The sequence below is a fragment of the Schistocerca serialis genome, chromosome 10, assembly GCF_023864345.2.
Source record: "Schistocerca serialis cubense isolate TAMUIC-IGC-003099 chromosome 10, iqSchSeri2.2, whole genome shotgun sequence".
In the NCBI taxonomy this organism is placed as follows: domain Eukaryota; kingdom Metazoa; phylum Arthropoda; class Insecta; order Orthoptera; family Acrididae; genus Schistocerca; species Schistocerca serialis.
The window spans coordinates 77,056,682-77,345,039 of record NC_064647.1 but is presented as its reverse complement, the minus strand read 5'-3'; positions in this window follow the sequence as shown (position 1 = coordinate 77,345,039).

Below are 288,358 nucleotides of genomic sequence, written 5' to 3'. Positions count from 1 at the left end.
TTTCTTATTAATGTTGTTGTGTATATTTTTTTTCAAAACAGACTTTAGATTTATTTAAATGTCATTGGTTGCGCCCAGTTAAAGTTCAATTGGGTGTTACTGGGAGATTATGTAAATTTTCTTCAGTTTCGAAATTGCTCCAGTTTTGAAATTGATAACCATACCTTTCGATTTAAGGGCCATTCTTTTATGTTAACTGATTTGGTGAACTATGTGAACTTTTGTAATTTTTATAAACTGCACCTCAAATGTGCATTAACGAATGATGTTCAGCCTTGTTTGCCCTGCCCTTCCTTGTCCTTTCTAGCAGAGGCGTACTGAGTCGTGTCAGTCTCTTTCATTCAAGGCTACTGGAACTCTCCTGCTCTTTGGAACTCTTCTGTTCGCTGGACTCTTCCCTGCTTAACGTTTGACGGCCCCTGTACAAGGCTGTTCGCAGACAGAAGGTACATGTACATGACTACGTCAATTTTTACCTCCAATTCGCTATCATTGAGGTCGAATTCACTGGTTTCCCAGTGTGTGTGTGTGACCTCTTAATGGACTGACTAAATTAGCTTGCAATGTACGTCTCTACCTAAGTTACAAGTTTTACTGCTAGTATTCATACTTAGATGATTTTTCTCTTTTTTGTGGAAACCCTTAATGATTCGGTCATTACAACGGGGCTCTCCTGCGCTTTTATTCAGCCGTTTGGGACATTACTCTGGGCGAGAAATTCACGACAAATGATGGGTAATTAAGCGTCCAGTGCCGAAGAGAAATCTCTGTAAACCCCACTTGGGATCCATCAGGATCTGTCGACTTATTCGTTTTCAACTTATCAACCTGTGTTTCAACACCATGAGTGCCTATTTCTGTGTCCTCTATGAAGGAATTTGTGCGGTGGTCAAGCGATGGTATGCCTGTACTATCCTCCTGCGTGAATGATCTTTTTAACCTTATAATTCGGAATTTCCATTTTATTTTCACTGTTTCCTATCCCACGCAAGAGTGTTCTACGTTAGATTGAACAGATGCCTTCTAACCACTATGCAGTACCATAATTTTCTGTGATTCTCGACAAGACCTTTCGCTAACGAAGGACGGTTGAATCTGTATGCTTCGTGCATCGATCTTTATACAGACTGCCCAATTTTCGTAAACTCTGCCTGTCGACATTTCGGCTTTCTCTTTTGAGCCGAGAATGCGATAGTCTATGTTTTCTCGACTATTCGGAATTTTGTAATTAAACCACGATGGACCTGTTTCGTCCTTAATCCACTAACACGGCATATATTCCTGCACAGAGCGATTTACTCTCAGTTTGAATTTTGTCCGTAAATAGTTCACCATATAGCAAATGATATCCACTCATTTTCTAAGCAAGACGCTAACAACCGGTTATCTGCTCGCTCCACCATAAAAACTCTCCTAGCAGTCTTGATTGAGTTATTAACTTTAGTTTCCATCGTGGCTACGACGACATCGAGATCGTTACCGCAAGTCACTACACTGACAATGTTAATGAGGTCAGGCCTGTTCGTAACTACGATAACTAAGTTATTTCCATTGTGCGTAGATTGCCGCTCTAGTTTAGTTGCTGAAGACAGCTTTCTGAGAAAGTGTTTAGAATTTATTCGCAAGATTACCTATCTGTACCACATGTAACTAAACCATAGACGTCCGAGGCTAGATCAGATTGAAGTCGCCTGAATGAAGATTCGCAAGATTACCTATCTGTACCACAAGTAACTAAACCATAGACGTCCGAGGCTAGATCAGATTGAAGTCGCCTGAATGAAGATTCGCAAGATTACCTATCTGTACCACATGTAACTAAACCATAGACGTCCGAGGCTAGATCAGATTGAAGTCGCCTGAATGAAGATTTTATTTGAATGATTCTACAGCTGTTGGGCTTTTGGTTAACATGAACATGTTTTTTCGACTTACGTTCGACAGCTAGCTCTACTTCGGATTTCATACAGCTCTCGGTTCTGTGAGTGATTTGAGAGCGACTGCTTAACAGGAGGGAAGTAAATTCGGGAAATTTGTTGTGAATACTTCGAAAATTGACTGTTAATCTCTTAACATTCGAATTGTGTCTACTTTCTGTGCACGCAGATCTCTATCTCTGTATATTCACTGGCGAGCACTTTTCAGAGGACCTAAAACTATCGATTAGCCTAAAAAAGTGTCATATTCTTATATATTCTTCTAACCGAATAGCTGATTCTACTGTTTAATGCTCTACTGACATTCCCAGAGGTATTCAACCATCCTGGATTCCGCAAAGCAAGTCCAAAAATCTGCAGCAAAGACGGTCAAAGGGTCGATGGAGCCCTTCGTTGAGACCCTTCACTAGGTTGGAAATCAAAGAATCCGATCGATTGTGGGTATGATACCGCAGGTTTTAAACTCCGCTTGCACCACCGTGCAAGGATGGCAGTCTTCACCAGCGGCGCTAGCCGGGTGCAGGAACTGAGGTTGACTTCAGCGACAGGAGTCACTGGTGCCAACATGAGGCTCAACCTGAAATCGAGTGCACCCTGCACTCCCGATAGCCACAGACACGGCCTCCTCCAAACCTCAGACGAGAAACCCACAGCAAACATGCTAAGTGCGTGATGGATTTCTTTCCATTCCTGGACACTAATATCTTAGAGGGCTACATATCGTACCAAAAATTAGTCCTCCTGATAACTAGCTACATCCTCTTCCCAGTGCGCGTGCTCAGACCCTGCTGAACGAGTGGCCAATTGTGCAGTCACAGGGCGAGTGGGCGAGGCCACACGCCTAATCCCCAGAATCAGCCTCTACCTCTAGACACGTGAATGCGTTGCAACTTGCCATTCACTCTGTGGTAAGTAGGGTCACTCTGCAAAGGGTGCGCTGGAAAGTGCCCCAGTAGCGGAGTCTGTGGGCAAAACAAGCAACGTATGTGGTGCCCCATGCGTTGCTGCAGTTGCTTCTCCGCCGCTACACCCCGAGACAGCAGCCTGCAGACGGCTGACCGTTGCCAACGGCGTCTACATCTGTTTAAGTGCGTTTTTTGCTCTTACGTAGAGAATAAATAGCCTCAAGTTAGATCTATCTACGTATGTCTTATGAGCAGCCGTTATACGATGAAATCCGCGTTTTCTCACCTCCCGCCCAACTGTCAGTGTACTTGCAGTGGATCCTGACGCAGTTCGGAATGCCTGTGTGATGGTCCGGATAGATGTCCGGGCGCTACAGTCTGGAACCGCGCGACCGCTGCGGGCGAGGTTCGAATCCTGCCTCGGGCATGGATGTGTTTGTTGTCCTTAGGTTAGTTAGGTTTAAGTAGTTATAAGTTCTAGGGGACTGATGACCACAGCAGTTAAGTCCCATAGTGCTCAGAGCCATTTTTGATAGATGTCTGCCTATTACACATTACGACCATCTTCAACTGTCTGCGGTCTCTGTCAGTGAACAGACGAGGTCGGCCTGTACACCTTTGTGTTGTGCGTGTCCCCTCACGTTTTCTCTTCACTATCACATCGGAAATATCGGAAACAGTGGACCTAGGTATGTTTAGGAGAGTGGAAATCTCGGGTACAGACGTATGACACAAGTGACACCCAGTCACGTGACCACGTAAGAAGTCCGTGACTTCTGCAGAGCGTCCCATCCTGCTCTCTCACGATGTCTAATGGCTACTGAGGTCGCTGATATGGAGTACCTGGCAGGTAGGTGGCAGCACAATGCACCTAATACATAAAACATATGTTTTGGGGGGTATCCGACTACTTTTGATCACATAGTGTATCACTAAAAATTCGTGGTAAGGTCCATTGTGAGTGTAAGAACCACCTCCCTATCAAAGGGCGTGTGGGAGTGGGCGAAATAGAGATGTAGGCCACGACAGGGCGAATACTCAGAACTTCTTCATCCAATATTTGATAATGCGAGCACTTGGTGACTTGCAACGAATTTTACACATAGTTTCGAACATTCACGAAATCTTTTCACGCTGGCAACACTCACAAAACGGTTAAAGGAAAAAGATTTGTCGCCATGTGGTAAAACTGTAGCGCCAGGGATAACATTTTAATTTATGATTTCTGTACTATCCAAATATACAGGGCTATTAGAAATGATTGAAGCGATTTCATAAATTCTCTGTAGCTCCATTCATTGACATATGGTCACGACACACTACAGATACGTAGAAAAACTCATAAAGTTTTGTTCGGCTGAAGCCGCACTTCAGGTTTCTGCCACCAGAGCGCTCGAGAACGCAGTGAGACAAAATGGCGACAGGCGACTAGAAAGGGTATGTCGTGCCTGAAATGCACTCACATCAGTCAGTCATAACAGTGCAACGACACTTCAGGACGAAGTTCAACAAAGATCCACCAACTGCTAACTCCATTCGGCGATGGTATGCGCAGTTTAAAGCTTCTGGATGCCTCTCTAAGGGGAAATCAACGGGTCGGCCTGCAGTGAGGGAAGAAACGGTTGAACGCGTGCGGGCAAGTTTCACGCGTAGCCCGCGGAAGTCGACGAATAAAGCAAGCAGGGAGCTAAACGTACCACAGCCGACGGTTTGGAAAATCTTACGGAAAAGGCTAAAGCAGAAGCCTACCCGTTTACAATTGCTACAAGCCCTGACACCCGATGACAAAGTCAAACGCTTTGAATTTTCGGCGCGGTTGCAACAGCTCGTGGAAGAGGATACGTTCAGTGCGAAACTTGTTTTCAGTGATGAAGCAACATTTTTTCCTAATGGTGAAGTGAACAGACACAATGTGCGAATCTGGGCGGTAGAGAATCCTCACGCATTCGTGCAGCAATTTCGCAATTCACCAAAAGTTAACGTGTTTTGTGCGATCTCACGGTTTAAAGTTTACGGCCCCTTTTTTTTCTGCGAAAAAAACGTTACAGGACACGTGTATCTGAACATGCCGAAAAATTGGCTCATGCCACAACTGGAGACCGACAGCGCCGATTTCATCTTTCAACAGGATGGTGCTCCACTGCACTTCCATCGTGATGTTCGGCATTTCTTAAACGGGAGATTGGAAAACCGATGGATCGGTCGTGGTGGAGATCATGATCAGCAATTCATGTCTTGGCCTCCACGCTCTCCCGACTTAACCCCGTGCGATTTCTTTCTGTGGGGTTATGTGAAAGATTCAGTGTTTAAACCTCCTCTACCAAGAAACGTGCCAGAACTGCGAGCTCGCATCAACGATGCTTTCGAACTCATTGATGGGGACATGCTGCGCCGAGTGTGGGAGGAACTTGATTATCGGCTTGATGTCTGCCGAATCACTAAAGGGGCACATATCGAACATTTGCGAATGCCTAAAAAAGCTTTTTGAGTTTTTGTATGTGTGTGCAAAGCATTGTGAAAATATCTCAAATAATAAAGTTATTGTAGAGCTGTGAAATCGCTTCAATCATTTGTAATAACCCTGTACGATAGATTTTTCAGACAGTATTCGCTTACACTGCAAAATGTACTTGCGAAGCCACATCACTGTCGGACACATAGGTCAGGAGATATGACGCCATAAAAACTGATATGCGTGAACGTACCTGCAAAATTGCAGTCCTGTCATTGTACACAAATAGTTCATGAGTTATGATAACATAAACACTGAGATGTTGAAAAGCGAAACTGCAGGGAGAAGTACGCTGAGGGTTGGAGGAAGTGACAGCCACAGAGGAGGAAGGAGGGGAGGGAACAGGTTGGAGGAGGGGGTGGACAGAGAGAGAGAGCAGAGGGAAAAGGTCAGAAAGGGGACTGATGGAGATAGTCAGAGAGAAGGAAGAGGAAGAAATGAACAAAGAGAGAAGGGAGAATGAGATGTACAGAGGGATGGGGTAGGAAGAGATTTGCAGAGATAGAGGGGGGCGGGGGAGGCAATGGACAGAGAAAGGTAAAATGGTGAGTTGGACATAGAGATGGGCAAGGTGCATTGAGAAGGGAAGGAAGAGATGGATGGAGGAGAAGGGAGGAGGATAAAGGGAAAGGGAGAAACAGAGGGCGAGGAGGAAATAAAGGGAGAGGAGGTGAAAGTGAGAGGAGGAGGAGCTGGACAGGGGGCAATGAAACACATGGACAGAGGAGTAAAGAGTAGATGGAGACAGAAAGGAGAGAGGAGGAGATGGACAGAGAGAGGGAGGATGAGGATATGGACACACAAGGGAGGAGTAGATGGGCGGGAAAAGAGGTGGTGAACAGAGGGTAGAGAAGGAGATGGACAGAGAAAGGAAAGAGGAGGAGTTAGATGGAGAAAGTAGTAGGAGGATATGGAGAAAGGGAAGAGGGAGAAGGTCTTTTGACAACCCACAAAATGTAGAACTAGAGTTTGACTTAAGACTAGTTGGTTGATGTGGGGGGGGGGGGGGGGGAGGGACGAAACAGCTTCGTCATCGGTCGTATCGGGTTAGAGAAGGATGGAAAACGAAATCGTCTGTGCCAAGGAACCTTCGCGCCATTTGTCTGAAGCGATTAAGGGAAATCTCGGAAAACCCATATCAGGATGGTCAGACGCGGGTTTGAACCGTCGTCCTCCCGTTTGTGAGTCTACTGTGCTAACCAGTGCGCCACCTCGCTTGGTGACTTAAGATAAGGAAATTTGCTACCTGTCTGTATAGAAAACGCTTAAGTAATTATGATTGATTACTTTTAGAAGTCGAGAATTATAATCTAACGAAAGGAGATTTTGCTAAATGGGGACATAGTGCAGGAAACATTAGCTGAGAGTATGAGGAGCAAAAAAGAGTCCGATGTAAATATGGACAAAAGTGTGTTATGATAGGTTATGATAGGACATACCATACTATGAGGACCCTTATATGATGTAATCGGTAACAAGCCATTCCGTATTATATGGTACACAGTTCACAGTGTAGCAAATGTTAAAATTCGACTGTTGGTGCTCTGTATTGTTTCAATTAGCATTGTACGCGATATATATAAAATGTAACACACGCATTTAGTCAACTACAGTTCACTTAAATACAGTTATCACAAATCTTTATTTAGTGCAAAAGTATCTTATTGTAATCATCATAGCATGCAGAGCAAACAACCAAAAATTCCTTCTCAGGACGCACAAGTTCGTAGGATAGGACCATCTGTTCTTATATGCCAACTTAACATCGAAGGAATAAAAAGGTTGAAATGTGACTATCTGTCCAAACTATCGAAAGACCATGCAGTCGATGCTATTGTAGTCCAAGAAACACACACAGCAGATGATCAACAGATAAGGGGCAGAGGGAAAATACCAGGATATAAACTAATAGCCTCAAATAACCATCCAAAATATGGTCTTGCAATTAACGTCAAGCATAATATGAAAAATTATCAGGTAGTTTTAGTGAGCAGCGAAAACGATATTGTCACAATTACAGCAAAAATTAATAGTGTAACAGTAGTCACTGTCTACAGGCCTCCCGGAGTAAACTGGCCTACTCCTCCTCTACCATCTCAGCAGCATCCATCTCTATTCCTGGGCGACTTCGACAGCCATCATAATCTATGGGGATATTGTGAAAACGACAATAACGGTGAAGCTCTTTTTGAATGGATGGAAGCTGAAAACCTGGAAGTAGTTTTTGGTGCCAAGGATCCACCTACCTTTCATTCAGGACGTTGGAACAGAGGTTATACATCTCGTCGGTGCTTCACAACTCAGCTTCACAGCACCCATACCCAGATACGCCGCTCAATACTTAAAGATTTCTCCCACATCAACACAGATCTATTATTCTAGAGACTGGAATATGTGTACCCCTTGTGCATTTGCATCCGAAACCAAGGTGAAATTTCAAGAAAACTAACTGGACTGAATGCAGAAAACAAACAGATAACAATATCAGATGGATCAAGCCAATACACAGTAACTACAGTCGGTTTATAGGCCTAATTAAAGGAGCAGCCAGACAATTTATCCGTAGAGCCTATCGTAAATAATATACACCTGGCTGGAAGAATATGAAGAAAATCCAACTGTTAACTTAGCTACGGACCTTCTGCAGTCACTTGATGAGAATAGGAAGAAGAACTGGCTTGAAACCGAAGAATCATTCGACCACAAACATTCAAATCGCAAAGCTTGGTCTGTTATCAGAAAACTGGATGCAACAAACTCAGAACCGGTGGGACCTAAAACTGCCATCAAGCTGAATGGTTTTGCCAGACATCTAATCTCAAATTCCAATAGCCCAAAGGATAACCAGACAAGAAGGGAAATCAAAACCCAGCTCAACACCAAGAAAAGATCAGCCCCAAATTCTTCTAAATTTTCCAATCCATTCAATAAACAGGACGTAAGAGATGCCATCAGAAACATGAAAGTTGGGAAGGCAGGTGGATTCGATGGGATGTACCCCGAATTTCTCACACACTGTGGACTAGCAATTATCAAATGGCTTTCTATCTTCTTCTCAGACATTCTCTCCACTGGAAATCTCCCACCATTATTCAAGAAAACCAAGCTAATAGCAACCCTTAAACCGAACAAAGACCCAGAAAAAGTAGAAAGTTACCCCCCAATAGCCCTGTTAAGCGTTACTTAAAAATTACTTGAACGACTCACCTACAACAGAATCTATGAAACTATTAATAAACAAATACCCACAGAACAAGCTGGATTCAGGCCTGGTAGAAGCTGTAATGACCAAGTGTTTGCATTAACAATCCATACTGAAAATGGGTATGAGAAGAAATGCGTACACATAGCTGCTTTCTTGGATCTATCCGCCGCCCACGACACCGTATGGCGAGAAAGCGTTCTATTAAAATTTATGAGCATCATTCAGTGTCGAAAACTCACAAACCTACTGAGCAACGTGCTAAGCAACAGATTTTTCCTGATTTACTCCGATAACGACAGAAGCAAAGCCTTTAAAGTAAGTGACGCACTACCTCAAGGATCTGTATTGGCCCCTCTCCTTTTCAACTTATGCATTTATCATCTGCCAGCCACAACCTCAAGGAAATTCATATATGCTGATGACATCTGGTAACCCAGAGCTCCAGTTTCACCATTGCTGAATGCACATTAACTGCCGACATGGAAATCCTGGAAACATACTTCAGGAAAAGGTGCCTCCACCTAAACCCTCAGACAACTGTTGCTTCAGCATTCCACCTACGGAACAGACACTCTGACTATGAACCATAAGTTAAACTCTGAGGACAAATCTTGAAGTACTGCAGCACACCAAAGTACCTCGGAATAACACTCGATAGGTCATAACATTCCGACAACATCTCTGCTATGTGGCCGCAAAAGTGAAGACCCATAATAATATCATTCAGAAGCTTCCTGGTACATCCTGGGGTTGCAGCGCTCAAGCTCTAAAACCAACTGCTTTGGCACTATCATACTCTGTCGCTGAATACTGTTGTTCAGCTTGGATGAACAGTGCTCACTGCATCAAGATAGATGTGCAACTCAACCAGACATGCGACTTATCACAGCCTGCATACGTAGCATTCAAACAGCATGGCTACCAGTTTTAAGTAACATCCAACCTCCAGCTCTACGAAGATCAGATGCTCTCCTGAAGATCTGGAGAAACATTCACAAGAACACCCAGCTACCCATACACAGTGATATATCAATAGCAGAATATCAGCGTCTGAAGTCAAGAAAACCACCTTGGCGAACTGCACAACAACTTGAAGCCTCCGACTTGATGGAGAAGTCCGTGGGAAGAATCGTCAGTGTTCAACGGTCACCTAGCTGAAAAGCCTTCCATGTGAGTTCCAGGTATCACACTCCCCAGACGCCAGTGGAGAACCATCAACCGCATCCGAACAGGACAAGGGAACTGCGGATATCTAGAAAATGGGTCTGGGCAACAGACTGTGGAGCTGCCCTGCAATCAATAAATCACATTGTTGATGAATGCGCGAAACGAGCCTTCGGGGGATCAATGAATGACATCCACCGAGCATCACGTGAAGGGCTCAACTAGATCAACAGATTGGACTTAGAAAGCTAAGAACTTGTGTAATGTGTACATAATTTAGCATAATACTTTGGACATTTGATTCTGTACCTGTATTTTGCTTGTCATTTCTTACACTCTATACTCTTAGAATTACATATTTGATCCAAGCTCTGTATCATCATACGATAAATAAACCAACTTTACCAAATTTAGACAAAAACTAATTATTTCATTTGTGTTACTGTAAGACAATAATCACGTAGAAAGTTAGTGCTAAAATCATTTCAGTCATTAAATGGGAAATTAACTGTCAAACTTCCATTGTTTCATAAAATGTGAAAATTAATATTTTGAGTAAATTTATGGCTAACTGATGCACTAAAAGTTCCGTTTACTCTCAAGAGATTATATTTTCATACAAATTCAGATCAGATCCACTGCATTTAATTCTGAAGGCACGAGTTCTGGAACTTTCTTTCATAAACAAACTATGATTTCGATCATTTGGTCAAAACGACGTTATTACGAAAAGTTTAAAGCTCAGAATCTATTTCCACATTATGTAGAGTAATCCAAAATATGTTAGCATCAGAATTCAATGTTGTAATTTAAGAGATATTAATTATTTTGTATCAAGTATTATTAGTCACATTTCTCAAGCGGAATTTCGATACTACACTTGAAAAGCAATTTTAGAAATCCCATTTGTTGTATTCGGTTTAATATTATCGTCAAAAATGTAACTGTAATTTCTTATAAAAGGAAACTCAGTTAATGTGACTTTATTGAACAATGCTTTCAAAGAACTTGTTAATAAATTATATAAACTGTGAGTCTAGGACAACGAGCTGCTGTCAGTAAAATGGCAGTTGTCACCAGTTAGATCGAGTAGACAGTCTATAAAAATTTTCTCTGAATTGTGCATCGTACGACTGTTCTGGAGCAATATAAACACTAATACAAAATGAAACTAAGTGATGGTGTAAATTATTTAATATCATCGGCTTTTCACATTGATTCCTGGGATTCCTGCAGTGAAGAAATTAATATCATGCACCCAAATTAACATGAATTCGTGATGAAATGTCATCGAAACCAACAAGCATTTCAGTGACATTAACACACACTCTTGATCTACGAGTATGTTAATAGAACATTTTAATCGAACATTCTTTGCTAGAACCCTATAAAAAGAGTGTGTTAGAAGGTGAAGATAAAAGATCGTTGACAGTGTAAGTTTCAGTGATTGGTTGCACATGCTACCAGCAAGTGGGAATGTTCCGACCATACTAGTTTACTCAAGAGGGCAAGGAGCTGGAGCGCAGACAGGTAGTAGCCCTTCACACTGCAAAAGGCGCGTGTTTCAGCAGCGGAGGCAGGATCAACAACAGGAAATGCAGTTAGGGGATTGCGGTGCACAACGGGTCTGTACTGTTTTCTAGTCTGGGGAATGGTAAAACCTATTTCAGTGGCATTTACCTAACACTCTGAATGGAAAGGAATGCACGGCAGCCATTTTCACTTAGTTTTGTGTCTAACCTTCACTTTCCAATTCCGTTATTTAAAACTTTTGGTGAAATGAAACGCAAGATAAGCCCCGAAACGACATGTAATCTTTCAAGTGCATGACATTCGCTACTCGTTAGTTACATAACACTTTTATATTCGTCAGTTTTCTGCTCTGTAAAACTTTTTTAACCTAAAATGTGCTCCTGGGGAGGAACAAGTTCGGGCGAAATGGGATAGTGTCCCGTTATGTCCCTGCAATTTTTGATTCTAGTAAATTTCAAACTATACCAAGTGTTCGGAAATTCCAGTTACAAAACTTCTAGGAGTTGTAGATGGGATCAGTACATAATACACTGAAGTGTCAAAGAGACTGGTATAGGCATGCGTATACAGATACAAATACAAATACAAATGTAAACATGCATAACACGGAGCTGCGACAGGCAACTCCTATATAAGAGCCGGCAAGAGTGGGCGAGCGGTTTTAGGCGCTACAGTCTGGAAACGCGCGACCGCAACGGTCGCAGGTTCGAATCCTGCCTCGGGCATGGATGTGTGTGATGTCCTTATGTTAGTTAGGTTTAAGTAGTTCTAAGTTCTAGGGGACTGATGACCTCAGAAGTTAAGTCCCATAGTGCTCAGAGCCATTTTTGAACCTATATAAGAAAACAAGTGTCTGGCGCAGTTGTTAGGTCGGATACTGCTACTACAATGGCAGGTTATCAATATTTAAGTGCGTTTGAACACGGTGTTATAGTCGGCACACGAACGACGCGACACAGCATCTCCGAGGTAGCGATGAAATGGGGATTTTCCCGTACAACGAATTCACGAGTGTACTGTAAATATCAGGAATCCGGTAAAACATCAACTCTGACGCAGACTGCTGCATCAGAAGAGGTCTGGGACGCGAGTTTTGCAGTAGTGAAATAGACGCAAAATTTTTGTGCACTTAAAAGTTAGTCTGAATTGCACGTAAGTAAACTATCAATATTTTACTTATGCATGTTGTTCTTAGTATATGAGTCATGTCCTCCTGTAGCAGGGAAAAGAATGGAATGAGCGGAAACATGCACCTGTCAGGGTACAGAAGAGGCGAATATCCCCTTGTTTGTTAAACGACTCTGACTGAAAAGTGGGGAATGAGCTGACTCATTGTACCCTCCTCAGCACGTTTCAAAGTTTTCCCAAAAATGTCGGCTTACAAACATATTTCCACCTCTTTTATGCTGAGAGAGAAGGAGACAGTGGGAGTGGGAAAAGACTGAAAAGTAATAAATACTGGAAGACAGTAGATTGTTATTCTAGTACGGAAAGGACGATAAACGCAATTCAGCGTGAAGGAAGGCGACAGTGACAGTCACAACGGAACATACACCGATGGAAAAAAATCGGAACACCAAGAAGGAATTGTGCGGCATAAACAGAAGTCGGTAGGAATGTTTCTGCGTCTGAAAGATGGTCTCTATTCAGATCTCCGACCAGTCGCATAAGAGCGCCCCTAGTATAGTCCAATGACGCTGCAACTTCAGTTTGCGTTAAACACAGGCTGTGACGCTAGTGAGCTCCAGTTAGCTTTGAGATTAATGTTAGCCAAGAATGCCTTAAAGGCGACAAAGACGTCGTTATCAGCACCTCGCTGAATTTGAATGGGATCGTGTAATAGGGCTACGAGAAGCTAGGTGTTCCTTCTGTCATATTGCAGAAACACTTGGCAGGAACGCAGTCATTGTATATTGCAGATGGCAGCGGTGGTCACGAGAGTGTTCGTAGCCAAGAAGGTTGGGCTCGGGACGGCCATGTGTCACTACCGAGAGGAGAGACCATCGTGTTTTACACATGACCCTGGCGGATCGTAATGCATCTGCAACAGCAATAGGAGCAGCAGTTGCCACCGCAGTGACACGAAGAACTGTTAAAAATCGGTTAATTCAATGACACCTCCAAAATGTGTGTGTGATTTCCTAAGGCACCAAACTGCTAAGGTCATCGGTCCCTAGACTTACACACTACTGAAACTAAGAACAACACACACACACACACACATGCCCGAGGGAGGACACCACGCGGCCACTCAGCCCTGTAGCGTGCATTTCACTGAACCCAAACCACCGTCATTTCCGACTTCAGTGGTGTGAAGCAACAACTGAATCCAGGGAGGGATCTTCCTCGGTATCAGTGATGGCCGTATTTTGGTCAGAAGTAGGCCACTCGAAGGCCTGCAACCAACCTGGCCTTGTGATAGACGCACTGGACCTGTACCTGGAGTTAAGGTGTGGCGTGTGGTTCCGTATGACAACAGGAGCTCGAACTGCAAATCTGTGCGTCTGTCTGGTGATTCAACCTGTTGCGTTGCCATTTGTGAACAGCATTCCAGGATAACAAACGCCATGAGAGCTCTAAATGTGTGTGTGAAATCTTATGGGACTTAACGGCCAAGGTCATCAGTCTCTTACATACTACCTAACCTAAACTATCCTAAGGACAAACACACACACCCATGCCCGAGGGAGGACTCGAACCTCCACCGGGACCAGCCGCACAGTCCATGACTGCAGCGCCTTAGACCGCTAGGCTAATCCCGCGCGGCAGAGAGCTCTAATGTAACCCAACATGCTCTACAGAGTGTCGACATGTAGCACTGGCCATCTCATTCACCAGATGTGTGTCCAATCGAGCACACATAGGACATCATCGGATGGCAGCTCCAGCGTCATCCACAAATAACACTAATCATCCGTGTGCTGACAGTCCAACTGCATCACGCGGGCAACTCCATCCCACAAACTGACACCCTGGACCTGTACACCACAATACATACGAGTTTTCATTCTTGCATTCGACCTTCTGGCGGTTACATCTGTTATTAACACACCAGCATTTCGCAGTTGCAAATGCTAACCTGGTCTTAACATGTGATCCTGCCATGTTTACCACGTATACAGGGTGGTCCACTGATAGTGACCGGGCCAAATATATCACGAAATAAGCATCAAACGAAAAAACTACGAAGAACGAAACTCGTCTAGCTTGAAGCGGGAAACCAGATGGCGCTATGGTTGGCCAGCTAGATGGCGCTGCCATAGGACATACGGATATCAACTGCGCTTTTTTAAACAGGAACCCCCATTTTTTATTACATATTCGTGTAGTGCGTAATGAAATATGAATGTTTTAGGTGGACCACTTTTTTCGCTTTGTGATAGATGGTGCTGTAATAGTCCCAAACGTACGAGTATAAGTACGTGGTATCACAAAATATTCCGCCAGTGCGAACGGTATTTGCTTCGTGATACATAAAGCACTCCGTCTTCAGGCCACGAGATGCCAACCAGGACCATCCGACCGCCGTGTCATCCTCTGCTGAGGATGCGGATAGGAGGGGCGTGGGGTCAGCACACCGCTCTCCCGGTCGCTGTGATGGTATTCGTGACCGAAGCTGCTACTATTTGGTCGAGTAGCTCCTCAATTGGCATCACGAGGCTGAGTGCACCCCGAAAAATGGCAACAGCGCATGGCGGCCTGGATGATCTCCCATCCAAGTGCCGGCCATGCCCGACAGCGCATAACTTCGGTGATCTCACGGGAACCGGAGTATCCACTGCGGCAAGGCCTTTGCCTTCGTGATACATACCCCTTGTTAAAATGGACCGTTTACCAATTGCGGAAAATGTCGTTATCGTGTTGATGTATGACTATTGTGATGAAAATGCCCCACGGACGTGTGCTATGTATGGTGCTCGGTATCCTGGACGACATCATCCAAGTGTTCGGACCGTTCGCCAGATAGCTACGTTATTTAAGGCATCAGGAAGTGTTCAGCAACATGTGAAACGTCAACCACGATATGCAACAAATGATGATGCCCAAGTAGGTGTTTTAGCTGCTGTCGCGGCTAATCCGCACAGCAGTAGCAGACAAAGTGCGCGAGAATCGGAAATCTCAAAAGCGTCGATGTTGAGAATACTACATCAACATGGATTGCACCCGTACCATATTCCTATGCACCAGGAATTGCATGGCGACGACTTTGAACGTCGTGTACAGTTCTGCCACTGGGTACAAGAGAAATTACGGGACGATGACAGATTTTTTGCACGCGTTCTATTTAGCGACGAAGCGTCATTCACCAACAGCCGTAACGTAAACCGGCATAATATGCACTATTGGGCAACGGAAAATCCACGATACCTGCGACAATTGGAACATCAGCGGCCTTAGCGGCATTATGGGAGGAAGGATAATTGGCCCCCATTTTATCGATGGCAATCTAAGTAGTGCCATGTAAGGTGATTTCCTACGTAATATTCTACCGATGTTACTAGAAGATGTTTCACTGCATGACAGAATGGCGATGTACTTCCAACATGATGGATGTCGGACGTATAGCTCGCGTGCAGTTGAGGCGGTATTGAATAGCGTATTTGATGACAAGTGGATTGGTCGTCGAAGCACCATACCATGGCCCGCAAGTTCACCGGATCTGACGTCCCCGGATTTCCTTCTGTGGGGAAAGTTGAAGGGTATTTGCTATCGTGATCCACCGACAACGCCTGACGACATGCGTCAGCGCATTGTCAATGCATGTGCGAACATTACGGAAGGCGAACTACTCGCTGTTGAGAGGAGTGTCGTTACACGTATTGCCAAATGCATTGAGGTTGACGGACAACATTTTTAACATTTATTGGATTAATGTGGTATTTAAAGGTAATCACGCTGTAACAGCATGGGTCTCAGAAATGATAAGTTTAGAAAGGTACATGTATCACATTGGAACAACCGAAATAAAATGTTCAAACGTACCTACGTTCTGTATTTTAATTTAAAAAACCTACCTGTTAGCAACTGTTAGTCTAAAATTGTAAGTCATATGTTTGTGACTATTACAGCGCCATCGATCACAAAGCGAAAAAAGTGGTCCAACTAAAAGATTCATATTTCTTTACGTACTACACGAATATGATAAAAAGTGGGGGTTCCTATTGAAAAAAAAAAACGCAGTTGATATCCGCATGACCTGTGGCAGCGCCATCTAGTGGCCCAACCATAGAGCCATCTGATTTCCCCCTTCAAGCTAGACACGTTTCGTTCTTTGTAGTTTTTTCGTTTGACGCTTATTTCGTGACATATTTGTCCCGGTCACGATCAATGGACCACCCTGTATATGTTATGCAGACAAATGCATTCATTACTCTACATTACATATCTTCGGTGTTGCGAATTTTTTCCGTCAGTCTAGTGCACAGTGACCGAAAAGTACTAGGAAAAGTGTGAGGTTGTCAGTGCCAGCTGAGTGGGGGGGGGGGGGGGGGGGGGGAGGTTCAAATGGCTCTGAGCACTATGGGACTAAACATCTGAGGTCATCAGTCCCCTAGAACTTAGAACCACTTAAAGCTAACTAACCTAAGGACATCACACACATCATTGCCCGAGGCAGGATTCGAACGTGCGACCGTAGCGGTCGCTTGGTTCCAGACTGTAGCGCCTTAGAACCGCTCGGTCACTCCAGCCGACGGGGGGTGGTGGGGGGGGGTGGAATAAGGAGAAAGTGGGTGACAGCCAGTGATAATGAGAGGAAAGCCTTTAACAATGACAGTAAGAAAGAGAGAGAGAGTGAGAAGAGGCAGCAGCAGTGGGAAAGAACGATAGGTATGGCAGCAGTGACTGTGAAGGGAGCCGGCCGAAGTGGCCGTGCGGTTAAAGGCGCTGCAGTCTGGAACCGCAAGATCGCTACGGTCGCAGGTTCGAATCCTGCCTCGGACATGGACGTTTGTGATGTCCTTAGGTTAGTTAGGTTTAACTAGTTCTAAGTTCTAGCGGACTAATGACCTCAGCAGTTGAGTCCCATAGTGCTCAGAGCCATTTGAACCATTTTTTGAACTGTGAGGGGAGACAGTTGTGGTAGGACAGAGCGAAGGGGAATGTGGCTATGAGACAGGGGACAGTGCCAGAGGGACACAAAGATGTAATGGCAGTGAGTTGGGCTGAATGATTGGGAATGGACAAGTGGGAGTGACTGGTACGAGCGACTTCCAGCAGTGGACTGGCGGGTGTGACCGAGCTACAATTTGGGGAGCTTGTGGGAGTGCGACGTGAGCTGCATGTTAAAAAGAGAATAATAATATAATACTATAAATTTTAAAGGTGCCGATGTGGGTTGCCTACACAAGGATAGCGTAAGAATAGGGACAAGAAAGGGGGCATGAAGGGCTTACATCATGATATATGAAACATTATAATTGCCATACTCAAATCTATTATGACAAACAATATGTGTCACGAAGGGCACACACTATGGAGTTCAAGAAATTACAATGGCACATCAACTCCGCTATGACAGTGTGCATAATGAAGGCCGCACAATTTTACCAACGTAAGAAATTAAAATAATACTAGCATAAAATTAACTAAAATGCCTTAAAGGAAATGCTTATGAGAAGAACACGCCGGGGCCGCAAGGGAGGGGGCAACACAATACTTAACTCAGGTGCACCAAAACAAACAACGGACACCAGGCCGCGCCAACAACGGACACGTAAGACACGCAACTACTTTCTCCGTTGCGGTTCCGCGCGTTCCACCCAAGTAATAGCTACCTGAAACATTTTAATACTTGGAACAGTACACCAGCGAACAGCAAATTAAAAAAAACAATAACATGACATAAAAATACAATAATTTAAGAAAATCACATGATATGAGTATGTGCTTAAGGTCTGTCGGCAGTTAACAGAGTACGAAAGGCAAAGAGGCATTTGCCACTATTACATCTTGCGTAAATGCACTACGTACTAAATTTTGCAGTACCCAAGTTGCAATTAACGCAACAAGAATTAGATCATTTAAGTGATAATGTTACTTTAAAATAATAATAATATTATTTCATACAAAGATAACCAAGAATGGTCCGATCAGTACTCCTCAGTGAAGCGGTTCACCCAAATGGTACTCCACGGCTCCGAGCATACAGCCCCATACAAAATGCAATACAACCACAGCGACCCGGCGTACTGCCAGAACCACCAGGCAGTAAACCAAAATCGTACTAAGCCAAAACAAGGACTGACTTTTAAAATAACGAGACCTAGCCCGTCAGCGTGTAATCAATCGCGTGCATTTCGGCCTCCTCTAGAAAAACAGTGTTCTGCCAACACTACATGCTGGCTGGAAAGTAGGGCGCAAACTGCATCACTTTACCTTCCTGTGCACCTGTTACGGTGCTCGCTTATTTCCAAGTCCTTATCGATCTTAGTGCTGTGTTTTAACTCAGACGGCCCTTTGGCGTTAGGCGGTTGTTTCCGTGTGTAATCGCTGGCCGGAGCTTAGCTGGAGGCGTGTGAGGAGGAAAGAGCAGGCTGCCTTGATGTGGAGGCAGTTCGGCTCGGCTGTGGTTGTTTGCGTCTGGACGCCGAGTGGGCATTGAGAATTGCAAATAAAGTACGTAGTTGATATAATACTTAACTTTAATCCACAATTGTAGAACATCGCTCTTGATGATACATGCATCACATAATAAATATCAATTGAATACGGCGCCTTGCTAGGTCGTAGCAATTTACGTAGCTGAAGGCTATGCTAACTATCGTCTCGGCAAATGAGAGCGTAATTGTCAGTAATCCATCTCTGGCAAAGTCGGCTGTACAACTGGGGCGAGTGCCAGGACGTCTCTCTAGACCTGCCGTGTGGTGGCGCTCGGTCTGCTATCACTGACAGTGGCGACACGCGGGTCCGACGTATACTAGCGGACCGCGGCCGATTTAAAGGCTACCACCTAGCAAGTGTGGTGTCTGGCGGTAACGAAAATCAATCGGAAACGATTCGACCACGTCATCGGTTTCCGAATCAATGAACATGCAAGCAAGTTCGGAAGAATCGAATGCTCTATCCTCAGCAACAGGCAAACGGGACAACGCATCGGCGTTTCCGTGCTTAGCAGTGGACCGATACAAGATATCGCAGCGGTACTGCGAGAGGAAAATTGACCAGCGAATACACTTCTGCGCTGTACGTGGAGGTACAGGCTTGGTCGGATGAAAAAGCGATGTCAAAGGTTTGTGGTCTGTGATGATGGTAAAGTGACGACCATACAAGAAATCATGAAACTTTGTAACACCAAAGACGAGAGCTAAAGGTTCTTTCTCGATTTGTGAATAATTTCTTTCCGCAGACGAGAGCAATTTGAACGCAAAGGCAATAGGGCGATCATGCGATCCATCCTTGTCTGCAAGCACCGCACCGATCCCGAAATCCGATGCATTTACCATCAACAAAAGGGATTTCTGGGGATCGAATGGCGTTAGGCAAGTATTGGAAAACAACGCCGATTTCAACTGGCGAAAGACGCGTTCGCTTTCCGTCGTCCAGACGAACGGAACACCTTTGCGGCGAAAGCAATGAAGCGGAGTTGAAATGGAAGAGGCATGGGGAACATAGCGATGAGAATAATTAATTTTTCCCAACACACTCTGTAGCTGCTTCAAATTCTGCGGCGAAGGCAAGTACTGTATGGCACGGAGGTGCTCTGGACTCGGATGTATGCCTTGTGCATTGATTACATGTCCCAAATGTCACGAGCAAAAAACACACATTTGTCCTTCCGCAAGCGAAGACCATTTTGACGCAAGACCTGAAATAATGTTCTGAGATTGGCTAAATGTTCTTCTCCCGTCTTTCCGGAGATCACAATATCGTCCAGATAGTTTGCTGCAGTAGGGACCGAGGCACAAACAGTTTGCAGATATTGCTGAAACAATGCAGGGGCGGATGCACACCCGAATGGCAGTCTTTTGAATCGGTACAACCCAAGATGCGTGTTAACCACCAAGACGCACTGGGATTCGTCGTCCACTGGTATTTGCAAGTACGCATCTGCTAGGTCCAACTTCGAAAAATATTTAGCCAGGCACAGTTTGTCAAAAAGATCTTCCGGGCAGGGCAAAGGATAAGTTGCAATCACTAGTTGTGGATTCACCGTCGCCTTGAAGTCCACACAAAGTCTCAATTTTCCGGAAGGTTTTGGCAAAATTACTAAGGGTGAGGCCCAGAGAGAAGCCTGCACACATTCAATCACACCTTGTGATTCCAAATCGTGTAAGGTTCTCGCGACCTCATCACGCAATGCGTGGGGAACATTGCGCGCTCGGAAAAATTTCGGTTGTGCGTTTACTTTCAGTTCCAAATGTGCTCTATAGTTCTTAGCGCAACCAAGGCCTGGTGCAAAAATGTCTGCAAACTCTTCACACAGACGAGAAACACTGGCTGAAGGCACAGTCTGGTTCACTGATAGGACCTGATTGACTATAGACAAGTTAAACAACTGAAATAAATCGAAACCAAACAAGTTCACTGCAGAAGAAGAACGAAGGACGTATAGAGACACAAGTTTTGTTTGTCCCTTGTATGTTGCAAGAAGGCTGCACTGTCCTAACACAGGGATATTCTGACCGGAATAGGTAGTTAGCTGAACATCTGCGGCACGCAGGGGAGGTGTGCCCAGTAGTTTGTACGTGTCTTTAGTGATCAATGAATCTGCAGCTCCGGTATCGAGCTGGAATGCTATCACGTGGCCATGAATGTCCAAGTCTACAAAAAGTTTATTGGCCTGCTGACGACAAGAGCGACTGTCTCGTGCAACGTGAACAGACACTGGTACAGAATCACTTGCTACTTGACGTGATTTCCGTCGATGTCGACGCACACTTTTTGTGGGACGAACATAGTCACTGTTAGAGAGAGCGGCACTGGGCGGAGTGGAATGAACTACATGAATGTCCATTGGCGAAGGTTCACGAGCCTGAGTATTCTTGGTTTGATTCCGGCGCGAAGCAAAGGGCCTGGAATGGTTGTTAGTGTCCGATTTAAGCTTTTTCTGGCAAACACTCTGAACACGTCCTTTTTTATTACAGAAAAAGCAAATAGCTTGGCGTGACGGGCAATTCTCTCGCGAATGACTAGTAGCACACCGCGGGCATGATTTCACTGCATTTGCGTGCTGGCGCGGCAGGCGTAGCGGAGAGCTTGGTGGCAGCTGCGCGGACGGGCGCGAGGGCTGTTTACTGTTCCGTGCAGCTCGCCCGGCGGGCCGGTTAATGTGACACACAGCTGGCGAAGTTTCAAATGATTCCTTAGCAAAGTCAAGTGTGTCTTGCCTATCCAATATGTCTATCACTTGTTGAAGGGTGGGATTGACTAGTTTCAAAATCTGTTCCCTAATACGAACATCAGAAACGTTCTGTGCAATTGCATCACGTACCATAGTATCTGAATAAGGAAGTCCACATTCACACTCAAAAGCATAATCCCTAGTAAGGCCTTGCAAAGTTGCAACCCACTCCCGATTAGTTTGACCGGCCGTAAGCTTTGTACGAAAGAACGTATACCTTTTTGCAACGACATTGACTGATTCTTTGAAATATGCATCTAATGCCGACAAAATTTCGTCGTAGGACAGAGTTGCTACGTCGCGTTGGGGAAACAATCTGGACGCCGACATAAGATAATAAGTGAGGCTGCCGCTCATTACCTTGAATTCTGTAGGCGGCGAGATGGAATCCAAATTGGCGTGACCACTCCGTCCAGCTTTCCAGTGTCGCATCAAATTGACGAAAAGGTGGTGCAACTGCGTGTTGTGGCTGCGGTAGCGGTGGAGCGGCGGCTGACGCATCGTTTTGCATTGCATGTTGACGCTGGACGAGCTTTCCAAGGGCATCCAATAAGGCCTGCGTCTGCTGATTCTGCAAGCGAGAAAATTCGGACAGTACATCTGGAGATTGTGGCGAAGCCATTACACAAGTAAATTAGAGCAATATAAAGGAGACCGTTTGTATCCGAGTCGCCAATTTTGCAGTGTTGGCAGAAGAGCCAACACTGTTTTTCTAGAGGAGGCCGAAATGCACGCGTTTAATTACACGCTGACTGGCGTGAGGTCTGGAACAGGACAATATCTTGAGAATTACAAATAAAGTACGTAGTTGATATAATACTTAACTTTAATCCATAATTGTAGAACATTGCTCTTGATGATACATGCTTCACATAATAAATATCAATTGAATACGGCGCCTTGCTAGGTCGTAGCAATTTATGTAGCTGAAGGCTATGCTAACTATCGTCTCGGCAAATGAGAGCGTCATTGTCAGTAATCCATCTCTGGCAAAGTCGGCTATACAACTGGGGCGAGTGCCAGGACGTCTCTCTAGGCCTGCCGTGTGGTGGCGCTCGGTCTGCTATCACTGACAGTGGCGACACGCGGGTCCGACGTATACTAGCGGACCGCGGCCGATTTAAAGGCTACCACCTAGCAAGTGTGGTGTCTGGCGGTGACACCACACAGCATATTAGCCATCTTTGTGCTCCGGTAGGAGCATTTTTCCGCTGGTTCAAAAATGGCTCTGAGCACTATGGGACTTAACATCTGTGATCATCAGTCAACTAGAACTTAGAACTACTTAAACCTAACCAACCTAAGGACATCACACACATCCATGCCCGAGGCACGATTCGAACCTACGACCGTAGCAGTCGCGCGGTTCCGGACTGAGCGCCTAGAACCGCTAGACCACCGCGGCCGGCCCGCTGGTTCCTTACTTGAATTAAAGCGTGATAACCAAGTTCTGTAGAAGTCATTTCAGCCCTGAACTCTCTCTACTTAATTCACGTAAAAATCAAGCACTTCTCCGAAAACATTGCTGAAGCACCACCCTTCAGGCCCTGTTGCCCGACCTTAACTCAGTATTAAGACGTAATGTACCGCAGCTAGAACAGCAGTCTGCACCATTCCCTCGTAGTTAACTTTGCAGCATAGCAATAAGCGACATGCGAACGTCAGTGGGAGCCGGCTGGACCGTACGCGAGGCCTCGCCACGCACGGCGGCCAGAGAGAAGAGGCCTCGCTCGCGTTAAGTTACGCCAGCCAGCGCGACCCCTCGAACCGTGGCGGCGGCGCTCGGGTCGGTCCGGTGTCTGCGTCCATTCTGGAAGGCCGCGCCTGAGCAGGAAGTCTGACCGCTGCCGGAAGAGCGGCGCAGGCGCTCTGCTCTGCCCTGGCCGGCCCTCTTTTGTTCTGCCGCAGACGTTTCCGGCGCTGCCAAAAGGTCCGCAGCCGCGCCGAACCGAACTTCACGCTGGCTTCGGTGCTTGCGCGCCGGAGGCTGCCAACTTCAAGAGTGAGGACGCTATTCGCCGTATCATGTTCCTGCTCTCCACACACGGATGCCTCTGCTATAAATTTAACTTAACTGTGTGGAGGGGTTGAAAGCCTGCCACTCCTTCACAAACCGCGTTCTTATACGATTAGTAGCGAACCCGACAGTGCTTCGAAGTTGCTTAATTTATACGAGAATTGGCTATACGTAATAATCTCTTCCTCCCTCCTGTCTCAATCCACCTCATTCTCTCTCCTCTGTCCATCTGCTCCTCCAGATCCCTCTCTATATCTGTCATCAACTTCCTCTCTCTCTGTCCATCTTTACCTCCTACTATTTCTCTCCGCCTCCTCTTACCAACTCTCATTGTCCACATCCTCTGTGGTATCGTCCAGAGACCACAGTGCCACAGCAAAGTCGCCGATGCGAATCGATACCACAGACATTAGCAGGGCTCGCTGCAATCCGCAATAGCCAATGAGAGGCACTTCAAAAGACATACCATCCCTCCCAACGTAGTGCAGAGCATGCAAGAGCTCTCCCCCAGTTCGACATTCAACTGGAGGCACTGCAAAAGACACACCATCCCTCTCAGCGTAGTGTAGAGCATGCAAGAGCTCTCCCCCAGTTCGACATTCAACTGGAGGCACTGCAAAAGACAGACCATCACTCTCAACGTAGTGTAGAGCATGCAAGAGCTCTCCCCCAGTTCGACAAACGGGAGGCACTCCAAAAGCCATACCATCCCTCTCAACGTAGTGCAGAGCATGCAAGAGCTCTCCCCCAATACGAAATCCAACTGGAGGCACTCCAAAAGGCACACCTGCACTCTCAACGTAGTGTAGAGCATGCAAGAGCACTCCCCCAGTTCGACAGCCAACGGGAGGCACTCCAAAAGACATACCATCCCTCTCAAAATAGTGTAGAGCATGCAAGAGCTCTCCGCCAAGTTCGACAGCCAATGGGAGGCACTCAAAAGACGTTCCAACCCCTCAACGTAGTGTAGCTTGCAAGAGCTCTCACCCTGTTCGACATCCAACGGGAGGCACTCCAAAAGACATACCATCCCTCTCAGCGTAGTGTAGAGCATGCAAGAGCTCTCCCCCAGTTCGACAGTCAACGGGAGGCAATCCAAAAGACATACCATCACTCTCAACGTAGTATAGAGCATGCAAGAGCTCTCCCCCACTTCGACAGTCAGCGGCACCGTTTGACTGTGGCGAAAACGGCGCGGACGTCAGATGTTGAATACCATTGACCTTGCAGAATGACTGAAATTCTGCGGACATGAATTATGGACCATTGTCGGAAACAATAGTCTGTGGAAGACCTTCAATGCAAAAGATAGCAGATAACGCTTGGATGGTGGCAGATGACGTCGTGGAAGACATCCGGACAACAAAAGGAAAATTACTGAATGAATCCACCACAACCAACCATCGAGCATTCCAGAATGTACCAGCAAAATCGATGTGTAAGCGTTGCCAAGGGGAAGTGGCTTTTGGCCATGCAAAAAATTTCCGCAGTGGGGCTGATTGTTGTTCGGCACACACCACGCAAGAAGAGCACATTTGCGTAATCGCGGCATCGATTCCGAACCAGGTACAGTGCTGAACAGTAAGTTGTTTCGTTCTCACTATACCCCAATGTCCGAGGTGGAGAGGCTGTAAGACAGAGGACTGTAACGAACGTGGGACCACGACCCTGGACTGATCATTATCAGAACGCAACAGCAAAACACCACGTGGTATAAAAAGTCTGTCCTGGTGAGCAAAAAATCGGCGAACCAACGGATCCCCGATCCGTGACTTTGACAAGGGCCATTGCGTAGCAACAAAAGGCAGAACGGTAGCAAGGACAGGGTCGGCAGCTGTGGCTGTAGCTACACGACGAAAATCAATCGGAAACCATTCGACCACGTCATCTGTTTCCGCATCAATGAACATGCAAGCAAGTTCAGAGGAATCGAATGCCCTATCCTCAGCAACAGGCAAACGGGACAACGCATCGGCGTTTCCGTGCTTAGCAGTGGACCGATACAAGCGGTACTGCGAGAGGAAAATAGAACAGCGAATGAATTTCTGCGCTGTACATGGAGGTATGGGCTTGTTCGGATGAAAACGCGATGTCAAAGGTTTGTGGTCTGTGATGATGGTAAAGTGACGACCATACAAGAAATCATGAAACTGTGTAACACCATATACGAGAGCCAATGCTTCTTTCTCGATCTGTCAATAATTTCTTTGCGCAGACGAGAGCAATTTGGACTCAAAGGCAATAGGGCGATCGTGCGATCCATCTTTGTGCGCAAGCACAGCACCGATCCCATCCTCGTCGCCAATGTTGTGGGTTGGCAGGAGAGCCAACACCGGGTTACAAGAGGAAGCCGAAAGGCACGCGTTTTAGCCCACGCAGGCTGGCGTGAGGTCTGGAACAGGACAAGGAAATTAGAATTTAGAAAAACGGACGTAGATGGTGGAATACTTAACTTTAATCCGTTAATGGTGAACGTCGGTCTTGGCGTTACATGATTCACAATATTAATAGCAACTGATAATGGCGCCTTGCTAGGTCGTAGCAAATGACGTAGCTGAAGGCTATGTTTAACTATCGTCTCGGCAAATGAGAGCGTATTTTGTCAGTGGACCATCGCTAGCAAAGTCGGTTGTACAACTGGGTCGAGTGCTAGGAAGTGTCTCTAGACCTGCCGTGTGGCGGCGCTCGGTCTGCAATCACTGATAGTGGCGACACGCGGGTCCGACGTATACTAACGGACCGCGGCCGATTTAAAGGCTACCACCTAGCAAGTGTGGTGTCTGGCGGTGACACCACAGGATCCGCTTCTGGGAGGCATTAATCGTGGCCCACACAGTGGAGCCATAGGGGAGGGAAGAATGGACAACTGTGTGGTACTGTCGGAGTTTAGGTCTAATTTCAATTCCCTGCTGTTGAAGAGTGTGTACAATGCTTTTATCAGCTTTTGCCCCTTTTGGGGGGCATATGCTGTATGGCGGAGGAAAATCAGTTAGTTATCCATCCAGTTTCCTAGATATCTCGTATTTGGGCATCTTGCCACTCACACACCCGTAATAATGATGTTGCGGTGAGGGACAGGGCGCGTTTTGGTGAAGTTGTCCGCCGTAGTTTTGGCAACATTGAGGGCAGTTTTGTTTGAACGACACCAGCTGAGTGTTGCGTCCATGTGCCTCTGGTGATAAGTAGTGAGCTGGCCGGTGTTGGAGCGAGTCGTACCGGCCTATTGCACCAGGTAGCAATTTGGTATAACTGGCATATCATTAACGTAAAAGTTAAAGTGGGTGGGAGACAAGGGTACCCACTGACATGTGACATATGCTTGAATGTGCTCATCGCTGAGTAACCAGGAAAGTCCTATTGCAAAAGAAATCTTGCAAGATGTTGATATAGATGGTATGGTCGTCTGTGTCAGCACTTTGCATTTGGTACTGTCCTGCCAAACCCTGTCATATGCGTTTTGCGGATCCAGGAAAATCATTTAGCTCCGACATCTTGGAGTTAAAGCACTTGCTGACGTGCTCTGTGATCCTAAGAAGTTGTAGTGTGTCCGACAGGTGAAAACTGAAACCGAACTGTTCTGGATGGATTGTCCCAGCCGCTGGTAGATGCCAGGAAATACAGTGGAGGATCAAAGACTCCAGGACCATTGCCATGGTATTCAGAAGGCTAATGAGCCTATTGTTGGTGGGAACCGCAGGATTCTTCGTAGGCTTGGGGGTGGCAATCAGTTTGGTCTGCTTCCACTATAGGGGGAAAAGGCCACTTGTGAGACAGTGGCTCGGAATACTGTTAAGACCACTTGCTTGTGTGGGAGCTACAGGAGGTGATTGTTTAAACTGTTGTCCAATACACGAGCCGACTGCCCATGTTTCCGCCAGACACAGGAGGTGAAGGTTGATAAGAGGTTACCTGTTTCGTTAGTGGCCGCCAGAATATCATGTTCATTCTGAAGTTCATCACGCGTGAGTTCCAGGAAGAGCAGTTCATTCTCGGCCTCAGATGCATTGGTCAGAGTTTCCACAATATGGAGGGCATCATTCTGATTTTGGAGGAGAAAGGTGAACATCTTGTCCTCCCGTTGTTCGGTTTTACAATTGACGAGGCAGTGGCAGGATTCATATTGGAGGTGACTTACGCGAAACTTGTCCCAAGGGTCACAAAGCTACTTCCTCTGCCAGTGGTAACTGTTCTTCTGGATTTTCAGTTCATACAATACAGGAGATAGGGCACCCTGTGGATTTAAAGCCCTAGATACAATGGAAGTGAAGTTCAATACCTTCCGGATTTCCATGATTAGGAAATTCATAGCGTTAACCAGACTGGCGGGTGTTGTCAGGTGAAGGTTTTGCTGGATGTTGTTGTTGAGGAGCCTGGAAAATTTGTTCCGTGGTAGAACGGACGTTTCCATGGTAGAACGGACGTTTCAGGACAGAGCTACATTGGTAGGTGCAGGAGCACTGGATCATGGTCAGATGCCAGTTAGTGGAGCGTTTCCAACGGAAACTGCACCACAATGTTCTTGAAAAGGGCAACATTCAGAATGCTCGGCTGGCTGTTGGAGTGGCCTAGTATATGCATGCGAGTGTGGGGGCCATAAACAGACAGTGCCAGAGAATCTTCCAGTTTAAGCAGGGGTTTGCCCTTGGGATTAGCAACTCGAAAATGCCAATATAGATGCTTGTCAAACCATGTTGCATAGACTAAACTCGTCTGCTTGTTGGAGGTGGGTTTCTGGTTACCATACAGGAAGGTGTTCATTCTTCATCTGTCTAATGCCATTAGCATTAAAATTACAGACGACTAGATCCTGAGGGGTCTGGTGGATGTGCAGTGGGCAATTCACCATTGTAATAGAATCTGGCTGAGTCCTTCAACTAGGGCAATGAGCTTAGTTAGCCAATCCTCTGGCCAATGGATCTTCTGATCTGTGTCAAAAATGATGTGGGGCTGTATGAAAAGGGAGATGACCCAGAGGTTCTCTCACATGCCATCTCGAAATAAAGCATCTCTCTCCACCACTGGAGAGTATCCTGAGTGGGCTGCTATACTCTAGGGGAGGCAGGAGGTTGCTGTGACATGTAAAGAAGGTGTAGCAACAGAGGGTTGGGGCACTTCAATAGGTGGGCATGAGGAGGCTGCACAGGGCCTTTGGTGGGCATTGGTATTCCTCACATGAGGCAGATGAGCAGGAGGAGTCTGAGCTGCAGCGCCAAACGTGGTCGTAGGTGATGGAAACAGAGGGGATCCCTGTGCCATAGATGTCAGATCCCTCAGCATCTGCAGTTAGTTGGTCGTAGCGTTGACCCCATAAGACGGGGAAAATGGTGTGGTCCTGCAGTTCGGGATGGCCGATTTGCCCGTGGTTTCATTGTTGGTTTTATCATATCATTGCCTTCTGGTATACAGAACAACCCGCCCAGGAGGTCAGTTGATAGGGATAGTGAGAAGTGCACAAGCAAACATGTGAATTTTTCTGACGCAGGGAGTTTGCAGTCCTCTGACCCATTGGGCCTGCTGAATTGAAATATCGCAAAGACAGTGAGCAGTAATTACTGGTGTGTCACATTCGTTGGCAGCTACAGCAGAAGGGTGATCCGTTACAGCCTTTATATGAGGCATCTGATTTGGTGGATATATTTGGCGTCTTGTCTCCTAATAAAGCATGAGTTGTTAAAGGCATTACCTTCTGGTTGCCAGGGTTCCACCTCTTGTATTGGTGGACCCCAGGATCCAGGAACTTGAGGGAGTAATCTATCCCTGAAATGTTTCCATAAATTCAGAATGAAGTTCTTCGATTACGATTTTTTGTTCTACTGTCGCCAGAAGCCTGATGTGTGTAGCAATTCATGGCCCTCGATTTCACAAAGTTGAGCACTATGAGGTAGTTGTCCTTCGTGTCAAGTAGTTACTTGACGTGGTCTTTCTGGTAAACTGCCTGCAGTTTACCTGTAATAATGCGTTACAGTTCAGTGTTCAATTTAATGTAATTTGTAGGATTGAAAATCATGGTAGGAGTTATTTTCCCGTTCTCTGGTGCTGCTGGTGGTGGATTCTGAGAAGTGGGATTGGGAGGGGGACCCATGGTCCATGGCACCAATAAGTAGAGAATCCAGATTCGAACAATGGCAACCGCGATGGGAGCGAGCTGATGACCCTTTGGAAGTGTGGCCATGGGGGGCCTGCAGGGACCACTGGATGGTGTAGACGAAACAGTACTCTCATGGTGTGTCCACATGGTGGTTCGTTGCATCAGCGTTTGGCATAGAATGGCATTCGGTGGGTGAAACGTTTATTACCAGGCGGCCATAGGAATCCCAGGATAATGAGGTGGAAGATCTGTCCCTTATGTGGGGCTATGAACAAAGCTCTTGTGAATCTGTATCACCATCAGTGGTTACTGGAGACATGTGGTGGGAGGCACTGTGCATTCAGTCCTTAGCTGGTTGGTTGGTGTCGGTATCAGAGCCTCTGGCATCACGTCAGAATGGACGCCAATCGGCAGGTGTCACGTTGCCTCGTGGGGGGTTGGGGGGGAGGAGGTAGGGCGCAATAGATTCACCCAGCCGCGGATTCCTGACTTAGCCCTATTAATGTTTAGCCTCAGCCCAATTGGTGTAGCCAGGGCTCCGGCTGACAAATGTCCTAACTCTTGTCGCCTGTAAATCCCAGGCAGCCCGGACACTAACGAAAACCAACAGCGCCTTGGATGCAAGCGACAAATCAACGTCGACTCATACGTTACGACTAGCAACGCTGAGCAGAAGACTTAACGAACGACGTGCACGCACTCACCGTTAAACACTGTCAGGGCCCCAACCTGACTGAACAGCCCACGAACATTACAGAGCGTATTGGAAGCACATCTGACATGCATCCTCATAGCGGCGCTGCTAACGACTGATGCTAAATTTCACTAACCATGATCTTCCAGATGTAGAAACAAGCCTACCAGTGTCACACAACTTCTTCATATCGCGAATTTTATTCTGTTAGTATATTTATAAACCATTTACATCTAAAAATATGTGGTCTATGTTCGTCCGAAGAGTTAGTAGAGCATGGAGTAAAAATCTGAAGTGGCCTAATTTGCTCAAGATCTTTGTGAGATATTTGGCGACAATGTTAAACGTACACTTGGAATGACGAAGCTGAGCCGTGCTGCGGCTCGCGTTGGTACCGTGTGTAGGTTTCTGCCGGACAGTATCGTTTAGTTGGCATGGTTGCGTTGTTTGTCTTCTTCTCGTGTTCACTGGTGCCACTAGGTTTCGTAAGCGTTGCCTGTCCGCTAGTGGCAGCACTGGCGCTTATCAATATGTAGTTCTGCTGCCCTATCTTTGTGACGACCTCGTTCTTCTTCCGTGTGGTGGAGGTGGAGAATTCGGTTTGGGACGCAGGAGCAGCGAGGTCCACGCAGAGCAGCAACACGCCGGAACCGCTGGCGGCGTGTATGGACTGTCGGGTCGAATGGCAGTGGTCACGAGGGTGCACTACCTCGTCGAAACCGGATCCTGCAGGTTTAAATTGAGTGCATTGCAATTCGCATAGAGAAACCTCCACCATTGTGAAATCTCGCGATTCTCCAGTGACTTGGGTTCGTGTTTCTGTTCGTATTGTCGCCGGGGTGAAAAGCAGCGAGTGGAATACCTGGGAAGGCGGATCTGATTAGCCTTCCTGAACTTCTAATTACTATTTGCCTTTTTCAGCTTCTTACATTGTTAAGTTCAACGAGCGGTATTCTTCTGTCTTGTGGCCGCTAACGCTCCAGTTACCTGCCCTGGGGGTTAGTGTATGTAATGGCAGTGTACATTTCCACGCCTTGCGCCGCTGTCTGGTAAAGCGTGTAAGTCCGACAGCTTCTTGATTTTAGGTTGGGTAGGGTTCTTCTACCTTAGTGGCAGTCATTGCTTCTTATTCCGGGCTCTCTAAGCACAGTATTCTGCGGGTGGATCCCAGACCGCCAGCTCCGGCTTTGGGGTAAATTTACATCTTGCATTTGTTCTGTTGGATGTCAGTTATCCTCACCAAGATTATCATTAGTCGCTCGTTAGGCTGCCACTAGTGCGAGTCACCATTTTGTGATCTGAATGCAACTCTTGGCTGCCTTTCCCTTCGCTTCCTGGCGGTGACACCACACTGACCACAATCTATTGGTTATGAACTGTAGATTAAAACTGAAGAAACTGCAGAAAGGTGTGAATTTAAGGAGATGGGACCTGGGCAAACTGATTAAACCAGAGGTTGTACAGAGTTTCAGGGAGAGCATAAGGGAACAATTGTCACAAATGGGGGAAAGAAATACTGTAGAAGAAGAATGGGTAGCTCTGAGGGATGAACTAGTGAAGGCAGCAGAGGATCAAGTAGGTAAAAAGACGAGGGCTAGTGGAAACCCTTGGGTAACAAAAGAAATATTGAATTTAATTGATGAATGGAGAAAATATAAAAATGCAGTAAATGAAGCAGGCAAAAAGGAATACAAACGTCTCAAACATGAGATCGACAGGAAGTGCAAAATGGCTAAACAGGCATTGCTAGAGGACAAATGTAAGGATGTACAGGCTTATCTCACTAGGGGTAAGATAGATACTGCCTACACGAAAATTAAAGAGACCTTTTGGGAAAAGAGAACCACTTGTATGAATATCAAGAGCTCAGATGGAAACCCAGTTCTAAGCAAAGAAGGGAAAGCAGAAAGGTGGAAGGAGTATATAGAGGGTCTATACAAGGGCGAAATTTGTAGACTTACAGAAAGCTTTTGACAATGTTGACTGGAATACTCTCTTTCAAATTCTAAAGGTGGCAGGGGTAAAATATAGGGAGCGAAAGGCTATTTACAATTTGTACAGAAACCAGATGGCATTTATAAGAGTCGAGGGACATGAAAGGGAAGCAGTAGTTGGGAAGGGAGTGAGACAGGGTTGTAGCTTCTCTCCGATGTTATTCAATCTGTATATTGAGCAAGCAGTAAAGGAAACAAAAGAAAAATTCGGAGTAGGTATTAAAATTCATGGAGAAGAAATAAAAACTTTGAGGTTCGCCGATGACATTGTAATTCTGTCAGAGACAGCAAAGGACTTGGAAGAGCAGTTGAATGGAATGGACAGTGTCTTGAAAGGAGGATATAAGATGAACATCAACAAAAGCAAAACAAGGATAATGGAATGTAGTCGAATTAAGCGGGTGATGCTGAGGGAATTAGATTAGGATATGAGACGCTTAAAGGAGTAAAGGAGTTTTGCTATATGGGGAGCAAAATAACTGATGATGGTCGAAGTAGAGAGCATATGAAATGCAGACTAGCAATGGCAAGGAAAGCGTTTCTGAAGAAGAGGAATTTGTTAACATCGAGTATAGATTTAAGAGTCATGAAGTCGTTTCTGAAAGTATTTGTATGGAGTGTAGCTATGTATGGAAGTGAAACATGGACGATAAATAGTTTGGACAAGAAGAGAATAGAAGCTTTCGAAATGTGGTGCTACAGAAGAATGTTGAAGATTAGGTGGGTAGATCACGTAACTAATGAGGAGATATTGAATAGGATTGGGGAGAAGAGAAGTTTGTGGCACAACTTGTCTAGAAGAAGGGATCGGTTGGTAGGACATGTCCTGAGGCATCAAGGAATCACTAATTTAGCATTGGAGGGCAGCGTGGAGGGTAAAAATCGTAGAGGGAGACCAAGAGATGAATACACTAAGCAGATTCAGAAGGATGTACGTTGCAGTAGGTACTGGGAGATGAAGAAGCTTGCACAAGATAGATTAGCATGGAGAGCTGCATCAAACCAGTCTCAGGACTGAAGACCACAACAACAACAACAACAACGTTCAAAATCAGTGTTTCTGACCCACAGAAGCATTCTGATTCTGTTACAGGCATTACAGCGTCTTAGGTTTCGTGCTTGGAGATATAGTTCGAGTTGCAGATTTTTTGGGTAAGTGGGTATGCAGTTTCCACCTTTTGGCATTTAATTTCGTTTGCTTTTGTTTGGATGTCATTTTCCTGAACGAAGATGCGGTATTCAAATTATGGAACTCGGTTTGATTTTGCGATATTTGGCCTCGATAAATTTAGGTACTTACTTGTTGCAAATAATGAATTCTGTCTTTTCAAACGATGTCTGGAAACCAACTTTCTCTGCAGTTTCTTTCAAGAGGGTAGTGTTATACTGGGCCGATCAAATGTCACGAGCTGAGACTGCTACATCATCTGCAAATGCTAGACAGATTTTTAGATAACTTCGTAATTCTTAGGCCAGTTTTGAAGATTAGTTTCTGTTCGCGCCATTGTTGTATCACTCTGTGAAACATGCAGCTGGATGATGGAGACAGCCCATCCCCGTTCTCTTACAGCTTCATTTACCCCTGTTAATATTAATAAGAACGAGCACAGCTGTACTGATACACATTTGTTATGCCAAGACAGGTTCTGTTTAGTGTATATCATCAGCAGACACTGCCAATAGTCTTCGTAACTAAGGCGACCGACAGCGCGCGAAAGCTTCAGGTTAAGAAACATCACCGCAGGTATGGCTACGGAAGTATCCTACGTGGGTGACGTCCGTGGCGCTGCCTGTCCTGTGCTGCAACTGGCGACGTTTGAATTCAATTGAATTCAAACGTGTTTGAATCTGGTCGCTGCAGCACGCACGGCATTGAGAGACAGCCACATGTCTTCTCGGCAAAGCAGTGAAGCCGACGCGACGGCAGATATGGAATACTTAACACGCGATTTTAGGAAAACTATTGGGTGAAAAAATTTGGTTCTTCCGCATTTTACAGCTTCATACAGTGTGTGACAAAAGTATCCGGACACCTGGCTGAAAATTACTTACAAGCCCGTGGCTCCCTCCATCGGTAATGCTGGAATTCCGTATGGTGCTGGCTCATCCTTAGACTTTATGACAGCTTCCACTCACGCAGGCATACGTTCAATCTTGTGTTGGAAGGTTTGTGGGGAACGGCAGCCCATTCTTCAGGGAGTGCTGCACTGAGGAGAGGTATCGATGTCGGTCGGTGAGGCATGGCACGAAGTCGGCGTTCCTAAACATGCCAATGGTGTTCTATAGTATTCACGACAGGACTCCGTGCAGGTCAGTCCATTACAGGGATGTTATTGTCCTGTAACCACACCGCCACAGGCCGTGCATTATGAACAGGTGCTCGATCGTGTTGAAAGATGCAATCGCCTCTCCCGTATTCGACCGTGGGAATCAAGAAGGTGCTTAAAACATCAATGTAGGCCTGTGCTGTGTTACTGCCACGCGAAACAACAAGGGAATGAAGCCCCATTCATGAAAAACACGACAACACCATAACACCACCGCCTCCCAGTTTTACTGTTGCCACTACACACGCTGGCAGATGAAGTCCACCGGGCGTTCGCCATACTCACATCCTACCATCGGATCGCCACACTGTGTACCGTGATTCGTCACTCCACACAACGTTTTTCCACTGTTCAGTCGTCCAATTTTTACGCTCGTCACACCAAGCGAGGCGTCATTTGGCATTTACCGGCGTGATGTTTGGCTTATGAGCCGCCGCTCGACCATGAAATCCACGTTTTCTCACCTCCCGTCTAACTGTCATACCACCTGCAGTTTGGAATTCCTGTGTGATGCTCTGGATAGATGTCTGCCTATTACACACTACGAACCTCTCCAACTGTCGGCGGTCTCGTGTCAGTCAATAAACGAGGTCGGCCTGTACGCTTTTATGCTGTACGTGTTTCTTCACGTTTCCACTTCGCTATCACATCGGAAACAATGGACCTAGGGATGGAAATCTCGCATACAGACGTATGACACAAGTGACGCCCAATCACCTGACCACGTTCGAAGTCCGTGAGTTGCGCGGAGCGCCCCATTCTGCTCTCTCACGATGTCTAATGCCTACTGAATTTATTTTCGTTATTCGCCATAGTTACAGTACTGCAAGGAACTGAGTTTGCAGAGGTAAAATCACATTGCGTAGACTTTCTGTGTAGTTCATTTTAGGCCATGCAGTATTGCGTATGAAATGTATCTAATGTATCTAAATCGTATTTAAAGTTGAGAGCGGAGTGATATCTGTTATCATCTTTGAGATATTGGTTGTTATATCCGAGTACGGGTCGCTCGCGGCGCGTTCGAATCCTTTCCTGCTCTTCGGGAATCAACTGGTCGTAAAACTCGTCGTATCTCATGAACGGTTCAAGATGTCGAAATGACAGCACGCAGAAAAGACTAATTTATCGTATTATTAATACTTGATACTTTTTTGTCAAACGTGTGAGCAGAGCGAAAAGAAGATTCCCTATAAATTACACCACGAGATCTTGTCCGAGTTTTCATAGCTAAAGAAAGAGAGAGAAACAAGCAAACAAGGTATCAAAGTGACCATCGTGATATCTACTTTTGCACAAAAATGTTTAATTGCTCCAGAGTACTCAGGCTAATTAAGAAAAACTTAATTACTGAGTTGAGGAAAAATTGAAATGTTTCACGGAAAGCTGCTACTAACCTATGTAAATGGATTGTAAAAAAGTTCATCTGTTCAAGGTCTAGATATACTGCACGTAAAAAGATACATTTGTGCAGTATTTAAATATGAAAAAGGCTTATTTCGAATAAAGTGCCAAAGTTAGGATTTTCGAGAACAGAAGATGTTAGAATGCAAATGAGGTGTCGGTAAGATCATGCTTTCTGAATAAAACTTGTGACATATTACTTACTTTACGATTTTTCTCATCGAGCCACATACGTTATCTCGCATTTCTAACTGCTTATCTTACGCAAATGACGATAAAAATTCAGAAATTCAGTGTCGCCACCAGCCCAAACCCTTCCTAACCACTTAGAAAAACGGAGCTATAAAATTATTAGTTTAATTACTTTAATAATTTAATTACAAGGATGCAAATTTCTTTAAGTAGCCAGATAAATAGCACCCCATGTCGTGCTTGAAGCAACTTGATTAATTCAGGATTGGAAATCGGAGTAAGTGGGTAAGATCAACACCACAGAATTTATCTTTCACGTAGATTATTTATTGTGCCTTAGTATTTGGTTGAACATCCTATCTACACATAACTGGTGCCTGACTAGAAATATTTAGGTAAGAATTACGTGAGAATGTAACAGAGCACAATTTAACTACAGCAAGAAGAAACTCAGAAAAACTGGGGTGGGAGACAATGAGACTACCATCTCCTTTGCATTCATACCATAAAAATATCTCAGTGAGATTCGCATTACGATCCTACGCATGCACCATTCTGGACAGAGGTTTAACCAATGCACGAGGTTTTGCGATAATTATTCAACATACTAACTGCGTTTGCTGCTTGCAAACGGCCGAACTACAGCACGTGGTGCTTTCCCAATCAAACTGTTGTGCTGCTTTGTAGGAAGCGCACGAAAGAACAGATATTCTTGCAGAAATTATAGCTCATTAAACAAGCAAACTGCTAAAGTCTATTGCGGTGTCGTGGTAGACCAGAAGGGTCCTTGATTACCGAACACGTGGCACAAAATCGACACACAGAGACAAAAGCAACTTCCACAAAATATAAGATTAAAAATCATTAAAAATCATACTCGCTCCGACACAGTATTACACCCACGTACGGTTGAAGTGATCCTAACCAGCTTTTCCTAATCAGATTTACCGTTTGAAATTCTACTTCATCGTTGATCAAAATGAACAAAGTAACTTCCACACTTTTGAATCAAACACCCAAAAATCGCCTTTTAAAGCAATATAATTATGGCACATTCGGAAAAATAACTCGCTTCACAAGTTTCAGTTAAGCTGAAGTTCTTAAGTATTTCAACAGTTAAACATAACAAAGTCCTAATTCAACCTGCTTCCTATCACCTGAAACCCCCGATAAGAGCTACGATCCGTACTCACCAAGCGTTCACCGAAGAGTGCCCCTTTCTCTTTAGAGATTACCTAGCTCCCCGTGCAGCGGAAGCTACCAGAGGGGTAGCCGTCCGTCACCAACCTCACACACAAAAACAGCCCTCGACTAAGATGGGTAAACCTCTCAGTTCAGGTATTGGAAATCTAAGTTGGTCATCCTGTGCTCTCCTTCGAACGAGAACCAACATCGTCTGCTCCCAGCAGACGATGACCAAATCAGCGTTTCCCACGAAACAAAACCGAAACCCTACATTAAAACACACATATAATATTCAATAGGTCTTATTTCAGTGCTCAGAGAGTTTATGAATTGAGCTAAAATCAGGTAGTAAAGTGAATAAGTTGTACCGGATTCGACAAGCGTCTTATGAAACGACTTCACAGAGACGTTTCAAACATGAAAATAAAGAATGAAAGAAATCGGTCAAATATTTTGTAAAATCATTTGTGTAAGAGAAATAAACGGATCATAGAAACATTCTACGTACATTTGAATGATGCTCTAAATCATAACAGAAAATGAGATGCATCAAACGGTTTTCTAACATTTTTTATTTCATACTTTTAGACAAATCATTTCACAAAACTTTTGGCTTTCTTTTCAAAAATTTCGTATGCTTTACTTTAACAGACTATTTAGATTAAATGAAACGCTTGGCCCTAACATTGACTTAATTAGGAATGTAAGGTGTGTCATACACTGGACCAGACCTTAAAAATGTACATAGCGATGCAGTGCAAACAGTGTACATAAAACTTTGTATACAGAGTTGTAGCTGAGTCAGTTTAAATGTAAGTAGCATCCGGTACCGCACCCAAGTCCTTCTATTGACTGCCATTACCAACCAGTAACGCTACCGTTACAACGCCGCTTGTTCTGGGCTGCCTGACCCATTCTTTTGTATTGACCGTTGGTAGTCATTCTTCCTCACATAACGACTTTTAAAAGTTCTTGATTATGTATAAAACATTCGTCTTTAATTTACTGATGAGATAGTCGAACGCTCCTCTTCATTCTGGTGACAAAAGGCTCTGAGCACTATGGGACTTAACATCTGTGGTCATCAGTCCCGTAGAACTTAGAACTACTTAAACCTAACTAACCTAAGGACATCACACACATCCATGCCCGAGGCTGGATTCGAACCTGCGACGGTAGCGGTCACGCGGTTCCAAACTGAAGCGCCTAGAACCGTACGGCCACACCGACATAAATTATGAAATTCTCCATGAAGATTCTTCCGTTTGTCAATCTCATGCACGCCTTGCTTTTCGCTTTTTTTGCCTAAGTAAAGCTAATTTTGTAGCTACAGCATTCTACAGTTTAGGGGCGCCGTTTTGCAGAAACAGCTGATCGGCTGTTAACAGCCACCTTGTACCGGGAGACGGTCGCTCGCACGACCCATCCCCCCCCCCCCCCCCTCATGCTGCTACTTGTCGCTGGAGAGTCGCGTATCCAGACGTCGCTCGCTGTCGGTCGCTTCTGATTCGTACCGAATTGTGCCATTTATACTCCGCAAGCCACCCACCGATGTGTGGTGGAGGGCACTTTACGTGCCACTGTCATTACCTCCCTTTCCTGTTCCAGTCGCGTATAGTTCGCGGGAAGAACGCCTGCCGGAATGCCTCCGTGCGCGCTTGAATCTCTCTAATTTTACATTCGTGATCTCCTCGGGAGGTATAAGTAGGGGGAAGCAATATATTCGATACCTCATCCAGAAACGCACCCTCTCGAAACCTGGACAGCAAGCTACACCGCGATGCAGAGCGCCTCTCTAGCAGAGTCTGCCACTTGAGTTTGCTAAACATCTCCGTAACGCTATCACGCTTACCAAATAACCCTGTGACGAAATGCGCCGCTCTTCTTTGGATCTTCTCTATCTCCCCTGTCAAGCCGACCTGGTACGGATCCCACACTGATAATCAGTACTCAAGTATAGGTCGAACAAGTGTCTTGTAAGCCACCTCCTTTGTTGATGGACTACAGTTTCTAAGAACTCTCCCAATGAATCTCAACCTGGCACGCGCCCTACCAACAATTAATTTTATATGATCATTCCACTTGAAATCGTTCCGTACGCATACTCCCAGATATTTTACGGAAGTAACTGCTACCAGTGTTTGTTCCGCTATTATATAATCATACAATAAAGGATCCTTCTTTGTGTGTATTCGCAATACATTACATTTGTCTATGTTAAGGGTCAGTTGCCACTCCCTGCACCAAGTGCCTATCCGCCGCAGATCTTCCTGCATTTCGCTGCAATTTTCTAATGCTGCAACGTCTCTGTATACTAGAACATCACCCGCGAAAAGCCGCATGGAACTTCCGACACTATCTACTAGGTCATTTATATATATTGTGAACAGCAATGGTCCCATAACACTCCCCCGTGGCACGCCAGAGGTTACTTTATCGTCTGTTGACGTCTCTCCATTGAGAACAACATGCTGTGTTCTGTTTGCTAAAAACTTTTCAATCCAGCCACACAGCAGGTCTGATATTCCGTAGGGTCTCATTATGTTTATCAGGCGACAGTGCGGAACTGTATCGAACGCCTTCCGGAAGTCAAGCAAAATGGCGTCTACCTGGGAGCCTGTATTTAATATTTTCTGGGTCTCATGAACAAATAAAGCGAGTTGGGTCCCTCGCGATCGCTGTTTCCGGAATCCATGTTGATTCCTACAGAGTTGATTCTGGGTTTCCAGAAATGACATGATACGCCTGCAAAAAACATGTTCTAAAATTCTACAACAGATCGATGTCAGAGATATAGGCCTATAGTTTTGCGCATCTGCTCGACGGCCGTTCTTGAAAACTGGAACTACCTGTGCTCATGAGTGTGTAAGTAGCCTGTTTGTATGTTGGTAGCGCTATAGACTGTGTTGACATCGCTGGCAGCGCTGTGCGCCCTCGGCAAGAGATTCTGTGATTGGAAGGACTAGCAGTTAGCGAGTGGATAGGGAAGTGTATGGACATGATATTCGTAGTGGAGACTCTATCTTGGTAGGACACGAAGTGAAAAGTGAGGCGGAATGATGCAAGGAAATCTATGATGATTAATGTGGATAATGTTTGGGTAGTGGAATTATTCACCACTATATAATTTTTGGGACCGGATGTCACAATAATAAGGTAAAATTTTCTAAATACATTGTTTGCTCTTCAATAAAATCTTCCTTTTTGCTATCCGTATGTCTCCTAGTCGTTAGAGTCTATAGTAGTGAGACTCTTTTTATTTACGTGGCCGGTTGTAACTGTTGTAGTTCGTGTTATGAAGATTTTCTGTGAGGTAAGTGACTTATGAAAAAAAAAATGGGATTTGCACCATCGGGATTCGCGATTGAAATGAGTGTAGGTAATTAATAGAGTTGGAGGTTGAGCCGTGGCGCTCGTTACTGGCGCGCCAGTCTCTTGAATGTCCATTATCGATCCTTCGATGTTTCTTATCTTTGCCTGCCTTCTTGTTTTCCGCATTCGCAGGGCGAGGGGCAGTTGACGTTTGCTCGGGCTACCTGCTGAGACGCCGCGAGGTACGAGGTGGAAGCAACCACGTATATGTGGAGTTGGTTGTACGCGGTCTGCCGGTTCAGGATGGAGGATATGTGTTGGCTGCCTGCCTGTCTGCTCTCCTGATGTTTCTCGCCGTGCCTTGCGACCGCCTAGCTTGGGTTGCTGAATGGTGTATCCTACACGAGCCATACCGGACGTCCAGCAAAAGCTAAGCAGCCCTGTGTTTCTTTTAAAGAAAAGGAGCAAATGTATAAGACTTCTTGTAACCAATTTTGGTGGCCTCTTAAGTGTGCCCTTAGCGTTTACAGTGCCTTTGAGGAGAGCTAATTATTTTAAATTTAAATAGTTGGGGTTCCCTGTCCTTTATAATCTTTTGGGGGGTTTTATTTGAATTTTGTCTTTGAGATTCCTTCCTTGTGTTTAGTTAAATGTTCACTTGTATAGCGGGAAGTGACTCCTGGTTAAAACTCTGAGAACGTGTTTGATGTTATTGCCGCCTCCGGCATTCGTCTTTTCAATTAAGTGTTGTCATCCCTTCGAGCGACCTGGTGTCACTCCTCGTTAATTAATGAATGCTGGTTTATATGTACTTAATTTTGAATTGGCCATTTGAATTAATATTTTGGAGCACAGTATAGCACTAAGACAACCTCATTGTGTACCACCTTGTGCCCCAGTCTAGTACCTTAATTTTCAGTGTCACGAGTTAGCTCCACTACCGGTTTTCCTGATGTGCTCCCTTCAAAATCTTGTCTTGTGTAAGTTTGCCCCATGTGTGTCTGGGAACACAGAGATGAGCTTTAGTGTGACTTCAGTGCTAGTCAGTTAATGGTATCTTCATTTTGGCTTGGCTTCCACTCAAGTGCTTGAGTGGAGCGTAGTATGTTTGATTTGTAATTCATTTAATTACTGTAAGTTTGTTTATTTAATGGGGAGCAAGACATTTAAAGACTGTTGGTATTAACTCCCCCAGTTGCTGGGTGTTGCTAATTCGTTCCAATTGGGATACTATTTATTCAATGGCAAGGCTGTGGATTAGTTGGTTACTGTGAGTGCAAGTTCAAGCTATTTATTTGTTGCCGCAATTGTTAAAGTGTCTGTGTCGTGATGCAATCACTAACTATGTGTTTGAGCTGAATTGAGGTGCCGTACTAGTATGTCTCTTCTTGTTTGGATGTGCCTCCACAGAGATCTGGTTTCCTGTACTCTTCTAAGCACCTCTTGATTTGTTGCTTTGTTTTCACAGCTGAGCTTCATCATCCTTCTATAGCACCGCATCTCTAGGGCCTCTAGCCGTCTTCTCTCTTCTCTTCCAATTGTCCTAGTTTCACATCCGTATAGGGCAACACTCCAAACGAAACCTTTCATGATACGTTTCCTTACTTTCAGACTGATGTGGTTGCTGTTGAGTAAGTTCCTTCTCCGATTAAATGCAATTTTGGCCTTTTGTGTTCTGCTCGCAATTTCTTTCCGGCTTCTACCATGTGATTTTGCTTCCCAGGTAAGTAAATTCCTCTATCACTTCCAGCTCCTCTTCCACTTCTCATTCTCAGAGGTTCATATTCTGCTCCTGTACTGCATACCATCATTTTAGTCTTTTTCTTGTTTATTCTCATTCCATACTGATTGTATAGAATTTTTTCCGTTGTTCTGAGGACTTCCTCCAGACCTTCTTTTGTCTCCGTGACTATAGCAATATCATCTGCATAACGTAGCACGTCTATCTTCTGCCCATTAATTTTGATCCCCACCTCAGTAGTTTCTCGAACTTGGAAGTAGTATCATTAGTGTCATATTGCTTGAATTTCATATTTTTTGATTTGCGTTATCGTTACGATTTCTTGCAATTCATGGCCATTCTTTTGTGTCAATTATTGGAAGTCATGTTGTCAATGTATAGCAGTCAGATTGCGTTGGCCTCGTATATTGTGGGTAATAACTGATCAAGTTAAGTTTGAGTTGTGTTTGTCAGGAAAAACTCCGTAGGTTAAGGAGCTAGTTTCAGGTCTGGAACTGTAGTCCTCGTATGTAACGTTGAAGGTACATTCTAAGACGATTAGACTCATTGGGTCAGCTGCAGAGCGCAGCAGTATGGTCCAGCCACTAATGGAGCCGCTTTTGGTGCGGCTGGAGACATGACGTGCGCAGCAGCCTCTATGCGTCGCGATGGCCGCGGCGTGGCGGTCACGGGGCTCGAACCTAGGGTCTGTAATTACAGACAGACGGGCGCTGCACGCACGCGCCGTCCGCCTTTGTTGGGAGCCAGCGTGTGTGGTCAGCTCCCGCTGCTGACGTCACGGCACGGATAGTCTCGCCTCTTCTGCACGCTGTCCTCAGCATTTGCCACCCTCTTTCATGTGGGCAAGTATTTTCACGTCATCAATATTTCTACTGTTTTACAGTTTCCTTCCAGCTTTTTCTTTCTTGTGCTAATTTCTCATTACCTAGCTCCTACAGGGTGTTTCAAAAATGACCAGTATATTTGAAACGGCAATAAAAACTAAACGAGCAGCGATGGAAATACACCGTTTGTTGCAATATGCTTGGGACAACAGTACATATTCAGGCAGACAAACTTTCGAAATTACAGTAGTTACCATTTTCAACAACAGATGGCGCTGCGGTCTGGGAAACTCTATAGTACGATATTTTCCACATATCCACCACGCGTAGCAATAATATGGCGTAGTGTCTGAATGAAATTACCCGAAACCTTTGACAACGTGTCTGGCGGAATGGCTTCACATGCAGATGAGATGTACTGCTTCAGCTGTTCAATTGTTTCTGGATTCTGGCGGTACACCTAGTCTTTCAAGTGTCCCCACAGAAAGAAGTCACAGGGGTTCATGTCTGGCGAATAGGGAGGCCAATCCACGCCGCCTCCTGTATGTTTCGGATAGCCCAAAGCAATCACACGATCATCGAAATATTCATTCAGGAAATTAAAGACGTCGGCCGTGCGATGTGGCCGGGCACCATCTTGCATAAACCACGAGGTGTTCGCAGTGTCGTCTAAGGCAGTTTGTACCGCCACAAATTCACGAAGAATGTCCAGATAGCGTGATGCAGTAATCGTTTCGGATCTGAAAAATGGGCCAATGATTCCTTTGGAAGAAATGGCGGCCCAGACCAGTACTTTTTGAGGATGCAGGGAAGATGGGACTGCAACATGGGGCTTTTCGGTTCCCCATATGCGCCAGTTCTGTTTATTGACGAAGCCGTCCAGGTAAAAATAAGCTTCGTCAGTAAACCAAATGCTGCCCACATGCATATCGCCGTCATCAATCCTGTGCACTATATCGTTAGCGAATGTCTCTCGTGCAGCAATGGTAGCGGCGCTGAGGGGTTGCCGCGTTTGAATTTTGTATGGATAGAGGTGTAAACTCTGGCGCATGAGATGATACGTGGACGTTGGCGTCATTTGGACCGCAGCTGCAACACGGCAAACGGAAACCCGAGGCCGCTGTTGGATCACCTGCTGCACTAGCTGCGCATTGCCCTCTGTGGTTGCCGTACGCGGTCGCCCTACCTTTCCAGCACGTTCATCCGTCACGTTTCCAGTCCATCGAAATTTTTCAAACAGATCCTTAATTGTATCGCTTTTCGGTCCTTTGGTTACATTAAACCTCCGTTGAAAACTTCGTCTTGTTGCAACACTGTGTTCTAGGCGGTGGAATTCCAACACCAGAAAAATCCTCTGTTCTAAGGAATAAACCATGTTGTCTACAGCACACTTGCACGTTGTGAACAGCACACGCTTACAGCAGAAAGACGACGTACAGAATGGCGCACCCACAGACTGCGTTGTCTTCTATATCTTTCACATCACTTGCAGCGCCATCTGTTGTTGAAAATTGTAACTACTGTAATTTTGAAAGTTTGTCCGCCTGAAAATGTACTGTTGTCCCAAGCATATTGCAACAAACGGTGTATTTCTATCGCTGCTCGTTTAGTTTTTATTGCCGTTTCAAATATACCGGTCATTTTTGAAACACCCTGTATATAGAACATGTATACATACAACATGTCGGAGAACAAAGAAAGGCACCTACGTTCTTCATTAAAAAACTTTGAAAAAGAAGCGGGGAATTACACTACTGGCCATTAAAATTCTAACATGCAGATGATAAACGGGTATTCATTGGACAAATATATTATACTAGAACTGACGTGTGATTACATTTTCACGCAATTTGGGTGCATAGATCCTGAGAAATCAGTACCCAGAGCAACCACCTCTGGCCGTAATAACGGCCTTGATACGCCTGGGCATTGAGTCAAACAGAGCTTGGATGGCGTGTGCAGGTACAGCTGCCCATGCAGCTTCAACACGACACCACAGTTCTTCAAGAGTAGTGACTGGCGTATTGTGACGGGCCAGTTGCTCGGCCACCATTGACCAGACGTTTTCAATTGGTGAGAGGTCTGGAGAATGTGCTGGCCAGGGCAGCAGTCGAACATTTTCTGTATCCAGAAAGGTCCGTACAGGACCTGTAACATGCGGTCGTGCATTATCTTGCTGAAATGTAGGGTTTAGCAGGGATCGATTGAAGGGTACAGCCACGGGTCGTAACATATCTGAAATGTAACGTCCACTGTTCGAAGTGCGGTCAATGCGAACAAGAAGTGACCGAGACGTGTAACCAATGGCACCACATACCATCACGCCGGGTGATACGCCAGTATGGCGATGACGAATACACGCTTCCAATGTGCGTTCACGACGATGTCGCAAACACAGATGCGACCATCATCATGTTGTAAACAGAACCTGGATTCATACGAAAAAATGACGTTTTGCCATTCGTGCACCCTGGTTCGTCGTTGAGTACACCATCCTAGGCGCTCCTGTCTGTGATGCAGCGTCAAGGGTAACCGCAGCCATGGTCTCCGAGCTGATAGTCCATGCTGCTGCAAAAGTCGTCGAACTGTTCGTGCAGATGGTTGTTGTCTTGCAAACGTCCCCACCTGTTGACTCAGGGATCGAGATGTGGCTGCACGATCCGTTACTGCCATGCGGATAAGATGCCTGACATCTCGACTGCTAGAGATACGAGGCCGTTGGGATCCAGCACGGCGTTCCGTATTACCCTCCTGAATCCACCGATTCCATATTCCGCTAACAGTCATTGGATCTCGACCAGCGCGATCAGGAATGTTGCGATATGATAAACCGCAATCGCGATAGGCTACAATCCGACCTTTATCAAAGTGGGAAACGTGATGGTACGCATTTCTCGTCCTTACACGAGGCATCACAACAACGTTTCACAAGGCAACGCCAGTCAACTGCTGTTTGTGTATGAGAGATCGGTTGGAAACTTTCCTCATGTCTCCACGTTGTAGGTGTCACCACCGGCGCCAACCTTGTGTGAATGCTCTGAAAAGCTAATCATTTGCATATCACAGCATCTTCATCCTGTCGGTTAAATTTCGCGTCTGTAGCACGTCATCTTCGTGGTGTAGCGATTTTAATGGCCAGTAGTGTAAGTGTCATTCCACCTTTCTCAACAACAATATTGCCATGTAAGCAGGCTGTTTCAGCGCATGCTGCTCTCAAAGGGTGCTTGTATCAACGCGAGTGTGACAATGATGGTTGACAGGACGCCAACTGGTTACCACAACGAATCCGAATCGCTATGCTACGCTGTTCGCCGAAGATCTTGCAGCATCCATTCGGGAGCGATATGGAAGTCGATGAGAACAGTCTTCAGTTACAGATGATGTGAAGTTACCTGCTCTCTTTCAAGTGTACATACTCTGAGGTGTCAGAAGTCACTGGATGCATTACCGTGACGGATATCCTTTTGCCCGGCGTAGTATACCAATTCGGTATGGCATGGACTCAACAAGTCGTTGGAAGTTCTCTGCAGAAATACTGAGGAGTCATGCTGCCTCCATAGCCGTCCATTACTGCGAAAGCGCTGCTTGTGCAGCATTTTGTGCCCGACTGGCCTCTCAATTACGTCCCATGTCGGGCAACCAGGATGGTGAAATCATTCGCTCGAACTGTCGAGAATTTTCTTCATAAAAATAGTGAACAGTTGTGACCTAGTGACGTTGTGCATTTTCATTAGTAAGAATTCCAGCTTTGTTTGGGAAGATGAAGTGTATGATTGGCTGAAAATTGTCTCCAACTAGTCGAGTACAAACATTTTCAGTCAATGATCGGTTTAATTGGACCAGAGGACCCAGTCCAATTCACGTAAGTACAGCCCACACTATTATGGAATCATTACCAGCTTGCACAGTGCCTTGTTGGCAATTTGGGTCCATGGCTTCTCGGGGTCTGTGCCACACTCGAAGCATACCATCAGCTCTTACCAAGTGAAATGGGGACTCATCTGACCAGCCGTCTAGGGTCCAACCGATATGTTCGTGAGCCAAAGACACGCCCTGCGGGCGAGGTCGGGCTGCTGGCAAAGGCACCCGCGTCGGTCGTCCGCTGCCACAGCCCATTAAAGCCGCACTATCCTAACGGATACGATCGTCGTACGTCCCACATTGATTTCTGTGGTTATTTGACGCGGTGTTGCTTGTCTGTTAGCACTCACAACTCTACGCAAACTCCGCTCCTCTCGGTCGTTATATGAAGGCTGACGGATACTGCATTGTCTGCACGAAATTCGATATTTTCGGCACACTCTCGGCACTGTAGATCACGCAGTATTGAATTCTCTAGCGATTTCCGAAATTGAATGCCCCATGCGTATAGCTCCAAGTGTCATTCCGTATTCAAAGTCTCTTAATTTCCGTCATGTGGCCATAATGACGTTGCACACATTTTGACATGAATCTTCTGAGTGCAAGTGACGGCTTCGCCAATGCACGTCCCTTTCGTACCTAGTATATGCGATACTAGCGCCATCTGCATGTCTGTGTATCGGTATCTCATCACTTTTGTACTTCAGTATAAATGTGTAATAGCATTATTTTCAGTCAGATGAGTCAGTGTTTTTGGGTGAGGCGCTCTTCTCCATTTAGGAACGATTTACCATGCACGTCTGTTGTGTGTATCGATAAGATCTTTAGTTGCTTTTCCGTGATTTTTCTATGAGGTTAACTTACAATAATTCACGGTTACAAATAGTTCTAGCAGATTACAGTAACGGATCTCCATTTTTGACTATTATTGAAGTTATTGTCGAGTCGGTGGGTGGAGCTTTCGCTGCAAATCCACGTGTTCCACATGTATCTTCAGAGTGGCCTGCTCCACGTCACATAGCGTTACCAGCCATTTACTTTACGTTACTTTACTTCTACGATTCTATTCATTCCTGGACAACTTACAATATGTAATACTCTTGTTTGGACAGGAAGAAGAAAAACATGATCTGATGGTAGTCTTACAAGAGTCCGAAACCGGTCGTCAGTGAAATATTTACAACTTCCATGCCATTTAATCTGTTTAATTGAAAGGATTTTAATAGAGAGTTATTGTATCAATTTGTGCATAAAAGATCTACATGACACCAGAGAAAGAAGATGTGGTGTGTGATAGGACAAGTCCCACACCATCGAACTAATGGGTAAAGTGGCAATGAAGAGACCTCAGCGCGAGTGGTTGTGTGGTTTTTGAAAAAAAAAAAAAAAAAGAAAAGAAAAAACCATTGCAGAAGGAGTCCAAAGCTTGTACACATGAAAGAGGTTTAGATTTTCCAGGGAAAAATGTGTTTTTTTGGAAAGTAGGTCAGAATATTTTAATATATAGTAGGTTAGTTCTGCGAAAATATGCGACAGAAGGCGGCGGTTATATAGATTACCTGCCTAAGCAGCTATGTCACAAGGAGCAACTACAGGCTGTTCCACAACTTTATACTGCTCTTTCCGCAAGGCGCCTTTTGAAAATGCAGTACGCACACATAGAGTGTTTCACTATATGCACTAACAATCATTTTTTAAAAGGTCATCAGTCTTCTGACTCGTTTGCTGCTGCCCGCCACAAATTCCTCTCCTGTGCCAACCTCATTCTCTCAGAGTAGAATTTTGCACCCAACATCCCAGATTATTAGTCGGATGCACTCCAGTTTCTCCGTTCCTTTGTAGTTCCTACGCTCTGTTGTTTCTTCTACTATCTTGTAATTATTCCCTGATGTCTTAACTCATTTTCTACCTTCATGTCAAACTTTTTAGTGCGTTCCTTTCTTCGCCGTTTTTGTGGAGAATCTGCCCATTCATTCTGTCCACCAAATTTAGAACATCATTGTTCAGCACCACATTTCAAACGCTTCGATTGTCGTCTTCTCCGGTTTTGCCACAGTCCTTGATTCGCTGCCACGTGATGCTGTGCTGGAAACGTACGTTCTTACAAGGGAACCTCCCCATCGCACCCCCCTCAGATTTAGTTATAAGTTGGCACAGTGGATAGATCTTGAAAAACTGAACACAGATCAATCGAGAAAACATGAAGAAGTTGTGTGGAAGTATGAAAAAAATAAGCAAAATGTACAAACTGAGTAGCCCATGTACAAGATAAGCAACATCAAGGCCAATGTAAGCTTAGGAGCGCCGTGGTCCCGTGGTTAGCGTGAGCAACTGCGGACCGAGAGGTTTCTTCCCTCACTTGAAAATTTTACTTTTTTAATTTTCGCAAAGTTATGATCTGTCCGTTCGTTCATTAACGTCTCTGTTCACTGTAATAAGTTTAGTGTCTGTGTTTTGCGACCGCACCGCAAAACCGTGCGATTAGTAGACGAAAGGACATGCCTCTCCAATGGTAACCGAATACATTTGATCGCAAGGTCATAGGTCAACCGATTCCTCCACAGGAAAACACGTCTGATGTATTCTATTCGACACTGGTGACGGCATGTGCGTCACATGACATGAATATGTTGTCGACCCACCTGCCTTGTACACTTGGGGAATGGGTAAAAAGATTCTTCTACCTTGCCCGATTTAGGTGATGTGATAACCACTCCCAAAAAAAAGTGATCACATCGGACGGACAGATAATAATTGTCTGAAAATAAAAAATTAATCTTTTCACTTGAGGGAAGACTTGAACCAAGGACCTCTGGCTCGGCAGCTGCTCACCCTAACCACGGGACCACGGCGCTCCTGTGCTGACATTAGCCTTGATGTTGCCTGTCGTGTGCATGGACTACTCAGTTTGTATATTTTGCTTTTTCTTTCATAGTTCCACACAACTTCTTCCTGTTTTCTCGATTGGTCTGTGTTTAGTTTTTCAAGGCATGTCCACTGTGCCAACTTATAACTAAATCTGAGGGGGGTGCGATGGGGATGTTCCCTTGTTATAAATTCCTTCGACGAATTAAAATCGATGTTCCATAGTAATAGACTTGTTCAGACCAGGACTGCCTTGTTTGCCTGTGCTAGTTGTGCCCTCCTGGCTTCGTCCACCATGTGTTATTTTCCTTCCCTCACATCGTCTACTTCAGGTCAGCAGTGTTGGTGTTAAGCTTCTCGCTATTGCTAGTTATACTACTTTCATTACTTCCGTCTTTCATCGGTCTACTTCAATCCACATTCTGCACCCATTAGGCTGTTCATTCCATTTCAATGGATCCTATAATTCTCCTTCACTTTCACTGAGGATAGCAACGTCATCAGCGAATTTTATCACTGAAAATTTTATTACTTCTCGATCTGCCTCTTCCATGCGCAGATTGAAAAGAAGTGGTAGGATACTGCATCTTTACCTCACAAACTTTTTAATCCGAGAACTCCCATTTTGGTCTTCCATTTACATTGTTTCTTCTTGGTTCTTGTACATATTGTATGTGTCCGCCTTTTCCTATAACTAATCATTCCTCAGAATTTTACACTGTCGAATTCTTATTCTGGGTCGGTATGTCCTACAAAGATGTGTTGATTTTTTCGTAAGTTCTGCTTCCGTTATCGAATCGAACGTCAGAACTGTGTTTAACTCTCGTAAAACCTGATATTCACAATATGAAAACCACACCCCGAAATGAACGATGTTTGTCGGCAGAATTACAAAACAGTTCATTTACAAGGTTTCTGCGCTATCTCCGTTCGTGCTATGATTACTACACTATATGAAACATAGAAATTGGTGTGCAATAAAATTGATGCATGAAGCGCACACGAACGGCGTCTACGTAAACCATTGTACGCTGCGAGGCACTATTACACGGGAATCTGGTTCTGAGTCGTCCTGTATGGCATTTTCAGCGTTTACTCAGGAAATGTCACTTTCCCCCTTCAGGACCGTCCTCGCTCTTCATTTTGCAGATAGTATAACCATAGACCGGTAATAACCTTGACACCTTCCGGTATCATATAGCGGTGAGCGTATCGTTGTAGTATTTTCTTATTTTTTTGTTTTATTTATTGGTTTTCGGGACGTGATCACACTGCCAACAGTGGAACGTCATTTATGACAATACGTACGTAAGTACAACACCACACCCTGTTCTCCAGCGGAGAAAGTCTCCGACCTGACCAGGAATCGAACCCGCGCCCCTCCGCTCAGCAATTCGCCGCGCTGACCGCGCAACTACCCAAGCGGACGGTGTCGGGGGAGTTCGAAACTTTTCCCGATGATTTCCCAGACATTCCTAGACTGTGGAATTGTTAGTGCCGAAATCACATGTGCTTCTGCAGGCTGTAAATTATGAATACGTAATATATGATTTGCTGGATTTATTGTGTATGAATGTTATCCTCTAACTGCAGTCACGTTTTAACGCCGGTAAGCAATACAGAAAGCATATAATGTTGAAAATATTGTTGCAGTATTTGCATTCGTAGAGCATTTGTGTGTGTAGCTCATAGCTTTGAAAATTTGCGTTAAAAGTGCGTTGATATTACGTGTCTGCGATATATAACAGTCTGAAATAGACTCATCGTTCTTTACAGGTGCCTTACTGCTGTCTGCCTTCTGTAAGAATGAAAAAGAAAAAAAAAAACTAGTGGTCTAAGTTGCCACGAATTACGAGTTGATATGGACCGAAAAAACATGGTTACGAGTGATTTCTCGAGAAAACTTCACGACGAACAGGCTGTGAAATTCATCATTAGTTTGCAGTCAACATTTTACCCAGGCAGGTTGTGATCCCAAAAGAAAGATTCTGAAAACAGGTAGCATTTCCAGCTCATTTCCAAGCTACCCTATATACAAAATTCCAGAAGCAGCAATATGTAGCGACAAACTGAAAAGCAGCCTTCCAATAATCCGGTGTATCATGAACGTAAAAGAAGTGTCAGCCTCACGCAAGAAAGCTGTACAAATGAACAGAATTCTGAAAATTGGTTTATTATCGGTACCTTCATGTACCAAGACAGACACGGACAAAGCAGCAGTTTGGCGTACAAAACCCTGAGCTCCTCACAGTAAGGGAGACAACGATTAGAAAGCACATTTGCCTGCTCATAGTGTTACATAATTTAATAGTTGCTATGTTCGAGATGTACGTAGTAAGTAACTAACCCTTTGTGTGTATAACAGTTATTGTCTCCTACCAGTACTACAATAATAAAATATTACCTCCTCAGAAAAGTAATATTTACAATTGATCTAAAAAATCACTTTAAATAATACTTAAGAACCAATAACTTTTTAATTTCAAAATCGTAAACTAAGAATGCTCTCCAAGTGCTTTGTATTTTTTTCCAGGCAGACAGCTTAATACTGATAAGCATTCATCAATGGCCTTTGTCGGTGGCTATCTCGTAATACAAGTACTAAAGAAAATATCTGTCAACCGGCAAAACATGTGATTTCAACAACTGGCATAAATCTCCTATAATGGATTCGATATATTCCCGTAACATCATATGACACGGTATGTGTCATCCGTCAGGCCCTTCGTGATTAAATGTAGTGTCGGATTTTGTGGCAAATGCTTTCCCGTGCTTTTGTAACTGAATGGTGAAAGACAACAGGCGGAAATGTACATAGAGCTGGAAATGAATAATGCAGCATGTTTTTGTTGTAACAGTGGGCGAAACTGTCGAACGGTTCCTAGTGCTCTTGTATGTAAATATTTCTTAGTGCTGAAGCAGACAGCTTCGCCGCGCGGGATTAGCCGAGCTGTCTGAGGCGCTGCAGTCATGGACTATGCGGCTGGTCCCGGCGGAGGTTTGAGTCCTCCCTCGCGCATGGGTGTGTGTGTTTGTCCTTAGGATAATTTAGGTTAAGTAGTGTGTAAGCTTAGCGACTGATGACCTTAGCAGTTAAGTCCCATAAGATTTCACACACATTTGAACATTTTTGAAGATAGCTTCGTTTGCTATAGAAGCTTACGAAAAAAAGAAATTTTTGAACTCTAAACCGATAAATTGAAAGATGCTGAGTATTTAATAACACACGTCTCTACCCAGTAGCAGCTCGGAAGAGCCAGAGAAACTATATACAGAGAGACCATTCATAATTTGCACAGGCGGCCGCCATTTTTTGCCAGAATTCGTTCGGGGAATACTGACACGTGTTGACTATCACAAGACATTGATTTGACAGTCACATTATAGCAGATTTTCTCGCGTGTTATGTAGTATATGACTACTATGTATTTAGTGTGGAGTAAATTAAAGTGTAGCGTGATGCAGTGCATTAGTCACTTATTACAAAGTTCCGAAAGAAAATGGGAATCGATCACTGTAAAAAAAATTTCGTTTGCATTATTTTAGGCGCTCTGAAACGATTTCAGAGTTTTCGGCTTGGTTGTTCATTGTTGAAGTTAGTAGTCTCCAAGCTTTATATACCTTTTTCCTTCCCAGCTATTATGTGTTGGATGAGATCATTGTGGATCTAGAAACTGTGTCAATAGAAAAAATCCAAAAGACGTTCTGTAAAGAGCTTAGAAACGCTAAATTCCACAGTAGCCGATTTTCAAAAATGAAACTTATGTGAAAAAAGAATGGCGATTTCATGCGATTAGTAATTAAACACAAAGAGATTGTGATCCATGACTTGTTAATTGATATTTCAATTTGTTAAACGCAGTTCAAATAAAAGCAAACAAATAATTTAATGAAAGCTAGAATAGAACTGCTGACAGCACGACTTTTAATATCGATTGCTGCATACTGAGCTACACACGACATTACAACAATGAAGTGAAATGTCTTATAGATAACAGTGTCTACAAATTTTCGAGGTTTTTTTTTCCTTCTAAGTGCAGGAAGTCTATAGATGTTGTATGGTACAGACCGCGGGTGTCCAACGATTGGTCCTCGGTCACATGCGGCCCAAAAGAAGTGTCAGTGCGAACCAGGAAGTGAGCAACCATCACATGCTCAATTAAAAAAAAGACATAAAAGTTCGTTTGTGCAAAATTCCAAAAACTTAATATTTTCGCTTTGAAACTCCCCCCATATGATGCTATTCTCTGATTGGTCTATCCTGTTCCTAACACTACCGTCCGTGCTATACTTGAGTCCCCCGAGTCTAGTTCTTATAACTGGACAATCCGTCAGACACGTTGGTCAGTAATCTTAGGCTACTTCAGCTGCATCTGCAAAACAAGAGATTTAGAAAAAAATAGTTCAAATGGCTCTGAGCACTCAGCTGTGGCCATCAGTCCCCTAGAACTTAGAACTACTTAAACCTAACTAACCTAAGGACATCACACACATCCATGCCCGAGGCAGGATTCGAACCTGCGACCCTAGCAGTCGCGCGGTTCCGGACTGCGCGCCTAGAACCGCGAGACCACCGCGGCCGGCAGAGATTTAGAAACACAGTCCTAAAGCAAGAATGAAACACGTAGCCATACTATTCCATGTGAAGGCAGAATTTGAAAACCGATTTCAGGATTTTCGAAAGAATAATCAAAATTTTTGTATCCAAATTTGATCGTATATCTTAGTCAGACTTCTACATTTCATACGTGCCCAGATACATACATCCCTGGTTGCACAGTCATGGGTCATAAAGTCATTTTTGTTTGGAAGCACATACGTTCTGATTAGCCTTTTTCTAAGAGTAAAGCACACAAAGAGTGTTAATACGACCGAAATCTCAGACGGACATTCTGAGAACACCCCGAGAACTGCAGCCACTTTGGTCTAACCTGATACTAATACAAAATGCTAGTCTCCCAAACTGAGGGTCAAATGTCACATGAATTCTATGATTTGTAATTACTTATAGATAAATTTACCAACGAAATCTCATATATATAATGCCAGCTCCATCATGCACTTTTATGATAAAGAATCAAAAATTACACAAGCTGCGACGTTGTCGCGAATAAAACAGTGACCCGTATATAGAATAAATTTCCTTTAATTTACGTCTATGGTCAGAAACTTTTGTTCACAGATTACCGGTTTCGGTCTATAATGACCATCTTCAGATCTGTGTTTTACAAAAACAATGTCCTAATGTACTGCAGCCGTAGTGGCATCGTCAAATGTTAAATGCAAAATCAGCACCAGCATCGTCAAATGTATATACATAACAGCATATGCACGAGTCATGCTGTCAGTAATAACAGCATATGCACGAATCATGCAGTCAGTAGCAGTGCGCTCAAAAATGCTCATCATCTCCCAATGTGGCCCAGGTAAGCGTTACCTCGGTTCCGAGAGTTCCGGAACCTGAACAGAAAACTGGAATAGAGATCAACATAAACATCATTTCCGCCCTTTCTCTTGCTCATGAAAACCACACATTGCATGTTGTATCACCATACAGCGAGACGTTCAGAGGTGGTGGTCCAGACTGATGCACACACCGCTACCTCGAACACCCAGTAGCACGTCCTCTTGCACTGATGCATGCCTGTATTCGTCGTGACATGCTACCCACAAGTTCATCAAGGCAATGTTGGTCCAGATTGTCCCACTCCTCGACGTCGATTCGGCGTAGATCAGAGTGGTTGGTGGGTCCATAAGCAGCCCTTTGCAATCCCCCAGGTATGATAGATAGGGTTCATGTCTGGAGAACGTGCTGCCCACTCTAGTCGAGAGATGTCGTTATCCTGAAGGAAGTCAATCACAAGATGTGCACGATGGGGACGCTAATTGTCGTCCATGAAGACTAATGCCTTGCCAATATGCTGCCGATATGGTTGCACTATCGGTCGGAGGATGGTGTTCATGTATCGTAGATAACGTTACGGCGCCTTCCATAACCACCAGCGGCGTACGTCGGCCCCACATAAGCCACCACAAAAGAGCATGGGACGTCCATGTTGCTGCACTCGTTGGGCAGTGTGTAAAAGGCTTTCAGCCTGAAAGGGTTGCTTCCAAACACGTCTCCAACGATTGTCTCGTTGAAGGCATATGCGACTCTCATCGGTGAACAGAACGTCATGACAATCCTGAGCGGTCCATTCGGCGTGTTGTTGGGCCTCTCTGTACCGCGCTGCATGGTGTCGTGGTTGCAAAGATGGACCTCGCCACGGACGTCGGGAGTGAAGTTGCGCATCATGCATCCTATTGCGCGCAGTTTGAGTCGTAACACGACGTCCTACGGCTGCACGAAAAGCATTATCCAACACGGAGGCGTTGCTGTCAGGGATCCTCCGAGCCATAATCGGTAGGTAGCCGTCATCCACTGCAGTAGTAGCCCTTGGGCGGCCTGAGCGAGGCATGTAATGTATCTCCTCCATGTCCGAGCAACTTCGCTTTGGTTCACTCCGAGACGCCTGGACACTTCCCGCGTTGAGAGAGCTTCCTGGCACAAATTAACAATGCGGACGCGATCGAACCGCGGTAATGATCGTCTAGGCACGGTTGACCTACAGACAGCACGAGCCATGAACGTCCTTCCTGGTGGCATGACTGGAACTGTTCGGCTGTCGGACCCCGTACGTCTGATAGGCGCTGCTCATGGATGCTTGTTTACGTCTTTGGGCGGGTTTAGTGACATCTCTGAACAGTCAAAGGGACTGTGCCTGTGATATAATTTCCACAGTCAATATCTGTCTTGATGTGTGTATATATTGGTTCCCTATAGTTCAATTCTTTTATCTTGGCGGTTCGCGCATGCCCGCCCAGACGCGGGAGATTGCTGCGTTGTCAGCTGCACGCGACAAAAGAAGCAGCGCCATAGTATAGTTCGCAGACTTACGTTTAGGGGCGAGCGCGCAGTTTATGAAGTAAAGTCACCACGGCAGCATTTAACCCTTTCGCTGCTACACAGACGGGCTCCCCGCATTCCGCGCTGTGTGCGATTTTGTCATCACTGCACTGCTCGCCTGTGCAGGCACATGGTGTTTCGACTGCTTTGACACAATTTATCATTCGATTTCACAAAAACTATTTTGCCCAATAATTTGATTTTTACACATATTCTTCACTGATACCTTCCCCCCATAAATGACTTAATTTTGTTTCGATGTTCAACGCGGTTATTGTGCAGCATTAGATGCAGTTAACCATTGCACGAAATTTTGAAGAGTTTACAGAGGTAAAAGTCCATAGGGTATACTTTCAGTATGGTCGATTTTAGTTGCCACTAGAAATTTCAAAAAATTACATTCAAATGAATAAAATCCATGAAGTACGACACTTCGATATTGTATTTAAATAAAGAAAATATTAATCACCGAACAAGGTTTGAACTGAAAACCTTTCACTTCACAGCCAAACACTTTTTTTTATTATAAATCTCATTTTGTTAGATTTCGTTCGTTGTATCTGCTCGAGGCGGACGTCGAAAGACACCCGTTTCAGTTCGTCGTTGCTCCATTAACTCAGGTTTTTTTTTATTACAGAGGGCAGCTAACACTCTGACCGAACACGCTGAGTTACCGTGCCGGCCTAACTATAACCATTACGCTACCGCAGCTCGTCGTGTGATAGGACTTCCAAAGGACTTTAAAATATCACGCAAAATACCGACAAACACTGTTGGCTAAATGGTTCAAATGGCTCTGAGGACCATGGGACTTAACATCGGAGCTCATCAGTCCCCTAGAACTTTAAACTACTTAAACCTAGCTAACCTAAGGACACCACACACATCCATACCCGAGGCAGGATTCGAACCTGCGACCGTAGCGGTCGCGCGGTTCCCGACTGAAGCGCCTAGAACCGCTCGGCCACCAGAGGCCGGAAAACACTGTTGGTATGACTATTAATTACTCACGTTTCGTCGAAGTACAATAGGAAATAAACAATTACCGCTGTTCTTTATTTCGAAAAAGTGGTTAGTGAGAATGATACAACCACCTTCCTTGCTATTGCCTGAATTAGGAGGCTTATTGCTTGCTTGGTTTAATTAATTAATAGAATATGAAGCAATTGGTTTAAAGAATGCTTTTTCCAAACTTTCTATAAAAGAAAGTCTGCTACTAAGACATTGCTTTTGTTCAATTACTTTATTTATGACTGAACGTTTCTAAAACTGAAGACACTCGTCCGTGCTCTGCACTGCAGTCGAGCTCTGGCAACGTCGTTCTCTGTTCATTGGCTGACTGTGTTTTTTGACGTCAGATGCGCAGAACGAACCTAAATTCGGCCGCCGTCGTAAATGAAGCGCACTTTATTAACAGTCGGCAGTCAGCGCTCTTCGGCGACCGGATGAACTTCACGAGCAGGCTGGCAGAACATACCATTGGCAGTGGCGTTACATACGAGCGTCCCACCCTGACAGCGGTGACGACTGGCCGCCGAGGTGTCGTTGCCTGCTTTGCTGTATGTGTGTGTGCGTGTGCACGCGCGCGCTCGCGCCGCGGGTGCAACAGGATGCTGGATGTCGGCGCCCAGTGGCGGTGTGACCGTGGGGAGGGAAGTGGACGCTGGTGTCAATGATGAGGAAACGCCGGCCACACGCCGGTGGCAGGGCAGGGGTCTGACCCACAGGAAGGGGGGGACACGCTGGCGGACTCGGCCGGGCACCGCCGCTCGTAAACAACCGGCAGCAGGCGGCGGGGGCGGCGGGGGCGGCGGGGCGCCGCGGCAGTGGGGGCCCACTCACACTGGGCCGCAGCGAACGCAACGCAACGCAACAGGAGGCAGTGCCACTGTAGTATCGCTTTCTGTTCAGTCGCCCCGGTACTGAACCATGAAAGTATGGTTACGACAAACACGCAATCCGTGTGCCGGACCGAGACTCGAACTCGGGACCTTTGCCTTTCGCGGGCAAGTGCTCTACCGACGGAGCTACCCAAGAATGACTCACGCCCCGTCCTCACACCTTTACTTCTGCCAGTACCTCGTCTCCTACCTTCCTGCGAACCTTGCAGAACTAGCACGCCTGAAAGAAAGGATATTGCGGAGGCATGGCTTAGCCATAGCCTGGGGGATGTTTCCAGAATGAGATTTTCACTCTGCAGCGGAGTGTGCGCTGATATGAAACTTCCTGGCAGATTAAAACTGTGTGCCGCATCGAGACTCGAACTCGGGACCTTTGCCTTTCGCTGGCAAGTGCTCTACCGACTGAGCTACCTAAGCAAGACTCAACGCCTCGTCCTCACAGCTTTACTTCTGCCAGTACTAGTGCTAGTTCTGCAAGGTTCGCAGGAGAGCTTCTGTAAAGTTTGTAAAGTAGGAGACGAGATACTGGCAGAAGTAAAGCTGTGAGGACGGGGCGTGAGTCGTGCTTGAGTAGCTCAGTTGGTAGAACACTTGCCCGCGAAAGGCAAAGGTCCCGAGTTCGAGTCTCGGTCCGACACACGGTTTTAATCTGCCAGGAAGTTTCATATCAGCGCACACTCCGCTGAATAGTGTTAAACTCATTCTGGATGCAATCCGTGATACAATCAATCATATGACTGTTTCGAAAAACGACGTACTGTCTTTGGAAAGTGTACACTGATGAAGTTTTAATTACTTTTGAATACACCATGGGAGTGACAGTGATCAATGTGTTACAAATATTTACTATTAAAAACAGTCTTGCTCACGATTTATTTATTAATAAATAAATCGTGATCATGACCGTTTTTTTTTTAAAAAAAATGGCTCTGAGCACTATGGAACTTAACTTCTGAGGTCATCAGTCCCCTAGAACTTAGAACTACTTAAACCTAACTAACCTAAGGACATCACAAACATCCACGCCCGAGGCAGGATTCGAACCTGCGACCGTAGCGGTCGCGCGGTTCCAGACTGTAGCGCCTAGAACCGCTCGCCCACCACGGCCGGCGACTGTTTTTAATAGTAAATAAATGATGAAGTTTTCTCTTTATTTTTTGTATTTTTACAGAAGTGGAGCAGTCCAAATTCCGGTTACCATTTACTTTTCAAGGCACGTTCTGCGCAAAATAAATTAAACAGTTACATTACATTAATACATGTTCCGTAGATGATGAACTCTACATTTCGTAGTGATGTAGATACTGTCACTTTAACGTACGTTTTCTTAATACTATACACAAGGTGTTACAAAAAGGTACGGTCAAACTTTCAGGAAACATTCCTCACACACAAAGAAAGAAAATATGTTATGTGGACATGTGTCCGGAAACGCTTACTTTCCATGTTGGAGCTCATTTTATTACTTGTCTTCAAATCACATTAATCATGGAATGGAAACACACAGCAACATAACGTACCAGCGTGACTTCAAACACTTTGTTACAGGAAATGTTCAAAATGTCCTCCGTTAGCGAGGATACGTTCATCCACCCTCCGTCGCATGGAATCCCTGATGCGCTGATGCAGCCCTGGAGAATGGCGTATTGTATCACAGCCGTCCACAATACGAGCACGAAGAGTCTCTACATTTGGTACCGTGGTTGCTTAGACAAGAGCTTTCAAATTCTCCCATAAACGAAAGTCAAGAGGGTTGAGGTCAGGAGAGCGTGGAGGCCATGGAATTGGTCCGCCTCTACCAATCCATTGGTCACCGAATCTGTTGTTGAGAAGCGTACGAACACTTCGACTGAAATGTGCAGGAGCTCCATCGTGCATGAACTACATGTTGTGTCGTACTTGTAAAGGCACATGTTCTAGTAGCACAGGTAGAGTATCCCGTATGAAATCATGATAACGTGCTCCATTGAGCGTAGGTGGAAGAACATACTGCCGAAACTAAAATGAGCTCTAACATGGAAATTAAGCGTTTCCGGACACATGTCCACATAACATCTTTTCTTTATTTGTGTGTGAGGAATGTTTCCTGAAACTTGTGGCCGTACCTTTTTGCAACACCCTGTATACAGGGTGAGCACAAAGTCTTGCCTTGATTATAAAAATTTATAACCGAATAACGGTTTACGTTTGATGCCGTTACATAGGTTAGTGTTACTACTTGTTGTGACCAATAGATGGCGCTAGTGCTCCACAACACCGACGCGGTCTGTTAGGTCACGTTATTTGCTGGCGAAATGGCGTCGAAGCAGGAGAAGGCACAATGTGTGCTTTGGTTTCACGAAATGAACCTGCAAATCAGTGTTCAGCGTAAATTTCGGGCTTCTCGTTGACGCAGCCCTCCCGACGCTAAATCAATAAAGCGACGGTATGCAACGTTTAACGAAACAGGCAGCGTTGAAGATCGTCCTGGAAGTGGCAGGCCTCGTGTGAGTGATGCAACTGGAGATCGTGTTTGGCAATCGTTTCACCGGAAACCGTCTAAATCAACTCGTCAGGCATCAAGTGAACTTCAAATAACGCAAACAAGTATGATGAAGATTCTTCATGAAAGGCTTAGATTGCATTCTTACAAAGCGCACGTCTTGCAACTAAATGATTTGCTGACAGATACTTTTGTGTTAGCAGAAGAGCCAACACCGTGTTACGAGTGGAGGCCGAAATGCACGCGTTTTAGCTCACGCAGACTGGCGTGAAGAGGGAAGAACTATACTGACGTGAGGTCTGGAACATGACAAGGATTGAGAATTCAGAAAGCGGACGTAATTAGTTTCATACTTAACTTTAATCCATTAATGATGAACGTCGCTCTTGACGGTACATGATTCACAACATCATGTGTTCAGAAGACATTCTTGAAGTAGTTATAGTAACTGAATGTGGCGCCTTGCAAGGTCGTAGCAAATGACGTAGCTGAAGGCTATGCTAAACTGTCGTCTCTGCAAATGAGAGCGTATGCAGACAGTGAACCATTGCTCGTAAAGTCGGCTGTACAACTGGGGCGAGTGCTAGGAAGTCTCTCTAGACCTGCCGTGTGGCGGCGCTCGGTCTGCAATCACTGATAGTGGCGACACGCGGGTCCGACGTATACTAACGGATCGCAGCCGATTTAAAGGCTACCACCTAGCAAGTGTGGTGTCTGGCGGTGGCACCACAGGTGCTGAATTTGCAACTGAGATTCTCAACAGGATTGATGGCGCTAACGATTACTTAAATCGCATATGCTTTTCCGATGAATCCACCTCTCATGTCAGTGGAATGGTAAATAGGCACAATGTCCGTATGTGGGGTTCGGAGTCTCGACATGCTGCTGTACAGTTACAGCGAGACAGCGAAAAAGAGAATGTTTCGTGCGGCCTCATGTATAACAAGGTACCGCTAACTTTTACTTAGACGTTTTGCATCAGTTCATTGCCCCACAGTTAGAAGAACATCAACCATGGATAATTTTCCATCAAGATGGAGCACCCCCCTTCCCCCACACTGGGCTTTGATAGTGCGTGATTTCTGGGATGTAACGTTTCCGGATCGGTGGGTTACAAGGAACGGTCCAACACCGTGACAACCCTGCTCTCCAGACATTACGACCCTTGACTTTTTTTTTCTGGGGCTATATCAAGGACAGAGTCATCGTCACACCGTATTTGACGAACTGAGGGCTAGGATACTAGCTGCTGTGGGTACTGTGATAGAACACATGTTACGAAACATCTGGCGGGAACTGGAATACCGCCTCAACTTTCTCTGAGTTACCAAGGGAGGTTTACCAACATACGTGGTCTTAAAAAAACTAGTATCACTAACCTACGTAACGGCATCATATGTAACTTATTATGTCAAATTGTTATTCTATAGTAAATTGTTATAATCAGGGCAAGACTTTTTTCTCACCCCATATATATATATATATATATCTGACAGACAGTTAACCAAAGTTAAAAACAAATTACAAGAAATTCTGAGTGACAACTCCTTCTACTCAACAGATGAATTTTTAGATGTGAAGTACTTACTTGCTGCTTGCCACTACTGCCCATGTAGGGTCTTGGCTTCCCGGACAATCTGCGTCCACTCTTCTCTGCTGGCTGCCTTGGCTCTCCATCGTCGAACTTCCATTGTTCTAAAGTCCTCCTCCACGTTTTCTAGCGATTTGGTGCTTCGTCTGCCCCTTATACAGCGTCCACCTTGTTTTACTTTGGCTTTATTGACTGCGGTGCTCTCCACCATTATTTCTACATGTCCCAAGCAACGTCTTCTATTACTCTTTATTTCTGTCACGATTGTTGTACAACTCTCTGATGTCCTTACTATTTCTGTTTCCCCAAAATTCCCGTATCATTCACTGGCCCGAAGATTTTTCCCAAGTATCTTCCTTCTCCATGTCTGCAACAACTCCTCATCTTTTTGGGTCATTGTCTAAGTCTCCGAACCATACATAACCACAGGTCTCACTACTGCACGATACACTGTCAGCTTCTGATTCCTACTAAGGCATCTTACTTTAAATACTTTAATCAGTGCGAAGTAGCTCCTGTAACCAGCTGCAATCCTTACTTGTATTTCTTCATCCATACCATTCTCAGTTACCGGCCACCCAAGATATCTAAGTCTCTCACAGCGTTCAAATTCTTTCCCCTTCAAAAACATGCATCTTTCTCCTTCACTATACCGTTTCCTAGATGTTAGCAAGTACTTTGATTAATTGTCAGCCCCATCCCCGCTCCATATCTTTTTAATTTTTCTGGCAGGTCCTCTTTCCTGCTGGATAACAAATCACTACTTAGATATGAGTAGTAACTGGTAAAATATTATATACGAGGGTTAGAACTTAAATAGTGGCAACTATTTATTTACAACCGATATAAAAGTGTTACATGTATACAACTGTTACTGTCCTTCAAAGTAGTCACCAGCGTTGTGTAGAACCGGTTGCCAGCGATGTGGAAGGCGTAGCATACCGTTAGCAGAGCCTGTTCTGTTGATGGTGCGAATGGAGCGGTCTACAGTTATGGCGATTCTCGTGTACGACTGTGACGGTGTTATCCTAACGCATTAAGTTTCTCCACGGCAGACCGTCCATGCACAGTAATTACTGTTCGTTTTTTGAGCATCACCTGCGACCAACTTTGCGAAAGAAGCGGCGACACTTTCTGCGCAACCCAGCCATCATTTTGCACGACAATGCGCGGGCGCATACAGCGCAAGCTGTGGCTGCTCTGTTCAGTCGACGGGACTGGGAAGTACTGTACCATCCACCATACTCCCCGGAGTCAGATCCTTGGGACTGATTTGATTCCGTAGATGAAGGAACCGTGGCATTCGCTTCAGAACTGTTCCAGAGATTCGACAGGCAGTAGATCGCTAGATTGGCACCATCAACAGAACAGGCTCTGCTACCGGTATACTTCGCCATCCACAACGCTGGTTTCTAATTTGAAGGACAGTAACAGGTGTAAACTTGTAACTCTTTTGTATCGGTTGTGAATAAATAGTTGCCATTATTTAAGTTCCAACCCTCGTATATATAAGTACTTCATATCTAACAATTCATCTATTGAGTAGAAGGAGTTGTCACTAAGAAATTCTTTTAATTTCTTTTTAAACGTTGGTTGGCTGTCTGCCAGACTTTTAGTGCTGTTTGGCAGATGACCAAAGATTTATGTGGCAGCATAATTTACCAGACTAATGAAGATCATCCTTTCTTCTACGTACTTCGCTGTCATTTTTGAACTGCGATGTTAATAACAAATTCCCTAAATGAATACATGTATTGTGAATGTACTGTCAGCACCCCGAGTTCCTTAAATAAATGTGTGGAAGGTGACGTGGGTGGGCTCCAGCTATTATTTTGATTACACGCTTTGGTGCAATGAGGAATTACCCGAAAGAATGATGACATATGTTGGCAGTGAATGAAAAAAATTTACTGATATGTTTATCATCAAAATTTGCAATAACGGTAACAGCATAAGTATCTGAACCTAACTGCTTCAGCAGATCATCAATGTCTTTCTTCCAATTCAGTTTCTCATCAATGCACACACCAAGAAATTTTGGATATTTTGCCTTAGCAACAGGCTTCTACTCATAGCCCATATTTATCTATGGTGTAGTGCCATTTGCTGTACAGAATTGTATATCTGTGTTTTCTCAAAATTTGGTGAGAGTCCATTTGCAGAGAACAACTTAATAATTTTCTGAAAGACGTTATTAACAATTTCCTCAGTTGAAACTTCCTGGCAGATTAAAACTGTGTGCCGGACCGAGATTCGAACTCGGGAACTTTGCCTTTCGTGGGTAGGTGTTCTACCAACTGAGCTACGCAAGCACTACTGACGACCCGTCCTCACAATTTTACTTCTGCCAATACTTCGTCTTCTACCTTCCAAACTTCACAGTTCTCCTGAGAACTTGCAGGAGTAGCACTACTGGAAGAAAGGATATTGCAGAGACATGGCTTAGCCACAGCCTGGAAGATGTTTCCAGAATGAAATTTACACTCTGCAGTGGAGTGTGCGCTGATTTGGAAACTTCCTGGCAGATTGAAACCGCGTGCCGGACCGAGACTCGAACTGAGGAACTTTGCCTTTCGCGGGCAGGTGCTCTACCAACTGAGCTACCCAAGCACGTCAGTGTGAGGACGGGTCGTGAGTCGTGCTTGGGTAGCTCAGCTGGTAGAGCACCTGCCCGCGAAAGGCAAAGTTCCCGAGTTCGAGTCTCGTTCCGGCACACAGTTTTAATCTGCCAGGAAGTTTCAAAATCAGCGCACACTCCGGTGCAGAGTGAAAATTTCATCCTGGAATTTCCTCAGTTGATTCTTGTCCTTTCAGTCAAACAAACCTTTTCCCAGTAAACACTTTTTTACCCATATTTTGCAGCTGTGAACGTGACTGTATACAATACACAGAACGTTTCAATAACAGCCTAAAGTCACAATTGCTCCATGTTTTCTTAAATTACGAGACCCATTTCGGATCCTGTGCGTCCATCTTGACATTCAAATGGTCTAATATACTATCTAAGATTGCTCTTGAGTGAGGTGAAATGAATATTTCGAACAAACGAGGATGATTTGAAACCTCTAACGTCATCATACGTTGGTTTATTCAAAATAATACATGTAATTAAAGTTCATCCTGTTGGTTTGGGAAACCTTTGCCCATTGCCACAATACAGCGGTCTACAGCTGCACGTAAAATGCACGTAAAGTCCAGTTTTACGCGAATCTCACGTGCAGACTCTGTTTAAAGTGGTAGAGATGATAATAAAAAAATATATTATTGCGGTAATTATAAGAAGCGTTTCCAAAAGTCTTCCATCGATCCATTTTTAGCGGTGCATTTGGGTATAATTATAATCGTTTCCTTGTTTACACTTTAAAAACTTTGTTCACTAGTGGCTTAAAACCATCGATAACTCTTTGGACGTGGAAAATAATGCACGTACAACAGCAGAAGTTTGCCCGTCCGTGCAGAAAACGATATACTGTTTGATCGAGGATTTTAAAACCGAATCAAGAACCACACAGAAAATTAAACTAAACCGAAAATAGCCATAAAGTAATTGCCAGACAAAAGGTCACCTTATTTCTAAACGTTACAAAATCTTTTACTGCGTTTTGCTTCAAAAACTGCTAGCTGCCTTGCAGAGAACTTATTACTTCAAATTTTATATGATACTCTAATAAACGTGCGAAGAAAACAAGCTACACATTTCTTCAATAAATAGGTTACAAAAGTATATATATACTATACATATGGGAAAGGTTGTTAGAAAACATCACCAAAATTTCTTCGTCAATTTTCTTTAAATGTTTACTCTATTCTCTAATGAACATTCAGAGGGACAAATGCTACATATTCCGTACTATAGATGTTGTATAGGTGTAATATGTGTAAGTCCTGAATCCTTTCTGGTCATTCTGACAAAGTTTTATGAATCTATTTTTAAAAGTATAGACAGTGGGAATTAAAATGTCCTGTGGTGTCTCTCCTGCTCCAAGTCATCCCGTTTGACGTCCTAGCTCCCCTTAAGGTATTTTGGGTGAAAACAAGAGACGGATGAGAAACAAGTGGATCTCGGAGGAAAGGAAGGCAGATAGACAAGTAGTCCATGCGGGCAGACCATTGAGGCACGTCTGCTTAGTTGTATATCAGAAACAGTACTGGCTCTAGTATGCAACCCTGAGGAACTTTATCTCACAACAACAAGAAACAAACGGGAAACAAGAGGATTTTGGAGGAAAGGAAGACAGGGTGACACGCAGCCCACGCAGACGGAGCTGACAGACACGTCTGCGTAGTCGTACATCGAGAACAGTATTGGCCCTAGTAAGGGACCCTGAGGAACTTGTAAACGTACTCTGGTTAACAACAGGAGACGGACAAGAACCGCTCCGGCCCAGAAGGCGCCTTGGAGGAGTGGAAGGCAGACAGGCAAGGCGGCGCATGCAGACAGAGCCGGCAGGCGGCTCGGCGCGCTCTGAGGCGCTCATCCAGCTGTCAGGCCTTCGACAGCCGGCGCCGCCTGTCAGTCAGCGGGCGCGGGATTACGCGCTGCAGGCTCCCGCGGGCTTAGCCGGGCGCCGGGGGAAATGAGGCGGCGGGCCGCCTCGCCGCTTCTTACACGGTGGCTGGCGGCTGCCGCTCATGCCGCGCACCGCATCGGCGGATTGGCTGCCGCCCGGCGGCGCGGGGGCGTGGCCGCTCCAGGTGACACCTCACAGAGTGTCTGCCGGGGCTCCCACACCAAACCAATATCTGGAGACGGTCTCCATGGGCGACGCTGCCGGAATGGAAACTGCCTCTCGCGAGTGTGATACACTTCTGCTTTCTCCCTTACTGCTTTCTCCAGTCCCTGCGGCGTCATCTCTACTGTGGAAGCCGCTACACGGTGTGTCGCGGAGAGTACACAGTACACCAATAATATATGCACGTCTTCCTGATCTATTGACGGCTGGAAGGTAACCGAAAGGTGTTTGCATGAAACGTATATCTATGTGTTTGATGCAAAGGAAGGTTTAAATTATAGCTCAACAACATTCAATCTGTTCTGCAGTTGCCATTGTTGGAAAGAAATTTCATACTAAGTATACTACCCAGTTTGGAATACGGAAGTGCGTTAAACGTGAGGGAACCAATCGATTTCACAGTAACTAGTACTCAGATGCAGCTAATCGTCAGTGTGGGATTTCGATTTACGGCACTCAAGATCCTAAAATGTAAACTTTCACGGCCGGAAATATCATGTCCATTATAATTATCCGGGCTGTTACGCCGTGGTCGGTTGATGAATTCTGAGGTGATTCCCAACGTTTCGTCTCCGACTGCGGGAGACATCTTCAAGGGGGTCCGTAGCTTGATGGAAGGTCCAACACACACACTGGCTCGCTACTGACTGCCGCTAAATCGACGTGCACGGCTAGTCTGGTGCTGTCAGGGGATCAGTCGGAAGATTTCCGGGCGCTCCGTGGTCTTCAGCAATTAAAGCAGATTCTGCCTCCACGTAAGTGATTGTCGTTTGAACATACGACATAGACCTGGTGAGTGGTGTATCACAGAATGAATTCGTGCAAGACACATTGCCCCCACCTCAGGCCGTATTCTCTGGGGCGCGGTAAGCTACAACTCCCGTTCACCTTTGGTGTTTCTGGAGGGAATATCAACCAGTGCTCTGTACGTGCAGAATGTTGTTGAGCCGTGCGCGGCTCGTGTTCGTGCCGTTTCTTGCTTGACAGCTTGTCTTTACGGAGTGGTAGCCCCGATTTACTGGCGTCACTAGGTTGCTGGCCTGCCTGCCCGTGAGTGGCAACAGCAGCGCTATCGATAAGAGCACTGTCCTACTATCTTTGGACCGACCGCTAGTATCTCCGGGTTGTCTCGTGTCGGGAGTTCAAATGGTTCAAATGGCTCTGAGCACTATGGGACTTAACATGTGAGGTCATCAGTCCCCTAGACTTAGAACTACATCTACATCTACATACATACTCTAAAATTCACCATACGGTGCTTAGCGGAGGGTACCTCGTATCACAACTAGCATCTTCTCTCCCTGTTCCACTCCCAAACAGAACGAGGGAAAAATGACTACCTATATGCCTCTGTACGAGCCCTTATCTCTCTTATCTTATCTTTGTGGTCTTTCCGCGAAATGTAAGTTGGCGGCAGTAAAATTGTACTGCAGTCACCCTCAAATGCTGGTTCTCTAAATTTCCTCACTAGCGATTCACGAAAAGAACGCCTCCTTCCCCCTAGAGACTCCCACCCGAGTTCCTGAAGCATTTCCATAACACTCGCGTGATGATCAAACCTACCAGTAACAAATCTAGCAGCCCGCCTCTGAATTGCTTCTATGTCCTCCCTCAATCCGACCTGATAGGGATCCCAAACGCTCGAGCAGTACTCAAGAATAGGTCGTATTAGTGTTTTAGAAGCGGTCTCTTTTACAGATGAACCACATCTTCCCAAAATTCTACCAATGAACCGAAGACGACTATCCGCCTTCTCCACAACTGCCATTACATGCTTGTCCCACTTCATATCGCTCTGCAATGATACGCCCAAATATTTAATCGACGTGACTGTGTCAAGCGCTACACAACTAATGGAGTATTCAAACATTACGTGATTCTTTTTCCTATTCATCTGCATTAATTTACATTTATCTATATTTAGAGTTAGCTGCCATTCTTTACACCAATCACAAATCCTGTCCAAGTCATCTTCTGTCCTCCTACAGTCACTCAACGACGACACCATTCAGTACACCACACCATTATCAGCAAACAGCCGCACATTGCTATCCACCCTATCCAAAAGATCATTTATGTAGATAGAAAACAACAGCGGACCTACCACTCTTCCCTGGCGCACTCCAGTTGATACCCTCACCTCCGATGAACACTCACCATCGAGGACAACGTACTGGGTTCTATTACTTAAGAACTCTTCAAGCCACACACATACTTGGGAACCAATCCCATATGCTCGTACCTTAGTTACGAGTCTGCAGTGGGGCACCGAGTCAGATGCTTTCCGGAAGTCAAGGAAATGGCATCCGTCTGATACCATTCATCCATGGCTCGCAAGACATCATGTGAAAAAAGGGCGAGTTGCGTTTCGCAGGAGCGATGCTTTCTAAAGCCGTGCTGATGCATGGACAGCAGCTTCTCTGTCTCAAGAAAAGTCATTATATTCAAACTGAGAATATGTTCGAGAATCCTGCAACAAGCCGATGTTAAGGATATAGGTCTGTAATTTTGAGGATCCGTCCTTCTACCCTTCTTATATACAGATTCGGGATAAATGCTAGCTAAGTAAGGAGCCAATGCAGTAGAGTACTCCCTGTAAAACCGAATTGGAATCCCATCAGGACCTGGCGATACTATTTAAACCTAAGGACAGCACACACATCCATGCTCGAGGCAGGATTCGAACCTGCAACCGTAGCAGTCGCGCGGTTCCGGACTGAAGTGCCTAGAACCGGTCTGCCACAACTGCCAGCTGTCGGGAGTTCAATCGGGACGCAGCACCAGTGAGGTCCGGACAGCCAGTATTCGCCGACCGCTTGCGGCACACATGCCATGTCCGACGGAAGGAGACTGGAGCCGTTGGTCGCTCGGTCGTTCGTCTCATCAGGCGACGTGTATTTCGTCTTTTGACCGTGTCTGGGCCTTGTCAGTTGGTCATCTTACTGGACGTGGGTCGGTTCCTTACTTGTGCAGAGATGTCGGTTGGCCAATGGGCAATTTTACCTCTGCATGGTTGGGTCCGAGCCAGTGTGCCCGGGTCGCCGTGTCTCCGAGTTCAGAACGGACATGGAGTTGAGTCGGGATGGAGCTGCAGTGAGCTCCGGACAGCCAAGACCCGCCCGAATGTTGGCGACACACATGACTTGAGTGGGGACGACCTTGGTTGTTCGTTCGGTAGGTCGTCTCATCGGACGACGTATATTTGGTCGCCGGCCGCTTCGGGTTCTCTGTGTGCGTCGACTTGTCATTCGTCCTGGTTGTTCCACAATGATTGCTTTTACGATTGTTCGAGTTCTTGTGGAAGTGTTTTCGTGGAACTGTGTCTAGCTTGTGTAATTTCGACTGAGCAGTTACGTTAGTGCTACCTGCGTACTGGAGTAGGCAGTCGGTCGGTTGGGACAGAGCAGCGAGGAAGTCTCCGCGGCGAGGGCATTAGCGTAGTGTTCCGCAGAGTGTTTTCCCTCGCCGTGTTGATGCTGTCCGTACCGCGTGTAGTTTGTCAGCCTTCATATTTCTGAGTGGTTATTGTGCTTTGGCTGTTTTTAGACGCCAGTTTTGTAGACGAAGTGCTGCTGGTATTTTCGGTTGTCGTGTCGTTGGTCGGGTGGAAGGGAATTGATTAGGTTGTTGGTTGGTTCCTCAGCCGTCCCTAGGTCGTGTTGCTATCGGATTATTTAGTATTACGCTTGGCTGCCTTTCTCACGAAACTTATGTTAGAGGTTCCTCCCCAGGTCGACCCTTGGAACACCTCTGAGCACCATATTCTGTTGTTTTACTATTGTGATTTTTGCCTCAAGTACGGTGCGAGGCCTTCAGCCGCCTCTTAATTTAGTTTGTTTTAATTTTAAAATAAGGCCTTCAGCAACATTAAGTTAAAACTTTGAAGATTCTTGTTTGAACTAAATGTTTTTTAAAAGAAAAAAGTGACTTTGTCCATTGGAAATCCTTATTATTATCCAGGCCTTAAGCCTGAGTCTAATGTGTGGACTTCCGGCGAGTATCTACGTAAATTTTACTTTAAGTAACGCCTTCAGCCGCATCTATTCCTTAAAGCAATTTTCATAACTAGTGTTCGGGCTTTCAGCCATATCGTTTTTGAATCCTTTTAAGGGCATATGTGATTAAGCGTTTTTACGAAAATAATGTTTGTGTGTTTTGTGCAACTTACGGTATCTGATTATGGCCCCTTTCCACAACCATAACCTCATTTTCTATGTCCTGCGAAACCAGATTTCAGTTGTTAGAGTCATTATTTTGCCGTCCTTGTAACAGGAAAGTGGCGGGTCGTCCTAACAGGACGATGCTCTCCCACGCACTGCTCGTAAACTCAACGTGCCCTACAAGACGAGCAGCAATTTCCCTGTTGTTGTTGTTGTGGTCTTCAGTCCTGAGACTGGTTTGATGCAGGCCAGCACGATTTCCGGACTTGTCTCCAAGCGAGCACGTGTGGGCTATGATGGGACGAGAAGTGTCTCAATGCACTCCGTCAGCCAACAACTCTTACACAGCTATGTGCACAGGTCGAGTAGGCGTGGCTTAACGTATCCCAGAACAATATTCTCCATGTGTGCGATCGATTGGATGCCAGCCTCAGCGCCTGCATTGCCGTCGATGGAGGCTAAGCCGCGTATTAGTATCTTTGTTTCAGCATTAATCAATACCTGGTACCTCAGAGCCACTCATGTTATTGGCCTGTATATGTAAACATTTTATGTACTCCATATGCACTGTTGCAACAATAAACATTTAGTGAGTTTGAAACTTCTAAAAGGGTGCATTAATTTCTTTCCCGGCAGTGTAGTTACACACAGGTACCTGTATGCTTGGGTAGCTCAGCTGGTAGAGCATTTGCCCTCGAAAGGCAAAGGTCCGGAGTTAAAGTCTCGGTCCGGCACACAGTTTCAATCTGCCAGGAAGTTTCATATCAGCACACACTCCGCTGCAGAGTGAAAATCTCATTGAGGTACCTGTAAGAGTTGACCGATTCCAATTATGTCTCTTCGCTATCATAGCTGAAAGATACAAGGTTTTTTCACTTTGTGGAACGTACGATTTCACATTTCTGAACATTTAAAGCTCGTTGCCAGTCTTACGAAAATTTGACTGAATATCGCAGCAGATTTTTCCAGATAGCAGTGCCTTATGGACAACTGCATCCTCTTCAAAACGTTTGAGATTACTATGGATGTTGTATGCGAGGTCATTAATGTAGAATACGAACAGCAATGCTCCCAACCTACTTCTCTGAAGGACAGGAGTTGCGCCACCCATCGATGTACCTTCAAGTTAGCATGCTGTGACCTCTCTAGCAAGAGCTCCAGTGACAAATTTCTCTTGATGCGCCACACGTTAGTTCAAATGGTTCTAATGGCTCTGAGCGCTATGGGACTTAACTTCTGTGGTCATCAGTCCCCTAGAACTTAGAACTACTTAAACCTAACTAACGTAAGGACATCACACACATCCATGCCCGAGGCAAGATTCGAACCTGCGACCGTACCAGTCGCGCGGTTCCGGACTGAGCGCCTTAACCGCGAGACCACCGCGACCGGCCCACACGTTAGTACTTTCCATAGTAAGCATATGAATTGTACTGCGTCAAACGTTTTTCGTACGCCAAGAAACATACTTCACTGCTCTGTACATGGCTTTTTGGATGTCGGGTGTTGGGTTGGGTTGGGTTGGGGTTGTTTGGGGAAGGAGACCAGACAGCGAGGTCATCGGTCTCATCGGATTAGGGAAGGACGGGAAAGGAAGTCGGCCGTGCCCATTGAAAGGAACCATCGCGGCATTTGCCTGGAGCGATTTAGGGAAATCACGGAAAACCTAAATCAGGATGGCCGGACGCAGGATTGAACCGTCGTCCTCCCGAATGCGAGTCCAGTGTCTAACCACTGCGCCACCTCGCTCGGTCTTTCGGATGTCATCTGATGAAAGAGTGAGTTCGCTTTCACATTTTCCCAGTGTCCTAACAACGCACCGATGTTGCGGCCTACCTTAGATACAACTGGGCCTATGTGATAATCCCATTGCATGTACCAAAAAAGTGTTACACTTACTTATTTTCATACATACACCCATTCCAGTCGTGGCTATCCGAGCTTTTACTCATTCTATATTGATTTTCTGTGTTTTGTGGATTTGTAGAAAAATGAACGTAATTCACGAAAGCGAAACATCTGACGAGGCTTTATGTGTTTCGTTTATTTGCCATTCAGCCACTCGTGCTGTCTATGGGTGCATTACTCATTATGCAACCGGAAGCCAGTAAAAGGAAATTTTAGCCATTACCCTTCAGATTTTAAACGGCTTAATGTTCCTTTCAAAATGATTGACCTCGACTGGTTTGTAGTCTGTTGTACAGGTTTGATGAAGACGGTGATGATGATGATGATGGTGATAGGCTACGTTATCTAATTTGTGCTTCGCCTCAAATGACCTTATTCGCGTATTTTGCCATGGAAAAGTAGCTGTTTATATTCCTCCGTACACATCTTTTACCTTATTCTCATGATGATTACGCGAGATAAGCGTCGGTGACAGCGTAATGAGTGCACAGTCTTTTTCAATTTCAGTTACTCCTAACTTATCCACCTGTTTCGCAGGAATTGCGTCTTATTTCTTCCAAGAACTCGCACTGAACTTCCCGGAGCGTCTCTTTTACACATTCGTATGGGTTATACCCACCGCAAGGGTGGTAACATTAAGAGTGCAATGGGAATTGCACTGTTGAATGCCGAGGAGAGAGCGGATAAGTGGAAAGAGTACACCGAACAGCTCTGTGTTGGGGATCACTTGTCTGACGACGTGACAGAAGAAGAGAGAGGAGTCGATAGAGAAGAAATAGACGATCCAGTATTAGAGCTGTAATTTAAAAGAGCTTTCCATGACTTAGCGTCAAATAAGACATAAGGGGGCCGATAATAATCCATCGGAATTTCTTAAATCATTGGGGAAAGTGACAACAAAACGATTACTGACGTTAGTGAGTAGAATGTAGACACTGCGGACATGGAATCAGACTTTCGGAAAAACATTGTCCACGCAATACCGAAGATAGCAAGAGCCGACAAGTGCGAGAATTATCACCCAATCGGCTTAACAGCTCACACACACAAGTTTCTGACGATAGCAACAATCAGAAGAATCAAAAAGAAATTTCACGATCCGTTAGATGACGAAGGTAAAGCCACGAGACAGGCAGTTCCGACGTTCCAATTGATAATGGAAGCAAGAGTGAAGAAAAATCAAGACACGTTCAAAGGATTTGTCGACCTGGAAAAAGCGTTAGACAGTGAAAAAAGGTACGTGTAATATACAATTTGTACAATAACCAAGATGAATCAATTAGACTCAAAGACCTAGATCGGAGTGTTCGGAATAAAAAGGATGTAAGACACGGATGTAGTCTTTCGCCCCTGCTGTTAAGTCTATACAGGGCAGGTTGTAACGCCGGAAATGCATATCCTCCTATTTCCATCTATTGCACTGCAAATTTTTTTCCTTATTTTGTTACCTGAAGATATAACATTTCTGTGTCTTTGTATATTGTAATGGTTTTGCTATTTGTATATATATGCATTTATGTCGATGTATAATTGGTTTGTTTTGTGAATATTATTTGTATTTATACGCTGGGTCTGGCCTAGGGAAAACTATACTATCGAACGAATACATCGATAGGTCGTGTGGAGAACGAAAGTGTTTAGGATCTTTGGTAGTGTTAACTCTGCCGCGTGGAGCGCGGGCTGAGAGGGGGGTCTGGCTGGGGTAGTGCAGTGGAGCAGGTGTGCTGTGTGACGCTCCCGCGAGTTGCCGCGCTTTCGGGGTTGGGCAGCATGTAATTGCGCTCGACTTGCTATGATAGTTTCTGACACGGTGTCGCGGACGGGAAGCATTAGCTGGCGCACATCAAGAGCCCGTTTCGCCTGGTGACCGTGTCGAGAAGGAGGCGCGGCAACATCCAACTTCTGCAACAGCGACGGCCGACAATAAGTGACTGTCGCCACGTCCTCGATCGACGGCTTCAAACCTTCAATCAACAAACAAGGAAGACTGGAAGCACGTAAAGTTTTAGAACTGTATGGCAGACCTCAGCTTTTAAAACTGTTCAAATCACAAAATTACAGCAACGTAGCATGAATCTTTGTTGCTCATTGTCCCAACTGCATTACGAAGCAGGGTCTCTTCCTTTTCCGGAATGAACCCGAGTGTCGTTGAAATTCAAACGCCAGCATTAAAGCAATATTATTCTATTTCACTGCTTTAATTTCAAAGTTCAGTTAAAGTATTCATAGCTGGCTACAATATTTAGATTACACAAGCACAAATTATGAGTGCGTGTTTTGTTACCATATTTTAGCTTACCTGTGACTACAGCTCAGCTTGATACGTACTAAATTTTACTATTGTTAATTGTTCAGAATCATTTAATTCAAGTTCAAAGTTAAATCTCTTATTTCTAAATTGCGTAGATTCAAGTAGCTTTTGAAATAATTGTTGAGGTAGTCCAAGACTAACCGTATTTTACTGAATTTCGATGTGCTTCAGAAAGAAAGCTCACTATTAACTTCAGTCACTAAATTAACTTTCGATTTTCCGGTTTTATTAATTCTTTTGCTAAATTAAGTCAGAGTTAGCGAAATTTATTACTTCTGACAAACTTTCAGTTTTCACACTACACGTGTCACCCTTCAGTTGCCACGCTTCCAGTCCTAATTATATGTGTAATAACCTTTCTTTTTTCAGTTACTATAGTAATTGTCCTTAGGACTGGCGACCGTAATTTCCCCCAAATCTCAAATATCTAATTACCACTAGTTAATTGTTAACGTAACGGCCGCACATTTACTTTCTTTATTAACTTTACCCCTTTTCAAAATTAATTTCCACCAGTTTCATTTGCATTTTTCCTTTCATTTAGATGTAACCCTTTCCTCCCTCTTTACCGACAAATTGACTTCTGTGACGATTGCTTTTTCCCAAATTTCCATTAGGTACACGCGGTTTAATTTTTCACTGTCATTAAGGTCGATAAGTGAGGGGGAGGTTACAAGGTCACTGTCTATTGCCCCCTAGAATAATTCCGAAAGTATGATAGCACCAGAACGGTTTGTGGGGCAGACGTTGGATGGGGTTTTTTGTTTGTAGGTGAGGTCGCTTCGGAGATATGAAGGTCTACTTTGTTTCTTTATATGGGATGCTATAGTTTGGTACTTATTTTCTGCTACCGGCTATAGAGATGAATCCAATGACGTGTAACAGTAATGTCTTTGAAGGTCAACGAAGGTCAAAAAGGTGGCATGAACGCCCATTTACAGAAGCTGTTCGAAGTGTTGACCACTGGTATCGATGCAGTGCTGCAATCTTCTTATTATTGATTGAATGGTATTCCTTATCACAACGGCACTTATCGAAGCATGCGGCTGGTCCCGGCGGAGGTTCGAGTCCTCCCTAGGGCATGGGTGTGTGTGTTTGTCCTTAGGATAATTTAGGTTAAGTAGTGTGTAAGCTTAAGGACTGATGACATTAGCAGTTAAGGCCCATAAGATTTCACATAAATTAAATTAATTATCGAAGCACATGCTCTGACAATTCTTTCACGTATATCTTGCAATTAGTAAATATTCGCCGAATAAGGCGCATCCATCTAACGTGCCACTGACATGTAAACACCATTCGACGGTTTCGCAATACAACACTAATAGGAACGGTAAGACTAGTATTGTAGTATCAAGCGGATGTGAATGATGTATTCCTTCCAAGAACAAGTCGATTGCTTCTCATTTACGGAAAATGCCAATGAAATTCAGTGAGAGCTACACGTAGTATATTAAAATATGTGTGTGATAAATTGAGAACAACTGGATCTTTAACGCGTTGGAAGCATATCCAGCAAAGGAAAGTTACTAACGAGGAAACGGAAATTCGTACTCTTGCCACTGTGGTTCGCAATCCTTGTGTTAGTTCGCGTCAAATCGCAATGAATCTGGCATGAGCCAGAGTAGTGTTGTTCGTGTTCTGCATGACCATAAATATCATCCTTACCATATCAGTCTCCACAAAGAATTTACTGGTATGGCTTGTATGCTTCGCGTTCAATTCTGCCAATTGGCTCAACTTCAGATTCAGAGGGATGACACATTTATTAATTTGATTTTATTTACTGACGAGTCTACATTCAAGAACTATGGAAATGTTAATTTGCATAACATGCATTATTGAGCAAATGAAAATCCATGTTGGCTGCTGCAGGTTGTACAGCGAAAACCGTGGTCGGTGAGTGCATGGTGAGGGATTTTGGAGGACAGAATTGTATGTCCCTATTTCATCGAAGGAAATCTTAATGGTAGGAAGTACACCACATTCCTGCAAGAAACTTTAGGTTTGTTATTGGAAGCAATAGCTTTAGGAACAATGAACAGAATGTGGTATCAACACGATGGGTGACCGGCACATTTTTCGCTGATGGCTAGAAATGAGTTGCAGAGACAATTCCCAAATCGTTGGTTAGGACGTGAAGGAGATGTGTCGTGGCCGGCTCTATCGCCAGACTTGACGCCTCTGGATTTTTTTGTTTATAGAGACGTTCCAACATGACCTCAAGATAATCGTGAGAGAATTGTCAGAGCATGTGACGATAAGTGCCGATGTGATCAAACCACTCAATCCATGCTGAAAAGATTGCAGCACTGCATTGATACCAATTGTCACCACTTCGAACACCTTCTGTGAATGGACGTTCATGCCACCTTTGTGACCGTCGTCGACCTTACTGTTACACATCATTGGATTCGTCTCGGTAGCCGCTATCAGAAAATAAGTACCAAACTATAGCATCCCTTTTGAAAAAACAAAGTTGACCTTTATATATCTGAAGCGACCCCACCTAGCAACAAAAAACCAACGACATATTATGGCCCCCGTTGTCCCATGCAACTTTTGTCCCACAAACTTTTCACATCTATCGTATTTTCGCAGTTACTCGTACTTTTGGTGGCAATAGATAGTGACTCACCCTGTATATCGAAGAAACAATATCGGAAATAAAACAAAGGACCAACATCGGTATTAAAATTCTAGCTGAAAGGATATCAGTGATAAGATTCGGTGATAACACTGTTGTCCCTAGTGAAAGCGAAGAAGAATTACGGGATATGTTGAACTGAATGGAATGAACAGTCTAGTGACCACAGAATACGATATGAAAGTAAATCGAGGAAGGAAGGAAATAATGAGAAGTAACAGAAATGAGAAAAGCGAGAAACTTAACATAAGTATTGGAGATCACGAAGTAGCGAAGTTAAGGAATTGTGCTACCTAGGCAGAAAATAATCCATGATGGACGCAGCAAGGAGGACATAAAAAGCAGACTAGTACTGGCGAAAAAGAAATCCCTGGCCAAGAGAATTCGACTAGTATCAAACATTGTCCTTACCAAATGCCTGAGAATGTACGTTTGGAGTACAGCTTTGTATGGTAGTGAAACGTTGTTTGTGGGGCAACCGGAAAAGATGAGAATCGAAACAATTGAAAAGAAGTGATACAGAAGAATGTTAAAAATTGGGTGGGATGGTAAGGTAGAAAATGAGAAAGTTCTCCACAGAGTCGGCGACGAAAGGAGTATATGAAAACCACTGCCAAGCAGAAGCGACAGGATGATAGGATATCTGTTAAGACGTCAGGGGATCATTTCCATGGCATTAGAAGGAGCTTTAGAGGGTAAAAACTCTAGTGGAATACAGAGACTTTAATGCATCCAGCAAAGAATGTAGTTTGAAGTGCTCCTGCGAGATGAAGAGGTTGGCACAGTAGTGGAAGTTGTGGCGAGCCGCATCAAACCAGGCAGTAGACTGATGACTCAAAATGACTCAAAAAAAAGGTCGGCAGGATATTGATGATCCAAGAAACGACGCACAACGAAGCAATTATCCAAATGGGTCGGAAATCAGTAGATGTGATGTACATGTGCAGACAAAGAAATGATTACAATTTCAGAAAAACTGTATGATTTATTTGAGCAAGTCAATAACGCATTGGTCCATCTCTGACCCTTAAACCATTTTATTCGCTTAGAATTCATGGATAGAATTGTTGGATGCCCTCCTCAAGAATATCGTGCCAGATTGTGTCCAAAAGGTGAGTTAGATCACCATAATCCAGAGCTGCTTGTAGGATCCGGTCCTTAATGCTGGAAACGTTCTCGACTGGGGAGCGATGTGTCGGGCATTATCTTGATGAAATGTAGGCCCAGCATGGCTTGCCATGAAGAGCCACAAAACTGGGCGCAGAATATCGTCGACCTATCACTGTGCTGTAAGCGTGCCTCGGATTACAACCATTTATACATATAGAAAGTAATGGCTGTCCTATCACACTTTCCTGGGTGTTCTTGACGACACTCTAGTCTCTGATGAACACTCGCCGTCGAGAAGGGCATACTTATTTCTCGAACTTAAGAAGTCTTTGAGCCACACACGTCTCTGGGAACCTATTGCATATTCCTCGTACCTTTGCTATCAGTCTTCAGTGGTGCACCGTGTCAAACGCTTTCCGAAGATCTAGAAATATGGAATCCGTCAAATCAGACGGATTCCATATTCTTCATCCACAGCGAACAGTATATCATGCGACAAAAGAGCAAGCTGAGTTTCGCACGAGCGATGATTTCTAAAACCAGTGCTGATCACTAAACGTTAGAAAGTTTACTGTATTCGAATACGTTCAGCAATTTTCAGCAGACCGATGTTAATGAAATTGGTCATTGTCCCTGATACCATGGTACCCACTTACCCACAGACGCTGTAATTCTGCAGTTTTGTCTGTAGTCCCGTACACCCAGTAATTTGACTGATGTTATTATTGACAACATGATTCCGTATTACCAGCAAAGCCGATGGCGAGTGTTTATTTTATATTAAATGTTCCGTAGTACCAAACTGAGGACCACGACTCTGTGGTCATGGGACGAGTCAGTACATACAATTATAACAGAAGAGTAATAATTGATAAAATGAAACGCAGACGAAATGCCATAAGTTTCAAAAAAAAAAATAAACAACATAACACGGGAAACAGCTTAATTTTTTAAATTTTCCAGTAGTTCCTCGAGAGAATAGAAGAAGTTAGCTATGAGGAAACTTTCCAATTTAGTCTTGAAAATGTGTGGATTACTGCTAAAATTATTGAACTACTGTGGCAGCTTATTGAAAATCGATGTGGCACAATATTTTAGGCCTGAAACTTCCTGGCAGATTAAAACTATGTGCCACACCGAGACTCGAACTCACGACCTTTGCCTTTCGCGAGCAAGTGCTCTACCATCTGAGCTACCCAAGAACGACTCACGCACTCTCTTCACAGCTTTACTTCTGCCAGTACCTCGTCTCCTACCTTCCAAACTTTACAGAAGCTCTCCTGCGAACCTTGCAGAAATAGCTCTCCTGAAAGAAAGAATATTGCGGAGACATGGCTTAGCCACAGCCTAGGGGATGTTTTCAGAATGAGATTTTCACTCTGCAGCGGAGTGTGCGCTGATATGAAACTTCCTGGAAGATTAAAACTGTGTACCGGATCGAGACTCGAACTCGGGACCTTTGCCTTTCGCGGGCAAGTGCTCTACCAACTGACGCCTCTCTGCAGAAGATTCAAGGATGCAGATTAGATTTCTGCCTAGTATTAATTGAGTGAAAGTTGCTGACTATGGAGAATGAGATGATATTGTTAACAATAAATGACGTCAAGGAAAATATGTTTTGAGAGGCCAATGTCATGACTGCCAAACTACTGAACGAGGGTCCACAAGGGCTTAGCGAACTTACACGACTTATTGGTCGAACGGCCCGTTCGTGAGCCACAAAATACGCAGAAGATTTACCCAAAAAAATAATGCCATACGTCGTAGGCTAATGAAAATACGCAAAGTAGACTACTTTTCTTGTTGAACTAACACTAATGGTAAATAAAGCAACATATAGATTTTGAACAAGATACTGAACATGAACTTTTCCAGACACCTAACTATCATTTGAACTCCAGCGATTTTAAACAGTTCACTCATTAATCATATGCCCATTCTGTGTAATCAAAATTTCAGTTTTCGTTGAACTGTGTGCTATAAATCGTAAGAACTGAGTCTTACCATGAATTAGCATCAGTTCAGTTTCTAACAGCCATGAAAATTGTGGTGTCACCGCCAGACACCACACATGCTAGGTGGTAGCCTTTAAATCGGCCGCGGTCCGTTAGTATACGTCGGACCCGCGTGTCGCCACTGTCAGTGATTGCAGACCGAGCGCCGCCACACGGCAGGTCTAGAGAGACTTCCTAGCACTCGCCCCAGTTGTACAGCCGACTTTGCTAGCGATGGTTCACTGACAAATTACGCTCTCATTAGCCGAGACGATAGTTAGAATAGCCTTCAGCTACGTCAATTGCTATGACTTAGCAAGGCGCCATTATTATTTGCTATTTATCTTGTGATGCATGTACCGTCAGAGCGATGTTCACCAATTATGGATTTAAGTTAAGTATTCCAGCAGCTCCGTACTTTTCTTGATAGTATAATTACTTTACCTGTTCCAGACCTCACGCCAGCCTGCGTGAGCTCAAACGCGTGCCTTTCGGCTACCCGTCACTGTGGATTGGCTGTCTTGCCAGTCCACAACAAAAATGTCTTGAACTGTAGTATTTGATACTGTAAAGTGCACAGAACATCCTTCACTACCAAGCCGGTGTCATCAGAATATAGAAATATTTTAGAACCACCTATAATACTAGAAGGCACATCATTTGTATAAATAAGAAACAGTAGTGGCCCCAACAGGGGCCCCTGAGGTAACCTCTCACTTAACTGTGCTCCATTGAAACTGCAAGTGGTAATCATTCCTAGAACTGCGGAAAATGACTTTCTGCTGCCTGTTCTTAAAGTGAGAGATGATCCAAATGTGAACCACTCCTCTTATTATTCGATAGTGGTCCAGCTTCTCTAGTAATATTTTGTGACCAACACCATCAAACCCCTTAGTTAAATCAAAGAAGACGCCTAGCATTCACAACATTTTATTTAATCCGTCCAGAGTTCCACAGAGAAAAGAGAATATAGCGTTCTCAGTTGTTAAACCTGTTCTAAAAGAAAACTGTACATTTGACAGCAAATTATGTCAATTGAAACGAGCAGTTATCCTTGCATATATATAGGCTTTTCAACAACTTTAGCAAACACCGATGGCATTGAAACTGATCTAAAATTTGGCTACATTATCCCTTTCTCCTTTTTTATAAAGTGGCTTCATTACACAGTACTTTAATCGGTCAAGAAATTCACCGTTCCGAAACGAAAAGTTCTAGATAAAGGGCTGTGGTGTGTGTACTGTAAGACCTTCAGTACACACACCATCAGATTATTTGACTTGTCGCTCCAATGAAGTAGGCGAGTGTCAGCAATATGTCTCGTGGTCTTATCGTGGCGTGTTTATCTTCTGCCGTTAGGTCAGACGATAGAAATGCCACTTGCACGCTTAGAGTAGCAGATTGACGGTGACCAACTTTAAACAGATCTTGATTAATTTTCACACACATTAATTAAAATAATAATAAGCATATAAATAACTTAACTTGGTTCTGGATGCTATTTACAATTGACAATCTGAGGTTCCTTTGGTCTTGGTACGTTAATCTTATTCTCACATCTCTCTCATACTTGACAAAGTGTCTATACATTTATCTTCAAAAAAATGGTTCAAATGGCTCTGAGCACTATGGGACTCAACTGCTGTGGTCATAAGTCCCCTAGAACTTAGAACTACTTAAACCTAACTAACCTAAGGACATAACACACATCCATGCCCGAGGCAGGATTCGAACCTGCGACCGTAGCGGTCGTGCGGTTCCAGACTGTAGCGCCTTTAACCGCTCGGTCACTCCGGCCGGCCATTTATCTTCATGGCTATGTACAGGAATATGATAATCTTATTAGGCGCAGACTGAAACATGACTACAGACTAATGCAGACTGGTACAGACAAATGCAGACTGATGCAGACTAATGCAGACTGGTACAGACTAATGCAGACTAATGCATACTGACTAATCGGAGGTCTGTACACTCGTTATAATACCTCGCGCGTTCAAGTATCACTGCGCGTGTGTGATCCGCGAGGAGAAAAGGTTCTGTGTTAGCAGCAATCTCATTGGCTGCGTTACATATTAGTATGCGGATCGGCGGGAGCAGAATTTGGTCCGTCTCTATATGACAGCGCCATCTCGTAGTGCGGAGATGGACGAGCGCTGCGCCTACGCAGTTGTGCTTAGTGGGGCGCGCTCTAGTGGGAAAGTTGTGTACACGCTGACTACGCGAAACTATGTACACAACAGGGGCTAACAAATACAGTACTTTGGTATTCTCCTACATAAGCTGTCATACCCATGCGAGTCAGTTTTGATGTGGCAGAATAATTTAAACCGTCAGCATATTTAAGCCTCCCTATTGCAGAGTACTCCGTTGTAAGCAGATGTGGTTCAGAGTCGAATACTTTGGGGACCATCTCTGAAGCTGAAATGAACCTGTTCAGCTACGTCTTTTGCTATGCTCGTGTCGTGCATGCACGCTATGTGTCACACGACTGGTTATTCCTGAATCCACGCCCTGTAGGAAAGTCCTATGCGTTCTCTGTCCCACTCGATGCCCAGTCGAAGAACTCACCCCTTCAGATCCTGTAGGCGGGCGCTGTGTTGTGCGCTGAGTCCGCTCATTGGCTGCCGCGGATTTTCCGGGGGATCCCCGCGAGGCTTCAGTGCGCCGACGCCGGGCGTCGCCCCTGGTCGGTCGGGCGTCCCCTACCGGACAGTGGTCAGCGGCGTCGGCGCGCAGCGCGCATGCGCGGCGTCTCATGTGGACACTGGTCAGTGGAACCGGGGCGTGGCCTCTGGCGCCATCACTCGCTCCGCATTCGGCCCCTGCTGCAGAACGCCGGTGCGTTGGCAGTAGGAATACAGCAAACTTTCCAAAAGCCAGGTGCGAATGATAGCGGCTCGCGTTTTATACCGGCAAGTGTTGAGGACGTAAGCCGTATAGCACTAGATAATTTGTATCTCACGAGGGTAGGCCACAAAGTTCAGATCACGAATTTACTTCAAACTTTATACACTTTTAACAGTCTTGAACCGTGGATTTATTTTCAAAGAATATTCTTAAGAATTTATTTACTAGCGAATCATTAAGAACATTAACACATTTAATCACACTATGTAAGCGTGGAAGTAGTTGCCAGGGAGTAACTGAAAAAATCATAACCAAAATCCTTTTAAAAAATGGGAATTTTATTCACTTTAATAGTGCCTAAAAGCATTTTTTAAGAAAAACAGATTCAAAAATATAATCAGAAAGCACCCTCTAAATATGAAGTTACAATTTATTCAGAGGCAGAAAGAAACAAGTTTTGACTGTATGAGCTTTCGGGCAGAGAACCTTGCCGCTCCCGTTTGACACGGCCGTAGTTACGACCGCTCAGAACAGCCTCTGAAAGACTACACTTGTGCAAAGCTGCAACACATCAGATTACTTTAAACTGAAAGTTTTAACAATTTACACAAGCACACAACTATCTACCCTCATAGGAGGGATGGAATTGGCACGAAACACTAAAAATTAAAATATTAACTTTTGCCACGAAAGGTGCAACTTGATTTTAACTTCTAAGAAAAGTCTTACAGTGAAAGGGTGACTACTTTATATGCTAAAACGATCATTTAAAATAAAAGCCCATAAAATGCAATCTTATATAAAATTCTACAAGGTTGGCCAAACAAGTTAAGATTCTCCACTGTACACAGATACCGCCTCTCAAGATGACAGGCAAAATCAAATCATATTTCAGGAATTAGGCCGTTATACTTCAAGTAATAAATTCGTTAACACACCAAATCCGACAAACATGACAGAGGCAGCTCCGAACGACCTGCCTAACAAATGCGGACGAGAGACAGACGAGCAAGCTGGGGACGAGAAACTGACCAAGAAAACAAATAGAATTTAACAAGAGTAAATCACACAACATATCACCAATCACTTAACTTCTAATAGACTGAGATTTCTCGAGAAGACCTGGCGCAGCACCCCCCAAAACGCTCTCCCGAACCGTCCGCTGCCAGCCGCTTCAGCGGACGCAGGAAGGGGCGCCGATCTCCCGTCTCACGGCGTCGCAGCTCGCGCCGGCCAGACTGGTGTCGTGGGTTGACTCCTGTTGCCCTCGTGTCGACCGCGAAGTCACTACCCCTCGCTATACGCCGCGGCCCACTGGACTTACGTGACGACCTCACGTGCGCCAACGCTCAAGACGGACAACTCGTCTTGTGTCTCAGTGAGCGACCGACCAACCGATCGATCCAACCGCCAATGACCATTGCCTGAGAAAACTCGAGCAGACTGGCGGTCTAAAGCGCAGACTCAGATCCAGGAACTAAGCCCCGACCGGGCGACCACTTACTGGCGGAACGGAAAGACTCATTTTTCCGGCTTTAAAGGTTGATCCGAACGACAGACATTCTAAAACTCCGGACGACTGACAGACACTAACTGCTTAACAAAAGCAGACGAGAGACAGACTAGCAAGCTGGGGACGAGAGACTGACACAGACTGACCGACTGGCGAGCTCATAGCTCCCCTTAAATGCAAGTGAACAGGCAACCTTTCCCCTTTCCCACCAGAGGAAGACACCAAAGCTGCGATTGCCACAGCGGCGCCACTGCTTGACACTACACGCTGCGGCGCGCTCTTCAAAACAGCAGTTTTTACTACGGCTCAAGTCTATTAGGACAAAATAATGTGTAAGTAGTAAGGCGTATTACTAAGGCGATTTCGAGAAAGTCGCGAGAGAAATTTTTCTCGTCAATGATGTACCGGTGCGTTGCGACCCTGAGCGCTTGATGCTGGCCATCGCGTGGTTATCTTACAAAATAGCTCTGAGCACTGTGGGAGTTAACTTCTGAGGTCGTAAGTCCCCTAGAACTTAGAACTACTTAAACCTAACTAGCCTAAGGACATCACACACATCCATGCCAGAAGCAGGATTCGAACCTGCGACCGTAGCGGTCGCGCTGTTCCAGACTGAAGCGCCCAGAACCGCTCGGCCACTACCACCGGCGGTTATCTTACAAGCACGAGTCCGACTTATCTTCTTAAATTTATATTTCTCTCACCGCTTGTCATATTATTTCGTGTATATTACGCCTGAAATTGAATATGATGAAAATACACGTGCATTTGCTTGATCTTTTACTGAATTTCCGGTGTTATTTGGCTGTCGACAAATTTTATTATTACAACAAATACTAAGGGACTTTCATTTCTATAGGCACGTTAAAAGTTTTACCAAGCTTCTTCATATTCGATTGGCTACGAAAGACAAATTGCTTCTGATGAAGATGCTTTTACATTACATTCAGTCGTACATCGCCACCGCTTTTCATTCAAATGTTGCGATACGCATGTTTTGCATCCAGATTGTCAGAAGAAAGAGAATTTTTCAAAATGTCAACGAACTTCGTATTTCTTTTGAAACCTGGAAGGTTCCTTGTACATGCGGAAAAACTGCATTCATTCGATGTAATAGGATGCCATATTAATTTATCTTCCCTGTGTCTGTACGAAAAATATCACTTTGCAAATTGTAATGTCGAAAGAACGTCCGACTATTAGTCTTATGTTACCTTCATATTCTGGCGTATTGTAACTCACTGTATCATTCGATAAATTTGTTTACATCTTTATTTATCGATGTCTGATTGGATTTCCCAAGCCTGTCTCACATCCTAGGGAGCTGGTTCTGTAGATCGAAGCGTCCAGGTGTCAAGCTGTTCTCGGTACCTTACCCGACTGCAGGGATTTCGGATATCATGGCAGGCATACATTTTCAGGAAATTTTTATGCGTTTAGTACTTTAATTGTCGATGGTTATAATATTTATTGTGGTAACAAAAATTAGCAAACAACAAAATAACATTGGAAATTCAGTAAAAATTCATGCAAATACACGTGTCTTTTCATCATATTACCTTCCAGTTGTAGTATCTCTGAAATAATATGACTAGTGTAGAAAAAAAACATAAATTAAAAAAATATGTGAGCACGACTGCATGGAGTGAGCTATGGATTACGGAGTGTGTACGCTAACGCGATTTTCTCGAAATCGCCTAAGTAGTACGCCTTACTACTTATGCACTACTAAAAGTTTACAAAATTTGAAGTAAATCTTGCACAGAACGTCGTCGCCGCCTCTTGTCAATAAAACCATTCTCAAATATTTAGAAAACTTTCTCACACTTTCAGTGTGAATAACACTAGACGCAGATAGATAGGGTACACATATCCCGTCGTTAGAAAGGTCACAGTTGGCGTTCCCCAAGGAAGTGTTATAGGCTCTTCACCTAAATATACGATTTAGGAGACCACTCTGTCACATTAGGACTATATAATATGCATAAGAAAGTCGGGACAATAGAATGACATACTAGGTGTATGTATGTACAGCTTGGTGTAAGAATGTCTTGTTAGTGCCGTTCGTACTGCAGGTATGTATGTCATACATACATTATGGCACCACACCTGGCCTGTCGTTGTAATGTTTCGACTTGTTTAAGACTTTACGATGTGACTTCCGCTGCCCGATTCTGTGAAAGTAAAAATGGCAATATATATTGCCGAAACTAGTAATCTGCTAACTGTGTTAACATAGGAATCTTGGTAAATAAATCGGTTTTTACAAGAACACTACAGTACAGCTTCTATATACGTAGATATGGCTTGTGTAATATCTGTAATTTAAACGACATAATTGTCTATTAAGCATAGATAAAGTAATAACTGTAATCGAAATGATATAATTGATTACGAATGTTACCATACAAATATCACATAGAAACAAGGGAGCCAAAGGTATACAAACAATGTACCGATTACGCCCTGTGTAAAGCGTATGTGATCTATAACATAAGTAATATAAGAGTAGTAAATATACACGTCTGCACACGTAAAACGATCGAATGAAAATTAAAGATAAATTTTGTACACCACCTCGAATTTCACAGGCTCGATGATTTGCCGAGCCCTCAAACCCGAGGAAGCTTGGTGGTGGGATGTATAACAATCTGTGGACTTATTTTGATATTTTCTCTTTTTGAAATGCCAGAATCTTATTATTTCATAAAGTTTTTGCGAATTTATACTATGTCATAATGTTATATTTTCTAATTTCATACTGTGAAAATACGACCTGTCTTAATAATGAGATAGGTCACTTGTAAATGGCAGCAAATAAAATAAAAACTATATTAAAAATTACGCCAAAATAGATAGAAGATCTCCGAACATCCTCTGAAAGTTAGTCGTTGGAGTACCGGTTGTAACATGTCTGCGAAATAAACGTTCTGCATGACCACACTGACTTCTTCCCAGAAAACTGTGGAATTCTTCTGGACGGTCAGGGCGCACGATTTCACCATGGCGTCGCATTCATGGAGAAGAGGTACGCAGGGAGGAGACCCGCAGCTGTTTTGGCAGAGCTGCTGGATCGCTGTTTCCGACATTCTAGATGTACTTGCAAGCGAAATGCCAAGAGAAAATGCGCAGCCGATTTATAATTTCATCAAAAATTCTTCGGAATGTCAGGTCAGAACAAAGTGTGCTAAAAGTATTTATAGCACTTAGTACTATGTACTCAAGCGGTAACTAATGTTATTCTATCTTATTCTCTTTATTAAAAAAAATGGTTCAAATGGCTCTCACCACTATGGGACTTATCTGCTGTAGTCATCCCAGTCCCCTAGAGCTTAGAACTACTTAAACCTAACTAACCTAAGGACATCACACACATCCATGCCCGAGACAGGATTCGAACCTGCGCCGTAGCGGTCGCGTGGTTCCAGATTGTATCGCCTAGAACCGCTCGGCCACTCCGGCTGGCTTCTCTTTATTCGTTGAGAATTAATGACTCGTTTGTGAATGTTTGACAATTTCTGTAAGAAGCTATGAAAAACGCGTATAATTCTTGCTTGTTTTGCATTAATTTAATAAATTTATGAGTCGATTTGTTATTTACGTTAGTGATTGAAAACCTTTGAAGTCATTATCGCACGTGAACTCTTCCTTGCGTAGTGTGGGTGCCTCCTCAAAATCTTTCTTAAAGTGATAACATCCGTACGTGCCATAGTTAAAAATAGCTTTTCATCGCTCGTCGGCAGTGTAATTGAATGATGACATAAAACAAAAGCGTTATGCCGTTAAAACCTGACGCAATCAGTGTTACCAACAACTCGTGACAGAGGGAGCGACAGTTACTTAATCACTGGTTTGTTTTTGTGATACAAACTGACATTTCTCCTTCGAGTCTTATCCCAGAAGAGATATCAGATGTGCAAGAAGTCATTTATGTGCTACAAAACCTAGACAAAGAAAATACTACACTATGTGCAATTTAAGAATTGACATATTGTCAAATGGAACTACACGACTATTTGAATGTTCATATAATAATGTAAGATGTCAGAATCATCTGATTGCTGCAAATATTGGAACTATCAGTCTCATCATATTGTTTCTTTCTTCAGATGTGATAATTAATCTGCAAACAGTATCATTGTCATGTATAAACTCTAATCATATACATGCCGAAAATCACGAAAGTGGTATGAAATATGCCATCACATCCACTATGTGATGCATCAATAACACAAACTGTAAAGGTTTTTTTTTCGCCATTTGTCTCAGTTGTCTTATATACAATGTACACGATTAGGGATTTAATATATTTCATGTGAAAGATGTTAACAACGGTAACAGTCGACATAATTCACGCCATTTACATGAAGTACATAGTCTCACTCTTATTTGCTGTAGAAGCATCCTTACATTTAAAGACTTAGCTTAATGGAGGTAACGGTGACATGCATACCTGTCAGATGATTTGTAGGTTCTGACACGTGGTAAAGCACAATCAAATGTGTTCTTGTTCATGCTATTTTATTTTGTTACACAACTTCCACATACTTGCCATTATTTGTCATTCTGTGGGTACGATTTGTTTTAACAATTTTGTAGAAATTCCACTTGACCACGGCCACTCAGCCTGAGCTGTACAAATTATACTCAAAAGGCGACCATGATGTCATATACAAATGACTGTGTATGCCACTTACGGTAGTCAACCAACATATCGCTTAGTTTGCGAAAAGGTCAGGAAGATGAAATCGGAGAAACTCGAGCTGATGCTGATATTTACCAACAATAGCTCTTCTTCCTGTCCATTCGTGTGGGAGGGGGTGGGGGGGGGGGCAGTGTCGGTGGTGCGCAAAGTGTTCTCCACGACATACCACGAGGTAGCTTGCTGGGCAGAGATGTAGTTATAGATGATGATGAAGATACTCCAAGTTTCTGTCTTCCTTCTTCTTCTTGCACATCTGTCGATCCGTTCTCGGCGGATGTCGTTTCTCAGTCTCACCAGAGAACGTCTGACAGCCATCTGTGCTTCCCTTGGACGCCTCTGAACAGCGCTTTGGTTCATATCTAGCTGTTCCTGTCCACTTCTCCTGTCCAACGCCTTTCGCTATCCGCACGACGTCATAGACCCACGTCCATCTCCGTATGTTTTCGTATTCATTCTGTCTTCCACAAGGTGGCCATCAGACCTGTTACTCACGGACTTTGATGAGTCTCGGATATGTAGTATAGGACCCTGTCCTGAGTATCCGGTAAGTGGCTTTCAATGTGACGGCCACAATTTTCCGAGGAAATGGATCTTGAAACTTTATAGTTACCGCTTATATCGACAGTTTTCGTCATTATTCGAGAACGAAAACGTAACGCAGTGGTTAAGGTTCACGGTACGGGTTCAAGTCTTGTCTGTGTACTTTTTTTTTTAATTTCACAGTATAGGAAATTATTCGAAAGTACTCAATTTCACTTTAGTTATGTAATTAATGAACATTACTGCAGTCTTCCTTAAAATGTGTACTCCGTTTGTTACAGAATAGATTACAGGATCGTCTTACTCCCAATCGCTTGCATTGCTTGTTGTACTAGAATAGAATGATGGATAGTATTTCTTACGGAAGCAACGGAAACGCGAGGTGCTAGAAATCTGCGGACATTTAATGATTGCTACGGCCTTGCAGGCACGCGGACTTTTAAGAAGCCATACCAAAAACAAAATTCGTTTAAATTCAAAAAGAATTTTCTATCTTCGACCACCTTCTATGTATAACATGCGTACCTCAGTATTCCAGTGAAAGAAGGTGCGCTAAATTGATACAGAAGTAAAGAATGTATTTTTATGAAATCTTCCCTCGAAGTAATATCTCTATCTGTCTTCAGCAAACAGAGAGCATTTTTAATTTTTTCGTAGAAAAAGCAAACAGCACAGGTTTGGCTAATCCGTACCGCCAGCGTGATAGCCTTGGAACCTTAGCCGCTCACTTGCCCGCGAAAGGCAAAGGTCCCGAGTTCGAGTCTCGGTCCGGTACACCATTTTCTTCAGCCAGGAAGTTTCATATAAGCGCACACTCCGCGGCAGAGTGAAAATTTCATTCTGAAAACGAACATAGCAGGTATGCAAAAAAATTAATCATCGATTTTCTCGGAAACTAGGGGCTGCACCATAGAAGGCGTTACCCAGTTACTCAGGACAGGTGCCTCTGCAACATCAAAACTCATGCGTAACAGGTCTGATGGTCTCTTTATCAGACTCACTCCGAGCATACAACTCTCCATTGCCCTTTGACAAACCCGGAGTCGATTTGCACTCTTTGTAGTGACATTGTTTCGAGCCCGTGTGTCACTGGCGGGATGCATCTGTCTTAAGCCTCCAGCTTTTGTAGGGATAATCGGTTTATGGAGAATGTAGCAAAGTCTCCTCAATTCCGTCCAGGTGAAACCATTCGCCAGGTGACCTCTGATGTCAGATTACCGTTTTTGTTTCTGGATTTTATGTCCCATATATATGTACGTATTTAATATATCTAGAGCACGCTTTCCGATGGAGGCCGTAATACTGACAGGACTTATGACTTTGGTCATTAAAAGGTTGATTTTGAGGTCAGCGGCTTGGGAGGTATCTTTGAGTCCCCGGATCATCGTTTACACTTCGTTTGTGATCATACTAAAAGCAAAGATCGTTCAAACTGTGTTTCTCTCTCCGGGATCCTCCAGAGCCTAGGTGAATAACTTGTGAAGGACTGTGTCTCATACAAACAAGCACTGTCCCAATAGACCTTGAAAGCCCACCAGTGCCGACCGGCCGCCGTTGTTCAGCCCTGAGGCGTCACCGGAAGAGCATACAGAGGGACATGCGGTCGTCACACTGAACTCCAGGCCATTGTCAGTTTTGGTGACCGGTGCCGCTGTTTCTCAGTCAAGTAGCTCCACAGTTTGCCTCACAAGGGGTCAGCGCTCTCGCTTATCAACAGCACTCGGCAGATGGACGGTGAACCATCCAAGTGCTAGCCAAGCCCGACAGAGCTTACTTAGCTGATCTGACGGAAACCGACATTACTACTGCGGCAAGGCCGTTGCCATAGTATCTCATAGCCAGCGTCTTTTCTCACGGGAACCACTGTTTTTCACAGAGCCGCAGATCGTGTGAGTTGACACTTACGACACTTCCCGGAGGTAAACAGAATGACTGCTAGCATAGACTCAGTAGTATCAGCATTGACCAGGATTAATCACCGGCAATTCCAGACATTTAATGATAACAAAAAGGCAGTCCACCCTGTTGTACACTCCTGGAAATTGAAACCAGAACACCGTGAATTCATTGTCCCAGGAAGGGGAAACTTTATTGACACATTCCTGGGGTCAGATACATCACATGATCACACTGACAGAACCACAGGCACATAGACACAGGCAACAGAGCATGCACAATGTCGGCACTAGTACAGTGTATATCCACCTTTCGCAGCAATGCAGGCTGCTATTCTCCCATGGAGACGATCGTAGAGATGCTGGATGTAGTCCTGTGGAACGGCTTGCCATGCCATTTCCACCTGGCGCCTCAGTTGGACCAGCGTTCGTGCTGGACGTGCAGACCGCGTGAGACGCCGCTTCATCCAGTCCCAAACATGCTCAATGGGGGACAGATCCGGAGATCTTACTGGCCAGGGTAGTTGACTTACACCTTCTAGAGCACGTTGGGTGGCACGGGATACATGCGGACGTGCATTGTCCTGTTGGAACAGCATGTTCCCTTGCCGATCTAGGAATGGTAGAACGATGGGTTCGATGACGGTTTGGATGTACCGTGCACTATTCAGTGTCCCCTCGACGATCACCAGTGGTGTACCGCCAGTGTAGGAGATCGCTCCCCACACCATGATGGCGGGTGTTGGCCCTGTGTGCCTCGGTCGTATGCAGTCCCGATTGTGGCGCTCACCTGCACGGCGCCAAACACGCATACGACCATCATTGGCACCAAGGCAGAAGCGACTCTAATCGCTGAAGACGACACGTATCCATTCGTCCCTCCATTCACGCCTGTCGCGACACCACTGGAGGCGGTCTGCACGATGTTGGGGCGTGTGCGGAAGACGGCCTAACGGTGTGCGGGACCGTAGCCCAGCTTCATGGAGACGGTTGCGAATGGTCCTCGCCGATACCCCAGGAGCAACAGTGTCCCTAATTTGCTGGGAAGTGGCGGTGCGGTCCCCTACGGCACTGCGTAGGATCCTACAGTTTTGGCGTGCATCCGTGCGTCGCTGCGGTCCGGTCCCAGGTCGACGGGCACGTGCACCTTCCGTCGACCACTGGCGACAACAGCGATGTACTGTGGAGACCTCACGCCCCACGTGTTGAGCAATTCGGCGGTACGTCCACCCGGCCTCCCGCATGCCCACTATACGCCCTCGCTCAAAGTCCGTCAACTGCACATACGGTTCACGTCCACGCTGTCGCGGCATGCTACCAGTGTTAAAGACTGCGATGGAGCTCCGTATGCCACGGCAAACTGGCTGACACTGACGGCGGCGGTGCACAAATGCTGCGCAGCTAGCGCCATTCGACGGCCAACACCGCGGTTACTGGTGTGTCCGCTGTGCCGTGCGTGTGATCATTGCTTGTACAGCCCTCTCGCAGTGTCCGGAGCAAGTATGGTGGGTATGACACACCGGTGTCAATGTGTTCTTTTTTCCATTTCCAGGAGTGTATTTATAAGGAACTTCAGTAGTGTTTTGCCTCAATCATGAAGCGAGCATCAGAAAATACGGTTTACAATATCGCACATAATGGGAGAACCCTCGTTGTGTGTACTACAAGTTCCGGAAAGCTGTCACATTTTCGCAGAGCTCAAAAAATATTTTCTAGGAAGATTTTGGTCAAGTTTTGCACTAAAACGTTTACTTAAACTGGTATATAGTCCACAACTGTACAGCCCGTAACAGGGCAGTCTCAGAAAATACACTGAGAATCTAAATATGACAATATATCGGGATTTGCCAATTTCACACAGAGATGTGTTGTAAATATAAAAGGCACGTACGCCCATCTCCATTAGAGAAAAATTAGTCCATGTGCCAAAGATCTCAAAAACTTTAATGCTGTGGTAGGCTCGTTAGACCTCATACAAGAGGATGCTAAGGTGAATGAACATAACGGATCGAACCACCCTAATGGGAAAGGGGGTGGAACTACAGTAACCATCGGAGTGATGGTAACCATACTGGAGGTGGTTACAACAACAATAGAAATGTGCATAACGTTTACTATAATTAAGATACGAACAACAACGTTAATCACAGTAACAGTAGACCGCAGTCTGGTATTCCCAATGGTAATTACCAATCTTTACATATGTGTCACCTGAATACAATTGGCAAAGCCCTGTGTACGCGATGTGAAGATCATCTGCATATCGCTATCCCACGACATTCGTCATAAGAGTGTACGTGAGAAAACAAAGGAAGAGTGGACGACTGGAGCATTAACAGACTCTGAACGCGGAATGGTACTCGGAGCTAGACGCATGGGACGTTCCGTTCTAGAAATCGGTAAGGAATTCAGTATTCCGCGATCCACAGCGTCAAGAGTATGTCGAGATCATCAAATTTCGGGAATTATTTTTGATTTGGGCAACGCAGCGCCGGATGGAGTTCACTCAACGACCGAGAGCAGCGGCGTTTGCGTAGAGCTGTCAGTACTTGTAGACAAGGAACACTGCGTGAAATAATCGCAGACACCAGTGTCAGACGTACGACGAACGTATCCGTTGGGACACTGTGGTGAAATTTGTCGTTAACGGGCTCTGACAGCAGACGACCGACGCGAGTGCATCTGCTTACAGCACGACATCACCTGCAGCGCCTCACCTCGGCTCGAGACCTTAACAGCTGGGCCATAGGCGACTGGAAAACCAGCTGCTACTTGACGCTTGGAGAGACGACATTGCGGTTGCAGGTTGTTGTTGTTGTGGTCTTCAGTCCTGAGACTGCTTTGATGCAGCTCTCCATGCTACTCTATCCTGTGCAAGCTTCTTCATCTCCCAGCACCTACTGCAACCGACATCCTTCTCAGTCTGCTTAGTGTATTCATCTCTTGGTCTCCCTCTACGATTTTTTACCCTCCACTCTGCCCTCCAATGCTAAATTGGTGATCCCTTGATGCCTCAGAACATGTCCTACCAACCGGTCCCTTCTTCTTGTCAAGTTGTGCCACAAACTCCTCTTCTCCCCAATTCTATTCAATACCTCCTCATTAGTTACGTGATCTACCCATCTAATCTACAGCGCTATTTTGTAGCACCACATTTCGAAAGCTTCTATTCTCTTCTTGTCCAAACTAGTTATCGTCCATGTTTCACTTCCATACATGGCTACACTCCATAGAAATACTGTCAGAAACGACTTCCTGACACTTAAATCTATACTCGATGTTAACAAATTTCTCTTCTTCAGAAACGCTTTCCTTGCCATTGCCAGTCTACATTTTATATGCTCTCTACTTCCACCATTATCAGTTATTTTGCTCCCCAAATAGCAAAACTCATTTACTGTTTTAAGTGTCTCATTTCCTAATCTAATTCCCTCAGCATCACCCGACGTAATTCGACTACATTCCATTATCCTCGTTTTGCTTTTGCTGATGTTCATCTTATATCCAACATATCTGTCAACACCTGCTTTCTTTGGGATTGGAATTATTATATTCTTCTTGAAGCCTGACGGTATTTCGCCTGTCTCGTACATCTTGCTCACCAAATGGTAGAGTTTTGTCAGGACTGGCTCCCCGTCAATAGTTCCAATGGAATGTTGTCTACTCCCGGGGCCTTGTTTCGACTTAGGTTTTTCAGTGCTATGTCAAACTCTTCACGCAGTATTGTATCTACCATTTTATCTTCAGCTACATCCTCTTCCATTTCCAAAATATTGTCGTCATGTACATAACCCTTGTGTTGACCCTCTGTATACCCCTTCCACCTTTCTGCTTTCCCTTCTTTGCCGGGAACTGGGATTCCATCTGAGCTCTTGATGTTCATACAAGTGGCTCTCTTTTCTCCAAAGGTCTGTATAATTTTCCTGTAGGCAGTATCTATCTTACCCCTAGTGAGATAAGCCTCTACATCCTTACATTTGTCCTCTAGCCATCCCTGCTTAGCCATTTTGCACTTCCTGTCGATCTCATTTTCAAGATATTTATATTCCTTTTTGCGTGCTTCATTTACTGCGTTTTTATATTTTCTCCCTTCATCAATAAAATACAATATTTCTTCTGTTACCCAAGGGGTTCTACTAGCCCTCGTCTTTTTACCTACTTGATCCTCTGCTGCCTTCACTACTTCATCCCTCAGAGCTACCCATTCTTCTTCTACTGTATTTCTTTTCCCCATTCCTTTCAATTGTTCCCTTATGATCTCCATGAAACTCTGTTGCAGGTAGTCCAAGTAAACCATTTATAGATGATGGACACTTTTAAATCGTGTGTACGGGTGGTGTTAACCCTCTCAGCATCAGCTAAAGCCTAAAGATGGTGCACTGAGGCATCGAAACTGGCAGCCGTACAATAAACAGGACGGTTGTAGGTGCTTCATTTCCCGACCTATCGGACATTCCTTTTCGAATTGCAATTAAGGCGAATGAGTAGAGAGAAGTACAGACAGATAAGGAGGTGTGGGAAGAAACGCAGCACAAGACATGGTAGGAGGGAGGGAGGAACAGATCCCCGCGATACGCAGTGGCGGGCCGGGCAGGGCGGCGGCCGTTCATCACGGCGGACGGCGTGCGTTGGGCGAGGTTCGAACCGCAGACCGCAGGTCTCACAGCCTGGCGTTCCCACGCCACGCGGCGCGAGGCCGTCTGCTCTTCCCGCGCTCGTCGACCCCGCAGTGGCATAGGCTGCACTCCCAGCCGCTCCTAACCATCTCTCCCGACACCCAGTCTCTGCGGTTGACTCTAGCTGATGAAGGGAGGAATAATAAAAGTGCACCAAATGCGACGGGGAAAGCGGAATACAGACTTGTCTACACAGATGAGCCGAAACATTATAATCACCCGCTTAACAGATTGTCTGTCCGTCCTTGCAACGAAATACGTCACTCATTCTGCATATCAGAGATCCGATGGATTATTGGTTGGTTTGCAGAGGTAAGTGGGGGTTGGGTTGTTTGGGGAAGGAGACCAGACAGCAAGGTCATCGGTCTCATCGGATTAAGGAAGGACGGGGAAGGAAGTCGGCGGTGCCCTTTCAAAGGAACCGTCCCGGAATTTGTCTGGAGTGATTTAGGGAAATCACGAAAAATTTAAATCAGGATGGTCGGACGCGGAATTGAACCATTGTCTTCCCGAAAGCGAGTCCAGAAATAAGTGGGATTAGATGTCTATGCACAGACCTCGTAATTCGCCTAAATAACGGGCCGCTGATCTGTGTAAGCGGTGATGACGCCCGAGATCGACCCAGATGAGTTCTATAGGATTCACATCAGACGAATTTGCTCGCTGAGACGTCAACGTGAGTTCACTATAATGCTCCTCAAAACACTGCAGCACGTTTCTGACTCCAAAACACTGACAAATATACTGTTGAAAGATGACATCGCAGTCGAGGAAGACATCGAGCTACAGTCTGCAACCGTGGGACCACTACGGTCGCAGGTTCGAATCCTGTCTCGGGCATGGATGTGTGTGATGTCCTTAGGTTGGTTATGTTTAAGTAGTTCTAAGTTCTAGGGGACTGATGACCTCAGAAATTAAGATCCATAGTGCTGAGAGCCATTTGAACTAAGACATCAAGCATGAATGGATGCGTGTGGTTCGCAGCTGTCAAAAATGTTCAAATGTGTGTAAAATCTTATGGGAGTTAACTGCTAAGGTCATCAGTCCCTAAGCTGACACACTACTTAACCTAAATTATCCTAAGGACAAACACACACTCCCATGCCCGAGGGAGGATCCGAACCTCCGCCGGGACCAGCCGCAAAGCCGCAGCTGTCAGCATGTCTTCGTTTACTACCACTGGCCCATGCAAGTGCAGCAGAATGTTTCCCACACCATAATACTGCTCACCGGAATGCAAGTTTAGAGCCGCCGTTCACCTCGATGACGGCGTTTGTGGAATCGACCATCGAGCTAGTGTAGCGAAATTGTGATTTATCCCAAGAGCCGACTCGTTTCCATTGATCGACTGTCGAACCCCGATGGTACCGAGCCCCCTGCAATAGTAATTGACGATGACCTCCGGTCAACATGCGACCTTTTAGGGGTGGACTGCTGCAGAGCCCCATGTTCAACAGTGTACGATGTACGGTGCGCTCCGAAACACTTGTGCGTGCACCAGCATTGTGCTCTTTTTGCAGACATGGCGAAGATCACCATCTGTCTCCGAACCTCAGGCTCAGTGAAGAGTTGTGGACGTCCAACATTTAGCGTCTAGTGGTACTTTCAGTGTCATTATACCTCTTTCCGCAGATGTTCACGACATTAGCAAGTGAACATTCGACCAGCTTTACCGTTTTCGAGATACTCGTTCATAGGCTCTGTGGAACAATAATCTGTGCTGTGACGAAGTCGCTTATCTCAATGGATTTGCCCATTTGCTGACCTTATCTTCGCTAGGATGATGCCCCGTCCGTGTCTGCTCCGCTTACATACTTTTGTTGCCACGTCACATGCCGCAACGCCACCAGATGGCATCCAACGTCGTGGTGGGCGGTGGTCATAATGTTTTGGTTGACGAGTGTATATTACTAAAGCGCTGACCCAGCTCATAGTTGAGGGTCCACTTGCAAATTGCCCAACTAATGGCTTGGAGGGACAGCAAAAATATGCGAAAAATACAATCCTGCAACTTGTAGATTTGTAAATCTGCAATTACAGATTTACAGATCTGCAATCTCTGTGATAACTTCACATGTGGAAAATTCTTTTTGGTGTGTGTGTGTGTGTGTGTGTGTGTGTGTGTGTGTGTGTGGTGCTTTGCGCTAAATGGTGATGTACAAGTTACGTAAGTGCTGGATATATTTAGGAATATGTGGAAAATACAATCCTGCAACTTGGAGATTTGTAAATCTTGCAAGTTACGTAAGTACAGGATGTATTTAGGAATATGCGAAAAATACAATCCTGCAACTTGGAGATTTGTAAATCTGCAATTGCAGGTTTACAAATCTGCAATCTCTGTGATAACTTCACATGTGGCAAATTCTTTTTGGTGTGTGTCTGTATGTGTGTGTGTGTGTGTGTGTGTGTGTGTGTGTATGTGTGTGTGTGTGTGTGTGTGTGTGTGTGTGGTGCCTTCCGCGATATGGTGATGTACAAGTTACGTAAGTGCTGGATATATTTAGGCATATCCGAAAAATACAATCCTGCAACTTCGCAACAAAATCGCGCGGAATTTTCGACGGCAACAGCACACCAAAAATACTTCGCCACAGTGGAATAATAAAAATCGAAAACGGACGATAATGTAAAGTGTATCTTGAAAATCATGTGAACAGCCGTCTGATGATGAACTTGCCAGTTCGAAACCGGTAACGGTGCTATTTACCTAAATCAGTAGCAGTATTAACAGTGGCTGGTCGCTGTTTTCTTCTTTGTAAGAATTAACCTGTATTAATTGTACACAGCCACGGTCTCGCCATGTCAGTTTTAGACTCCTATTTTGTTTTGAAAATATCGCTTCCGTAATTAATATACGCCTCGTTATGAATTTTAGAATAGTATAATGTTGTTCAAACGTTTACGTATTTTTAAGTTGTAATCATAATATGACCTGAAAACATTATTCAGAATGTAAGGTAATGCTATGCCAGAGTTCGGGGTATATTGTATCAACGTAGATTGTTAAAATCGAAGACATTTCGTTGGTAAAACTGGGGAACGTCGTCCGGAAAGAGTTGTTACAAATGTTGTTTTGTAAAATATCTGTACTGTTGTTAACATACGCCTTGTTATAAAGTTTAGAATAGTATTACGTTGTTCACACGTTTTAAGTTTTGTAAAGTTGCAATCATAATATGACCTGAACATGCTATTCAGAATATAATGTAATGCGATGCCACAGTTAGGGGTATACTGTATATACATAGATTGTCAAAACTGAAGACATTTTGTTGACACGGGAATGTCGTACTGCTGGGATTTGTTACAAATGCGATGCGTGGACGATTTAGTTTCGATGTGAGACATTCTGGTTACGGATGTGAGTTTGAACTCTGAGTGGTTTCGGAAATGTTCCGCAGAGACACTCCTGGTTGCATTTGGCTAAGAGAAGGCGACGAGGAGGATATAGAATAGCAGTTTGGAATGCTGCGTTATTAAGCAAAATGAGGTACTGGTGGCTTAAACCCGAGTATTATTAAGACGTTACGCTGGTGAATTTGAATTGTGTGGGAAGTGGAAGTTTAATAGGGGAGAAAACGTGACAAGCGCTATGAACTGTGTTAATTAGATGCTGGTGTATCGAACTGTGATACGCTATTCAGGGTTGTGTTATGGAGAGAATAAGACTTTATTTAATCGATTGAGTTAAAACAGAAAGTAACTGACTAACTAAACGGGCAGTTCACGCATTTTACATGTCATACGTGTAGAAGAAAATAGAAGTTCACGCTCCGATAACTATGTATTGACGTGTACAGCTGAACGTATTAGCCGTGTTTTGCAGTAACTGAACATCAAGTTCCCATTATAGCATCCTTCCGTGACTGTTGATACTTTCAGCATGTCGTAAACTGTCGAACGGTGGACGTACAGTGCAGAACCCAATAACTCCCGGATTTTAAACTACTGTTTACGAATATTAAACACACGCCATTACCTAGATCGTGAAATTTATGTTCTTGTAACGACAGTCGCAGATTTTACTGCAGCATCAGCGGGCCTCCATCATCCCGTGGTAGGTCTTCTCTGTGTCTCTTCTGACATCTCTGCTGTCTTCAGCAAACCCCAGCGGTAACGGGAAAAACGGTGCAGCTATTCAGGACTTCGTACGTCAGTGTTTATACAAGTGAATGAATTTTCAAATAGTAAAGATTACTGCAGAGAGTGAAGGAGACGCCGCAAAAACATTCAAGTGACTCAACAAGATGTAGAAAGAGCAATGACGATGTGGTGTCACCGCCAGACACCAGACTTGCTAGGTGGTAGCCTTTAAATCGGCCGCGGTCCGTTAGTATACGTCGGACCCGCGTGTCGCCACTGTCAGTGATTGCAGACCGAGCGCCGCCACACGGCAGGTCTAGAGAGACTTCCTAGCACTCGCCCAGTTGTACAGCCGACTTTGCTAGCGATGGGTCACTGACAAATTACGCTCTCATTTGCCGAGACGATAGTTAGCATAGCCTTCAGCTACGTCAGTTGTTACGACCTAGCAAGGCGCCATTATCATTTGCTATTTATCTTGTGATGCATGTACCGTCAGACCGATGTTCACCAATTATGGATTAAAGTTAAGTATTCCAACAGCTACGTACTATTTTTGCTACTATAAGACCTTGACCTGTTCCAGACCTCACGCCAGCCTGCGTGAGCTTAAACGCGTGCCTTTCGGCTACCCGTCATTGTGGATTGGCTGTCTAGCCAGTCCACAACACTTGCTTCTTCCACTCGTTCCATATGATCCTTCCAATTCTGGCTTTTATTATATTAGATTACACCCAGTTTTCGTTCCATAGACCCCAAAATGAAATGATTCTCATGAGTGTGGAACATATTGTAGTGAGTGTTGTTACATTAATTTGTTCTGAAAGCGGTGCTGATATTCAAGGCAATAAAAGCGGGTTAATAGCTGTGAGCTATCTGGGTTAGTTAACATTGCATTACTGAGCAACTGTTTCACTAGGTATCCAGTCTAGCTTACCAAATTCCCAACCAGACTGTTTCACTAGGTATCCAGTCCAGCTTACCAAATTCCCAACCAGACTTGCATTAATTATAATCTTTTAATAGTCATCTTACGACAACCGCTGATATATATCTATATAAAATAGAATTTAAATAAAAAGAAATAAATCAGTTTATATTTGGACATTTATTTTAACATTAATCAGTGTTCCGTTAAAATTTAAGCATATTAAACTTGATTCATAACTAAACTGGTGCCTTATTTAGGATTGTGAAAATGTGAGTTTGTAATCTTACGGAACACATCAAATATGGAGTCAAGATTGGGAGACTGCATACAGCACTGTATTCATAAAATAACACACGAAGAACGTTGAAACATATGCAAGAGGAAATTAACCACAACCAACCCATTCAATATTCACCCAAAGAAGTTATGTTCGCAGCGCAATCCTGTCCGTCATGAAATTACCACACATTGGCATACTAAATTCATACTAATTGTTTGTGAAATCTTCCCGAAAAGAATAGCTGAGGGCTACTTTGATGCTTACACCACATGCTTCACGTGGTCAACTTGGTTTAGATAAAGAACGTAACTCCACAATAATTTTGATAATTAAAGTAAATTACATCGAAAAGCAATTACAAAAGAAAAACCTCGAACTGTTTACTATCGTCTTACTATTAACCTGATGGGTCAAACAATTGTATAAGCACGTGGTACTGGTCTCACAAAGTACACCCCACGTGGGTTGAACATAAAGAAAAGTTGCTATATTGAAAAATATTGTCGAGAGGAGACGTTATAATCTCACGCACATTCGCATTTAAGATTGATGATCTTAGAGTTACTGATCAACACGTGGTTCCACTTTACTCACAAAGTAGTGACAAAGCAACTACTGGAAGATATTCTGTACTTCACACTGGAAATACACTGCGTTGCAATTTAAGATAACATTAGATATTTTAGATCTAAACCTGAAATAAAGGTGATTAAATTTTCAGTTAGGCTGAACTTAAGAAATCCATTGTCCTACGGACTTAGCAGAGACGCGCTTAGCCAGAGATCTTACCACTTCAGACGCTCGCCGCGGACAGACTGACCTGCGCTCCTGCCAAGGGTGCTTCCGTATACAAAACGGATGTGACCAGAGAAGCAGCTTCCTATACCAACATGACAAGGGACGGACAGGACCATACTGAGGATAGAAACCTCTTTGCTTTTAGAAAGCGTAGCTACCTGTTCCGACGTTGGTCCTACTGTTCTCTAGCAGACAGGCTTGTCTGCTAGCATCCAGCATGCAACTAGAAATACATTTGCTCATTCATCCTCTTACACAAAAGGGAAGGGGGATGACAGTATCTTATCATATACAGTATATAAAAGAAAGCGGATGTAGGTTCCGTATGAGACTGTGTGACATGAATTATATATAAACTGTGTTTTAAAGTGTAGTAGTGTGACAGATCGTTCTTGATTATGTGTAAAAGTAACAGGTTCCATTGCCCAGTCTCCTCCCAGATAGAAACACCACAGTAAATTTAGAAGTGGAATGTATGCCGTAAACGACAACAGTTTTAAGAAATTAAAATGAAAGGAATCCAACAGAGAGCATTCAGTGTTCTTCCTGTTTTGTCATTTACTGCAAAAAATATTAGGTGTTTATCTAATGTCATAATAATAATTTCATTTCATCCGCCTTAACATGGCTAGAATCTATTCTCTTCATAATCCAGGATCCACTGCCTTTCTCCTATCGCAAAAGACTCTGCTGGATCCTTTCCGGGACGGAAACAATCGGCTCTAACTAGCATGTGGTGGCTACGTCGGCTGGTGAGGTCTTGGACTGCAAACACTGGTGGCGATTAGTAGATTTCCTCACCGCCACTTCATCTGCATATGAATGCGTGTCTGCTGCCGTGACCCCTGTCTCGTCACAACCCGCGGCGCGGCTGTTACCGCATCGCTAGCGGCGCGTTTGTCATTACTCGCACATCGCGCTTCTGCGGCAGCCATAAAGATGGTGCGTTCTCCGCCGCCTCGTATTGACGGGGATTGAGGGGGGGGGGGAGTGACTAGCCGCACAAAACAACAGCAACAACAACAGCAACAGGAGACAATGACCGGACCTAGCCTCCACCACTATAACCTGGGCAAGTGGTCAGTCGGATTAAAGCCCTCCCTGAAAGGGCTACACGCATCATGAAAGCCACCTATACAGGGCAGGTAAAACTCAAATGTACGGGTACACGTTGCCTGACAAGTGTAATCCAGGGGAAGGATACAAGTCTGTGATGCATATGACAATGGGCATATAAGTAAGCTTTTATCCATTAAGAGGAATTATGGAAATAAAGTATAGCAAAATAAAGTATCACTACTTCAGGTTAGCTTCTACAGTTTAAGCAAGAAAGCATGGGCAATTGAAAAGTTAATAAATGTAGTCCTGCTCTTTCAGAGACGTCCGAAAGAACAGATACCATTTTGGAAGGAAAATCAGCATTGGCCGTATTTTATTGTTTTATTGTCAGCAAAATCGATTTCCGGTCACTTAGTGACTATCCTCAGTGCTGTAATATACAATTAAAATTGGTAGGCACTGATATCAAGCTATAACCACAAGCTTAGAGCGATCGCATAAACAGTTTATGTGATCGCTCTAAGCTTGTGGTTATAGCTTCGTACCAGTGCCTACCAATTTTAATTGTATATTACAGCACTGATCATGATCACTAAGTGACCGAAAATCGATTTTGCTGACAATAAAACAATAAAATAAGGCCATTGCTGATTTTCCATCCAACTCTATCCACTATTTTGGTCGTGGTGCACACAACACGCTATGGAGTCTCCAATCAAGACACCATTTTGATCCTGCAGCTACTATCAATCAAGATACAAACGAATTAAAGACGTTAGCTGCAAGAGAGCATTGCTTTATATCGATGGGGCAAGTTGAAAATTTGTGCCAGACCAAGGTTCGAAACCATTTCTTCTGATTATTAGGCAGTGCGCTGACCACTGCACCACCCACGCACAGTGGTCACCGCAACTGCACGGATTCCGTAAGTACGCCTCCCGCCAGCCCCAAATTCCCAGCATATTCCACACGTTACTATTGTGGTGTCCCTGTTCATTAGCCTCATTACTCGCGGCATCTCGCCGATTCCCATAAAAGCTCGACCTTGCTGTACATCTGCAGTGAAGGGGCCCTCATTGTCTTAATGATACATGTGGTGTATGTTCTCTCCGACAGAGGCTAATGAGAAGTAGCTCTACGTTACTACTGTGTGGCATAAGATGAGGACTTGCACCTGACGGAAGGCGTCCTAGGGTATCCTACGCAGCTACAGTCATCATTGCGTCGGGATGGCGTAGTGGTCAGTGGACCTCGCTAGTAAGCAGAAGACCCGGGTTCGAATCCCAGTCCCGTACAAATTCTCTACTTACCCCATTGATATAAATCAGCGCTCACTGACAGCTAATGTCTTTACTTCCTTAGTCCACTAAAAAGTTAGTATTTGAAAGTGAGAACGTGATTCTGCTAAGCAAAGTTGAAACTGAAATCACTTGGATACACATGGAAAATAAAACTATTGCATGTACCTCTTGTACGCTGAAGCGCCAAAGACTCTGGTATAGGCATGCACATTCAAATAAAGAGAATACGACGCTGCGGTCAGCATCGCCTATGCACGTGTCTGGCGTAGTTGTCAGGTCAGTTACTGCTGCTACAATGGGAGGTTATCTAGATTTAAATGAGATTGAACGTGGTGTTATAGTCAGCACACGAGAGACGGCATAGAGCATCTCCAAGATAGCGATTAAGTCGGGATTTTTCCTCGCGACCTTCTCACGAGTGTACCATGAATATCAAGAACCCGCTAAAATACCAAATTTCCAACATCGCTGAGGCCAGAAAAAGATCCTGCAAGAATGGGACCAACGACGACTGCAGAGAAAATGCAGATTGTTGCAGATTACAATCCTGGGAACTCAACAAGTGTCAGCGTGCGAACCATTCAACTAAAGATCATCGATATGGCCATTCGGAGACAAAGACCCACTCGTGTATCCTAGATGACTGCACGACACAAAGCTTTATGCCTCTGCATGGGCACGTCAGCAACATTGGACTGCTGATGTCTGGAAACATGTTGCCTAGTGGAACGAGTCTCGTTTCACATGGTATCGAGTGGATGGACGTGTACGGGTATGCAAATAACCTAATGAATCCATGGACTCTGTATGTCAGCAGGGGACTGTTCAAGCTGGAGTGGGCTCTACAGTGGTTTGGGGAGTGTGCAATTGGCATGATATGGGACCCCTGATACGTCTAGAAACGACTCTGACAGGTCACACGTATGTAAGCACCCTTTCTGATCGCCTGTATCCATTCATGTTCTTTGTGCATTCCGACCGACTTGAGCAATTCCAGGAGGACAATGCGAAATCCCAAACGTCCAGAATTGCTACGGCGTAGCTCCAGGAACACTCTTCAGAGTTTAAACACTTCCGCTGCCCACCAAAAGCCCCAGGCATGAACATTATTGGGATGCCATGCGAAGTGCTGTTCAGAAGAGATTTCCACCCCCTCGTATTCTTACATAGAATTCAGCCAGTGGCAGAATCGGTGATTGGGGAGTACCAGGGAGGTTTCCGGCCGGGACGGTCAACAGTAAAAAAATGGTTAAAATGGCTCTGAGCACTATGGGACTTAACATCTATGGTCATCAGTCCCCTAGAACTTAGAACTACTTAAACCTAACTAACCTAAGGACATTACACAACACCCAGTCATCACGAGGCAGAGAAAATCCCAGACCTCGCCGGGAATCGAACCCGGGAACCCGGACGCGGGAGGTCAACAGTAGTTCACATCTTCAGTCTCCGGCAGCTCACTGAGAAACTGGGTGAATATGGTAAAGATTTGCATATTTTATTCGTTGATTGCATACATCGCAAGAGCCTGCTCAACTGTTTAAGGGACTTTGGCATAGCAGAGAAACTCATCAATCTGATAAAGATCTGTCTGAACGAAACACGTGCAAAGGTGAAGATGGGAAATCGCGTAACTGAGGAATTTGAAATTGTGACAGGACTCAGGCAAGGAGATGCGTTGTCCCTACCCTGTTTAACTTTGCCCTCGAGATGATCGTACGCGATTCCTTCCAAGAGAACGAATGGATTGAAATCGAAGGAAAGAGACTATCATACTTAACCAATGCAGACGACATCTGTTTACACTCTAGATCGGAAGAGGAGTTGGAGCAAATGACCAAAGCACTAAAGCAGGCTGCCAGCAAATTTGGGCCCGGATGGAGGATCACAGATGGCCTCGGAAGCTCCTGAATTTCACACTTACAGGAAAGAGACCGCCAGGGAGAGCCGAGAAGAGTTGGAGGGATGGACTCCATGAAGATTTAAAGCAAGCGTCAATAGATGTGAACGGATGGCGGATAGCAGCAATGGACAGAATACAGCGGAGGAGGAAACTTGTAGATGCATGCGGTCCACTGGGCCTGATCACGTAGTAGTAGTAGTAGTCGTATTCTTACGGATTTATGAACAGCTCTTCAGGATTAATGGTGTCAGTTCCACCCGACAGACATTAGTGGAGTCCGTGCCACGTCGTTTTGCAACACTTCTGCGCGCTATCGGGGGCTCTACACGATATTAGGTAAGTGTACCAGTTTCTTTGGCTCTTCAGTGTATAACATCAAGAAGAAAAAAAAAAAATCCTTTGATGTAACGCATTTAACTTCAGATAAATTCCTCAACATATACGTTGCCGTTGTGAGATGGTTACCAGGTCGTAGATTTGCTATATATAAATATAGTCCCCATCTACAAAGTCGCAAAATATGCAATATGACTTGCGCATTTTGCAGAAGTGTTCGCGATCGCAGCAAATGAAAACTGTATGACACTTGTTACCTTAGTCCACATACACAGTCCTGAGTAGACAGAATCCCGAAAATAGCTTCCACACTATGACTTAGGGCAGAAGAGAGCCGTGTAGCGATCGAGGCTTGGAATTCCGAGGCCCACGAGAAGACAGACCGCGGCGCGTACGTCACGAACGTAAGCGTGAACTCGCTCGCTCTTTGAACGCAGCAGACAAAATGCGTTTCTAAACCTGTTAACTCGCAACTGGGTGCGTACGTACCAACGATAATTGTATTTCTACTGGAATCTGCTATTATGAAGTCATACTGATTACCAGTCACACAACAAAATTTAAAATTAATTTTCGACGTAAATGGTACAACGGCTGTTTATAGCATTTAGTCTCTTAAGCGTAACATGTAATGCTATTGTAAATATAATACTGCCATTAATCTGAAGAAAATACTATAACGAGAGTAAGCTTTTGTTGAGTGTAATTTACCTATTTAAAATAACCTCTTTGACGTAGGTGGAATAAATGTATTAAAACATATTTTGTAAATAATTATGTAATATTTCAAGTACAACTGTAATTAATTATGTCAATTTTGTATGTGTATGCTGTCATGCAATTGTAGATGATTCATACTTAGGGTTTTTGTAAGCAGAAGTGTAAATTGAAAAGGTGTAGGGATCATAGGTAGAACGGAACTCTGTTCTGTGGTGGAATGGAAAAGGTGGAGGGGCGCGCGAGTGAGATTTGGCGCGCAAGTGGCTGATATAGTCGGTAGCTGCCCTGCAAGTGGTGAACACGCATTACGTTGGTCAAGCACTAGATGCCCCGAATGTACCTGTAAGACGGAGTTTCTGGCCTCGGACGTGTTATACATGATTGGCGCAGTACGGCAATAAATTAATAGCTCAGAAAATTGTAATTTTATCGTCGCCACCAAGAGGAAGACAGAGTTATGTATATCAAAAGCCGTACTTGCGCAATGTTACTACACAGCACCGCCTCACGCCACCTTAGACATCAGTAACAGGCAAAATACTTTATTTAGAAGTGTATCACAGTATGAACCAGCCATCTTCAATCAGTGGAATATAAGTGTTAAATGTACCTTTGTCTTTAACCGTGATTTTCCTATGTCATTTACCACAGTAGGGGCATTACGTAAACGAGTTTATTTCGAATACCCTGATGTTTATTGAAGCTCGGATAATAGTAAATTACTGGCAAGAGTACTGTTTTGGTAGTAAATTCTGAAAATCATTATTAAATACTAATGTTTGCTCGTATCAGTTTAAGGGCCACCGCTTGGTGTGGCCATGAGGATAAGTTTTCAATAGTATTTCTGAAAGTAAAGTAATATAATTGTTTAACTGCAACAATCTTAACAGTAATTGTTCGTGTTGCTTCTCCATGTCAAAGAAAGCCAGACAAATATTGGTGTTAGTAAAACGTTAACAAATGACAGTCCTAAAGAAATGAAATTTAGTCGTGTTAAATAGTAGTTTTGGTCATCTGAAAGACAGCTATAAGCTTAATATTTTTTGTATCCTTGTTGAAACATATGTGTATCTTCTTTAAATAATTATTGAAGTATTGTGATAAATTCCATAAGTAACAGAAAGTGGGATTAATACTACTTACTGCCAAGTGACCGTAGTAAGTGAAAGTAGTTATTTATTCAGTGTCGAAAATTGACTTCATCTTTTTGTATGGACACTGTGCCCGGTTTGGGTTGGCGGCCGTTTTATTAAGCGAAACAGTTTATTGTTGTAACAGGCTTTGTCTGATAAAAGGTTTCCAAAAGTAATTATTCTCACTGCTTTTCCCCCAAACTGTATGATTCGGAGAAAAATAGTTCGATACTTTACCATTTTGTTGAACACGGTTAAAATCTCTCTCCGAGAGTCGATGGTTTGGAGTGTTAGTGCTACGTAATTTGGTGGTGGTGTTCCTGCCTCTACTTATTGCACAGTTCTGACATTCCGAACCGCGGATCTTCCGTATTTACAGTGGTAGAACTTAAACGTTCTGGTACCGTATTGACGAGAACACGAAAGTATCGTTGCAAACAGACCTCATTTCATGAAATAGGTGATGTCTTTTGCAACCATAATCATTTTGGTTGATGAATTGTGTTGGACCTCAATACAGCCGTAACAAATTATTAGTAGGCCTATGGACTTCTAGGAATAATAAAAGTAAGATTGCATAATGGTGGATTCCAGTGGAATATGCAGTTCTCGTTGGTACTTACATATCTAGCTATGATTTAACAGGTGTAGAAGCGCCGTTTGTCTGCTGAGTTGAGTGAGCTTGGCCAACCTTCGTGACGTAGCTCCACGGCCTGTTCTTCTCGTAGGCCTCGGGGAAGAAGCAAGTGACGTCATCTACAGGTGACAACAGAAACTCTGGTTGCAAAAGAGATTTCTTCCACCCATGCACTCACACGATGAGCTCATGTCAAGGAGGTTAGACTAAAAGGGAGATTGTGTTGTTTACGCCGAGCAGAGACATCAGTTGAAGCCTGTGATCAGTTTTAAAAGTCCGTTACTCCGTTATAGCCCTGTGTTAAACGTACCCCCTTTACAGTTAATGCATTGACTTGACAGTAATCGGACAACTGAAAATTTAATCATTTAACTCTAATTCCCACTCGAAGAGCTTGCTGTACACCGCGGCAAAACAGCCGAAGTTTTATTCCTGTTTTAAGTGACTTCGAAGACCAGCACTGCATTAGTAACACTTCACCAAGAGTCATCAGTATGGCGGAAGCTGGCTTCACTTTGTCGGCTTAAGGGGAACTCCCTATATTGTAGTTCATATACAGAACTCTCCGTGGTAAAGATCACAGAAATTACAGCCACGTCTCGTTATCCTGGAATTTACGTGGAGACCGGCAGTTTACACAAGGTGTTGTAAAAAAAAATACCTGTTTCTTCAAGAGGCAGTGCCGATCAAAACTAGAAGAAAAGTTCATAATTTTTGAAAGCGTGTTAGGAACAGTAGCGATCTATATCTTCCTTCAATGAAAATAATCAGTCGTGAAGGTGACCCCACTGGTGACCCACGTAGACAACAAGCGGAGCTGTGGTACATGCCAGGAAGCACCAGTAGAGCAGTTGACACTTGGGCCTCCTGGAATATGTGGAAGGTGAGAGCTGCGTACAAATTAATGAAAGGAAAATGAATAATTCCAGCGTTACGCTATTACAGTAAGAAACGGCCGGGTCCCGTCTGGGATGTTCGGCCACCTTGTAATAGTCTTTTTATTTGACGTCGTTTCGGCGACTTGCGTATCGATGATGACGAAATGATGACGAGACTAACACACTCACCCAGTCCCGAGCGGAGAAAATCGCCAAACTTGGCCGTGAAACGAACCCGGCAACGCGACTCGAGGGTCAGCAACGCTGACCACATGACTACGAGCTGCTGGAAAAAAAAGAAAAAAAAGTGAGAAACGTATTGTTTAAGTGTGACCTTAGCATATACTGGTAGCCACTAACTCGTGACACACAGCACACAGTCATCACATTCGCTTCCATCCCAAGAAGATGTGTCAAAATTTAAAAGGAAAAGTCAATGCTAATCTTTAAATATACAATCGAGTAACATGAAACTAGCCCCCCTGTGAAAATCCTGGATAACCGTCTTCTGCAGCGCGGACGTGGAGGAAGAGCGTCAATGAGTTTCTGGAAAAGGTACTGACGGCGATGTGGAGCCGTGCCGATCTCAGGTCATGGCCAGATGCGTTAGGTGTCTCGACTGAGATTCCAGGGCGCGAACAGCCCGATCGATGTGGTCCAACAGTTTCGGAATTGGGTTTAAATCTGGGAAGTTTTGTGGTTAGGGGAGTACGGTAAACTCATACAGGCTCTTCGAACCAGGCTCGTACACTGCGGGCAATGTGACACGTCGCATTGTCCTGCTGATAGATGCCATCGTGCCTTGGAAAAGCAAACAGCATGTTGGGGTGGACATGATTCCAAAGAATATATGCATACTTGATCCACTGTGCCTTCCAGAATCATGAAGTCCCCTAGGTAGTACCATTAGAATTCCCAGGACCATAACGCTCCGTCCTCCAGGCTGGACCGTTCCAGTGATGGTTGCAGGGCCGAATACGCCAACAGCCATGAGTCCCGTTTTCTACATCTACATCTACATCTACATCTACATACATACTCCGCTGTCCACTATACGGTGCGTGGCGGAGGGTACCTCGTACCACAACTAGCATCTTCTCTCCCTGTTCCACTCCCAAACAGAACCAGGGAAAAATGACTGCCTATAGGCCTCTGTACGAGCCCTAATCTCTCTTATCTTTGTGGTCTTTCCGCGAAATGTAAGTTGGCGGTAGTAAAATTGTACTGCAGTCAGCCTCAAATGCTGGTTCTCTAAATTTCCTCAGTAGCGATTCACGAAAAGAACGCCTCCTTTCCTCTAGAGACTCCCACCCAAGTTCCTGAAGCATTTCCGTAACACTCGTGTGATGATAAAACCTACCGGTAACAAATCTATCAGCCCGCCTCTGAATTGCTTCTACGTCCTCCCTCAATCCGATAGGGATCCCAAACGCCCGAGCAGTACTCAAGAATAGGTCGTATTAGTGTTTTATAAGCGGTCTCCTTTACAGATGAACCACATCTTCCCAAAATTCTTCCAATGAACCGAAGACGACTATCCGCCTTCCCGACAACTGCCATTACATGCTTGTCGCACTTCATATCGCTCTGCAATGTTGCGCCCAAATATTTAATCGACGTGACTGTGTCAAGCACTACGCTACTAATGGAGTATCCAAACATTACGGTATTCTTTTTCCTATTCATCTGCATTAATTTACATTTATCTATATTTAGAGTTAGCTGCCATTTTTTACACCAATCACAAATCCTGTCCAAGTCATCTTGTATCCTCCTACAGTCACTCAACGACGACACCTTCCCGTACACCACAGCATCATCAGCAAACAGCCGCACATTAGTTAGGTACGCTTTCCGCAAGTCAAGGAATATGGCATCCGTCTGATACCCTTCATCCATAGTTCGCAAGATATCATGTGAAAAAAGGGCGGGTTGCGTTTCGCAGAAGCGATGCTCTCTAAAGCAGTGCTGATGCATGGACAGCAACTTCTCTGTCTCAAGGAAATTCATTACACACTACTGGCCATTCAAACTGCTATACCAAGAAGAATTGCAGATGATAAACCAGTATTCATTGTACAAATACGTTGTACTAGAACTGACATGTGATTATATTTTCACGCAATTTGGATGCATAGATCCTGAGAAAGCAGTACCAAGAACAACCACCTCTGGCCGTAATAACGGCCTTGATGCGCCTGGGCATTGAGTTAAACAGAGCTTGGATAGCGTGTACAGGTACAGCTGCCCTTGCACTTTCAACACGATACCACAGTTCATCAGGAGTAGTGACTGGCGTATTGCGACGACCAAGTTGCTCGGCCACCTTTGACCAGACGTTTTCAATTGGTGAGAGATTTGGAGAATGTGCTGGCCAGGGCAGCAGTCGAACATTTTCTGTATCCAGAAAGGCCCGTACAGGACCTGCAACATGCGGTCGTGCATCATCCTGCCGAAAAGTAGGGTTTCGCTGGGATCGAATGAATGGTAGACCCACTGGTCGTAACACATCTGAAATGTAACGTCCACTATTTAAAATGCCGTCAGTGCGAACAAGAGGAGACCGAGACGTGTAACCAATAGCACCCCATACCATCACGCCGGGTGATACGCCAGTATAGCGATGACGAATACACGCTTCGAATGTGCGTTCACCGCGATGTGGCCAAACACGTGTGCGACCATCATGATCCTGTAAACAGAACATAGATTCATCTGAAAAATGACGTTTTGCCATTCGTGCACACAGGTTCGTCGTTGAGTACACCATCGCAGGCGCTCCTGTCTGTGATGCAGTGTCAAGGGTAACCGCAGCCATGGTCCCCGAGCTGATAGTCCATGCTGCTGCAAACGTCGTCGAACTGTTCGTGCAGATGGTGGTTGTCTTGCAAACGTTCCCATCTGTTGACTCAGGGATCGAGACGTGGCTGCACGATCCGTTACAGCCATGCGCATAAGATGCCTGTCATCTCGACTGCTAGTGATACGAGGCCGTAGGGATCCAGCACGGCGTTCCGTATTACCCTCCTGAACCCACCGATTCCATATTCAGCTAATAGTCATTGGAACTCGACCAACGCGAGCACCAATGTCGCGATACGATAAACCGCAATCGTGATAGGCTACAATCCGACCTCTATCAAAGTGGGAAACGTGATGGTACACATTTCTCCTCCTTACGCGAGGCATCACAACAACGATTCACCAGGCAACGCCGGTCAACTGCTGTTTGTGTATGCGAAATCGGTTGGAAACTTTCCTCATGTCAGCGCGTTGTAGGTGTCGCCACTGGTGTCAACCTTGTGTGAATGCTCTGAAAAGCTAAACATTTGCATATCACAGCATTTTCTTCCTGTTGGTTAAATTTCGCGTCTGTAACACGTCATCTTCGTGGTGTAGCAATTTTGATGGCCAGTACTGTATTCGAACTGAGAATATGTTCGAGAATCATGCAGAAAACCGATGTTAAGGATATTTTGAGGATCCGTCCTTCTACCCTTCTTATATACAGGCGTCACCTGCGCTTTTTTCCAGTCGTTCGGAACTTTACGTTGGGCAAGAGATTCAGTTTTCAACTGAGCTCCTATGACCAGTGAAGCAGCCGGCCATTGTGACCGAGCGGTTGTAGGCGCGTCAGTCCGGAGCCGCGATGCAGCGAATCCTGCCTCGGGCATGGATGTGTGGTGTCCTTAGGTTAGTTAGGTTTAAGTAGTTCTAAGTCTAGGCGACTGATGACCTCAGATGTTAATTCCCATAGTACTCAGAGCCATTTGAACCAGTGAAGCGTGTCTGGAGGCGTCCCTGACAGTGGTGGAATACCACCCCGACATTCGACCATCATTCCGCCCGACAACCAGGAGTGGTGGGGTGGGGTGCCATATCTGTCCATAGCAGGACCCTCTTGGTTGTCATCAGCGGCACCATTAAAGCACATACTCTGTGCCCCGTTTTGATATCGTCCATAGCATACCATGCTGGGCTTACATTTCAGGAAGATAACGACCGCCGTGGCACGCCGATAGTGTCTACTGCTTGTCTTCGTGCTTGCAAAACCCTGCCTTGACCAGCAAGGTCGTCCAATCTCTCCTCAACTGAGAATGTTAGAGCGTTATGAGCAGCGTCCTCTAACCATTTCGGAAGTTTCACAATCTAACACGCCGATTGGACTGAATGTGGCACGATATCCCTCAAGAACACATTATGTAACTTTATCAGTCAGTGCCTGCCTGAATAACTGCTTGCATAAGCGCCAGACATGGACCAGCACGTTACTGACTTGCTAAGTTTGTGAAGGTCTTATCTTGAATAAATCATCGAGTTTTTTCTGAAACTGTAACCATTTATTTGTGCGTATGTACATCACATCTACCGATGCCGGCCCCATTCAGATAATTTCTTGGTGGTGCATCATGTATTTGAAAGATATACAGGGTGTCCGAAAACACTTTCCCTGATTACATAAATTGATAACTCAGGCTAGAAGTAAGATACAAATACGAAACTTGTGTCGAATTGTTTACAACTATCAAAGTTTTTTTTCTGTTTTAGGTTCGCAGTACGTAAGTAGTGGATGAGGTGCAGTGCCCAAGAAGCCATGTTAACCAATCACGAGAAGGCAGAATGAGTCCTGTGGTACCACGAGACACGATCACCAACCACAGTGCAGAGACACTTCCAGACAACATTTGGAAGGAATCCATCTGATGTCAAGAACATTAAAGCCTGGTATGAGAAGTTCAAGAACACAGGATCGGTTGCTGACCTTCCGAGGTCTGGTCGACCAAGAACCTCAGCAGACAGGGTGGAAGCTGTAATGCAGTCTTTTCTGCAAAGTCCGAAGAAATCGGTGCGCAGGGCCTTAGGTGAATTACAGATGCCAAAAAGCTCTCTCCATGACATTTTACACAAACGTTTATTGTTTCGTGCATACAAAGTGCAAATCGTTCAGGCCTTGTTGCCCAATGCCAGTACACGACGATATGACTTCGCGGTCGAAATGCTATCACGTATTGAGGACGATGATGGTTATCTCAGACGAATTGCCTTTTCCGACGAAGCGACATTTTTTGTCAGTGGAGTAGTGAATCGGCATAATGTGCGCATTTGGGGTTCACAACCCCCTGGCGAGGTCATGGAGTGCACCAGAGGCAGTCCAAAGGTGAATGTTTGGTGCGCGCTATTGCACGATCGAGTTATCGGGCCATTCCTCTTCGCTGAGGCTACCATCACATCTGCAGTGTATCTGGACTTGTTGCAACTGTATGCCGTTCCTCAGCTGCTTCAGTATCACCCGGATGTCTTGTTTCAGCAAGACGGCGCACCGCCTCATTGGGGTTTGGACGTCCGTGCCTATCTCGATATGACCATTCCTGGGCGATTGATTGGTCGTGATGGGCCAACGGTTTGGCCTCCACCCTCTTTTTATGACGTTATGTCAAGGACGAGGTCTACCGAACACGTGTACCAGATCTTGAAACCCTGCGGCAACGGATAACCACAGTCCTTGAATCGATCCCTCCAGTGATGTTGGCTAATGTGTGAACGGAAATTGAATATCGCCTAGATGTGCTACGTGCTACCAAGGGTGTTCATGTGGAAGTTTACTGATGTGCGAAAAAAACTTTGATAGTTTGCAAACAATTAGACACCAGTTTCATATTTGTATCTAACTTCTAGCCTGAGTTATCAATATATGTAATCAGGGAAAGACTCTTCGGACGCACTGTATTACTGCACTGAGCTGCTGGTAAATTTTTTCACTTGCACAACCAGTTTATGTCGAAAAGCTGACTGAAATGCTGGTAAAAGAAAGTATTTATGTAAGAAACGGAAGTACATTTTTCATTCATATCTCACTTCCAGTCACTCCACACATTTCACACGCAGTTCATATATTGTTTCATAATGTTACACTACACACACTTGTATGTTGTCGTATTTTAACTGTTTGACTATCGTATTTTGTGAATAGTAGATTGGGAATAGCCCATCATTTGGCTGAACGAGGATGCAAAACCGCCTAAAAACCACCCTCTCAGGCTGATGGGTGTACAGACAGAGGTCGTCAACCAGCTGACCGTGTTCCATCCAAGAACGGCTGAGTTCGCAGTGCCGCAGGCGAGCGCGCTACGGTATGAGCAGGTCGTAACAGTCTGCAGAAAGTACGGGACGCTACACACTATCGTAAAATATTTCTGAAATTCTGTTAGAATATACTCTGCTACATTACTGCTACAATGATTTCATGTATGTACTTGTTTAAGAGACGCGTAAGTATTCACGCAGACTATCCTAACGGTAAATGTACTATTTCTATTTGTGCCGTGTATAATTTCGCTGCGTGAGGGTCTGCCTGAAGAAATAAAAACTTCTGTGGCCGTAACGTGAAGAGTTACCTGACGAGTATGTTAATTGCAGCGACGTTCTGCGGACTTGTCGCAGTACAGACGTAAGAGTATGTTTCTGGCTGGCATTTCCGATCGCACTGCAGGGTACTTTACACAGCCTTCATTAATACACGTCCAGTACGCCGCGTGATAGAATCTTATGTTGATGAGAACTTCCAGTAAAGATTTAAACTACATGTTCAAAAAAATGTCCTCCACTTATTAACTGCAACTTCCGAAGCAAAATTGTTGGGCCGACACATATTTTACGATGAAGTCAGCTGCGAATACTCTCTTCACAAGTACACTGTCTGGACAAAGTAAATAATAAATGCAGACCGGCCGAGAAAATATAAGACTCAAGCGTTGTTAGCGAACAGGTGATCGGATATGTGGACAGCTGACAGAAGCTGAACCATTGGTTGGATAAATTTCTACAAGATGGAGAAAGAGCAAACACCGCTCTGACACCGTTGTCACTACTGGATGATGTGTTCCGTTAGGAGAGGACAATCAGTAAAGACAGTGAAATCGTCTTGTCACTTCGATTGCCTGACCTCTTCCTCCCCGTGAGTTTTACTTGCGAGGAAAGCTGAAACGTCAAGCGTACTAGATAATCTGCTCACCTTGGAAGACCTACGCAGAACAGTGAAAACGCAGCTGCCATCTTTCAGGCAAAGCCACTACGCGTGTCTCAGAATCTCACAAAGCGAGAACAGTCGTGCGTCGGCATCAACGGTGGCCATTTTCAGCGTCTGCTGTGATGTTCATTAGCGTGGGGTCAATCCTGTTTCAATCTTGCCTATATACAGGGTGACAATTATTGAACTATATGAGAAAAACGTAAATTAGTTACAAACTGCGGCGTGCACACACTTTATTCAACATGTCAACGTCACTACAGATATTCGGTTTTAGGTGAAACGTCCCCTTAGAAAAATTTATGAATTACTGTGCTGATAGAACTCTTACGCTATTTGATTTTCAAACAGCTGAGCAAACTGAACGCACTCAGACATTTCGCTCTTTACTTATTCTGATCAACACTAAACTGACACACAATATTTTTAGCGCAACGTAATCTGACTTTCAAAAATCCCTACAAAAGAATGGCCCTGACTAACAATAACCTATACCTTTCATGAATCAAGCCTCACAAAAATCTTCGTTACTCGAACTACTGCAATACAGCGAGCGCCACTACTGCCAGCTAAATAAAAGATTCAAATTACTGAAGGCACTAACTACTGATAGGTATAGTTAGCAAATGAAAGATTTTTGATAGAGAACAAACAATGTATTTACCTTAATAGTGTTCAAAAGTCATTATATATATATATATATATAGCAGTTCATGACATACAGTCTTACAAATTTACTGTCTCTGATGGACACACGTCCAGATCATCCGCTCTCCAAACTCCGCCATCTCTCTCCCCACATCCACCACTGCTGGCGGCTCACCTGCAACTGCGCAACGCTACGCGCGCTGTTCAAATCCAGTTGCCCGACACTACAATAGCAAACAACAATGCAAACCAGCCACAGACTGCACACAGCACAGCCAGTGATTTTCATACAGAGCACTACGTGGCGTTACCAATAAAAAAAAACCTAAACAGCCTACTTTTTCATATAGAGCGCTACATGGCGTCACTAACATAAAAACCTAAACAGCCTACCGTTTCATATAGATGGCTACATGGCGTTACCAAAATAAAAACCTAAACAGCCTACTTACATAGGTTATAACATTTTCTATATGTCTGCCATCAATGGCGATGATGTTTCGCAGACGAATAGAGAAATTCTGCATGACCCGCTGAAGTGTCGGAACATTGATGCTGTCGATGACTTCCTGAATGGCTGTTTTCAGATCAGCAAAGATTTTTTGGGTTATTGCTGTACACTTGTCTTTAATACAGGGTGATTCAAAAAGAATACCACAACTTTAGGAATTTAAAATTCTGCAACGACTAAAGGCAGAGCTAAGCACTATCTGTCGGCGAATTAAGGGAGCTATAAAGTTTCATTTAGTTGTACATTTGTTCGCTTGAGGCGCTGTTGACTAGGCGTCAGCGTCAGTTGATGCTAAGATGGCGACCGCTCAACAGAAAGCTTTTTATGTTATTGAGTACGGCAGAAGTGAATCGACGACAGTTGTTCAGCGTGCATTTCGAACGAAGTATGGTGTTAAACCTCCTGATAGGTGGTGTATTAAACGTTGGTATAAACAGTTTACAGAGAATGGGTGTTTGTGCAAAGGGATAAGTTCTGGACGGCCGAGAACGAGTGATGAAAATGTAGCACGCATCCAGCAAGCATTTGTTCGCAGCCCAGGAAAATCGACTCGCAGAGCTAGCAGAGAGCTGCAAATTCCACAATCAACTGTATGGAGAGTCCTACGAAAAAGGTTAGTTATGAGACCTTATCGTCTGAAATTGGTTCAAGCACTGATAAGATTAAAAGAATCGATTTCTGTGATTTTATCCTTGCTCAAATGGAAACAGATGAATCTTTCGTTTCAAAGATTGTGTTTAGTGATGAAGCAACTTCCCACACTAACGGGAAAGTCAACCGTCACAATGTCTGTATATGGGGCACTGAGAATCCGCGGGAAACAGTATGAACGTGACTCGCCTAAGGTGAACGTTTTCTGTGCCATTTCAGCCAATGAAGTTTTTGTCCCTCTTTCTTCGAAGGTGCTACTGTAACTGGACTACAGTATCTGGAGATGTTAGAGAATTGGCTGTTCCCTCAGCTCGAACAAGAAGCACAACAATTCATATTTCAGCAGGATGGAGCGCCACCACATTGGCACTTATCTGTCCGTAACTACCTGAACGTCAACTACCCGAGGCGATGGATCGGCCGCCAGGCAGCCCGTGACAGAGCACTTCATCACTGGCCTCCAAGAAGCCCTGATCTTACCCCCTGCGATTTTTTCTTATGAGGGTATGTTAAGGATATGGTGTTTCGGCCACCTCTCCCAGCCACCATTGATGATTTGAAACGAGAAATAGCAGCAGCTATCCAAACTGTTACGCCTGATATGCTACAGAGAGTGTGGAACGAGTTGGAGTATCGGGTTGATATTGCTCGTGTGTCTGGAGGGGGCCATATTGAACATCTCTGAACTTGTTTTTGAGTGAAAAAAACCTTTTTAAATATTCTTTGTAATGATGTATAACAGAAAGTTATATTATGTTTCTTTCATTAAATACACATTTTTAAAGTTGTGGTATTCTTTTTGAATCACCCTGTATAATAAAAAGCAGTCGTATTCTTCAGACCCGAAGAATATGACGGCCAATCGAGACCCATACCAGTGGCCTGTGTGTACCCCAGGGCCAAAATGCGGCCCCAAAGTGCTCCTCCAGGACATCAAACACTCTCGTGCTTCGATGAGGTGGAGCTCCGTCTTGCATGAAACACATTTTGTCGAAATCAAGGTCACTTTGGATAATGGGGAGGAAATCATCTTCCAAAACCATCACGTATAGTGCCGTTCAAAGAACATCGCACCGATTGTTCCGTGACTGGACAGTGAACACCACGCAGTCACCCGTTGAGGGTGAAGTGGTTCTCGGTAGCGAAATGCGAATTCTCAGTCCCCCAAGTGCGCCAATTTTGCTTATTGACGAACCCATCCAAATGGAAGTGGGCTTCGTCGATAACCCAAACCCCAGTTGATACTACTTCCCGTCATGCCCCGTGGCCAACCGTGCAGTTTGAACTTCTTAATGCAAACTCTTCAGAAGTTATGACGATTTTATTTCATATAGTTCAATAACTGTCACCTTGTGAATAAAAATGTAAATGTTCGTTTTTACAAAATCGTAAATTGAAGAAACTCTTCACCGATTGCATTGAAACTTTGACACAACATTCTGTTTGAATACACACAAAAAAAAGAGAAAGGTTCAGATGGCTCTGAGCACTATGGGACTTAACATTTGAGGTCATCAGTCCCCTACTTAAACCTAACTAACCTAAGGACGTCACATACATCCATGTCCGAGGCAGGATTCGAACCTGCGACCGTAGCAGTCTCAAGGTTCCGGACTGAAGCCCCTAGAACCGCGGCCGACCGTTCGAATACCCACCTGTTTTTGTATACCTACTGGAGCACTATAGAAATGGAATATACGTATTTACGCACTGAGGCCACAGAGGTCATGGGATAACAATGTTGTTGTTGTGGTCTTCAGTCCTGAGACTGGTTTGATGCAGCTCTCCATGCTACTCTATCCTGTGCAAGCTTTTTCATCTCCCAGTACGTACTGCAGCCTACATCCTTCTGAATCTGCTTAGTGTATTCATCTGTTGGTCTCCCTCTACGATTTTTACCCTCCACGCTGCCCTCCAGTACTAAATTTGTGATCCCTTGATGCCTCAGAACATGTCCTACCACCCGATCCCTTTTTCTTGTCAAGTTATGCGACAAACTCCTCCCCAATCCTATTCAGTACCTCCTCATTAGTTACATGATCTACCCATCTAATCTTCAGCATTCTTCTGTAGCACCACATTTCTAAAGCTTCTATTCTCTTCTTGTTCAAACTATTTATCGTCCATGTTTCACTTCCACACATGGCTACACTCCATACAAATACTTTCAGAAACGGCTTCCTGACACTTAAATCTATACTCGATGTTAACAAATTTCTCTTCTTCAGAAACGCTTTCCTTGCCATTGCCAGTCTACATTTTATATCCTCTCTACTTCGACCATCATCAGTTATTTTGCTCCCCAAATAGTAAAACTCCTTTACTACTTTACGTCTCTCATTTTCTAATCTAATAACAATATGCACGTATAAAGATGGCGGTAATATAATGTACACAAAGTATAAAAGGACAATGCATTTTCGGAACATTATTTGTACTCACGTGATCCATATGGAAAGATATCCGGCGTAATTATGGACTATGGGAATTAACGTATTTCTGACGCTGAATGGTAGTTGGAGCTAGATGCGTGGGACATGCCAATTCTGAGCCGTTCTGAGGCCATCGATATGCAGCATCTGTTGAGGTTGTTTGTCGTTATTATTCAAAAGCAATTAGAGAGTCCGACGGGGCGCCATGGCTGTGCTATTCTTTAGGGAAAATATGCAGAATTTATTCGTTCTAAGTAATCCGTCCGCTTATTTTATATACCGGTACTGAGGAGGTATGAATGAGTGTGTGATTACGAATTTTCAATTAATTGCAGGGTGTGCAGTTTCTTTTGCTGTATGAACTTGTGAGAACTATTTATTCTTACGCTGTCTGACAAAAAGAAAAGAAAAAAGAAAACAAGAAGCAACCGGAAGCAGATACGGGAAACTAAGTTATACTTAGAGGTTATGTGATGCTACTGAAGTGATTGCAAAATCGAGTCGAATTTACGAGGAACTTTGGCAGTACGATTTCACTTACCTGTATGGCGTTGTACACGCTACGCCCTGGATGCGTGCACTAATTCGATCGGGTAAGCTGTCACAGGAAATGAGACACTTAAAGTAGTAAAGGAGTTTTGCTGTTTGGGGAGCGAAATAACTGATGATGGCCGAAGTATAGAGGGTATAAAATGTAGAGTGGCTATGGCAAGGAAAGCGTTTCTGAAGAAGAGAAATTTGTTAACATCGAGTATAGATTTGTCAGGAAGTCGTTTCTGAAAGTATTTGTATGGAGTGTAGGCATGTATGGAAGTGAAACATGGTCGATAAATAGTTTAGACAAGAAGAGAATAGAAGCTTCCGAAATGTGGTGCTACAGAAGACTGCTGAAGATTAGGTGGGTAGATCACATAACTAATGAGGAGGTATTAGATAGAATTGGGGAGAAGAGGAGTTTGTGGCACGACAAGAAGAAGGGACCGGTTGGTAGGGCATGTTCTGAGGCATCAAGGGATCACAAATTTAACATTGGAGGGCAGCGTGGAGGGTAAAAATCGTAGAGGGAGACCAAGAGATGAATACACTAAGCAGATTCAGAAGGATGTAGACTGCTGTACGTACTGGGAGATGAAAAAGCTTGCACAAGGTAGAGTAGCATGAAGAGCTGCATCAAACCAGTCTGAGGACTGAAGACAACAACAACAACAACAAGGTGTCACAAAGCCGCTGTATTCTCTGCTGAGGCAAACTGTCCCACAGCTGTTGTAACTGCTCCTTGATATTCAGGTTACTGCCACTGGGGCAGCAGACGACAAAGCATGTCCCACATATATTCTGTGGGTGAGAGACCTGCGGATCTTGATGACCACAGTAGCACCTCGATATCCCGAAGATGGTTCATAGAGACACGTGCAAAGCGCGGACAAGCATTGTCTTGTTGAAAAATAGCACCACGGTGCCGTCGCGTTGCGAGGTAACACACGCGGACGCACGATTTCCGTGACCGATCATTACCGTATCAGCCGTGACCTAAAGTCCGCCCGAAGGTTGCTCAGACGATGACGCCAAGAATAACACTGCTATTGTTCTCCAAAACATTGGAAAAAAGGACCCCTAACTAGGTCGCCTTCACGCTCGCTAACGAGTTCGTCCAAGGTGGAACCTCAACTATGGCACCATCCTTCGGTTGTCCATATCTCCCAGTCGTGGAACGGTTCCAAACGCAGACGTTTCGTTTGCGGTAACGGCATGCTACACATGAGACGGTAATTTACTAGGCCTGCTGTTGTTAGTGTCCTACCGATGGTGCGGGAGGCCATTACTGGTTGCTGGATGGCAGGCGCAGATGTGGAGAGGCTACGATGTGCTTAGGGCACACACGGCGATCCTCTTTCGTGGCGGTCAGACGCGGTCGACCGGAACTCTGCCCGGATTGCGCCTGCCCTCACTTTCCAACGCAGTCCGACATTGCCACTGACGCAGCCAGAAATCAGGATTTGGCACGATTCGACCAAAGACAAGTGGAGACCCACAACGAGGCTCCTCTGTCAGCGGCTAACAATGCTGTCTCACACGTTTACGTGGTACCTCCATGCCCCACACAATCATCCTCAGCACCTGACGCTGTTGGCGCCCCTACTAGGTCTGCCTACGGACGAAAAACACTAATGTAAAGATTTATTTTGTAAATAAAATCGCCTTTTTCTGCTACCATGTCATTTATTTTCGCCGGCCGGAGTGGCCGAGCGGTTCTAGGCGCTACAGTCTGGAACCGCGCGACTGCTACGGTCGCAGGTTCGAATCCTGCCTCGGGCATGGATGTATGGATGTGTGTGATGTCCTTAGGTTAGTTACGTTTAAGTAGTTCTAAGTTCTAGGGGACTGATGACCATTGATGTTAAGTTCAAAGTGGCTCTGATCACTATGGGACTCAACTGCTGAGGTCATTAGTCCCCTAGAACTTAGAACTAGTTAAACCTAACTAACCTAAGGACATCACAAACATCCATGCCCGTCGCAGGATTCGAACCTGCGACCGTAGCGGTCTTGCGGTTCCAGACTGCAGCGCCTTTAACCGCACGGCCACTTCAGCCGGCAGATGTTAAGTCCCATAGTGCTCATTTTTAGATTATCAAAGAGTTAACATCACGATTTTTTATGTAAAAAAGTAATTACTTACGATTTCCTGATGAAAGTAATTAGAATTAACAATAAAATGTATCTCCTAACCCTGCAAGAAAATAACGACACACAAAAAAAAACCAAAGCGGGAAGGGAAACCCTGTTGAATGATCAAGTACACATGCCAAGCAGTTCGTTGTATTTGTTAATAGACAAAATAATAGAAAAATCCTCGCAAAGAGGATCAATATAATAATACCATCCAATATAATGATAATACTTACCCATAAACCCCTCCACAGAACACTGAAACGAAAAGTGAAATCAGCTGTCACCATAGTTTTCATCCGGCCGCTAACAGCTAGTACATTCATATTCACCACCATACAATTCAAACTTCAAAGCATCAACTCCCTCCCTCCCCCAACACACACACACACACACACACACACACACACACACACACACACACACACACAAATATATAAATATGCATATTCCTTAATCTCTCTCTCATAAACACGCACTATATAAACATCGTGTATAGAAATTGGTTTTGAACATATACTTCGTTAGGCTGGCAACAAGTAGATAAACACACCAAAGAGCAGGAAACACGTAATGAAGTTGCAATATTTACGTTGTTAAAAGCACAGTGTCCGAAGGAATAGTTATATCGAGTGGCAAAAGAACAATAGTACACGATAAAAGACCCGCCCAGCTAGCCGCGCGATCTAACGCGCTCTTTCCCGAGCGGGAAGGAATGCCGGTCCCCGGCACGAATCCGCGCGGCGGGTTAGTGTCGAGGTCTGGTGTGCCGGCCAGCCTGTGAATGGTTTTGCAGGCGGTTTTCCATCTACCTCGGCGAATGCGGGCTGTTTCCCCGTATTCCGCCTCAGTCACACTGTGTCGACGATTGCTGTGCAAACACCGTTTCCACGTACTCGCACACCATAATTACTCTACCACGCAAACATTTGGGGTTACACTCGTTCGTCTGGTATGAGACATTCTCGAGGGGGGGTCCACTCGGGTCGAGGTGATTGTCGAGCTGATTTGCAAATTTTATTATGCAGCATGTTATGCCCTTAGAATCCAATCGTCAGTGTGCAACATGTAGTGTCTTTTAGTTACATATTATTCTTATGGACCCGTACTCTAAGGTAGCGTCTTTGATTCATACTCAAAACGTCTTCGGTCCCGGGTTCGATCCCCACCACTGCCTAAATTTTGATAAATAATCAGCATTGGTGGCCGAAGACTTCCGGCATAAGAAGTCAGTCTCATTCTGCCAACGGCCTTGTCAAAGAGGGCGGAGGAGCGGATAGAGATTCAGGGCACTCTCTTGTCCTAGGGGTGGGAAATTGCCCCTAAAGGCGGAAGAATCAGCAATGACCAACGACATGAGAATGCAGAAGGCAATGGAAACCACCGCATTAAAGACACGTAACGTGTATCCACAGGACATGTGGCCTGTAATTGAAGAAGTGTCATTATGATCCCTCCATTGGCCAAAGATTTCGGAGTAGTCCCCCATTCGGATCTCTGGGAGGGGACTGGCAAGGGGGAGGTTACTATGAGAAAAAGATTGAATAATCAACGAAAGGATAACGTTCTACAAGTCGGGGCGTGGAATGTCAGAAGCTTGAACGTGGTAGGGAAACTAGAAAATCTGAAAAGGGAAATGCAAAGGCTCAATCTAGATATAGTAAGGGTCAGTGAAGTGAAGTGGAAGGAAGACAAGGATTTCTGGTCAGATGAGTATCGGGTAATATCAACAGCAGCAGAAAATGGTATAACAGGTGTAGGATTCGTTATGAATAGGAAGGTAGGGCAGAGGGTGTGTTACTGTGAACAGTTCAGTGACCGGGTTGTTCTAATCAGAATCGACAGCAGACCAACACCGACAACGATAGTTCAGGTATACATGCCGACGTCGCAATCTGAAGATGAACAGATAGAGAAAGTGGATGATATTGAAAGGGTAATGCAGTATGTAAAGGGGGAAGAAAATCTAATAGTCATGGGCGACTGGAATGCAGTTGTAGGGGAAGGAGTAGAAGAAAAGGTTACAGGAGAATATGGGCTTGGGACAGGAAATGAAAGAGGAGAAAGACTAATTGAGTTCTGTAACAAGTTTCAGCTAGTAATAGCGAATACCCTGTTCAAGAATCACAAGAGGAGAAGGTATACTTGGAAAAGGCCGGGAGATACGGAAAGATTTCAATTAGATTACATCATGGTCAGACAGAGATTTCCAAATCAGATACTGGATTGTAAGGCGTACCCAGGAGCAGATATAGACTCAGATCACAATATAGTAGTGATGATGAGTAGGCTGAAGTTCAAGACATTAGTCAGGAAGAATCAATACGCAAAGAAGTGGTATACGGAAGTACTAAGGAATGACGAGATACGTTTGAAGTTCTCTAACGCTATAGATACAGCAATAAGGAATAGCGCAGTAGGCAGTACAGTTGAAGAGGAATGGACATCCCTAAAAAGGGCCATCACAGAAGTTGGGAAAGAAAACATAGGTACAAAGAAGGTAGCTGCGGAGAAACCATGGGTAACAGAAGAAATACTTCAGTTGATTGATGAAAGGAGGAAGTACAAACATGTTCCGGGAAAATCAGGAATACAGAAATACAAGCCGCTGAGGAATGAAATATATAGGAATTGCAGGGAAGCTAAGACGAAATGGCTGCAGGAAAAATGTGAAGACATCGAAAAAGATATGATTGTCGGAAGGACAGACTCAGCATACAGGAAAATCAAAACAACCTTTGGTGACATTAAAAGCTACGGTGGTAACATTAAGAGTGCAACGGGAATTCCACTGTTAAATGCAGAGGAGAGAACAGATAGGTGAAAAAAAAATGGTTCAAATGGTTCTGAGCACTATGCGACCTAACTTCTGAGGTCATCAGTTGCCTAGAACTTAGAACTAATTTAACCTAACCAACCTAAGGACATCACACACATTCGAACCTGCGACCGTAGCAGTCGCGCGGTTCCAGACTGAGCGCCTAGAACCACTAGACCACCGCGGCCGGCTAGATAGGTGGAAAGAATACATTGAAAGCCTATATGAGGGTGAAGATTTGTCTGATGTGATAGAAGAAGAAACAGGAGTCGATTTAGAAGAGATAGGGGATCTATTATTAGAATCGGAATTTAAAAGAGCTTTGGAGGACTTACAGTCAAATAAGGCAGAAGGGATAGATAACATTCCATCAGAATTTCTGAAATCATTGGGGGAAGTGGCAACAAAACGACTATTCACGTTGGTGTGTAGAATATATGAGTCTGGCGATTTACCATCTGACTTTCGGAAAAGCATCATCCACACAATTCCGAAGACGGCAAGAGCTGACAAGTGCGAGAATTATCGCACAATCAGCTTAACAGCTCATGCATCGAAGCTACTTACAAGAATAATATACGGAAGAATGGAAAAGAAAATTGAGAATGCGCTAGGTGACGATCAGTTTGGCTTTAGGAAAAGTAAAGGGACGAGAGAGGCAATTCTGACGTTACGGCTAATAATGGGAGCAAGGCTAAAGAAAAATCAAGACACTTTCATAGGATTTGTCGACCTGGAAAAAGCGTTCGACAATATAAAATGGTGCAAGCTGTTGAACATTCTGAAAAAAGTAGGGGTAAGCTATAGGGAGAGACGGGTCATATACAATAAGTACAACAACCAAGATGGAATAATAGGAGTGGACGATCAAGAACGAAGTGCTCGTATTAAGAAGGGTGTAAGACAAAGCTGTAGCCTTTCGCCCTACTCTTCAATCTGTACATCGAGGAAGCAATGACGGAAATAAAAGAAAGGTTCAGGAGTGGAATTAAAATACAAGGTGAAAGGATATGAATGATACGATTCGCTGATGACATTGCTATCCTGAGTGGAAGTGAAGAAGAATTCAATGATGTGCTGAACGGAATAAACAGTCTAATGAGTACACAGTATGGTTTGAGAGTAAATCGGAGAAAGATGAAGGTAATGAGAGGTAGTATAAATGAGAACAGCGAGAAACTTAACATCAGGATTGATGGTCACGAAGTCAATGAAGTTAAGGAATTCTGCTACCTAGGCAGTAAAATAACCAATGACGGACGGAGCAAGGAGGACATCAAAAGCAGATTCGCTATGGCAAAAAAGGCATTTCTGGCCAAGAGAAATCTACTCATATCAAATACCGGCCTTAATTTGAGGAAGAAATTTCTGAGGATGTACGTCTGGAGTACTGCATTGTATGGTAGTGAAACATGGACTGTGGGAAAACCGGAACAGAAGAGAATCGATGCATTTGAGATGTGGTGCTATAGACGAATGTTGAAAATTAGGTGGACTGATAAGGTAAGGAATGAGGAGGCTCTACGCAGAATAAGAGAGGAAAGGAATATGTGGAAAACACTGATAAGGAGAAGGGACAGGATGATAGGACATCTGCTAAGACATGAGGGAATGACTTCCATGGTACTAGAGGGAGCTGTAGAGGGCAAAAACTGTAGAGGAAGACAGAGACTGGAATACGTCAAGCAAATGATTGAGGACGTAGGTTGCAAGTGCTACTCTGAGATGAAGAGGTTAGCACAATTTTCAAACTCCAGAAAAGAGTCATAAGAATAATAACCAAAAATACTAGTCGAGCTCATTGTAAAGATCTGTTCAAAACGCTGGAGATTGTAACTGTTCCATGTGAATAAATTTACCAGTCGATTACACATATCAAAAATAACATTGGCAATTACTCATGTCCATTATAATTATCCGTGCTGTTATGCCGTGGTCGGTTGATGAATTCTGAGGTGATTCCCAACGTTTCGTCTCCGAGTACTGTATTTTAGTATTGGGAATTACTGCACAAATAGCTCTGTCCATGACCATGCAACAAGAGCTGGACTCACATTTACCAAGAAAAAATAAACAATAAACTCAAAACAGCATTTTCTAGCAAGGAATAAAACTGTACAATAAATTACCAAAGGAGATTAAAGAAACTGCAAAAATACACTTATTTAAAAAGGCAGCTAAAACGTAGGTCGTATGCAATACATTTTATACATTGAAGGATTACTTGGATAAAAGAGAGTAGGAGTTTGATAAAAAATGTTGTATGAATAAATAATAATAATAATGATTATAAAACATCCAACATTCCACATAACACCTTCACTTTATGTTATTTTCCTGTTTTTTTTTCCTTTCTAGAAATGCTTACCCCCAAGCTATGCACAGCACCCTCTTTCTGACCTCAACATCTCACTCGTTATGGAGGGATGCTGATTCAGGTTTTCAGGATAGCAAATGGGAAGTTGCGGTACAGAAAATGTCCAGAGATCACCAGTGTGTTTGTGTGTGTGTGTGTGTGTGTGTGTGTGTGTGTGTGTGTTTGTGTGTGTGTGTGTGTGTAATGAGTGAAGTTCAAAAATGGTTCAAAAAATGGTTGAAATGGCTCTGAGCACTATGGGACTTAACTACTGAGGTCATCAGTCCCCTAGAACTTAGAACTACTTAAGCCTAAGTAACCTAAGGACATCACACACATCCATACCCGAGGCAGGATTCGAACCTGCGACCGTAGGGGTCGCGTGGTTCCAGATTGTAGCGCCTAGAACCGCCCGGCCGTAATGAGGAAGTGTTATGAAACAACGTGTGTATAGTGTGTGCAGTGACTGATAGTGAGATATGAGTGAACGGTGTGCCATTACATTATTTAATAATTTCTTTGTAAAAAAAGTATTGTGTACCAGGAGTAAATCCAATGATTATGTCTAACTAGAAGTCTTCAAATATTTTTGTATACGAATTAGCCTATTTTAAATTGGTCTAAACTTGTAAATACTTTGACATGTCCTATATCCTTTTAAAAAGAGGTCTACAGATTAATAAAGCTACTACTACTACTACTACTACTATTACTACTAGTCAGAAACGTATTCAAGGACTCAGTCATAATTTGCGTGCCAGCATATTATTTTCACAGGTATTTTATATTATGCCTCTGATAGCGAACGTTGGTTCACCCGACACAAAATATCTGTTTTTGCGAGACGTTCGGGAACTGAAGGCTGAACTAATTTCTAATGAACATAATCTCTATCTACAAAAGGCAACTATTATTTCACTTCTCAGAAAAAAAAAAGTTTTTAAGTGTTTTGGAAGTTCACGTCCGTAGCTAGTGAAATAGGGTACGACTAGTTTATCACATTTCATTTTGAAAGCATTTTTGAAGCTAAATTTATGATTTTTTTAACTTAAGAGTTAGAAATAAAAAAAAATATTTCAGTGTTTTTGGAAATTCAATCCCTAAAGGGGCGAAACAGAGATGAATATTTTTAAGGAAATATTCCGTTATACTAAAACATTTTTAAAAATTAGTCTATGAAAAGTGGTATTTGACTTCTCGATTAGGAATAATGCATTAGGGAATGAAAGCTTTATGGGGAAACATCACTATGAGAACTCAAAGGACAAGATTAACCTTCGACTTCAGCTATCAAAATCACTTTCTGCTCAAAAGTACATTCAGGAAGGACCTTGTTTCTATGGCCTGAATTAGCCCGAATAGTTACGAAAGTGTTGCAACTTACGAACTAAATCAAAGAAACCTTTTTAACAGCCATCACAACAAATCCGCTTCGCCAGAATTGCATAGAAAAAGAAACGCGAGCGAACCAGCTGAGACTACGCTGGTCTTACAATGTAATACAAGAACCGCCCGACCACTGTGTCAGGAATCTAGGAATATACAACCACCCAAATAGGGATTCTCTTTCCAGCAGGGATCGTAAAGATGACTCTAGTTACAGCGAGTACAGAGGCACGTATGTGTTTATTCCTCTGAATTTGCCACGCTGTGCAGCTGCGCGGTCTCAAGCGCCTTGTAACGGTTCGCGCGACTCCTCCAGGCGGAGGTTCACGTCCTCTCTTGGGCATGATAGTGCGTGTTGTCCTTAGCGTAAGTTAGTTTAAGTTAGATCCCGTAGTAGTGTGTAAGCCTAGGGACCAATGACCACAGTAGTTGTGTCCCATAAAACCATACCACAAATTTTCAAATTTTTTCCTCTGAATTCCGCAGGCATAGCTGTGAGTGTTAGTATATCGCTTGCGGCATTAGGTAGGGAGCGAAAGGCTATTTACAATTGGTACAGAAACCAGATGGCAGTTATAAGAGTCGAGGGGTATGAAAGGGAAGCAGTGGTTGGGAAGGGAGTGAGACAGGGCTGTAGCCTATCCCCGATGTTATTCAATCTGTATATTGAGCAAGCAATAAAGGAAACAAAAGAAAAGTTCGGAGTAGGTATTAAAATCCATGGAGAAGAAATAAAAACTTTGAGGTTTGTCGATGACACTGTAATTCTGTCAGAGATAGCAAAGGACTTGGAAGAGCAGTTGAACGGAATGGACAGTGTCTTGAAAGGAGGGTATAAGATGAACATCAACAAAAGCAAAACGAGGATAATGGAATGTAGTGGACTTAAGTCGGGTGATGCTGAGGGAATTAGATTAGGAAATGAGACACTTAAAGTAGTAAAGGAGTTTCGCTATTTGGGGAGCAAAATAACTGATGATGGTCGAAGTAGAGAGGATATAAAATGTAGACTGGCAATGGCAAGGAAAGCGTTTCTGAAGAAGAGAAATTTGTTAACATCGAGTATAGATTTAAGTGTCAGGAAGTCGTTTCTGAAAGTATTTGTATGGAGTGTAGCCATGGATGGAAGTGAAACGTGGACGATAAATAGTTTGGACAAGAAAAGAATAGAAACTTTCGAAATGTGGTGCTACAGAAGAATGCTGAGGATTAGATGGGTAGATCACATAACTAATGAGGAGCTATTGAATAGAATTGTGGAGAAGAGGAGCTTGTTGCACAACTTGATTGGAAGATGGGATCTTTTGGTAGGACATGTTCTGAGACATCGAGGGATCACCAATTTAGTATTGGATGGGAGCGTGGAGGCTAAAAATCGTAGAGGGAGACCAAGAGACTAATACACTAAGCAGATTCAGAAGGATGTTGGCTGCAGTACGTACTGGGAGATGAAGAAGCTTGCACAGGATAGAGTAGCATGGAGAGCTGCATCAAACCAGTCTCAGGACTGTAGACCATAAGAACAACATTCGGTAGGCGCGCCAGCCCCGGGCAGAATCCTCCTTGTGGATTAACGACAATGATGTTTTCCACATCGGACTAGGTGAATACCGAATGTCCCTCATCAGTTGCACCATGGACAAGCATTTAGGGGACTGCCCCACTTTCACACTAGATCCAGACATGGGGTGCACAAATTACGACCATTGGGAGGGAGGGAGGAGAACGGTGGCCGAGAGGTGGGGGAGGGATGAGGCAAGAGAGGGAGAGGGAGGGGCAAGGGGGAGGGGGTAGAGACAGGAAGAGCATCTAGGAACCTTCTATCATTAATAACTCCAGTTCTGATTAATGTGTAGACACAGGATAAAGGCAAAATAAAAAGAAGAAAACTCCTCTCAAGTGCCGTAGGCGAATGGAATGGGAAGAATCTCTGTTACGTGGGACAACAGCAAACGTCGTCGATCATGCTATTTACAGTGGTCTACAGAGTATAAATACAGATCTATCAAATTTTAAAACGTGTGCGCAGACAATTTCCTTGACTCCTCCACATTCTCTACAACTTACTACACGGCAAAGCGTTTTAGTTATTGCCTTGTCTATAAATAAGCGAAGACACGTCCGCGAACGGCTATTCGTCGGTGCAAAAATCGGAACCAATTACTGTACCGTTAGAATAATATTCCCAGCATTTTACGCAACGCCTTTATGTGAACCATTAGCCTTGTAGGTGTAGTAAAATGATGGAAGTTCTCACCAGATAAGAGTACGTTCTCATCTGCAGCTGCAGCGGCAGCGATAGTTGCGGGCCGTCGGCTGCTTTTGACGTCCACTGGACGTGAGAGGCGAGGCAGCTGACCTCTCCCCTGCCGGCCGCCACCTGTTTACGATGCGCGGAGTTTTCGCAGTCGAGACCTCCGACGCAAGAGCGGCTGTCTCCTTTTATGTTCGCTCCGAGCCATTCCTGACGGGTTTAACTCAGACGTACGTGCGGGAAGGCTTCCTAGCTTCCTAGGGACGCTGGTGGATGGTCACTTCGATCCGAAGCCGCTACGGTACAGGACGACCAAATTGAAGGGTGCAAACGGAAAACGTCCCAAGTACCAAATCTGCATTGCGACGTGTTGAGTTCTGTCTGCAAGAAAGTCTTGAATCCAATTGAGGTCTGCTCCGATAGTCCGTAAGCTCGTGTTTTTTTCATTAAACGGCAGTGCGGGAGGGTGTCAAATGTCTTACTGAAATCAAGGAACACGGCATCAACCTGAGCGATGTTGTCCACTGTGCTGTGGATCTCATGGAGGGACAGAGCGAGCTGAGTTTCGCAGCATCTCTGTTGACGGAATCCGTGTTGATTTTTATAGATGAGATGTTCATTTTCCAAAAATGTCATAATTCTTGAGTGTAAAACATGATCCATAATCCTACAACAGTCTGACGTGTGTGGGTCTGTTTTACGGCTTTTCTTAAAAATGGGAATGACCTGCGCTTTTATTCCAGTCGTTAGATACCTTTCCTTGCTCAAGCGATCTACGATAAATTACCGCTAGAATGGGACGAGTTCTTTCGCATAATCTTTATAGAATATTATAGGTATCTCATCTGGTCCTGAAGCCTTTCCGCTACAAATGCAATCGTAGTTGCTTTTCAATTCTTAGGCCGGCCGCTGTGGCCGATAGGTTCTAGGCGCTTTAGTCTGGAACCGCGCGACCGCTACGGTCGCAGGTTCGAATCCTGCCTCGGGCATGGATGTGTGTGACGTCCTTAGGTTAGTTAGGTTTAAGTAGTTCTATGTTCTAGGGAACTGATGACCTCAGATGTTAAGTCCCATAGTGCTCAGAGCCATTTGAACCATTTTTCAATTCTTAGACGGTATCGCGTACACAAGGTATAAAAGGGCAGTGCATTGACAGAGCTGTCATTTGTACTCAGGTGATTCATGTGAAAAGGTTTTCGACTTGATTATCTCCGCACGACGTGAATTAACAGACTTTTAACGCGGGCTTGTAGCCGGAGCTAGATGCATGATACATTCGATTTCGGAAATGGTTAGAGAATTCAGTATTCCGAGATCCACAGCATAGTGTGCCGCGAATACCACATTTCAGGGGTTACCTCTCACGAGAGACAACGCAGTGGCCGACGGCCTTCACTGAACGATCCCTACGACATCAATCACGACTGCAGTGAGCACGGGCCGTACTAAAATTTGCTGTTTTGAAGAGCGCGCCGCAGCGCGTAGTGTGAAGCAGTCGCCCTCCGTTTCTGGCGGTGGCGCCGCTGTGGCAATCGCAGCTTGGGTGTCTCCCTCTGGTGGGAAAGGGGAAAAGTTGCCTGTTCACGTGCATTTAAGGGACGCTGTGAGCTCCGCAATGGGTGTTAGTCTAGTCTGGGTCAGTCAGTCGGAGGCAGTTGGTCAGCCAGGGCAGTCTGTCAGTCTTGCCTAGTCAGTTGCTCAGGCGGAGTGAGCTGGGTCAGTCACTCGTCACTCGTTGGCATTTATGCGGCAGTCGGTGTCTGTTTTTCGTCTGGAATGCTGGTATGTGTTAGGTCGCCAGTCTGCTCGAGTTTGTTTAGGCAATGTGCATTGGCGGTTGGATCGATCGGTTCGTCACACGCGCAATGGGACACAAGATGACTTGTCCGCCTGGAGCGTCGGCGCATGTGAGGCCGCCAAGTGAGTCCAGTGGGCCGCGCCGTATAACGAGGGGTAGTGGCTTCGCGGCCGACACGAGAGCAACAAGAGTCAACCTACGACATCGGTCTGGCCGGTGCGAGCTGCGACGCCGCAAGACGGGAGATCGGCGCGCCTTCCTGCGTCCGTTGAAGCGGCTGGCAGCGGACGGTTCGGGAGAGCGTTTTTGGGGGTGCTGCGCAAGGTCTTCGCCAGACATCGCGTGGTTTAGAAGTTAAGTGATTTGTGATACGTTGTTTCATTTACTTGTTAAATTCTACTTGTTTTCTTGGTCAGTCTCTCGTCCCCAGCTTGCTCGTCTGTCTCCCGTCCGCATTTGTTAGGCAGTTAGTGTCTGTCTGTGTGTCGGTCTGCCATACGTTAATAGCTGCCTCTGTCATGCTTGTCGTATTCGGAGTTAACCAATTTACTGCTTAAGGCCGAATTCTTGAAATATGTTTTTATTTTGCCTATCATCTTGCGATGTGGTATTTGTGTAATGTAGGACATGTTGTACATTTTATGTAAGTCTGCATTTTATGGGTTTTATTTAAATAGTCATTTTAGGTTATAACCTTGCCACCCTTCCACTGTAAGAGTCCTTAAAAAAATTGCACTTTCGGTGGCAAATAATTTGAGGGTTCTACCATCTCCATTCCTCTTACCGAGTGCATTGTTTGCATGTTTGTGTGAGTTATTAAAACTTTTTTTGTTTAAAGTAATCAGGTGTGTTGCAGATTTGCACCAGTGTACTCTTTCAAAGGTTGTTGTGAGCGGTCATGACTACGGCCGTGTTGAAAGTGAGCAGGCTAGCTTCTCAGCCCGAAGGCTCCTACAGTTAATATTGTTCCTTGCCTCTAAATAAAACTGTAACTTGATATTTAGAGGGTGCTTTTCTGCTTATAATTTTAAATCTGTTTTGTAAAGGCTTTTAGGAATAAAATTCACATTTGTTAAAAGTAATTTTCCATCAGGTACTTCCTGGCAACTACTTCCACGCTCACCTAGTGTGATTAAATGTATTTTAAACATAGTTGCACAACAGCAACGGTTCCACGTAATAAAATTATAAACACCCGACTAGTTGCAATGGATAAAGAATTCTTTACCTAGGTTTCGACAAATATAAATTTGTCTTCTTCAGAAGGTGGCCTAAGGACAATGAAAATCATAGCTTACATTAGAGAAGTATGAAACTTAAGCCAAGAATAAATTTTAACTCAAATCAGAGAGCTCTTGCATTACAGGAATATGATAACGACGACGGGTACTTACAATTTTACATTAGTAAGGACTAATGTACCACCACCGTTTTTACAAATGGCTCTGAGCACTATGGGACTTAACATCTGTGGTCATCAGTCCCCTAGAACTTAGAACTACTTAAACCTAACTAACCTAAGGACATCACACATCCATGCCCGAGGCAGGATTCGAACCTGCGACCGCAGCAGTCGCGCGGTTCCGGACTGAGCGCCTAGAACCGCTAGACCACCGCGTCCGGCCCGTTTTTACAAATGTCGGCATAGATCCATTTGTCAAAAATGAAATATAGCACTAGAATTAGCGTTTGTCACGCAAATATAAAATAGCTCATGGATCTTGCAGAGCTCACAACCGACTGAGTGTAATCGGTGAGCGTAGTTACTCTGAAAGCAGGGCAGGTGGTGCTCGTGCCGAGAAACATGTGCCAATTGGCGTACAAAGGCAACGTGCAAATTATCAGTATTAATAACGTCCTTAGGTAGAGTAACAATAAAAAAGGAAGGCAATTAACACTCCCGTTATAACAGTATGGGAGCATTGGTACAAATATTGCAGTTATACATCAAAAAAGCAGGTGGCGTTTACGCCGAGAAAATTACGCCCAGTGGCATATACAGCCAAAATATAAAAAATTACATTACTATGTTAGTGAAGACCACAAACGGTTTATATGTCAGGACTTTAAAATTGACAATAATGGCTCTTGTCAAGAAAGAATTACGAACTCTGGTACACAATCCTGTTAATACACATTCGCAGGGAAACAAAAACTTTAGAGCCAGACAAAATCACATAAGGGCCGATGTAGTAGCAAACATACATTGTGAGAAAACCACATTACATAAGGGGTACTGAGCTTAAAGCATTGAAGATGCATTATAGCTTCCTGAGGAAGCATGTGTCAATGTTTTTGATGAATCGCCAGTAAATAAAGTAAATTCTTTAAGAACAGATTTTGAAAGTAAATTTTTATGGTTCATTACTGTCGATCAATGGAAACGTGTCGACTCTTCGGGTGAATCCATTTTTTGCAACACTAGGTCGATGGTCGTCTCCACAAACGTCGCCATTTAGGTGAACGGCGGTTCGATGCCTGCAGCGGGAGCAGTGTTGGGATATGGGGGACATTCTGCTGCGCTTGCATGTGTCCTGTGGTTGTAATCGAAGACACCCTGGCAACCACCTGCACGACGTCGATGTCATCATTCAGCAGTATAACTGTCTGTGTCTCGGAGCCAGAACCGTGCTACAGTGGTTTGAACAGAACAGCATCATAGCGGACTCACGTTGATCTGTCGGTGACCAAATTCGCCTGATGTAAATGCTGTGGAACTCATCTGGGTCACTGTCGGGCGTCATGACCGCGTAAACAAGTCAGTGGCCCGTTATTTGCGAGAATTACACGATCTGTGCGTAGACAACTAATGCCACATACCTCTACAAAAGTACTAAGAATCTATCGGATCCGTGATACGCAGCTTCAGGGGATCGGTGTATGTGTGGTGTGTGTTGTTTCGGGCATGTCCGAAAGATCGGACACCACAGACACTAAAAGATACTGTTTTCCGTCAGACATATCACTTCAGCGTTGTCAGCGACAGATGGAAACAAAGGTGAGAGCGGGAGGGCCGCATTTGCAGAGAAGGGCAGAGGTAGACATTGCCCTGCTATACGAATATTCTCCACCCTTGGCGGACTACACTGGCAACCACTCGGCAGTACATGGGCCACTATGTGCAAGAGCCTGCAACATCAGCCATATTGCTAACGATATAAAAAATTGCCGTCTATTGCAACGATATTGCAGCTACGTTGACGGCAATGCTATTGTTGTTGTTGTTGTTGTTGTGGTCTTCAGTCCTGAGACTGGTTTGATGCAGCCCTCCATGCTACTTTATCCTGTGCAAGCTTCTTCATCTACCAGTACCTACTGCAGCCTACATCCTTCTGAATCTGCTTAGTGTATTCATCTCTTGGTCTCCCTCTACGATTTTTACCCTCCACGCTGCCCTCCAATACTAACTTGGTGATCCCTCGATGTCTCAGAACATGTCCTACCAACCGATCCCTTCTTCTAGTTAAGTTGTGCCACAAGCTCCTCCCCAATTCTATTCAATACCTCCTCACCAGTTATGTGATCTATCCATCTAATCTTCAGCATTCTTCTGTAGCACCACATTTCGAAAGCTTCTATTCTCTTCTTGTCTAAACTATTTATCGTCCACGTTTCACTTCCATACATGGATACACTCCATATTAATACTTTCAGAAACGACTTCCTGACATTTAAATCTACGCCAGGATTTGGTTACTCGTATACTTGATGCGAACTAATTTTTCTTCTTCAGAAACGCTTTCCTTGCCATTGCCAGTCTACATTTTATATCCTCTCTACTTCCACCATCATCAGTTATTTTGCTCCCCAAATAGCAAAACTCCTTTACTACTTAAAGTGTCTCGTTTCGTAATCTAATTCCCTCAGCATCACCCGACTTAATTCGACTACATTCCATTATCCTCGTTTTGCTTTTGTTGATGTTCATCTTATACCCTCCTTTCAAGACACTGTCCATTCCGTTCAATTGCTCTTCCAGGTCCTTTGCTGTCTCTGACAGAATTACAATGTCATCGGCGAACCTCAAAGTTTTTATTTCTTCTCCATGGATTTTAATACCTACTCCGTTTTCTTTTGTTTTCTTTATTGCTTGTTCAATATACAGATTGAATTACGTCGGGGATAGGCTACAACCCTGTCTCACTCCCTTCCCGACCACTGCTTCCCTTTCATACCCCTCGACCCTTATAACTGCCATCTGGTTTCTGTACAAATTATAAATATAGCCTTTCGCTCCCTGCATTTTACCACTGCCACCTTCAGAATTTGAAAGAGAGTATTTCAATCAACATTGTCAAAAGCTTTCTCTAAGTCTACAAATCCTAGAAACGTAGGTTTGCCTTTCCTTAATCTATTTTCTAAGATAAGTCGTAGGGTCGGTATTGCCACACGTGTTTCAACATTTCTACGGAATCCAAACTGATCTTCCCCGAGGTCGGCTTCTACCAGTTTTTCCATTCGTCTGTAAAGAATTCGCGTTAGTATTTTGCAGCTATGACCTATTAAACCGATAGTTCGGTAATTTTCACATCTGTCAACACCTGCTTTCTTTGGGATTGGAATTATTACATTTTTCTTGAAGTCTGAGGGTATTTCGCCTGTCTCATACATCTTGCTCACCTGATGGTAGAGATTTGTCAGGACTAGCTTACCCAAAGCTGTCAATAGTTCTAATGGAATTTTGTCTACTCCCGGGGCCTTGTTTGGACTCAGGTCTTTCAGTGCTCTGTCAAACTCTTCACTCAGTATCATATCTCCCATTTCATCTTCATCTACATCCAGTTCCATTCCATAATATTGTCCTCAAGTACTTCGCCCTTGTATAGACCCTCTATATACTTCTTCCACCTTTCTACTTTATCTTCTTTGCTTAGAACTGGGTTTCCATCAAAGCTCTTGATATTCATGCAAGTGGTTCTCCTTTCTCTAAAGGTCTCTTTAATATTCCTGTAGGCAGTATCTACATCATTACATTTGTCCTCTAGCTATCCCTGCTTAGCCATTTTGCACTTCCTGTCGATCGCATTTTTGAGACGTTTGTATTCCTTTTTGCCTGCTTCATTTACTACATTTTTATATTTCCTTCTTTCATCAATTAAATTCAATATTTCTTCTGTTACCCAAGGGTTTCTACTAGCCCTCGTCTTTTTACCTATTTCGTTCTCTGCTGCCTTCACTATTTCATCGCTCAAAGCTACCCATTCTTCTTCTACTGTATTCCTTTCCCCCATTCCTGTCAATTGTTCCCTTATGCTGTCCCTGAAACCCTGTACAACCTCTGGTTCTTTCAGTTTATCCAGGTCCCATCTCCTTAAATTCCCACATTTTTGCAGTTTCTTCAGTTTTAACGGCAATGCTACTGCGACGAAATGCTGCCGTAAAATATGGACCAGCTAACCGTATCTTAGCAGTGAGTCTGCTGATGTTTGCCGCCAGGATTTGGTTACTCGTATTGTTCATCCGAACAGGGCTCTACCCTGTCTCCGTGCCTCGCCGTTCTCTCAGTGGACATCTCGTACGCGCGCAGTGTTGTGTGGATGTGAGCCATTCTCCAGTACCAGAGCGGCCCGCGATCCACCGCGTGCGGGATGGAGTGTCGGCGGTGGATCAGGCGAGGCGCGCCTGCGGAGGAATGCCGCGATCTGGGCCGTGACGTATGTGGGCGGCCGGTGATTGTCTCCGCCGGTCACGGTGCCGCCGTCACTCACGTAGACAAAGCGGCGGCGCCGACGCGACTCCTCGCTGCTCTCCAGCACCTCCAGGAATGCCGATCGCAACTTCTCCAGAGACGCTGCCTCACGGAGTCGATAAACAGTGTCCGCACGCGCCGAGTAAACGCTATGCAGTGTCTAGAGGGACGTGCCATAGAAGAAACAAAACCTTCCATCCTCTCCTACCCTCTCCCCACCCCCCCCCCACCCCACCAGCGCCTCATACTCTTTCACTCAAACAACACAGCATCTTAATCTTCTACAACTTTTCTTACTTGTATACCACACATTTCTCTTCACACATTCCTTGGTTCAACATTCTCTCTGATACTTTGATACAGCGCGCAAATCCTCCTCCCCCTCTCTCTTTCATCTCACACTTTTGCTTTCCTGTGCTTAATTTTCCAATGTATTCTTTGACTCGACAACCTACCGACAGTCGATCGAGAAAATAATTCGAGAGTATCACAAACTGGAATTTTTCATTTACTTCTACTTCCAAACCATCTTTCTTGTCAAATTTCAGTGTTCTACGGCAACGGGAACTGTCATGTATTATTTAATAAGTAAATTCTGGCGTATCAAAATAAATGGTGGTACCTTCTGACTGCATTGACTTAGAAGCTTCAATTTTTGCGCACCACCAACGGAGGGCCTTAATATGTGGTATACACTACGTGATCAAAAATATCCGGACACCTGGCTAAAAATGACTTACAAGTTCGTGGCGCCCTCCATCGGTAATGCTCGAATTTAGTATGGTGTTGGCCCAACCTTAGCCTTGATGACAGCTTCCACTCTCGCAGGCATACGTTCAGTCAGGTGCTGGAAGTTTTCTTGGGGAATGGCAGCCCATTCTTCACGGAGTGCTGCACTGAGGAGAGGCATCGATGTCGGTCGGTGAGGCCTGGCGTTCCAAAACAAAAATGGTTCAAATGGCTCTGAGCACTATGGGACTTAACATCTATGGTCATCAGAGAAATTCGCACATTAACTATTATTTAGAAATGGAATGCATTTAGAACCAAACACGTTGGATAAGTCAGTGAAATTGACCTCCCAGGAACAACTTTCCATAACTCCAGGGGAGAGAGAAGACAAACGGCTGCTCACATTGTGAAATGCTTTGCTATCACGCATAGCACTGGGCGTTTCGACTTCATAAGATGAACATAAACAATGGTGCAACAAGAGAAATAAAATGTAGTCGAATTATACCAGGCGATACTGACGGAATTAGATTAGAGGAGTCATGGACTGTGCGGCTGGTCCCGGCAGAGGTTGGCGTCCTCCCTCGGGCATGGTTGTGTGTGTTTGTCCATAGGATAATTTCGGTTAAGTAGTGTGTAAGCTAGGGACTGATGGCCTTAGCAGTTGTCCCATAAGATTACACACTCCTTTTTTTTTTTTTTTTTTTTTTTTTAGATTAGAGAACGTAACACTAAGAGTAGTAGATGAATTTCGCTGTTTGGGCAGCAAAATGTCTGATGATGGCGGAAGTAGGGTGTAGGTAAACGCGGACTTGCCCTACAAGGGAAATAATTATTGAAAAAGAGGAATATGTTAACATCGGTAAGTGTAATAATAATGTCGTGTGGCTAGGGCCTCCCGTCGGGTAGACCGTTCGCGTGGTGCAGATCTTTCGAGTTGACGCAACATCGGCGACCTGCGCGTCGATGGGGATGAAATGGTGATGATTAGGACAACGCAACACCCAGTCCCTGAGGCGGAGAAAATCTCCGACCCAGCCGTGAATCGAACCCGGGCCCTTAGGATTGACATTCTGTCACACTGACCACTCAGCTACCGGGGGCGGACATCGATAAGTAATTTACACAGAGGTAAAAAAATGTCACGGAATAGCGACATGTTCAAATCTTCAAATGTGCGTGAAATCTTATGGGACTTAACTGCTAAGGTCATCATTCCCTAAGCTTACACACTACTTAACCGAAATTATCCTAAGGACAAACACACACACCCATGCCCGAGGGAGGACTCGAACCTCCGTCGGGACCAGCCACACAGTCCATGACTGCAGCGCTTGAGACCGCTCGGCTAATCCCGCGCGGCTATAGCAACATGAGCATATACAGATAACAATAGTATCGCGTACGCAAGGTATAAAAGGGAATGCATTGGCGGAGCTCAGGCGATTCATGTGATCCGGTTTCCAGTGTGACTACGACCGCACGACTGCGAACGCATAATGGTAGGTGGAGCTAGACGCATGGGACATTCCATTCGGAAAATCGTTAGGGAATTCAGTATTCCGAGATCAACAGTGTCCAGCGTGTGCCGAGAATACGACGTATGAGGCAGTACCTCTCACCATGGACAACGCAGTGGCTCTCGGCCTTCACGTAACGACCGAGAACAGCGGCGCCTGCGTAGAGTTGTCAGTGCTGACAGCCAAGTAAATCTGTGTGAACTAACCGCAGAAATCAAAGTGGGACGACGGAAGTGTCCTTTAGGACAGTGCGGCGAAAGTTGGCGTTAATGAGCTATGGTAGCAGACGACCGACGCGAGTGTCTTTTCCAACAGCACAACATTGCCTGCAGCACCTCTACTGCACTCGTGACCGTATCAATTGGACCCTAGACGACTGGGAGACAGTGGCCTGGTCAGATGAGTCCCGATTTCAGTTGGGAAGAAGAGCTGATGGTATGGTTCGAGTATGGCACAGACCCCACGAAACCGTAGATCCTAGTTGTCAACGAAACTGTGGGCAATCTGGTAGTGGCTCCATAGTGGTGTGGGTCGTGTTCAAATGGAACGGACCGAGTCCTCTGATCCAGCTGAATCAATCATTGACTGGAACAGGTTATGCTCCTGTGGTGTGCGTACTGTAAGACCTTCAGTACACACACCATCAGATTATTTGACTTGTCGCTCTAACGAAGTAGGCGAGTGTCAGTAATGTGTCTCGTGGTCTTATCGTGGCGTGTTTATCTTCTGCCGTTAGGTCAGACGATAGAAATGCCCCTTGCACGCTTAGAGTAGCAGATTGACGGTGACCAACTTTAAACGGAACTTTATTAATTTTCACACACATTTATTAAAATAATAACCAGCATAAAAATTACTTAACTTGGTTCTGGATGCTATTTACAATTGACAATCTGAAATTCCTTTGGTCTTGGTACATTAATCTTATTCTCACATATCTCTGATACTTGACAAAGTGTCTATACATTTATCTTTATGGTAATGTACAGGAATATGATAATCTTATTAGGCGCAGACTGAAACTTGACTATAGACTGGTACAGACAAATGCAGACTGATGCAGATTGACTAATCGGAGGTCTGTACACTCGTTATAATACCTCACTCGTTCAGGTATCACTGCGCGAGTGTGATCTGCGAGGAGAAAAAGTTCTAAGTTAGCAGCAATCTCATTGGCTGCGTTACATATTAATACGCGGATCGACGGAAGCAGTATTTGGTCCTTCTCTAAAACAGCGCCATCTCGTAGTGCGGAGACGGACGAGCGCAGCGCCTGCGCTGTTGTGCTTAGCGGGGCGCGCTCTAGTGGGAAAGTTGTGTACGCGCTGACTACGCGGAACTATGTACACAACAGCTCCGCTTCTTGGAGACCATTTGTAGCTATTCATAGATTTCACGTTCCCCAACTACGATGACATGTGAACCGGGACCGGAACCGCCAGACACCACGCTTGCTAGGTGGTAGCCTTTAAATCGGCCGCGGTCCGTTAGTATACGTCGGACCCGCGTGTCGCCACTATCAGTGATTGCAGACCGAGCGCCGCCACACGGCAGGTCTAGAGAGACTTCCTAGCACTCGCCCCAGTTGTACAACCGACTTTGCTAGCGATGGTTCACTCACAAAATACGCTCTCATTTGCCGAGCGATAGTTAGCATAGCCTTCAGCTACGTCAGTTGCTACGACCTAGCAAGGCGCCATTATCAGTTGCTATTGATCTTGTGATTAATATATCGTCAAGAGCGACGTTCACCATTTATGGATTAAAGTTAAGTATTCCACCAGCTACGTCCATTTTTTCTAAATTCTAATTTCCTTGACCTGTTCCAGACCTCACGCCAGACTGCGTGAGCTAAAACGCGTGCCTTTCGGCTTCCTCTAGTATCCCGGTGTAGGCTCTCCTGCCAACCCACAACAAACAGCTTCTGAAGTTTGTGGTACAAAAAAAAAAAGGTGGTGATTAGATGCTCGATCTTACAACTAAAGATCACTAACCGTATAAGATCGGCACGAAAATTATACGTGGCATTATTTGACTGAAAGTTTGGGTGGCCTGAAAGGACACGTACTGAGGTTTAGGAAACAAACAGCGTGGTAAGGGAGGAAACGTATTGAAAAGGTGGGTGGGGAGCGGGGGGGGGGGGGGGATTATGAGAAGGAAGCAGGGTAAAACTGATGTTAAGGCAATGCTCATTTATTATTCCGTATCGGTTGCACATTAGTAATTAGAGTACATGTTTCGATCACTCTGGATCATCTTCTGATCCAAGTAGTTGCGCCAGAAACCCGCTTTTTCTACTCAAAACCACATATCAGAAAACTCTGTTATACGGTTCTGTGTAGACAAGGCGAGTTGCTGTAACTAAGACGGAATAATAAATGAGAATGATCTTAATTATGTAAATGGTTGCTGAGTCTCTCAACACGATTATTTGACTTCAGTAAAACTGACGTGGTGTGCAGTTACGAGAAGATAAAGAATTTTGCACTGGGTATATTACCGTGAACAGCTGCAACAAATCAGTCTCTGGACTGAAGACCAAGACAACGTGTAACTCCAATATCATTATTACTTGTACATATGCTTCATCGTCTGCTTATTTTTAGCGTGATTTTTGTATCACCATGGTCTTTGATATAATACCTATGTTAATGCTTTATTCATGATTTGTGTCAATTTATGAAAACATAGATGCTATATGGATATAATTTTAAAGGAAATTCTGTAAAAGAATGGAAATGTTAAAACTGTTCTTGTAATACTGGTTCTTGCGTAGTGTACTTAGGTTTGTAATCACGTAAAATAAGGAGGAAAGTCCCTTCTGCTACGGCCAAAGAGGATTTTGTGGTCTAGCTACGTGGCTTCTTTGTGACAAGGGTCAGCCGGCGAATGGCATCCAAAGTGTTCACTTCTTGTGTGCTAAACGAGGCAACAAGGGCATACAGACTATGCGCTCGGATGTGGAACAAATTTGGCTCATTATTCATAGCGCACGCTAATTAACTCTCTGCTACGAAAATTCGACTCTGTGTAGCGAATTTTCAGAGGCTTGTTATACAGCTAGAGGCATGGGTACTTTTGCTGCCATTGTTATTTTTTATTCTTCTTTTTTAACTGAGAAGTAACGCGGAGTCGTCACTGCCACCATCTTCGCCTCAAATAATCAGCGGAGCACTGTATAACTGCACGGACCAGTTGCGTGTTTTATTTTTCGGTAATAACTACGGGGTCTGTAAACTTTGTGTTGGGCACCCGGGTTTTACGCTTCATCATTTACAAAGACAGGACTCTATTCCAGGCGCTGCGATATTTCCGAGTATCCCATATTAATTAACTTAAAACAGCTGATTTCTGTAACAAATTTAACAATATTTGAGGAGTCGTGGATTATTTATTTATTTTTGTATTCACTGAATCTTGTTTCTGAAGCGCTTTTCATATGAGAGTAGTTGAAGCTTCACTCAAGTGTAATTTACAAGAAAATATTTAAAGTATTCAGCTTAAAGATTGTTCTTATTGAAATCTAAGTAGGCCTACAGTATTACAGTTACCTGCAAAAACTGTGATGATTCATAATAGCTACTGTCGAATAGACTTGAAGGGCCAGCGTAAGGATTAATTTTTGCGCAGGTTTGGAAGTGACAGTGGTTATGATTTCATGTGTATATAGTTAATAGTGTTTCTCATACTGTATTGTGTCTAAAATATTCCCCCTAGAGTTGAGACTGCTGATAGGGTAGGTTGTAGATCCCCAGGCTAACTGTTGAGTGAGATTCAAATTTCATATTACCAGCTACAGCATTAATGAAGTGTGCTTGGCAGTTCGTTAACATCTGTGTTCTATAATAAGCTACTGGCTACAAATGTTCAGACTATATTAGATCCAGGTACCTCACCTTCCATTTGAGCTATGTAGTAGAAAGAAGTGAATGCCCCTTGAAAATATGAATACTAATCAGAATAGAGAATATAACCATCAGAAAATCTTTTCATTGACGGTATTTCCCAGGAATGAAGCTGATAAAACAACCTCATGCCCAAGTCAGTAGTGCTCCGCCATTAATAATTATTTATCTGTAATGATCATTAGCTTACTGATTTAATATACACACATCAAAAAAGTTCTGTATCATCTCGGTACCGAGAGTTCCGGAACCTGTACAGAAATCTGGAATTGCTCATGAAAACCACACATTGCATGTTGTACCACTATACAGCGAGACCTTCAGAGATGTTGGTCCAGATTGCTGTACACACCGCTACCTCTAGGTCCCAGTAACAAGTCCTCTTGCACTGATGCTTGACTGCTTTCGTCGTGGCATACTATCCAAAAGTTTATCAAGGCACTGTTGGTCCAGATTGTCCCACTCGTCAACGGCGATTAGCCGTAGATCCCACAGAGTGATTGGTGGGTCACGTCGTCCATAACAGCCCTTTTCAATCCATCCCAGGCATGTTCGATGGGTTCATGTCTGGAAAACATGCTGCCCACTCTAGTCTAGCGATGTGGATATTCTGAAGGAAGTCATTCACAAGATGTGCACCATGGGGGCGCGAATTGTCGTCCGTGAAGATGAATGCCTCTCCAATATGCTGCCGATACGGTTGCACTATCGGTCGAAGGATGCTATTCACGTGTCGCACAACCGTTACGGCGGCTTCCATGACCACCAGTTGCGTACGTCGGCTCGACATAACGCCACCCCGAAACAGCAGGGAACCTCCACCTTGCTGCACTCGCCGCACAGTGTGTCTCCAAACACGTCTCCGATGATTGTCTGGTTGAAGGCATATGCGACACTCATCGGTGAAGAGAACGTGATGCCAATCCTCAGCGGTCCATTCGGCTTGTTGCTGGACCCATTTGTACCGCGCTACATGGTGTCGTGATTGCAAAGATGGATCTCGCCATTGACGTCGAGAGAGAAGTTGCGCGTCATGCAGCCTATTGCGTCCAGTTTGAGTCGTAGCACGATGTCCTGTGGCTGCACGAAAAGCATTATTCAACGTGGTGGCGTTGCTGTCAGGGCTCCTCCGAGCCATAATCCGTAGGTAGCGGTCATCCACTGCTGTAGTAGCCCTTGGGCGGCCTGAGCGAGGTATGTCATCGACAGTTCCTGTCTCTCTGTATCTCCTCCATGCCCGAACAACATCGCTTTTGTTCACTCCGAGACGCCTGGACACTTCCTTCCTTGAGAGCCCTTCCTGGCACAAAGTAACAACGCGCTCGCGATCGAACTGCGGTATTGACCGACTAGGCATGGTTGAACTACAGACAACACGAGCCGTGTACTTCCTTCCTGGTGGAATGACTGGAACTCACCGGCTGTCGGACCCCTCCATCTCATAGGTGCGGCTCATTCAGGGTTGTTTACATCTTTGTGTGGGTTTAGTGACATCTCTGAACAGTCAGAGGGACTGTGTCTGTGATACAATATCCGCTTTCAACGTCTACGTTCAGGAGTTCTGGGAAAACATTTTTTAATTTGTGTACAAATAGTAAGTGTTACTGAAACACAGTTGTTGCCAAAAAGTTTTTATATTATTTTTGTTTTATTCCTTCCAAGCCACTACTATACTTGTTGTTGAAGTATACTATCCTTTCGCGTCTTATCCGCAGAAATACACTAAATGAAAAAAATCGCAAGACCAAACAATAATTAATGTAGAGTAAAGAAATTTCTGGAATACATTTGTTGAGGTAACGCACTTAACTCAGTGAGTAGAGCAAGGGCGAGATAAGCTACTAAAATGTGAAATGCTGGTACACAAGAAACCGCTGTAACCGCCAGAATGCTGAATGAAAGTATGCAACAAAGTGCTTGTATTGTGTTGTACAGGTACTGGAATGGGGTTGTGGAATGGAGTTCCATGCCTGTGGCAGTTGGTCGGTCAGTACAGTGATGGTTAACGCTGGTTATGGATGAAACTGAGGTTGTCGTCCGACGATGTCCCATATGCGTTCCACTGGAGACAGATCTGGTGTTCGAGTAGGCCAAGGCAACGTGAGAACACATTGGGGAGTATGTTGTGTTACAATAGCGATAGGTGTGGGAGCATTATCCTGTTGAAAAATACACCCTAAAATGCTGTTTATAAGTGGCAGCAGCAGGTCGAATCACCAGAGTGACGTTCAATTTTGCAGCAAGGGTACATTCGTTAACCACGAGAGTTGTGCTGCTGTCATACGAAGACGCGCCCCAGACCGTGGCTCTAGGTGTAGGTCCAGATGTAGGGCCCCAACCGGTCTCCTATACTAACCAACACACGATCATCAGTGGCACTGAGGCACACCCAGCTTTCATCAGAAAACACACAAGACCTTCACCCTGACCTCCAATGATCTCTCGCCTGACACCACTGAAGTCGCAGATGGCGGTGATTTGGGGTCGGTGTAATACACAGTACACGGCATCTGGCTCGGAGCTGTCTTTCAAATAACAGTTCGTTGTGCTACCGTGGCGGCAACTGCTGTTCAAATTGCTGCTGCAGATGCAGTACGATGCACCAGAGCCATACGCAAAACACCTCTTCCCTCTCGGTAGCGTCACGTCGCCAGCTTGCGCCCAGTCTTCTTCCGACCAAACAATCTCGTGGCCACCACTGCCAGCAATCATGTACAGTGGGTACATTCCTGCCAAGTCTTTCTACAATATCGCAGAAGCAACATCCAGCTTCTCATAACCCAATTATACGACCTCGTTCAGACACAGTTTGGTGTTGATAACCGCGTCTTTGTCGCATTAAAGGCATTATTGACTAACATTAACTCACCACGTCCAATAGCAAAGGTAACAAACGCTCAAGATCGTTGTTGCTGTTGTGGTCTTCAGTCCTGAGACTGGTTTGATGCAGCTCTTCATGCTACCATATAATGTGCAAGCTTCTTCATCTCCCAGTACTTACTGCAACCCACGTCCTTCTGAATCTGCTTAGTGTATCCATCTCTTGGTCTCCCTCTACGATTTTTACCCTCCACACTGCCCTCCAATGCTAAATTTGTGATACCTTGATGCCTCAGAACATGTCTTACTAACCGGTCCCTTCTTCTAGTCAAGTTGTGCCACAAACTCTTCTTCTCTCCAATTCTATTCAATAATTCATCATTAGTAATGTGATCTACCAATATAATATTCAACATTCTCCTGTAGCACCACATTTCGAAGGCTTCTATTCTCTTCTTGTCCAAACTAGTTATCGTCCATGTTTCACTTCCATACATGGCTACACTCCATACAAATAATTTCAGAAACGACTTCCTGACACTTAAATCTATACTCGATGTTAACAAGTTTTTCTTCTTCAGAAACGCTTTCCTTGCCATTGCCAGTCTCCATTTTATATCTTCTCTACTTCGACCATCATCAGTTATTTTGCTCCCCAAATAGCAAAACTCCTTTACTACTTTAAGTGTCTCATTCCCTAATCTAATTCCCTCAGCAACACCAGACTTAATTAGACTACATTCCATTATCCTCGTTTTGCTTTTGTTGATGTTCATCTTATATCCTCCTTTCAAGACACTGTCCATTCCGTTTAACTGCTCTTCCAAGTCCTTTGCTGTCTCTGGCAGAATTACAATGTCATCGGCGAACCTCAAAGTTTTTATTTCTTCTCCATGGATTTTAATACCTACTCCGAATTTTTCCTTTGTTTCCTTTACTGCCCTCTCAATATACAGATTGAATAACATCGGGGAGAGGCTACAACCCTGTCTCACTCCCTTCTCAACCACTGCTTCCCTTTCATGCCCCTCGACTCTTATAACTGCCATCTGGTTTCTGTACAAATTGCAAATAGCCTTCGCTCCCTGTATGTTACTCCTGCCACCTTCAGAATTTGAAAGAGAGTATTCCAGTCAACATTGTCGAAAGGTTTCTCCAAGTCTACAACTGCTACAACCGTAGGTTTGCCTTTCCTTAATCTTTGTTCTAAGATAAGTCGTAAGGTCAGTATTGCCTCACGTGGTCCAATATTTCTTCGGAGTCCAAACTGATCTTCCCCAAGGTCGGCTTCTACCAGTTTTTCCATTCGTCTGTAAACAATCCGTGTTAGTATTTTGCAGCTGTGACTTATTAAACTGATAGTTCGGTAATTTTCACATCTGTCAACAACTGCTTTCTTTGGGATTGGAATTGTCATATTCTTCTTGAAGTCTGAGGGTATTTCGCCTGTCTCATACATCTTTCTCACCTGATGCTAGAATTTTGTCAGGACTGGCTTTCCCAAGGCTGTCAGTAGTTCTATAGCTTTTAGGCGGTTTTCCACATCCTGCTAGGTGAATACTGGGGTGGTCCCCACATTCCGCCTCAGTTACACGATTCACAGACATCTTAAAAACGTTAGCACTCTTCCATGGCTTACACTAGCTTCAGACTGCTGGGGTACACTAATTCTGTCCTATAGGGCTCGGGGTGGCGGTAGAAAGGGCATCCGCCCACCCTCTGCCACTAACACTGCCAAATCAATAATAAAACGGCCGACCCCGCGTTGAAAGCGGGACAAAGGCCCGAAGACTGGAGGAAAATGTGAATAGGTATCATATTTCAGATGTGGAAAAACGACTATCAACTTTTGCTTATGTCACTTAAGGGGGGTAGGACGTCAAACGGGCTGACTTGGAGCAGGAGAGGCACAACAGGACATTTTAATTTATACTTTTACAGATAAATTCGTAAAACTTTGTCAGCATGACCAGGAAGGATTCAGAATTCACACTCATAGCAGTGAGTGTTCGAAAACATAAGGAAGTAATTTTCTTTTTTACATGTGAAACTTCATCATTTTTTTCACTTACTAATGGCTGCATTTTTTGCTATAGGTACACTTTTCTACATAAGTAAAGCAGATTTTTAGATGAATTTTGCACAGCATACAAACCATACTTAAAGGTGTATGAAACTCGAGAATTTTCAAAATCTATTGAAAACTCTGGTAAAAATTGAGGTAATTAACTACAAAATTCTTCTTTTCTTTTTTTTTCTAAACATGAAGTTTAAAATATAGCAGCTCATTCGTTTTTTCATAAATTCAATAAATTCTAGAGTTTCATACACCTGTAAGTATGGAATGTATGTTGTGCAAAATTCATCGCAGAATCTCTCTAACTAATGAGAAAAGTGTACCTATAGGAACAAATGCAGCCTTTAGTAAGTGAAAAAATGATGAAATTTCACACGAAAAAAATGTTTCTTCGTTATGTTTTCGAACTTCCACTGCAATGAGTGTGAATCCTGAATCCTTCCTGGTGATGCTGAGAAAGTTTTATGAATTTATTTGTAAAAGTATAGACACTGGAAAATAAAATATCCTGTGATGCCTCTCCTGCTCCAAGTCGTCCCGTTTGACGTCCTACCCCCCTTAACTCGTTCTTGCTGCTGCAATCTTTTTTTCGTAAGTGTACTCTATCAATATCAGGTAAAGCAAATACCAATAGTCAACTTTTTTGTGCTTGGCACAAAATTGTGTAATTAGGTTGGCGACCTCTTCATTTCACTTAAGTGCAATTTTCTTTATTATTTTTATAACTTTGGTTCGATTCCCGTTTGTTTTCCTGATGCTTCCTTTCAATAGAAATCTTTCGAGAGACGAAAAACAATTCGACACCTTGGCATTAGACACAGTCACGGCTGAAATTAAAGTCCTTACACAGCAGTAACATTATCGGTGCAGTCCTAGCTTACAAGGGAACCTCCCCATCGCAGCCCCCTCAGATTTAGTTATAAGTTGGCACAGTGGATAGGCCTTGAAAAACTGAACACAGATCAATCGACAAAACAGGAAGAAGTTATGTGGAACTATGAAAAAATTTGGAAAATATACAAACCGAATAGGCCATGCGCAAGATAGGCAACATCATGGCTAGTGTGAACACAGGAGCGCCGTGGTCCCGTGGTTAGCGTGAGCAACTGCAGAACGAGAGGTCCTTGTTTTAAGTCCTCCCTCGAGTTAAAAGTTTAATTTTTTATTTTCAGACAATTATCAAAGTTCAGGCACTCACACACAATCAATTTCTCTCACCAATATTCCAGGACATGTTCAGATTTCCTTGCACATATGCAGGATTTGATGGTCTACACACGGACAAATTTGAAAACGTTAAAAACATATGTTCTGACAGAGGACAGGGAAAACTGTGCGACTGTGAAACTGTTGCATTCTTTTGTTGCAGTTTATGTGACAAACTCTTATGTTTTCATCACTTTTTTGCGAGTGATTATCACATCCACAAGAAAACCTAAATCGGGCAAGGTAGAATAATCTTTTTACCCATTCGCCAAGTGTACAAGTTAGGTGGGTCGACAACATATTCCTGTCATGTGACGCACATGCCGTCACCAGTGTCAAAAATGGTTCAAATGGCTCGGAGCACTATGGGACTCAACTGCTGTGGTCATCAGTCCCCTAGAACTTAGAACTACTTAAACCTAACTAACCTAAGGACATCACACACACCCATGCCCGAAGCAGGATTCGAACCTGCGACCGTAGCAGCAGCACGGCTCCGGACTGGAGCGCCTAGAACCGCACGGCCACCGCGGCCGGCCGTCACCAGTGTCGTATAGAATATATCAGACGTGTTTTCCTGTGGAGGAATCGGTTGACCTATGACCTTGCGATCAGATGTTTTCGGTTCCCATTGCAAAGGCACGTCCTTTCGTCTACTAATCGCACGGTTTTGCGGTGCGGTCGCAAAACACAGACACTAAACTTATTACAGTGAACAGACACGTCAATGAACGAATGGACAGATCATAACTTTGCGAAAATAAACTTTTCACTCGAGGTAAGACTTGAACCAAGGACCTCTCGTTCCGCAGCTGCTCACGCTAACCACGGGACCACGGTGCTCCTGTGTTCACATTAGCCATGATGTTGCCTATCTTGCGCATGGCCTATTCGGTTTGTATATTTTTCTAATTTTTTCATACTTCCACATAACTTCTTCCTGTTTTGTCGATTGATCTGTGTTCAGTTTTTCAAGGCCTATCCACTGTGCCAACTTATAACTAAATCTGAGGGGGGGTACGATGGGGAGGTTCCCTTGTTAGTACTAGCCGGCAGTGTTATAAACTACTTTGAACGCAGCTTCTGTGCTGCAATTAAACTGCCGCAAAGCTACACTGGATTCGTTATGTCCATACGTTAACGGCAGAGGAGCGAGAATACGGAAGTGAAACGCCATCCTCGCCGAGCGTAAACGCCCGAACGCCTCGTCCGGAATAACACATCTTCAGGGGCGACCCACCTGTGTGCAGTACGGGTAGGGAGACCACAAGACCTCCTTCACCACGGCTAATGACGGGCCACATCAGCCCTCGATGAAGCCACAAACGTTTTCTTTCCAGTACTGGCGGTCGGCAGTACCCGTAAAGTTGTTTACTCGGCAACTGGAGCGAGCTGATATTCTGGAGACGCGTCCAGCGGTCTCGGCGTTTCTTTGGACCGTCTCCTTACCATTCGTCATGCGACGTCGATCCGTAGTTATGTCTGAAGGGGCGATTGCCCCCTCCCGCAGGAAGCGGTACTCTCTTCTCTTTATTAGACTACACGGGGAGGAGCGAAACGTGTTGCGGTTGAGAGCGAACACCGGCATCGAAATAACCCATCCGTCGCTTACCTGACGTTTAGAAACTGTACGCGAGAATAGCATCGTACAGGAGAGCACAGTTGCAGCTCAGTCGTAGCACGCTTCCCACCTAACACGTTAGCTTGCGTCAGTTCGGCGTATTTACTGACACTCAGAACGATAGCATGATTACAGGGTACGTCGCCAATGGGTTCTGTGAAGTTCAACACAAGAAATTGATAGACAATTGTATGTAAATAAGTTATACACAACTGCAACCAGTCACGTTTTTAAATAATAATGCTTTATTCCATGAACCGGTTTTCGAACCTTTTCAGGTTCATCTTCAGATGGTTTCGGGAGGATCCGGGAAGTTAAATCATTACTGGTAGTAGCATAATGCTGGGTGCTGGTTTGCGACAGTATAGGCGGCTTCTTTCGGATCTGTCTGCCTCCATTTTGATGTCCAGAACAAAAAAATGGTTCAAATGTCTCTGAGCACTATGGGACTCAACTGCTGTGGTTATCAGTCCCCTAGAACTTAGAACTACTTAAACCTAACTAACCAAAGGACATCAGACACATCCATGCCCGAGGCAGGATTCAAACCTGCGACCGTAGCAGTCCCACGGTTCCGGACTGCGCGCCTAGAACCGCGAGACCACCGCGGCCGGCTGTCCACAACACTTTCACACAAACTATATTAGTTTACACTTTGACAGTGACACTTTTCCAGCATCCAGCATGCGCTTTACAACTGTTGCTAGCATCTGGTTGGTTCCCATCACATTCCATCGGGTCTCATCCCCCGTTACACCAGTACGATTCTATAGTGATGATTTAAGAGTGGATACATAGCTAGACGTCCTGCACGGTTTGTAGCTCGCAAGGAATTTACCTTCAATCTTGATGGTGCGAACCTTTGTGACCACTGTAAGGCGCCATTTTTCATTCGGTGTTCATGGCACAAGTTAATGGTTTGATATGAACATTTCTTGAACGCCGACGATGATTTGTGAAGTGTAATACATACATTCAGTAGAGGATTGATCTACACTTCCCGGACAGTTGTCTTCTGTCGCCCTGCCGCACATGGTCAGTTATTAGCAGCTAATATTTTTCCTGTCATAATTGGTAAAACAAGATTTTTAAATAGGCACAGTTAATCGCTAAACTTGTGCTTTCGCCTTTGAGGGGCTACTTGTGAGACAGAGGAATAAATTTTACATTGGGCCTGCGAAAGTTAATCGTTGTCACTGGTAAGCGAAACTCACCATCTCATCCCCCTCAGATTTAGTGGTGAGAGGCCCCAGTAGACATCCACTCGAAAACTGAAGACAGATCAACCATGAAAACAGAAAGAAGATGTACTGGACTGTGGAAAAAAATGGAAAGTAGAAACAATGTACTGCTCAAGAACAAGAAGTGCAACATAGAGTTGTTGGGACGACAATTGGCTTCGTGCGTAAGTGGTGACGCTGTTGGAATGACAGCGGTTTTAAAACCTCCATCCCGTGACGACACGCGCCGCTCTTCATTGGATCTTCTCTATCTCCTCTATCAGTCCTACCAGGGATCCCAGACAGATGAACGGTACTCAAAATTCGGGCGAACAAGCGCATTATAATCCTCTTCTTTCGTGGACAAGTTACATTTCCTTAAGATTCTTCCTTTGAATCGGAGTGTGTTGTCTACTTTTTCCACTATCTGTTTTATGTGGTCATTCCACTTAACGTCACTCTGGATAAGTACTCCTAGATATTTTACGGCAGACGCTGTCTCGGGATGTTTGTCATCAATAGTGTAACTGTACAGTAGTAGATTTCTTTTCCTATGTATGCGCAATGTGTTACATTTATTTACGTTCAGGGTCAACTGCAAGAGCCTGCACCACTCATCAATTCTCTGCAGGTCGTTCTGCAAATTCTTACTATCTTCTGGCGTTGCTACTTTTGTATAGACAACTGCATCATCTGCGAATAGCCTTAAAGAGCATCCGTAGCTTTCTACTTGATCATTTATATATACTGTAAACGGCAACGGCCGTATCGCACTTCCCTGTGGTACTCTGGATATTTCCCTTACATCTGTTGATTTTTTTCCGTTGAGGGCGACGTGTTGAGTTCTATCTGCAAGGAAGTCTTGAATCCAATCGCAGGTCTGCTGCGATACTATGTAAGCTCGTATTTTTTTTCCATTAAACGGCAATGCAGGAGGGTTTCAAATGATTTACTGAATTCAAGTAACCTGGCATCAACCTGAGCGTCGTTGTCCACTGCTCTGTGGATCTCATGGAGGAACAAGTTCATAATCTTATGAAAAAAAAAAGAAAGAAATATAAGTGGCACGAGAGAGATTTGGATACGGCTGGCCCTCTTGACAGTGGAACACCATAACCATTTAATATTTTCAGTATTTCGCGGCCCTGTCAGCAACTGTACAAATATTAATTTTAATTTCAAAAATCAACAGCCTCAGTTGCACAGATTACCTAGATTTACCTAGGTTTCAGTCGGGATAACCCGACCTTGTTCAGAATAAAAGTAACTACCGTTTGTCGATAGTGGATATCATCAACCTAAAATTACAAATCCATAAATTAACGTCAGACTGTAAAAACTTATCTGAAACTGCCTCGGCCCCACTTCGCGACCGCGATGCGGCAGCTACGAGAGCTGTACTGGAACTGACCGTAGCGTCATGAGGCCCGCCTAGGCGGACACTATACCTTACGCCTGCGCATAAACTGTGTGAAGGGTACTTGCTGGGACAATACGCGAACCTAATTCCTGACCTTCATGGCATATGGCTCTGAGCACTATGGCACTTAACAGCTATGGTCATCAGTCCCCTAGAACTTAGAACTACTCAAACCTAACTAACCTAAGGACATCACACAACACCCAGTCATCATGCAGAGAAAATCCCTGACCCCGTCGGGAATCGAACCCGGGCGTGGGAAGCGAGAACGCTACCGCACGACCACGAGCTGCGGACCCTACCCTTCAATTTGCTAGTAAAGTGGAATAAAAGAAAGGTGCAGCTGAGAAAAAGGGCGTATATGTTTTCCTGTGCAGTACGTACTTAGATCGACTCTCTTAACATTTGTGAAGTATTCGTTGGTCATGGTATGAGAAAGATATCGCGTGGTTACAACGTGTGGCCTGTCTAGGAAAATTTTGTGCTTAAGCACCAAGTTTAATCACCTTAAAGAATTTAGGGGTGGGAAGGATAATATAAAGCCAACATCGTCATTATTATTATGTCTAGGTCTAAAAAAAAATTTGAGATGTAAATGTTAAGCATTTGCTTAGCTATGGTTACAACGCATGAACATCGTATTGACTTAGCACACAAATGGTCATGATTGAACTTATGAGGAAGTCTACACGATTTCCACTGTGGACAAACGGTAGTTACTTTTGTTCTGAAGAAGGTTTGGTTACCCCGACTGAAACCCAGGTAACTTCTAGGTTATCTGTGCAACTGATGCTGTTGATTTTTAAAATTAAAATTACCACAACCATTTATCAACGACGATGTTACTGTAGTAAGTTGCTCTTTATTGCACTTCTTTTCCTCGTACAGCTCATTGTTTGCATTTTTTCCGCAGTTCGGTACACCTGATCTGTGTTCAGTTTTGTTGTGTACATAGTTCCGCGTAGTCAGCGCGTACACAACTTTCCCACTAGAGCGCGGCCCGCTAAGCACAACAGCGTAGGCGCAGCGCTCGTCCGTCTCCGCACTACGAGATGGCACTGTCTCAGAGACGGACCAAATTCTGCTTCCGCCGATCCGCGTATTAATATGTAACGCAGCCAATGAGATTGCTGCTAACGTAGAACCTTTTCTCCTCGCGGATCACACTCGCGCAGTGATACATGAACGCGCGAGGTATTCTAACGAGTGTACAGACCTCAGATTAATTAGTCTGCATCAGTCTATAGTCAAGTTTCAGTCTGCGCGTAATAAGATTATCATATTCCTGTACGTAGTAATGAAGATAAATGACTAGGCACTTTGTCAAGTATCAGAGATATGTGAGAATAAAATTAACGTACCAAGACCCAAGGAACTTCAGATTGTCAATGTTGTGGATTGGCCAGAGCGCCAACCCACAATGACAGGAAGCCGAAAGGCACGCGTTTAAGCTCACGCAGGCTGGCGTGAGGTCTGGAACAGGACAAGTAATGGAGACTAGCAAATAAAGTACGTAGCTTCTGGAATACTTAACTTTAATCCATTATTGGTGAACATCGCTCTTGACGGTACATGCATCACAAGATAAATAGCAAATGATAATGGCGCCTTGTTAGGTCGTAGCAAATGACGTAGCTGAAGGCTATGCTAACTATCGTCTCGGCAATTGAGAGCGTAATTTGTCAGTGAACCATCGCTAGCAAAGTCGGCTGTACAACTGGGACGAGTGCTAGGAAGTCTCTCTAGACCTGCCGTGTGGCGGCGCTAGGTCTGCAATCACTGATAGTGGCGACACGCGGGTCCGACGTATACTAACGGACCGCGGCCGATTTAAAGGCTACCACTTAGCAAGTGTGGTGTCTGGCGGTGACACCACAGTCAATTGTAAATAGCATCCAGAATCAAGTTAAGTAATGTTTATGCTTATTATTGTTTTAATAAATGTGTGCGAAAATTAATCAAGTTCTGTTTAAAGTTGGTCACCGTGAATCTGCTACTTTAAGCGTGCAAGTGGCATTTCTATCGTCTGACCTAATGGCAGAAGATAAACACGCCACGATAAGACCACGAGACATATTGCTGACACTCGCCTACTTCGTTAGAGCGACAAGTCAAATAATCTGATGGTGTGTGTACTGAAGGTCTTACAGTACGCACACCACAGTTTTTATCTTGCCTATCATCTTGCGAGGTGGTATATGTGTGATGCAGAGCGTGTTGTACATTTTATGTAAGTTTGAATTTCATGTGCTTTGTTTAAATAGTCATTTTTATAACAATTGCACTTTTGGCGGAAAATAAGTTCTTAGTGTGAGCGTTTGTACCATTTCCATCCCTCTTACGGGATGCATAGATAATGTGTTTGCGTGAGTTGTTAAAAAATTTTAGTTTAAAGTAATCTGGTGTGTTGCAGATTTGCACCAGTGTAGTATTTCAGAGGTCGTTGTGAGCGGTCGTGACTACGGCCGTGTTGAAAGGGAGCGGTAGCTTCTCAGCCCGAAGGATCCTACGGTAAAAGAAAAAAAAAAAACTATTCTGCCTCTGAATTATTGTAACTTGATATTTCGAGGGTGCTTTCTGCTTATAATTTTAAAAATGTTTTGAAAAAGCTTTTAGGAATAAAATTCACATTTGTTAAATTGTAACTTGATATTTCGAGAGTGCTTTTCTGCTTGTAAATTTTAAGTCTTTTTTTGAAAACGCTTTTATGAATAAAATTTCCATTGGTTGAAATTAAATTTGTTTCCATCAGTTATTCCTTGGCAACTACTTCCACGGTCACATAGTGTGTTAATGTTCTAGTTGAATCGCTAGTAAATAAAGGAAATTCTTTAAGAAAAGATTTTGAAAGTAAATTCACGGTTCACTTAGAATACTGCTTTGAAAATTTGAGATAAAGTTTGAAGACAACTGTGACCTTTGAAGCTCAGCCAGGGACAACAGGTGGACGCATTGCTGAGCTCCTTGCACCCAAACAGTATCCAGAAGGGGCACGTTATCACCGTAGTGTCCTAGATAATCTACGTGTGTGCGGCGAATTCGTAGTGTCCGGCCGGTGTCTGTGAAGTGGAAACGCATTAGCGCCCCTCTTTTCACATGCAGATGCGGCTTTGTGAGTGGACACTCATCGTGGTAAGTCTCGCCAGTGCTGCCACCGCAGGACGCGTCCGCGAATCAAAGGCGGGTCGTGAACCGGGGACCGCCATTCAGGCGGCTGCGGCTCCACGCAGCTGATTTATCGCCGCAGACGGGCGCCTGGGCTGTGCTGGCCGGCGCGTCGTAAACGAGAGAGCGGCGAAGCGGCGGTACGTGTGTGCGAGTCTCCGTGCCGCGCTGTTCTCACACGCAGGATGCAACTCTGAGTGCAGCTGACGGCGGATTTTATTACGCGGCGCTTTCCACAGTTCCTATCTGACATTCCAACATGCTGTAGAGAAACTTTTACGTCTAAATCTGGGTAAAGTGTGAGCCAGAAGTCACGCTTGTCGAGTATTCGAGTGACTTAAAAACGGCGCACACACCTACCGGAGCACAAAGAACGCGGATATGTTGCTATTTATTTAAAAGACTGGCTACCTCATTCTACCTTCCTCAGCACTTTTAAAAAATTCCTCAAAAATTTCCTTTTTTTTTTTTTCAACATGCAACTCACCTCAAACTCCCACAAGCTCCACTCCACTCAGTCACACCCACTAGTCTATCGTTGTATAACACTCACACCCTCCACTTCCACTTGCCCTTTCTCACTCGCTCATTCTGCCCAACTCAGTCATTGTCTCGTTGTGTCTCTCTGTCGCTGCTTCCTGTCTCACAGCCAGAATCCCCTTTGTTCTGTCCTACTACTACAATCTCGTCTCACTTTCACTGTCTCCCTTTTGCTCTTTACTACATCTAATATTTCTTTCCTTACTGGTTAGGCACTGGACTCGCATTCGGGAGGACGACGGTTCAACCCCGCGTCCGGCCATCCTGATTTAAGTTCTCCTTGATTTCCCTAAAATCGCTCCATGCAAATGCCGGGCTGGTTCCCTTGAAAGGGCACGGCCGACTTCCTTCCCCATCCTTCCCTAATCCGATAAGACCGATGACCTCGCTGTCTGGTCTCCTCCCCCAAACAACCCAACCCAACTCTTTCCTTACTTCTTACTGCCGCAGTCAGTTCTCACTGTCGCTCTCTTCCTCGTTGTCATTGTCATACAATCTCTCAGCATCACTGGCTCTCACTCACTTCAATTTTCTCTTTCTCTTTATTGCTCCTCCCCCCTCCCCCCCACCACATTCACTGCACTATTTCTGCTGTCACTGTTCTGGCAGTTATGCTCCACGCCACTCTGTCCGTCTCTTTCTCTGACCCATTGCCTCCTTCGCTCTTTCTATAGCGCAACCACTGCCCACTGCCTTCCAGTAATTATTACTTCTCGGTCTTTTTGTAACTGTAACTGTCTTCTCCTTTCTCAGTATAAAAAAAACACGAGTATGTTCGCATGCAAAAATATTTGGGAAAAATTTCAAAGATTCTGAGGAAGATAGAATGAAGCAGCTGGTATCCCACATTCCAGTTAGAGTTTTTTAAATAAACACGAAGATAGTCGCATATTTTTTACTCCAATAGGAGCATTTTCCCGCTGGTTCCCTTATTTTCCGTGTAGCAGCAGGGCATGTTAAATCATAAAAAAATGTATTGCTTGGTAAAGTTAATGTACTTTGCTTATGTGGAACTGAAATAACGGCAAATTAATTTTGTATATTAGGCAGGATTTTACGTGCAACAAAAATTTTCCATGTGCTACAACCTTGACTTCGTAAATGTACCAGAAAAAGTTTTGAATCACCCCAGCTCCCAGAACTCCTTAAGATAGACGTTGACTGTTCCGTTTTACTGTTCAGAGATGTCACTAAACCCGCCCGAAGATGTAAACAACCCTGCATGAGCAGCGCCTATTAGATGGAGGCGGTCCGACAGCCGATCAGATCCAGTCATTCCACCAGGAACGAGGCACACGGCTCGTGTTGTCTATAGTTCAACCACACCTAGACGGTCAATACTGCGGTTGGATCGCGTCCGCATTGTCACTTTGTGCCAGGAAGGGCTCTCAACAATGGAAGTGTCCAAGCATCTTGGAATGAACCGTAGAGATGTTGTTCGGACATGGAGGAGATAAATGACATACCTCGCTCAGGCCGCCTAAGGGCTACTATTGCAGTGGATGACCGCTACCCACGGATTATGGCTCGGAGGAACCCTGACAGCAACGCCACCATGTTGGATAACGTTTTTCGTGCAGCCACAGGACGTCGTGTTACAACTGAAACTGTGCGCAAGCAATAGGCTGCATGATGCGCAACTTCACTCCCGACGTCCCTAGTGAGGTCCATCTTTGCAACCACGATACCATGCAGCGCGATAAAGGTGGGCCCAACAACATGCCAAATGGACCGCTCAGAATTGGCATAACATTCTCCTGACCGTTGAGAATCGCATATGCCTTCAACTACACAATCGACAGAGACGTGTTTGGAGGCAACCTGGTCAGGCTGATCGCCTTTGGCACACTGTCCAGCGAGTGCAGCAAGGTGGAGGTTCCCTGCTGTTTTGGGGTGGCATTACGTGGGGCCGACGTACGCCGCTGGTGGTCATGGAAGTCTCCGTAACGGCTGTACGATACTTGAATACCACCCTCCGACCGATAGTGCAACCATATCGGCAGCATACTGGCGTGGCATTAGTCCCCATTGACGACAATTCGATCCCCCATCGTGCACATCTTGTGAATAGATTCCTTCAGGACAACGACGTCGCTAGACTAGAGCTCCAGACATGAGGCCTATGGAACATGCCTGGAAGATCGAGAAGGGCTGTTCATGGATGACGTGACCCACCAACCACTCTGAGGGATCTACGCCGAATCGCCGTTGAGGAGTGAGTCAATCATGACCAGCAGTGCCTTGATGAACTTGTGGATAGTATATCACGACGAATACAGGCATGCATCAATGCAAGAGCATGTGCTACTGGATATTCCAGTGGATTCTACTCCCAAATAAAGCGAGGGGAAAACGACTGTCTATATGCCTCCTTATGAGTCCTAGTTTCTCGTACATCTTCCTGGTCCTTAAGGGAAATGTATGTTGGTGGCAGCAGAATCGTTCCACAGTCAGCTTCAAATGCCGCTTCTCTAAGTTTTCTCAACAGTGTTTCTCGAAAAGAACGTCGCTTGTCCTCCAGGGATTCCTATTTGTGTTAACGAAAAGATCTGTGCAGCACTTACGTGTTGTTTGAACCTACCGGTAACAAACCTAGCAGCCCGCCTCTGATGTCTTCCTTCATTCCAATCCGATATGGATCCCAAACGCTTGAGAAGTACTCAAGAGTAGGTCGCACCACCGTCCTGTATGCGGTCTCCTTTACAGGTGAACCATTCTTTCCAAAAATTCTCCCTATAAACCGAAGTCGACCATTCGCCTTCCCTACCACACTTCTCACACGCTCGTTCCACCTCACATCGCTTTGCAACGATACGCCCAGATATTTAAACGACTTGACTGTGTCGAGCAGAACGCTAGTAATACTGTGTCCGAACATTACAGGTTTTATCTATCTACTAATCCACGTCAACTTATATTTTTACACACAGTGGAAATGGCGTCGAAGTCGTCTTGTATCTTCCTACAATCATCCAACATCGACACTTTACCGTACTCCAAGGCATCATCAGCAAACAACCGGAGACTCCAGAATGAGATTTTCACTCCGCAGAGGAGTGTGCGCTGATACGGTAGAGCACTTTCCCGCGAAAGGCAAAGGTCCGGAGTTCGAGTCTCGGTCCGGCACACAGTTTTAATCTGCCAGGAAGTTTCATATCAGCGCACACTCCGCTGCGGAGTGAAAATCTCATTCTGGAAACATCCCCCAAGCTGTGGTTAAGCCATGTCTCCGCAATATCCTTTCTTTCAGGAGTGCTAGTTCTGCAAGGTTCTCAGGAGAGCTTCTGTAAAATTTGGAAGGTTGGAGGCGAGGTACTGGCAGAAGTGAAGCTATGAGGACGGGGCGTGAGTCGTGCTTGTGTAGCTCAGTCGGTAGGACACTTGCCCGCGAAAGGCAAAGGTCCCGAGTTCGAGTCTCTGTCCGGCACACAGTTTTAATCAGCCAGGAAGTTTCAAACCGGAGATTGCTGCCCACCCTGTCTGGCAAATCATTAAAGTACATAGAGAACAAGAGCGGTCCTATCACACTGCCCTGAGGCACTGCTGACAATACCCTCCTCTCTGATGAACACTCGAGGGCAACATACTGGGCTCTGTTATTTAAGAAGTCTTCGTGCTACGCACATATCTGTGAAATTATATGCTCGTACCTTCGTTAACAGCTTACAATGGGGTACCGTGTCAAATGCTTTCCGGAAATCTAGAAATATGGAGTCTGCCTGTTGCTATTCGTCCATCATATGGGAAAAAGACAAGCTCAGTTTGGCACGGGTGATGGTTTCTGAAACCACGCTGATTCGTGGATATAAGCTTCTTGATCTGACGAAAGGTTATATACATTCGAACTGAGATTATGCTCAAGGATTCTGCAGCAATCAGAAGTTAGGGATATTGGTCTGTAACGTTCCGGGTCCGTTCTTATACCCTTCTTATATACTGGAGTCACCTGCGCTTCCTTCCAATCGCTTGGGACATTATGCTGAGTGAGAGATTCACGATAAATGAAATCTAAGTAAGGGGCCAATGCCGTATTGTTTGTAAAATTGAACTGAAATTCAATACGGACCTGGTGGTTTATCTGCTTTCAAGTCATACAGTTGTTTCTCTGCGCAAGGGATGCTTATTAATATGTCGTTAATGGGGAGAGTCTGTCGGATAGTGAAAATACGGTATGTTTGTACGATTCTCCAATGTGAACGATTTCTTGAACGTGAAATTTAAAACTTGGGCTTTCGTTGTGCTATTCTTCAACTACCACACCAGACTGGTCAACAAGGGACTGAATGGAAGCCTTAGACTCGCTTAGCGATTTTACGTAGGACCAGAATTTTCTCAGTCTGCCAGATGTTTTGCTAAGTTGTGACGGTGGTAGTCGCTGTATGCATATATCTTTTCACAGGCGCACGAATCTCTACTAACCTTCGCTTGTCGTCGTTTATGCGTTCCCTTTTGAACCGCGAGTGCAACAGCCTCTGCTTCCTCAGAATCATCCGTATTTCGTTACTAAACCATAGCGGGATATGTTGAGAACATCTAGTGAAAATAAGTCCAAATGTGCAAATGAAGTCAATAAACGGAGAAAAGGCTTCTTTAATATATAATTATTACAACTGTATCGTGACAAATAAGATACTTTAATTTTGAATCCTTATTTATTCCGTGTTAAGCGTAGTGTACTCCAGTATCGCGATAGTGTGATATCTGGCATGGGTTGTATTTGATGGTTAGTTAAAAAGTAAGTCGAGGTGTTTTGTTGGCAGAAGAGCCAACACCGTGTTACTAGAGGAGGCCGAAGTGCACGCGTTTTAGCTCACGCAGGCTGGAAGAACTATACTGACGTGAGGTCTCGAACATGACAAGGAATTAGAGTTCAGAAAGCGGACGTAAATAGTTTGATAGTTAACTTTAATCCATTAATGATGAACGTCGCTCTTGACGGTACATGAGTCACAATATTATCTGTTCAGAATAGCAACTGAATATGGTGCCTTGCTAGGTCGTAGCAAATGAAGTAGCTGAAGGCTATGCTAAACTGTCGTCTCTGCAAATGAGAGCGTATTTTGTCAGTGAACCATCGCTAGCAAAGTCGACTGTACAACTGGGGCGAGTGCTAGGGAGTCTCTCTAGACTAGACCTGCCGTGTGGCGGCGCTCGGTCTGCAATCACTGATAGTGGCGACACGCGGGTCCGGCGTATACTAACGGACCGCGGCCGATTTGAAGGCTACCACCTAGCAAGTGTGGTGTTTGGCGGTGACACGACACGAGGTTATGACACAGCAAAAATCTATTTATCAGAACTTTGGCCAATAAAACATAAGGATTCTGCAAAGATGTCAGTGAATAAGGAAACCACATTAACACTAGGAAATCTCATGTGTTCAGTCTCAGTTATTTAAGTTTGGCAGTGAACTCAGAACAGTTGCGTACGTGATGGGCGCATTGTATTACAAGAGGTCTTAAAAACGAGTGGCACAGTATGGTTGCTTATTGGCCATACAACGAAGAATGTGTCCATGACAATGTAGTATGTTCGCCAAAACGTATGGGTATTGAATATGGCCAATGTACTATTCAAAAGTTCAAATGTGTGTGAAATCTTATGGGACTGCTAAGGTCATCAGTCCCTAAGCTTTCACACTACTTGACCTAAATTATCCTAAGGACAAACACACACACCCATGCCCGATGGAGGACTCGAACCTCCGCCGGGACAAGCCTTACAGTCCATGACTGCAGCGCCATAGACTGCTCGGCTAAACCCACGCGGCCAATGTACTATTCAAACTGGCCACGATTAAAAGCGTGTTACATGCCTTTTGTCCATAGACGGCACCATGGAAACAGTACGATTTTCAGTGCCTCACTAAACAATGGCACCAAACTTACACAATTGCATGTTTCGACGACTGTTATTTTTAGCAGCTCAGGGTAACATCTTTGTTTCGTAATACTTCTTACTGCACTAGGGAAGCCACTAGATCATAGAAAAAATGCTGTTACTTCCAGAAACAAATTATTCGCCGAAAAATCTGACATTTGCTTACTGCTGCGAACGTCTAATATGCAGCGCAGCGGTCACCTCCATAATTTTTTTCCCATGAGTCGCTCCACCTGGTGATTGTTAGTGACGCGCACCCCAGGAACGAAAGAGAAAAAACGTTTTACGTCCACCCTCGGACTGAAAGGGTAGCAAATACGTCGCCATTAATAAAAAGCGGTTACCCTACCCTCCCCGGAAAAAGGGGTGGCGTCGCACAGTGTATGCCCTGTGGTCGTGGACCCCTTTTTTTCTGCAGGTAAAAACTCCTGAGCACCTGGACACTTGGAAGGAAAAAAAATAAGAGCAATGAAAAAAGAGGAGGAGCGGTTTATGTGAAAGAAACGGTCCAGGAGCGAAGGCCGGCGGTGGAGCAAGACAGGGGAAGGGCGGTAGGAAATAGTGCGAAGCCCGAGGTCAGCAACGGAGGGGGTTAAAAAAAAAAATGCTCAGACGCGGCTCGCGTATTTTTTTTCGGCAACGGTCGGCTGGGGCTCGGTGGAAGCTGGCCCAGTTGTTTGGGCCGTTTTTTTCTTCGCCGCGGGGCGGAGAGCGAGAGTAATTTTTTTTCGCCACTGTGGTCCGCCTGCACCGCGAAGGTCAGTCAGAGTTGGCTGGAAGCAGAGAGGGGGTAGAAGCCCGCTGGGTGCTCCCGCTGTCTCACTTTCGTTTTTGTCTCTTTTTTTTATTTGACTTTTTTTTACAAACTCCAACCCCCTACAGTGTCCAGGTGCGGGGTGGCTACCCCTTTTGTTTCAGACATCTGCAGCGGGCCGGCTGTGTGAATTAGATCCGCCAATCAGCCTGCGACATTTGTTTGGCGAGGTTATATGTGGCAATCGGGACAACGCCACCCTACCGCTATTGTTTTTATACAGCGACTTTTTAAGGCTATAAAAAAATGCTCCACAAAAAATATAAGACAGTATAATAATATTTAAATGTGTTGAACTGCATATATTTATATGACTTTTTTGTAATGCTCCCGAAAGAATTTGTTTGTTCAGATGCAAACCATAATGCAGAAGCAAATACACCGTGCTTCTATCGTGTTTCATCGGACGTGGATGAGTATGACGGTGCAAAAGAATTATGCACAGAGTCCAGAAATAACTGTAAAGTTGACAACTCATATCTATCAATTTCAGTTCCTTTGTCATCCATGAGTGACTGGTCACCAATGTTGACGTCACTGACAGTCAGTGGCACACATTTTAATAGTGCTCCACGTTACTACCATAAGGCAAACTCCTAAGCTAATCGAATCACAATTTAAGATTAATCAGTGATATCATCCAACCTAGCTGTTCACCCATTACCCTCCCCCCCCCTTCTCCGCTACAGTCTCAGCCCTGTTAGGAAGGGGGGGGGGGGGTTCAGCATCAGCTACCCCTGGCTTCTGTGAATGCCTGACAACCTAAACTTCTTACTTGTTAGTTAGTTAGTTGGTTGGATGGTTGGTTGCGTGTTCCATTGATCAATCCCACGGTACTGTAGCCGTTATGATGTGGAACGTGTCAAGTGCACAAGAGATGCACATATGAAACAAATTTTTGTAATATATATATATATATATATATATATATATATATATATATATATATACATTACATTACAAATGCAAATAACTACAGAGGTATCTCATTGTTATCAGTGGCCTATAAGATCCTATCCAAGGCACTACAAAACAGGATTGAAAATCAGGTAGAGAAAGAACTGGGTGAATATCAGGCTGGATTTAGAAAAGGAAGATCATGCAGTGAACAGATATTCAGTCTACTCTCCATAATACAACTTCGCGCACGCACATCGAAAAATCTAGTAATTACATTCATAGACTTCAAAAAAGCATATGATTCTATTGATAGACCAACTCTGATTAACACATTAGAAGAATTTGGGATTGATGATAAAAGCAAAAGTCTAATCCAGGAAACCCTTACGGGAACAAAATCGCAAGTGAAGTTTTTGGGTAGATTGTCACAACCGTTTGTAATTGGAACAGGTGTTAGACAAGGGGATGGGCTCTCCCCACTGTTGTTTAACATTGTCCTTGAAAAAGTGGTCAGGGAATGGAGAAAGAAGATGGCAGAAACTGGAGTGAAAAATGGGATAACGTTAGGAAGAAATAAAACAAAAATTGAATGTCTGGCATTTGCTGATGACATGGCAATATTGGCAGATGACATCGAAACAGCAAAGATTCAGATAGAAATGCTGCATGAGATCGCTGAGAAGACAGGTCTACAAATATCGTATGAAAAGACAGAACTGATGATACAGGACAAAACAGACCCAACACAGACATTGCAAACTAAATATGGAATAATTAAGAGAGTTCATAAATTTAAGTATCTAGGGGAATGGATTACACCGACAGGGTTACCAAATGTTTCACTACAGGAAAGAGCAATAAAGATGGAAACGGCATACCAGCTATGCCGAAATGTATACAATAAAAAGTCGATCTCCATCAATGCCAAGCTCAGGCACTACAATGCGGTAATAAAACCAGAAAGTTTGTATGCGATTGAATGCATCCCACTGAACAGAAAACGTCTGTTGGAGAAATTGGAAATAAAAGAGAGAAAAATACTGAGAAAGATCTTAGGACCTAAAAAGGATGGACAGGATTATAAATTGCGATCCAATAAAGAGTTATACGAGAAAATTGAAAAACTGACAACATCCTTTAAAAAGAGAAGACTGAGTTTCTATGGGCATGTCAAAAGAATGGCACCAGACAGAACGGCAAAGAAAATCCTGGAATACATGGAAAGCAGAAAGACACAAATTAACTGGCTGAAAGAAGTAAAAGAAGACATTGCAGAAATGAACGTTATACCAGAGACAGTTTACAACAGAATGGAATATAGGAATGCCATCAACAAAATACAGGGATTCAAAGACCGAACGCAATCAAAGAAGACGGGAACAACCTGGTCGCAAGAACGTAAAGAAGCCCACTCAGAAAAAATGAAGAAGTACTGGGAAGAACGCAAGAAAAAGCACAAGAAATGACTGATGCTTAGCGTAGTCCAAAGTTGACTGTAACGAATAATAATAATAACAATACAGAGTTAAAGATTAATATTTCTATTATTTACATTCCCTTACATGGTACAAAATGCATATACTATATTTATAGATTTATTTATTCCTGTTCGAGGGTTCGTCTTTGGTATAGAAGGACTTGTCAATTCATTTTTGAAGCTATTACTGCTGTCTGTCAGACATCTTATTTCATCTGATAATTTGTCGAAAATTTTTATAGCAGCATATTTTAGCCCTTTCTGTGCCAAAGATAGGCTGAGCAAAGGATAGTGTAAGTCTTTCTTTTTTTCTGGTATTATAATCATGAATGTCACTGTTGTTTTTCTATTTTATGCATTTAATACATTACAACTGATATGCTACTGGTTCATGTTAGTCAGTGTCTTAAAACTCCTTGAATGAATATATACGTTTTTGTATCAGAAAAGACTTCAGTTTTGTTTGAAAATAATTTCTTATATGTGTTATTGGACAAGTTTGTAGTTTATTAAACCATATTGAACCATTGATGTGTGCTCTTGTATTTGTTATTTTTAATGTTGTTCTTTTTTGCAAATAGTTGTGCATGCAAATTCAAACCAGAGACACTATCTCCAAACATGTCCTTCATTTGGTTCCCTAAAACCAAACTAGAGAGAGATACAAAAATTGGACTTGGTCAGTAGTAAGAATCAAACCTGAACCAAAGGCTCAACAGTCTTTGCACTGTCACTTCCTCTGTGAAAAGAAGTGGCACTGATTTTATCTGATGGGACGCATGAATTTGCACGCACAGTGACCTGATTGGTGAACTTCAATGCTAAGTAACTTGAAAATAGTACAACACATCAAATTTTTATTCTTAGCAATTCTTTCTCTGCACAACTTACTGTGGAACCTTTTTACAAGCATTTCAGACTGTTTCTGACCATCCTGGACGTAAAAGGTATAATTATAATTTTACGAGGTACCCTCCGCCACGCACCGTATGGTGGATTGCGGTATGTATGTAGATGTAGATGTAGAACACACTAAAGAAATGGAAAGTTACTCCATGAATATGAATTACTTTCCAACACTTTGCATGGAGAAAAAAAATCCTGAAAAATTTGAAGAGACGACTATCTACATTGTCCATTGCCACAAAGTGCTTTACTAGACGCAGATTTGGAAGAGGGAGTGTGGAAATTAGAATGAATACCTACTCCACATCGTATGTAATAAAACTGAAATGTCAACCAGTCTTTGATGCACGTCAAGAACGTTTCAAAACAAAGATAGAATTTAACCATGTTTAACGTATTCGTCGAAGAATGAAGAAACAGAAGGAATAAAAGTGGAAGAGTCTTAGGTATCGATGTTATGGTTAATGCGAACCTGTACTATTGTCATAAGCTTCATCACAACAAGACAGCAAACACAAGACGGTGGGAAAGGGGGGATGTTTGTGAAAGTGGCCAAAAATATTGATTTCTTTTCTGCTAGTAAATTGTTATGTAGCATGGTAGAATATTCTCTGCAGTTTTCAGCGTTTAATTCGTGACACATCTTATGTAAAAACCATCTTCTTTCTACAAATACGCAGGGCCGCACTGTCTTTTCTAAGCAACTCTGTCCTTGTTTGCGATATTCTATTATTTCCTGCCATCAGAGAAGTCATCTGTAAAGATTAAAAGGCTATGAGAGCATTTAGGTTGCGATTAATTCCGATTTATTCAAGAGATGTGCACATGGTGGAACACAAAACCCGAAAGACAGTTTTAATAACCTTAATTAGACCAAATGCCTAAAGACAACATTTTGCTCATTGTTAAAATATCCTCATATGATGCTTGTCTCCTGTTCAATGACGGTATTACGTGAAGAATCAGGACCCTTATGACATTAGGATTTGATACAGGTTACTTCACTGAAAACCTATTGAAGAAAACTGAAGATGTGCCTATTGCTAGTTCTGAAATGACAGTGAAGGAAATGGCCAAAATGGCATGTCAGAAGCCTCAGACAAAAAGAACAGAGTTAGCCTACATGAAAACCAAAAAGACCAAATGTATCACTACGGCCAGCTTAACGTATCTGTTTCTGGCATATGTACTAAGTAAACTTTTTTTTTGTATTTCCCGCAACTTACATTTTTCACTGTGTAAGGAAAATTTTCTGTTGAAACATGTCACATAAAAAGGTGAAATTCGCTAGAAACTTTGTACATAAACCACAACTTCATGTGCTACAAAAATTTACAAAGTGCATTACTGTCAAATTTATTTAAACTTTTGCGAAACAGAAATTTCTGCGTATCATAGACATAAATTTAAAACATTGTTGCGAGTGTTTTAAGAATGATATTAAGAAACAGACACACACATATCTTTATTTAATTACTACGACTAAACGACCACATTCCGAAAGCGAAGAAAAGTGTACATTGAGGAAATTGTCCTCGTGTTATGTAACGTGTTCTAAAAGTATAGAGTAACGTCATGATTAAATTATTTGACAAAAAATTGAAAAAAGTCCACATTATAGCCAATAACATAAAGACGACATATACAAAATTTGGTTCAGTTATCTCTCAAACAGTAAAAGTTACACTAGCGTATACACTGATAAACTTAAACCTTAGAACGTTCGATACCGCCTGGAGGCTCTGAGAGTGGTAACAAGAGTGTATTAGAGGAGCAGACACTGACGGAGGAAAACCCTAGAGAACATGTGGGCTGCAAATTGCGAAATCCATTGAGATAAGTGACTTCGACAAAGGGGGCAGAGCTTTTGAACGAATATGTCGAAAACTACGAAGATGGTTGAATGTTCACGTGCTATTGTCGTGAGCATCTGCGGAAAGAGTTATAAGGGCAGTGAAACTACCACCAGGCGCTGAATGATTGGACGTCCACGATTCTTCACCGAACGTGAGGTTCGGAGGCTTGTCTGCCCTGTAAAGTAGAACAGATGGTGATCTGTGGCATCTCTGCCCATGGAACACAATGCTGGTGCACGCACAGGTGTTTCGGAGCACGCCGTCCAACGTACAGTGTTGAACATGGAGCTCCGCAGCAGACCACTCCTATATGTTCGCATGTTGACCCAACGACATCATCAATTACGATTGCAGTGGGCACGGCAGCATCGGGATTCGATCGTAGATCAATGGACATGTGTCGCTTCTTCGGATGAATAACATTTTTGCTGCACTATGTTGTACGCGTGGTTTGGAGGTAGCGTCTTTGATTCGTAATCAAAAATGTTTTCGGTCCCGGGTTCGATCCCCGCCACTGCCTAAATTTTGATAAATAATCAGCATTGGCGGCCGAGGACTTCCGACATAAGAAGTCAGTCTCATTCTGCCAACGGCCTTGTCAAAGTGGGCGGAGGAGCGGATAGAGGTTAAGGGCGCTCTCTTGTCCTAGGGGTGGGAAATTGCTCCTAAAGGCGGAAGAATCAGCAATGATCAACGACATGAGGATGCAGAAGGCAATGGAAACCACTGCATTAAAGACACGTAACGTGTATCCACAGGACATGTGGCCTGTAATTGAAGAAGTGTCATGATGATCTTTCCATTGGCAGAAGATTCCGGAATAGTCCCCCATTCGGATCTCCGGGAGGGGACTGCCAAGGGGGAGGTTACCATGAGAGAATGATTGAATAATCAACGAAAGGATAATGTTCTACGAGTCGGAGCGTGGAATGTCAGAAGCTTGAACGTGGTAGGGAAACTAGAAAATCTGAAAAGGGAAATGCAAAGGCTCAATCTAGATATAGTAGGGGTCACTGAAGTGAAGTGGAAGGAAGACAAGGATTTCTGGTAAGATGAGTATCGGGTAATATCAACAGCAGCAGAAAATGGTATGACAGGTGTAGGATTCGTTATGAATAGGAAGGTAGGGCAGAGGGTGTGTTACTGTGAATAGTTCAATGACAGGATTGTTCTAATCAGAATCGACAGCAGACCAACACCGACAACGATAGTTCAGGTATACATGTCGACGTCGCAAGCTGAAGATGAACAGATAGAGAAAGTGTATGAGGATATTGAAAGAGTAATGCAGTACGTAAAGGGGGACGAAAATCTAATAGTCATGAGCGACTGGAATGCAGTTGTAGGGGAAGGAGTAGAAGAAAAGGTTACAGGAGAACATGGGCTTGGGACAAGGAAGGAAAGAGGAAAAAGACTAATTGAGTTCTGTAACAAGTTTCAGCTAGTAATAGCGAATACCCTGTTCAAGAATCACAAGAGGAGGAGGTATACTTGGAAAAGGCCGGGAAATACGGGAAGATTTCAATTAGATTACATCATGATCAGACAGAGATTCCGAAATCAGAGACTGGATTGTAAAGCGTACCCAGGAGCAGATATAGACTCAGATCACAATATAGTAGTGATGAAGAGTAGGTTGAAGTTCAAGACATTAGTCACGAAGAATCAATACGCAAAGAAGTGGGATATGGAAGTACTAAGGAATGACGAGATACGTTTGAAGTTCTCTAACGCTATAGATACAGCAATAAGGAATAGCGCAGTAGACAGTACAGTCGAAGAGGAATGGACATCTCTAAAAAGGGCCATCACAGAATTTGGGAAGGGAAACATAGGTACAAAGAAGGTAGCTGCGAAGAAACCATGGGTAACAGAAGAAATACTTAAGTTGATTGATGAAAGGGGGAAGTACAAACATGTTCCGGGAAAATTAGGAATACAGAAATACAAGTTGCTGAGGAATGAAATAAATAGGAAGTGCAGGGAAGCTAAGACAAAATGGCTGCAGGAAAAATGTGAAGACATCGAAAAAGATATGACTGTCGGAAGGACAGACTCAGCTTACAGGAAAGTCAAAACAACCTTTGGTGACATTAAAAGCAACGGTGGTAACATTAAGAGTGCAACGGGAATTCCAGTGTTAAATGCAGAGGAGAGAGCAGATAGGTGGAAAGAATACATTGAAAGCCTCCATGAGGGTGAAGATTTGTCTGATGTGATAGAAGAAGAAACAGGCTCGTGGTCGTGCAGTAGCGTTCTCGCTTCCCACGCCCGGGTTCCCGGGTTCGATTTCCGGCGGGGTCAGGGATTTTCTCTGCCTCGTGAAGGCTGGGTGTTGTGTGATGTCCTTACGTTAGTTAGGTTTAAGTAGTTCTCGGGGACAGATGACCATAGATGTTAAGTCCCATAGTGCTCAGAGCCATTTTTGAAGAAACAGGAGTCGGTTTAGAAGAGATAGAGGATCCAGTATTAGAATCGGAATTTAAAAGAGCTTTGGAGGACTTACGGTCAAATAAGGCAGAAGGGATAGATAACATTCCATCAGATTTTCTAAAATCATTGGGGGAAGTGCAACAAAACGACTATTCACGTTGGTATGTAGAATATATGAGTCTGGCGACATACCATCTGACTTTCGGAAAAACATCATCCACACAATTCCGAAGACGGCAAGAGCTGACATGTGCGAGAATTATCGCACAATCAGTTTAACAGTTCATGCATCGAAGCTGCTTGCAAGAATAATATACAGAAGAATGGAAAAGAAAATTGAAAATGCGTTAGGTGACGATCAGTTTGGCTTTAGGAAAAGTAAAGGGACGAGAGAGGCAATTCGGACGTTACGGCTAATAATGGAAGGAAGGCTAAAGAAAAATCAAGACACTTTCATAGGATTTGTCGACCTGGAAAAAGCGTTCGACAATATAAAATGGTGCAAGCTGTTCGACATTCTGAAAAAAGTAGGGGTAAGCTATAGGGAGAGACGGGTCATATACAATATGTACAACAACCAAGAGGGATTAATAAGAGTGGACGATCAAGAACGAAGTGCTCGTATTAAGATGGGTGTAAGACAAGGCTGTAGCCTTCGCCCCTACTCTTGAATCTGTACATCGAGGAAGCAATGATGGAAATAAAAGAAAGGTTCAGGAGTGGAATAAAAATACAAGGTGAAAGGATATCAATGATACGATTCGCTGATGACATTGCTAACCTGAGTGAAAGTGAAGAAGAATTAAATGATCTGCTGAACGGAATGAACAGTCTAATGAGTACACAGTATGGGTTGAGATTAAATCGGAGAAAGACGAAAGTAATGAAATGTAGTAGAAATGAGAACAGCGAGAAACTTAACATCAGGATTGATGGTCACGAAGTAAATGAAGTTAAGGAATTCTGCTACCTAGGCAGTAAAATAACCAATGACGGACGGAGCAAGGAGGACATCAAAAGCAGACTCGCTATGGCAAAAAAGGCATTTCTGGCCGAAAGAATTCTACTAATATCAGCCTTAATTTGAGGAAAAATTTCTGAGGATGTACGTCTGGAGTACAGCATTGTATGGTAGTGAAACATGGACTGTGGGAAAACCGGAACAGAAGAGAATCCAAGCATTTCAAATATGGTGCTATAGACGAATGTTGAAAATTAGGTGGACTGATAAGATAAGGAATGAGGAGGTTCTACGCAGAATCGGAGAGGAAAGGAATATGTGGAAAACACTGATAAGGAGAAGGGACAGGATGATAGGACATCTGCTGAGACATGAGGGAATGACTTCCATGGTACTAGAAGGAGCTGTAGAGGGCAAAAACTATAGAGGAAGACAGAGATTGGAATACGTCAAGAAAATAATTGAGGACGTAGGTTGCAAGTGCTACTCTGAGAAGAAGAGGTTAGCACAGGAAAGGAATTCGTGGCGGGTCGCATCAAACCAGTCAGTAGACTGATGACCAAAAAAAAAAAAAAGAAGGTCGCTGGTCGTTTCCACAAACGCCGACTTCGAGGTGAACGTGCAGCGGGCAGTATTACGCCACGTGAGACATTGTCCTGCGCTTGGATGGACCTGTGGTGGTAATTGAAGACAAGCTGACAGCTGCGAACCACCTTCATCTCTTCATGCTTGATTTCTTCCCGGACGGCGATGCCATATTTCAGCAGTATAATTGTCTCTGTGTTGGAGCCAAAATCGGGCTACACTGGTTTGAGAGTATTATAATGAAAACCCGTTGATATCTCGGGCACCAAATTCGTCTGATGTAAGGCCTACGGAACGCATGGGTGGTCGCTATCGGGCGCCAACACCGCATACCCAAATCAGCGGCCCTTTATTTACACGAATTACATGACCTGTGCGTAGACATCTAATGCCAAATACCTCCACAAAACTGCATCTACATCTACGTGATTCCTCTGCTATTCACAATAAAGTGGCTGGCAGAAGATTCACCATTTTACACTGTCGTGCCTTTTTTGCAGGTTGACATATGCAATGAACCTGTGTTGATTTTTCTTAGGTCTTGTTTCCAACATCAATAGCAATATCAGTACTGAAACTTTGAAAGTGGAACGCCAAAGTGAACCTGATCTAACGTGTCCTGCGATTATTTTTCTATTTACCTAATGAATGAAAAAAGTACATTTTTTCCTGTCTCAGAATTTGGCTCTCTCTCCCGACATTTGATTCTCAAAGACGTAGTCCCTAAGCGCCTATTTTCTGTAGACTGGGTCTGGCAGCACGGTATACACCGACCACGTGCTGTCAATCGCAGTAGAGTATACGACGTCAGCCCACATAGAGACACAGAGCAGATACACGGGTGGGTGGTGCGAATGGTCATAGATTTGTTCGACTGGCGAGAGTCTGTGACAGAAACGTAATAAATCTTGGCTGACAAGTACTCTAAGATAAACACCGTACGTCTCAGAGAACTTCAAAAATGGTTCAAATGGCTCTGAGCAATATGGGACTTAACATCTGAGGTCATCAGTCCCCTATACCTTAGAACTACTTAAACCTAACTAACCTAAGGACATCACACACGTCCATGCCCGAGGCAGGATTCGAACCTGCGACCGTAGCGGTCGCGCGGTTCCAGACTGAAGCGCCTAGAATCGCTCGGTCACACCGAGAAAACTTCAAGCACCATCTTTTAGTGAGTGGCCAGCACGACTGACCCGAATTCGGCACTTTGGGCTACGTTTTGATTCAAGAAAGTAAGGATGTGCATGACACTTATCTTTGTTCTCGATGATCTGTTAGAAGTCGAAAGCGAGTAGTTGTTAGCTCTTGGCTCGTACTTTCAGCTCTGCCGGACATGTTATAACGGGTTTAACTTCCGTAAGAAAAACTACTGCCGCCAGTTTCAATAATCTTTATCATTTAATTCTCTTCTTGCTCTACATGTTTTGCAGAAACCAGAAAGTTTCAAAATAAGCGGTAATATTGCGCAATACCACAACCCCAGAAGAGTTCACGTGATATGTCTGTACCCTAACCCGTGTACTGGCGACGTCGCTTCCACTACCTTTCCAGTGGCAAATATGGCGCTCTTGCTCCAGAATCAGTACAATGTCTGCTTAACTGTGTTCAACAGTAAACAGATTTTAACTTAATATTTCTCCTTTTTGAAATAGCAACTATAAAACTACAATTAAGTATTCTGGTTTTTACAGTTGAAGGAACTTGATTTTGGCATTTCTTGTGATACTTGTTAAACCGAAACTGCAGTTTAATGTTGAATTTTCTTTGAACATGACTTTACAGATTTTATAACTTCAGAATTTCGGTTTGAGACAGTATTTATATTTTTGATGTTTGGATTTTACCGCAATACCATATTTTTGACATTGATATTATAAAAATATGTTATGTTTATTCAGTTTCCAAACTTGGCATTGAGCTATTGGGAAGAAAAGTGCTGAAACACAAAAACATGCTTATGTTTCGTAGTGCGATCTCCATGTGACCAGATGTCACGAAACACCAATGCCAACTAAAAACAGGAAGAACCATAAACAATCAATTATTTAAATAAGAGAGATGTGAACTGTTTATAATGTACGAATGATACATATCAAAACAAAGTGAAAACAGGCGCCGGGCGTTGTGACCGAGCGGTTCTAGGCGCTTCAGTCTGGAGCCACGCGACCGCTACGGTCGCAGGTTCAAATCCTGCCTCGGGTATGGATGTGTGTGATGTCATTAGATTAGTTAGGTTTAAGTAGCTCTAAGTTCTAGGGGACTGATGATACAGAAGCTCTCCTTTTGTTCGCAGGAGAGCTTCTGTAAAGTTTGGAAGGTAGGAGACGAGATACTGGCAGAAGTGAAGCTGTGAGGACGGGGCGTGAGTCGTGCTTGGGTATCTCAGTTGGTAGAGCACTTGCCCGCGAAAGGCAAAGTTCCCGAGTTCGAGTCTCGGTCCGGCACACAGTTTTAATCTGCCAGGAAGTTTCATATCAGCGCACACTCCGCTGCAGAGTGAAAATCTCATTCTGGACATAGAAATAATTTTTGGAAAGTAGACGCCAGTCTGAGAATCATTGAAAGAATGTTAAGATAAATCATCCACGAAGGAAGTGACAAAACACTTCCCCGATCAATTTTTTAGTGTTGCTCACCAGTCTGGGATCCTTGTCAGGTTGGGTTAACAGAAGAGAGTGAGACATACGGAGAGAGAGATAAAGAGAAAGAGAGAGAGAGAGAGAGAGAGAAAGAGAGAGAGAGAAAGATCCGAAGAAGAGCGGCGCCTTTCGTCACTGGGATCATTTAGTCAATGCGACTACATTGCTCAACAAACTCCAGTGAGAGACGCTACAACTTTACGGAGAGGTTTTCCGTTGAAATTTCGAGAGATTGCGTTCCAGGAAGAGTCAAGCAACATTCAAGTTCCTCCCGAAACTACCACGACGAGAAATTCAGAGGGATTAGAGGCGATACAGAGGTTTACCAACAGTCACTCTTCCCAAGCGCCGTTCACGAAGGGAACTGGGAAGGGGGAGTCATCTAATGGTACAGAAGTACTCTCCACCGTACACCACCAGATGCCTTCCGGAGTATTCATGGAGATGTAGATTCTTCGCACGCTCCATCAGTGGATGGAACAAGGGAAACCATAATACATGAAGTAATATTTGGCAAATTATAATAGATGAAATGATAATATACTGATGTCCAAAATTAAAGCAACAAGCTGCTATTTCGTCGTCCTGTGTCTAATTCACGACATAATAAAACAGACTGTCAACAGATGCAGTTACGATAGTGTTCTCCAGGGAGATGGCATTCCGATCAGTGGATTACCACACTAACAGTGACGTAAGGGCACCTATCAAGCAGGGTAGTGTTTGCGGGGCAGTCCCACACCTTCCGTCGCTGTCTACACAGTCACAGCCGGTGCAGTATGACACAGAGACGACGCCTACAGACTCTCTGTTGTGGAGAACCATAGAAGTAATGGAAGCAGGAGACTTCCAAACTGATGTGCCCAATTGGCTTAATGTGAACCATTCTGTTGTTTCTCGATTGAGCCAACAGTTTATAGAAGTCGAAGCTGTGTCTCGGAGACCAGGACATCACCGACCACGTGAGACATCAGAAAGAGTGGACCGTTATTTGACTGTAAGGACATGACGATGCCGCCTTGCTACTGCACGGCAACTGCCATCTGATCTCCCTGAGTCCCCGGGACGTGTTGTATCGAGGCAAACGGAGTACAGAAGGCTTCAGCAGAGTGCCCTTTACTGTTGGACGCCTGCTGGCATGTCTTCACAGAAGGGAACGTCTTGAGTGGAGCTGTCAACATACCACCTAGACGGTCGAAAGGTGGGCCAATTTTCTTTTCACAGACGAGTCCCGATTTGGTCTGGAGAGTGATTTAGACGGGTTTGCATCTGGAGCGAAAGTGGAAAACGATTTCGGGACCCAAACATTATGGAAAGAGACCGATGTAAAGGAGGACCGCTAATGGCGTGGGCAGGGATTACGCTGACCACTCGAACATCTCTTCATGAAATTGTCCGGCTGAATCAGTAAGATTTAACTGTTGTTAGGTAGCGTGAGGAGATTTTGGGATCTCATGTGCGGTTGTTGCGCGATGCTGTGGGCCCACACCTCGTACTGCTGGACGATAAAGCACGATAGAGCGCCGGCGATTGACTTTTTTTTTTTCTTTGGAAATGGAAGATACTGCACGCATGGCCTGGTTTGTTCGCTCTCTCGATTTGAATCGCGCAGAACATATCTGGGCTGCACTGGGGAGACGGTTTGTTGCACTACGTTAGCATCACCACCCACTCTCTTGACCAACTCTGCGGGAAGAATGGGCGTTATAGCCTCAACGTAAGATTGATGATATCATTCACAGCATGTCCCGTCGTTGTCAGGCCTTTACTGGTGTCAGATTTGGTCACACCCCATGCTAGGCACATTAACCAGTTGTTGGAACGTGAGTGCAAATCCTTTAAGTTGAAAAAAAAACGAAAAAGATTTTAGTCTACCGTTATGTCTGTTTCAGTCCATTACATTCTGTATTATTTACGTTGTTTCTACTTCACTATCACCTGTTTGCTCTGTTTTGTGGCAAAATATACGCAAATTTGCAGAATTTTAGTTTGCTGCTTTAATTTTGGACGCCAATGTATTTGTATTTATGATGCCTCTCTCTGTTCAGTGAGTCGCAGCGTATCGCTGTACATGTTTGGCATTCTCCAGGAAAAGTGACTTGATTTACGTCCAAGCGGGGCTTCAGAAATGAAAGAAAGTATTTACTGCTGCCTGCAACGAAATCGTTGACGTCTCCTCGCTTACGGATCAAACAGCTCCAACGGTCGTGTTATTATGCAGAGGCAACATACGAGGAAGCACCCTTTTGTCACCCTGATCAATAATAATCAGCCACTTAAACCGCCGGGCTCGTCCCTGCCGATTAGACTTGCTGATTTCCCCTTGATTGGGACTCTACACACCGCTATCGGCCACACGGTTGGTATAATCGGCCTCAACCAACCGTTTTTGGCTGTTCGGATTAGGGACTTCCTACCGATAAGTTTGCACCACGCGGTGACGCGTGAAGGGCTAAAGGGCTGAAGGGCTGGCTGTGACCTCATGCTGGGCAGCGCAGAGCCCTTGCGCGCTGCCGTAGTCTCCACTGGCCGTATATCACAGCATAGCTATTATCGCACCGGCCGGGGACGAATTAAAAAGTATTACTCCTTTGTAGCGTGTGGCCGGCGTCCTAAAAACCCTCTGTGGGTACGAAAGAAAAGAGCACCTAAAAAAGTATGTATAAAAAAACACATTGCATAGTCCGCCAGGGGTGGAGAACACAGCGGGCGACGGTGGCAAAAAAACAGAGGGTGAAAAAAACGTATAACCCCTTATTGTTGATGCCGTGGATCAGCTGCAGATTAAAGGAGTGGCGTCCATTAAGGGTGTAATAGGGAGAAATGACGCGCATACTGATAGATCAGAGAAACACATGTCCAATAAAATGATGAAACGTTACTTCACTTTTACGACATCACAGTTCACTGACTTCCTCCAGCTGCACTTTAATCATGATTGCACCAGTTTACAAGACAAGATATCGGCTGGCTGATATCGAATATCTGATCTTAAATAACTTTTTATGCTGGTTTCAAAACTGTTCTTGGTTTCTTTTTTTACTAAATACATGTCTTTTGACATAACGCAGTAAAATGCATTTAATTTTTATTTATGGATGCAAGCTGTGTACACGAAAATGGCATGCTTTTTATGTGAGTGGAGTATCTGAGCGAAGCAAAACAGTGTAAATATTTGGACATAGTGGAAATATTCTGTGCCTGGGACTGAAACATCTTGCATGAACCGCTTGTAGACCACGAACTGGGTTCGATGGCGCACTTTGTAAAGGCTTTTCCACAACACCAACCCTGTTTTGGCACCCTTCTTTGAAATGCCTCTTCATCAATGGAGAATTTTTTATAGGTCCTCCAATTAACAAACGAAGTTTCACGAATTATTGACTACAATGAATATTATTGAAAACTATATACAGAATAAAAATAATCCGAAGGATAAGAAGACTCTCAAAATCATATAAAAAACGTTAGGTTGTATTATAGTATCAGTGCGAAAGTTCATGCACACGCATACTACTTCCTAGAAAATTTATAACATTGTATTGAAGAGCAAGTAATAGCGCCGAACAGGACTTTAACGAGACGGAGAACTAGTACAACGGAACACTGATGGTTAACTGGTCTTGGATCTTGAAAGAAAACTGTAAATCCGGAAATAAAAATTGAGACAAATTAAATATTAACTGTAACAGAGTATAAATAATGTTGCTAACACACCTATACTGTTTTAAGTAGATACCTCCCCTTAATCGGGTACGAAGCTTAGAAAATTTAAAAAGGGAAATGGATAGGTTAAAAAATTTTAAACATGGCTGACGCAGCAACTGTTAAAAGTCTTCACGGTGAATGATAACGGCCAAACAGTTGCAGGATAAAGATTTATTGAAATCCTTGACCACGGTTTCGGTATATTTAAGTATACCTTCACTAGAAGCAAAAATACACCTGAACATGAAAACACATTCATTACCAAAAAATCAAGCGACATAACTGAAGTAGAAGAAAAAAAAACGCTTATAGCTTTAAGTAAACAAGAAAATTACCAAAGTATTACAAGCATTAAAACTTTTAGTCACTTACTAAATTCACATCCTCCAGTGGAGATGCATTAAACAATCGTGCCAAATCTTCGTACATCCGTAGTTGAAATAGAGGACAGTGGGACGTCAGCTGGTATAAATTTATATTAAAAATGAAGAAATTCTTCCAGCTGTATTTAAGGTGTCGATTTTATTTTGGCAACTAGTTTCAACGTTGTAACGTCATTTTCAGGCCCATGCACTTGTTGACGTCAAGTGCGTGCTGCCGATACTAGAAGTCAGTGGTGAGATATGGACGTGCTCCCGCATGCTTTGACAGTGTTCACTGGAATACTCTCTTGCAAATTCTGAAGATGGCAGGGGTCGAATACAGGGAGCGAAAGGCTATTTGCAATTTGTGCAGAAACTAGATGGCAGCTGTAAGAGTGGAGGGACATAAAAGGGAGGCAGTGGTTGGGAAGGGAGTGAGACAGGGTTGTAGCCCATCCCCAGTGTTATTCAATCTGTATTTGAGCAAGCAGTAAATGAAACAAAACAAAAGTTTGGATTAGGAATTAAAATCCGTGGAGAAGAAATAAAAACTTTGAGGATAGCAGATGACATTGTAATTCTGTCAGAGACAGGAAAGTACCTGGAAGAACGGAATGCAATGTCTTCAGAGGAGGATATAAGAAGAACATCAACAAAAGCAAAACGAGGATAAATGGTTCAAATGGCTCTGAGCACTATGGGACTTAACATCTGTGGTAATCAGTCCCCTAGAACTTAGAACTACTTAAACTTAACTAACCTAAGGACATCAAACACATCCATGCCCGAGGCAGGATTCGAACCTGCGACCGTAGCAGTCGCGCGGTTCCCGACTGAGCGCCTAGAACCGCATGACCACCGCGGCCGGCCAAAACGAGGATAATATCGAGTTAAATCAGGCGATGCTGAGGGAATTAGATTAGGAAATGAGACACTTAAAGTAGTAAATGAGTTTTGCTATATGGGAAGAAAAATGACTAATAGTGGTCCAAGTAGAGAGAATGGCAAGGAAAGCATTTCTGAAGAAGAGAAATTTTGTAACATCGAGTACAGACTTAAGTATCAGGAAGCCCTTACCGAAAGTGTTAGTATGAAATGTAGCCATGTATGGAATATGGACGATAAATAGTTTAGACAAGAAGGGAATAGAGGCTTTCAAAATGTGGTGCTACAGCAGAATGCTGAAGACGGGTAGATCACGTAACTAATAAGGAGGTGCTGAATATAATTGGGGAGAGGAGGAATTTGTGCCACAACTTGACTAGAAGAAGGGTTCGGTTGATAGGACACGTTCTGAGGCATCAAGGGATCACCAATTTAGTATTGGTGTGCAGCGTGGAGGCTACAAATTGTAGAGGGAGACCAAGAGATGAATACACCAAGCAGAAGGATGTAGGCTACAGTAGTTACTTGGAGATGAAGAGGCTTGCACAGGATGGAGTACCATGGAGAGCTGCATCAAACCAGTCTCTGGACTGAAGACCACAACAACAACACCGAAAAAGGTTTAACAATAATCACACAAATATAAAATTGAATGGAATTTTATTTTAGTACTAGCTTTTCTCAGATACTTCTTGCTGTGTCTCCGTCTCATGAAATGGAAAAGGAAGAAAAGAGGAAGGAACGTTCCTAATATGTTTCGGGATCTGATGTTGTTGTTGTTGTGGTCTTCAGTCCTGAGACTGGTTTGATGCAGCTCTCCATGCTGCTCTATCCTGTGCAAGCTTTTTCATCTCCCAGTACCTACTGCAACCTACATCCTTCTGAATCTGCTTAGTGTATTCATCTCTTGGTCTCCCTCTACGATTTTTACCCTCCACGCTGCCCTCCAATACTAAATTGGTGATCCCTTGATGCCTCAGAACATGTCCTACCAACCGATCCCTTCTTCTGGTCAAGTTGTGCCACAAACTTCTCTTCTCCCCAATCCTATTCAATACTTCCTCATTAGTTATGTGATCTACCCATCTAATCTTTAGCATTCTTCTGTAGCACCACATTTCGAAAGCTTCTATTCTCTTCCTGTCCAAACTGGTTATCGCCCATGTTTCACTTCCATACATGGCTACACTCCATACGAATACTTTCAGAAATGACTTCCTGACACTTAAATCAATACTGGATGTTAACAAATTTCTCTTCTTCAGAAACGCTTTCCTTGCCATTGCCAGCCTACATTTTATATCCTCTCTACTTCGACCATCATCAGTTATTTTGCTCCCCAAATCTGATATATATATCTGATATACGTCGTAATCTCCTACACTTCCCTGTCTCAGTACATACCCTCCTCCCCCTCTATTTGTTCATCTTCTCCTCCTTCCTCCTCCCTCTGTCCACCATCTTCTTCCCCTTCCTTATATCCTCCTCAACCATACCCTCCTACCTCTCTCTCTCCCATTCGTACTGTCCATTAACATCTTCCTCCCTCCGTCTTCTCACCCCTTCTCTCGCTCTCCATCTCCTCTAGCACCCTCTCTCTCGCCCCGTCTCTGTTCAAATGGTTCAAATGGCTCTGAGCACTATACGACTTAACTTCTGAGGTCATCAGTCGCCTAGAACTTAGAACTAATTAAACCTAACTAACCTAAGGACATCACACACATCCATGACCGAGGCAGGATTCGAACCTGCGACCGTAGCGGTCGCTCGGCTCCAGACTGCAGCGCCCAGAACCGCACGGCCACTCCGACCGGCCCCCGTCTCTGTCCATCACCTTCTCCCCCCTATTATGTTCGTCTTCTCCTTCTCCTCTCTTACTATCTTCTCCTGCCCACTCCCATCTTTCTGTCCATTTCCTCCTTTGCGCTATCTATCTCCATTCCCTCCCACGCCCGTCCATCTCGTCTTCTCCAATCCCTCTGACGTTGAGTATTGTCATTACATATTCACATTCTGCAGTACTGTTCTAATCATTTGCTGATACGCCGAAAGTACAACTCTCCTATTTGCTAAAAACGTTTCACTATTATATGTATTATTAAAATACATGGCCTACGTCCATCCCAGCGCTCATTAGAGATATGTGCCGAGATTTAAAATAAATCGGTGATTAACTTTTCGACATTTTTCGTAAGAACTTTCCCCTTTCATATATCACATATTTATTTATCTATTATGCAGGGTGTATCAAAAAGGATGGCGCAGATTTACACTGTTGAAAGTACACGATAATAGGAGCACAAATGTCAAATGAACGCATAACTTAAGAGCTATGAGATATACTTGATTTTCAATATTGTGAAACAAATCTCTTCCACTGCAAGCCCTTTGCTTTCCATATTTTGGGAACAGATAGTATGAATCAAAACAAGAAAAAAATGTCCAATAATATGTGCTCTAAAATGCATACCTTAAAAGTTATGATCACTTGTTCATTAGAAGGTGTGCATTTCAGAGCACATGTTTACTGGACATTCTTTTCTTCTTTTGGCCCATACTACCCCTTCCCGAAATATAGAAAGCAAAGAGCTTGCATTGGAAGAGATTTGCTTCACAATACTGAAAATCAACAATATCTCATAACTGTTAAGATATGCGTTTTAGAGCCCATGTTTAATTGACATCTGTTCTTCTGTTTCAGGCGTGTGAGCTTGCGCCATCCTTTTTGATACACCCTGTATGTATTATAAAGCAGGTATGTAAAAATACACTCATGTTCTTATGCAATATTGTGTCAAAATTTCAAAGCAATCTGTGAAGAAATGTCACAGATCTACGATTTTTTGCAAACGAACATTTACATTCTTACTTACTTTCCCTGCAGTTGTTATACACATATTATATAAGGCGCTCTACTTCGTATATAAAAACACGCTTGTATTCAAATGAAAAGTTGTGTCAAAATTTGAAAGCAATTGGTGAAGAACTTGCGGTGATTTAAGATTTTGGACACTCAAACATTTACAGTTTTATTTATGTAGATGCAAATCTTTCGTTTGCACGGAACAGAATGTGAATGTTCATTTGCACAAAATCGTAGATCTGTGGAAGTTCTCTACCGATTCCTTTGAAATTCTGACACAACATTGCATTCGAATACATGGATGTTTTTCATATAGTTACTGGAGCTGCAGTAGGTATATTCGACTACAACGTCGTGTGTAACGTTTCAAAGCAATTGGTGAAGAATTTTCGGACATATAAGATTTTGAACAAACGAACATTTTTATTTAAATAGATTTGTGCTTCGATTACTTAAATCTTTAAAGTACGGAATATAATTTTTTGAAAAACCTGACTTTATAGGGCAAAATGAAGGTAATTTTTAGAATCAGCCTTACAGATTGAATCTAGAACACCTACTTTTGAGGAATTGTGTAACACAAATTTAAAATATGCTGACCAGTCTCATTCACGCAACATACAAGGCCTATTTCAGAAAACACATTTCATCATCAGGTGTATCTGGGAAGTCAGTTATCTCTATATCTATTCGTTGAAGCACTTATTCGCCACCATTACTACTTTCCAGCTTACGTGGAACCTTTATGAGGCGTTGAAAAGTACAACGATTCCCTTGGTTATCTCTAGAAGGCCACTCTTAACACATACAGTTTATCTGTATCTGTATACCGGGTGTCCTTCCTATAAGACATCAGGCGCATTTTCTCTGGTCTTTCGGTAGATATCTGCAGTTTCGCCTTTGCAGGGTGTAGCTAGACTCAGCCCAAACAAACACTGCGCGTCAGGTCTTTCATGCGATGTCCAATGGCGACGGGAGGTGTCGATTTGCTTAGACTTACTGAATTTTACCTGCCCCCTCTATAGAGTGATTCCAAATTAGTCCGTTGCGATTTTCATGTTATCAATGTGTATTAAAAGCGACAATTAAACACGAAAAACAACGAGTACTCCAGGAGCGACTGAACAGCGATGCTGCTTGGCAGTATAATTGAGCCGTACAAGGCTGAAGTACTGATTATTCTTCGTCCCTTACTGTCCCCGTTAATATATATCGATGAAAAGACTACCACATAAGCATAATCTGGGGCCGCTCTGTGTAATGTGGACGTAAAATTCAGCCTTAATAATGATTTTGTTTCCAACAAGGAAACATACCGATGCTGTCGACACCAGAAGTCGCATGAAGACGAACAGTATATTTCTGGGTTGAGTCGAACTACATACTGTGAAAGCGAAATTGCAAATATCTACCGAATAATCTGAGAAAATGAGCCTCACGGCTCTTAGGACGTGGGCCCCGTATACTGAGGCAACGTACAACGTTCTGCCGCTAGAGGGCTCTGAATTGCAGCGTGCAGCGTGGTGGTGTGTAACAAAACAAAGTCGATGCGTGAGAAACAGCTGCAAGACTCTCAGAAAACTGAAAGCATGAATTCAAAGAATTCGTCCACACATCAAGCTCCCTCTCTTCTAGAATGAAAATTTCAGACCACACACGCGTGCGCGATACCTACACAATTCGATGCTTTGGGTTTACTCTCATCGGTCATCTTCCGTGCATTTGGCCCCATCCGTACCCGTTGCTGAAAAAAAAAAAGATTATTAACAGACGGACACACAGACAGACGGACACCAAAATGATCCTCGAAGGGTTCCATTTTTACCGACTGAGGTATGGAACCGTAATAACCTGACAGAGGGAAAGAAAGCTTTGAGAAATAAATTCCTAAAACTGTACGGGCTACGGCTTACTCCTAATCATGACGACAGAGAAATTAGGCGAAAGTTTTATAGTGCATATATATCTGACGCGGCAAGAATTCCGTGAAGAAATCATCCAAGAACGGCGACTCGAATAACGACGTACTGAGACCTCTTAGGGTATGTAAACTAAACTTCGGCTTGAGTTACAGGACTGGGATAAGCAACTTCTTTGCGCCTTTCGAGTGTCCGAAAGCCGTGTGTGTCAGAAGACCAGTGAGTAAGTTTGCATATCCACGTAACAGGTTTGGTGATTCGTCACCCCCAGGGCATGCGCGTATGGACGTACGAATACCGCTGTAACGACACTTAATGATTCTCCATCAGTCGACGAAGCGAAAGTAGGAAGGAGAGAAAGGTGTGTGCGCATTTGTGTGTGTGTGTGTGTGTGTGTGTGTGTGTGTGTGTGTGTGTGACAGAGAGAGAGAGAGAGAGAGAGAGAGAGAGAGAAGCCGTAATGGTCCGCAGGGGTCAGCGGACGGCATTATGAATTAGAAGCCTCCAATCGGCGGACGCAAATTGAAGCTTAATTGCGATTAATTAGTGTCCCCGTGGTATGACGCCGGGCTGACGGAAGTGGCTATTAGCATTGGTAATTGACTAAGACGGATTCGGCGACGGGATCTACGTGCGTGGACGGACAGTGCGCGACTTGTACGTGGCCTCTCTTAGCTCAAAATTCTGTACTCTGGGTACACTAGCTAAAGGGAAAAACTGTCGAGTCGGCTCCAAGTCCAAAGAGAAGGTTCGCGATACCAAGCGAGTTGCGTGGCCTTTGCATACGGTCAGCACTCTCGGAGTTAAAGAAAGGTCTGGTCATGCGTCAGCATCTACTCCTATGTCCCGCAAGTCACAGATTGTTTGCACTTGCCGCTGTAATTTGCCGTCTAGTAAAATCTTCAGACGATAAATTCCAATTACAAAATGATGTGGAGAGAATTTCTGTATGGCGCGAAAAGTGGCAATTGGCAGTAAACAGAGAAAAGTGCGAGGTCATCCACACGTGCATTAAAAGAAATCAGACAAATTTTGGGTATACGGTAAATCGCACAAATCTAAGGGCTGTGAATTCGACTAAATACCTAGGAATTACAATTACTAACAACTTAAATTGGAAAGATCACATTGATAATATTGTGGAGAGGGCGAAAGAAAGACTGCGCTTTGTTGGCAGAACACTTGAAAGATGCGACAAACCCACTGCAGAGACAGCCTACATTATATTTGTCTGTCCTCTGCTGGAATATTACTGCACGGTGTGGGATCCTTACCAGGTAGGACTGGCGGAGGACATCAAAAAGTGCAAAGAAGGGCAGCTGGTTTCGCGCTATCGCGCAATAGGGGTGAGAGTGTCACTGATATGATACTCGAGTTGGGGTGGCAGGTCACTCCTGCTTCTCTTACAACTTCTTCACATCGTAATTTAAATGTATTTGCATCGTCTCAGTCAACAGTTGTATCTGCTGGTGCCTCGCCACTCTTCACACTGCGTTCCGCCTTTTGAACGTCTGACACCAACGTCAGCATTACCGTCTTCTCTCCTTTCACCTTCCGGGGATTACTGAAGAATGGGATGTAACCCGTCAGCTTTGACCATTACCGTCAAAAGTTCCCACAGATGATGCATTGCACAGACTGAATAGCAAAGACCAATGTTCAGAAAGAAAGGGTAGACGTATATCACGTACATCCAGTTTTCGAACATAATATTAAGTATATTAAGTTTATTAAGCATATGGAATATTAAGTATATGGAATGTAGTCGAATTAAGTCGGGTGATGCTGAGGGACTTAGATTAGGAAATGAGACACTTAAAGTAGTAAAGGAGTTTTGATATCTGGGGAGCAAAATAACTGATGATGGTCGAAGTAGAGAGGATATAAAATGTAGACTGGCAATGGCAAGGAAAGCATTTCTGAAGAGGAGAAATTTGTTAACATCGAGTATAGATTTAAGTGTCAGGAAGTCGTTTCTGAAAGTATTTGTATGGAGCGTAGCCATCTATGTAAGTGAAACGTGGACGCTAAATAGTTTAGACAAAAAGGGAATAGAAGGTCTCGAAATGTGGTGCTGCAGAAGAATGCTGAAGATTAGATGGGTAGATCATATAACTAATGAGGAGGTACTGAATAGGATTGGGGAGAAGTTTGTGGCACAACTTGACTAGAAGAAGGAATCGGTTGGTAGGACATGTTCTGAGGCGTCAAGGGATCACCAATTGAGTATTGGAGGGCAGCGTGGAAGGTAAAAATCGTAGAGGGAGACCAAGAGATGAATACACTAAACAGATTCAGAAGGATGTAGGTTGCAGTAGGTACTGGGAGATGAAGAAGCTTGCACAGGATAGAGTCTCAGGACTGAAGACCACAACAACAACAACATTAAGTATATTGCTTGTTTGAGTCATGTTCTTCAGTTGACCTTCATTGCTCAACTGAAGAATGGGAAACTTGTGCAGAAAATAGAGAAAAGAGAAGGGACAAAACTAACGTTGGCATGGAATACATCAGCTGACATACCTGAGTTGTATCCTGAACTCCAGTTCCTCTGTATAGGTTAAAGACAGTTCGCGATACAAATTGAACGTATATCAACATTTCCGTCTTCTCTAGCAGTAGTATCCTATTCTTTAGTTGACGTATGTACGGGATGTAAATTTTACAGGTGTTGCTTTTTTCGCCTCCGCTACTACTATACATCATCCTGTTCTTCAGTTGATACTTGAGAATTCGACATACGTTACATTGGCATAAATTGACGTAAATTTGTATCCTGTTCTTCAGTTGACCTATATACGTCATCTGAAGTACGGGATACAGATTTTTAGAATGTCGGTCTTCTCGTCTTGTATAGCACCAATATGGACTGGAAAATATCGTAGCAATACTATTGCTAGCAATGGCGAAAAAAAGCAACAACTGTAAAACTAGTATTCTGTACTACAGATAATCTATCTACATCTACATGGTTAATCAGCAATTCACTTTGCATTCTACTTCTCCACCATTCCACTCTCGAATGGCGCGTGGGAAAAAGGAACACCTAAATCTTTCCGTTCGAGCTCTGATTTATTTTATTATGATGATCATTTCTCCCTACGTGGGTGTGTGTCAAAAAAATATTTTCGCATTCGGAAGAGAAAATTGGTGATTGAAATTTCGTAAATAGATCTCGCTGCAAAGAAAATGACTCTGAGCTCTATGCGACTTAGCTTCTGAGGTCATCAGTCTCCTAGAATTTAGAGCTAATTAAATCTAACTAACCTACATCACACACATCCATGCCCGAGGCAGGATTCGAACCTGCGACCGTAGCTGTCGCTCGGCTCTAGACTGTAGTGCCTAGAACCGCACGACCACTCCGGCCGGCTCTCTGCAAAGAAAATTGTTCAAATGGCTCTGAGCAGTATGGGACTTAACATCTCAGGTCATCAATCCCCTAGAACTTAGAACTACTGCGACCGTAGGGGTCGCGCGGTTCCAGACTGAAGCGCCTAGAACCGCTTGGCCACCAACGGCGGGTTGGAAAGAAAACCGCCTTTGTTTCAGTGACCTGTGGTGGATGGTATTTACCGTTTTGGAGTTTTCAGTTGAAGCTAGCCAGTCAGGCAGTTGCGACCGCAATTTGAAGCCGGTCGCCAGAGACAGTGTCGCCAAAGGTGTTCTTCCATTTGTTCCCTATAACCGGAGAAGAGAGCGATTCAAAACCTGGACATGCGACGGCAGTAAAGATAGAAACCAATGCAAAGGCTGGACAGCCTCGTGCGCTACCATCAGTTCTTAACGATTATTTCTCAGCACGATTTATCCTTCAGCTTCCTTACAAGCTTTTCGGACAGATTCTGACCACCTTGTATACACTGTGCTGAAAGAAGTCAAGGGCTAGCAATGTACACATGTACAGACGGCAGATGTATAGCTTACACAAGATATATGTGTAGAGTATTGGCGGTGCTGTCATTTGTACTCAGGTCATTCATGTGAAAAGGTTTCCAACGTAATTATGGCCGAATGACTTCAAACGCAGTATGATACTTGGAGCTAGACGCATGAGACATTCCATTTCGGAAATCATTAGAGACTTCAATATTTCGAGATCCACAAAGTCAAGAGTGTGTCGAGAATACCACATGTCGGGCAGTACCTCTCACCACGGACAACGCATTGGCCGACGGTCACTTAGCGATCCAGAGCAGTGGATTCAACGTAGAGTTGTCAGTGCTAAGAGACAAGCAACACTGCGTGGAATAAACGCAGAATTCAGCGTGGGACGTGAGACGAACGTATCCGTTAGGACAGTGCTGTGAAATTTGGCGTCAGTGGGCTATGGCAGAGGTCGACCGCTACGAGCGGCTTTGCTAGCAGCACGAAGTGGCCTGCAGCCCCTCTTCTGGGCTCGTGACCATATCAGTTGGTCCCTGGACGACTGGAAAACCGTGGTCTGGTCAGATGAGTCCCAATTTCAGTTAGTAAGAGCTCATGGAAGGGTTCGAATGTAGTGCAGACACCCCGAAGCCATAGACCCAAATTGTCAAGAAGGCACTGTGCAAGGTGGTGGTGGCTCGATAATGGGATGTGTTGACATGGAGTGGCCTGGGTCCTCTGGTCCTAATAAACCGATCAGTGATTACAAATGGTTGTGTTCGACCACTTGGAGAACATCTGCTGCCATTTATGGACTTTATGTTCCCACAGAACGATGGGTGTTACATCAGTATAAATGGACCGTGTATGTCAGTATCTTGAGTGGACAAACGCTACGCTCAACATCTCGATCTGTTCATTTACGTATTCGTGATATTGCGTGTAGGCTAGCTACCTATTACTAGCGCCATCTGTTATCTGCTCTCGTGAACCACTAATTCTGCTGTCAGCATTTGCCATGGCACCGAGCACTATTTCTTTTCGTTCACTCAGTGTAGATACTGCATGTGGTGTCACCGCCAGACACCACACTTGCTAGGTGGTAGCTTTAAATCGGCCGTGGTCCAGTAGTACATGTCGGACCCGCGTGTCGCCACTGTGTGATCGCAGACCGAGCGCCACCACAAGGCAGGTCTCGAGATACGGACTAGCACTCGCCCCAGTTGTACGGACGACATTGCTAGCGACTACACTGACGAAACATCGCTCATTAGCCGAGCAGATAGTTAGAATAGCCTTCAGCTAAGTCCATGGCTACGACCTAGCAAGGCGCCATTAGCCTTACATAGCAATTGATAGTTTGATAGTTATCATATGAAATGTCTCATCAAGAACGCTGTATACAAATGGTGGATTAAAGTTAAGTATTCCAGCAGCTACGTACTTTTCTTTATCGCATTTATGAAGTATCCTGTTTCAGACCATCAAGTCCGCCTGCTTGCTTAATGGCCGCCTCCCTTAAATAATGTGCGTAGTGTTGGCAATCTGTCAACACTACACTGCATTCACACGTTTGTACATTCTGAATGTATATCAAAATTTACTTTTGTATGCAGTGTCTACTGACGTGCACTCTACTGGACTTGATTGTATCCTCATGCCACTGGCCATTCACTGCTCGAACCACACTAGTTTTTCACTAGATAATTAACAGTTAATCTTAACCATTTCCTTCCTCTGTTACGCCAGTCCCACCTGGATATCTGCCCCCCCCCCCAACCCCCAAATTCTGTAAGTCTCTCCAGATCCCCAAGTCCCATGCACTCTGCCTCGCCTTCCCTATGAGCCTCCCATGCCCAATGTGGATACTCTATGACCTGATTCCTTTTCCCCATCTGATCCTTCTCCTAGAATGTATCCACATCCTCTACACCTCCTGCCTCCTTGATCCCCCTCATTCCGTGGTTACTCCTCTCCAACGCCCGCCCTCCGGCGCGCCTTCTCTGTTGTGTCCCCCCTACCCTCCACCTTTACCCCCTTCATCTCCTTTCCCTTGGTGGCTTCTACCAACTCCCTCTCCTGGATGATACCCTCTCTCCCTCCATTTATCCCTCCTATCAACTGATCCTCACTTCCCCCTCCTTCCGTCTGTCCTTTTCCTGGGCTCCCTCTCCTCCCATACTGTTCTTCCATGCCTATTTTCTCTTTGACTCCCTTCTTTCCCCCAAGTCCTTTTGCTTTCCCCTCCACTGCCTTCCCCACTCCTTATCGCGTCCACTCTGCCCCTCCCCCCCTTTTCCTATGTCCATGTCACCGGATCACAGTTGTTCATCACTGTTTTGAAGATATTTCTGGACAATTCGAGCAGATGATTTGGCCACCTTGATCGCCCGATATGAACCCCACCGTACATTTATGGGACAGTGTCGAGAGGTCAGTTCGTGCACAAAATTCTGCATCGGCAACTCTGTCGCAATTGTGGACGGGTATAGAGGCAGCACGGCCCGGTATTTCTGCCTGGGATTTCCAGCGACTTGTTGAGTCCATGCCACGTCGAGTTGCTGTACACTGGGTAAAGGGAGATACGACACGGTATTAGGAGGTATCCCACGATTTTTGTCACCTCAGTATATACATATAGGGTGTTTGTTTTATTTTGAGGCATCTAAGTAACGTTCTAGGTGAAAAGTTAATATCAGTAATGGGGACATCTATCCCGCATGTGCGGGATCAATTATGTGTTTTCAAACGGGAACCTATAATTTTTATTGCATATTCAGATTCAGCGCCAAAAACTGCATACGGTTTACTCAAACCATTTTTTGCCATTCGTGGTAGATGGCGACGTAATCGACAAATAGCAAGTGTTCCAGGTTTTGAAAGCAATATCCGACACATTTGATTTCTCATTTCATTTCCGATGTAAACTTAAACCTTTGTGTTCTTACGACTACTGTTTATGTTCGAAAGTTACTTTAACGTTGCATATCTGACTGTACAGTACAAAATTTTTAGCAATTTCAATGTCTGGTTACAGACTATGTTTAGCTTGATCCAGCAAAAACGACGTGGAGGTAGTAGTTCCCTGTTCTCATCGGCGTGCTTGATACCGGTGGGTCCCCTTGCCTCTCACCATTTGTGCGCTTGATTTCGGTGAGAATCCATGGCAGGTGAGCCTTTCAGTGTCGCTTCAAGCACATTTCATTTTATTGCAATGGCTGGGGCTTGTTTTCCGCCGGTACGCGGAGTCAAGCGTTCCGATGGTTTGGAGATTCACCACAAGCGGCTCAGTAGAAAACAGCCATACAAACAGCCATTGCCAGGAATGTCAATTCCTAGCCACATTATTGTACTGTACAATCACGTTTGCAATGTGTGAACATCAGCATCAACCGTTAGAACACGAAGGTTTATTTATGTCATAAATGAAACGTAGGCTGAAATGCATCGGTTCTTAACTGCAAAAAGAGGCATACTTGTTTTTTAGATTACGGTGTCGTCTACTACGAAAGGAAAACAATGGTTTAAGTAAGCCGTACGTTTTTTTCTGGCGTAAAATCCCAACATGCAAAAAAAATGGGGGGGCGGGGGGAGGTGGGTGTCTCATGTGAAAATACAGAATGGACCCCGCGCATGCTGGACGGATCGTTAGAAGGGGGCCAGTTATAGAACAGATAAATATTCCCCTTCCTAAAATTAAATTTTGACCTACAACATTTTTTTCGTAGTATCTGTCGTTTTCGAGATATTTAGTTCTCTCAGATTAAAACATATGTATGTAGTTGTCACAGGTTAAGCCAACAGATCTATATGTATAGTCTGTGATAGCACTTCACTTTCCATGTGCAATGTAGTGCATCAGTAGTATAGCATCCTCTTTGCCCACGTCGATGATGACGGCCTCGTAAGCCAAAAGTCAGTTAACGAAACTAAATTCCGGAGAAGAACCACAATTTTGTGCTTCGTATCTGTATTACCAAACCGCTATCCCGTTTCGAGGTGAACAATCCGATCTGCAGGCTGCCTACCCAACGGCTTTACATCTACATCTACATTTATACTCCGCAAGCCACCCAACAGTGTGTGGCGGAGGGCACTTTACGTGCCACTGTCATTACCTCCCTTTCCTGTTCCAGTCGCGTATGGTTCGGGGGAAGAACGACTGTCTGAAAGCCTCCGTGCGCGCTCTAATCTCTCTAATTTTACATTCGTGATCTCCTCGGGAGGTATAAGTAGGGGGAAGCAATATATTCGATACCTCATCCAGAAACGCACCCTCTCGAAACCTGGACAGCAAGCTACACCGCGATGCAGAGCGCCTCTCTTGCAGAGCCTGCCACTTGAGTTTATTAAACATCTCCGTAACGGTATCACGGTTACCAAATAACCCTGTGACGAAACGCGCCGCTCTTCTTTGGATCTTCTCTATCTCCTCCGTCAGACCGATCTGGTACGGATCCCACACTGATGAGCAATACTCAAGTATAGGTCGAACGAGTGTTTTGTAAGCCACCTCCTTTGTTGATGGACTACATTTTCTAAGCACTCTCCCAATGAATCTCAACCTGGTACCCGCCTTACCAACAATTAATTTTATATGATCATTCCACTTCAAATCGTTCCGTACGCATACTCCCAGATATTTTACAGAAGTAACTGCTACCAGTGTTTGTTCCGCTATCATACAATCATACAGTAAAGGATCCTTCTTTCTATGTATTCGCAATACATTACATTTGTCTATGTTAATGGTCAGTTTCCACTCCCTGCACCAAGTGCCTATCCGCTGCAGATCTTCCTGCATTTCGCTACAATTTTCTAATGCTGCAACTTCTCTGTATACTACAGCATCATCCGCGAAAAGCCGCATGGAACTTCCGACACTATCTACTAGGTCATTTATATATATTGTGAAAAGCAATGGTCCCATAACACTCCCCTGTGGCACGCCAGAGGTTACTTTAACGTCTGTAGACGTCTCTCCATTGATAACAACATGCTGTGTCCTGTTTGCTAAAAACTCTTCAATCCAGCCACACAGCTGGTCTGATATTCCGTAGGCTCTTACTTTGTTTATCAGGCGACAGTGCGGAACTGTATCGAACGCCTTCCGGAAGTCAAGAAAAATAGCTTCTACCTGGGAGCCTGTATCTAATATTTTCTGGGTCTCATGAACAAATAAAGCGAGTTGGGTCTCACACGATCGCTGTTTCCGGAATCCATGTTGATTCCTATATAGTAGATTCTGGGTTTCCAAAAACGACATGATACTCGAGCAAAAAACATGTTCTAAAATTCTACAACAGATCGACGTCAGAGATATAGGTCTATAGTTTTGCGCATCTGCTCGACGACCCTTCTTGAAGACTGGGACTATCTGTGCTCTTTTCCAATCATTTGGAACCCTCCGTTCCTCTAGAGACTTGCGGTACACGGCTGTTAGAACGTGGGCAAGTTCTTTCGCGTGCTCTGTGTAGAATCGAATTGGTATCCCGTCAGGTCCAGTGGACTTTCCTCTATTGAGTGATTCCAGTTGCTTTTCTATTCCTTGGACACTTATTTCGATGTCAGCCATTTTTTCGTTTGTGCGAGGATTTAGAGAAGGAACTGCAGTGCGGTCTCCCTCTGTGAAACAGCTTTGGAAAAAGGTGTTTAGTATTTCAGCTTTACGCGTGTCATCCTCTGTTTCAATGCCATCATCATCCCGTAGTGTCTGGATATGCTGTTTCGAGCCACTTACTGATTTAACGTAATACCAGAACTTCCCAGGATTTTCTGTCAAGTCGGTACATAGAATTTTACTTTCGAATTCACTGAACGCTTCACGCATAGCCCTCCTTACGCTAACTTTGACATCGTTTAGCTTCTGTTTGTCTGAGAGGTTTTGGCTGCGTTTAAACTTGGAGTGGAGCTCTCTTTGCTTTCGCAGTAGTTTCCTAACTTTGTTGTTGTACCACGGTGGGTTTTTCCCGTCCCTCACAGTTTTACTCGGCACGTACCTGTCTAAAACGCATTTTACAATTGCCTTGAACTTTTTCCATAAACACTCAACATTGTCAGTGTCGGAACAGAAATTATCGTTTTGATCTGTTAGGTAGTCTGAAATCTGCCTTCTATTACTCTTGCTAAACAGATAAACCTTCCTCCCTTTTTTTATATTCCTATTAACTTCCATATTCAGGGATGCTGCAACGTCCTTATGATCACTGATTCCCTGTTCTGTACATACAGAGTCGAAAAGTTCGGGTCTGTTTGTTATCAGTAGGTCCAAGATGTTATCACCACGAGTCGGTTCTCTATTTAATTGCTCGAGCTAATTTTCGGATAGTGCACTCAGTATAATGTCACTCGATGCTCTGTCCCTACCACCCGTCCTAAACATCTGAGTGTCCCAGTCTATATCTGGTAAATTGAAATCTCCACCTAAGACTATAACATGCTGAGAAAATTTATGTGAAATGTATTCCAAATTTTCTCTCAGTTGTTCTGCCACTAATGCTGCTGAGTCGGGAGGTCGGTAAAAGGAGCCAATTATTAACCTAGTTCGGTTGTTGAGTGTAACCTCCACCCATAATAATTCACAGGAACTATCCACTTCTACTTCACTACAGGATAAACTACTACTAACAGCGACGAACACTCCACCACCGGTTGCATGCAATCTATCCTTTCTAAACACCGTCTGTACCTTTGTAAAAATTTCGGCAGAATTTATCTCTGGCTTAAGCCAGCTTTCTGTACCTATAACGATTTCAGCTTCGGTGCTTTCTATCAGCGCTTGAAGTTCTGGTACTTTACCAACGCAGCTTCGACAGTTGACAATTACAATACCGATTGCTGCTTGTTCCCCGCATGTCCTGACTTTGCCCCGCACCCGTTAAGGCTGTTGCCCTTTCTGTACTTGCCCAAGGCCATCTAACCTAAAAAACCGCCCAGTCCACGCCACACAACCCCTGCTACCCGTGTAGCCGCTTGTTGCGTGTAGTGGACTCCTGACCTATCCAGCGGAACCCGAAACCCCACCACCCTATGGCGCAAGTCGAGGAATCTGCAGCCCACACGGTCGCAGAACCGTCTCAGCCTCCGATTCAGACCCTCCACTCGGCTCTGTACCAAAGGTCCGCAGTCAGTCCTGTCGACGATGCTGCAGATGGTGAGCTCTGCTTTCATCCCGCTAGCGAGACTGGCAGTCTTCACCAAATCAGATAGCCGCCGGAAGCCAGAGAGGATTTCCTCCGATCCATAGCGACACACATCATTGGTGCCGACATGAGCGACCACCTGCTGATGGGTGCACCCTGTACCCTTCATGGCATCCGGAAGGACCCTTTCCACATCTGGAATGACTCCCCCCGGTATGCACACGGAGTGCACATTGGTTTTCTTCCACTCTCTTGCTGCCATTTCCCTAAGGGGCCCCATTACGCGCCTGACGTTGGAGCTCCCAACTACCAGTAAGCCCATCCTCTGCGACTGCCCGGATCTTGCAGACTGAGGGGCAACCTCTGGAACAGGACAAGCAGCCATGTCAGGCCGAAGATTAGTATCGGCCTGAGACAGAGCCTGAAACCTGTTCGTCAGACAAACTGGAGAGGCTTTCCGTTCAGCCCTCCGAAATGTCTTTCGCCCCCTGCCACACCTTGAGACGACCTCCCACTCTATCACAGGTGAGGGATCAGCCTCAATGCGGGCAGTATCCCGGGCAACCACAGTCGTAGTCCGATCAGGGGATGCGTGGGACGAGCTGGCCGTCCCCGACAAACCCCCATCCGGACCCCCACAGTGATGCCCATTGGCAACAGCCTCAAGCTGTGTGACCGAAGCCAACACTGCCTGAAGCTGGGAGCGAAGGGATGCCAACTCAGCCTGCATCCGAACACAGCAGTTGCAGTCCCTATCCATGCTAAAAACTGTTTTGCAAAGAACGTCTGAACTAATCTACAGAGAGCGCAAACAAATCAACAAAATATAAACGGTTATTAAAATACAAGATTGCCTAGTAAATGCAGTAATGCTGCTACTTGCACACTGTTGACACTGCTCGGCGGCGGAAGGAGACTACGCGAATTTACACTATTCAGGTACTAAAACGCGATGCTACAACTCTCAAATACTATAATACGTCCGAAATTTATGAATTAAACAATGCAAGTACCAAAAACACGCAAAGAAATTAAGAATTAAACTATGTAACAAATGAGTGAGCTAGGAGTATACGACTTGCTGCTCAGCTGCTTATCCAACGGCGGCAGGGAGCACACTGACTGTGACCAACCGACACTGGCCGTTCAAAACAAAAACAGAAGACAAACGACTACGCGAATTTACACTATTCAGGTACTAAAACGCGATGCTACAACTCTCAAATACTATAATACGTCCGAAATTTATGAATTAAACAATGCAAGTACCAAAAACACGCAAAGAAATTAAGAATTAAACTATGTAACAAATGAGTGAGCTTGGAGTATACGACTTGCTGCTGCAGCTGCTTATCCAACGGCGGCAGGGGGAACGATGATTTGATTTTCTGTATTTCGCGTAATTATTGGCCGAATATGAAAATCTATAACAAGTAATAATCTACTCGTTAAGTGCTATAGTCTTATGTTAAATGTTTAACACAGCAGAACACCAATTATAGTTAAAAACTATGTATTAAGTCATGTCGCAAAATAACTTGACGCGCAAATCACCTAGACTGTATTCATCCGGCATTTGAGAATAAAAGCACTTGGCAATTCCAGCTAATTTTATACATAATTACAAACCTACACGGCACAATTTCTCGCTGATACACCCACGAAAAGTAATGAAAGGAGAACAGTTTATAGCTTTCTACATTTTCGCTGAGAATCGTCGGCTTATGGTATAACGGTTTGTTTCATTACATGTTTGCTACAAACTCTACTCGCAACACATTTTGCAGATAGCATCCACATACTGGTATACCATTGAATGTAACAGCAAAATTATGTCTCCTTACGAGTGATAATTCAGGAGTAGTGACAACATAAACATCGAGATACGCGAAAACCTAGCTTTTACCTAAACCGGAGAGCAAATTGTCCATACTATATTCTTTCAGTGTTTGATAATCAGGGCGTTTATCGGCTTCCAACAAACTGTAAACATAATTTCGAACCGTTTCTACACATCTACCCGTTTAGATGCTTAACGTCAAGATTTAACACCTTAATTCATTTGTAAAGCAATCATTCGTCTCAAGTTACACCTACGTAGATACTTCGCAAGGCGTGCGTGGCGGAGCGATCTTGTTCGACTACTAGCCATTTACTTTCCTGTTCCACTCGAAAAACCGACTGTCCATATGCCTCCGCACGATGTCTAATTTCTCTTGTCTTCGCGGTCCTTAAGCGAAATGTAATTTGGCGGCAGCAAAATCGTTCTCGAGAGAGCTTCAAATGCCGGGCCTTGGCATTTTGTAGTAGTGTTCCGCGGGAAGAACGTCACCTTCTTTCTAAGGGACTCCCATATCAGTTCACGAAGCATCTCTGTAACATTCGCTTGATGACCGGATCTGTTGCTTCCGAATGTAGCAGCCCGCTTCTCCACTGCTTCGATGGCTTCGTTTAATCTGTCTTTCGAGGGCAGTACTCAAGAAATGAATCGCACTGGTGTTTTATGCGCGGTCTCCTTTACCAGTCAAGCACACTTTCCTAAAATTTGCCCAATAGACCAAAGACGACAGTTCGTCTTTCGTAATACCGTCCTCATATGCTCGTTCCATTTCCAATCCCTTTGTAACGTTACGATTAGATATTTAACGAAGATGACTGTGTCAAGCGGCTCACTACTAATGCTGTATTCGAACACTAGCGGACTATATATACCGGGTGATCAAAAAGTCAATATAAATTTGAAACCTTAATAAACCACGGAATAATGTAGATAGAGAGGTAAAAATTGACACACACGCTTGGCATGACATGGGGTTTTATTAGAACAAAAAAAAAAAAAAGAAAAAACACGTGAAAGATCTCTTGCGTCCATTGTTTGGTGATGATCGTGTGGTCAGCCGCCACTTTCGTCATGCTTGGCTTCCCAGGTCCCCAGACCTCAGTCCGTGCGATTATTGGCCTTAGGTTTACCTGAAGTCGCAAGTGTATCGTGATCGACTGACATCTCTAGGGATGCTGAAAGACAATATCCGATGCCAATGGCTCACCATAACTCCGGACATGCTTTACAGTGCTTTTCACAACATTATTCCTCGATTACAGCTATTGTTGAGGAATGATGGTGGACATATTGAGCATTTCCTGTAAAGAACATCATCTTTGCTTTGTCTTACTTTGTTATGGTAATTATTGCTATTCTGATCAGATGAAGCGCCATCTGTCGGACATTTTTTGAACTTTTGTATTTTTTTGGTTCTAATAAAACCCAATGTCATTCCAAGCATGTGCGTCAATTTGTACCTCTCTATCTACATTATTCCGTGATTTATTCAGTTTTCAAATTTATACTGACTTTTTGATCACCCGGTATATATATAACGACAGAACCTTAGAACCTTCTCGTCTTTTTTCCTTCTACAGTCACTCAACAACGGTACCTTGCCGTACACCACAGCGTCATCAGCAAACAACTGTAGATTGCTGCCGACTGTATCCGCCATATCATTTACGATTTTTAGAGAATGATAGAGGTCCTATTACACTTCCAAGGGGCGCTCCTGAAGATACCCTGTGATGAACACTCGCCATCAAGGACAATCTAATGGGTTACATTACTACTTAAGATACCTTCGAGTCGGTCGCATATCTGGGAACCTATTCTGTGTCCTCCATACCATCGTTAACACCCTGCAGTGGGGCACTACCAAACGATTTTCGGAAATCTAGGACTACGAGATCTGCCTGCTGCCCGTCATCCGTAGTTAGCGGAGTATTGTGTGAGAAAACGGCAAGCTGAGTTTCTTACTAACGAGGCTTTCTAAATCCGTGCTGATTCGTAAATAGACGCTTTTCCGTCTTACGGAAATTTATTATATTTTAACCAAGAATATGTTCACGAAATCTGCAGCAAACTGGTGTTAGGGAAAATGGTGTGTAATTATAGCTTTGTAATATACAGGAGTCACCTGCCGTTTCCACCAGTCGTTTTCTGATGCACGGGCGTTTGGCGAATAAAACATGTACCGAATGCATCGCTTTATGCTATTTAAGGAAATCGCTATTTAAGGAAACCACAGGAAATCTAAATTGGTTGGCCGGAGAGGAATACACCTACATCTACATCTACATTTATACTCCGCAAGCCAACCCCCGGTGTGTGGCGGAGGGCACTTTACGTGCCACTGTCATTACCTCCCTTTCCTGTTCCAGTCGCGAGGGAAGAACGACTGCCGGAAAGCCTCCGTGCGTATTACTAGGGGGAGCAGTATATTCGATACCTCATCCAGAAACGCAACCTCTCGAAACCTGGACAGCAAGCTACACCGCGATGCAGAGCGCCTCTCTTGCGGGTCTGTCACATGAGTTTGCTAAACATCTCCGTAACGCTATCACGCTTACCAAATAACCCTGTGACGAAACGCGCCGCTCTTCTTTCGATCTTCTCTATCTCCTCCGTCAACCCGATGCGGTACGGATTCAACACTGGCGAGCAACACTCAAGTATAGGTCGAGCGAGTGTTTTGTAAGCCGCCTCCTTTGTTGATGAACTGCATCTTCTAAGGACTCTCTCAATGAATCTCAACCTGGTAACCGCCTTACCAACAATTAATTTTATATGATCATTCCACTTCAAACCGTTCCGCACGCGTACTCCCAGATATTTTACAGAAGTAACTGCTACCAGTGTTTGTTCCGCTATCATATAATCATACAATAAAGGATCCTTCTTTCTATGTATTCGCAATATGTTACATTTGTCTATGTTAAGGGTCAGTTGCCACTCCCTGCACCAAGTGCCTGTCCGCTGCAGATCTTCCTGCATTTCGCTGCAATTTTCTAATGCTGCAACTTCTCTGTATACTACAGCATCATCCGGGAAAAGCCGCATGGAATTTCCGACACTATCTACTAGGTCAACGTCCGACACTATCTACTATCTCCTTCCTCCTGTATGCGAGTCCAGTGTAGCGAAAGAGAGAGACAGAGACAGAGACAGAGACAGAGAGGAGGGGGGATGGAGTGTGACAGAGAATGAATACCGGCTAACTGGCATCCGTCTTATCAGCAGACGGCCGTTCCTTGACGGAGGGGCCACGGAGATGAGATTCGCGCACCATCTCCAGACATAAAGCTCAGCGCAGCCTGAATGGACTGCGCCGCTACTTGAGTAGCCGACAGCCTGCAAGCGACTGACAAAGCAGTCGCTGTTCTCTTCCCTTCTCCAGCTCCGAGACCCGAGCGGTCGCACCTGTCCTGTCCTTCCAGGACCGCCGCCACGTGCAACCGTACGGCCCTCTCACGGGTTCCAAACAATTTCACGTGTCACACGTGATATCGCCGTAGCTCGCTGCCTGGGTCTGTCACATCCCAGAGAGACCACACAACAGCGCTGCCGACGGATTTTCAGTTGCGTCATCTGCATCACAATCTAAACGACTCAACGGTTCCCGTCACTTGTAGCAACTCTTTGACAGCAAGGTACCGTTGTAAGTGAAATTTATAGAAGGGGCGGTCAAAAAATTTCAGATGGGAGGGCGTGCAGTCGTAACCGGTACGCCCATCAGACAAAATTCCGTCAGCATCGTAGTAATTATCTCACAGACAGACCAGACTGAAAATACCTGTTGGTAAAACACGGTATCCTGCTGCGTGAAGAAGTCCGTCACTGCCTGCTACACATCTTCGCCCGACAGACATCGTCGACCCTTCAAGACCCCTTTTTAAGAGATCGCAGGCGTGATAATCACCTGGACTATATGGCAGTTGCTCGAGTGTTTCCCACTTCAATTCGAGTAACTTCTATGTTACGACAGATGCTTTATGGGGACGTTCGTTGTCAGCACGGAACTTGGCGCGCCATTCCATGACGGTGGCTTCGACCGACATGCTGCCCCATATACATTCTTCTTCCTTCGGTGGATGACTACTCGTATTTGTCCTTCACCACTCAAGATAAGAATAATATCACGTTGGTTCTGTTTTGGGCGCATTTGCTAATAACGTCTCCATGGTTCATTTTTCTGCGTTTATTGCACACACTTCCGAAAGACATGAATGCTACACTGATCACTTACCTGCACGTCGGTGCTTACATACGTGCATCGGAGTCGCATGTGCGCTGCACCAACATTCTCAAAGGGAAATTTTTTCATCGTCTCTTTTATTTGTCGATCAACTGATATCATTAATTTATTTTTTTATTGCATAGAGACCTGTTATTTAGTGAAAGGAGTGTTTTTTATTGTAAAAGCTGTTCTAAAATAACATAAACAACGGGCAAGGTGCGGATAGCAGTCGCTCTCTGAGGGTTTAGTGAAAACTTAATTATGTATATAGACTGTTCATCCATCCCGGAAATCACGAATCTCGATGATTTTTGCCAGTTATCGAAATTGACACTAGCGAGATATCGCTTCTGACGACTCCAAAACTTTCGAGAGTGTTTTACTACTAAGTTTGAAGTCCGATAACAACAATTTTATCCGTGCTACATAATTAAACATTAACAATTTTCAGATTTTTTTTTCTTTATTTGTACTGTGAAAGATTTCTTCTGGCCAAATGCTATGATTCCAGATGAATGCGAAGTTCCCTATGGGTTTTGATGAGTGAATTAGCGGTTATCAAAGTATGTGACATAAATGGCCGTATCTTTTGGCTGCATTACCTTAGAAGCTTGCGATTATTACACTTCCAAGGGACCAGAGACCTTAGTGTGTGACATAAATTTCGACCTGAAGCGTCTGCCCGTTAGAAAAATGGTTCTTAATAAGGGGTTCAAATGCCTCTAAACACTATGGGACTTAACATCTGAGGTCATCAGTCCCCTAGACTTAGAACTACTTAAACCTTACCTGAGGACATCACATACATTCATGGCCGAGGCAGGATTCGAATCTGCGACAGCAGCCGCAGCGCGGTTCCGGACTGAAGCTCCTAGAACCACTCGGCCACAACGGCTGGCTAACAAAGGGAAGGACGGACGTACAGAGAATCAAATAACAATTAACAGACAATTTTCTTATTCGTGTCATATACTTACAGATTCGAAATTTTCGAATATTTTCCTTTGGTAGTGCAGTGAAACCTTGCTTCTTGCCAAAATTCATGATGCTAGGTCAACGGCAAGTGCTCCAAAGGTTTTGATGAGTGAGTTTGCGAGTATCAAAATATGTGAGACAAATGGCAGTATCTTTTGATAGCATTGACTTAGAAGCTTCAATTCATTACATCGCCAAGAGGCCGTATGCTCTAGTATATGAAACAAATTTCATGTTGATACGTCAACACGTTTCTGCGAAAAACATGTCTTAATGGACGGACTGACACACTGCCAATCAGATAAAAATGACAAAAATTCCTTTTTCCTATGACATAATTGCAAAAAACAATTTTCCAAATATTTCCTTTCGTTGTAATGTGAATCCCTGATTTTTGCCAAATCTTATCGTTCTAGGTCAACGGGAAGTACCCTATAGGTTTTGATGAGTTTGCATCAAAATATGTGACAAAATAGCCGTATGGTTTGACCGCGTGGACGTAGAAGCTTCAGTTTCTGACACCGTCAAAGGACCGTAGAGAATGATATGTGACACATATTTCAACTTGAGACGTCTACCCATTCCTGAGACAAAGGGGGTTGTTAACAGACGTATAGACTGACAAAAAGACAAAATATTTTGTCTTGTGATGTAACTTCAAATTAGTAAATTTCGGGCCTCCTTTGGTTGTACTGTGAAACCTTGCTTGTTGCAAATTTCATGATGCCTGGACCTACGAGATGTACTCCATAGGTTTTGATGCGTAAGTTTGCGAGTATCAAAATATGTGGCACAAATAAACGTATCTTTTGATTACATTGACTGAGAAGCTTAAAGTTTTTACATCGCCATGGAGTCATAGACCCTAGTATATGGCATAAATTTCATCTTGCTACGTATACCACTTCCTGAGGAAAACGGTTTTTAACAGTTGCATTATTTTGGCAACTTCACTATAAGGAAAACCAACGTACTTTTGTAATAACTGACGTATGTTTCAATGCAGATATAGGCGAATTCGTTTAGAGCTTTACATTCTGTTATTCTACTTTTGACTCGAATGACACTTCACAGTTGAAAATACTGCTTTGCTTCGTCATTAAAGCTGACATCCAACAGATCGTTAATACCGGTATTTATAGCGCAATTATGAAAGCAAACGATGAATAAACAAATATTTACAAACGTGGCTCGAATGCTTCAGTATCGTTGCCAATAAGAAGAAATACGTGTATGTGGGCATGCTGTTTTTGCGTGGCTTTGAGCGGTTGCAATGGAAACCAGAACTATTATGTCTGATGTCATACTGCGTAAGGGAATTTGCTTCTCGGAAACGAGCAATTACATGATTCCCTATGTTCAATGAATTTACGTTGAAGGTTTATACACTTCTGTTACCTCCTGCGTGATTCAGCATCCTACATGAAACCATAAATTTTATATCAACGATCTGTTGTCATTGTATAAAAATAAGTATTACTTTTTAACAAGCAAACATTGCGTTTACAGTTGCAGTTTTTCAAGGACAATTTGATGATGGATAAAAATTAAACAGAACCGCATTACAGTACGTTGCGCACTGAACTAAACACCAAATCTTTACTGACAGTCTAATATTTATCTAATAAAGCTAATAGGAATAAACAAATGGTTCAAATGGCTCTGAGCACTATGGGACTCAACTGCTAAGGTCATTAGTCCCCTAGAACTTAGAACTAGTTAAACCGAACTAACCTAAGGACATCACAAACATCCATGCCCGAGGCAGGATTCGAACCTGCGACCGTAGCGGTCTTGCGGTTCCAGACTGCAGCGCCTTTAACCGCACGGCCACTTCGGCCGGCAATAGGAATAAACAGAAATCAAATAAAACATGCTTATGGAATACTGTAATTGACATGTGTAATAATAATATTTCTACAGTAAGTAGCCCAATTTACAAAATGGATTATCGTTAACCTCTGAACATTATTAACTTTTTGTATGTTTCTGTAATATGTTTACCTCTGTCCTCCATCGATTATTTTTGCATAAATGATGTAACCGACGAGTGAAGAAATGTTTCAGTAACAACTTTATAGGATTACCTCTACAAATTCAGATGCTCTAGTTATGGAGGACCCACGATTGTCTCCGTTTATGGCTTCAGGAGCCACCTAAGGTCTTTTTACCACTCCCTGAGTTTAAATTTACATTTATGAGTGGGAATTAAATTTAAAACATTTGAATTTTTTAAATATTAATTGAATTATTGATCTGGATAATTTGAAACCATTAGTAGGTCTGCTACGGTCGCAGGTTCGAATCCTGCCTCGGGCATGGATGTGTGTGATGTCCTTAGGTTAGTCAGGTTTAAGTAGTTCTAAGTTCTAGGGGACTGATGACCACAGATATTAAGTCCCATAGTGCTCAGAGCCATTTGAACCATTAGTAGGTGTTTCACGTGGTGGTTGATCACTTTGTCTACATTATGTATTTTGTGAGGTTCCATTCTTCTGATGACACACCTTCTTCGCCGATGGTAGTCAACTCGGATTTCGTTGCAGCTTGTCCTGTTAAGACTCTCTCCGCGAGGTGCTTAGTTCAACGTTCTTCAGTGGCTTTACGGTCGTTGTTAGCGTGTTTTGTTTTGGGTAAGTAGCCACAAACTCCTCGGCTTTGTCAGGTGCACCATGGACAGCTATTAGACTTTGTTTGGTAGTTTTCAGTGAGTATTCATCCGGTCTTGCCGCCTCTCGGTGCGCCATTCTCGAAGTCGTTGCCTGGTTTCTCGCTAGATTCATTTCATCTGAAGTTCCAGTTTCGGGTCACTTACGCGTGGCGACCATCTGGGTCTCTTCTTTTCTGATGGGACGGTTGTTCAAGGAGTGGTGGTAATCTGTTCTGATTGGTGTCTTATGTGTTGTCAGCCCCTATAGCTGAGTGGTCAGTGTGACGGATTGCCGTCCTACGGGCGCGGGTTCGATTCCCGGCTGTGTCAGGGATTCTCTCCGCTCAGGGACTGGATGTTGTCTTCATCATCATTTCATCCTCATCTGGCACGCAGGTCGCCCAATGTGGCGTCGAATGTAATAAGACCTGCACCAAGGCGGCCGGACCTGCCACGCAAGGGGCCTCCCGTCCAATGACGCCAAACACTCATTTCCATTTTCTTATGCGTCGCCGGCTTTGTTTCCCTGGAGATTTTTTCTATCAGGTAAGTAATGGATTCACCTGCTTTTTCCTCCAAAGGCAGAATCATGAATAGGGTAGTTGTCGCTGCTGAGACAGTGGCCGAATTGTACATAGTTGGTGTCCGGTGACCATAGTGGTGAGAGTGGAGGGGTTAGATTAGCATTACCAGTACTGGCTTGCGGTCAGATGTCATACCGTGCAGCGTATTTAGTTCTAGCGGGAGGGCGATATTCTTTTATGATTCCTTTGTCCAAGATATCCGCATGTTGGTTTCCGACGACAACGACAATACGTGCATTAGTTTAGTAGGGTCTCACACCATCGTACCCATTCACTCCTCGAGTTCCTATACTTTGATTCCCTTAGCATTGACGCTCCTCGAATTCCGTGCTAAGTGTTTAGCGTTTACGTGTCCGCCAGGAAATATTTGACTGTCCTTTCGGAAAACTGCTTCAAGACCTTCCACCAGCAATTCAGAGTTACGCCTAATATAAGTAGCTGCCGTTGTTACATGTCCGTGCTATGTGTCCTTTACTGCTGTTGTTTCCAGGGTTCGTAAGCCACCTAGGGTTTCTTCTCTATTTCGATTCCGAACAAAAAATGTCGTTCCTCTTGATCTGCTTCTTCTCTCTGTTCCAAATCCGTGCATATTACGTAATTTGAAAGAGTCTTCCCGTTTGAAATGTGTTTCCGATACGGGAAAGATGACAATATCACTTTGAGAAATATAAATATCTATTCCTGTTTTTTGTTGCTTATTCGATTTGGGTTCCAAGAGGCTGGTTACTTTCTCTGGCGCTTCTAGAACCTTTTTGGTGATGTTGACGATTTATATTAGGAAGTATGTCTGTTTCAGACTACGTCAGAATCCCAGGATTTCCTTTGTGACTCGTATGTTGTTATCTTCTGATACCGATATGTTTTGTCCTGTGGAATTCTCTAGTATCCTTCATTATCGTCGAGTTGGCCACAAATCCTGGGGTTTGTTTCGTGCTTCAGGCTGTGGTGTGTTTTCTGATGTCTCGATGTTGTCGATGTCGTTCTGGGCCACTATTATCTTCGGTGATATCCGTGGGACTGTATCATTTTAGCTGGAGTGGCCGTGCGGTTCTAGGTGCTACAGTCTGGAACCGAGCGACCGCTACGGTCGCAGGTTCGAATCCTGTCTCGGGCATGTATGTGTGTGATATCCTTAGGTTAGTTAGGTTTAATTAGTTCTAACTTCTAGGCGACTGATGACCTCAGAATTTAAGTCGCACAGTGCTCAGAGCCATTTGAACCATTTTTTTGTCGCATTTTATTTTGGTGCTGTTTTGTTCACATTTCATAGTTTAACCGCCTGTTCTGTCAGTTCGCATCGTGATAGGCGGCCATCTTTAGAGTTACGCTGACCTGCGCATTTTATGCATCGTGACCGGCAGTAGTTTTAGCGTGGTAGAATCTTTGGCCCCGTATTTCACAGGGCTGGGCTACTTTCTCGTCAGTACTCTTCTTTCTTCAAAGAAGGTACCTCATTGGCATCCCGTGGTTTTTCTCCCATTCTTGTGTTGGTACACTCCCTTGGCAGCGAAACCTTCGTTCAGTAGAGCTTCTTGAATTTCGTTTTCCGGGGTTTCGCTGGTAAAGTCGCAACAGATGAATGTTGAAAATTAAGTGGACTGATAAGGTAAGGAAAGAGAAGGTTCTGCGCAGAATAGGAGAGGAAAGGAATATGTGGAAAACACTGATGAAGAGAACAGATAGGATGATAGGACACTTGTTAAGACATCAGGAAATGACTCCCATGAATCTAGACAGAGCTGTAAAGGACAAAAACTATAGAAGAAGATAGAGATTGGAATACATCCAGGAAATAACTGAGGACGTATGTTGCAAGTCTGAGATGAAGAGGTTGGCACAGGGGAGGAACTCGTGGCGTACCGCATCGAATCAGACTGATGACCAAAAACATCTAAAAGGAGCCGTTTAGTCGCTATCAGTATTTTAGCATCTTTTTACGACTGATCTTCGTAAGTATGGAAGGATAAGTTTCGATCTTTGAAACCTTTGGGGGCTGTCTTCTGCTTTTCTATTGCGTCAAACAGATACTTGATGTTGTCAATACGGATACCGCTCTTACACGTTCCTTCAAGATCCTTTCCAGTTGTCGGTTTAGCTTCAGGTATTTCCAAACGTTGCATATTACCATCATTGGCACATTGAGGTGGTTTCTTGTTCGAGTACTCCCCCAGTTGTCGGTTTAGCTTCAGGTATTTCCAAACGTTGCATATTACCATCATTGGCACATTGAGGTGGTTTCTTTTTGTCGGTTTAGCTTCAGGTATTTCCAAACGTTGCATATTACCATCATTGGCACATTGAGGTGGTTTCTTGTTCGAGTACTCCCCCAGTTTATTTGACCGTTTGCCTGTGCTCGGATGTTTGTCATCTTTTGGTAGCACATTGTATATGTTGCTTCTATCACTTGCAGCTCTCTTCCGTTCCTTCTCTTCTATTTCTTCTAGGCTTTTTATTTAATGAACTTCTTTCCCATATGACTAGAAATTGTTACTTTGAATCTTCCTGTTGGATCTCGGAAACAACTTTCATTGAACTTCTTTTCAACATTACTTTAAATTGTTGCTCCTGACCTTCCTGTTGGATCTGTAGCGTGTTCTCTTCCTAGGAGATGTCCCACGAGATGGGTTCTTCTTCGTCGTCATTTAGGTCTTAAGTTGAACCATCCAATGTTTCATCATCATCCTACTCCAAAAACTGCACGAATTCTTCGGCAGTTTATCGATTTACATTCTTGAAGTCCTATCGTACGAGTTCTTTTAGTGGTACGTCCTTCCATTCCCTTCTTCAACAGAACATATTTGCTTCGAATTCCATCTCTGGTTCCTTATTTTTGGATGACGGAACCCTCGTGTGAGAAATATAATCTACCTGTGGATTCAATTGTCACCTGTCTTTCCGCCTTATCCTATCAGACTGCGGACATACCCCACCGTAGCAAGTGCCTCGGATCTGTGTTTGCCCTACTCATCTTTAACGCCCTATAAATCCGTCTACCCGGCTTTCTGTTGCCTGGAAAGCAGCCTTCTCCCCCAACCATTCTATCTGCACATGGAAGAAGCTATGACGACAATTAGCGAAACTTTAAAGTGGCCTTAAAACTGAGGAGGAAGGGTTAACAGACGCAAGATTCGAGGAAGACACTACTATCGACAGCGAAGAATTACAGTACCTTCTGAATGGAATGATCATTCTAATGACTACGGAATAGGGCTTGAGAGTAAACTGTACAAAGTCGAAACTAACCAGGAATAGCAGAAATAAGATTATGGATGAAAATATCCAATCTGGGGATCACGAAGTAGGTGAAGTTAAGGTATTCTGCCACCTTGGATGTAAAAGAACACGCGGCAGACGAAACAAGGTGAAAATAACAAGCACACTATCTCAGGCAAAAAGGGAGGTCCTTACCAAAAAAAGTCTACTGATATCAAATATGAGAATTAAATTTCTGTGAATGTGCGTCTGGAACACAGCATTGGCTCATGAACTGTGTGATAACATGGTACTAAAAGAATCGAATCGTTTGAAATGTGGTGCTATATATGTTAGAAATTAGGTGGACTGATAAGACACGAAATGAGGAGATTTTCCACAGAATCGGTGACTTATGGAACATACGAAACACGGTGAGAAGAGAAGGAGCAAGGTGACAGAACCTCATCTAAAACATCAAAGAGTTGAAGCCATGGTATTAGAGGAGCTGTACACAGGGCAAAAACTGTAGGGGAACACAAGAGAATATGTTAAGACAGTTGAGGCATTTCTGTTCTAGCTGGTTTCACACTATGCGCCACAAAATCATCTCTTGTGCCAAACTTTTTGTCTCGGAGCAGCAATTGCAAGCTTCGACCTCAATTATTTGCTTTATGTATTCCAATCTCTGTCTCCGTTTACAGTTTCTACACTTTACAACTTGCTCTATTACCATGGAAGTTATTTCATGACACCTTAACAGATGTCGTATAATCTTGGCCCTTCGTCTTGTCAGTGTTTTCCACATATTCCTTTCCTTGCCGATTTTGGGGGAGTAACCTCTTTTTTATCTTATCAGTCCAACAAATTCCCAACGTTCTTCAATGAATTGTTGCTCTTAATTTTCCTGTTGGGTCTGCATAGTGTTCCCTTTATTACGTCATCAGGTAAGTCCTCGCTCCTCATAGAGACATTCAACGTATTCTTCCCACATATCCGCTCTCTCCTCTGCATTTAACAGTGGAATTTCCATTGCTATCTTAATGTTATCACCACTGCTTTTAATTTCACCGATGGTTAATTTTTCTATATGCTGAGTCCATCCTTCCAACAACGCTTTCGTTTTCGTTTTCTTCACATTTTTCATACAGCCATTTTGCATTAGCTTCCTTGCATTTCCTATTTATTTCATTCCTAAGTGGCTTCACTTCTCCATTTATTAGCTACCAAGTCGAGTCGATTTCTTCCGGCCAACCGCCGCTCTATTTCAGAAAGTACAACTCAAAACTACACTATTGGACTCTGCTAGAGAATGCATTTGAGTCGCCAATCTTGTAAATAGTACTGGAGATGTAAGATCGAAGATTTTTCGACTCATCATACTAGGCTGGCAAGCATTTCGAAGAATTCAGCTAGCTTCAGGTCAAACATGACAGTAAACTGAAATTGTTTCTGAATTTGGGTCCTCCTCGTTTTGATTTTTGACTGTCAGACATGGTCACTTCACGAATACACAAGACGGATTTGAACTCTGAATCACGGCAAGATCTGTACTGCGATTCATAAGGAAAAGCAAAAGAAAGGGACTAGGCATCAATCAGATCAGTCATTGGCGTTAAGGACATCCTGGGGAGACCAGCTACTATGGAATGACAGTGGACCTAGCTTATCCCCAGAAGAAATGATGACCGATGGACAAAGACGACGCTGGAACGTAGTACAAGACAGAGAGAGACACCACGCCACAGACCACCAGACCGATGGCACCAAGACCTGTGTAAGATCGCTGGAATCTACTGGATGGCTGCCTGCTGTCTCTGGTTTTCGGCCGACGTAAGTTTGATGATTTTTCTGACGTCTCGCCAGTACGAGTGGCTGGCAATGTCAATGCTTCATCGTCCATTGCTCATGGTGGACCACCAATAGAGGCTGAAGCCTAGACAATGCCAGCCAAGAGTGCTGTTGAAACGTCACAAAAATCATCAAACAAACATGGAAAGATCTCGTCCAAGACCGTTCCTTATGGAAGAAGAAGTTGCATATATAAGAGCTCGGTGCCTGGGAAGGCCAAATCATTCAATGATGAAATGGCTGATGATGATGATGATGATGATGATGGAGGTGATAGTGCTGTTGGTGGTCATGTTGATGAATTACAATAATTTATGTTATCTGAAGTGTGCAAATTTTATATATGGTCCTATCCATATTTTTAATATAAGTGCTATGACCGGACAAATTAATATGTAGGAGGAAACAGTGGAACATGCAGACAAGGACCCTTGAACGACAGTACAGTGCGGAGGCGCGTGTAATCGCGTTCTCTGGACTGCGTAGTGGTTCGATTTGTGAGAGCGATACGCAGGTTATAGTAAAGGACACTAATGAGTACCGGCGTGGAAAGTGTTGTGAAGTCAACACATAGGCTCGAAGGGCACGAGAGAGCAGTACTGGCGTTTGGAAGGCGGGTTGGCGGCCTGTTGAGTCAGAGGATTAGAAGGTACTACAGCAAACATTAAAAATAAATCATCGATAGAGGATATAAAGTGGATCAAAGAGTAACGTTGAAAAGGATGTGCTTCTCTTAAAAAAGGAATAAAGTTATGTGAATGGGAATTTATACACTGTCGTGGAAGGATATACATGTAACAGAAATATGAGGCCAAGGTTGGTCAAGTATAGTGTGATTCATAATCAAAGACCGACAATCCATTATAATCAAAGACCGACAATCCAATTGTTCAAATAAAATCTACTGCTACATCTACATAGATACACCGCAATCCACCATACGGTGCGTGGTGGAGGGTACCTCGTATCACAACTAGCATCTTCTCTCCCTGTTCCACCCCCAAACAGAACGAGGGAAAAATGACTGCCTATGTGCCTCTGTACGAGCCCTAATCTCTCTTATCTTATCTTTGTGGTCTTTCCGCGAAATGTAAGTTGGCGGCAGTAAAATAGTACTGCAGTCAGCCTCGAATGTTGGTTCTTTAAATTTCCTCAGTAGCGATTCACGAAAAGAACGCCTCCTTTCCTCCAGAGACACCCACCCGAGTTCCTGAAGCATTTCCGTAACACTCGCGTGATGATCAAACCCATCAGAAACAAATCTAGGAGCCCGCTTCTGAATTGCTTCTATGTCCTCCCTCAATCCGACCTGATAGGGATCCCAAACGCTCGAGCAGTACTCAAGAATAGGTCGTATTAGTGTTTTATAAGCGGTCTTCTATACAGGTGAACCACATCTTCCCAAAATTCTACCAATGAACCGAAGACGACTATCCGCCTCCCCCACAACTGCCGCTACATCCTTGTCCCCCTTCATATCGCTCTGTAATGTTACGCCCAAATATTTAATCTACGTGACTGTGTCAAGCGCTACACTACCAATGGAGTATTCAAACAATACGGGATTCTTTTTCCTATTCATCTGCATTAATTTACATTTATTTATATTTAGAGTCAGCTACCATTCTTTACACCAATCACAAATCCTGTCCAAGTCAGCTTGTATCCTCCTACAGTCACTCATCAACGACAGCTTCCTGTACACCACAGCATCATCAGCAAACAGCCGCACATTGCTATCTTCCCTATCAAAAAGATCATTTATGTAGATAGAAAACAACAGAGGACCTACCGCACTTCCCTGGGGCACTCCAGATGATGCCTCACCTCCAATGAACACTCACCATCGAGGACAACGCACTGAGTGAGTGATATTTACTAATGAAAGCGTTGTGCATGTGGAGGTGGGGTGAGGGTAGGGGGCTGAATATCGAAAAGAGGTGTACATAACAGGTATAAGCTGTACTATTAGGTTGGTGAGTAAGTTGGTAGCGTTTTTGTTTTCCATGTTGGTATTCCGTTACTATGGGTTTATTTATCGACTGTCGTATCTTATTTTGTAGTTCGCTGTCCTCTTTGAGTTGACATATTATTTGCAGATAGTGAGTACAACAGTGGAGGCTTGGAAATAGAGTGCCAAGTGGAGAAATCTGAACATTTCCGACGTGTTGCTCTGTTCGAGTTCAACAGAAGCGTGACAGCAGCAGAGGCAGCCAGAGACATTTGCGCCGCGTATGGGGATAGTCCCATTGAACAGAGTATGACAAGAAAGGGGTTTTCTCGTTTTAAGAACGTTTCGACATCAGTCACTCTCCATGTTCATGAAGACCATCACTATTTGCTGAAGATCGTTTAAATGCATTTATCCACAATGATGCATGACAGTCTACTCGAAAACTGGAAAATGTGATGTAGTGTGATGATTCCACTATCGTGCGACATTTGCCTGCGTGGGGAAGGTTCAAAAACCCGGTGCATATGTACCGCATGCTCCACATGCATAAAAAAAAAATCTGCGGATGGCCATTTACGCATCTGTACTTGCACGTCATCAGTTGGTTCGTGAATATCACCGACCATTCCTATCCCGTATCGTTACAGGTGACGAGAAATGCTGTCTTCATGCTAACGTAAGAAAAAGAAAAGAATGGTTGAACCCAAACAAAGCAGCAACTTCCTGTACAAACACCTGCTCGCATTCATAAAAGATGATGTTAACGCATCTGGTGCAACAGCGGCGACGTGATGTACTACGAATTGCTTCCCTGAGGTGTAACCATCACTACTGATACTTAGTGCCAACAAATGAGACGTCTTGCAGTCATAGTCCAAGAACAACGATCAGGAAGACCAACAGATGTTACTCCACAATAACGCCCGCTCACATTTTGGTAGACAAAAGCACTATACAGGAAGTCACTGTACACATACCTTATTCACATGATCCTGCGCCCTCAGATTTCCACCTTCACTGCTCCCTGTCGAACAATCTTCAACGAACTTCATTTTCGGATGAAAGTGCGTCTCCGAGCGCGGCTCGACGAGTTCTCCGCCTCCAAACGAAGTGATTTCTACAATCGCGGCACCGAAAATTTGCCCCAGCGTTGGCAGACTGTTGTAAATAGTAAAGGAGAACACATTATTGATGACTGAACTCTCTGTTATGTCTATCTGTTGTGTTTATTAAACTTACGGGAAAACGACCGTCCAATAAAACGCACAAATATGGGTGCGCAAATCGTCTGATCTCGTTAACTATACCATCTATCTAATTAGCAGGACATCCATCTATAAAAGTGCGGCCACACAGAGCAAATTTTGTAGCCAACGATATCGGCAGTAGTTTAGATGGAAGTCGATGTACGTCATTACAACGGTTAAAAGTCTTATAAACGTACTTTCTGGATAGCTGTTCATCCTGTTTTATCCTGAAAACTGGGCAGGATGATTGTCATATATTAAAGAGACCAAACGAACAATATCTGAAAAATGTGTCGTTACCCGATTCACTGTTTACCGTCAACTGTCACGGGAAATTTAACATATCGTCTTGTGGCTGGAATGTCAGCAAGTATGATCTGCACGAGATTTTACGGGACTTAAAGTTGCAACGCGCACCTCTTTCTCTGTTCTGTCCATGTTTTGAATCGAGATCGCCCGCCGTGGGTCGCACAGGAACGTGTGACCATCAGCAGCGGCAACGTCAAGCTAAGCTAATTGCTCCACGGAGCTACGTCGATTTCCGCATTGCTTGGAGGCTCAGTTATGACAAAGGAACGATAATGACGGTTAATAGGTAGTGGCAAGCGGTGATGGCCAGATATTAAATTATTTAATGCCAGACTAACCTTTGCCTATTAAAACGCTTGTGGCAGAGTTGGACACTACTCGTAGCGGCAGGTAGTAGTGGAGGAAGGAGGTTGAATGTCCTTCAGAGTTTGTGTCAGACTCAGTTCACACTCTTCAACAACAAAAATTTGTTATATGAAGGTCACGTAACTCAGAAAGGTCTACAGGGTGATCATAAGCCCGTTAACATTAGAAAAGCAAATATTTCAAAGAATAATTTAGACAGAGAACAGAAAATTGAAACGCAAGTTTGAAATAACAAGGGTTTTATTGAAACAAAAAAATTGCACAAAAGACCAGCAGATGGCGCTTCATATGATACAAATAATTAGCATAACCAATGATTTTTAGCAAAGAGATGTTCTTTATAAAAGTGGTCAGCATGCCAGCAGTCATTCATCAATTCCTGTATTAGAAGGACAATGTTGTGAACAGCATTGTACAGCATATCAGCAAGCATGGTGAGAAACTGCCGTCGGATGTCTTTTAGCATCCCTAATAGGGGTCGGACGATCGCGGTAGACTTGCGACTTCAAATGGCTCTGAGCACTATGGGACTTAACATCTGAGGTCATCAGTCCCCTAGAACTTAGAACTACTTAATCCTTACTAACCTAAGGACATCACACACATCCACGCCCGAGGCAGGATTCGAACCTGCGACCGTAGCGGTCGCGCAGTTCCAGACTGTAGCGCCTAGAACCGCTCGGCCACTCTGGCCGGCGACTTCATATAACCTGACAACCAAAAACTATCACACGGGTTAAGGTATGGGGACCTGCGAGGCCAAGCATGATTTTTGCGACGGCTCAGCACGCGATCTCTACCAAACGGTGTGCGCAGGTGATATTTCAGACATGTAGCAAGATGAGGTGGAGCGCCATCCCGTATAAATGTCGTGTTTATCTGCTAGGCTAAGCATGATGTGACTCTGTAGCATATCGGCGTACTTCGCACCCGTCGTCCTGGCAGTTTGAAAAGCCGCACGCCGCATTTTCTCGAAGAAACAGATTGCGATCACGACTGATGAGGTAAATCCACACCACACGGCGACTTTCTTGTCATGCAGTGAGTTTTCCACCACAGTTCTAGGATTATATGTCCGAAAGAACAGAAAACACACCTTCATGCAATTGATTTGATGGACAGTGCATCCACCGTCTTCAGCACGGATGCACAGGTACGTCTGACCACTTGAGGGAATCTCAGAGTAGCGATGATGAGGTTCAAATGGTTCAAATGGCTCTGAGCACTATGGGACTTAACTTCGGAGGTCATCAGTCCCCTAGAACTTAGAACTACTTAAACCTAACTAACCTAAGGACATCACACACATCCATGCCCGAGGCAGGATTCGAACCTGCGACCGTAGCGGTCGCGCGGTTCCAGACTGTAGCGCCTAGAACCGCTCGGCTACCACGGCCGGCTCATGATGAGGTCCCATACTCCGAGTAGCGTAGGGGACGACACGGGAGACCCCTCCTGCCGTACGAGGCAAGGTCCTAGTGGAAGTGGCTTGCAATTGCCTTCCTCCGAACGTAATGGAGATGAATTATGATGATGAAGACGACACAACAACACCCAGTCATCTCGAGACAGGAAAAATCCCTGACCACGCCGGGAATCGAATTTTTTTTTGTAACCATATATATATATATATATTTAAATATATTAACAACGATACATTTAAAAAAAGAGACATTTTAATCTATTAACCTATTATATTCTTAGTGTTGGTTAATATTACTGTCATTTTTATAGATTTTCGTTTTTATATTTTTCCTTTTTCGTTTTTCTCTTATTGTAGTTCCTTAAACCCTTTTACATGGCCATTTGTCATCTTTTTTTTTTTTTTTTGGGTACACATTGCAGGGCAGGCATAACAGTTTACATTTAGCATCGATGCATTGATTTTGAGTTCATGTTTCTGTATGTGGTGCACTTGTGATGCCACAGGCACATTCTGTATTCTGTGGTTTGATCTCTTCCTCTAGTTTACACTGTTAGGTGGGACAGTATGAGGGAAACATCATCATGATAGATGGAGCAGAAGTGGAAGAAACTTTGTTACCTATACTACAGATTATACCTAAATTGAAGAGGAGAGAAAATTTTGTCATATTATGTAAGAGAAGCAGAAAGGAGAGTGTGAGTAAACAATAGAATTTTATAGGCACAAAGTAAAGGTAATCATTTTTTTAAAATATAATAATAATTATGAGTAGTTGGCACTCTCCACTAAGTAATGCTTGTCTGCTAGACAATATAGTACAAACAATGAAAAAATTAATTAAAAGAAACGTAACTGGTTGTACTACTGGGCATACATTTGACACTGTGGCTGCGAGCATGACAGATGTTTGGTGAGAAGCACTTTGTATCACTGATTTCACTAAGAAAAAACACTTTATACTACTATACTTCACTATTTGATGCGAGAGGAGAAAGCACTTCATCTTTTGTGTTGCACTTGTTCACTACCAGTGCACACGTTATTCTTGTGGTGGGTGTGGTGAGGTGGCTGGTGGCGTTGCTGAGGGTCACAGGTCACAGGCTGGGGAGGACTCTGGCGATTGCTGTCTGCAGTGGAGTCTGCAGGAAGGTATTGAAGTTCTCGTGGTAGCGCCTGTGCTGCTGGGCCGTCTTGTTCTCCTCCAAGAGGTCCATCAAGAAGGCCAGCTGCTCGGTCTGCCTCCGCGCTACGATGGCGTGTGCCGCCATGGCGAGGATGCAGAGAGTCGCCAGTCGCTTGGGTCGTTGAAGTGGGTCGGGACCCCGTGCTCGGGAAGTGAGAACGCTACCGCAAGACCACGAGCTGCGGACAGAGTAGCGACATGGAGGAAATGGTCAGAGACTGTGGACAGGTGGCGCTCGGTGGGAGTGGGCTGTGCGGCGAGCCGATATAGTCCGCGCAGTTGCGATAACACTGTGTCCCGGATGGCTCAGTGATTTGCACACCTGCCTAGTAAGCAGGGGATCCCAAGTTCGAATCCTGATCCACAGCACATTTTAACCCGTCGCCGATGATTCTGTTTAATGTCCCAATGCAGCTGACACCAGTAAACTCCTATCTTTCCTTTCTTTCCTCCCTCCCTCCACCTTTAATTTACATATAGTTCCAGGATTTTCGGAGTGTGAAAGTACACAGCACTTTAAAAAAACAATCGCAAACTTACCCTGTTTTTCGAAACGCCCACACCGCAAATACATCCCGCCTCACAAAGTCGGTGGCTAACTAGCTAACTATCAGTGATGACTCTGGGTTCTGTACAGACAGCACTGTAACGTACGCTTTAGTGTCCACCAAACAGTAGTGCGTGGAATGCCGGTGCGACGTGCAGGTTCAGGAGCGCTGACTTCACCTGTTTCTAGCTCTTCGTGTACTGTCCGAACAGCAGTAGCACTTGTGTCTGATCGTCCTCTACGGGGCCGATCGTCTACGCAATCCGTGGCTTCGAACTTTGTGATCATTTTCTCTACAGGACATGTAGCAAGATGAGGTAAACGTCTCACAGGGAGTTTACCAGCTCGAATACCCTCCTTGTGGCGACAGGATCGTAAATCTGCAGTAGCGGGTTCTCCGTTCTGGCAGTAGAGCTTTTCTGGCAAAGTCGACGTGCCGCAGTTGCTGGCTCATCTGGCTCAGTCTCTCACTTCAGCTCGTTTTATACACGGTTCTCATGCGGCCTCACTGGCGTTTTGCTGTCCAGCGCCATCTGTTGGCTAGTATTGGAATTGTCCTTTGGTTTCAATAAAACTCTCTCTCTTTCCAAGCATTAATCCGACTTGTGGGGTCTACTGTTATGGTTAAGGGAGGTAGGACGTCAAACGGGTCGACTTGGAGCAAGAGAGTCACCACAGGACATTTTAATTTCTACTGTCTATACTTTTACAAATAAATTCATAAAACATTGTCACAATGGCCAGGAAGGATTGAGCACTCACACTCATCGCAGTGGCAGTTCAAAAATGTAGCAAAATACCTTTTTTTACATGTGAAATTTCATCTTTTTTTTCACTTATTACTGGCTGCATTTGTTGCTATAGGTACACTTTTCTTCCTAAGTAATAGAGATTCTTCGGAGAATTTTTCATAGCATATAAACACTAGTTACAGTTGTGTGAAACTCTAGAATTTTCCAAAAAAAATGTGGAAAAATTGAGCCGGCCGCGGTGGTCTAGTGGTTCAGGCACTCAGTCCGGAACCGCGGGACTGCTATGGTCGCAGGTTCGAGTCCTGCCTCGGGCATTGCTGTGTGTGATGTCCTTAGGTTAGTTAGGTTTAAGTAGTTCTAAGTTCTAGGGGACTGATGAGCACAGACGTTAAGTCCCATAGTGCTCAGAGCCATTTGAACCATTTTTTTGGAAAAATTGAGATAATTAACTATAAAACTTGAATTTTTTGTAAACATGAAGTTTAAAACGCAACAGTTCATTCATTTTTTCATAAATTAAGTAACTGCTAGACTTTCATACACGTGTAACTATGGTTTGTGTGCTGTGCAAAATTCATCGAACAATCTCTCTTACTTAGGAAGAAAAGTGTACCTATAGCAACAAATGCAGCCAGTAGTAAGTGAAAAAATGATGAAATTTAACATGTAAAAAAATGTGTTTTGTTACGTTTTTGAGCTTCCACTGTTATGAGTATGAATCCTGAGTCCTTCCTGGTCATGCTGTTAAAGTTTTATGAATTTATTTGTAAAAATATGGACAGTGGAAATTAAAATGACGTGTGGTGCCTCTCCTGCTCCAAGTCGGCCCATTTGTCGACCTACTCCCCCCCCCCCTTCCTGTCACCACCCCGCATCCCCGGAATGGAATCAGTGTATCCCAGCTGTCTGTGGCTAGTGTAAGCCATGGAATAGTGCGATCGTTTTTCAGATGTCTGCGAGTCGTGTAACTGAGGCGGAACGTGGGGACCAGCCCGGTATTCACCTAGTGGGATGTGGAAAACCGCCTCAGAACCAAATCCAGGCTGGCCAGCACACCGGCCCTCGTCGCAAGTCTGCCGGGCGGATTCGATCCGTGGCTGGCGTGCCTACCCGAGTCAAGGAAGCAGGGCGTTAGCGCTCTCGGCTACCCTGGCAGGTTTGGTTTCAATAAAACTGTGTCTCGTTTACTTCTCTACTTACATCATTCCTTCAATTTGTGCACTTTCGAATGTTAACTGACTTTTGGGTCACCCTGTAGGTCACAAAACAGATAAACTGGTCACACAGTCGCAGTTGCAGATTCCCTCCATGACGAGCTCGAGGTGCAACAAAAGTTTGACTGACAGTATTTCATACAACAATGGGCCGATTTTAAAAATTTAAAATGGTGTCATAATCTTACGTTGAACTTGTAACACAAAAAGTCACGTATTAAAGTTGAAACACGTATGTAACGCAGCAGCGATGGCGAGGCATTGTAGCATCTGTGACCAGAGAGTATGCGCGTGACCGCGCGAGTGTTGCGAGCGGTTCTCAGTCAGTCAGTCGTTGCGAGTCGGTAGCTCGGTTTAGTCGAGAAGAGTACTCTGTCAGTAGTCGTCGCGTGCATACGCTAATAGTCGTCATGCAGAGCGGTCGGTCAGTAGTAGCAGCCCAGTGCGGTTGTGTGATGTAGGCGGTCGGCAACACTGGTCAAGATGGTGAATAAGGTATACCATTAATTAATATAATCATTAGATAATGTAAAAATTTATTTATTGTAATTATTCTCCAACAAGTTCCCCAATAATAATTTTTATTTCAAAAGCATTTTTTCAAAAATTTAATTTTTTATTGAACTAAAGATCTCGTTGCACTTCCCATTTCATTCCACTTCTTTTGAAGAAAAATTTCACTAGAATCAAAAAAAAAAGAGAATATTATTATTTGCAATGCAGTTCCTCCAAGCGGTGCGCAACAACAAGAGCAGATATGTGACATCCATTTATTCTGAGGTAAGACTTTAATTCTGATTGTTTTACACAGGGCCAAGGACCGATATTTCGGTTTAATTGAATTTTCTTGTCACTGAATGGACTTTAATTTTTTGAAGGATTTATATTTGAGTCAGATTGCGAATTTCACACATTTGTTGCCATTGTCAGTACATTTCATTGTGGGCAGGTTACGCATAGAGCAATGTCCATCAGCATTTCTAATTAGTATCGTCCTTTCTTTAAAAATTTTGTGAGGAGGTTACACTTGGCGACACCCAGTCCAGGATCGTATTTCGTTGAGAGTCTTTTGAACAACAGTCAGATATCTGCTCTTGTTTGCTTAGATATAATTAGGATTTGGCGCAACGCTTTTATTAACTTGTAACTTTCTTTCTACAGGTCAACGGCAATTCGTTGCTCTATTGTATTTGTGTGTTGCTTTTGCATTCGTGCTTATTGTTTTGTGAATATTTGTGACTGTTGCAAAAATGCCGCGAAAGACTGTGAATAGTGTATCGCGAGGTATTTTGAATGAAATTACCGACTTAAACAGCGTGACCGATAGTAATTATGACACGCAGTGTGATGATGACAATCCTGCGTCCACTAACAATCAGTGCATTATAACCACTAGTGATGACTTTTATATTAATAATGAACAAGCGAACTCAATTGTCTCGTCTGTTAATTTGACGACAATTGATGACGCGGGACGCTCTATTGTAATGAGCGCTGCCCAGCTTAACACACCTGATTTGGAAAATTCAAGTAACATACAAACAAATTTTTTGAATGAAAATGGTCAGTGTAGTGAAAGTACGACGGATTTATTTAATTCCGAAATAGGGTCTGACAGTGTATGTTTAACTGGCAAACCTTTTTGTAAATTACAGAATGTCCAAATGGTCACGCAAAACGAGACAATTCCAGATCGACCATTGAACAGCACAGAGAATAGAAATGCTAATTTTGAATCGGATCCAATTATGGCATTTTTGCGGCAAAATTTCAAACAGTTTAATGAAAAATTTAATAAAATCGATGAAAATTTCAAACAACAGAACGAAAAACTTGACAATAATGATGAAAATTTCAAACAACTTAGGGAAGATAACAAACACTTAAATGAAAAACTTGACAATAATGACAAAAAACAAGACAAACTTAGTGAACAGGTCCGACAACAGAGTGAAAATTTCAAACAGCTTAGTGAACAAATTAGAGACGTTGCCGCGCAGTGCCATGACACCAAGGAACAGTTGCGCGTGGAAATTGAGGCTTGTTCTCAAAAAAATAGCGAAGAAATTAAGTCTGTTGCGCAAGAATTAAGGGAAATGCAAACAGCCGCAACAGAAACACTCAGAGACGAAATTAGCGGAGTCGCTAAACAATGCTCTGAAAAAGCTGCACAATTACGGGACGAGTTTAAAGCAATGACGGTAGAACTTTCGCGCACAGTGGACGCAAAGATAGACGCGAAATTCGAACAGCAAAACACTCAGATTAACGAGCGCTTTAATCAGCACATACAGAACAGTGATACGCGTTTCCGCAGATTTATTCAAGATCAAAACAAAGTAAAACGACAAGTCATGGAAACAATCACTGCACAAAGACAAGAGGACAAACGTAAAATGTTTGCGAAAGCGAAGACGTATGTAGATAATAATATTACTACAGTGTCCGGCAAAATTAATACCATAGAACAATTGAACGCGGAATTAAGGGATGAAATTTCTGATCTTAAATCAAAAACAGATACACACACAGTAAATATTCAAACAGTGACAGATAGATTCGAACAATTAGATCTAACACAGGATTGCGATGTCATCAAAGCTGATGTTAAAAAACTGAGCGAAACTACGCGTAAGTTGCAAAAACAGATTAATGCGTCTGATTCTAAAACCGACGATCAGGTTAAAATACTGACTGAAAAATGTGATGAATTGGCCAGTCGTATTGAAATTATCGAAAATACTAATGACAATAAATCAGACGATACTGCACCGGTTTCATTTAACCAAACACCTGAATTTCAAAATTTACAGCAGGCAATTAATGAGATCGATTCGTCTAACAACACGTTACGTAGGAAGTTGTCAAATTTACAACAAGAAGTAACAGAGATGAAAAACATTTCAGTTAATAACATACCACAACAGACGCCACTTTATGAACATGTGTCTGACTCACGCAGCGTGTATAATGTGAGCAATTTACAGCAACTACGCGACTTAAAATCCGAAAAGCCACGCGACTTAAAATCTGAAAAGCTACGTAACTTGAAGTACGAAATGACACAGACGAACAGATTCACTCAGAAACCGGAACGTGCTCTTAAATTCAGTGACGAGGACGTTGGTTACGAGAAAATATTATCTGTAAGAAAATCAAAGGAAGTTAATAATGACAGAACACAGGTACACGCTTTGAGCTGTATACGACAATTTGTTTTTATGCTTTCACCGCTATTGCCTGTAATGCAGAAGCTAGCTTTGAACCAGATGCGACAATTTATTTTTATATTTACAAAAGCATTGCCTATAATGAAGAAACTAGAATTAGCATGCAGACAGCAATTTATTTCTGAATTTGTACCGCCATTGCCTATAACACAAAAGCCAAAATTTATTTGCAGTGCGTAAAAGACCTCAGGGGATTCATTACGCTTTAATGAATATGTGCCGTAGCGAGCATAGGGCCCCGAGCTGTAGTAGTGCTGTTTCATCTTTAGTTTTCTGCACTGCTGCCTTTTCTTCTACTATCCTTTATATCTATCAAAATTGCTCTTTAACTATTGCTCTACGTAGTATTAAGAAACGAGTAATGAAAACCCGATGTGACTAACTTTTACCGAATGTGACAATTTTCAGTAGGCACTCCCGTAATGACAACTACCGCCGTAATTTTAAATAACAGATAAAATCGTAGTCATCAGTATGTGTAAAATTATTAGTAACAGGAACTACATTTTGGTAACAATAGATGTTTTTCACCACAATAGCATGAAAGTCAACCGCTTAGCATACCTAACCAACAATGCAGTCTACAAGGTCAACCAAACTTTAATGTTTCGCCGCGTGCACGTATAGTCCTAGCTCCAACAAATAGTAACGCATGGCAGCAAAGAAACAACTACGTACAGATAACACACTATTTCAACTCGTATCGCAATGCGCCGTATAGAAATTACTATCATGACAGACGTAAAAAAATGATGAGCACAATTTTCAGCGTACATTTAATAACAGTCGATCTTATCAGCAGCAAGAACATCAGCAACAACAAATAATCATGAATGAAACAGACAATAGGTGTCATCCATAGCGTAACACGTCAGTAAGAAATAACAGAACAGTTCACATAGTGGATATGCCACAACATTCTCCCGTAAATAATAACACGTACGATAAATTTTAACCAGATAGAGCTCAGATTGCATATTACAGTAACGCAAACATTACTTTTGACACGCAGAATTTTGCTCACGAGAAAGTTATTTGAAACATGCTCTGTTGAATGCTCCACTTTTATCGCACCCAGATCTTACCAGAAATTTTTCCATTGCCACTGACAGTTCCAACACGGCTTTAGGCGTACACATTTTCCAGGAAATTGAAGAAGATGGTTCAATAGTAATTAAAAACATCGCATTTGCAAGCCGCATTCTGTCACCTGCTGAGCGAAATTACTCCGTTACAGAACTTGAAACATTATGTGTTGTATGGGCTTTTACGAGATTTAGGCACTTTCTTTATGGCAGACATACCACCGTTTACACAGATCACAGAGCGATACAATTTTTACTTTCAGCTAAATTTACTCACGACAGATTAAGCAGATGGAAACTGTATTTACAGGAATTTAATTTTACAATAGTTCACATTCCCGGCACACAAAATGTTATAGCACACGCACTATCGCGTTCTCTCGGCAACAATCAGCAAGACGTAGCAACCAACTTCTGCAAAACAAATTTCAGTGTCATGTACATTCAGCAAGTTGCATTTGAAAATTTTATTTCATCGTCATTACAGGACATAGCAAAGGAGCAAAATAAAGACAATGTGTGGAAAGAAATTAAACACCTTTGGCAAGATAGGAAAAATGTTACGATTAGGAACCACTACACTGTACGCAATGACATTCTGTTTCGCCGCTCTCATCCTGACAGCAACAATTGGTTATTATGCATTCCTGACGAACTGGTTAACAAACTAATTTGGTACACTCATTTAAGTTACGCACATTACGGAGCACGAAAATGTTTTCTTATACTGAGACAGAACTGTTATTTTACTAACATGGAGAAACGTATACGACGAGTTTTAGCGTCTTGTAAAATTTGCCAGAAAGCTAAATCAGACACCACTTCACATATTCCTCCTTTATATCCCTTTATACCTGTGAAATTAAGACACATGGCCGCAGTAGATATTTTTGGTCCGATTCCCAGAACTAACAGAGGTTTTTGCTACATATTTGTCGCTGTTGAGCTCACTTCAAAATTTGTTACTTTCACTCCGTTACGCAAAGCTACTGCTAAAACTGTTTCTAAAGCATTTGTAAAACATTTTCTATTTCATGTAGGGCATGTAATGAAAGTAATTTCTGACAATGGATCTCAATTTCGTAGTAGCATATGGACACGCATGTTACGAGCCAGAAACATTTCTCCGATTTATATATCCAAGTACCACGCTTCTTCGAACCCCTGTGAAAGATTAATGAAAGAAATTGGTAAGCTGTGCCGAATATACTGCCACAAAAGACATATTGATTGGGATACACACATACTCTCATTCCAAGATGTAATTAATTCCATTCCAAATGAATCCACTATGCTATCTCCGACTGTTATACTGAAAAACGTTGAACCACCGAACAAAATTAAAGAATTAATAGAATTTCCCAAAAGTCGTCGCCTACGACACCACGAAATAATTGACATTGCGCTGAAGAACATCAAACGTGCCGCAGAGCGCCGGAGAAGACAGCAAAAACAGGTTTGTACACGCCGCGACTTTCACGTTGGACAGAAGATATTAGTACGTACACACTATTTATCCAGTAAATTAAAAGGTAAGTGCAGTAAATTTGAACTTCTATACGCAGGTCCATATCGGATTCGCAGCATCCCTCACCCCAATGTTGTACACGTCGAAACTTTGAGAACCAGAAAATCGAAAGGCAATCACCATATCTCAAACATTAAACCGTTTATTGAGTGAAACCACTGTATGATTCAACACACTATGATGCCATTTACTAACGCAATTATTTCACCTGACTAATTACTGATGATTATCGTATTTTTTCTTGGCAAGTGCCCGGCAAGGTAAGGTTAGCAGGTCGCTTTTCTTGTCGTTACACATCAGACCGTGCACATTTTCCACTTTTTTTGTGTATATGATTGTACTCCAGTTTTGTTTGTATGTATTGTGAAATAGTTAAGATATAACACACAACAGTCGACTTTGACATTTTTTTTTGCCCTACGACATCTCAACATCGTGACTGTTTTACATTTTTTTTTTTTGCTGCTGCATTGTATTATTCTGTGTACATTTTTGCATCTGAACACTGTCAACGTCTTTAACATATTACGTTTTCTGTCATGTTATGCTGTATGGTTAATTGTGTCACCATAAACCAGTCATTATTTAGTGGGTATATGATTTAAATGCAGGACATTAATCTTTGTTCATCAATTTCAGAAAGAAATGATGCATGTAAGAAATAAATTTAACATAAATGGGAATTTCACCTACGGAATAAACGAAAGGAGATGCAATAACTTTATGAGGAAGAGTAAATGGATCAGGATTAACAAACATTAACAAGAATATACTATACTCATCACAGAATAGCAGTCTTAACTAATTTTTTCTTTCAGAATACAAGGTGATTGATGCAGGCTGTCAGAGAGAACTACACATCTTAGTTTTAGTGATGAAATATGCTAGAGATAAGGAATAGTTATGTAATGAGTAATGAAGTGATTTTTTGCAGATGATAATGAATACTGATGAATAATGATGAAGGATATGATGTTATGAATAATGAAGTTTTTCTTTACAGATGATGATAATAGTGAAGTTATGATGATATGGATAATGAAGTTTTTTTCTTTACAGATGAGGATAATGTTGAAGTAACGTATTTATGCTACGTAGTTATTTAAGTATTTGTTGCAGTTTGCTTTGACAGCAGGTGTTACATTGCATAGTAGGATGACTGAAGGTTTTGGAAAGGACAGCTATGGAACACATTTTTATACACACTTCACTACCTGTTAATTCGAAGTTCACTACTTTTCAGCATAGTGTGCGTTTCTTCTTTCAGGTCAATAATCCGTTTTTGTAATTTTTCCAGGAGAAGTTTTTCATGATACTTACTAAACCTGTTACTTATTATACCTGTTCTAGTACTTGCACTTTTATATTTTTTACCCATTTGTGTCTATCGTTTATAAATGTGATCACATGTACTGCCTTGTTGCATGACCTTGCTACAGCTGACTCATGACGAATGACGTTACCTATCCTCATTTGCAGCAACAGGTCAAAAGCAAATAGTGTTATGTTTCAGCAATTAATTATCGATCCCAACGCAATGCATTGCTACCAAAAAAATGTGTTACCAGTCCCACATAATGTCACTAGTTTATGATAATTCTGAATAATACTGATCAACTCTGAATAGCATGTCACTTGAGTAATGACCTCTTAATGAGACTATATTCAAAATAATGCTTTGTCACTAGCTAATAACTGCCACTGTTTGTTGTAATGATACTACTTATAATGCCTGTGATTATTAATGATTTGACTGTAATTAACTGATTTTAATAATGACTTCGTAATGATCTGAATACTACTGAATGAGGAACACTGTTTATTGTAATGAGTACTTGTAATGCCCATGATTATTAATGCTATGACTATAATTAACTGATTTTTAATAATGACTTCATAATAATTTGAATAATACTGAATGATGATTCTATTCAATACTTGCTGGCCACTGAGTGCCAATAATTAATGTCACTTGAAGAATTGTTATTAATTATGCCATTAATTAGCCCTTTTTTTTCCCATGTTGAGTTTTCATGTTTTGGTTAATGGCCAATGAGTGCCAATAATTTGTATCACTCAATGTATTATGTTAATGCTAGGCCAATAATTGACTCTCCTTTTCAATTAAGGCTTCTGATGAACATTATTCTTTCTTACTAAATATACTTTGTAACTGGCCAAGGACCGCCACTGTTTATTGTAATACGATTACCCATGATGCCAGCTAGTGATTCTTAATAGATTGTAATGACACATAATTAATTAACTATGGTACTGTTTAATAATGCTTTGTAATTAATTAAGGCTAATAATTCTTACTATATTGAAATGACAAATGATTAATTAATTAACTGTAATTAGACAAATGATTAATTAACGACAAATGATTAATTAACTGTAATTAGACAAATGATTAATTAACGACAAATGATTAATTAACTGTAATTAGACAAATGATTAATTAACTGTAATTAGGAGAAGGTTAATGATTCTTAATTATACTCTGTAACTGAAAAGAATGCGATTATTTCATAATGCTTTGTAACCAGGAAAAGAAGGCTACTGATTCTATGTACAACAATTAATGAACATTTTTCTGTAATACTACATACTTGGTACAGAAATGTTCAATAACTGGGCTATGAATGCCACAAACTACTAATTAAGTCTGTAATTGTCAATATTATGTGACTTGATGTCCTTCACCTCATAAGCTGACTACCCTGAATTACTGCAATGTCCATTTGTCCTGTTTATCCTAGTGATCATGGAGCACTATCTTTGGTTTTGCACTAATCCTACGTTGGTGTGCCTTGTAAGAGTGTGGTGTTGACACGACATGCTGTCCACCACCATTAGCGATGAAGACATTATTATGGTCCCACTGTTTGGTGTACCTAATGTACTGCCAAAATGAAAACATGGAACATTACTACGACAGTTCAGTGTCTTGGCTACACTGATAAATTCTGATGGGAAAAGAACTTCAAGTTGTGTCACTTGGTGTTGTACTTCTGTGGAAAGATATGGACTTTCAGAGCAGCTGTGTGCAATCTAAAGTGCTACAACCATGATGCAATCCTTCCCTTCCCTATCCTGATTCTTGTCACATAAAGAAAAAATTTTTTGGTAACATCATTTATGTTCATAGGTTATACATTTTTCGATTCGCTAAACTCCAGTGTGAGTACACTTATGTCACTGGTCGACATGATGTTTGCCATTATGTTTATTTGTTGTGAAAATGCTGAAGACATTTTTCAGTGCATGTGCACTTTGGACATGATTTTTTTTGCCATTATGTTTATTTGTTGTGAAAATGCTAAAGACATTTTTCAGTGCATGTACACTTGTCAACATAATATTTTTTGCCAGTCTGTTTATTTGTTCTGAATATGGTAAAGAATTTTTTCAGTGCCTGTGCACTTTATCTGTCAAAAAATTTGTATATACTTTTTTCTGATTTGCTACTATGTTTAGTATTCACATTTTGTCTTTGTCTGATATATTTTGTACTTAGTGCGTGTGCACAACATTTAAATATTCTGTAAGTTGTAGGATTTTGTTAATTAAAGAAAAATTTTGCCGCGATTGGCAAGTCCAAATGACTCACCATCGCTGCCAAATTTTTGCCCCCCCAGTGGAGGGTTATGAAACACGTATGTAACGCAGCAGCGATGGCGAGGCATTGTAGCATCTGTGACCAGAGAGTATGCGCGTGACCGCGCGAGTGTTGCGAGCGGTTCTCAGTCAGTCAGTCGTTGCGAGTCGGTAGCTCGGTTTAGTTGAGAAGAGTACTCTGTCAGTAGTCGTCGCGTGCATACGCTAATAGTCGTCATGCAGAGCGGTCGGTCAGTAGTAGCAGCCCAGTGCGGTTGTGTGATGTAGGCGGTCGGCAACACTGGTCAAGATGGTGAATAAGGTATACCATTAATTAATATAATCATTAGATAATGTAAAAATTTATTTATTGTAATTATTCTCCAACAAGTTCCCCAATAATAATTTTTATTTCAAAAGCATTTTTTCAAAAATTTAATTTTTTATTGAACTAAAGATCTCGTTGCACTTCCCATTTCATTCCACTTCTTTTGAAGAAAAATTTCACTAGAATCAAAAAAAAAAGAGAATATTATTATTTGCAATGCAGTTCCTCCAAGCGGTGCGCAACAACAAGAGCAGATATGTGACATCCATTTATTCTGAGGTAAGACTTTAATTCTGATTGTTTTACACAGGGCCAAGGACCGATATTTCGGTTTAATTGAATTTTCTTGTCACTGAATGGACTTTAATTTTTTGAAGGATTTATATTTGAGTCAGATTGCGAATTTCACACATTTGTTGCCATTGTCAGTACATTTCATTGTGGGCAGGTTACGCATAGAGCAATGTCCATCAGCATTTCTAATTAGTATCGTCCTTTCTTTAAAAATTTTGTGAGGAGGTTACAAAGTGAGAAATTGTGTACACATCTTGAGGCAGCGTACTTCACTGCACTCAGTTTACCAAGTGGTCTTCAGTCCGAAGACTCGTTTGATGCAGCTCTCCACGCCACTCTATCCTCTGCAAGCCTCTTCATATCCGAATAACTACTACACCCTACGTCTTTCCGGATCAGCTTACTGTCTTCATCTCTTGGTCTCCCTCTACGATTTTTACTCTACACGCTTCCCTCCAGTACTAAACTGGTCATCCCTCGATGTTTCACGATATGTCCTTTCAACCGATCCCTTCTTTTAGTCAAGTTGTGCCCCACATGTCTTGTCTCCCCAGTTCTGTTCAGTACCTACTCATTAGTAAAGTGATCGACACATCTAATCTTCAGGATTTTTCTGTAGCACCACATTTCAAAAACTTCTATTCTGTTCTTGTCTAAACTGTTTGTCGTCCATTTCCCACTTTTACACGTGGCTACACTCCATTCAAAGACCATCATAAAAGACTGCCTAACTTAAGTTTCTAATCTGTATGAACCGTGGATTTCTTTTCAAAGAATATTCTTTTTTTTTTTTATTTACTAGCGATTCATCAAGAACACTAACACATTCAATCACACTATGTGAGCGTGGAAATAGTTTCCAGGGAGTTATTGATGAAATCATAATCAAATTGCTTTTAACAAATGGGAATTTAATTCCTGAAAGCGTTTTTTTGGAACAGATTTAAAATTATAATCAGAAAGCACCCTCTAAATATCAAGTTACAATTTATTCAGAGGAAGAAAGAACAAATTTTTGACTGTATGAGCTTTCGGGCTCAGAACCTTGCTGCTCCCTTTTGACACGGCCGTAGTCACGACCGCTCACAACAACCTATGAAAGACTACACTGGTGCAAATCTGCATCAGACCAAATTACTTTAAACTAAAAGTTTTAACAATTCACACAAGCACATAAATTATGCACCCCTTGGAAGGGATGGAAATGGTAAAAAACACTAAAATATTAACTTGCCACCGAGGGTGCAACTGGATTTTAACTTCTAAGAAAAGTCTTACGGTGGAAGGGTGCCAACTTTATATACTAAAATGACCATTTAAATAAAAGCCCATGAAATGAAATCTTATGTAAAATTATACAAGGTTGTCCAAACGAGTTAACATGCTCTACAATACTCATATACCGCCTCTCAAGATGATAGGCAAGATTAAAAAAATATTTTAGGAATTAGGCCGCTACACTCCAAGCAATAAATTCATCAACACACCGAATCCGACGAACATGACAGAGGTAGCTACTAAAGTACGGCAGATTGACGGGGAGATCATCGAACAACCCGAACCGCAGGTTGCTCTAACCCGCCCCTACTCCACAAGGGAATAAAAGCACCACCCAGTTCATAAATAACCACCTTCCCGCGGGTGGGCAAACGGAGAAGAATGGTGGGACGACCCCAAAACAAAGAGGTTGATGACCTCACCAAAAAACACGTAGAATTTAACAAGTAAATGAAACGACATATCACCAATCACTTAACTTCTAATAAACTGCGATTTCTCGAGAAGACCTGACACAGCACCCCCAAATCGCTCTCTCGAACCGTCCGCTGCCAGCCGCTTCAACGGACGCACGGAGGAGCGCCGATCTCCCGTCTCACGGCGTCGCATCTCGCACCGGCCAGACTGATGTCGTGGGTTGAATCCTATTGCTCTCGTGTCGACCGCGAAGTCTCTACCCCTCGCTATACGCCGCAGCCCACTGGACGCAGGTGGCGACCTCACATGCGCCGACGCTCCAGGCGGACAAGTCATCTTGTGTCTCAGTGCGTGACCGACCAACCTATAGATCCAACCGCCAATTACCATTGCCTGAGCAACTCGAGCAGACTGGCGGCCTAACGCGCAGACTCAGATGCAGGAACTAAGTCCCGACCGGGCGACCACTCGCTGAGTTCTCTTACTGGCGCAGTGGAAAGACTCTCTTTTGCCAGCTTTAAAGATTGATCCGAACGAAAGACGTACTAACACTCCGGACGACAGGCAGACACTAACTGCCTCACAAATTCGGACGAGAGACAGACTAGCAAGCTGGGGACGAGAGACTGACCCCAGACTGACTCCAGACTAACCAACTGCAACTGGCGAGCTCATAGCGCCCATAGAATGCACGTGAACAGGCAACATTTCCCCTTTCCCACCAGAGGGAGACAACAAAGCCACAACGACACCACCGCTAGAAACGGAGGGCGACTGCTTCACACTAAGCGCTGTGGCGCGCTCTTCAAAACAACAATTTTTACCACGGCTCACTGTATTTAAAAATTTCTGTTCTTCAAAAGCACTTTTCTTTCCATTGCCAGTCAATATTTTACATCCTCTCTAATTTGGCCGTCATCAGTTATTTCGCTCCTAAACAGCAGAACTGATCTACTACTTTAAGCGTCTCGATTCCTAATCTAATTCTCTTCGCACGATCACATTCACTTTGAGTACATTCCATTATCCTTGTTTTCCTCTTGTTAATGTACATCTTATACCACCATTGAAGACACTGTCCATTCCGTTCAGCTGCTTTTCCAAGTCCCTTGTTGTCTCTGACAGAATTACAACGTCGTCGCAAACTTCCAAGTTTTTATTCCATTTTCCTCAACTTTAGTTGCCACTCCAAACTTTTTCTTTGCTTTCCTTGCTTACTGCTTGCTCAAAGTACCCACTAAATAACGTCGGGGATAGGCTACAATCCCGTCTTCCTCCCTTGTCAACCACTGCTTTCCTTTCATGCCCATCGACTCTTGTAACTGCCGTCTGGTTTATGTAGAAGTTGTAAATAGTCATTCGCTCCCTGCATTTTACGCCTGCTATCTTTAGAATTTCAAAGGGATCCGTAGATCCATGATATATTTATCCAGTATATGAGAATGACAGCACTTAGGAACTTAGAAAACAAATTATTTCTACGTCGAATTCTTCAATTTCTTAAGAAGTTGGCTCTAGAACTCATATCGAAGTCAGCTAAACAATATAGCGACCCCACGCATACTGAATAGCAATAATACTTATTCACATAGGAAAGATACGAGGTTTACTATCCTTTCGAAGTCAAGCAGACATTATAGTGGCTCTGAGCACTATGGGACTTAACATCTGAGGTCATCAGTCCCCTAGAACTTAGAACTACTTAAACCTAACTAACCTAAGGACATCACACACATCCATGCCAGAGGCAGGATTCGAACCTGCGTCCGTGGCGCATTATAGTGATTCCATGCTATGGTGTTAACATTTTGCTGTAGCACAAATGGTTTGTCATCTTCTGCTGATAATATTGATTCATGCTGTCACACACTGGAAACTACTGTTTTTGTATTACATAATTTTCCAGAAACTTTATACATCAGAGTTTTTATGGGAGCTTTGTACAGTTTGCTAGCTCTCGCTACGGTGTGTCAGCCGCTAACAGATGTCAGAACGATGTCCGATCTTTCACAATGTCCGGGGTACCTTCACCAATTGCGTTGAACAATGCAATTTTTGGCTTTGAAATACAAATATCATTTCTGTTCGCCTCGTTGCGAATTTCTTTCAGTTCCTTTTGTACTATACTACACCAATTTTTCCATTGTATGATCCATGTTTCATTGACCTATGTTTCTTCGTAGTGACACATTATGCGAAAGTTATCTTCGTCTTAATGTTTAACTGCAGATGTATATGCAGAATATATGCAACTATAAATGAGACCTTCGACAATGGTAGCTTTCAGAATGATTCTTTCACACTTCAGGAGCACAGCGCGCTGTTTGGAAACTTCCTGGCAGATTAAAACTGGGCTCTGGAAGGGGAATCGAACCCATAACCAAGCCATGTGCTATCGACACACTTCTTACTGACTTAACTATACAAGCACTACTCAGGACGTGTCCTCGGAACTTTGAGATCCTTTTTATTCTCTCTGATTCCGTGGTAGTTATTCGATTGTACGTTTACGAATGTCCTGTTATTCCGTACCTCCTTCTAAACAATAACTTCCACTCATTCAATTCATCATGGATTCCACGGATAGCCACCATGTTTCTTGACAGTCCGCCAAATTTCCTACGTCCTTCTACAGTACCAAATCTCTCTTCTTTTCCAGTTTTCTCACACCTGATGCTCCAGTCGGTATATTCTCACAATTTCTTTCCTCAAATTAAAGCCTATGTTTGACAATGGTTGACATTTGGTCCATGAATGCCGCACTCTTTGTCAGTGCTAGTCAGCATTACACACTGAAGAGCCAAAGAAACTGGTATAAAGATCGCGTATGGCCCCCGCTAGCACGCAGAACTGCCGGAACACGACGTGACATAGACTCAACTAATGTGTGAAGGTGTTCTGGAAGGAATTGAAACCATGAAGCCTACAGGGCTATCCATCAGTCCGTAAGAGTAGGAGGGGGTGGAGATCTCTTCTGAACAGCACGTTGCAAGGCATCCCAGATATGCTACCTGCGGAGCTAGGTGGCCAGCTGACGTGTATAAACTCAGCAGAGTGTTCGTAGAGCCACTCTGTACCAATTCTGGACGTGCGGGGTATAGCATTGTCCTGCTTGAATTACCCAATGGGTGCAGGTGGGCAGACAGGATGGTTATGTGCGTGTCACCTATCAGAGTCGTATCTAGACGTATCAGGTGTCCCACATCATTCCAACCGCACAAACCCCACACAGTTACAGAGCCTCCAACTTGAACAGTCCCCTGCTGACATGCAGGGTCCAAGGATTCATGAGGTTTTCTCCATAACCGTGTGTATTGTACCCTGCAGGTACAATTTGAAACGAGACTCGTCGGACCAGGCAGCATGTTCCAGTCATCAACAGTCCATTGTCGGTGTTGGCGAGCAAAGCTTTCAAAAAATGGTTCAAATGGCTCTGAGCACTATGGCACTTAACATCTGAGGTCATCAGTCCCCTAGAACTTAGAACTACTTAAACCTAACTAACCTAAGGACGTCACACACATCCATGCCCCAGGCAGGATTCGAACCAGCGACCGTAGCGGTCACGCGGTTCCAGACTGAAGCGCCTAGAACCGCACGGCCACACCGGCCGGCAGCAAAGCTTTGTGTGGTGCAGTCATCAAGAGTACATGAGTGGACCTTCGGTTCCGAAATTCCATATCGATGATGTTTCGTTGACTGGTTGGCACAATGACATTTGCTGATGCCCCAGCATTGAAACCTGCAGCAATTTGCGGAAGGGTTGCACCTGTCACTTTGAACGATTCTTTTCAGTTGTCGTTGGTCCCTTTCTTGCCGGATCTTTTTCCGTCCGCAGCGATGTCGGAGATCTGATGCATTACCGGATTCCTAATATTCAAGATACACTCGTGAAGTGGTCGTACGGAAAAACCCCCAATTCATCGCTACTTCGGAGGGGCTGTGTCCCATCGCCCGTGCTCCAACTAGAAAACCATGTTCAAACTCACTTAAATCTTGATAACCTGCATTGCAGCAGCAGTAACCGATATGTGCTAGACACTTGTTGTCTTATATAGGCGATGTCGACCGCAGTGCCCTATTCAGCCTGTTTACACACTTCTGTATTTGAATACGAATGCCTATACCAGTTTCTTTGGCGCTTCAATGTATATATCTTCTTGCTTCCAAGGTAGCAGAAATCTTTGACGTTGCCTGTTACCTAAACCCAGTCACTAATCTCGTTTCTTCTACATCTCGTGACCTGCACCTTTCTTCGGTTTACTCTCAAGCCGCAGTGTGTACTGTTTTTCACTTTCGCTGAGGAGAGCAATGTCATCAGTGAATCGTATCCTTCGCATCCTTCACCTTGAATGTTACTCCCACTCTTGAACCTCACTTTTATTTTTATGTTTGCTTCCTCAATGTGCATATTCATAGACAGAAAAAGAAGCTACTACACATCTGTCTTATACCCTTTGTAATCTGAGCACTTCGATCTTTCTTCAGTTCTTATTGTTCCGGCTTGGTTCCTATACTACCGTATACCACTCGTTTCTCCATATGGTTTACAGCTATTTTTCTGAGAACTTCGGATATATTCGGACATGCACCATCCATTAAAGTTACTAAATGGGTAAAAATCTCATCCAAGTTGTTGGTTACCAGTATAACAGCTTACACGGCGAACAGGAGTCTGAATATCCATCTTTCATATTTAAAATGTTGTCAGCCTTACGTATTACAAAAAAGGATGTGCTTTTGTATGTATGTATGTGTATATGCATGTTCCACATCTCCTATTTCTAGCAAACTTGGTCCACATATTACTTACTGTCTGGAAAGAATTGTTGCAGGGGAAAGAACAACCCGTCTATCAAAAGGTTGGGAGTAAAAAAACAGTGTACCCACACGTTAGTCATACAGTATTCGAGCATAAGAGCACTTACAGACTTCCAACAAGCTTTACACATAATTTCCAGTCTTGTATGAAACTATTTGTCGCGTACAACCCCTACAGAATGATAAAAAGGTTTATCATTTACTATATTTTCGCTGTTCATGCAGTAAAACTGCGGCATGAATCAAGACGTTTTAATTTATTATTTCTTTCCTACGAATTCTATTCGCAACGCATTTTGCAGACAGTAGCCATGTATGATGCTGAATTCGTGTAGTAACATATATCACTGTACGACACTGGTACGATGACATCAGCACTGCGTGATAACCTGCCGCATTATGTATGAGATTTTGCAAGGTGGTCATGTCGATTTGATTTTTGTATGTCATCAATGTGCATTATATCTTTGCTACTATCTCTATTCACAACGCATTCAGCACACAGTAGCAACAAATACCATCGATTGTATCTGCAAAATTATAACACCGTACAATACCTTTGGCTTTTACAGTGTTACTACTCGACAGAGCAGGTGAAAGTGTTGTGATGTTTCTTAGAGGTTCAACCGATACTGGTTCAATTGAAACTGAGTGGGAAGGTCGTATGTGGTACCTAGGAACCTCAGTCGGTTAGTGCTTTGCCCACTAACAACAAGGTTCCGGGTTCGAATCCCGGTCGTAGTAATTGGAAAGTCATCGAGTAAACCAGAAGTGATTTCTGGCGTTCCCCAAGGTAGTGTTATAGGCCCTTTGCTGTTCCTTATCACTACAAACGATTTTGGAGACAATCAGAGCAGCCGTCTTCGGTTGTTTGCAGATGACGCTGTCGTTTATCGACTAATAAAGTTATCAGTAGATCAATACAAAGTGAAAAACGATTTAGAAAAGATATTTGAATGGTGCGAAAAGTGGTAGTTGACTCTAAATAACGAAAAATGGCTCTGAGCACTATGTGACTTAACATCTGAAGTCATCAGTACCCTAGAACTCAGAACTACTTAAACCTAACTAACCTAAGGACATCAACACATCCATGCCCCAGACAGGATTCGAACCTGCGACCGTAGCGGTCGCGTGGTTCCAGACTGAAGCGCCTAGAACCGCACGGCCACATCGGTCGGCTAAATAACGAAAAGTGTGAGGTCATCCACATGAGTGCTCAAAGTAACTCGTTAATCTTCGGTTACACGATAAATCAGTCTAATCTAAAAGCAGTAAATTCAACTAAATACCTAGGTATTACAGTTACGAACAACTTAAATTGGAAGGAACACATAGAAAATGTTGTGGGGAAGGCTGACCAAAGACTGCGATTTATTCAAAAAATGTTCAAATGTGTGTGAAGTCTTATGGGATTTAACTGCCAAGGTTATCAGTCCCTAAGCTTACACACTACGTAACCTAGATTATCCAAAGGACAAACACAGCCGGTCGGTGTGGCCTTGCGGTTCTAGCGCTTCAGTTTCGAACTGCGTGACCGCTACGGTCGCAGGTTCGAATCCTGCCTCGGGCATGGATGTGTGTGATGTCCTTAGGTTAGTTAGGTTTAATTAGTTCTAAGTTCTAGGCGACTGATGACCTCAGCAGTTAAGTCGCATAGTGCTCAGAGCCATTTGAACCATTTTTTGACAAACACACACACCCATGCCCGAGCGAATACTCGAACCTCCACCGGGGCCAGCCGTACAGTCCATGACTGCAGCGCCTGAGACCGCTCGGATAGTGCCGCGCGGCTGCGGTTTATTGGCAGGACACTTAGAAAATGTAGCAGACCTACTAAGGAGACTGCCTACATTACGCATGTCCGACCTGTTTTAGAATACTGCCGTGCGGTGTGGGATCCTTGCCAGGTAGGACTGACGGAGTACATGGAAAAAGTGCAAAGAAAGACAGCACGTTTTGTATTATCGCGAAATATGAAAGTGTCACAGAAATGATACAGGATTTGGGCTGGAGATCATTAAAGGAAAGGCGTTTTTCGTTACGACGGAATCTTCTCACGAAATTCCAATCACCAGCTCTATCCTCCGAATGCGAAAAATATTTTGTTGACACCGACCTACATTGGGAGGAACTATCACTACGATAAAATAAGCGAAATCAGAGTTCGTACAGAAATATATACAGGGTGAAAAGCATTTAAACCGACAAATTCTGGGAGGTTGTAGGGGACATAAAAAAAAAGGTTCAAATGGCTCTGAGCACTATGGGACTTAACATCTGTGGTCATCAGTCCCCTAGAACTTAGAACTACTAAAACCTAACTAACCTAAGGACATCAGACACATTCATGCCCGAGGCAGGATTCGAACCTACGACCGTAGCAGTCCCGCGGTTCCGGACTGAGCGCCTAGAACCGCTAGACCACCGCGGCCGGTGAGGACATCAAAGCAAATATCTTTCCCTAATGCCTTTTTTCCTATGAGGATTATTTAAACCGCTGGAGCCCGTATTACGCTCTTCAGTTGTTAGAAGCGATATTACGATCTTCAGTTGTTAGAGGGCGTATTACGCTCTTCAGTTGTAGGCAACTGCTGTCCGCCAGTGTAGTAGTGCATTGCCTCTGTTTACTATGGGAGCGATACAGCTGGAGTGAGTACTCCGTCAGTCCTACCTGGCAAGGATCCCACACCGCACGGCAGTATTCTAAAAGAGGTCGGACATGCGTAATGTAGGCAGTCTCCATAGGAGGTCTGCTACATTTTCTAAGTGTCCTGCCAATAAACCGCAACCGCGCGGGACTAGCCGAGCGGTCTCAGGCGCTGCAGTCATGGACTGTACGGCTGGCCCCGGTGGAGGTTCGAGTATTCGCTCGGGCATGGGTGTGTATGTTTGTCAAAAAATGGTTCAAATTCCTCTGAGCACTATGCGACTTAACTGCTAAGGTCATCAGTCGTCTAGAACTTAGAACTAATTAAACCTAACTAACCTAAGGACATCACACACATCCATGCCCGAGGCAGGATTCGAACCTGCGACCGTAGCGGTCACGCAGTTCCAAACTGAAGCGCTAGAACCGCAAGGCCACACCGGCCGGCTGTGTTTGTCCTTTGGATAATTTAGGTTAAGTAGTGTGTAAGCTTAGGGACTGATAACCTTGGCAGTTAAATCCCATAAGATTTCACACACATTTGAACATTTTTTGAATAAACCGCAGTCTTTTGAATAAACCGCACCACAACGGACGAGCTGCACAGCGGGTTTATCAACTACAATATCCTAATCGCCGTATCCCGCATCATACGACCTTTGCTGCTGTGTACCAACGTCTGCGTGAGACCGGGTCATTTAACAGATTACCTGGACAGGGACGCCGTCGCACGGTAAGAGCGCTGTAATTTGAGGAAGCTGTCTTGCAGCATGTGGAGCGGGATCCTTCAATCAGCACGTAACATGGGGGCGAATCAGACGAATGTAAGAACAGTTCTCGGAGAGCAGTTATTACGTCCATTTCACTTACAGCGTGTCCACAACCTAGAACCAGTTGATTATAGACCCAGAGCACAGTTTTCGCAGTGGTATCTGGAACAGTGTGAAATGCATCCTACATTTCCATCCTCTGTGCTGTTTACCGATGAAGCACCATTCGGACGTGATGGAGTCTTCAACATGCACAATTCGCGTGTTTGGAGTGAGGATAAACCACATGCCACAGTTACTAGCGCTCATAAAGGGCGGTTCTTCGTTAATGTATGGGTCGATGTTGTTGGGGATTGTTTAATTGGGCCGTATCTGCTACCTAGGCCATTTAATGGCAGACACTATTACAATTTTCTTGCCAGAGCATTGCCAGAATTGCTGGGAGATGTCCCGCTCCCTACAAGATAACGCATGTGGTTCCAACATGACTGGACGCCGTCACATTTCAGTCGTCGTTTGCGTCGATTCCTGGACCGACGGTTCCCAGAAACGTGGATTGGAAGAGTTGGTCCTGTACCATGGCCTGCTCGATCCCCAGATATGTCCCCTCTGGACTTTTTTGTTTGAGGAGAGATACGCAACCTTGTTTACGCAACTCCTGTTGCATCACAAGGAGATCTGGTTGCCCGGATAGTAGCAGCAGCAGGAACAATTCAGAATAGTCCTGGAGTTTTTGCCCTTGTCAGTCAGAACACGATCCGACGGTGTAACCTTTGTTTACGTGTCAATCGAGGCATTTTTGAAAATCTAATTGGGTTGTGTTAATGTGTTGTTTGTTGGTCGTAAGAAAGTGGAAAAGTGTTTGTTGATTTAATTAACTTGCCGCCAGAGAAATCTTTCTCTAGCGGTTTAAATAATCCTCAATAATTGTGATAGGAAAAAATGACATTAGGGAAAAATATTTGTTTTGATGTCCCCTACAACCTCCCAGAGTTTGTCAGTTGAAATACTTTTCACCCTGTAGGTGCTCACTCTTTCCGCGCGCTATACGACATTGGAATAATAGAGAATTGTGAAGGTGGCTTCGTTGAACCCTCTGCCAGGCACTTAAATGTGATTTGCAGAGTGTCCATGTGTATGTAGATGTAGATGAACTAGGGTGTTATAGCGGTAACGTCACTAGACCCAAGGGTTATGTGACATCTCAACGGGCCAGCCGTGTCTCTCTTCCTATGGCGATCCCAGGCCCTACACGAAGAAGGTTGCGATAGAGGCCGAAATAACTGCGGGCAGTTTCCCGAGCAATTTGAGCTGCGAGATGTGACGCTGGCCGCTCCGTCAGATGCGACCTGATAGCAGCGTCACACTGCTTTGTGTCTCCCTCTCAGTCTAGGGGTCCTCCCTCCCTCCCCCCCCCCCCTCCTGTCTGTCTGCTCCATCGCGGCAGAACACAGCGATAACACGGACCTGCGTTGACAGCTTCACAATGTCAGCATTTGGTGCGAGGAGGCTTCGGTGCGAAAAGCATTCAGCAGCCTCCAAGAACGACGTTTCGCCATTATATGGATTCAGGAGTGGAGCCAGTTTAGCGGTACAAGATTGGTATAAATACAACAGCCGTTACTCTCGCAATCTGTAAGGCGAAACTCGTACGTCCTCGGCAATTGAAATCCGGCTATCTGGTTAGGTTGCCGGTAGGTGCGCTCAGGTAGTAGAACCAATTACACTTGCACCCTTCACTGGATTCTGAATCCATTGTCAGAGGGCTACCGTCTCTCCAATATTAGGATGCACATATAGAATGAGGTGAATATCAATGTCCTCGCATTAACAGATCTGTTCATTTGAGGAGATATTTTGGTAAGGAACCGTTACACTGATTGGTGTAACTTCAGTCGTGAAATCTAAGATTGTTATCAGCCGAGTCATCATTCCTGCCCTTTCTCTTCTACACTAATCGCCGGCCGGAGTGGCCAAGCGGTTCTAGGCGCTTCAGTCTGGAACCGCGCGATCGCTACGGTCGCTGGTTCGATGCCTGCTGTAATGTCTCTTGCAGCGGTCTCTCCGCGATATTTTCAGAAGTTTTATAAATTATATAACTCAGTACATATCTCGAAATATTTCTTCTTATCTTCTCTCTCTCTTTCGTTTAGTCGGTTCCGACTCTTCGTGACCCCATGAACCGAATGACGCCACTTTTTCCTGTCTTGCACTTTCTCCCGTAGACCTTCCAGGTTGGAACACATTGCTTCTGTGATGCCATCGATCCATCTCATCCTCTGACGTCCTCTTCTTCTAGTTCCTTCAATCTTTCCCAGCATTAATGTTTTTTCTAGCGAGGCATGCCTTCGCATTGTGTGTCCAAAGTAGGTCAGCTTTTGTTTTAACATAAGACCTTCCAGGGAGAAATCTGGATTTATCTGCTCCAATATTGATCTGTTGGTTCTCTTTGCAGTCCATCGAACTCTAAGAAGTTTCCTCCAACACCACAATTCGAAGGAGTCAATTCTTCGCCGTTCAGCCTTTCTAATGGTCCAGGTCTCACATCCATACATCACAACTGGAAAGACCATAGCCCTCACAAGACGGATCTTTGTTGCTAGTGTTATATCTCTGGACCTTATAACCTTGTCAAGGTTTGACATCGCCTGTCTACCGAGCAACAGGCGTCTCCGGATTTCATGGCTGCAGTTAGCATCAGCAGAGATCTGGGAACAGAGATAACCGAATGTGGTCACCACCTCCATGGTTTCTCCTGCTATATACCACGAATTGGTAAGTGTAGTTGCCATAATTTTCGTTTTCTTCACATTCAGCATAAGACCGGTCTTTTCACTTTCGTCTTTCACCTTCAGTAAGAGTGTTCTCAATTCTTCTTCACTTTCTGCCAACAGGATCGTATCATCCGGGTACCTGAGGTTGTTTACATTTATTCCAGCTATTTTAATTCCTGTTTCTCCTTCATCTAGCCTCGCATTCCTCATGACATGTTCTGCATACAGATTGAATAAGTACGGTGATAGTATGCAGCCTTGCCGGACCCCTTTCTGAATCTTTATCCATTTCGTTGTTCCATACATAGTTCTCACCATGGCTTCTTGATCAAGGTATAAACTCCGTATCAGATGAATGAGGTGATCTGGTACACCCATGTTTTTCAGTACGTTCCATAATTTGTTGTGATCGACGCAGTCAAAGGCTTTGGCGTAGTCAATAAAGCAGAGGTACACATCTTTCTGGAATTCTCTCGCTTTTTCCATAATCCACCGAATGTTAGCAATTTGATCTCTAGTTCCTCTTCCTTTCCTAAATCCAGCTTGTTCTTCTGGTAGCTATCGATCTAGATATTGGTTAAGTCTATTTAGTAAGATTTTCAACATAACTTTGCTAGCACGTAAAATAAGTGCGATTGTTCGGTAATCTGAGCATTCTTTAGAACTTCTCTTCTTTGGAATGGGGATGAATACTGATCTTTTCCAGTCTTCTGGCCACTGCTGCGAGATCCATATTTTTTGACATTTTGAGTGCAGCACTTTCACTGCACCCTTTCCAGTGACTTTAAACAATTCTGCTGGTATTTCATCATGTCGACTAGTTTTGTTATCAGCCATATTTTCAAGGACCCACTGGATTTCGCTCTCCAAAATATCTGGCTCTAGTTCTATCTTACCGATTCCTAAACTTTAATATACGTTGATTATCAATGCAAAGTAGTTTCAAGCCCTATTATTCCTTGGAGCGTCCATTTACTCCATGGAATAGCTTCTCTGCTATCTATGTTTTCTCTTATGAAAAGAGGGATTCAGATCTTGCCGATTAGCCGTGAAAGAAGGAGGATGTATATGTATGTATGGTTGAGCTAATCGCCATCTTGATGAGATTTTGTATGAGAAGGAATTTAATACATGAACTAAACTAAAGTAAGTGTGTTCGCGTATTATTTAACTGATTATTATTGACAGTGTCTGCTTACTACGCTGTGTTGCACGGGATCAGTGGGGAACGTCTGATTTACACTGGACGAATCTGCCGTTTTGTATGCTCAAGATATCCTGTCACTTCAAATAAATAGGCTAACAGCAGATCTCCGGTCTTTCCCATGTGATCACCGAAAGTTAATAATTATTACAAATGTTTTCAGGAGATCAACTGACAATTTTCGTCGCGCCGAGACTTCGAAATTGCTTCACTGCCTTATGGAACTTAAGTTAAGCTCAATTTAATCAGGACAGAACAGTATTGAACTGTGTGAATGTGATAAGCCTGCTTTGTGAATGAAAATTCCCTTACCATACGCATGTTTTTACTATCCCGATCAGTGAAGCTAAATCAGGCCGGTGTGAGAGAGGTTTTAAATTTTTTGATACCACAAAAAAAATATTAAACTGCCTCGGGCAGGGATGTTTGTGATGTCCTTAGGTTAGTTAGGTTTAAGTAGTTTTAAGTTCTAGGGGACTGATGGCCTCAGATGTTAAGTCCCATAGTGCTCAGAGCCATTTGAACCATTTTTTCTACCCTAATCATCTAGGCGTAACTACTGCCTTCCTCATAATCGTCAGTGATCTGCTTCTTACACTCACATCGAGGTCTGCGCATGCGATTATCTTCCATCGCCCTTAAAACATGTTTCACGTACCCTGTTGTTGGGGCCCTTGGATCCCTGTTCTGGGCGAAGGCAATCGCAATTCGGCGGACAATAGTTGCAGCTTCACATCTTTTCCCGTTGTTGTCGCTTTATTTTTGATAGGGTTGGGTTGTTTGGGGGAAGAGACCAAACAGCTAGGTCATCGGTCCCATTGGATTAGGGAAGGACTGGGAAGGAAGTCGTCCGTGCCCTTTCAAAGGAACCATCTCGGCATTTGCCTGCAGTGATTTAGGGAAATCACGGAAAACCTAAATCAGGATGGCCGGACGCGGGATTGAACCGTCGTTCTCCCGAGTCATCTCATTAGGTTCAGCTCTTTACTGCTGGTAAAAATTATTTATTTTGATAACTATGGTATATTGGAGAGCTTGCTGAAAAGTAATGGCTTCCAATTTTTTATTCTGTTCTCAATATCGGTTGAGGTATTACATATCAACCGTATTACTAGGTCGGTTTTCCCGCTTCCAATGTTCTGCCACCAGAGAGTTCCGAAATGTAGCGGGTAACATGCGGTGTGCAAATTAACTATTTCGGTGCGTGAATCGTTGTCGCTCATCCTGTCTATCAGATAATTTATATACACTGTTCAACAAAAGTCTGGAGTACTATCGTAAACTGTAGGTTACGATACTTTCGATCTCATTGACATGCTTTGTGGCTGTTTCCCAGTCGTGTAAACACACCGCTTACGCAGCGGCAAACCGCGGGCAATCCAGTATGAGCAACAATTTTATTCAGTTTATGTTCAGTACTGCAATAATACGCCACGTACAAGCGTACAGCACTTTGATAGAGTCCGGATAGAGGCTTTACTTTCGGCAGGTCATACACAGCAAGATGTTGCTGATAGATTCCGTGTCACTCAAAGCGGTGTCTGTAAGGCGTGGAGAAAGAACAGAGAGACAGCAAATGTGAACTATATGTGAAAGATTTTGTATAGAAACCAAATGGCAGTTATAAGAGTCGAGGGGCATGAAAGGGAAGCAGTGTTTGGGAAGGGAGTGAGACAGGGTTGTAGCCTGTCGCCGATGTTATTCAGTCTGTATACTGAGCAAGCAGTAATGGAAACAAAAGAAAAATTCGGAGTAGGTATTAAAATACATGGAGAAGAAATAAAAACTTTGAGGTTCGCCGATGACATCGTAATTCTGTCAGAGAGACCTGGAAGAGCAGCTGAACGGAATGGACAGTGTATTGAAAGGAGGATATAAGATGAACATCAATAAAAGCTTGGACGGCAGCGCAGAGGCTAAAAATCGTAGAGGGAGACCAAGAGTTGAATACACCAAACAGATCAGAAGGATGTAGGTTGCAGCAGGTACTGGGAGATGAAGAAGCTTGCACAGGATAGAGTAGCACTGAGAGCTGCATCAAACCAGTCTCTGGACTGAAGACCACAACAACAACAACAACATGTGAACGATATACACTCCTGGAAATGGAAAAAAGAACACATTGACACCGGTGTGTCAGACCCACCATACTTGCTCCGGACACTGCGAGAGGGCTGTACAAGCAATGATCACACGCACGGCACAGCGGACACACCAGGAACCGCGGTGTTGGCCGTCGAATGGCGCTAGCTGCGCAGCATTTGTGCACCGCCGCCGTCAGTGTCAGCCAGTTTGCCGTGGCATACGGAGCTCCATCGCAGTCTTTAACACTGGTAGCATGCCACGACCGCGTGGACGTGAACCGTATGTGCAGTTGACGGACTTTAAGCGAGGGCGTATAGTGGGCATGCGGGAGGCCGGGTGGACGTACCGCCGAATTGCTCAACACGTGGGGCGTGAGGTCTCCACAGTACATCGATGTTGTCGCCAGTGGTCGGCGGAAGGTGCACGTGCCCGTCGACCTGGGACCGGACCGCAGCGACGCACGGATGCACGCCAAGACCGTAGGATCATACGCAGTGCCGTAGGGGACCGCACCGCCACTTCCCAGCAAATTAGGGACACTGTTGCTCCTGGGGTATCGGCGAGGACCATTCGCAACCGTCTCCATGAAGCTGGGCTACGGTCCCGCACACCGTTAGGCCGTCTTCCGCTCACGCCCCAACATCGTGCAGCCCGCCTCCAGTGGTGTCGCGACAGGCGTGAATGGAGGGTCGAATGGAGACGTGTCGTCTTCAGCGATGAGAGTCGCTTCTGCCTTGGTGCCAATGATGGTTGTATGCGTGTTTGGCGCCGTGCAGGTGAGCGCCACAATCAGGACTGCATACGACCGAGGCACACAGGGCCAACACCCGGCATCATGGTGTGGGGAGCGATCTCCTACACTGGCCGTACACCACTGGTGATCATCGAGGGGACACTGAATAGTGCACGGTACATCCAAACCGTCATCGAACCCATCGTTCTACCATTCCTAGACCGGCAAGGGAACTTGCTGTTCCAACAGGACAATGCACGTCCGCATGTATCCCGTGCCACCCAACGTGCTCTAGAAGGTGTAAGTCAACTACCCTGGCCAGCAAGATCTCCGGATCTGTCCCCCATTGAGCATGTTTGGGACTGGATGAAGCGTCGTCTCACGCGGTCTGCACGTCCAGCACGAACGCTGGTCCAACTGAGGCGCCAGGTGGAAATGGCATGGCAAGCCGTTCCACAGGACTACATCCAGCATCTCTACGATCGTCTCCATGGGAGAACAGCAGCCTGCATTGCTGCGAAAGGTGGATATACACTGTACTAGTGCCGACATTGTGCATGCTCTGTTGCCTGTGTCTATGTGCCTGTGGTTCTGTCAGTGTGATCATGTGATGTATCTGACCCCAGGAATGTGTCAATAAAGTTTCCCCTTCCTGGGACAATGAATTGCGGTGTTCTTATTTCAATTTCCAGGAGTGTAGCTTGCAGTGGTAGTCCTCGTATGACAACGCCACTGCAGGGTTCTTTCCTCCAACTGTCGGCTCGCAGGCGAAGAACATCAACTGCTACAAATATTGGAAAAGACTTCTCCCAGCCAACAGGGTTTCGTATCTCAGATCTAACATTGCGTCGAAGATAGCATCAGTGTGCTATTCATTTCAGAAGACCAATGAAAAGTTTTGCACTTACTCAGCGGAACTAACGCAATCGAGATACCTGGGCACTTGCACGTCAACGTTGGACCATTGCAGAACGAAGTAATCTCATCTTTGTTGACGAGACTACCGTGGGTTCGCGATAAGACGGCAGACGTGTTAGGGTTTGGAGAAGCGCTAGGCTACACCACGAACGCCTATACGTTCAGGAGGTAGTTTGCAGGTGGAAGTGTGAAGATCTGGGGGACAGTAACGATGGGATAGCGGACCCCTCTAATTCACAACATCATTGATGGCAAATGTGCCAACACCTTGTAGATAGAGGAGGCCGAAATGCACGCTATCTAACGCAGACGGGCGTGAATTCTGGAACAGGATAAGTAGTGAATTCCAATAAGAAAAATATGCAGCTCCTCGAATACTTAACTTTATATCGTCCTTTGGTTTACAACGTTCTTGATGAGACGTTTCATACGATAACTATCCAACTATGTAAAGCTAATGGCGCCTTGCTTGGTCGTAGCCATGGACTTAGCTGAAGGCTATTCTAACTGTCTCTCGGCAAATGAGAGAAAGGCTTCGTTAGTGTAGTCGCTAGCAAAGGCGTCGTACAACTGGGGCGAGTGCTATCCCGTATCTCGAGACCTGCCTTGTGGTGGTGCTCGGTCTGCGATCACACAGTGGCGACACGCGGGTCCGACATGTACTAAATGGACCGCGGCCGATTTAAGCTACCACCTAGCAAGTGTGGTGTCTGGCGGTGACACCACAATCATCCTAGTCGATAACAATGCAAGACCGCACCGTAGTCCAGCAGTGTCTCGGTATCTGCAAAAATGGAACAACAACCGACTCCAAACGTCCTCGCAGATTAAAACTGTGTGCCGGACCGAGACTCGAACTCGGGACATTTGCCTTACGCAGGCAAGTGCTCCACCAACTGAGCTACCCAAGCACGACTCACGCCCCATCCTCACAGCTTTACTTCTGCCAGTACCTCGTCTCTCATTCTGGAAACATCCCCTAGGCTGTGGCTAAGCCATGTCTCCGCAATATCCTTTCTTTCAGGAGTGCTAGTTCTGTAAGGTTCGCAGGAGTTTCCAAGGTTGGAGACGAGGTACCGGCAGAAGTAGAGCTGTGAGGATGGGGCGTGAGTCGTTCTTGGGTAGCTCAGCTGTTAGAGCACTTACCCGCGAAAGGCAATGGTCCCAAGTTTGAGTCTCGGTCCGGCACACAGTTTTAATCTGCCAGGATGTTTCATATCAGCGCACACTCCGCTGCAGAGTGAAAATCTCATTCTGGGAACAACCGAATGCGTTGGCCAGCACAGTCAACAGACATGAATGCAACTGAGCGTGCATGCGGCCTTTTGAAGGTCATTCCACAGTGTCCGAATCCACCTGACGATCTTCAGGACCTCACTGAAGCTGTCATTGAGAAGTGTGACTTCTTACCAGAGCATGCCTCGCAGAGTGAAAAATCTCAACCGTGTGCGTGGAGGATATACTCACTACTAACGACTGGTAATCATCATCATGAGATAAAGATTACCTCTGTTTCTGTTTTTAAGATGTACACTTGAGAGTGGCCTCCTTTATTTTGAAACGATTTGTAACCAACCAAAATTTTTCTGGTTTTCAGAAGAAATTATGTCTATTTCGTTAATAAGGTATTGTACAGGCCTCAATGGCTTTACTCTATGAAATCATTGTAGTAAATTCTACGATATTCTACACATTTGCTGAGGTACGTATATTAAGAATAGGATACTCTCTTTCAAATTCTAATGGTGTCAGGGAGCGAAAGTCTATTTACAATTTGTACAGAAACCAAATGGCAGTTATAAGAGTCGCGGAGCATGAAAGGGAAGCAGTGTTTGGGAAGGGAGTGAGACAGGGTTGTAGCCTCTCGCCGATGTTATTCAATCTGTATATTGAGCAATCAGTAAAGGAAACAAAAGAAAAATTCGGAGGTGGAATTAAAATCCATGGAGAAGAAATAAAAACTTTGAGGTTCGCCGATGACATTGTTATTCTGTCAGAGACAGCAAAGGACTTGGAAGAGCAGTTGAACGGAATGGACAGTGTCTTGAAAGGAGGATATAAGATGAACGCCGGCCGCGGTGGTCTCGCGGTTAAGGCGCTCAGTCCGGAACCGCGCGACTGCTACGGTCGCAGATGCGAATCCTGCCTCGGGCATGGATGTGTGTGATTTCCTTAGGTTAGTTAGGTTTAAGTAGTTCTAAGTTCTACGCGACTGATAACCACAGAAGTTAAGTCCCTTAGTGCTCAGAACCATTTGAACCATTTTTATAATATGAACACCAACAAAAGCAAAACGAGGATAATGGAATGTAGTCGAATTACATAGGGTGATGCCGAGGGAATTAGATTACGTAATGAGACATTTAAAGTAGTAAAGGAGATTTGCTACTTGGGAAGCAAAATAACTGATGATGGTCGAAGTAGAGAGGATATAAAATGTAGACTGGCAATGGCAAGGAAAGCGTTTCTGAAGAAGAGAAATTTGTTAACATCGAGTATAGATTTAAGTGTCAGGAAGTCGTTTCTGAAAGTATTTGTATGGAGTGTAGCCATGTATGGAAGTGAAACGTGAACGATAAATAGTTTGGACAAGAAGAGAGTAGAAGCTATCGAAATGTGATGCTACAGAAGAATGATGGGTAGATCACATAAATAATGAGGAGGTACTGAACAGAATTGGGGAGAAGAGGAGTTTGTGGCACAACTTGAAAAGAAGAAGGGACCGGTTGGTAAGACATGTTCTGCGGCATCAAGAGATCACCAATTTATCATTGGAGGGCAGCATGGAAGGTAAAAATCGTAGAGGGAGACCAAGAGATGAAAATACCAAGCAGATTCAGAAGGTTGCAGTAAGTAATGGGAGATGAAGAAGCTTGCACAGGATAGAGTAGCATGGAGAGATGCATCAAACCAGTCTCAGGACTGAAGACCACAACAACAACAGCATGGTTCATCCTATCACACAGCTGGAGCACTCCTCTTAATTCCCCTGTCTCTGATGAACAATCGCCGTTCAGGACAGTGTAAGGTTTCAATTGTTTAAAGTCTTTCAGTCACTAGTGTATCTGAGAATATATTCCGTAGGCTCGGACCTTCGTCAACGGTCTGCAATGTGGCTCTGTAGCAAGCACTTTTCTGGTTGATAGTTATAACGGTATGACTAACGAAGCCTAGTAGTTATTAACATTTTGCGGTATCGTCACATTCCCAATTTTTCCCTATCTTCTTCTCGGGATTCAGAAATGGAACCATCAGCTCCGCCTCACTTCGTGGAAGGTGGCGGCACTTAGCAATACGCAGGTAGCAGGAGACGTCGACCCAGCGAAGTCCAATGCTTCGTTTCTGGGAAGTCGGCAACGCCAGGCACGCAGCAACTTTCGCCTCCCGCCACGTCCTCTCGCGCTGCCTCCTGGAGCAAGCGACGTCCACCTCTCACCCCCTACGCTGCAGCTGGCGGCGGCCTGCACATGATCACCACCCCCACCACCCACCACCACCAGGGCACTCTGCTCTGCCCTGCCCTGGTCGGACTAATGCGTGGTGCAGGCGGCACTGCCGGCACCTTTGAAGTCACCGCTTTTCCTTTTTTTTTTTTTTTTTTTGCGGCGCGTCACACACACACGAGATGTGACACGAGACTCGCCATCCCCCATTTCAACCCCCGGCCGACCACCCCCATCAGCCGCCAGATAGCTGCCCTCCTTCACAAAAGGCTGCACAACCCCGCTCCCCTTGCACCCCGTTCTGTAGAAAAATCCACAGGTGGACCTTCCTGACCCAGACACTCTTACGTAATGGAAGACGTCCATCCTAGAGGGGAGAGATCGGTACGTGCGGCGAGTTTCTACGAAATAACGGGACGCACCGTTACGCGAATACATCTGATGCTACAGGTGTTTCTTGAAACAGCTTTCTTGGAAGTCCAGAACAGACGTAGTCTTACAGTGCCTCTGTGATGTCTAGACGGTAGCAGAGGCAGGATGTGGAAGGTGTAGACACATTTATTTGGTCCAAGCCTTATTGACACAAATTTATTATTTAACAACAATTGGTTATACATCCAAGTTGGTACAATTAACAGTTTAAAAGGAAATTTTTGCAATAAATTTTTTTTTAAAACTTTCTCTAGAAGAAGATGCAGCCCCACTCTGAAACATTACATAAAGGTACTGTTAGTAAAAGGTATATTATATCGTACAATAGTGAAACATCTATAAATATTAACAATTACACCAGAAAAATATTCAATTTGTGATTTGTACTACATGTAAATCAAACCTTAAAAAATCCAATTTGGCAAGAGTGCAACAAATTCCCTACTGCCTGTTAAATAATCTGGCAATGATGATCAGGTTTTTTTTCTTTTTTTTTTTAACCTCTAGATTTCACTTAAGCTTACGCAAACCCTACACAAATGTCAATGTCGTGTGACATCAGTTCACCCTTCGTGACAAATACACAAAATTTCTAAATTATTTTATACCAGTTAAGTAAGCTACAAGACAGAAACAACATTAACGACTGGCGACATGAGTAAACACTGTCAAGTTTTCAATCTCACAACGATTGTGTTATCTAGCAAATTTTCGTTTAAATACTCCCCCCCCCCCCCCCCCCAGGTGTTCCAAAATCAGTTCAGTCAGTCTCGAGAAGAAAAGCAACTTAATACACAAATATGGCAATATCAAGAAAAAGATGAGTTCATCCCAAGCAATATTTGTAGAATTAGGAAATTTGCAATTTAAACGCACCAATTTTAACAAAATCTAATGTAATAATAATTTGGACAGAACTTTCATAAAATGATCGATGATAGTGGCCGTCCCATACACTATGAAACAAATTAAGAATTATTCACAGTAGACACCTGGCACATGATAATATTCTCTGAAGTATTTCAAATCACAAAATTTTCCATAAGGCTCCATTCCTGGTTACCTGTATCTATCAATGGACCAGTTGAATTTCATGAAACGACCATTAGATGTATATCCGAAATTTCGTGATTTAACACCTGTTACTCGAATATACAATTTATGAGTTGATTTGAATATTGTCTCACAATATAATTAAGAAAATAGAAGGATGGGTAATTGTAAATTGAATTTAATATGAACGAAGAATGTTAATTCTGAACATAAAAGTAATTAAATTAGACCAATATTGAAGTGCAGTACAAATGTAAACTAACATTAGTATGAAACTAAGTGAAATTTAGGCTCCTTAATAAAGTAATTGCAATTTCGTGTAGCTTTGTGGACAAACTATGAGGCAGTTCAAACTCTTTTCCGGAACACAGGGATACAATCTGTCTGTAATTAAAACAAATTATCTTTCAATACTTTTCCTAACTCCAGCCCAGTTTTCATGCACCCTCTTCCAACATGCCATACAGTAAATCATGTCTTACACCGATCGAATTCGACATAGTTCACAAAACCAATCATCGGTGTTGGTGCTTTTCACTTGTTTCATTTGACTCACTATAGTCAGCTATCTATTTACATTCGTGGGAGGTTTAGCGCTACGTTCTAACTGATCCTTGTAGTGTGAAGTTGTTGGTATTAGGGCTTTTTGTGTGAATTTTCTTGACTTCGCCTTCAGAGACGTGGCAGCTTTGCGAATACGAGAAAGAATAGTTGAACTTAAATACACAAGTAATTTACAAATAAATTTTGTTTTCGTTCTGTTATATTTAGTGTGTGTGCGTGATAACAGTACTGTAGTACTGAATATAATAAGCCACGATTTTAACTCAACTTGCCAAAATAATTTTAACGCGCTACAATAATTTACAATCATCTGCTAAATATTTAATTACAGTTATTGTTTACAACACGCAATATTTATACATCAAATTGTATATATATACCTATCGGAAAAACAGGAATGGCCACTTGAAACTATTTCTTGCTAGGGAAATAAATAAATCGTGATAGTATTTGTAAAGGTGATACCTTCATGTAGTTTTACCAGTGGTCCATCCATGGATGGTAGCAGTGGTTCAAGAATGGTAATACCATAACGTCTGCAATGCACGCATTGGGCGGGAAATTGCGGCAAATAATACAAATAGAAATATGTCCATGAATAGTAGATAAGATTCACTTAACAATGGTATACGCCAAGTAGACGTGGAATAATCGGTATTATGACCACACTCAACCCAATCTGAACCTGACGCTAGATCAAATAACACAGTTTTCTTCATTCATTTACATCAGGTGACGAACAACTTTCAGACTAAGATGGTGACATGTTTCTCATCTTGTAAGTCGGTTCACAGGTAGAGTGCAGCAGCTGTGGACTAAACAAAAAAGAATAGCGATGTTCCCATACAGGGAACCGGTCGATTGATGGCAGCCATACCATATAAAGACAGGCACAGAGGTGTCAAATAACTGAGAGAGGTCACGTCCATTGTTTTCTGATGTATGTATGTTGATAACCGGCACAGTGAACCGTCCTGAAAAGAACCGCAGCAAGTCGTTCGAAACGTCGGTAGTTTAGTTGTTTTAGTAGTTTAGAATGACGCAGTCCAATACCCAAAACTGTTTTATCCCACAGGATATGTATCAACTGTGATCTGGGTAATAAAACTTCTGTTTTGGAAACTTTTTTCATCTGGAGCACAGCAGTGTATGGTTGTGCGTAACTGATGCAACCCACACCCATTTGAAACTGCTTCCTGTTTTCAAGCCTTCCACTCCCCATACAATTTAAGTCACCATCCCACAGTCCCCCCCCCCCTCCCCCTCCCCCACCCAAAACTGACGGCTCCCTAATGCCTCGGGATGTGTCCTGTTACATGACCCTTCTTTCTGTCAAGCTGTGCCATAAATTCATATTTTCCACAATTCGATTCAGGTCCTCCTCAGTAGTTATTCAGTTTACCCACCTAATTATATTCGCTTTGTTCTGTCGCAACTCCTTTCAAAATCATGTATTCTCTCATTCTCTGACCTGCTTATTGCCCGAGTTCCACTTCCGTTCAAGGTTGCACCCAACAAAACCTTCGGAAAAGGTTCTCTAACTCTTGAATTTGTATTTCATTAACGACCCGCCCTGGTTTCGCAAGGGTTGCACTTAGTATCTACGCTCGAATGGTTTGTTTATAATATGTAACAATGTACAGAAAGTATCCTCCCAAATAAGTCTGTTTACTAGCGAAAATCAGAATTCCCAGTATACGAGATTAGCCGTCTTATGCAGAGTGAAAAACATGGGTTAAAGTTCTGCTGCTCTCTGGAGTTGGCTGTTCAGTACTTTTCCCGCCAGATGAGGCCTCCTCTTTAGCTGAACAGCTTGTATCTGCCGTCACAGTCACAAGATGCCATTCTAAACGCCAGCCAGATATGGAGCAGATAACAATACATGTAACACACGCCCATTAATAGTATAAACTAGAGATTACATCACAAAAATTCCTCGTGAATATTAGTGAAATCCACATAAAAATCCATAAAGTAGTTCCTGAGGTTATCGTTACAACAAAACAGAAAACGCGGCAGGGGTTTAATTTACAATATCTACAAGTCTCTCAGAAATGCTTTTCTTATTACATCCTTTCTGGATTTTATATCCTCTCTACTTCGACCATTATAAATCATTTTTCCGACTAAACAGGAAGCGTCACCCACTATTACAGATATTCTAATCTGATTCCGTCTGTATCGCCTGATTTCTCTGTTACATTCCATTTCCGTTATTTTGTTTTTGATGCTCGTATTTTCAGGACATATCCATAAACATCGGCCGTTAAAAGAAGTACCCCGTGTTTTGAGAGCCTGGACGTAAAATGCATGCTTTAACAGCTTTGAACATCCTTATTCATTTTCGCTACTGTGACACGCGTCTCTTCTACTGCTAGTTATTTGCTGTCACGAACGCCCTAGAGAATGCAGTAAAGAAGTAAGGACATATTCGTTTGTTGTAGTTGTCCGTGGATACTGCATGCAATAAGCGTAGTTTTCCCAGCGTGAACGGCATTCACAGATCTGTAATAAGTCTGTGAAATGCGTTACTTCTATCAGCTTTTGTAGCAGCACCTTTACACTGCTGCAGTTTTACATTAATATATTTCACAAGCTCGGTTTCATTACTACGATGTACAGGGTAATTAACTCATTTTTTTAAAATTTTTCAGTACTAAAAGCAGCAGGAATGCCCTGTCTCTTCTTTATTCCCTTGAAATCATAAAAGTCCTAGTATCTGCTATTACTTCCCAAATATCACGGTGTCTAAATTTATTGTGAATATTGTATTGTAAACCTGTCTGTAGCAATTCCTGTTCTACATCAGAATAAAAATATTTGCGAGATATTTCAGCAAAGGAGACAGTACTAGTTTTTATTTCTTGGGAGGGGTGGGGGGTGGGGGTTCATAAGTCTTATAAGTCTTCTGACTTGTTTGATGCGGCCCGCCACGAATTCCCCTCCTGTGCCAACCTCTTCGTCTCAGAGTAGCACTTGCAACTTACGTCCTCAATTAATTTCTGAGTTGCTGGATGTTTTACAGTCTCTGCCTTCCTCTACAGTTTTTTCCTACCATTCTCTCCCGTCTCCTTGTCAGTGTTTTCAACCTATTCCTTTTCTCTCCGACTCTGCACAGAGCCTCCTCATTCCTTACCTTATCAGTCCACCTAATTTTCAACATTCTTTGTAGCACCACATCTCAAATACTTCGATTCTCTTCTGTTCCGGTTTTCCCACAGTCCACGTTTCACTACCATACACTGCTGTGATCCAGATGAACATTCTCAGAAATTTCTTCCTCAAATTAAGGCCTGTGTCTGATACTAGTAGATTTCTCTTGGACGGAATGTTCTTTTTGCCACTGCTTGTCTGCTTTTTATGTCCTCCTTGCTCCGTCCGTCATTGGTTATTTTTCTCTCTAGGTAGCAGAATCCCTTAACTGCATCTACTTCGTGACCGCCAATCCTGATATTAAGTTTCTCACTGTTCTCATTTGTGCTGCTTCTCATTACCTTCTTCGATTTACTCTCAATCCATATTCTGTGCTCATTAGACTGTTCATTCCAATTAGCAAATTATGAAAATCTTCACTTTCATTCAGGATAGCAATGTCATCAATGAATCGTATCACTGATATCCTATCACCTTGAATTTTACTTCCACTTCTGAATCTTTCTTTTATTTACATCATTCCTACTTAGATGTACAAATTGAAGAGTAAGGGGGAAAGACCACATCCTCGTCTTACACCCTTTTCAATCCGACCGCTTCGTCCCTGGTCATCCACTCTTATGATTCCCTCTTGGCTCTTGTACATATTGCATTTTACCCGTCACTCTCTTTAGCTTGCCCCTATTTTTCTCAGAACTTCGAAAACTTTACATTGTCGAATGCTTTTCCCAGCTCGACAAATCCTATAAAAGTGTTTCTTTAGTCTTGCTTCTATTATCAATCGCTACGTCAGAATTGCCTCTCTGGTGCCTTTACCTTTTCTACACTCAAATTGATCGTCATCTACCACATCCTCAATTTTCTCTTCCATTCTTCTGTATATTATTCTTGTCAACAATTTGGATTCATTAGCTGTTAAGCTGATTGTGCGCTAATTTTCGCACTTGTTAGATCTTGCAGTCTTCGGAATTGTGTGGATGCGGTTTTTGCGAAAGTCAGATGGTCCATCGCCAGACTCATACGTTCTACACACCAACGCGAATAGTGGTTTTGTTGCCACTTCGGCCAATGATTTTAGAAATTCTGATGGAATATCATATATCCCTTCTCCCTGTTTTGATATCAGGTCCTCCTAAGCTTTCTTAAATTCTGATTCTAATACTGGATCCTCTGTCTCTTCCAAATAGATGTCTGTTTCTTCTGCTATCATGTCAGACAAATCTCCCCCCCCCCCCCCCCCCCACACAGGCCTTCAATGACCTCTTTCCACCTATCCTCTCTCTCCTCTGCGTTTAACAGTGGAATCCCCGTTGCACTCTTACCACACTTGCTTTTAATATCACCGAAGGTTGTTTTGAGTTTCCTGTATGCTGAGTCAGTCTTTCCGACAGTCTTCATATTTGTCATGCAGCCATTTCATCTTATCTTCCCTGCACTTTCTATTTATTTCATTCCTAAGCGACTTGTATTTCTGTACTGATGAATTTCCCTGAATATTTTTGTACTTCCTTCCTTCATCGATCAAATGAAATTTTTCTCCTGTTACCCATGGTTTCTTCCCAGTTACCTTCTTTGTCCCTCTGGTTTTCTTTCCAACATCTGTGATGGCCCTTTTTAGAGATGTCCATTCCTCTTCAACTGCACTGCCTAATGAGCTATTCCTTATTGCTGTATCTATAGCCTTAGAGAACTTCAAGCGTGTCTCGCCATCTCTTAGTACCTCTGTATTCCACCTCTTTCCATATTGATTCCTCCTGACTTATCTCTTGAACTTCAGCCTACTCTTCATCGCTATTACATTGTGATGTGAGTCTATATCTGCTCCTGGGTACGACTTACAATCCAGAATCTCATTTCTGAATCTCTGTCTGACCATGATGTAATCTAACCGCAATATTCCCGTATCACCGGATCTTTTCCAAGTATACCTCGTCCTCTTGTGATTCTGGAAAAGAATACTCGCTATTAGGAAATTTGTGATAAGGTCCTATGGGACCTGCTGAGGTCATCGGTCCCTAAGCTTACACACTACTTTACTTTATCTAACTTAAACTTATGCTAAGGACGCCACACAGACCCATGCCCGAGGGAGGACTCGAACCTCCGACGGGGAAAACCGCGTGGACCGTGACAAGACGCCCAGACCGCACGGCTACCCCGCGCGGCTATTCGCTATTACTAGCTGAAATTTATTACAGAACTCAATTAGTGTTCCTCTTCTCTCGTTCCTTACCCCAAGGCCATTTTCTCCTATAACCTTTTCTTCTGCTCCTCCCCCTACAACTGCATTCCAATCCCTCATGATTATTAGATTTTCATCTCCCTTTATGAACTATATTATCCGTTCTACGTCCCCACATACTTTCTCTGTCTCTTAATCTTCAGCTTGCGATGTCGGCATGTATACCTGAACAATCGATGTCGCTGTTGGTTTGCTGTCGATTCTTATGAGAACAACCTTGTCACTGAACCGTTCACTGTAACACACTCTTTGCCCTACGTCTCTATTCTAACGTATCCTACTCCCTTTTACCATTTTCTGCTGCTGTTAATATTACCCCATACTTATCTGACCTAAAATTATTGTCTTCTTTCCGTTTCACTTCACTGACCCCTACTATATCTAGATTGAGCACCTTCAGTGCAACATTCATTGATCGTTGGTTTTTTTCTTTATACTTTATATGACACGACGTATTTTTGTGTGTAGCTAGTACCATAGTGCCGCTTGGTGGCTGGTTTTAATGTCTATGATGTTTACTTGAGAATCTCAGTCTTCATTCTGCTAATGCACTAACATGCGTTTGTATAATCAGTGCAATATGTACGTTGCTTTATTTAATATTTTATGCTTGACTTGCTGATATACTTTTGTTCTCACGTCAATGAAATGTACTTCTACGATGTGATACGATATAAGCTGCATTGGTCTAGCTTCAGTATGTTATATTCCATGGTATACTCCATGTTTCTGTAAAATTGTATTACACTCTTTTACATTTGATCCCAGTGTGCTTGAAGACGATCTATGCTTCACAGATCCGATGATTGCTACGTAGTTTCTGGAAACCGTTCGTTACAATAAATACTGTACAATAGCGATCATAGCTGTTTGAAGTTGTGCTTCTGTTTCTGTGTTAACCTAGATTTGGCCGAGCGGTTCTAGGCGCTACAGTCTGGAACCGCGCGACCGCTACGGTCGCAATTTCTAATCCTGCCTCGGGCATGGATATGTGTGATGTCCTTAGGTTAGTTAGGTTTAAGTAGTTCTAAGTTCTGGGGGACTGATGACATCAGAAGTTAAGTCCCATAGTGCTCAGAGCCATTTTCTTAACCTAGATTGTCCCCTAATTTGACAGTGTCAGCTTATATTTAAAAGTGATCACCGGTCAAAAGCTGAGTAACCACGTTTTGCAGGAAGAGAATCAGTGAGGTTGCGGAAGGCATGTGGAGCCACGCCTACTGCAATGCCATGGCCAGGGGCGCTAGTGTCCTCTGTTAAGGTTCCATGTCGCCAACAGCCTGACTGAAGTGGTCCTATAGATTCTCGATTGGGTTTAAATAGGGTGGTGAAGGAATTGTTTCGTATCCAGGGGAATACGTTAAACTGATCCTGCTGCTCTTCGAACGACGCACATACACTGCGAGCAGCGTAAGAAGTTGCATTGTCCTGCTGGAAGATCCAATCCTGTCGAGGAAAAACAAACTGCATGTAGGGGTCTACATGAGCCCCCGGTGATAGATGGATACTTGTGTTGGACCATTGAGCCTCCAAGAATGAATGCCATGGAAACGTTCACCAGACCATAACGCTCCCTCCTCCGACTATGACACACCTACAATTGTTCCAGAGTGTTTGGTTTTAGACGGAAACGGCAACGTAGTACGAGGGCTATTCAGAAAGTAGGGAACGTTTCTGCGTGACGCCTCTAGGCGCGCGCCGATCGCGTGTATTTTGGTATGTGCGTGCTCGGCAGCTCAGTCGGCATCCATCCGTGACACCGGGAACGTCTCTGCGCGTCTGGGTTTTTCCATGTTCGAATTTGAAATGTGCGCTTCACTCGAAAATCCCGACAGTTGTGAGGTGCGAGCCCTGATAAGGTTTTTGTCGGCAAAAAACCTAGAACCCATAGAAAATTATCGTGAACTGTGCGAAGTGTACGGAAACAACGTAATGAGTGAATGTTCCGTCCGGAAATGGTGTATTCGGTTTAAAAATGGCCGAACCAACGTTCATGATGAAGGGAAGAGTGGAAGCCCGAGCATTGTGACTGACGATCTTGTCGCTCAAGTTGATGAAACGATTTGTGAAGACCGTCGCTTCACAATAACGGAGCTTTCGCTTTCTTTTCCACAAGTTTCAGGGACTTCGTTGTTTGATGTTGTGCTGGCAGAAGAGCCAACACCGTGTTACGTGTGGAGTCCGAAATGCACGCGTTTTAGCTCACGCAGACTGGCGTGAAGAGGGAAGAACTATACTGACGTGAGGTCTGGAACATGACAAGGAATGAGAATTTAGAAAGCGGATGTAATAAGTTCGATGCTTAACTTTAGTCCATTAATGATGAACGTCGCTCTTGACGGTACATGATTCACAATATCAATATCAATAGTAACTGAATATGTCGCCTTGCTAGGTCGTAGCAAATGACGTAGCTGAAGGCTATGCTAAACTATCGTCTCTGCAAATGAGAGCGTATGTAGTCAGTGAACCATCGCTAGCAAAGTCGGCTGTACAATTGGGGCGAGTGCTAGGGAGTCTCTCTAGACTAGACCTGCCGTGTGGTGGCGCAATCACTGATAGTGGCGACACGCGGGTCCGACGTATACTAACTGACCGCGGCCTATTTAAATGCTACCACCTAGCAAGTGTGGTGTCTGGCGGTGACACCACATTTGAAATTGTCACCCAAAAGGTACGCAACCACAAATTTTGTGCACGATGGGTCCCCAAAATGCTTACAGAGCACCATAAAGAATAGCGAATGGGGGCAACGTTGACATTTCTGGAGGCCTGCTACAAACACGGTGATTCATTACTGGATCGAATCGTAACCGCTGACGAGACTTGGGTGAAACACGTCAATTGCGAGACAAATTTACAGTCCATGGAGTGGGGGCACACAAGGTCCCCCGAAAAACCAAGAAAATGTTTGCAAACCTTGTCAGCAAGGAAGTTGATGGCGACAGTGTTTTGGGATAGGCAAGGTGTGCTTCTTATTGATTTTCTCTAACGTTCACTGCCAGTGCTGCAATATCGTTATTGCACGTTGACGTCGAACACAGGCGGTGGTCACACAGTAATGTGGCTGGACAGTGTGAGATCCCTGAACAGATCCGTTCACCATAAGAATAAACCTGATGTAAACATTGCATTATGTATTCTTGCGTGTTTGCTCGAACCTCATTGGACTTCCATTTCACGTTCCCGGGTTCGATTCCCGGCGGGGTCAGGGATTTTCTCTGCCTCGTGATGGCTGGGTGTTGTGTGATGTCCTTAGGTTAGTTAGGTTTAAGTAGTTCTAAGTTCTAGGGGACAGATGACCTAAGATGTTAAGTCCCATAGAGCTCAGAGCCATTTGAACCATTTTTTCCATTTCACGTGGGGCTACAGCCAATCCGTCTCGAAAACTGTGAAGTACGATAATATGGGTACGTTTTGCGCTCTGCTTTACGTGCACATCGACTTTCCGATAATACGGGACAACTGCTTTACCGGCGCGTGTAACTCAGACAGCACTGGCTTGTCTGCAGTGGCGTGGCGTGCTGAAATTCACACGTAAAAAGAGACGAGCAGAGGAGCAATACAACTTCCAATGTCATTTAATTTTTAAGCAGAATGAAATAATACACCGCAAATGTCCCAAAAAACGCTCCTTAGACGACTAGACGAAAACCGCAACACGTTACCGTTTTAGCTAATGTACCATTGTAATTAAAACCAAGAATGATGAAAATTCCTGACTTAACTCCAGGGTAATTTTTCTGTCTAAGCTGTGTGTCACGTAAGAGGGTATTGATGGATTTCATCGTATAGTTAAATATTGAAGGGAATGAAGGTACTACTTTCAGTCAGTCGTCTGGTAATCTCTTAGATCCTTCCTTATCCGAAACAGAGAAATACATTTCAGTTCTGAAAGTGTCTCCTGTTACGTGGTTAAAGAGTCTGTCAACAACAGAATCCACAAAGCCAATCAGGCGCAGCATTTTCTCTCATTCTTCTATGACGATCGTTCTAAATCCCGCCGCATTCGGCAGTGACGTGTGAAAAAACAGTTCCAGTCCGTCTGGCAGCTTAAGAGTCTTGTTACTTCTCGGGCCAGATCCCGCAGCTTGGCTCCAGATCAGTTCTGTTGGGGTCATATTTTAATGGCACAGTAGCTAATGTAAAAATGCAGCGTTTCTACGATGTGTTCGATGCTGTGAAAATGATTATTTTTCATGTTTCTACGATACGTGTCTCCCTCTATGGTACAAAACGATGGACATAGTCCAAATAAAGAGGATTTGGTTTTTCAGTTTTGCTTTAAAAAATTAAATTGTTATGTTTTCTTAATTTCAACAACTTTCATAATAGTCTTTTATAAAACATCGATGATTTAGAACTTGTATTGGAGATGGAAACAGTAATATGTAATTAGAAAGTCGTGGATTATTCATAAAAAATAGTGATGAGTTTTATAATTAGGAGATGTAGGTATTTCAAATTGAAAGACAAGAAAATAATGATGCCGTATGGTTTTTAAACACAGCACGAACATTCGCATTTGCTTCACGTTTCATTACACTACCGATTGCTCTACAATTTCAATGAGAACTATTGAACTGCATTATATACAACACTGAAAAAACTTCAACGTCGATTATCTTCTTAAATTGATAAAAAACATTAAGATTTCTCGGCACTTTTTAACCGTGTTTCACTACGGAACAGGAAGCAGCCTCAGCCATTTTCATACTGCGCATTATCAGCACGACAGTTTGAGCACAGCGCTGCAGAGGCTGTGACTGTACACGATTTTTGAAATAAAAACTACTTAGCTAAAGCGTGATTAAGAAAAATGTTGATGGCTGTTAATGCAATTGAATATCTTAAAGTTTCATTTAACGTAACTTAGTGGTAAGATATCTAAAACGTAAGTGTAACCTACTTCCAAGAGCGTAACAACACCAGTGCACGTGTGCTACGGCTTCTGACCAATGATCGCGTTTGTGTTTGTTTACATCAGGTTTATTCTTATGATGAACGGATTATAGTGTCCTCTCTCCCATAAAAGACATCACCGGTGGGAAATACTTTTTACTTTTTTTTAATACCCTGTGTAGAGGACAACGTTTCCACATGCATTATAGATACAAACGAAAAGGGAGAGTAATGGACAACGTAACATGGAAATAATCCTAGCAAACGTAGGTTTTCCGATAGGCTGAGTACATGAACATTTACACTACTGTCGATTAAAATTGCTACACCAAGAAGAAATGCAGTTGATAAATGGGTATTCATTGGAGAAATATACTATACTAGAACGGACATGTGATTACATTTTCACGCAATTTGGGTGCATAGATCCTGAGAAATCAGTACCCAGAACAGCCACCTCTGACCGTAATAACGGCCTTGATACGCCTGGGCATTGAGTCAAACACAGCTTGGATGGCGTGTACAGGTACAGCTGCCCATGCAGTTTCACCACGATACCACAGTTCATCAAGAGTAGTGACTGTCGTATTGTGACGAGCCAGTTACTCGCCACCATTGAAAAGATGTTTTCAATTGGTGAGAGATCTGGAGAATGTGCTGGCCAGTGCAGCATTCGAACATTTTCTGTATCCATAAAGGCCCGTATAGGACCTGCAACAGTGCAGCCGTCGAACATTTTCTGTATCTAGAAAGGCCCGTACAGGACCTGCAACATGCGGTCGTCCATTATCCTGGTGAAATGCAGGGTTTCGCAGGGATCGAATGAAGGGTAGAGCCACGGGTCGTAACACATCTGAAATGTAACGTCCATTGTTCAAAGTGCCGTTAATGCAAACAAGAGGTGAACGAGACGTGTAACCAGTACCACCCCATACCATTACGCCAGGTGATACGCCATTATGGCGATGACGAATACACGCTTCCAATGTGCGTTTACCGCGATGTCGCCAAACACGGATGCGACCATCATGATCCTGTAAACAGAACATGGATTCATCCGAAAAAATGACGTTTTGCCATTCGTGCACCCAGGTTCGTCGTTGAGTATACCATCGCAGGCGCTCCTGTCTGTGATGCAGCGTCAAGGGTAACCGCAGCCATAGTCTCCGAGCTGATAGTCCATGCTGTTGCACACGTCGTCGAACTGTTCGTGCAAATGGTTGTTGTCTTGCAAACGTCCCCATCTGTTGACTCAGGGATCGAGACGTGGCTGCACGATCCGTTACAGCCATGCGGATAAGATGCCTGTCATCTCGACTGCTAGTGATACGAGGCCGTTGGGTTCCAGCACGGCGCGGCGTTCCATATTACCCTCCTGAACCCATCGATTCCATATTCTGCTAACAGTCATTGCATCTCGACCAACGCGGGCAGCAATGTCGCGATACGATAAACCCGCAATAGCGATACTCTACAATGCGACCTTTATCAAAGTCGGAAACGTGATGGTACGCATTTCTCCTCCTTACACGAGGCATCACAACAACGATTCACCAGGCAACGCCGGTCAACTGCTGTTTCTGTATGAGAAATCGGTTCGAAACTTTCCTCATGTCAGCACCGGCGCCAACCTTGTGTGAATGCTCTGAAAAGCTAACCATTTGCATATTACGGCATATTCTTCCTGTCGGTTAAATTTCGCGTCTGTAGCACGTCATCTTGGTGGTCGAGCAATTTTAATGGCCGGTAGGGTATAACAAAGCCCTCAAGGATCCAGGCTGCCTACACGCACTTGCAGACAAACACATTGCAACAAGTTAGTATTCGACATGGTCGTTGTTCGTGTCAATGCAGACTTGAGCGCATCTCCTCATCGATGACGACACAGGCTGCTTCAGAATAGACAGTTAGTGAAGTGTGCCAGTGCAGCGTCATACATGCATCACAGGCGCATCTTCTCACCGTAAGACACGTCATTGTCGTACATTAACAGTGTTGTAATGATGGAATGGCTGCGCATGGCGTCGTATGAGTGAAACCATTGGTTTCCAGAGCATGTTGTTATCAATGGAGAGACGTCTACAGACGTTAAAGTAACCTCTGGCGTGCCACAAGGGAGTGTTATGGGACCATTGCTTTTCACAATATATATAAATGACTTAGTAGATAGTGTCGGAAGTTCCATGCGGCTTTTCGCGGATGATGCTGTAGTATACAGAGAAGTTGCAGCATTAGGAAATTGTAGCGAAATGCAGGAAGATCTGCAGCGGATAGGCACTTGGTGCAGGGAGTGGCTACTGACCATTAACATAGACAAATGTAATGTATTGCGAATACATAGAAAGAAGGATCCTTTATTGTATGATTATATGATAGCGGAACAAACACTGGTAGCAGTTACGTCTGTAAAATATCTGGGAGTATGCGTGCGGAACGATTTGAAGTGGAATGATCATATAAAATTAATTGTTGGTAAGGTGGGTACCAGGATGAGATTCATTGGGAGAGTGCTTAGAAAATGTAGTCCATCAACAAAGGAGGTGGCCTACAAAACACTCGTTCGACCTATACTTGAGTATTGCTCATCAGTGTGGGATCCGTACCAGGTCGGGTTGACGGAGGAGATAGAGAAGATCCAAAGAAGAGCGGCGCGTTTCGTCACCGGGATATTTGGTAACCGTGATAGCGTTACGGAGATGTTTAATAAACTCAAGTGGCAGACTCTGCAAGAGAGGCGCTCTGCATCGCGGTGTAGCTTGCTCGCCAGGTTTCGAGAGGGTGCGTTTCTGGATGAGGTATCGAATATATTGCTTCCCCCTACTTATACCTCCCGAGGAGATCACGAATGTAAAATTAGAGAGATTAGAGCGCGCACGGAGGCTTTCAGACAGTCGTTCTTCCCGCGAACCATACGCGACTGGAACAGGAAAGGGAGGTAATGACAGTGGCACGTAAAGTGCCCTCCGCCACACACCGTTGGGTGGCTTGCGGAGTATCAATGTAGATGTAGATGTAGAATGTTTATTAGGATTATTTGCTTTACAGTGTGTAGATACATCCTTTAGGAACAATATTTTCTTTTCTCCACATAGTTTCCATCTCTCCCACCTGCACCGAGCGAGGTGGCGCAGTGGTTAGACACTGAACTCACATTCGGGAGGACGACGGTTCAATCCCGCTTCCGGCCATCCTGATTTAGGTTTTCCGTGATTTCCCTAAATCACTCCAGGCCAATGCCGAGATGGTCCCTCTGAAAGGGCACTGCCGCCTTCCTTCCCCATCCTTCCCTAATCCGATGAGACCGATGACCACGCTGTCTGGTCTCCTCCCCCAAAAACAACCAACCAACCATCTCCCACCTGCCTTACGCCATCTTGGAACGAGCGCCTGTATACACGCGCGATAAAATTCTGGACTAACCTGTTGGAGCCACTGTTTGGCAGCGTGCACAAGGGAGACATCATCTTCAAACCTTGTTCCACGAAGAGAGTCTTTCCAAAGAGATGCCAGTCACTTGGAGCCAGGTCAGCACTGTAAGGCTGGTGTTTCAGTGTCGTCCATCAGAGTTTTGTGATCGCTTCCACGGTTTTTTGACTGACATGTGGCCGTGCATTGTCGTGCAACAGCAAAACGTCGTGCTTTTGCCGATGTGGTCGAACACGACTCAGTCGAGCTTCAAGTTTCTTCAGTGTCGTCACATATGCATCAGAATTTATGATGGTTCCACTTGGCATGATGTCCACAAGCAAGAGTCCGGAATTGAAAAACACCGTAGCCACAGCTTTTCCAGCAGAAGGTGTGGTTTTGAATTTTTTTTTCCCTTGGGTGAATTTGTATGTTGCCACTCAAGTGGCGAAAAATGATGGAGCCATGTTTCATCACCTGTCACAATTCTTCCAAGAAATTCATCCCCACCATTCTCGTAATGTTCCAAAAGTTCTCTGCATACCGTTTTTCTTGTTTCTTTGTGAGCCACTGTCAAAATTCTGGGAACCCACCTGGCACAAACCTCTTTTAACGCCAACACTTTCAGTATTGTGCAAACACTTCCTTCCCCTACCCAACGTAGCGTAACAATTCGTTCACTGTGATGTGTCTGTCAGCAGTCTCCAATTCGTTAACTCTGTGCACATTGTCTGGAGTGTGTGCAGTACGAGGCCTGCCGCTGCGAGGACACTCTTCAATATTGCCGTGCCCGCTTTCATCACGTAACCTGCTTGCCCACCGACTAACTGTACTGCGATCGACAGCAGCATCTCCATACACCTTTTTCGACCCCTTGTGGATGTTTCCCACTGTCTCGTTTTCACTGCACAGGAATTCGATGACAGCACGTTGCTTCTGACGAACGTCAAGAGTAGCAGCCATCTTGAAGACATGATGTGACGGCGCCACTCACGGGAACAGGTTGAACTACGTTTGAAATCAATCGGGAAGAATGTATCTACACACTGTAAAACTTTCACGCATGCAGAATGAAAGCTGTATTTTTACAAAAATAGTGTGCATTTCTTTTGGAGTGACCCTAATACCTACAGCAGACTAACAACTTGCATACACTTGAAAGAGAACAGGCCAGTATAAGTCCTTGGCTGACGTTTCTGTTTACCCATTTGTGTCTTGCATTTATTACGACAGTGCACCGACGCACCGAAGCACTATTTACGTGGTACTCGTGTATCGAGAGGCAGTGCGTGGTATACCTGGCGGTCCCCGGACAGGAAGGAGGCGTCGGCCGGCTGCCGCGCCCAGCGTGTGTGTCCAGCAGTGGAGCCGCTATCTGCGCTGTTTGCCCGCGGAGGAAACCGCCGATAAGGGGACTTCCTGCGGACACAGAGGCGCCTGTGTCCAGGGCCGGGCCCCTGAATGGCACGCCTTGTGTCCGATAAGGCCGGCCAAGCCAGGTGAGGCAGCGGACATCTGCAGCGGCGTGGACACCGCCGCGCCGGCTGCTCGCCGGTGCACGGCACCCACCTGTGTGCGTGCGAGTGCGTCTGTGTGCGTGTGCGGTGCCTCTGTCTGAGGCAGCGTAGCCCTCTGCACACGCCGACCCAGTGTGAAATCGTCTGATACCTCGTCGTCACTGCGTGAAGAGTTTGACAGAGCACTCAAAGACCTGAGGCGAAACAAGGCCCCGGAAGTGGACAACATTCCATTAGAACTACTGACGACCAAGGGAGAGCCAGTCCTGACAAAACTCTACCATCTGGTGAGCAAGATGTATGAGACAGGCGAAATACCCTCAGACTTCAAGAAGAATATAATAATTCCAATCCCAAAGAAAGCAGGTGTTGACAGATGTTAAAATTACTGAACTATCAGTTTAATAAGTCTCGGCTGCAAAATACTAACGCGAATTCTTTACAGACGAATGGAAAAACGTAAAAGCCAACCACGGGGAAGATCAGTTTGGATTCCTTAGTAATGTTGGAACACGTGAGGCAATACTGACCTTACGACTTATCTTAGAAGAAAGATTAAGGAAAGGCAAACCTACGTTTCTAGCATTTGTAGACTTAGAGAAAGATTTTTACAATGTTGACTGGAATACTCTCTTTCAAATTCTAAAGCTGGCAGAGGTAAAATACAGGGAGCGAAAGGCTATTTACAATTTGTACAGAAACCAGATGGCAGTTATAAGAGTCGAGGGGCATAAAAGGGAAGCAGTGGTTGGGAAGGGAGTGAGATAGGGTTGTAGCCTCTTTCCGATGTTATTCAATCTGTATATTGAGCAAGCAGTAAAGGAAACAAAAGAAAAATTCGGAGTAGGTATTAAAATTCATGGAGAAGAAATAAAAACTTTGAGGATAGCCGATGACATTGTAATTCTGTCAGAGACAGCAAATGACTTGGAAGAGCAGTTGAACGGAATGGACAGTGTCTTGAAAGGAGAATATACGATGAATATCAACAAAAGCAAAACGAGGATAATGGAATGTAGTCGAATTAAATCAAATCGGGTGACGCTGAGGGAATTAGATTAGGAAATGAGACACTTAAAGTAATAAACGAGTTTTCCTATTTGGAGAGTAAAATAACTGATCATGGTCGAAGTAGAGAGGATATAAAATGTAGACTGGCAATGGCAAGGAAAGCGTTTCTGAAGAAGAGAAATAACATCGACAATAGATTTAAGTGTCAGGAAGTCGTTTCTGAAAGTATTTGTATGGAGTGTAGCCATATATGGAAGTGAAACGTGGACGATAAATAGTTTGGACAAGAAGAGAATAGAAGCTTTCGGAGTGTGGTGCCACAGAAGAATGCTGAAGATTAGATGGGTAGATCACATAACTAATGAGGAGGTATTGAATAGAACTGGGGAGAAGAGGAGTTTTGGGCACAACTTGACTAGAAGAAGGGACCGGTTGGTAGGACATGTTCTGAGGCATCAAGGGATCACAAATTTAGCATTGGATGGCAGCGTGGAGGGTAAAAATCGTAGAGGGAGTTCAAGAGATGAATACACTAAGCAGATTCTGAAGGATGTAAGTTGCAGAAGGTACTGGGAGATGAAGAAGATTGCACAGGATAGAGTAGCATGGAGAGCTGCATCAGGACTGAAGACCACAACAAGAACACCTCGTCGTCTTTCTCCCTTTCCATCTCCTTGCCTTTCGTCCCAGTTTTAATAATATTTTTAGTTTGACAGGGTCACCAGTCTTCCGAATGATTCGATGTGACACTAATACCCTCTCCTGCGCTGACCTCTGTCACCTCAGACTAGCGCTTGCCCAACTTATTTTCTGTATGCATAGGCGTCTTCAAATTCCCTTGCCGCAGACACCTTACTTCTTACAGATATCACACTGTTCTAGAACTGTCTGTGATGCTGCTGAACTGCAGATTTAGCGTCGCTGCGTGCAGCGAGGCAAACGCTCTGTCTTCAGCAAGCCCCACACTACTTGGGTTTGTTTCGTTGTCAAGATGTTCACGGTAAACTAAGGGTTATCCTTGATGCAACGGCGACTTTTGGTGCTGTTTTTCTGTCAGTACTGCTGAAGTCCTCTAGATAATTTGGGGTAGGTCTCAGAAATATTTTGTACGAATTTCCTCTGCAGGCTTATTGCATTTTCATCGTATGAATGAATCGAAGTCTGTCACTTGCTTTATAACTCAATCTACGTGACGACTGCATTTCTTATCACACACACGAATTTGTTTGACTGGAGTGATCCCAACTGTCACTCATTGACATTGTCATCTTTGTTTTTTTTTCTTCCTTTTGTGACGTGCAGTCTTTAACGTTTCTGGACAATGGAAGAAAGTTCTCAGTCCTTGTGCCACTTATAAATCTTTCAGAATCTGACCTAACTTTTACCCATGTTCATTGAAAAGTACTTCATGATTTAAGAGTCTCATCTACAGGAAGTCTACGTTCGTTATTAATATTTTCTGCAAGGTCATTAATATAGAACATGACTAGTTAGGCCACCGACACACTTCCCTGCTCACACGTTAAGTTAGTTCTACGTCCAGCGATAACTCTCCTACCGAAATAACATGTTGCGTCCACCTTATTTAGAGATCTTCAATCCAGCCACTGATTTTGTTTCATACCACACGTAACCGCGCATTCATCAACAAGCGCTGGTGGAGTATTAAGTGAAATGCTTTTCGGAAGGTAATAAAATCGACGTTTACCTTAATTCCTTCGTTCGTGAGAAATGCGTCAGTTGTGCTTTTACGTCCGCAGCTCGTGGTCGTGCGGTAGCGTTCTCGCTTCCCGCGCCCGGGTTCGATTCCCGGCGGGGTCAGGGATTTTCTCTGCCTCGTGATGACTGGGTGTTGTGTGATGCCCTTAGGTTAGTTAGGTTTAAGTAGTCCTAAGTTCTAGGGGACTGATAACCATAAATGTTAAGTCCCATAGTGCTCAGAGCCATTTGAACCATTTTTTTGTGTTTTTACGTCAGCAGTATTTTCGGAATCCACGCTTTTTTGTTCTTTTTGAGATACATCGTTACATCTGGGCTTTTAATATATTCTACAATTCTAGAACAAATTGACGTCAAAGATACTGGACAGCAGTTTTGTGCATCAGTTACACTACCCATGTTGTGTAAGACGTGACATGAGTTTCCTTTCTACTCTGGGGTAAAGCATATTATTCAAGGGATCCATACTATATCATCTTTAGGACAGAGGTTAGCTCAGCTGCAAACTCTATACACAATCTGACAGAGATTCCAGCAGGCCCTGGATTTTTGTGCAATTTTAATAATTTCAGCTGTCTCTGACCATGAGTCACTACGTGTACTACTCATCTTCACGGCGGTATGAGAACTGACCTCGAGCAGTACTTGTTTCTGTATCTTCTTTGGTAGAAGAGCGTTGTCAAATGGAGTTTAGCATTGCTGCTTTTACTCTAAGACCATCAGTTTAAGCGCTCCAATGACAAATGTGGTACGAGTGGTGCCTGTTCTGCCGGACATGTTCGGCAGAATAGACATCATTCGCGATGACGCGGGTTGTACAAAAATGTAAACGTGAAATGTGGGAATGGAAAGGAAAGGGAAAGACTGGGTGGGAAATCGTGAGGGCTAAATGCAGAGGTCACTGTGGTAACGAAACGGCGAAAGTTGAAAATTTGTGCCCGACTGCTACTCGAACATGCAATTACTGCTTCTCATGAGTGGCTGCCTTAATCGCTTTTGTCACCTGGACACGGTGTCTGACGGAGCCAAATTTCTAACTTAACGCACGCTGCAATGCAGCGCCCCTCCTCCATTAAACTCACTTCTCGCAAATCCTGTTTCCCGTAGGAGTTCAGACGATATTTGTGTATCTGGATTGAAACAAACATCGAGGAGCGTCCCCCCTCTGTTGAACTATATGATAAAAAAAAAAAAAAAACGGCGGGCACGCACGTAATTCAACATGTAAACATCACTACATATATTCGGATTTAGGTTCTGACATATTCGATATGCCTGTCATTATTGGCGATGATGTGGCGCAGACGAATAGCGAAATTCTGCACATGAAGTGTCGGAACATCGATGCTGTCGATGACCTCCTGAATGGCTCTTTTCAAGTCAGGAATGGTTTTGGGGTTATTGGAATACACCTCGTCTTTAATATAGCCTCACAAAAAAAGTCGCATGTGTTCAGATCCGGAGAATATGGCGGCCAACCGAGGCCTAGGCCAGTGGCCTCTGGGTACCAGTCCCTAAAGTGCTCCACCAGGACATAACTACTCTGCTGCTTCGATGGGGTCGAGCTCCGTTTTGCATGAATCACATTTTGAGGAAATCAGGATCACTTTGGATAATGGGGATCAAATCATCTTCGAAAACTTTCACGTACCGTTCGGTAGCCACCGTGACATCAAGGAATTTTGCACCGATTATTCTGTGACTGGACACTGCACACCACACAGTCAGCCATTGAGGGTGAAGAGGTTTCTCGATCGCGAAATGCGGATTCTCTGTCCTCCAGATGCGCCAATTTTGCTTATCACAAACACATCCAAATGAAAACGGGCTTCGTCACTTGACCATGCAAGCATTCGCACGCTAATTTTCATCCTGCCCAGCGGTCAACCGTGCAGTTCGAACGTCCTAACACAAACGGTTCGGAATTTATAACGATTTTATTTCATACACTTCAATAACTGTCATTCTGTATTTATCTGTACAGATAAAACTCTTTCGAAAACTTTTGTACATTTGTTTTAATATTTAATACCTGTTCAGAGACGTCTGACAATCGCGTTAATATATACATACTACCGAAATTGTAACGACAGTAGCAAAAATCATAACATAAGGTCAAGTGCAGCCTCTAAATGGTGATTAAGTATTATAATACATTACAGAAATGAAAAATAAACTACAAAACTCGCTTTAGCCCAAAAACGCGAGTTGTCTTCAGCAGACGAACACAAAAATAGCACGCTCTTCTGTTGCAGGGACATGACAGTGACGTTGCTCGGTGCCCAGACTTCATTTGACGCAGGACGTATGTTTTCTCATGGTGGAGGTGGAATAAACAGAGATTCAACCACGTTGTTTGCAGTTGACGAAATTTGAATGCTTTTTTTCTCTGAAGCGTGGACTGTAGCGTCAAACATATTCCAGCTATCACTTCTCTAATGGAACACATCTGCAATTACGTGCTTTGAATTAATTAATTTTGGTCTTACACCATCCACAGTCTCACTAAACACCGCTTCATTATAGGTTTTGGATGGTTAGCAGAGGTGAGATTGTAGCACCTTCAACAAAGTGAAACATTCTACAGTGGCAGTATCAACAAACTGGCCTCTTGTTGGGGGAAATGTGTTCATTGTCAGGGTGACTATGCCACGAAATAAATAAGTAGATGTGATGAATAAGGATGTAGAATGTTAACAACGTTTGTTTTATCTAAAAAAAACTTTAAGATCTCTCTCATAAAAAGTTGGAGACATCACATTTCACCACGACCTCATATTTTAAAACTCTGATATCTGGGACTTCATAACAAAATTAATCTTCGCTTTCTCTCCCCCTCCCCTCCCCACTTTTATTTTGTGTCGCCAACCTTCTGTACTGGTTAGATGCTGTCCGCCAAGAATTTCTTTCCTATGCCAACCTTTTCACCTCATAGTAGCAACTGCCGCCTACGTCCTCAATTATCTGCTGCATGTATTCCAATCTCTGCCTAAGTCTACTCTTTTTATCCTCTGCTGCTCCATCTAATACCATGGAAGTTATTTCCTGATATCTTAAAACATGTCCTACCATTTTGCTCCTTCTTTTTGTCAGCGTTTTCCATACATTCCTTTCCCACTGATTCTCTGGAGAATCTCCTCATTTCTTACCTCAGCAGTCCACTTAATTTTCAACATTCTTCTGTAGCACCACATCTCAAATGCTTCGGTTCTCTCTGTTACTCCTCACATTACATAACAAACTCAATCTGTAAATATCGGAAATGTACAAATAGGTGTCGGCCTTGGGTGATACGTTGTGCAATTACAGAATGACAAAACCATATTTTATTTCTTAATTTTATCCATTGTTTCTCAGCGTTTCGTCCGCGACTACTGTTTTACTTTCGTAAAATGAAGAACAAACCGCCTTCTGTCAAAGTTGCGTTTACTTACTGCACTATGCATTTAGAGCCCTGGAGGCTCATCTTCAGGTGCTTTTTAATGATTTACATCAGGTTTTTTAGTTGTTTGTCTGCTGATATTACATTTTTGTGTTAAATTATATTGTAGGTATAAGTTTAACAGCGTTAATAATATGAAACTAACTTACAGTTTAAGATTGTATGATGTCTACTTCTGTTGTGCAGTTGTTATACACACTACACATCTTTAATATATCCCAGTATGTACTGAAAAATTAAAGATGTGTATTGTGTATACCAACTGCACAACAGAAGCAGACATCATACAATGTTAAACCGTAAGTTAGCTTCATATTATTAACGATGTTAAACTTATATATCTACAATATACCATGTTGTAACACAAAAATGTAATATCAGCGGGCAAACAACTTAAAAAACCTGATGTAAATCACTAAAAAGCACCTGAAGATGAGCCTCCAGGGCTCGAAATGCATAGTACAGTAAATAAACGCAACTTGTGACTGAAGGCGGTTTGTTCTTCTTTTTACATATTTTATTTGATTCTCGAATTACGAAACTGAACATCAGTCAACGCGCACATAAATTTCGCTTCACTTTATTCAATAGCAGAAGAACATGAAATATTAAAGAGACCTAATTATGGTCTCACAGTGTCCGAAATGCATCGTGTGATTTAATAAAGTACGAAAACTGGGGAGTGAAGGCGTTGTTATTCGTACTTCCTGCTCGATTGGCCATGTTTCACAGGATGTCTTATTATGCTCTTTCTAATGATGCCATTCTGTTGTTGCAATGACGACAGTACATTTGGGGGATAGGAACATGTGTACCAGCTAGTTGTATGTAATTGTAGATTTAGGCGGATTGCATTACATACGTGTGAGGTTCAATACGCTGCCGGCGCGCCACGTGCTGGTTGCGGCCCAGCCGTCCACCTGGTGTGGGGGTGAGGGCGTAAGCCGCCCGCGCCCTCCACCCTCCTCCCTCACCTTCACTCTCCGGCCAGTAAATCAGCGAGATGGCCGCGCGGCTAATCCTTCGGCGGTTTTCCCCGGCACGCGCCCGCGGCCGCTCGCTGACCCCGGCTACTGTGCGACTCGTCTCCCCTCTCCTACCTGGCTACCGGACGCCTTCCGGCCAGGTTTTTGCGGTCGCCCTGTTGCGCAAACAGTGTCGACGCTAGACCAGAGCTAGCGAGGCCAACAAAGAAATGTTGTATATGCCGCCCACGCATTTTGCGGGTCTGCGGAACGTGACCGAGATAATGCGCAGTGACGCTATGCGTATTCACCGGCTGCAAGGCTTCCCACGCACATGCGGGCTTTGTAGGGCGGAAGTCAAAATACTTTGACCGGAGAACGATCACTTGAAAGCTAAGGGCACCAATTTGTCACTGCGCCGCAATCTGTCCCATGTGAGCAAGAACAGAAAGGAACACGTGTTCACTCTGAAAACCTTTAAACTAAAAAGTTGTCCTTCATTCGTGACTCTGGGGTCATTTGGTTAGGCCAGTTGCAGGTCGATTCTTCTTTACGTACACCCTGTGATATTTCGAAGATCAGCTACGAGTAGTGGACTGTTATTTGTTGGCTAGGTTCATGTTCTGTGGATGATTTGCACTATAAATCGTAATGATGTCGAACGATTCATTTTACCGTAACATTCTGAATATCTGTAGGTTTTTTTTTTTTAGTATACACATGTTAGTAATTTTCTACCCATCACCTTTTGCACGTTGCAAATCACCTTTTGCACATTACAATAACAGATATATTTTGAGAATATAAGGATCTGTCAAGGAGAAAATTTTTGAACTGGTTTTCAAATGTTACATCGTATACTGTATTACAGGATGAGTTATCGAAAGTATTACTTGAAGCATTGTGCGCTCCTTTTTGTGTTAAATAAAATCTTAACGTTGAGTAATGAAAGTCATTTTTCTTTCTGGTATTGTCATTATATACTTCATTGTTCCCTTTGAACTGCAGTGGATTATTTAAAACAAACTTAACGTACAAATTCATGTAGTATGAAGCAGTAGTTAGTACGCTCAATTCCTTAAACAGATGTCTACAAGATGGTGCTGGGTGAGCACTACATATTGTTCTTACAACACGTTTCTGAGCAATAAAAACCTTCTGTCTTAAAGATTAGTTACTCCAGAACATTACTTCATAAGAAATTATTGAATGAAAATATGCAAATATATCACTTATTTCTCTCATTTGCGATGATTGTAAGTGCGAATGTGGTTGAGTTAAGTTTTTTTAGGAGTTCCTGCTGTTTGCAGGTTAAATTCTAATCGATATAGACATCTAAAAATGTTGAAGTTTCCACTCCATTTGACATAGTACTCCGAGATGCGCAGAGCTGATTATGTTGTCTCTTTTTAAAATTGAAGGTGAGACCGTTTGCAGAAAATACGTCTATGGTACTTTTAAGAACGTTGTTACCGTTACTTCTATTTCTGTATGTATTCTTAGATTGATTACAATACTACTGTCATCTACAAAAAGAAAAAAAAATAGATAAATAAAGAAAGAAATAATTAAAATAAAATAAAATAAAAGGGTATGGTAGATGAAAGATGGTGCAGATATATGAGAAACAATAGTGGACCTAAGACTGAGCCTTGGGGAACTATGTACGTGATTTCTCCCGAGTCAGAATAATGTTCTCAGCCTACACTGGTTGAATTACTAAGCACTACTGCCTTTTTAGATATGCCAGTATCCATTGTTTGGCTGCATCATCAATGCCGTAACATCTTATTTTATGTGGAGAATACTGTGATTCACATGGTCAACTGTCTTAGATGGGACACAAATACCAACCGGCGCTATTTTATTATTTAATGCATGTAAATTTTTCTGTCTGAACATGAAATGGCATCCTCGGTAGAGCAAATCATCAAAAATTCAAACTGTATTGGCTGAGGAAGTTATTGTTTCCCAAGGGACATAGTGTTCTAGAATACATCACCTTTTCAAAAATTTTGGGAAATGATGTTAGGTCTGTAATTATTGACATCTCTCTTATGACTGTTTTTAAAGTCTCTCTGGAAAAATGCTTTGAGTGAGCGACGCGTTACATATTTCAGGAAAGACAAGGCTTCTTATATGGGAACAAATATTTAGTTCTCTATTGGAAACATTATCGAAACCAGATGAGATTTTAGTTTTGAGAGGACTTATAATTTTCTCAGTTTCAGAAGGAGAAATTGGTAACACCACATGCTTTCTACTAAATGTAAGAAATGATTAAATGATTATTAAATACATTTGCTACTAGCGATTCGTCACTTATGACCCTTCTGTTCAATAGTGATTTCATCCCGTTCTGTGATTCGGTTAGTTGTTGTGTCTCTCGTTCCACTGCACTACAAACAACCTTAAATCTGTTTTCGGAATTACTGATTTCTGACATTATGTGCATGTTCCTTAATTTTTAATAACTGTTCTTAGTGACTTTGAACAATTTATGTAGTCTGCAGCTACTGCAAGATGACTGCTTATACTTACCAACAGATACATTTCTACATCAATTAGTTTTTTTCAGAGTATGTTACCGTTTTTTCTGTGTATAAAATTCTCGGCCACTGTTGCAAACGGACTTCCTTTCAGAAAGAAAAATAAACATTTCTCCAACCCTTCTGCCTTTGTAGAAGGTGGGATGAGTGAGTCAATGCTCTCAGCGGTTTTGCCTGATTGGCGGTATGCCAGTCAGACGTCATCGCCGTGAGCAGCCGTCCAATCAACCCAGTGGAGCAGGTTGATGATAACCGTTTGGTAAAACTCCGTGTCCTCTGCATCAAAATGTCCATACCTGCCTGCTGCACATCATCGTCTAATAGGAATCGTCAAACCTTCAAGACATTTTTTTAAGGATAAAATGTTTGATACTCGCATTGGGAGAGATCAGAAGTATAGGCCGGATGCTCGATTGTCTTCCACCTGAGTTGGCACAACTTCTGCGTTACGACATTTGCGAAGCAGGGACGTGCTTTATCATTTAGTAGCGGCACAGAAATTGACGCACCATTGCACAACGGCGGTTCTCGACAGAGGCGCTGCTCATACACATTCTTCAGTCTCCAGTGTACACCTACCGGTGTTTGTCCTTCGACAGCCAAGAAAAGAGTAACAGCACGTTGGTCCTGTTTGGGCGCATTTGGTAATAACGTCACTATAGTTCACTTTTGCAAATAAACCAAACGCACTTCTGGAAGACACGCATGCCACACTAATACCTTGCCTACATGTCGGTGCTTAAGCACCTGCGTCTGAGTCGTGCTACGTTGTACCGGGTGATCAAAAAGTAAGTATAAATTTGAAAACTGAATAAATCACGGAATAATGTAGATAGAGAGGTACAAACACACATACGTGGAATGACATGGGGTTTTATTAGAACCAAAAAAATACAAAAGTTCAAAAGATGTCCAACAGATGGCGCTTCATGTGAACACCACTGTAAAGCATGTCCGGAGTTATGGTGAGGCATTGGCGTCGGATGTTGTCTTTCAGCATCCCTAGAGATGTCCGTCGATCACGATACACTTGCGACTTCAGGTAACCCCAAAGCCAATAATCGCACTGACTGAGGTCTGGGGGCCTGGGAGGCCAAGCATGACGAAAGTGGTGGCTGAGCACACGATCATCACCAAACCACGAGCGCAAGAGCTTTCACGCATCTAACAATATGGGGTGGAGCGCCATCCCGCATAAACATCGTACGTACCAGCATGTGTTTATCAGCCAGGCTGGGGATGATGCGATTCTGTAACATATTGGGGTACCTCTCACCCGTCACGGTAGCAGTTACAAAACGAGAATCACGCATTTCCCCGAAGAAAAAAGGCCCGATAACGGTAGATGTGGTAAATCCAACCCATACCGTGACTGTCTCGCCGTGCAATGGAGTTTGCACGACAGTTCTAGGATTTTCGGTAGCCCAAATTCTGCAGTTATGGGCGTTGACAGACCCTCGGAGCGTGAAATGAGCTCCGTCGCGCTGTAGTCCGGAACCGCGGGACTGCTACGGTCGCAGGTTCGAATCCTGCCTCGGGCATGGGTGTGTGTGATGTCCTTAGGTTAGTTAGGTTTAAGTAGATCTAAGTTCTAGGGGACTTATGACCTAAGATGTTGAGTCCCATAGTGCTCAGAGCCATTTGATTTGAGCTCCGTCGGTCCACAACACGTTACTCAACCAATCGTTACCTTCCGCCATCTTTTGAAACGCTCACACCGCAAATGTCGTCCGCTTCACTAAATCGCCAGGTAACAGTTCACGATGCCGATGGATTTTGTACGGATAGCATCGGAGGGTACGCCTCAGTGCCAACCAAACAGTAGTGTATGGAATGCCAGTGCGACGTGCGACTGCACGAGCGCTGACTTCCCCGTGCATAGACGAACCCGCTACAGTCTCCATTTCTTCCTGAACTGTCTCAGCAACATTACGCCTTGTGCTCGGTCGGCCACTACGGGGTCTATCGTCTAAAGAACCCGTGGCTTCGAACTTTGAAATCATTCTCGCCACAGCTGCATTTGTCAACGGACCTTTACCCGTTCCAATCCCCTTCCTATGGCGATAGGATCGTAACGCTGAAGTAGCACATTCCCCATTCTGATAATACAGCTTCACTAAAAGCGCCTTTTCAGGTAAAGTCAACATGCTGCGACTGCTGGCGCAACTGATTCTCTCTCTCATTACAGCTCCTTTTGTACACGATTGTCATTAGCAGTCACAGAAGTTTTGCTGTCCAGCGCCATGTGTCGGACATTTTGTGAACTTTGTTTTTTTTTGTTCTAATAAAACCCCATGTCATTCCAAGCATGTGTGTCAATTTTTACCTCTCTATCTACATTATTCCGTGGTTTATTAAGTTTTCAAATTTTTGATCACCTGGTATATGCGCTGCCAAAACGTCCTAAGACGAAAACTTCTTGTTTGCCAATTATGTACAATTGTTTCACAACAATGAATGTTCCTATGCCTTCCACACTCACACATACGCAATCTACACTGATAAATTGTAAATCCTGAGAAGTTGCTATTTAATTTAGCTTCATTCTACCATCGCCCAGCAGTTTCACCTTTTACTAAATTTTCCTACGCCTAAGTAATGACGGCTCGACTTATTAATACAGTTCTTCGTCTCAACACCGCATTTAACTTTTGCCTCCACCGATCCATATCTTAGCGCTCTGACCAACGTTTCTGTTTGCAGATGGCGATATACTGCAATTCCGGCTCGTTACCTACTGGCCTGTACTGACCCGTAACTCGTGGTCTTGGAGTGGGCCGGCACGGTTGCTCAGCGTGTTCGGTCAGAGGGTTGCGTGCTCTCTGCAGTAAAAAAACTGAGTCAAGGAATCAACGGCCAACTTAAACGGATGTATTGTGACGCCCGCCCTGACCAAACGGAACGAACTATATCAGGAAAAAAATGTGTTCGGTCAGAGATGCTGGCTGCTCTCTGTCATAAAAAAAAAAGCACCTCAGCGAATCGATCAACAACGAACTTCAACGGATGTCATATGACGTCCGCTACGACCAAACACAATGAACAAAATGGAAAAAAATGCTAGAAAAAAGGAGTAGCGTCTTTGATTCTTAATTGAAACATTTTTGGTCCCGATTTCGAATCCCGCCGCTGCTTAAATTTTGATGAATAATCAGCATTGCCGGCCGAAGACTTCCGGCATCAGAAGCCACCCTCATTCTGCCAACGGCCTTGTCAAAGAAGGCGGAGGAGCGGAGAGAAGTTCAGGGCACTCTCTTGTCCTAGGGGTGGGAAACTGCTCATAAAGACGGAAGAATCAACAAAGATCAACGGCATGTGGCTGCAGAAAGCAATGGAAACCACTGCATTAAAGACACCTGTATCCAAAGGACATATGCCTGTAATTCAAGCAAGTATCATGATGATCTTTCGTTTGGCAAAAGATTCGGAAATAGTCCCCCATTCGGATCTTCTGGAGGGAACTGCCAAGGGGGAGATTACCATGAGTAAAAGATTGAATAATCAAAGAAATAAATAACGTTCTACGAGTCGGGAGGCGTTGAACGTCAGCAGCTTGAAAGTGGTAGGGAAACTACAAAACCTGAAAAGGGAAATACAAAGCCACAATCTAGATCAAGTAGGGGTCAGTAACGTGAGGTGGAAGGAAGACAAGGATTTCTGGTCAAATGAGTATAGGGTAACATCAACAGCAGAAGAAAATGGTAAAACCGGAGTAGAATTCGTTATGAACAGATAGATAGGGTAGAGAGTGTGTTACAGTGAACAGTTCAGTGATAGGGATGTTCTTATCAGACCGACAACGATAGTTCAGGTATGCATGCCAACGTCGAAAGCTGAAGATGGAAAGATGGAGAAAGTGTATGAGAATATTGAAATGGTAATACAGTATGTAAAGGGAGATGAAAATCTAATAGTCATGGGGGACCGGAATGCAGTTGTAGGGGAAGGCGTATAAGAAAGGGTTACACGAGAATATGGGCTTGGGACAAGGAATGAGAGAGCAGAAAGATTAACTGAGTTCTGTAATAAACGTGAGCTAGTAATAGCGAATACTCTGTTCAGGAATCACAAGAGACGGAGGTATTCTGGAAAGGCCCGTTAGATTACATCATGGTCACACAGAGATTCCGAAATCAGAT